The following is a 288358-nucleotide window of genomic DNA, read 5'->3' as shown; positions in this document are numbered from 1 at the left end:
TCTTCTTTACCTCCCCAGTGAATTCACTACCATCCACCATTCCCCAGTGAGTTTCATCGATGCTCACATAACGGTGAACCATCCTGCCATCCATACTCGTCGTCAGCTAGTGGGTCATCACTTTTCACCTTCCACATATACATCATCCATCTTTCATAGGTAGCCTCGTGCCATCTCCCTGAAAGTGAGTCAAATCACCACCGTACTCACTCCATGGCCTCTACAAAATTCCATTCATCTACACAGCGGTCCAGCTATATGACCTTAAATTGTAGTGCACGCATGAGTAAGAGAGTTCTGTGAATAAAAACTTGGGCACGGTAAAAACCCAAAAGGGCACCGTGAGTAAAAATGGGACAGTAAGGGTAGAAATGATCGAAAGGTTATGGGTAAAAGAGCCCCAAATAAAATGAATTTGGTGAAAACCGTCTCTACGGCACTGTTTTCCAAGTTCAAGTGAAAATCAACAAAGGATGCTTGGACTAATAAATAGGTTGATGCAACATTCGCCTCAACAAGCGGCTTTGTTTATGATGAAAATTTGACAGATCTTCCGATGAAGATCTCTCGAATTTTAACACCTTAAACTAATTAAAAATATGTAAATAAAGTGGTATAGAAAGTGAGACAGATCGAATTCAAATCTGAGGCCAAATTTGCCCAAAAACGAGCATATCTACTCTCAAATCTATGGAAAAGCTAGCATGATCCAGAGGATTAAAATATGATTTTTAAGACAAGTTAACAGATCAAAAATAAATAAAAGAAGCAAAAAAGTAAAAAGAAGAAGAAAGAGAGAGGAATAAATAAGACCAAACCAGGCCAGATGGCCCAAGATTCTCGAGCCTTCGAGGGCTTGCTCGAATCAGAACTGGTCCTCTTTGTGTCTCTGATTCGGATGTTGACCAGCAGATCTTTTGTATAAGACGGTTAGATCTAGAGTTGTTGTTTCCTAAGTCTAGTTTTGATCTAAGGTCGGTGTGCCCTAGGTCTAAGTTTTCTCAGTCTTGGGGGTTAGGACTTCAGGAGGCTAGGGTTTCTAACTTCTTTAGGGTTTTCAATCTAGAGATTTTTCTAAAGCTATCGACTTTTCTCAAGGTCTGGAGGGGAAATTCCTTAGTTTTCTAAAGGTTTTGTGATCTCCAGAGGTTGAATATGAATTATGATATTTTCTCTATTTTTTTTTGAGATTTTTGGGGATTGCCCCTAATTTTTCATAAATTTTCTGAGGGTTTTTCCTATTTTTGATTCTTTTGGGTAATTTTCCTAATTTCTGAAATTTTGAAGGTTTTTTTGGTCTCTTTTTCCCTCTGCTTTTGGGTTAGGGAGTGGGGGTATTTATAAGATTCAATTGGTGATTTTTTCTAGATTTTTTGGAGCCTTTTCCGAATTTTTGGATTTATCTTGAAGTTTTATCCTTTTCGAATTAAAGAAAATGCATTTACTACGTCCTCAGATGTGTTGACTGCATCATCAGGCCACGTCTGGGCCTGTCGGGCCCATTACAGCCTGGCCCGTGGACTGACAATTGGGTCTCACAGGGACTAAGTTGTTATTTGTAATGTCGTTTTTATCGATAGGTCCGATTCAGGTGATTCTTGGACCGTTGGAAAGCGCTTGGGCTCTACTTCAAATTGGGATAGGATTTGGGTAGTTTTGGGGTAATTAAATTGGTTCTACTAGGATAATGTGGTCCTAAGAGTTCAGAAAACCATAGAATTTACCAGATTAAAATGAGGTGTCTACAGTTGTCTCTCTTTGGCACTCCCTGTCCTTCGATGGACAGGTGAGTGGCAAAGAAGTAGACACTTTGGCATTCCCTGTCCTTCGAGGGGCAGGTGAACGTCAAAGATAAAGCAGACATTTTAAATTTCTTCTTGAGGTCATGTGGTAAGGGGGCACACCAACTATCCCTCCAATTCATTGCGCTTACTGAGCTCACTCACTTACAGCATTTTTTCTCGTAGGATTTTCGGTGTGAGATGTCGGTGAGTTACACAAGCTTGAAACTCGAGTTGAATTTTCTAGCCATGCAACTTAACTTCAGGAGGTTTTTGTTGTTTGAATTTTTAACCCTAGCATTTTCTTTGATCTCCTTAGAGTTTCCTAAGGCTATCTATAGGAAAAGGCTTTCTATAGGAAGAGACTTGTCTGGTCGAATCCAAAGTGATAGATGAGGTAGAAATGCGTCAATCGCGGCAACGCGGTAATCATCATATATGGGTGTTCAAGCTCCTTTGTTTTTTTGAGACTTTTTTAGAATTATTTTGAAAGTAGGGGTAGATTTGAAATAGAACCTGGAGCAAGGACATGTCACGATTTTAACAAAAAAAATAAATTTTTTGGAAAACACAAGACATATAGTGAAAATTTTGAAAAGAGAAAGATATTTCGAAAAACAAGGTTGGTTAGCAGTTTTAACTCCTGCAATCACAAAGCCCTCTAAGCAGTTTAGCGTCATGCAACGATGGACCATACACCCGACCCTTTTACATCAATACAGGGATAGATGGAATCCATCGAACAGGGTGGTTGTGCCCTGGATACACCCGACCTTTTTGCATCATACTGGGCTAGACGGTACCTGCCTCAACTCTTTTACGTTGCACGAGTTTGACGTTTTTCGATCAAAAAGGGTGGTTGTGTCCTGGATACACCCGACCTTTCACATCATACGGGGATAGACAGTACCTGCCTCGGCTCTTTTACGTAGTATGAGTTTGACGTTTTTCTATGGAACATGATGGTTGTGCCGTGAATACACCCGACCTTTCACATCATACATGGATAGACAATACCTGCCTCGACTCTTTTACATCGTACGAGTTTGACTTTTTTCCATTGAAACAGGGTGGTTATGCCCTGGATACACTTGACCTTTCATGTCATACGGGTTTAGATGGTACCTGTCTCAGCTCTTTTACGTCGCACGAGTTTGACATCTTTCCATTAAACAAGGTGGTTGTGCCCTGAATACACCCAATCTTTCACGTCATATGGGAATAGATGGTACCTGCCTCGGCTCTTTTACGTCGCATGAGTTTGACGTCTTTCCTGTCTTGGCTCTTTAACATCGCACAAGTTTGACATTTTTCCCATCTCGGCTCTTTAACGTCACACGAGTTTGACATTTTCCTGTTTCGACTCTTTAACATCGCACGAGTTTGATGTTTCTTTTCCGATCTGGGCTCTTTTAATGTCGCACGAGTTTGACATTTTTTTTTCCTGTTTCGACTCTTTAACATCGCACGAGTCAGACGCTTATCCTGTCTCGGCTCTTTTACGTTGTACGAGTTTGATGTTTATCCTGTCTCGGCTCTTTTACGTCGCAGGAGTTTGACATTTTTCTGAACTGGACTTTGGGACATCATACGCACACACAGGGATGATCTTGCCTCATTTCACCTCAGATGATCCAGTCGAGAGAAAAATGCTCTCAGACTAGCCAATATCGTCATTGGAGAGGTTCACCCATCTCTAATATGTGGTAGTTGATAGTTATACTCATACAATCATGGAGTGCCTGGCTAGTTTCAATCCTTCATAACAAGCGTAGGAAGTTGGCTTCGAGAACGAGGCCAGATCGACTAATAGTTTAACCTCTTGTAGTGATGGAGGAATTCCTATCTAAAAGGGTTTTGAAAATGGAGGGTTTTAACAATCAGATTGAAAAAAGGCTTTTAAAAGGGACGTTCCTTACATTTTTGCCACCTGTGGCCCCTTTGGTGGTCATTTTCTTTGTTATATTTTACCCAAAGATGATGAAAGGATTTCCTTGTGGGATCGTGTCTCGAAGTTGCCTTTTTACCTTTGGAGCTTTCATCCTATGCTTCATTGGTCCATGAAGAGTTCTCTGGATTCTTGTCGAGCTTCCATCTTCGAGAGGTTCTGATGTTCTTTCAAGATTCATCGAAGTCACTTCGGTTTTCCATCCACATCATGCTCTCGCATCTTTCTGATTTAGTTATGTTGGGAACCTGTAGAGTTTAGGAGGAGTCTTCGTCCTCAAGGTCTGCTTGTGCCGTATTGTTGGAACTTGCAAGTACTTGTTTGTACTCGAGTGTTTTTGAATAAGAAGCTCCTTCTTGGAGATTTTTTTTTTTTTTTTTTTTTTTTACCCGTGATGCCCTTTCAGGTTTTCACCCCGTCCATTTTTTTTTTGTGATGCCTTTTCAGGTTTTGACCACTCTTTTAGCCCATTACGGGTAGTATTTTCTGAGATACATCGCATTGATGGGGTCGTCGAGGTCGCACCCCTCTTGATTCTTGATCTTGTAAGAATTGCCTGTGTGCGCTCGGGTGACCACGAATAGCCCCTCCAAATTCGGTTTGAACTTACCTAAAGAGTGTGGATTTGCAGAGTCTGGAAGATTTTCTTGAGTACCATGTCCCCTTCCCTTAACTGTCGAGGAACAACTTTACTTTGGTATGCCCTCTCGATTCTACGTTGGTAAGCAACAATATTTTGTGTTGCTCGTAGTCGTCTTTCATCCTAATTAACGAGGGCAGCGATTCGTGCTTCGAACTTTTGTTCCTCATTTGAATTTTTATGAATAAGCACTCGGAGAGACGGTATCTCAACTTCAATGGGTAACACTGCTTCCATACCATACACAAATGAGTACGGGGTTATGCCAGTAGGAGTATTTTCAATTGTCTGGTAGGCCCATAGTGCGTCATTCAGCTCTTCGTGCCAATCTTTGCCACCTTTTATCATTCTATCTATAACTGTGAGAAGTCCTTTGTTTGTAGCCTCTGCATGTCCATTTCCTTGAGGGTAGTAAGGTGTGAAGAATTTCTGCATTATCCTAAACTTTTTGCACACCGTAGAGACCTTTTTATTTTTGAGATTGGATGACTCAGGAACACCGAACCTGAATACAATATTGTTCTTTATGAAATGGGCAACTGTTGTCCCTTAATTTTGACAAATGATGCGGCCTCTACCCATTTGGTGAAGTTCTCTATAGCCATTAATATAAACGGTGGCCCTTTGAGGCTTTCGGTAAGATCATTTCGATGATATCATGACCCCACATGGCAAAGGGCTATACAACCGGTGTTGACTTGAGCGGTACGGACGATGCATAGATGAGATCTCCATAAAGCTGACATTTGGGACAGCTCTTTACGAACTTCCAACAATCTTCAGCCATGGTGATCCAGTAATAGCCTTGGCACCTGATTTTCTGAGCTAAGGCGGCTGCGTAAGGATGACCACCTTCATTGTGTAACTCTGTCAGTACTTGGTCGATTTCTGGCTGATTAAGACACCGTAGAATGATGCCATCGAAGGACTTTTTGAATAGGAGATCACCTCTTACTAATAATCCCTTAAAAAACCTTCGAAGGGCTTCGTTAACCTTTTTGGTGGCTCCTTCATGGTATACCCCATCTTTCAACTAGGACAGAACATCATAGAACCATGGTTTTGCCTTAACTAGCTCATCTGAAGCCACGAGAGACATTTCCCCATCGTTCTCATTTTCTTGCTCTATTTCTTCTCCGATCCTTCGCGGGGAATGATCATATTTGTTCCTGATATAGAATGACAGCGTGGTGATTTCTTGAGGAATATCAATCATTGAAGCAAGGGTCGCAAGGGCGTTGGTGAACCAATTGTTTTCCCTAGTTACATGCTGAAAGGTGATTTTCTTGAATTATGAGATCATCTTTTCCACTTTTTCTTGTTAGGGCTTGAGATTTTCTTCTTTCACTTTCCAAATCCCTTCAACTTGGTTTATGACGAGTAAGGAGTTACCAATCAATCGTATTTTTTGGATTTTCATTTTCATGGGGTTCTCAAGCCCTGCTATCAAGGCTTCATATTCAACAACGTTATTGGTACATGGGAAATTCAATCCAATGGTTGTTGGTATTAAAATCTTCTCGGGTGAGCATAGTATGACTCCTATACCTGACACGTATTCATTCCTTGCACCATCGAAGAATAGCTCCCAAATTGATTCCTCGATTGTGAAGAGGTTCTTATTAGGCAGATCCGTGTTGAGGGGAGTGTTATTTGGCAATGCGTGTTCAGCCAAGTGGTCAGCAATGACTTGTCCTTTGATCGATTTTTTAGTAACATATTCGATCTCAAACTCGCTCAATAGTATTCTCCACTTTGACAAACGTCTATTAAGGACTGGCCTCTCCAATAGGTACTTGAGTGGGTCTATTTTTGAGATGTGCTTGACTGAATGAGATAAGGCATATTGTCTTAACTTCTGCATAGCCCACATAAGCGTCAAGCAATTCTTCTACACATCCGTGTATCTTGTCTCACAGTCCACCATAGTCTTGCTGATGTAGTATATCGTTTGTTCTTTTTCATAATCATCGTATTGTCCTAACATTGCCCCCATGGTCTTGTCTCTCATTGACATGTATAAGAACAATGGTTTATTTAGATTTGGAGGACCGAGGATGAGAGGTTTTGTGAGGTACTCCTTGATTTGATAAAACACTTCTTGACACTCATTATCCCATATGAATAGGGTATCTTTCTTGAGTAGTTTATTAAACGACGCGCACTTGTCTGCTAGTTGTTAAATAAAACACTTTATGCTTATATGCGACCTTGCAGCCCACAAATGGGCATTTCAGTGATCGCTCATACTTTGGATAGGTCCTCGTCAATGCCTCTTTGCCTTACTATAAAGACTAGTAATTTGCTAGATTCAAACTCAAAGGCACATTTTGTGGATTGAGATTGAGTTAATGTTTTTGAATCCTTTCAAAAATGGTTCTCAGGTTGCTGAGATGATCAGGTCTGATATTTGACTTGACTAGAATGTTGCAACATAGTCTTCCATGATGGTGTGCATTAAGTCATGGAAGATACTAATCATTGCCCGCTGATAAGTTGCCCCTGCATTTTTTAGGCCGAAGGGCATGACTTTATAGTAGTAAGTTCGCCATTGCATTATGAACGAAGTCTTGGTCTGGTCTTCTTCTACCATGAAGATCTGGTTGTAACCTAAGAAGCCACCCATGAATGAGAACATCTCGTGCCCTGCAGTGTTGTCGACTAAGGCATCTACGTTTGATAATGGAAAATTATCCTTCGAGCATGACTTGTTGAGGTCTTTGTGGTCAACACACACTTGGATCCTCTCATCTTTCTGGGGTACATAGTCAACCATTCTGAGTAATTGATGGTGTAATCAACTTTGCAATGAGCAGCTTGTCGATTTCTTCTTTAATTTTGAGCTCAAGGTGGGTCTTCTGACGTCGGAGTTTCTACCTTACAGGCTTGGCCCCTTCCTTGGATATTGGTGATGTTGCACCAATGTGGGATCTAGCCCTGGCTTATCATCCTATGACCAGGCGAAGACATCGCGATATTCCTTAAGCAAAGAAATCATATTTTCCTCTCCTCCAGAGATAGGGAGGTTCCAATCTTGGTTAACCTTGAGTCCTTCTCAGTTCCTAGGTTTATGTCGATCGTCTCTTCGATAATAGCCGTTAGGTCACCATCAAACCTCTTCTTGAATTGCTCAACATGAGAAGTGAGTTCCTAAGATTGACGGATTTCGTCAGACTCTCTGCTCTCTTGATCTTGGTCTTGGTCATCCAATTCGTCATCCTGGGTATTGTGCACCGTTATCGGGCTATCTTGAGTGTTCACCATTTTTGAAAATTATTTTTCATTATTATAGTTTTATCATGTTTTGATTTTTCAACGGTTTTTGAAATAACATAAGAGGTGTCCCTTATGGGACATGCGAGAGAAATTTTGGGGACTGGACACGCAGGGTGGTAAGGTGGCCACCCTGCGCCTATCCGTTTTTTGGCACCAGGACTTGAAGGTGCAGCTGGTAAGCTTTCCACGATTCTTGAGATAGGAGAGTGATCGACCAATTCCGTTCATTGGTTTGAATCGGTGGATGAATATGCTTGGCTGTGTTACAGCCAATTGTGCATACCTTCAAATCCAGGTTAGCAAAAAGGCCTTCAATTCTCAGTTCTTATGCGTGCTGAGATGTGGAAGAAGAGCTATTCTATGTTGGGGATTCAAGGATCACCTTAAGTCGTTTTGAAGGATGGGCATCGAGAGGATCGAGGCTTTGAATGCCTCCAGATACAAAGCCCGAATAGCTTGAAGGCTTCATCCGGCTTTGCAATAAGGTGAGAGAACACCCGAGACCTCTTCGAGCTCTATTTTCAGTTTTAGTTTCGAATGATTCAGAAATTGCCTCCTTTACGCTTTGCCCTTAACTACTCAAGCCTTGGCCTGGTTGGAAGCCTTGGGAGAAGATCATGTGTCAAGCTTCGAGGGACCCGAAACCGTATTGATGTTGACATTAGATAATGTCATCCACTGATGCAGAAGTTTGCAAAATTTGAGGAACAGGGTAGCCAGCCTCTAGGCATAAGGTGGCCCAATTGGCTTGCTCGAAGGAAGTGAGCAGGATTTCTTCGAGATCGACTCCTACAACTAGCTTCACGTTATGTATAATAGGATTGAGAAAAGTAGGGGGTTCAGCACATACCTTTGCGACGCAGTTTTTAGTTGAAAATTTGAGGCATTGATGGAGTGTAGAAGCCAACATGAGGTTTTCATGTAACCACATTCTTCCTCACAATATGTCGAAAGAAGGTTTTATGTCCAAGACATAAAACTTTATCACTTGGATGGTAGGGCCGATCTTGAGTGTAAGAGGCATTATGCTTTCAACTTGTCTTTTGGTTTCGTAGTATGCAACGATAGTTAGTTGACATGACTCGAAGTCATCTGGGCTTTTCCCTATCTACTTCACTATTTTCATAGGGCATATGTTTAAGGATGCCCCATTATCGACAAGCACTCTTCGTATCTCATATCCTTGCATAAAGACAGTGATGTGCAGAGGTTGGACGTGAAATCCGTTGAAGCTGGCTGGGATGTCTTCGTCTGTGAACTCAATTGATGTTGGTGCCATCAGCTGGTTGATCATTCCGCACAACTCATCTAGCTGTGTGTTGCTTGGGATGTGTGTCTTGGTAAGGACCTTCTCGATCTAGGCTCTATGTGCTGGTGAATTGGCGAGTAGCTCCAAGATGGAGATTTGAGCCTAGATCTTCCCCAGATGAGCTTGTAGATCGTAGGTGGTTGCAGATCCTTGAATTTCCTTGTTCGGCTCATGATCTACGACCCTTGCTAGTTGTTTGGTTTTTGAGGTATTTCTCATTCTTTCATCGAGAGTACGACACTCAAGTTAAGGAGTCGACCTCGCCCGCCTGAAGCTTGATAGGGTCAGTCATAGCAAGAGTAATAGGAGACTTTGGGGTGTTGGCCCCTTGTTTGGAAGATGACGTATTTTCATTGGTCCTGACCATATCAATCTCTAGTGTGTCATCTTCATCATATCGATCCCATTTGGGAAGGTTTGAGGTTTGGAGATGAAGGGATTTCTCTTAAGAGGCTTAAAATATCTTCTTCGGGTTCTTGAAAGTGATGATCACAAGCCATTGTGAACTGACTGGGATCCTCTTCTTTGTCTCCACACTCAATCATGTGAATAACGATGTTCTCTTTCGAGTTGTCTTGAGGTCCTAGCTTTTCAGTCGTTGTGACCATATTTTTAAGGAGAGAATTTGTGAAGATACCCATGTTTTGATTAGTCTCTTCGACAGGTTGATTTCTAGGTGCAACATTGATGTCCCCCTATTGATTAACCCTTGAATCACCTGTTTCAAATATATGTAGTTTTGAGTATCATGAGCATGGTTTTGATGTCATTTTCACCACATGCTCTTATCCGTGACTTGAAATGGTGGTTCAGATGGTGACGGGAGATAAACCATATTTTTAGCTAAGAGTAATTTCAACACTTTTTCTAATGGGCTTTTGAGAGGGGTGAAATTATCCACTCTCCTTTGGTTATTATTTTTAGTATAGGATGATCCCTTCAGTTTTGATTCTAGTTGTTGCATTGAGCAGCTGAACCTTGGGCCGATCCGTTAACGACGATCTCATTAAACTGACAGGAAGCATTCCCCTTGTTTTTGTTCTTATTTTGGGGAGCTATTATCGGATTGTTATTGGGCTTAATGCTGAGCGATGTCCCTCTGGCCCTTTCATGTCGCGCCACCTGCTTGATCATGAAGTCTAAAGAGTGGAGGATAAGACCTTGGCTGAAGAAGGTTCTGTACTTAGGAGCAGCATTCTCTAAGACTATGGAGATTTTTGCTGGATTAGTAAGTGGAGATTCTATGACCCTCATTGCCTCCTCGCATAATCAACCGATGAAATCCTCGAAGGATTCTCATGGGTTTTGTTTTGTTGCACTAAGTTCGCCCAGGGAGATAGGTCTTGGTGTCGACCCGCGGTAGTGAGAGACGAATAAGTTGAGCATTTCGTCTAGAGTAATGTGTGGTCGAGCAGACATTGTTCTCCAATGCTAGTTCAAGACCTCACCAGTCATTATTTGTCAAAAGATGGCCTTCAGTTGGTTAGGCTTGTCTCGTAAAGCTCGAACGGAGAGGAGGTATGCGTTGATGTGGGTATCTGGATCGCTCTTCCCATTGAACTTGTTTCTAACGTATGGGACCACAAATCCTAGCGGAAGGTCTTCCATGCCTCAAATGGTCTCATGAACATAGGTCTTTGATGGTAGAATTTCATGCATGCCCATTCTTACAAACATATCTTGCATTGCTTTTAAAGTGTTTTCTTGTTGAGTATTTGGCATGACAGTAGGCCCATTGGTTGGTGGGTTCCCAAGCATAGACTGATAAGTTGAAACTTGGGGTATATGTTGGCCTGCATGGGCCTGAGATTGATGAGCCGCAGTCACCAGGGCGGTTTGATACATTGGTGCCTGAGGGGAGTGCTGACCCATAGGTGTCGCCACCGACTGTGGAAATTGCTCGGTTTGTTGGACCGGATGAACCAGAGGGACCGATTGAAGAATCAACTGACTCGGTTGTGCTAAGGGTTGACCTATACCACTAACTTGGTGTGGGATCGACCCGTAAGCTAGGGCATTAACAGTGTAAACTAGGTCAACTAGCCTTTTGAGGGCAGCTTGGACGCCTATCTTGCCTAAGGGTCGGTTTGAGTAGACACCTCTGCTTCGTACAGTGTTCTGGACATCATGAGCTGTACTATGGTGGCTCGAGGTTGGGTTAAATCCCCTAGACCTATGTGGGTCTTAGTTTGGAGATCCCTGCACCTCAGAGTTACGAGAATTGGCTTTAGATGTTGCAGGAATTTCATACCTCACTCGACTTCTACTTTGATTGCCTAAAATCCCCTGTAGAACGACATCTGGTGGGATTCCCTAACTATTCAAGGTTTTTCGAGCAGAGCCGGCTTTTCAAGGCACACAGATCTAAGGATTAAGAGTGGATGCTTGGGAATCTGCCTCTAATTGAAGACTTGGGCATTGGATAATGGATTGTCCTGAGGTCGGTCGATAACTTCAAGGGATTGTAGCATATTATTGCCTAGTTTTGGCAAGTTAAGCTTAGAGTCGGCAGTGGAGCAGTCATCATGGTCGCCTTGAGTGATTGACATGGTGATTGCTTTTGGCTGGGTTCAAAAATCTAGACTTAGGTAAGATTGAAACTCGATGACTTAGTGCAAACCTAGCCTGACACTAAGGGCAAAAACCTTAGCTAAGACCTAGGCTAAGACTAGATTGGAACCTAGACTTACTACACTCAATGGATTTTGGTTAAGACCTTGAATTAGGGTAAGCCTAGTCTAGATCTAGAGGCAACTCTTAAGCTTATACCTATGCTAGAACCTAGACTAAGATCTAGACTAGATGGTGTACGAGTCTCGGCTCGGACCGAGAGGGGGTCTAGGTTTGGAGGGATAAGCAACCCTCATTTTTTTAAAAATTTTATCTTTTTAATTTTTATGAAACACAGTTAAACTAAGCATGGTGAAAGCAGGGGAAATATGATTTCAGTCAAAATTAACAACTAAAATAAAATCAAAAGGACAAAAATATCTGAAGCAAGATATTTTTTTATATTTTTAAAAATTTTATTTTAGGTAAAACATTAGCCAACATGGAGTCAAAAGTCCTTGGAATGGTCTTGTTGTGCCCTAAAAATGTTTTGGGACACTTGTAGTTGGGCGACACCACGGTGGTTTCGCTCAGGTGGCACTACTGGTGTCTCCCTTGCAGGGTGGGCGATACGACTAGTGTCGCCCAAAAACATTATTTTTTTATATTTGTTTTATATTTTTATATTGTTATCTTGATGAAATAAGACTACTTTAACCTTACAAGAATTAGGAAAAAAAATATTTCGTATGAAATAAATTAAAATAAAGTAAAAATAGAAAGCCCAAATTGAATTGAAATATATTTTTTTGTATTTTTTTTAAAAAAAAATTATATGAATTTTTTGTGCAGTCACAAAAGAGACCCTAAAACAGATCCACAAAGGATCAGAGGTTTTTGAGACCTTTGAATTTGGGCGACATTGGCAGTGTCGCCTAGAAAAAGCACGGTTTCGGAGCTCCGAAACCCTTGATTCTGGTCACATACGACTTTTTAGGATCTTTTGTGACTAAAAATAGTGAATAAAAATTGTATTTTGATGCTTGGATCAAGCTCGAAATAGCCCCACGGTGGGAGCCAAATTGTTTACGATGAAAATCTGACAGATCTTTCGATGAAGATCTCTCGAATTTTAACACCTTAAAGTAATTAAAAATATGTAAACAAAGTGGTAGAGAAAGTGGGATAGTTTGAAGAAAGATCTGAGGCAAGATTTGCCCGAAAACGAGCAGATCTACTCTCAGATCTGTGGCAGAGCTAGCACGTTCCAAAGCATTAAAATACAATTTTTAAGACAAGTTAACAGATCAAAAATAAATACAAGAAGCAAAACAGTAAAAAGAAGAAGAAAGGCCTGGGATTCCCGAGCCTTCAAGGGCTCATCCGTATCAAAACCGATTCTCTTTGCCTCTCTGATTCGGATGTTGACCAGTAGATATCTGGTGTAGAAGGGTTAGATCTAGGGTTGTTGTACCCTAAGCCTAGTTTTGATCTAGGGTTGTTGTGCCCTAGGTCTAGGTTTTCTCAGTCTTGAAGTTAGGACTTCAGGAGGCTAGGGATTCTATCTTCTCTAGGGTTTTCAATCTAGAGATTTTTCTAAAGCTGTCGGCCTTTCTCGGGGTCTGGAGGAGAACTTCCTTAGTTTTCCAAGGGTTTAGTGATCTCTAAAGGTTGAATATGAATTATGAGATTTTCTCTAATTTTTTAAGATTTTTTGGGATTTTTCCTAAATGTTTAGGAATTTTCTAAGGGCTTTTCCTATTTTTGGTATTTTTGGGTAATTTTCATAATTTTGGGAATTTCTAAGGCTTTTTTGGTCTTTTTTTCTCTCTCCTTTTGGGTTAGGGAGTAGGGGTATTTATAAGATTCAATTCGCGATTTTTCCTAATTTGTTTGGAGTTTTTTCAAAAATTTTTGGATTTATCTTGAAGTTTTAGCCTTATCTAATTAAAAGAAACACATGTACTACATCATCAGATGCATCGCCTGCATCGTCAGCCCGTGTCTGGGCCTGTCGAGCCCATTACCGCCCGACCCGTGGCCTGACAGTTGGGTCTCATAGGGACTAAATTGTCATTTATTATATCATTTTATCCATAGGTCCGATTCAGACGATTCTTGGACCGTTGGAAAGATCTTGGGCTATACTTCAAATTGGGATAGGATTTGGGTAGTTTTGGAGTAATTAAATTGGGTCTACTAGGATAATGTTGTTCTAAGGGTCAATAAAACCATAGAATTTGTCAGATTAAAATGGGATGTCTACAGGCTTCAGCCCACACTCAAAGAGAAAAGATCCTTGGTGTCACAATATTAGGACTCCAAAAATATGAGCTTCAAGGAAAATATTCTGACAGCCTAAGTCCGTTCACAAAGGGACTCAAAAGGCAGAAAAGTCGTCAAAAAGGCAATACAAGTCTCATGAAGAAGAGCACTATTTCCACAAGGTCACTAACACACTTCAAAATGCTAAAAGGTTCCTAAAGAAGGATAAGTCAACCATGACTTTGGACTTGTGATGCAACAATTAGGATTGAATCCCCAAGGGTCGCCTCAGACAATGAAGAGAGGTATCTTAATTGTTGAAATTGCGAAGTAGTGGGTAAGGGTTATACCCAAAGCCGGTCACCTTGATAAACTGAGGTACCCTACCCACAAGGGAATATTTGGTGCACAACGTAGATGATGCTGACAAAAGGCCCTTCAGCAGACCATCTAGAACAAACAAAACAAAATCCTTGAAATGTGGATCAACACCAGAGGATACAAAAACCCAGACTAAATGGAAAAATTCCCTTCAGCAGAACACTCGACTGCCAGACAGGCTTGATTCTGACTAATGAAGTCCGTACAAAATCCTCAGCTGTCAAAAACACAATTAGTCCCTTGAGGGTGAGGACTTCGACAAGATCCCTAAAAAAAGTCTCTTCTCCCCCTAAAGTCTTCACGGATGAACCTGTACCTTGCATCCAAACGTATGAGCATCCTAATTGCAGTGTTGTGTGAATCTCCTTGGCATTCACATGGTCATATGGCTATGAAGAAAAAAGTAATAAAGCTGAAGAAAATTTTCTGGATGTCGTTCTTCTCACTTCTCTCGAAGCACAAACAATTGGTGGGGCAAGCTGTTTGAAGACATTTTTCAACACATTGGTCCTTGATACGGAATAAAGAGGAAGCCAATCAATAAAGCCTTAACATACAGTGAGATTCCTAACAGTATCAAAATTGCCCCAGAATGGGTCAGAATCTTTTGAAGCACTCTAAAAGGCCACTTACCAAGTTTTGTCTCAATTTGACATGTCTAAAGCGCAATGCAGACAAAGAAATAATTTCGAAAAAATCAGCCTCTAGTACCCTGAAATGGACCCCGTAACTAGAGCTATATTCTCAATATGTCAAACAGATGTGGGACCACCGTCATTAGATCCGGCACATTCGAAAACCCCTGTGGGTCAAGTTTCGGCTTATTCGGGCATTCCAGGACAAAATTATGGGTAAAATACCAAAAGGGGGTAGGCCACACGCTATTCCTGTGCGGCCTTCCTACACCCATCTCTATTAAAGGAGGCTGATGAGCATAGTCCTGAGCAACAACTTCAAAGGCTCATATCTCACTCGTTCTGAGTCGGATCACTCTCAAATTTGGTGAGCATGTTCGTCTCATCAAGACAAGCATTTTGATATGTGGCATGACCCATGACGATACCTGAGGAAACAATAGAGATAAGTTGATGATTCATCAAAATAGTTATAGAAAATTTAACAGTAGCATACCTCGCTCAAGCGGCCAAATCACGACGTTCGCGCACTCGATCGATACAAAATAATTGCATTATGTGTAAGGTTCGAGTATATATCTGGTCCAAACTCCGCGTACGATGAACGGTTGGATTTCACACACGAAGCATCGAAGCTGCTGTTAATTTCGACAGCCAGATTTCTAAATTTCGACAAAAAATCCACGTCGACAAAATCTTCATCCGGGCACGAAATCGAGCTGTGTTTGTTGCCACGTGATCGTGACAGCATGCTCAGTGCAAAAGAACAAAGAAATCACAGAAAAACATCAAGAAACAAGCACACTATCGATCCGAAGTTTGCAAGATTCATCCAAATTTCGAGTCGCATGATCATGGCTTAAAAACACGATCCACAGCTCAAAGTTGGTATCAAATCAATCGCTATGTCGAGCCCTACAAGAAAATAATCATATTTCGGTCAAACGGGCACCAGAGCAATCTCGGATTATCCAAGGAAGATCACACAAGTTCAAGTGCAGCAGCAGTGACTCTTTTGGAATTTCACACATTGTTGGGCAGGGGCAAAACAGTCCTTTTGCACCCAAATTTAGAATTTCTTTTAATTCAATTAAATTGTAATTATCATCAATTTATGTAGCTTTGGGCATCCACCCATGTTTAGGCCCAATTCTATAAGTACATGTTAAACACAATTGTTAAAAGGACCCTCGATTTTCAATACTCATCAATAAAATTTGAGAGTTTTCATGTTCAAATTGTTGGCACGTCTTGGAGAGAGAGAGGAGAGAGAAGAAAAGGTCTGGTATCTTTTGGTGAAGGTAATTTTCTCTCTTCTCCTCTCGCCTCTCTCCTCCTCTCATCTCTCTTTATCTTTCCTCATTTTCATCTCTCTCTTTCTCTCTCCTCTTGTCCATCTTTATTTCCTATTTCCTCTCTAATCTTCTTTATCCACTTTCCTTCTTTTTCTTTACCTTTCCTTTCTCTCTCATCTCTTTCCTACTGTCTCTTTGTTCTCTCTTCTTCTTCTCTGTTCATGCATGGCGAAGTCTATCGCTTAGCATGATATCTTCTTACTTTAGAGACACGAACAGCAAGCTGAGCCTTAACCCGAGTAACAGGCCTAGCCTCTGTCAAAGTCTCCTTGTCTTCCCTTCTGTTATGGATGGTGGAAGTACATCGCCATCCATGTTCTCTCTCTCTTCTTAATCGTCTGTCATGGACAGTAGAAGTACACTGCTGCCCATGTTTTCTCTCTCCTCCTAGTCTCTGTCATGGACGGTGGAAGTACATCGCCGCCCATGTTTTCTCTTTCCTCTTAATCTTGCATCATGGACGATGGAAGCACATCATCGCCCATGTTTTCTCTTTCTTCTTAATCGTCTGTCATGGACGGCAGAAGCACATCGCCATCCATCTTTTCCCTCTCCTCCTATTCTCTATCATGGATGGCAGAAGCACATCGCTGCCCCTGTTTTCTCTTTCCTCTTAATCTTTTGTCATGGACGGTGGAAGCACATTGTCACCCATGTAATCTCTCTCTTCGCTCATTCTTTTGTTATGGACGGCAGAAGCACGTTGCCACCCATGTCTTCTCTCTCTTCTCTCATTCTTTTATCACGGACGGTGGAGGCTCATTGCCGCCCATGTTTCTCTCTCTTCTTACCCTTTCGTCATGGACGACGGGAGCTCATCGTCGTTCATGTTCTTTCCTATCTTTTCTCTCATCGTCGTCCATGTTATTTTCTAGCTTTTCTCTCATGGCCGCCCATGTTGCCTTACTCTCTTTCTCTCTCTTCTTTCTTCTCTCTCTCTCTAATTTGACCAAGAGAGGCTGAGACAAACATTGCCATGGTAGTCTTGTCATCTAGCAGTATTGTCGTTGAGCCGGTCTTAGTTACCGAGTCTGCCTTACTGTCATGATAGGCTAGCCGTTATGCACGGCTGGCAGATGATCGTTCTGGCGTCTAATAGTTTCTGTTGTGCCAGTCTAGTTACCGTGCCCGTCTTGCTACCACGCCTGGTCAATCACTTGCTGATATAACTGCCATGTTAGTCTCGCCACCTAGTCAAAATTCCTTTGATTTACCCCTTTCTTCTTCTTTCACTTATCCTCTACCCTCTCTTCTTTTGGATGTGCACATCCATGTACATTCGCTCAAAGACAAGGTGAGGTCTCTTTCGGCCCACTTGTTTTGTGAAATTAACCATGTGTGTGTGATTGCAGAAACAATAGAATACAAGCTAAGGGAGGTGATTCCAAACCAACGGGTGCCAAGGGCTACTCGCTGAATAAACATGATTCCTCAACCACCCATTGAGCAAGAATTTCTCAGGCCTCTTCCTCCATTGCCAACCTTACAGGACTTTATCCCCGACGTGATCATCCTTCCTCCCTCACCTCATCAAGAGAATATCCCGGAGTCATCTTCTACTCGGGCACGTCTAATGAGGGTGACGACATTAAAAGCACTCCCCAATGGTCTAAGCAAGGGAAAGACCTGAAAGACTCCCTGCACATGTCCAACTCTGGTGATGATGTAAAAATTTTCCAAAATCGGCCCAATGAGGGAAATGACTTTAAAAGTGCCTCACTTACGGACCTCTCTTCTTCTCCTTCCTCTTCTATTTCTCCTGCAGGTAAAAATCGAGAATATCCAGACTTCGAGGCCCTCGACAGAGAACTCGAAGGAACCAATATAAGCAGGACGCACAGGAGGCAGCTAAGAAAGACGCTGGCCCAAGTGACCGGATTCCTGTCAGTCGCTGATGCTCTAGCAGCTCGAGTTAAGGCAGATCCATCTTCTTCCACAAAGAAGCATAAGAGGTCAAAGATGAAGAAACCCCAGTGGCCCCCTGAGCTTGGCTTTGAGCAGAGGCTGAGAGAATCGAGAGGACAGAGCTTCTATTCTCAGGAAGCCTGTCATATGGTGCAGATCTTAGAAGAATTACCCAGCACGGGGCAAATGAGCCTGAGATCGGGGAAAACGCTGCAACCTCCACCTCAGAAGCTAAAGCTCTTGAAGTTTTCTGCCACCACTTCTTCCTCACCCAAATGCCCCAGACAATTTACCAATCCTCAAAAGCCCTGGGATCCTTCCTAACCCAAGTACCATGGGTAATCCACCCATCCTTCAATTCCCTAGGATGCCTCTAGTCCCATATACCCAACCACTTCCTAAGCCTCAACCTCAGACCTCCACTCATCTTAAAAAAATCCCTATCACCCAATCCACTCAGACCACTCAAAGCAAGTCGGCTGTGCAACCAAGCCAATCAGCTGACCAAAATAAACCTCTTCCACCTAAACTTGCTCCTCATCCTCCTATACCACCCAAACCAGTGGTAGGACCAGGAGCACAAAAGGTTGACGAGAAAAAGGTGAAATATGATGTGATAGGGCACTTGAGGAAGCTTCTTGCCCTTCTCAGCATCTATGATGCTCTCATGCTCTCAAGGGATTACAGTATGCCTCTGGTTCAGGCTCTTTCCAATCCAGAGGTGTACAAGACTGAGGTGGAACCCATTGAGGTGGACCAAGCAATCTTGAGTTGATGTATGGCGATTACTTTCTCAGAGGATGATTTGCAATTGAGAGAAAAATTTCACAATCACCCTCTCTTTGTGATTGGTGAATTACATGCATACCCCATCAATTAAATTATGCTAGATGGAGGGTCAGCAGTCAACCTCATCCCAAGGAGAATTCTTACTCGATTGGGATTAGGGTCTGAAGACCTTACTCCGACTCATATCATAGTTCAGGGGTTCAACCAGTTAGGAGAGAAGCCGGCTGGCACGGTCTGCCTTCATCTCAATGACCAAGGGTGGTTTCGTCCACATTGCACCAATGCTTCAAGTATAGTCGAGATGGGAGACAGTATACAATCTATGCCGATAACAGACCTTTTCCTGTAGCCGAAGCTCACTATGTTGATGCCAAGTATTACTTCACAGATTCGGTGTCACCCCAAAAGCCAAATGATGGTGATCACAAGTTTGTGAGAAAGACAGAGCCTTCGTCTCATGAAGACGTTGAGGACAAAGGGTGAACACTGGTGAACATGTTCAAAGAAGAGGAAAGACAATGCAAAATTCTCCCTCTCCCCTTCATCCTAGCATGCCATTCACTACCCCTGAGGAAACTCCATCTTCGCCTGAAGATGAGGCTTTCCCCTCTGCTTCCAGTCCAGAGCCACCTTTGCAAGAACATGACCCAGAGATCATTCCTGAGATTGAGGAAGTCATGCAGACAGAAATTCGTGCTCCAAAGGTTACCTACACGTCGGACCATCAAAAAGTCCTACATGTCACTCTTGAATGCAGAATTGGCGCGCCAGCCGCCACGGAAGGTCCTTCAAACCCCGATTTCCATAAGCAAAGAGGATTCTCCTCGTCCCACTGTGGGGTCAGTCCAGGCCTGAGGCCCAAACTCAGACCAATGCCGAGTGTTAAAGTCATGTACTAATGCCGCGCGTGACCAACACCGCGTGTGACTAACGCCGCTTGTGACTAACATCACGTGTGAAGGACCATTTAGCGTCGTTTGTGTAATTATCACCCACGTTACCACCGCGTGTGTTACCACTGCGCACGCTAGCACGTGCAGTGGTAGACATGGAGGACAGTAGCATTAACACGCACGACGCCAACACAGGCGATGGTAACACACCGCCCATGCTAGCGCCATGCACGTCTGAACCCTGTTACTGTCATGAGTGTTCTGCCATCATCCTCAGAAGGAGTTACACCTGTACTGCTGTGACGACCCAAACTTTTCCTAGCGAGTTAGAAGGCATGGTGGGACAAGGAGGCTGAGGTTGTAGCCAGCACACGGTGGATTTGTGTGAAGAAGCCAGTGTCAGCAGGAAGTGCCCATGCCGGGTGAGTTGGAGAAGAGGCTAGCACCAGTTGGAAGAGCCAGTGCCGGGTGGATTGTGGGAAGAGGCCAGCGCCGGCTGGATGAGACCAGCGCCGGGTGAGTTGGAGAAGATGGCTAGCACTGGATGGATTTGTGTGAAGAGGCCAGCACCGGTTGGAAGTGCCCGCGCCGGGTGAGTTGGAGAAGAGGCCAGCGCCGGTTGGAAGAGCCAGTGCCAGGTGGATTTGTGTGAAGAGGTCAGCATCGGTTGGAAGAGCTAGTGCCACGTGAAGAGCCAGAGCCTGGTGGAGAGGCCAGTGCCAGGTGGATTTGTGTGCAGCGCCTGCTGTGTCTCTGACATGCATGAGTTGTGTATGCCACTTCTTATATGCATGCTGATTGAGAGCCACATGTCCCGATTTTATAGTCTTTTGGTAACACTTAGCCAGCCATCTCAAACCCAAGAGTACTTAAGCCCTCTTCCTCACCCTTACCACTCATTCTTACTTCATCTCTCTCTCTCTAAGGCATAGGGTGGGTAGGAGTGACTGTTGGTGGGCAGCCACTGTTGGGTGGGTGAGAGATGTGAGGAGAGGAGTAGTGAAGACACCATTGTTGTTTAGGTAAGTGGATCCATCACCATTGCATGATAGTCCTAAGGATGCATGGAATTTATGCATATAAAATGAGAATGAAAGTGTATGTGATGTAAGAAAATCCTTACAACTTTTATTTAGAAATTGGGGCTCTTGTTCATTGATAATGGTGAATGTCAAGAATGAATGCATGATTCATAGATTATGTAAGAAATGCATGTTATGCATGATTGCGTATGTGCTCACATTGTGAGAGAATGGTTGTTATCATGTGCCTCACCATGAAATGAAGATCATGGAATGTATGCTTGAGCCACCGTGAAATTCTAGAAGTTTGCATGTTCTTGTAAGAGGCTTTTGAACAGTCAAATGAGGTCTGATTGACCTCAAACCACCCTCATTGGAAGGATATATGAATCTTGTAAAATGCTTGTTTTTACCCATTGTTGAAATTAGTTACAAAAAATGAAGTTATGTTTCAAAATGGGAAGGTATATCATTATTGACTGTTTTCTTGGATTTTTCATTTATACCACTGTGGTCACTGATTTTAGCTAGACAAACGAAGTTCATTTTCGGCCAGACCATAGCCATTTGAAAGATCTTTGAATGGAATAAAATTTTCATGAGATACTATTTTGAAAAGCTTCGTAGATTGAAAGTTATACCATGCTTAATGAAGATATGTTATTGTGGGCAGTATTGATGAAAATCAGAACTATCACCTTGTTTGCCACGAAATTTTGAACCACCGAATGGAATCCAAATGCTTTTAAATTTTATTTTTTAGAAAGATATACTTCTTGGCATAAACTTTTAGTTTTTACCCATCACAAGTTGCGTTACGGTTTTAATTTTTTAATGATTTGAAGTAGGGTATGTTGGTGTCCACTGTACACATCAAGGGGCAGTTCGTTAACCCTCATTTCCTTGAACCTTTCAAAGGTCAAACGGAATCCTATTGTCTTTAACCCACTTCCAAGTGAGGGATAGGTGTGTTTGATACGAAATTGATTTTGGAACCATCTTCAAACTCTAAATGGTCGAAACACTAGGACCCCAATTGTGAGCGCACGTACGCATGCATGATAGTGAAGTTGTGCTTTGCTATGACATGAAAGCATGATTATGATGAATGCCCTGTTGCGATATGAATTGCATGATTTTAATGATGCTTATGTTATATGTTAGTGGATACCTAATGTGTGAATGATGGTATCATCATGCTTATGCTATAGGTAAATGGATACCTACTATGTGAATGATGGTATCATGATGCTTATGCTATATGTGAATGGGAACCTACTGCGTAAATGATGTTGTTGGCAACTGGCTGTGGGGAAGAGTACCTACTGTATGAATGATGGTACCGGCAGCTGCGATGCTATTATGTTATGTGAAAGGCCACATACAGTGTCAATGATGGTGCTGTTAGCTGTGATTTTTTATTGACTCCCTATGATACTTAGGATGTTAGTAGTTGGGAGGGTCGCACCCCCCAAATCTATGTGAGTACTACGCATTGGGTCACCTAATGGTAGTGTAATGCCCTCTTGTCAAAAAGGCGCAAGGAGAGAGAAGTGTCTTGCAAGGCCTCTGACTATCAAAAACCCCAAAGCACGCTAGGGCCTTACGAAGTGGGTTTGCCGCTTATCATGATCTACCCTTCTGAGTGAGGGTAGAAGTCCCAAGTTAAGATTGGCTTAGCTTGACCGATGTGGCTTCTACTTCAGGAGTAGAAGATCCGTTTGCCCGACTTATTTACGCTTTCTGCATGAGCTTTTAACTGTAATTGTGATATGCTGTCATTATTACTCTACTTTAAGAAAGGTGATTGTGACTTGGGCATTATATATATTGAACTTCCTTTCTCACATTTCCGTTAGAGTGTTGAGAAGCATGTTGAGGGACTTTATTTAATACATGTGTATATGTACGTATATGTACGTATATGTGTGGTGTGTATTTGTTATCACTATCATGCTAGTTGGAATGCAATGGTGTAGATCTGCTTACTAGGCTGTTAGCTCATTCCATCTTATTTTCATAATTATAGAGTGAAGAGTGTTGACACTTGTGCTTAAGGTGGGTGACCATTGGGGATTTTGAAGCTTGAAGTAGAGCAGTTGAAAAGCCGTCCTCTGAAGACTTTCCTTGTATGTTTTTAATATCTCAGTAATGTGTAGTATACTTCATTTTGTGTTTTTTTTGAGCTAGTAATTCCTCGAAGGAATTGTAAACACTTTTTAATATTAGATGATTGAGATGGCTATGCTTTTAGAATTGTTATTTGTTTTGATGAATGGTTTTATTCTAGTTTTCTTTCATGGTTTGATCCAGATTTCAAGTTTTCATGTGTTTAGCCACTCCCACCTGAGTGAGGTTCGCGACGTCCAGTCGTGACCCCGAACTCTGTCGCTCTCCGACAGAGGTCAAGGGGCGAGGTCATGATAGTTATGGTATCAGAGCAGTCAGGTTAGGACTCTTGGCTTAGGGAGTCTTAGGAGTGTCTGAAGGGTAGTTTTGATAGGCTAGTAACTAGGTGTTTCTGTTTTTGGTTGGAGATGCCGAGGACTCATACTACCAACGCGAGTTTAAGTAACGAGAACACCGAGGCCTTCGTTGAACTTGCCAGAACTTTGGAGGTGTTGACACAATTGTTGAGATAAGCTAGGTCGGCCCCTTCTACCCCCGCCCCTGATATGAATGACAATAATCTGATAGAAAGGTTCAGGAGGATGGAACCTCCAATCTTTGTAGGGCACGGGGGAGTAGAAAAAGCTGAGAGATGGAGAAGGTAGATAGAAAAGATCTTTGAGGCTCTAAATTGCACCGACGAGCAGAAAGTCAGGCTGGGTACCTTCATGCTCGAAGGAGAAGCTGAGCACTGGTGGACATCAGTAAACCAATCGCAGGAAGGGAATACTTGGGAGAGTTTTCTAGTAAGTCTTTTATGAGAAGTACTTCCATGACTCTGTAAGGCAAAGGAAGGAGGTAGAATTCATAGAGCTGCAACAGGGGAATATGTCTTTTGAGCAATATGCAATGAAATTGCTGAACTCTCCAGATATGTGCTGGATGTTATTAGAACTAAGGCGCAAAAGGCTAGCAAATTTGAGAGGGCCTTCGGCCCGATATAAGCAGAAATGATTATTGCACCAAACCTTAAGACCTTTGCCCCTCTGCTGGACCTGGCCCTAAAAATGGAGAGAGATGATGACGAATTTCGGGCAAGAAGAGATGGACAATTGGGTGTCACCCAGTCTGAGAGTTTTAAGAAGAAGACACGATCCCCTCCAAGGAGACAGTGGAAGGGGAGAAACAATCAAGGTGGTGTCAGGATCCCAAGGGTTATCCCAAATGATGTAAGGGGCAACCGACTCCCAGTTTGCCTTCACTGTGGATCTAGGAACAATACGACAGCGGAATGCTTCAAAAAGCCCAAGGCCTGCTTCCAGTGTGGTAAATTGGGCCATTTAATTAAAGACTGCCATGTTAAAGGATCAGATGACAGACCAAGAGTTCAAGGGCAGGTGTTTGCCCTGACCGAGCAAGAAGCCAAGGCGTCAACCTTTGTGATTCGAGGTACGCTTTCTGTGCGTGGAATTGAAGCAAGAGTTTTAATTGATCCTGGTTCTTCCCATTCCTTTGTTGCGCCACACTTTGCATGTCATTTGAATGTTAAACCTGTACGAATTGTTTGGAGTTTGATAATATGTACGCAAATGATGTATAAACAATGTGGGATTGTGATTGAAAGGAATTTGTTACCTATAGATTTGATACTTTTGGATATTCAGGATTTTGATATTATTTTGGGTATAGATTGGTTTTCTACCCACCATGCTACAATAAACTATTTTGATAAGACTGTAACTTTTAGGTGCCCCGGTCAACTTGAACTACATTTTAAGGTCATTAAGGATGTTTGTCCTCTACACATCATCTCAGCCCTTCGAGCCTCTCGCTTGTTAGCGATAAGATGTGTTGGATATTTGGCTTATGTAGTAGAAAATCGGGGTGTTCAGTCTAAATTGAAAGAGATACCGGTAGTGAGAGAATACCCAAAGGTCTTCCTTGAAGAGTTAACTTCTCTGCTCCCAGTTAGAGAAATTGAATTTGAAATAGAAGTGGCCTCTGGTACTACTCCTATTTCTAAAGCACCTTATAGGATGGCCTCAGCTGAGTTGAAAGAATTGAAGGAACAACTACAGAAATTATTGAATAAGGGGTTCATCCGACCTAGTGTGCCACCATGGGGTGCACCGATTCTATTTGTGAAGAAGAAAGACGGGTCTTTGAGGCTATGCATTGATTATAGACAGTTGAATCAGGTTACAGTAAATAATAAATACCCGTTGCCCAGAATTGATGATTTATTTGATCAACTGCAAGGGCCCAAGTATTTTCAAAGATTGACCTTCAATCTGGGTACCACCAACTGCATGTTAAGGAAGGTAATATCTCCAGACCACATTTAGGACTCGTTATGGCTACTACAAGTTCTTAGTCATGCTATTTGGATTAACGAAGGCCCCAGCTGTCTTTAAGGATTTGATGAATAGAGTTTTTAGACCCTATCTGGAAGATTTTGTGGTGGCCTCTATTGATGATATTTTGGTGTATTCCAAAGAATTAGATAGATCATGAGCAACATTTAAGAATGGTCCTTTAGACTCTAAGGGCGGAAAAGTTTTATGCAAAGCTCAATAAGAGGGAGTTTTGGCTTCCAAGCGTGGTATTTCTTGGGCATATTGTTTCCAAAGAAGGGGTGGCAGTTGATCCTTGCAAGATTGAGGTTGTGCTTAAATGGGAGAGACCAACGAATGTATCTAAAGTCCGCAATTTTTTAGGACTGGCGGGGTGTTACAAGCATTTTGTAGAGGGATTTTCAAAGATAGCACTTCCCCTAACCCGCCTAACCCAAAAGGAAGTCAAGTTTGCGTGGTCTGATAACTGCAAGAGAAGTTTTCAGGAATTGAAGAAAATATTAACTACAGCCTCGATATTGACCTTGCCTGAGGGCAATGAAGATTTTGTAGTTTATACTGATACCTCACACAAAGGGCTTGAGTGTGTATTGATGCAAAGGGAAAAGGTTATAGCCTATGCCTCTAGGCAATTAAAGCCTTATTAACAGAACTATCCCACCCATGATTTGGAACTGGCAGCAGTCATTTTTGCCTTAAAAATCTAGAGACATTATCTATATGGAAATCCATTGAAAGTGTTCGCCGATCATAAGAGCCTCAAATACTTGCTTTCTCAGAAAGAATTGAATATGAGACAAATAAGATGGCTGGACTTGCTCAATGATTATGATTATACCATCAATTACCACCAGGGTAAGACTAATGTTGTGACAGATGCCTTAAGTAGGAAGCTTGTGGTGTCAATGGCTCACATGATGGTCCGAGTGATGAAGCTACTAGAAGATGCAGTAGAGTGGCATCCAACTCTGCCCCTTGATGCTGGGAAAGGAATAATTTCATGTATGAGAATAGAGCCACATCTTTTTCAGCAAATTCGAGTGGCACAAAAGGAGGATACTCGATTCACGAAAATTTTCGAGGAAATAAGGTCGGAAGGTAAGGAGGACTTTGCTTTGGGTAGTGATGATATGTTAAGATTCAAGAGATGGGTTTGTGTTTCTAACAATGAGAAGGTAGAAAGGGCTAGTTTAGAGAAGGCACATCACACCCTTTATTCAGTGCAACCTAGAAGCACAAAGATGTATCAGGATCTAAAAAGAGTATTTTGGTATAATAACATTAAGAGAGAAGTAGCACAACTTGTTTCCAAGTGCTTAACCTGTCAGCAAGTGAAGGCTGAAAATCAGAAACATGTGGGACAGTTACAGCCCTTACCTGTGCCATAATGGAAATGTGAGCACCTAACTATGAACTTTGTGTCCAGGCTGCCAAGATTAAGTTCGGGGCACGATTGTATTTAGGTCATTGTAGACCGGCTCACGAAAGCTGCTCATTTCTTATCGATCCGTACTACTTATACCATGGATAAGTTGGCCAAATTATACATCAAGGAGATTGTAAGACTGCACGGGGTGCCTATTAGTATTGTGTCTAACAGAGACTCCAGATTTACTTTAAATTTTTGGAACAGTCTGCAGTCGGCTATGGGGACCAAACTTACTTTCAGTACAGCTTTCAATCACTAGATTGATGGACAATCCGAAATGACCATACTGACCCTAGAAGATATGTTAAGGGCTTGTGTTCTAGATTTCAAGGGAAACTGGGATGATCACTTGCCCTTGATAGAGTTTCTTACAACAACAGTTTCCAGGCTAGTATCCAGATGGCGCCTGTTGACGCATCATATGGGAGGAAATGTAGATCGCCCATATGTTGGGATGAGGCTGGTGAGAGAAGAGTGTTGGGACCAAAGATTGTTCAAATGACTTCAGAAAAGATCTCTTTGATTCGAGAAAGACTTAGAATGGCTCAAAGTCAGCAGAAGAGTTATGCTGACAATAGGAGAAGGGAACTTGAATTTGTGGGGGGTGATCGGGTTTTTCTGAAGGTATCACCAATTAAGGGCATAATGAGATTTGACAAGAAGGGGAAACTATGTCCACTGTTTATTGGACCCTTTGAGATTTAAGAAAGGATTGGAGTCGTGGAATATCGTTTGGCCCTACTGCCCGAGTGGGTTAATGTTCATAATGTGTTTCATTATTAAGAAAGTATCAGCGCGATCCATCCCACGTCCTAAAGTATGAGCCGATCCCGATCAGGGAGGATTTAACTTTTATAGAACAGTCTGTTGAGATATTGGATAGAAGAGTCCAGATATTATGTCACAAGGAGATTCCTCTAACTCAGGTTTTATGATAGTATCACTCTAGGGAAGAATCAACGTGGGAGTGAGAAGATGAAATCCGGGCCTTGTACCCCCATTTATTCAACTAACGATTTTGAGGACAAAATCCTTTTTAGGGGGGGATGGTGTGACGACCCAAACTTTTCCCGGCCAGATAGAAGGCATGGTGGGATAGAGAGGCTGAGGTTATAGCCAGCGCAGGCTGGATTTATGTGAAGAGGCCAGCGCTGGTTGGAAGTGCCCCGCCGAGTGAGTTGGAGAAGAGGCCAACGCCGGTTGGAAGAGCCAACATTGGGTGGATTTGTGAGAAGAGGCCAGCACCGGTTGAAAGAAACCAACCCCGGGTGAGTTGGAGAAGAAGGCCAGCTTCGAGTGGATTTGTGTGAAGAGGCAAGCACCGGTTGGAAGTGCCCACGCCAAGTGAGTTGAAGAAGAGGCCAGCACCAGTTGGAAGAGCCAGCGCCGAGTGGATTTGTGTGAAAAGGCTCGTGCGGTTAGAAGATCCAGCACCAGGTGAAGAGGCAACGCTTGGTGAAGAGGCCAGCGCCGGGTGGATTTATGTGCAGCGCCTGCTGTGTCTCTGACATGCATGAGTTGTGTATGTTACTTGTTATATCTATGTTGATTGAGTGTCACATGTCTAGATTTTACAGTCTTTTGGTGACACTTGGCCAGCCACCTCAAACCCAAGAGTACTTAAGCCCCCTTCCTCACCCGTGTCACTCATTCTTACTTCATCTCTCTCTCTCTCTCTCTCTCTAAGGCACAGAGTGGGCAGGAGTGACTGTTGGTGGGCAGCCACTGTTGGGCGGGTGAGAGCTGTGAGGAGAGGAGTGGAGAAGGCACCATTGTTGTTTAGGTAAGTGGATCTATCATCATTGCATGATAGTCGTAAGAATGCATGAAATTTATGCATATAAAATGAGAATGAAAGTGTATGTAATGTAAGAAAATCCTTATGACTTTTCATTTAGAAATTGGGGCTCTTGTTCTATGATAATGGTGAATGTCAAGAATGAATGCATGATTCTTATATTATGTAAGAAATACATGCAACGCATGATTATGTGTGTGTTCACATTGTGAGAGAATGGTTGTTATCTTGTGCCTCACCACGAAATGAAGATCATGGAATGTATGCTTGAGACATGTTGTATGCCACTATGAAATTCCAAAAGTTTGCATGTTCTTGCAAGAGGCTTTTGAACAGTTAAAATGGGGTCCGATTGACCTCAAACACCCCCATTGGAAGGATATACGAGTATAGTAAAATGTTTGTTTTTACCCATTGCTTAAATTAGTAATAAAAAATGAAGTTATGTTTCAAAATGGGAAGGTATATGATTATTAACTATTTTCCTGGATTTTTCATTTATACCCCTGTGATCACTGATTTTAGCTAGCCAAACGAAGTTCATTTCCGGCCAAACCATAGCCATTTGAAAGATATTTGAATGGGCTAAAATTTCCATGGGAAACTATTTTGAAAAGCTTCTTAGATTGAAATTTATACCTTGCTTTATGAAGGTATGTCATTGTGGGCAGTATTGATGAAAATCAGAACTATCACCTTGTTTGCTACGATGTTTTAAACCACCAAATGGAATCCAAATGCTTTTAAATTTTTTTTGTTAGAAAGATATACGTCTTGGATTAAACTTTTATTTTGTGCCCGTTACAATTTCCTTACGGTTTGAATGTTATAATGATGTGAAGCAAGGTACGTTGTTGTCCATTGTGCACAACAGGGGGCAGTTAGTTAACCCTCATTTCCTTGAACCTTTAAAAGGGAAAACGGAAGCCTGTTATCTTTAAACTGCTCCCAAGTGAGGGATAGGTGTGTTTGGTACGAAATTGATTTTGGAACCATCTTCAAACTCTAAATGGTCCAAAAGTTAGGACTCCAATTATGAGCGCAAGTACGCATGTATGATAATGAATTTATCCTTTGTTATGACATGGAAGCATAATTATGATGAATGCCCTGTTGCGATATGAATTGCATGATTTTAATGATGCTTATGTTATATGTGAATGGAGACCTATTGTGTGAATGATTGTATCATAATGCTTATATTATATGTGAATGGATACGTACTGTGTGAATGATGGTATCATGATGCTTATGCTATATGTGAATGGATACCTATTGTGTGAATGATATTATCATGATGCTTATACTATATGTGAATGGGCACCTACTGTGTAAATGATGGTGCTGGCAACTGCCTATGGAGAAGGGTACCTACTGTGTAAATGATGGTATCGGCAGCTGTGATGTTGTTATGTTATGTGAAAGGGCACCTACTGTGTGAATGCTGGTGCTGGCAGCTGCGGTTTTTCCCTGACTCCCCATGATAGAATAGGACTCAGAATGTGAGTAGTTCGGAGGGTTGCACCCCCAGATCTATGTGGGCACGACGCATTGGGTCACCTAATGGTAGTGTAATACCCTCTCGTCAAAAGGGCGTAAGGAGAGGGTAGTGTCTTGCAAGGCCTCTGCCTATCAAAAATCCCAAAGCATGCTGGGGATGTGTGCTTATGTGAGGGCCTTACGAAGTGGGTCTTCCACTTATCATGGTCAACCCTCCTGAGTGAGGGTTGAAGTCCCAAGTTTAGGATTGGCTTAGCCTGACCGATGTGGCTTCTACTTCAGGAGTAGATAGATCTGTTTGCCTGACTTATTTACGTTTTCTGCATGAGCTTTTAACTGTAATTGTGATATGTTGTCTTTATTGCTATTCTTTAAGAAAGGTGATTGTGACTTATGCATTATATATATTGAACTGCCTTTCCCACATTTCTGTTAGAGTGTTGAGAAGCATGTTGAGGGACTTTATTTGATACATGTGTCTATGTACGTATATGTGTGTTGCGTATTTGTTATCACTATCATGCTAGTTGGAATGCAACGCTGTAGATCTACTTACTGGGTTGTTAACTCATTCAATCTTATTTTCATAAATGTAGAGTGAAGATTGTTGACACCTGTGCTTAAGGTGGGTGACCACTGGGAATTTTGAAGCTTGAAGTCAAGCGGTTGAAAAGTCGTCCTCTGAAGACTTTCCTTGTATGTTTTTAATGTCTCAGTAATATGTAGTATACCTCATTTTGTGTTTTTTTTGGGCCAGTAGTGCCTTGAAAGAATTGTAAATACTTTTTAATATTGGATGAATGAGATGGCTATACTTTTGGATTTGTTATTTGATTTGATGAATGGTTTTATTCTAGTCTTCTTTCATGGTTTGTTCCTGATTCCGCATTTTCATGCATTGAGTCAATCCCACCTAAGTGAGGTTCGCGACCTCAAGTCGCGACTCTGCACTCTTTCGCTCTCCGGTAGGGGTGAGGGGGCAGGGTGGTGACAACTGCAGCCTGTCATCCCCAGTGGAGTTAGGTATTTGCCAAAAAGAGTCATGCTTACCTCTTCAACCACCAGTGGGTCGATTTCTTACCTAGATATCTTATCTTCAGAGAGTCGGGTTACCTTCCATAAGCCTAATCTCCATGGAGTCTCATCTTTCACCCCAGGTAGTCACACTTCTCCTTAATCCACAGTGAAGTCCGCTTTCGTTTGCCGTCCCTCGTCGGGCCACCATCTCTATCTAAGCCCTCTGCTTGTGTATGACCTTAACCACTTTATCCCCAGGGAGTTGGATTGTCATCCATGCTTCTTTTCCTCATGGAGTTTGGCAACCCATACAATGGTTTGTGCTGCATGATGGTTAGGTGCCTCGATTTCGCCCCCAGATCTAGGTGATCTGACAGCACGTATCTCAGGTATCAAGGGAACTCGGGATTTGAGATCGCTCTCATAGGAATCTTGCTCAAGAACAAAGGCAGGTATTACCAACCGGTGAGAGAGGAATTAGGGTTGCGAGGAGGGACTTACCTTGCGTGGGTCCGTGACACGCTCGGGTTGGCTCGCGTGGGCGCCCTCTTAGATTACGTTGAAAAGCCCCCTGGCCTATGGCCGGTTTGGAATAGCCTCCCTTGACTTGTTTCTCCTTTCCTACGAACACACACACACACACATATTAGAAGTACGGACAAGTGGGGCAAGATCCCCACCTTGTTATAGGATGAAATAAAACTGAGAGAGATGAATTAAAATAAAAGTAAAAAAAAAAAGAAGTTAGAAATGGAATTAGGATTAAAATGGAATGAAGTGAAGTGAAATAAGTAAAATGAAGTAAAATAAATAAAAAGTATGGAAGAAAATAAAATAAGATGAGATAATTAAAATAAAATACATGAATAAAAATAGAGTAAGGGATAGTAGGATAAAATACGTAGAATAAAATAAAATTAAATAAAGAAAAATGAAATAAAATGAATGACGTGAGAAAAATAAAATAACATAAATAAGGTAAATAAATAAAGAAGATAAAGATAAATTAAAATAAAATAAGTAGGGTAAATAGAATAACGTAAAAGAATAAATTAAAAAAAAGTAAGGTAAGATAAAATAAATGAAATGAATAAAATTAAATAGGGTGATAGAAATAATATAAAAAAATATAATTAGATAAAATAAAATAAACTAAGTAAAAATTAATGAAAATAAAATGAATGAAGATAAAATGAATGAATAAGATAAATAAAATAAATTAAAAATAAATGAAGTAATTGAATAAAGTGCACTAACGAACAATGGGTGGCATGAGGGAAGGTACAGTATTAGAATAATAATATATATAAACAAAGTAGTACTTTGGATAAGGGAGAGAGAATACGCTGTGTTATACGTGGATGAGAGAAAAGGAGTTGGTTATGGGTTGAAGGTTTTTTTAAGTTTAGGTAGAGAGAGAGTTTGACTAAAATGGGGTAACGATGGGGAAAACGGGAAACAACAAAAGAATGGAAAAGGGCAACAGGGAGAAGGGGGGATGTTCATTTGGACGTTTAGAGGGAGACGTGAGGAGCTAGCTTACCATTGGGTTTTTGTTAAGTGGTTTTTTTTTATGAGAGAGAGAGCACGGAAGGTTGCAGGCAGCGGAGGTAGGTGCAAAGAATCAGCGAAGGAAGAGAGGGAGGCGAGATTGGAGTAGTAAAGGGAAGTGAAGGCGAAGATGGCAGCTGTGCTACCGCCTGGTTCAGGTGGATGAAGGGAAGAACAGATGAAAGGTCGAGGTTGCAGCGAGAGGTTGCAGTGAAGGTGAGCACGCAACAGCGAGCAGGGTTGAGACGAGGAGGTTGGGGGAAGCAAAGAGAGGTGGAAATGAGGAGAAATGGTGGCTGAATTTTGGGTGGAGGAAGAAGGTGGGGCAGCGAGTAATCGTAGTCATAGGAAGAAAGAAGAGGGAGGGGCGAGAACGGTAGGAAGAGAGTAGCAACCAGCTGTTGAGAGGTGAAGGATGGTGGCTGCAATTGAGAGAGGTGGAATATGGTGGCAGAAGTAGTGAACGCAGCAGGTGATCAAGAGAGATGGGGTTGCGAGAGGCTGCAGCAGGGTGCGGCAGCTGAGGAAAGGTTTGGTGGAGATGACTGAGACGAGGGTAGCAGAGATAGCAGAAGTAGCAGCCGAGGTGGGAAGGACAACCCAGAGAATTGGTTGAAAGGCAGTAGTGTGGCTGAGCTAGGCTGAAGAGAAGAGGAGGGAGAGAGCAACAGAATGAAGGTTTAGATAGATAGCAGCAGGGGAGAGATTGTGAAGGTTGGGTATTTGGTTGAAAGGCACGGCAGCAAAGCTGCTGCCTGATTTTTGGTGGAGTGAAGGAGATGGGGAGAGCAAGGTAGTGGCTGGCATGAGCCGTGGTTGAAGGCGGGTGATGTGGAGGGAACAGCAATGGAGTTAGAGAATGGGAACGATATTGGACACCAGTGTGTTGAAGAGAGTAGTGTAACAGGCTGCTGGGAAAGAGGTTCTGGGAAAGAGGTGGAAAGGAAAGGACGGATGCCCAGCCGGCAATAAAATAAGCTACGCAGGTGGCAAGAAATGGTATGGCGAGGAGTACACAGCAAGCGATGGGTAGGAGGATTTCTCAAGCCGCGCTGGGTAGAGGTTTACACAAACGGCGCTAGGTAGTGAATTTCACAAACGGCGCTTAAGTAGAAAATCGCACCGAAGGGCGCTAAGTAGAATATCACACAAACGGCGCTAAGTTTTGAAAATTTGGGGAATGGTGGTCATGTGGGAGCATGGAACGTGAGAGGGAAAGAAGGGGCACGAAGGTGCACTAAGAGAGGTAATATGAAAGATCACATAAAAAGCATGGAAAATGAGGTAGACATGAGGGACCACGAGGAAAAAATAGAGGAGGTAGACCCGAGAGTACACATAGAGCTGGTGGACTAAAGAATAAAAGAATGAAAAAATAGGAGAATTGTGATCTTGCTAGACTACAAAGAAGGAGATGAGAAAGTCGTGGTCGTGAGGTACCACAGGGACGATAAAAGATGAGGGTTCTGGTCACGTGAAACCGCAAGGGTAGAAAAAAGAAGTGAATGAGAAAAACACAAATGGCGATGGGGTTCCGCCGTCTGTGAAAGAGGAGAGAGAAAGAAAGAAATAGATAGGAGAAAAAAAGAAAAGAGACAAAGAGGAGAGAGAAGCAGAGAAATAGAAGAGAGAAAAAGAGATAAGAGAGATGAGAGAAAAGAGGAGGAAAGAGAAAATCACCTTACCAAGGGATACTGGCACTTTTCTTCTCTCTCCTTTCTCTCTCCAAGACGTACCCACGAACTTAAGCTATAAATTGAAATTTTATTGAATGATCGAAAGTCCATTTTCAATTAGGTTTAGCATGTTTATATAGAATTGAGCCCAAACATGAGTGGACGTCCAAAAATTACCTAAATTAAAGATAATTATAATTTAATTGAATTAAAAAAATTAAGAAAATAGAGTACAAAATGACTTTTTTGCCCCTTCCTAACAATTCATAGAATTCTAAAACAGTCATTGTTGCTATCCTAGAACTTGCGTGATCTTCCATGACTGATCCGGGGTTGCTCTGATGTTCATTCAATCGAAAGATGATCGTTTTCTTGTAGGGCTCGGCATGGCGATCGATTTGATATCAATTTCGAGCCATTGATCGTGTTTTTAAGCCACAATCATGAGACTTGAAATTTGGATGAATCTTGAAAACTTCAGATCGATAGTGTGCTTGTTTCTTGATGTTTTTCCGTGATTTCTTCATTGTAGTGCACTGAGCATACCGTCACAATCACGTCGCAGCAAACGCAGCTCGATTTCATGTCTGGATGAAGATTTTGTCGTCTTGAGTTTTTTGGCAGAATCTTGAAATCCGGTAGCTAGAATTTAGAGCTGCTTCGACTCCTTCGTGTATGAAATCTAACCGTTCATCGTACGCAAGGTTCAGACTAGAGATAGCCCTGGACCGTACGCACATAATGCAATTGGTTTTGTGTCGATCGGGTACGCGAGCGCGATAATTTGGCCGCTTGAGTGAGGCGTGCTGCTGCTGAATTTTTTGTAACTTTCTTCATGGATCAACAACTTCTCTCTAGTTTTTCTCTTTGCTCGAGTATCGTCATGGGGCGTACCACCTATCAAAACACTCGTCTCGATGAGACGAACATGCTCACAAAATTTGAGCGCAATCTGATTTGGAACGAGTGAGATAAAGGCCCCAAAAGTTACTACCTGTGACTATGAAAACAATCACCGTTAATGGTATTTTGGTGCAGGGTGGCCACACGAGAATAGTGTGCGACCTACCCCTTTTCAGTATTTTACCCATAACTTTGTCCTAGAGTGCCTGATTAAGTCGAAACTTGACTCATAAGGGTTTTTGACCGTGTCGAATCCAATGGCGGTAGTCCTATAGCTATTTGACGTACCGAAAATATAGTTCTAATTACAGAGTCCATTTCAGAGCGCTAGGGGCCAATTTTCATGAAATTGTATCTAATCGCGATAAAACTTGGTAGGTGGCCTTTTGGAGTGCTGATGAAGATCTTGACCAATTCTGAGGCCATTATGAGACTGTCGAAGTTTTCACTATTTTGTAGGCTTTATTGATCGGCTTCCTCTTTATTCAGCATCAGGGACCAAGGTGTTGAAAAATGTGTTCAAACAGTTTTCTCGAGAGAAGTGAGAAGGATAACATTCAAAAAATTTCATTTGCCTTTATTACTTTTTTCTTCCTAGCCATAGGACCACGTGAACGTCAAGGAGATTCACACAATGCTGCAACTATGACGCTTAGACATTTGGATGCAATGGACTGATTGATCGGTGGAGACTTTAGGGGGAGAAGAGACTTTTAAGGGATCCTATCAAAGTCTTCACCCTCACGTGTTCTATTTTGGAGGGATTAGTATTTTAAGTCCTCACCCTGTGGGACGGTACCTGTGACGGCCTTGTTTATGATTTGGAGGGATTAGTATTTTAAGTCCTCACCTTGTCGGACGATACCTGTGACGGCCTTGTTTGTGATTTGGTGGGATTTGTATTTTAAGTCCTCACCCTGTCGAACGGTACCTGTGATGACCTTGTGACAATGACTGGGCTACGTTGTCACCCAACCTTGAAGAAAAGATGGTCCTTGAAAAAGGGATAATGACTGGGCTACATTGTCACCCAGCCTTGAAGAAGGGATAATGACTGGGCTACATTATCACCCAGCCTTGAAGAAGGGATGGTCATTGAAGAAGGGATAATGACTGGGCTACGTTGTCAACCAGCCTTGTAGAAAGAATGGTGACTGGGCTACTTCGTCACCCAGCCTTGAAGAAAGAATGATGACTGGGCTACGTTGTCACCCAGCCTTGAAGAAGGGATGATGATTGGGCTACGTTGTCACCCAGCCTTTGAAGAAGGATGTTGAGGGATGATTTTAACATCTACACCTTGTTAGACCTCTTGATGATTTAGTTTTTTGCAGCCTCACTAGGTTTGTCGTGCCTGGATTAGGCGTGACTGACCTAGCAAGAAGATTTTAACGTCTGCACCCCGTTGGATGTCTTGGCAGCGTTGTTTGTAGCCAGACCAGGTTTGTAGGGCACCTGATATGATAGTGTCTTGCTTGTTGCTGATATTGAGGGATGATTTTAACGTCTACACCCTGTTGGACGACTTGATGATGAAGGGAGTGCTGACTGAAGCCGCCTGTGGAAGCGGGCGCTGCATCAACCTGCTTTCTTGGTTCACGCGCCCTTAGCGGGTTTTCACTTGGACTTGGAAAGTGATGCCATAGAGATGGTTTTCACCAACCTCCTTTTATTAGGGACTCTTTAACCTATGACCTTACGACCATGTCTACCCTTAATCTTCTATTTTTACTCATGTTGCCTTTTCAGGTTTTCGCCGTGCCCGGGTTTTTATTTCCACGGAACTCTCTTACTCATGGTTTCGTGACTATACCCTTCCATCATAGTTACTCATGGTGTTCCCTTGTCCAGGTCTACACCATGCCCGTTATTCATCTCTCTCTTTTTTTTTGTCTATTTTTTTGTGGGGGCGTGTTTAGGGTCATGCCTCCGTGACCTATGTGAAGCATTTTAACGTCATACGGCTAGAACGTGTATTATAGTTTTAGGGACATACAGCTAGACCATAGCTATGCAGTTTTATAGTCATGGAGTTAGGACCATGCAGTTTAAGGTCGTGTAACTAGACCTCCGCTACAATTTAAGATCATATAGTTTGGACCATGGTGTTTAGGGTCGTGCATCTAGAGCATTGTGTGGGTCGCCATGTAGGTGAAGCTCCATGGAGAATAGGTCTGTGGATGGCAATCCGACTCCCTGGGGATAAAATGATTAAGGCCTTACACAAGCAGACGACTCAGATGGAGATGGTGGCCCAACGAGGGATGGAAAATGGAATAGGACTTCGCTCGGGATTAGGGGGACTCTATGAAGAATTGGCTTATGACAGGTAACCTGACTCCTTAGGGATAAGATAGATTGGTGTGAAAATGACCCACTGGGAATTGAAGAGGTAAGAATGACCCTCACTCCACTGGGGATAATGGGCTACGGTATGGGTGTGACTCCTACTCTGGGGATGAGGGACAGTGGCCTCCTCCTGACTCCATTGGGGATGATAGGTCATGGTCTGAGTGCAAGTCCACTAGGGATAGTGGTAGGACATACACGGCGATGACCAGGTTTTAGCACACGCGGCGCTAGCACATACATATCGCTAGCATGGAGAACGTAACACACACAACGGTGGTCTCTAACGGTTGCAGTATTGACACATGCGGTGCCAGCATGGACGGCGATAACACACGCGACGCTAGTGTATGTAGTGCCTACACATGCGGTGGTGACTTTAGAACACAGTCGGCGCTAGGCACAGCCAACGCTAGCCTTTGAGAACGCAGCCGGCACTGGCCCTTTGAGATTGCGCCGGCACTAGTCCTTTGAGAATGCAACCGGCCCTTTGAGAACACAGCTGGCGGTGGGCAATTGAGAACACTGCCGGAGCTAGGCTCAGCCAGCGCTAGCCTTTGAGAACGCAGTCGACGCTGGGCCTTTGAGAACACAGCCGTCGCTAACCCTTTAAGAATGCAGCCGACTGTGGCCTCGGTAAACATAGTTGGTGCTAAGCTTTAGGAACATAGCTGACGTTAGGCTTTGGTGAACATAGCAGGCGCTAAGCTTTGGGAACACAGCTGGTGCTAGGCTTTGGTGAACATAGCCGGCGCTGGGCCATTGAGAGCATAGTCGACGCTAGACTTTGGTGAATGCAGTCGATGCTAATTGGTGAATACAGCCAGTTTTGGGCACCACACACAGCCAGCGCTGGACCGTTGAGAACACAGCCGGCGCTGGTCAGAAGTTACACAGACGGCAATGACTTGTGTTTGGGCCTCAAGCCTGAGCTCGACCCGGTCTTGATCCCTTATGCATGGGATTTCATGGGCGACAGTGATGAAGGAACACGCACGGCAGTATGTGCGTGGCGTCTTGTAAAGGGAAGTGCGTTTGACGATTTTCAGGGAATGTGAGTGAAGGATGCACACCAATGATCATGCGGGCGACAGCTTGAGTCATGCGTGCATGCGACGTGCTCGAGCAACGATATGTAAAGGTCCTCAGGCTCGCGCTTGGGATTTTTTACCTTGATCGGCCAGGTTTTGTGTGGAATGGTCGCCGGTGGCTGCTAGGGCATGGGTGCAAGGGACGCCCGCGAAAGGCATGCGGGCGGCAGTTCGGGTCATGTGTGCAAGGAATGCGTAGGAGCAACGGCTTGTGAGGGACCTCATGGAGACATGTAAGAAATTTATAGTTGTGTGAATAGACTATATGTTTGTTTGCACTCAGATCTGTGCCGATCTCTGTGATGAGATCTGCTCAAATCTTAGAAAAAACTAAGCCACTTTTTGAAAAGGTAGAGAAAGTGGGATCGCTTGAATTATAGGCTCATAAAAATCTCAGATCTATACAGACCCGATCTTTTCCTAAGTCCACTGGCAGCGCCAGTTCCAAATCCGTATTTTGACAAAAAAACACTTCTAAATTTAATTAAATCTAATGATGAATTAATTTCCAAAAAAAATAAATTAAAATAGATAATTTAATGAAGAAAAACAAAATAAATTAAGCAAAGAAAGATATACTTACCTCTAAGGACCCGAAACCCGGAGTTTCGGGCTTCGATGAGGCCGATCTTCTGATTTACACCACAATCTCCTTTTTTGGATGCCTTTGCTTTCTGAAATTGGTAGATCTGAGGTTCTTTTAACCTAGATCTAGTTTCCTAAAGTAGGAGGAAAAGCTGAGAAGTTTAGGTAGGTCTACATAGGCTTTTCTTAGGATTGGAGCAGAATTTCCTCAGTTTTCTAAGGTTTTTGGGATCTTCATAGGTTGAATACGACTTCTGAGATTTTCTCTAATTTTTTGCAATTTTTCCTAAATTTTTAGGAATTTTCTAAGGGTTTTTCCTATTTTTGGTTTTTTTGGGCTATTTTTCTAATTTCGGGAATTCCTAAAGGATTTCTTTGTGGTTTCTCGTCTCTTTCTTTTGGGTTATGTAGGGGGTATTTATAAAACTCCATTGGTGACTTTTTCTAATTTGTTTGGATTTTTTTCGGCTTTTTTTGAATTTATCTTGAAGTTTTAGCCTTATCTAATTAAAGAAAACGTGTTTACTGCATCATCAGATGCGTTGACTGCGTCATTAGCCCGTAGGGACCAAATTGTTATTTGTTATATCTTTCTATCCGTAGGTCCAATTCAGCCGATTCTTGGACCGTTGGAAAGCTCTTGGGCTCTACTTCAAGTTGGGATAAGATTTGGATAGTTTTGGGTTAATTAAATTGGGTCTAGGTTGCTTATGGTCTATTAGGATTTGTGTAGTCTTTTAGGACCAGAATCGAGGTTTTTAAGAGTTCCCTTAGCTAGAATTTCAAGGGGGTGTCTATAGTTGCCCCTCTTTAGCATATACCTGGGGCACCAAGTGAATGACAAAGAAGTAGACACCTGAGACACGGTGGGAAGGAAAACATTTTTCGAGGGATCATTCTTTTGAATGACCAGTACCCTTTGGATTGGTGGTACGCCGATGGATGCTTTTGATTCGTAAGACATAGAACTGACACTGCTATATTTGAGTAAGTGCAGTTGAGAGGTCTCCAATAATGGGGATCTGAAGTGACAGTCAACAAGAACCGTGCTATCTTTGAGCCGATGACACTCCTTGTTGTAGTCACTCTAATGCTACCTGGGAAGGTGCCAATGTTGTCATCTTTGACTTTAGACCTTTTTCTCGGGGTCTGAATCTTCAATCGAATGGGATTTTGATTTAAAAGAAATGATGGGATGATGAATTTCTGGCTAATTAAACTTCTTATTGGCCTTTGATTCTGATTATTGGGGTCCACAAGTTCAGGCTTTTTAGTACGGGAACCTATGGGTTGGTCTCTGTTTTCCTAAGGGTTTGCATGTATGGCAATCCAGGATTTGGTGGCTACAGTTGCATCATATCCAAGCCTCCATGAAACTCCTTCGTTTTTTAAAAGCATTTTAGAAGGTTTTGAAGATAGATTGAATTTTGAAATAGAAATAGAGTTTCGGGCTATGTTTTAACCAAATAAATTAACGGCCTTGAAAACTCACGAAACACAGGGGAAATTTTGAAGATAGATGAGAAATTTTGAAGAACAAGTTTTGGTAAGAGTTTAAGCGCATGCTACCATGGAGTTCTCTCTTCTTCTTCTTATTCTTCTTCCTTTTTCTTTTTTTTCATGAGCTTGTTGAGCCTCTACTTGGGACTTTTAGGACAAGGAATCACTAAGTACTTCCTCATCTTCCAACCTTGGCTTCTTATATCACAATTCAAAGAAGAATTTTTCTTATTTTTCCAGCAAACCGGTGTCATGGAAAATATGAGATATGCCTCAAAGTGCTCAGAATATCCTTGGACTTCTAATTTTATTCCTCCACTACCACTCTTTTGAAATTTAGATTGTCGAGCCTCTTCAGGTTTCACTTGGAATGATGCCTTAATTTGCCTTCTGATGTCATTCTAACTTGATAAGAGAAGAATTTCTAGATATTTTGGAGAAGAGATGAAAAGATAGAGAAGTTCCATTTTTCTATCGCCCCGGGGTCCCTTTCGGGTGTTCAGCCCAGTAGCTTTTTTTCCAACGCTCGAGGTTCCTTTCGGATTTTCAACCCGACGGATTTCTTTTGTTTTTTTCTCTCTGCCACTAGGGTCCCTTTCTGGTGTTCAGCCTAGTGGCATTTTTTCCAAGGCTTGAGATTCTTTTCGATTTTCATCTCGGCGGACTTTTTTTTTCTTTCCTTTTCTTTTGAAGAAGATGGAAACAGAGGAGGAGCAGAAGAGTTGATGGCGTTTTTTCCTTCTTTTGGCACTTCATCATAAAAAGACAGATAAGAACTCGATCATCCTTCCTTCTTCCAAGTGGCAGGGAGGTCCTAGTCTTGGTTATCCTTCGATTTTCCTTGCCCCTAGTTGGTATCTGATACTTCATTGACAAAGGTTGTCGAATATTTATAGAATATTTCCTCCTTAAATTGCTTTACTCGAGCTTTGATTTTTAGACTCGGAGTCACTTTGAGCTTCCTAATCCTTCAATCTCTTGTTAGGTTGGCTAAGCTCTTTTTTTTTCCTTTTTTTTTCTTTTTTTTGTTCTTCTTCAGGAGTAGTATTTCTTGAGGTACATAGCATTGATAAGATCATTCAGCTCTTGTCCTTCAAGATTCTTGAGTTTGCAGGAATTGCTTGAATAGGTTTGGGTTATGACATATGGTCCTTCCCAATTAAGCTTCTTTCCTATTGTGTGAGGATTCACCGTCGAATGGCAGATTTTCTTTAGAACTAGATCCCCAACTTTGAATTCTCAGAGTATCACCTTCCTTCGATATGCTCGCTCAATTCTGTGATGATAGAATATCATTTTGTCAACTGCTCGTAGTCGTCTCTCATCCAGGGTTTCGAGAGTGGCTAGTCAGGCTTTAGCATGTTGCTTATAATCTGATTCTTTATAAGCAAGCACCCTAAGAGTGGGTGTTTCCACTTCGATTGAAAGTATTGCCTCCATGCCATAGACTAGTGAGTCGGGAGTCATCCCTGAGGCTGTTTTCTCAGTGGTTCTATAAGCCCAGAGTGCAGCTTGTAATTTCTCATGGCAATCCTTGCCACCTTCTATGGTTTGATTGATGATCTTCAAGAGGGCTTTGTCGGTCGCTTCTGCTTGACCATTGCCTTGGGGGTAATAAGGTAAAGAGAACTTTTGCTAAATTCCAAATCTTTTACATATCATTGCTACCTTTTCATTTTTGAACTTAGTCCCTATTATCAATGATGATCATTTCGGGGACTCCAAATCTATGGATGATGTTGTTTGTAATAAATCTGGTTACATGTTGTCCTTCTATTTTGTGAAATATTCAGTAGCAGTGAGGATAAACCTGTGTCCATTAGAATCTCTTGGTGTTATGATTCCGATTATGTCCGAGGCCCACATGGAAAATGGCCAGACAGGAGGTGTTGAATTGAGTGGCATGGACGGGGCGTGTAAGCGATCCCCATAAACTTGACACTTATGACATCTCTTCACATATTTCCAACAGTCTTTGGCCATATTAGTCCAGTAGTATCCATGTCTTCTGACTTTCTGAGCTAGGAGTGCTACCCCTGTGTGTCCTCCTTCATTGTGCAGTTCTTTGAGCACTGTGTTGACTTTTGGTTAGTCAATACACCTTAAGAGGATTCCTTCAAAGGACTTCTTGTAGAGGATGTCATCTTGATCAAGAATTTGATTGAGAATATTCTAAAGGCATCCCTATCTCTCTTCGAAGCTCCTTCGGGACACGTTCGATCTTTGAGTAAGACTGATACATCACGATATCAGGGGTTTAGCTTTGACTATCTGGTTAGCTCCGAGGGTGAACACTTCTTCTCCCCTCTCTGATTCTTGATCTTCCTGTTTCGACTCCATCTTGAGAGGAGAAGGATCACTCTTGTGTCTAATGTAGAATGTTTGGACACTCATTTGAGGAGGAATGTCCACCATTGATGAGAGAATAGCCAAGGTACGGTGAACCGGTTGTTTTCTTGAGTCACATGTTGAAAGGTTACTCTTTTGAAGCATTTTGACAACTTTGCAATTGAGTCCTGGTAAAGCTGGATCTTTTTGTATTTAACCTTCCATTCTCTGTTAATTTGATTTATTACAAGCAAAGAATCGCCCATGACCCGTAATTGTTCAATTTGGAGTTCACAGGCGTTCTCGAGACCAGCTATTAACGCTTCATATTCTGCAACATGGCTTGTGCAGGGAAAATTGAGCCTTAAAGCGGTTGGAAACATTATTTTCTCTGAAGAGCATAGGAGGACTCCGACACTAGTGTCGTATTCTTAGCCCCGTCAAAGTATAACTCCTAACTGAGATCCTCAATGAAAAATAGGTCCTCATCATGGAGATCAGTTTTGATGGGGACACAGTCAGGTAAGGCATGTTCAGCTAAATGATCGGCAATTGCTTGCCCCTTGACTGATTTCTGAGTAACATATTCGATGTCAAATTCACTTAGGAGCATTCTCCATTCGTCTAATCGTCCATTTAAAACATGTCTTTCTACCAGGAACTTGAGTGGATCCATCTTAGATATCAGCTTGATGGTATAAGAAAACACATAAGGTCAGACAATGTTTTTCCACATCTGAGTATCGTATTTCATAGTCAGCCATTGTCTTACTGATGTAGCAGATGGTCTTCTATTTTCCTTGGTCATTATATTGCTCTAACATCGCCCCCATTGTCTTATCTGTCATAGCAAGGTAAAGGAATAGATATTTGTTGGGGTCAGGTGGACTCAAGATCGGTGGGATAGAAAGGTACTCCCTTATACGGTCAAAGGCTTTTTGACATATTTCATCCCAGATAAACGGGGTGTCCTTCTTTAACAAACGATTGAATGGGCTACATTTCTCAGCTAATTGGGATATAAATCTCCGGATAGCCTGTATTCTACCTTGCAACGCACAAATTTCTTGAATATCCTTTGGAGGTGGCATTTCTAAGAAAGCCTTAATTTTCATTGAGTCCAATTCTATTCCTCTTTGGCTCACAATGAAGCCAAGTAGCTTGCCAGACTCTACACCGAAGGTACACTTCTGAGGATTCAATTTTTAATTGATGCTCTCGAAGTCGGTCCAATACTCTTTTCAAATTGGGAAGGTGGGCATCCCGAGTTTTGGATTTGACGAGGATGTCATCCACATAGTCTTCCATAATATCATGCATCAAGTCATGAAATATAACAGTCATGGCCCTCTTATAAGTTGCCCCAACATTTTTAAGACCAAAAGACATGACTCAATAACAGTATGTCCCCCATTGCGTGATGAAATAAGTCTTTTTTTGGTCTTCTTTTGCCATGAGGATCTGATTGTATCCAGAGAAACCGTCCATGAAAAATAGCATTTAGTGTTTAGCAGTGTTGTAAACCAGGACATATATATTTGGAAGAGGAAAGTCATCCTTAGGACATGCTTTGTTCAGGTCCCTATAGTCGATGCAAACTCTGATTCTCCCATCTTTCTTAGGTACTACTATGATATTGGCTAACCAATCCGGATAGTCCATAGGTAAGATGAACTTTTCCTTTAAAATTTTGTTAATCTCTTCTTTTATTTTCAACTCCAAGTGAAGCTATTATCAACGTAGTTTCTGTTTGATGGCTCTTGCCCTTTCATGGAGTACAAGATGGTATCATACCAATTCGAGATTTAAGCCAGGAATGTCTTCATAGGACCAGGAAAATATGTCAATATATTCTTTTAAGTGGGAGATCATCTTGTCTTATTCTCTGGTGATAGAGAGCTTCCAATTCTTGTAATCTTCGAATCTTTCTCAGTTCCTAGATTAATGTGTTTGAACGTATTTTTTAGCATCTTCGTCCCTAGTAAGAAGCAGGTCAATAAAACCTATAAAAACGTGGAAATTCCTGACAGTCTCAGAATGACCCCATAACTGGTCAAGACCTTCATCAACACTCCAAAAGACCATCTGTCAAGTTTCGTTGCATTCTGACATGTCCAAGGCAATGAACGCAAAGGAACAGTTTTCGAAAAAATGGCCTCTAGCTCCCTGAAACAGACCCTACAACTGGAATTACATTTTTAGTGTCTCAAACAGCTATGGAACCACTTCCATTGGATCCGACACGGTCAAAAATCCCTATGGGTCAAGTTTCAGCTTAATCGGACACTTCAAGACAAAGATATGAGCACAAAATTGAAACCATAAGGGCTGCACACTATTCTCGTGTGGCCTCACTCCATCAAAACACCATTAAAGGTGGTTGTTTTTACAGTTATGAGCAGTCACTTTTCGGGCCAATAAGTCACTCATTCCAAGTTAGATCGCTCCTAAATTTGGTGAGCGTGTTCGTCTCATTAAGACGAGCAATTCGATATGTGGTATGCCCCATGACAACACCCGAGCAAAGAGAAAAACTAAATGAAAGTAGCTGATTCGAGAAGGAAGTTACAGAAATTCAGTAGCAGCATGCCTTGTTCAAGCAGCTAGATCACGACGGTCACATACCCGATCGGCACGAAACCAATTTCATTATGTGCGTGAGGTCCGAGGTTATCCCTGGCCCGAACCTCGCGTATGATAAACGGTTGGATTTAGTACACAAAAGAACCAAAGCTGCTATAAATTTTGGCCACCGAATTTTAAGAGTCCGGCCAAAAACTCAAGATGACGAAATCTTCATCCAGACACGAAATCAAGCTGCATTCATTACAATGTGATCACAAAGGCATGCTCAGTGTGATTCAATAAGGAAATCACAAACAAACATCAAGGAACAAGCACACAATCGATTCGAAGTTTTCAATATTCAAGTCTCGTGATTATGGCTCAAAAACATGATTCACTGCTCGAAGTTGGTATCAAAATGATCGTCATGCCGAGCCCTATAAGAAAACAATAATCTTTTGATCAAACGGGCATCAGAACACGCTCAAGTCAGCCATGGAAGATCACGCAAGATCTCGGCTAGCAACAGGGAATGTTCTGAAATTCAACACATTGTTAGGCAGGGGCAGAACAGTCTTTTTGTACCCATTTTTAGAATTTCTTTAAATTCAATTAAATCGTAATTACCTTTAATTAGGGTTACTTTTAGGCATCCACCCATGTTTGGCCCCAATTCTATATAAACAGGAACTGCCTCATTGTAAAAAAAAATGCTCGATTCATTCTTTGAGGATCCAATAAAATTTCCATTCTTGCTTGAGCTTGTGAGTACGCCTTGGAGAGAGAGAGGAGAGAGAAGAAAAGGGCTAGTACCATTCGGGCAGGTAACTTTCTCTCTCCTCCCCTCTTTCTCTCTCCTCCCCTTTTCTCATCTCTCTCTCCTCCTCATTGCAACTAGCGCAAGTCTAGTGCCGATTGGTTCTCTTATTCTTTCATCTCAACGCCGGGTGGGGCTTTCCCTCGCTTCTTCTTCTTTCATCCCAGTGCAGGGTGGGGTTTTCCCTCACTTCTTCTTCTTTTATCCCAGTGCCGAGTGGGGTTTTCCCTTACTTCTTCTTCTTTCATCCCTAACACCAGGTGGGGCTTTCCCTCTCTTATTCTTCTTTCATCCCAACGCCGGGGGCTTTCCCTCTCTTCCTCTTCTTTCATCCCCAACTTCAGGTGGGGTTTTCTCTCTTCGCTCTTCCTTAACAATCGACGAGCTCCAGCGCCGGTTGAATTTCTCTCCTCTCTTTCTTTAACAGTCGACGAACGCTTGCATCGTTGGATTTCTCTCTCCTCTTGTCACAGTCGGCGAAGCCTAGCGCCAGCTTGATCTCTCTCCCTTGCTTCTCTCCCGTCGCAACCGATGTAAGCCTAGCACCGGTTGGTTCTTTCCCTCTCTTCTCTTCTAACAGTTGGTGAAGCCTAGCACCGACTGTCTTTTCTCTCTCTCTTCCGAAACAGTCGGCAATGTCCAGCGCCGACTGCATCTTCCTTCCCTCTCCCTTTTATCCTCTTGTCTTTTCTCCCCCCCTCTGTTTGTTCCCTTCTTCTCTTACTTCATTCTTTCCTCCATGATCACCACTCTACTATTCTTTCGTTCAACTAAGAGTAATTGAGGTTAGCCTCTCATGGAAGTCCTGTCGTTTAGCCATAATGTTATTGTGTCAGGATCGCTTGGCCCATTTTATTGCCACAACAGACTGACCATCGTGCTTAGCTAGTCAGTATTGGTAATGACGTCTAATAGTAATCCCGTGAGCTGGTCTTAATACCGAGCCCGTTTTACTACCACGTTAGGCCAAATACTCGTCAGCTGGATCCTCTCACTCAGTCGAACTCTTCTCTCCCCCAGCTTTCTGCCCTTCTTCTTTTTGAATGCGCCTGCTTATGTACATTCACCAAAGAAAAAAAGGGTGACCCACACGTCTAACAACCTTTGCCATATATGTGTATAATTGCAGAAAATAAGAAGAATACGAGCCAAGGAAGGCAATTCCGAACCAGTTTCATCACTGGGGGGCTTTCTTCGTGATCTAAGAGGGCACCCATGCTAGCCAGCCCGAGTAAGTCTCGAACCCACCTTTAAAATTCCTCTCTCACTGGTTGGTAACACCTGCCCCCGTTCTAGAACAAGGTTCCCGAGAGCGATCTCAGAAACATCCCGAGTCTTCCCTCGAAACTCGAGATACGTGTCGCCCGATCATCCAGATCCGGAGGGCGAATCGAGGCACCTAACTAGTTTGGCGATTCCATTGGGGACTTACTACCCCTTAGTCGGATCATTCTTGTTTGGCTAGTTTCTTCTTTTATTTTCTTCTTTCATTATATTTTCACATTCACTTATGGCTCCTGGGTTCTGTAACCCATTTATCCGAATCGGGGATTTTTTTATCCCCGTATTCGAGAGTGTCCTTAGGGAACAAGTACCTTCGACTTCGTTCTCAGGTCTTAACCTAGACTTGTGTGAGGAGGAACTTGAAGGTCCCTCACTCCCCAACACTTCGCTCTGGTGGAAACTCCACCAAGGCGCCTTGCATGGGCAGCACTTATGTTGCCCCACAACATGCACCCAGCTACCGACAAGTCACTTGCAGGTCGTGTTTTTGAGGTACGTCGAAAGGCTGCCCAGTCCCTTTTTGCAAAAGGCAAGCAAGTTGTCAGTGCTTCTATGGGTCGCCATAAGACTACACCCCACATTCCTACACCGTTGGTCTCTATCCCTAGAGGCATAACAAATAAAGGTGGAAACCCCACTGTCTTCACCCCTCACACACACCACAAGGCTCGTGGGTCACCCCCTCGAGCAACACCTCGGGGCAACCCTTCTGTTACCTCAAGTCTATGTCCAAGATCGAACATTCCAAGGCCAGGTCCTGCACATGCTACTCATATGCATCTCACTACTCGCGGCGACGCCTTTATTACACCAACCTGAGTACACAAGAGACGACCTCCTCGTCCTCCTACTATGCACACACAAGCGCACCCTGTAAGGGGCATTCCTGCACCCGTTCTCTTACATACACCTGCTCATAGTTCTCGACCTCATAAGGCCAGATCACCTGCATGAGCCCGAGTGGATCCCCAGGTCCCCCGAGATCCTTCTTCATCGAGCAAGCACCTTCAGCCTTGGTACTTGAATGTTTTCCCCAAGAGTACCATCCCGAACCAGCCCCATCACTTAGGTCGTGTCTCTGGAGCTCATAAGAGAGTTCAGGGCATGGACCTCATGGAAGATCGAGTCCTTCATCCTCCCCAACCCGAGATGACTCCAGTTCCTGGCCCTCATCCACTGCCGCACTTGATGGAGACAGCTCTCTTTTGTGCAAGAGGAGCTGACCTGCCGCGACTTAGATCGCATTTTTTGCGCGAGGTCCATCAAAACCTCAAGGCTAAACATGATAGAGGTCTACAAATTTTAACTAGGGAAGAGACCAAAGCGGTCCAAACAGCCAATTTTGACGACCCTCTTCGCCTGAATCCCTTCTACCCTCTTCAGACGATAAAGCCTGAAGAAGAGCTCCATGAGACCTGTGTTGTGGTTACTATCGCAGAAGAAGACCCGACCACTCAGCAGTCACGGTACCAAGACCGTCGAGAACCTGTCCAAACTCGATCCGTGTACAGGAGTCGAGTTCAGTCAGGGTATGCTGCCCCCCTACTGACTGACCTACCACGTACGACCCATCAAGCTCGCAAGCCTTTAGTTGCCACTAACGTTGACCTCCCTAGAGAAACGGTCAGCATAATGGTCGTAAGCGAGGCCAGTGATGCGCAGGAGGATCGTGTGAACAAGTTTGAGGATATGGTGCACGTGATGATGGAAAAGATTGATCATATTAACGTTGCACGCCAGTCGTCTAACTATGAGGTCAATTCCCATTACTCTGATGGTGCACCTCCATGGCAGCCCCCTTTGTTTACCTCACAGGATAATTCTGTGCCTCATTCAGTCTCCCAGTTAGATATTGATACTATGGTCACCCATAGCCTAAATAACATATAAATTCTGGGGATACAGGGTGCGATGCCTTGTCAAAGACCATACCCTCCTATATTGATCAAGTCTCGTTCTCCTCAAACTATAAGAAAGGGAAGTTTCCCTTATTCAATGGAACCACCTCCCCGAACCAGCATATTGTCCACTTCCAGGCTGCATGTTGGGAAACAGTGGCTGATGGGAGACTTCTTCTCCGACAGTTCGTTGAGACTCTCGATGGCCCGACATTCCAATGGTATGCCCGACTTCCTCCAAACTCTGTTCATACATGGAAGGAGATGGAGAAACTATTCTATCAACGCTTCTATGGGGTCGAGAGAGAGGTTCAAACCATCTAACTTCTCACCCTGACCCAAGAACCTGATGAACCCGTGGATCAGTTCATATCAAGATGGAGAAACTTGGCTTCTCACCATCATAATCCTATGCCTGAGAAGGAAGCAGTCCAGACTTGTGTGTGGAACATGCGACCTGAAATCGCTCTACATGTCGAGGCCTCTAATCCGACCTCCATGTCAGAGTTGATCTCTAAATAAGTTCGTATAGAGAGTTTATCACGCCATCATGGTGGGACATGACAACCATCCACAAGATAAGCAAACAACGGGGGCAATGGTAGCTCTCGAAATAACACATAGGGCAGCCAACAGAAAGGGGTAATCAGTGCTGCCGTCATGATCACTGATTCAAAGAAGGCTCCCTCCCAAACTTTAGACCTCTCTAAAGAGGTAAACACGGTGAAGATAACAACCCAGGCCGGCAAGCAGCAACAATCGCACAATCAGGTACCTCCACCAACCAACTTTGATCGGAGTGATTATTTCACCAGGAATAAGAACAAGGTCTATCCCTCGAGAAGGAATGGGTCCCTGCGCTGTTCCTGTTATTATTGGAACATGATATGATCCAGCTTCCAGAAACCAGGATCCCTGAGCAAATCTGGCCTTGACACTCAAGCCCCTTCCCCCGTTGCGAACCTTGCTGGACTTCATCCCTGGCACAATCCTTTTTCCTTCTTCATATTGTCAAGAAAATGCTCCTGTCTCATCTCCCACTCAGCACATGTCCAATGAGGGTGACTATGGTAAAAGCATTCCCCAACGGTCTAAGCAAGGGAAAGACTTATAAGACCCCCTGCAACCGTCCAACTCTGACGATGACAAAAAAAGCTGCCCAGATCGGTCTAATGAGGGGAATGACCTTAAAATTCCCCCACCTTCTAAGCCTACTTCTCCTTCTTCTCCTGCTTCTCATTCTTCCTCGTCTATATCTCTTGCAGGTACAACCTTGGTATAACCAGACTTCGAGTCTCTCGATAGAGAACTTGAGGGATCAAACATAACAAAGATGCAACAAAAACGACTAAGAAAGACCATGGCGCAAGCAGCAGGATTCTCAACAGTTGCTGATGCCCTGGAAGCTAAAGCTAAGATAGAGCCACTTACCACAAAGAAGCACAAGAAGTCAAAGCCAAAGAAACCCCCGTGGCCACCTAACCCTAACTTTGAGCAGAGATTGAGAGAGTCGAGGGGGCAAAGTTTCTACCCTCAAGAAACTTACCACATGATACAAGTCTGTGAAGCACCAACCCGTGTGGACCAAACACTGCAGATAGTTGCTCAAAGGCTGAGTGATTCGCATTGGCATACTTCTTGTACTACAATCGTTGAATCCCAAATTCCTTACGATCTCTAAGACAAACTCCTGCAGTCAGAGAAACAACCCCTGTTTATGGAAGACCCTTCCATTCCTCAAACAGGGAAAGATGCAGAAATTATAATCCACTCTGGGCCTCTATCGGAGGCAGAGATGTCAGGATCATGGGTCTCTGCATTTGAGGTCGATCAAAAGATCCCTGAAAACAACGATGAAGAGTTGCAAGAGGCTTCAGAAAAATTAGAAGAAGGTAGTCAAGCCATAGCTGACGAACTCAAAGAAAAAAATCTTGGAGATGTAACGTACCCCAGACTTACCTTCATTTCAGCGAGAATGTATCTAGACGAGAAAGAGGAGTTCATTGCCTTCTTGAAAATGAGTCGGGACGTCTTTGCTTGGCATTACAATGAGATGCGTGGTTTAGACCCTCAAGTCGTCGTTCAACATCTCGGCATTGATCCAACTATCAAACCTGTCAAATAGAAATCAAGAAGGTTCAGGGCTGACCTCAAAATGTAGATCGATGCTGAGATAACCAAACTTAGACAAGTAGGTTTCATTCGTGAACTTAAGCACCCGAAATGGCTAGCAAATGTCGTTCCGGTCAAAAAGAAGAATGGTCAAATCAGGGTTTATATTGACTTTCACAATTTGAATACCGCTTGTGTCAAGGATGACTTCCCGTTGCCATTCATCGAGATGCTCATCAACTCCACAGCTCATTGTCAAATCTTTTCCTTCATGGATGGATACTCCGGGTGTAATCAGATAAGGATAGCGCCCAAAGCTGAAGAGGCCATAGCATTCTTAACTCCGAAAGGGGTCTCTTGTTACACAATGACGCCCTTTGGATTAAAGAATGTCGATGCCACAGACCAGAGAGCAATGGCGACCATTTTTCGAGACATGATGCACAAAGAGGTGGAGTGTTATGTGGATGACTTGGTAGTAAAATCCAAAGAGAATGATGCTCATATGAGAGATCTTGAAAAGGTGTTCAAGCGTTTGCATCTCCATCAGCTAAAAATGAACCCACTGAAATGCGCTTTTGATGTGCATTAAGGAAAATTCTTAGGTTCATCGTCAGACATCGAGGGCTTGAAGTTGAGCCAGTTAAAATCAAGGCAATCCAAGAAATGCCATCACAGGCTTCACTCCAAGAACTGCGCTCCCTCCAAGGGCAACTGACATACATTTGTAGGTTTATCTCGAACCTCTCAGGTCTTTGTAAACCCTTTACACACCTACTAAAAAAAGATACACCATTCATCTGGTATGAAGCATGTCAAGCAACCCTTGACGACATCAAGTATTATTTACTCAGCCCTCCAATATTCTCTACACCGGTATTGGGAAAGCCCCTCATTCTATACGTGACTGCTTTAGACGAGTCACTCGAAGCATTGTTGGCATAAAACAATGAAGAGGGAAAAGAGACTGTGTTATATTACCTCAGCGGCAGAATGCAGGGGGCCGAGAAGAATTATCCCCCAATAAAAAAGATGTGTCTAGCTCTGATCTTCGCAATACAGAAGCTCCACCATTACTTTCTTGGTCATAAAGTAAAACTTATATCAAAAGTTGATCCTGTAAAGTTTCCCATGACACGCCCATGCTCGTTGGGATGCCTTGCTAGGTGGGCATTATTGCTGATGGAGTTCGATATCACGTATGTCCCACAGAAGGCCATCAAGGGTCAGGCCTTGGCTGACTTTCTAACGGCACACCCCGTACAGGCAGAATCTCCTTTATCAAGCGACCTCCTCGATGAAGAAGTATTATGTGACCTTGTTCATACGTGGGAATTATACTTTGACAGAGCTTTCCAATCAGATCGAGAAGGCATCGGAGTTGTATTCCTGACTCCGAGAGGAGGAGTATTGCCACTTTCTTTCTCTCTTGCTCAAGCCGGTTCTCATAATGAGGAAGAATATAAGGCCCTTATAATTGGACTCGAGATAGCCTTCGATCTTGACTCGAGATAGCCTTCGATCTAAGTTGGTTATCCGACAGCTCAAAGGGATCTATGATGTGAGAAAAGACATTCTCAAGTCTTATCACGATACTGTAAAATCGTGTGTAGCCCAGTTTGAAGACGTATCCTTGAGTCACAACCCCTGGAGGCTAAATTCACAGGATGATTCACTTGTAAAACTCGACGCTACAATTCGGTTGTCCTCATCAGGACCCACACTTGTTTGGGTGGCAGAATGGAGACACATCGAATTGAGAACTGAGGTCGATGCGGATGATGAGAGATATATCTTCCCCGAGTGTCCCCCTTATCCATTTGGAGCACTTCTATCGGCCAAAGTACTAATCAAAACTGAACAAGCAATAGCACATCGTCAAGGAGCTAAGGGTCAAAATTAGGGACCAGAATTTTTTGACCCAATGTGCGTAGAAATTGAGTAGGTAGAAGATTGGAGAGATCCCATCACCAGTTTCCTAAAACATGGTAGGCTTTCGGAAGATCATGTCAAACGCAACAGCGTACGTCGAATGTCCACCAAGTATACTTTCCTCTAAGGAGATGTTCTCTTTAGACGGTCATTTGATGGCATTCTTCTTAGATGCGTCGATATCCAAGAAGCAAGTAAGGTGTTCGAAGTAGTCCACTCAGGCATCTGTGGACTTCACCAATCTGGTCCTAAGCTCTATGAACGAATACATAGGTTGGGACATTATCGGCCTTCCAAGATAGTCGATTCCTTAAGCTATGCTAAAAAGTGCCAAGTATGCCAAATACATTCCAGCCTAATTCACCAGCCTCCAGAGCCCTTACACCCTATGGTTGATCCATGGCCCTTCTCACAATGGGGTATGGACATTGTAGGGCTTATTGACCCTCCTTCCATGATGGGCCATATTTTTATCCTAGCTACAATAGATTACGTCTCTAAGTGAGCTGAAGCAGTTCCCCTTAAGCAGGTCCTAGGATGATGGTGGCCTACTTCATTCGACATCATATCATATACCGATTCGGAGTGCCTGATCAGATTATATCTGACAACGGCCCACAATATAGGAGTTATCACATTGATCGCTTAGTTAATCAGTCCGGTTTCGAATGGAGGTACTTGACTATGTACCACCCTGGAGCGAATGGATTAGCTGAGGCTTTCAATAAGACTCTGTGCAATGTCTTAAGAAAGTCAATATAAAAAACAAGGAAGAACTGACATGAGAAGCTTCCTGAAGCAGGGTGGGCTTATCGTACTGCTACCCAAAATTCTATTGATTCCACTCCTAATTCTCTGGTCTATGGGGGTGAACCAGTTTTACCTCTTGAAGTACAAATCCCTTCACTGCGAGTTGCTATTCACCAAGGAATAATTGAATATGAGAGAGTCATGCTCCGATATCAAGAATTAGATGCACTCGATGGAAAGAGGCTAGAGGCTCAGCGGAACCTTGAACTCAACCAAGGGAGAATGAAGAGGGCTTTCGACAAGTCTATCAAGATCCGCTCATTCACCCGCGGTGATCTAGTCTTAGCTGTCAAGAGGCCTATTGTTATGCATGGCCAGCGTAAAGGGAAGTTTGAGCCTAAGTAGGAAGGTCCCTTTACGGTCAAAAAGATCCCGCCCAATGGAGCCTACATACTGGCACATTCTGATGGCGATGAGGCGATGCCCCCTATCAATGTGTGATACCTAAAGAAGTATTATCTGTGATGTGTATTCAGAAGAAAGGGACTCAGTGCAAAAATAAGCAAGATAGTCCAAACAAAAATGCTAATTCTTTTTATTACAGTAAAAAAAAAAAAAGAGTTACAAGTTACAAGAACCCATTACTAGGGAGGTTACAAGTCTCTTGCGTCTGAGGAAAAGAGGACAGTTACAAACCAAAACTTGTACTTTTTCCCTTGCATCTGAGAGTAAGAGGATGGTTACAGGCCAAAACAAATGGATGTTCCATGAGGAAGAAGCAAACCCACGAAGGGAAGGACCACCTCATGAAGAAGAAGTGAAACCACTTGGAGAGTTAGCTTTAATTCATCTGACGAGTAAGAGGATGGTTACAGGCCAGAAGATAAAGCAGAGCCACTCTAAGAAGATTCCCTCAGTCCATCCGATGTGTATGTCGAACATACAAGCCAGATGCCTCATCTGACGTGTCTATCGAATATACGATGTAGGATCCATTCGACGTGTATATCAAACATACAAGATGGGCTCCCCTGGCAAGGAGCTGGCCTATGATGAAAAGCACACCTTGTTCACATTGGAGGCCCTTCCAGAGAACAACATGGACCTCATTGTCATACTTTTGGATTTGGTTTCCAACAGGTACCACAGCCCACGCCACATCCTTCATCACTCCTTGCTAGCCCATGAACATTGTCGCATGTCGCTCATCGCCGAATGCCGCAAACCCCGCACGTTACTTACCAACACACGCGAGCATCATCTCCTCATCATGATAAGCCACATGTGTTGATCAGCACCGACTGAAGCCACTGCTGGCTGGGTCGTCCAGATGTCAGTGCCGGTTGCGTGCCCAACCCCTAACGTCGGCTGTTTTGCTTGAGGGTCGGCGCTGGGTGTATCAGCACTCCAAATCATCAACACCAATTACCTTAGCATCAATTGCACTTCTGTTAGCACCGGCCTTGTCGCGACTGTTCGCTTCCCAAGACCCTTCATTTTTAGGAGCCTAAGTTTGCGCACCTCCTTAATGGTCGCACGATTTTCGGAGGTAACCATATGCCTCCCATGTGATGGTTCACCTCCATGACGGTTCACCTCCTACAATTGTATAGCCCATCTCCTGTGCTCGTTCGAATTCCACCAGAACTTTTGCCACATGGCTGAAAACTCACTGAAAAAAAAAAAAAAAACTTTCCCGCCTTCGTCTTTTTGCCTGGACTGCACCAGAACCCCACAGGGAAACTTCTCCAAACTTCCCCTAGGTTCCCGGAAACCTCGGCAAACACCACGAACAGTGTCGAAAAGTTACCACAACCTCAGGAAACCCCTCAAAAATTCCCAAAAAACTTCCAATACGTGTGGAAATACTCATTGTGGCGTTTCCCTCCTCTTCTACCAAAAATATTGCACCAGGAACCTCTTTTGTTTCCCGAAAAACTTCCTGAAGAACTCGCCTTTCCTCACTGCTCTCCCTGTAACTTTACCGAATTTTTGGAAAAGTCTGCTCGCCGAAGGTCTTTCCAGGCAAATCATCGAAATCCTATTTTCTGCCAAAGAACCTTCCCCGCAAAACTTCTGCTGAAGTCTTACTGCTCGCCGGAACTTCAACTGACCACCCTTTCCTCACCGTTAAAGAAAAATTTTTGCTTAAGGTTTTTACCCTTGGTAAAAAATGACGGAAGAATAGGGTTTTACCCCCTTGTATAGACTACACTGCCCTCAGATGCCCCTAACAAATTGAGAATTCCATTCGTGTCTAAGGAAAGCCAAGCGACGATGAGTCGGGTCGGGCTTTGACTCAAGGCCCGAAGTAACTTTCATCCAGCGTCGGGTGAATTTTAAACCACCTTGATGCCGGTTGACTAGCACTGGGTGAGTTTTGAACCACCTGAGCACTGGTTGAATTAGCACCGGTGGACCAGCACCGGGTGAATTTCAAACCACCTTAGCACCGATTGACAAACGTCGGGTAAGTTTCAAAACAACCCTAGCATCAGTTGACTAGCGCTAGATGAGTTTTGAACCACCTTAGCCCCGATTGAATTAGCGCCGGTTGTGTTTTTGAGAGCTCAGCGCTGATTGGACAGTCGCAAGAAACCATTATCGCTGCACCTAGCGTCAGCTGTATTACAAACAGCCCATTGTCATTGACTCCAGGCTGGAGCAGTGTACTCCCTACCAATATCCCTAGCAGAGTTGCATCTAAGCCGTGATGTGTCATCTCTAGTGGACTTGCACCCAGGTCGTTGCACCCAAATCGTCACCTCCCAAATGGAGTCAGGAGCCGTCGCTCATCCCGCATTAGGAGTCACACCCATACTACAGCTCATTATCCCCAGTGGAGTTGGAGTCATGTTTACCCCTACAAGCCCCAATGAGTCAGCTTCACACCAAGCGACCATATTCCTAGGGAGTCAGGTTACCTGTCATAAGCTAAGTCTTCATAAAGTCTCATCTTTCACCCTAGAGAATATGCTTACCCCCATAGCGTCCGCCTCTGTTTGTCATCCTTCATTAGGTCACCATTTCCATTTGAGCCCTTTGCTTGTGTATGGCCTTAACCATTGTATCCTCAAGAAGTCAGATTGTCATCCACAGACCTATTCCCCATGGAACTTCACTTACATGGTGACCCACACAATGGTCTAGTTGCACGACCCTAAACTCCATGGTCCAAATTATATGACCTTAAATTGTAGCAATGGTCTAGATGCACGACCCTAAACTCCATGGTCCAAATTATATGACCATAAACTGTAGCGGAGGTCTAGATGCACGACCCTAAACTCCATGGTCCAAACTATATGACGTTAAAGTATAGTGGAGGTCTAGTAGCATGACCCTAAACTGCTCGGTCTATACTGCATGACCCTAAACTGTTCAACCACGGTCCATACTGCATGATCCTAAACTGTTAAGCCACGGTCTATACTTTGTGACCTTAAACTTCTCAGCCACGGTCCATACTGCATGACCTTAAACTGCTCAGCCCCATGGTCAAAACTATATGACCTTAAATTGTAGCGGAGGTCTTGATGCACGACCCTAAACTCCATGGTCCAAACTATGACCTTAAACTGATCGGAGGTCTAGTTGCATGACCCTAAACTGCTCAGTCTACACTGCATGACCCTAAACTGCTCTTCCAATATCCATACTTCATGGCCTTAAACTGTTCGGCCACGGTCCATACTGCATGACCCTAAACTTCTCAGCCCCAATCTAAACTATATGACCTTAAACTGTAGCAGAGGTCTAGTTGCACGACCCTAAACTGCTCGGTCTATACTACATGAGCCTAAACTGCTCAGCCACGATCCAGCTGTATGACCTTAAACCATAGTGCACGTCCTAGTCGCATGACGATAAAAGGCTCAACCCCATGGTCCAAACTATATGACCTTAAACTGTATCGGAGGTCTAGTTGCACGACCTTAAACTGCACAGTCCTAGTTGTATGACTTTAAAGTGCATAACTACAATATAGTTGTATGGCCTTAAAACATAGTACACCTCCTGCTGCCATTACGATAAACTGCTTCGCACAGGTCCAGGAGGTATGACCATAATCTTATCCCCACGTACGCGCACATGCCTTCACGTGCATTCTCAAGCACGCCTTCCCTAACCTACCTATTAGTGTGCGTATGCCATCTTCATAACACCCCAGTGTGTCCATTCACTTTATCACCACACATCATTCACTAGTGAGTCTCACCCACGCTCACAAAAACGGTGAACCATCTCGCCATCCAAACTCGTTGTAAGTTAGTGAGTCACCAAAAACGTCTGCTCACATTTAATACATCATCCATCCTTCATAAGTAGCCTCGAGCCATCTCCCCAAGTGAGTCAAACCACCACCATACTCATTCCATAGCCTTCATAGACTGTCATTCATCACCATCATGGTCCAGTGGCATGACCTTAAACCATAGTGCAAGTCCTGACCGCATGATGTTAAACTGACAGGTCCTGAAAGCATGACCCTAAACGCCTTCACAAAAAAAATGATGAAATAATGGGCATGGTGTATACCTGAAAAAAGGGAACACCATAAGTAAAAATGACAGACGAGCATGGTCACGAAACCATGAGTAAAAGGGTTCTGTGAATAAAAAAATGGGCACGGTGAAAACCCGAAAGGGCATCGTGAGTAAAAATGCACAAAAAGGGTGGACATGGCCGAAAGGTCATGGGCAAAAGAGCCTAATAAAAAGGAGGATCGGTGAAAAACGTCTTTACGGCACCACTTTCCCAGTCTAATTGAAAACCCACAAAGGGGCGCTTGGACCAATAAAATCAGGTTGATGCAACATTCGTCTTCATAGGTGACTTCAGCCAGCACTCCCTTCATCATCAAGACATCCAGTAGGGTGTAGATGTTAAAATCATCCCTCATCTTCCTTTTGCAGTCCTAGGTGAACAGGATGTCCAGTCGACATCCTTCTTCAGTCAGTGAGCAGGTAGCCCAGTCGACGTCCTTCTTTAGTCTTGGAGGAATAGGTAGCTCAATCGACATCCTTCTCTAGTTTTGGGTGAACAGGTAGCCCAGTCGACATCCTTCTACAGTCTTGGGTGAGCATGTAGCCCAGCCGACGTCCTTCTTAAGTCCTCAGTGGACAGGTAGCCCAGTCGACAACCTTTTTAAGTCCTAGATGAACAGGTAGCCCAGTTGACGTCTTTCTTCAGTCCTGGGTGAATAGGTAGCCCAGCCAACATCCTTCTTCAATCTTGGGTAAACAGGTAGCCCAGTCGACAACCTTTTTAAGTCCTAGATGAACAGGTAGCCCAGTTGACGCCCTTCTTCAGTCCTGGGTGAATAGGTAGCCCAGCCAACATCCTTCTTCAATCTTGGGTAAACAGGTAGCCTAGTCGACTTCCTTCTTCAGTCCTGTGTGAACATGTAGCCCAGTCGACATCCTTCTTCAATCCTGGATGAACAGGTAGCCCATCCGACGTCCTTCTTCAGTCCTTAGTGAAAAGGTAGCCTAGTCGACATCCTTCTCCAATCCTGAGTGGACAAGTAGCTCAGTCGACATCCTTCTTTAGTCATGGGTGAACAGGTAGCCGAGTCAACATCCCTCTTCAGTCCTGAGTGAATAGGTTGCCCAGTCAACATCCTTCTCCAGTCCTGGGTGAATAGGTTACCCAGTTGACATCCTTCTTCAGTTCTGGGTGAATAGGTAGCTCAGTCGAAGTCCTTCTTCAGTCTTGGGTGAATAGGTTACCCAGTCGACATCTTTATTCAGTCCTGGGTGAGCAGGTAGCCCAATCGACGTCCTTCTTCAGTCCTGGGTGAATAGGTAGCCCAGTCGACATCCTTCTCCAGTCCTGAGTGAACAGGTGGCCTAGTCGACATCCTTCTTCAGTCCTGGGTGAGCAGGTAGCCCAGTCGACGTCTTTCTTCAGTCCTAGGTGGGCAGGTAGCTCAGTCAACGTCCTTCTTCAGTCCTGGGTGGAGAGGTAGTCTAGTCGACATCCTACTCCAGTCCTGGGTGCACAGGTAGCCCAGTCAACATCCTTCTTCAGTTCTAGGTGAACAGGTAGCCCAGTCAATGTCCTTCTTCAGTCTTGGGTGAACAGGTTGCCCAATCGACATCCTTCTCCAGTCTTGGGTGAATAAGTTTCCCAGTCGACATCCTTCTTCTGTCTTGGGTGAACAGGTAGCTCAGTCGACATCTTTCTTCAGTCATGGGTGAACAGCTTGCCCAATCGACATCCTTTTTCATTCCTGGGTGAACAGGTAGCCCAGTCGGCATCTTTCTTCAGTCCTGGGTGAATTGTTTGCCTAGTCGCCATCCTTCTCCAGTCCTGGGTGAGCAGGTAGCCCAGTCGACATCCTTCTTTAGTCTTGGGTGAACAGGTAGACCAGTAAACATCCTTCTTCAGTCCTGAGCGAACAGGTAGCCCAGTCGACGTCTTTCTTCAGTCCTGGGTGAACAGGTAACCCAATCAACGTCCTTCTTTAGTCCTAGGTGAATAGGTAGCCCAGTCGACATCCTTCTCCAGTCCTGGGTGAACAAATAGCCCAGTCAATGTCCTTCTTCAAGGCTGGGTGACAACATAGCCCAGTCAACATCTTTCTTCAAGGTTGGGTGACAGCGTAGCCAAGTCATTATCCCTTCTTCAAGGCTAGGTGACAATGTAGCCTAGTCATTATCCCTTCTTCAAGGCTGGGTGACATTGTAGCCCAAACATTATCCCTTCTTCAAGGACCATCCCTTCTTCAAGGCTGCGTGACAAATGTAGCCCAGTCATTATTTCTTCTTCAAGGCTAGGCGATAACGTAGCCCAGCCATTATCCTTCTTCAAGGACTCTCTGCCCATGCATGAAATGTGCATGCCTTATCCTTCTTCAAGGACCCTCTGCCCATGCATGAAATGTGCATGCCTTATCCTTCTTCAAGGACCCTCTCCCCATGTATGAAATGTGCATTACTTATCCTTCTTCAAGGACCCTCTTCCCATGCATGAAATGTGCATGCCTTCTCCTTCTCCAAGGACCTTCACCCCATGCATGAAATGTGCATGTCTCTCTCCAAGAGGCTAGGTGACAAAGTAGCCTAGTCATTATCCTTTCAAGGTAGGAAACTGATAAAGCCAAGGTGGAACCTGCCAGACACGTCAGCTTGCCTAGCCGGCACGACCAGACCTTCAGGATCAACTAATAGAACCTGCCCCCAACTGGACTCGATAGATGAGACCCATATTGGTACTCTAATCGTCAAAATCAAACCTGGTGTAGCCACAAATAGCACCTCAAATTTGTCTCTTCTCCCCCTAAAGTCTTCATGGACGGACCCGCGAACAATGCATCCCTACCTCTGAGCATCCTGATTACACCTTTATGTGAATCTCCTCGGCGTGTATGTGATCTTGTGGAAAGGAAGAAAATAAGTAAAATTCGAAGGAAACTTTCCAAATGATTATTCTTCTTGCTTCTCTTGAAGCACAACATTCGGCAGGGCATGCTGTTTGAACGTATTTTTCAGCATCTTAGTCCCTGGTAGGAAGCAGGTCAATTCTCAAAAGTCTCGGAATGACCCCAAAACTGGTCAAGATCTTCATCAACACTCCAAAAGATCACCTATGAATTTTTGTTGCATTTCGACATGTCTAAGGCAGTGAACACAATGGAATAGTTTTCGAAAAAATGGCCTCTAGCACCCTGAAACAGACCCTACAACTGGAATTATAATTTTGGTGTCTCAAACAGCTATGGGACCACTGCCATTAGATCCGGCACGGTTGCAAATTCCAATGGGTCAAGTTTCGTCTTAATTGGACACTCCATGACAAAGATATGAGCAAAACATTGAAACAAGAAGGGCTGCACACTATTCTCATGTGGCCTCACTCCATCAAAACACCATTAAAGGTGGTTGTTTTACAGTCACGAGCAGTCAGTTTTCAGGCCTATAACTCAAGCGTTCCAAGTCAGATCGCTCTCAAATTTGGTAAGTGTGTTCGTCTCATCAAGAAGAGCAATTCGATATGTGGTACGCCCCTTGACGACGCCCGAGACAAGAGAAAAACTAAATGAAAGTCACTGATCCATTAAGGAAGTTGCAAAAAATTCAGCAGCAGCACGCCTTGTCCAAGAAGCCAGATCACGACGCTCGCATACCCGATTGACACGATACTAATTGCATTATGTGCATGAGGTCCGAGGCTATCTTTGGCCCGAGTCTCGCATATGATGAACGGTTGGATTTCACACATGAAAGAATCAAAACTGTTGTAAATTTTAGCTATCGAATTTTAAGATTCCGTCCAAAAACTCAAGACGACGAAATCTTCATCCGGACACGAAATCAAGCTGTGTACGTTGCAACATAATCATGATGGCATGCTCAGTGTGATTCAATAAAGAAATCATGTAGAAACATCAAGGAACAAGCACACAATCGATCTGAAGTTTTTAAGATTCATCCAAGATTCAAGTCTTGTGATCATGGCTCAAAAACATGATTCATGACTCGAAGTTGGTATTAAAACGATTGCTATGCCAAGCCCTACAAAATCGTAATTTCTTTAAATTTAATTAAATCATAATTACCTTCAATTAGGGTTACTTTTGAGCATCTACCTATGTTTGGGCCCAATTCTATATAAACAGGCACTGCCTCATTGTAAAAAAAAACGCTTGATTCATTCTTTGAGGATTCAATAAAATTTTCATTCTTGTTTGAGCTTGTGAGTACGTCTTGGAAAGAGAGACGAGAGAGAAGAAAAGGGCCGGTACTCTTTGGGCAGGTCAATTTCTCTCTCCTCCCCTCTTTCTCTGTCCTCTCCTTTTCTCATCTCTCTCTCTCCTTCTCATTGCAACTGGCTCAAGTCTAGTGCCGGTTGGTTCTCTTCTTCTTTCATCCCAGAGCCGGTTGGTTCTCTTCTTATTTCATCCCATCGCCGATTGGTTCTCTTCTTCTTTCATCTCAGCGCTGGGTGGGGCTTTCCCTCACTTCTTCTTATTCCATCCCAACGCCTGGTGGGGTTTTCCCTCACTTCTTCTTCTTTCATCCCAGTGCCGGGTCAAGTTTTCCCTCACTTCTTCTTCTTTCATCCTCAGCGCCAAGTGGGGCATTCCCTCTCTTCTTCTTATTTCATCTCAGCGTCGAGTGGGTATTTCCCTCTCTTCCTCTTCGTTCATCCCCAACACCAGGTGGGGTTTTCTCTCGCCTCTCTTCCCTAACAGTCAACGAACCCTAATGTCAGTTGGATTTCTCTCTCCTCTCTTCCTTAACAGTAGGCGAGCCCCAACGCCAATTGAATTTCTCTCTCCTCTCTTTCTTAACAGTCAGTAAACCCTTGCGTCGATTGGATTTCTCTCTCCTCTCTTGTGACAATCGACAAAGCCTAGCGCTGGATCGATCTCTCTCCCTTGGTTCTCTCCCGTCACAACCGGCATAAGCCTAGCGCCGGTTGGTTCTTTCCCTCTCTTCTCTTTTGACAGTTGGTGAAGCCTAGTGCTGACTGTCTTTTCTCTCTCGTCTCTTCCGAAACAGTCGACAATGTCCAGCACCGCCTGCATCTTCCTTCCCTCTCTCTTTTATCCTCTTATCTTTTCTCCTCCCTCTCTATTTGTTCCCTTTTTCTCTTACTTCATTCGTTCCCACATAACCACCACTCTGTTATCTTTCGTTCGGCTAAGAGGGATTGGGGTTAGCCTTTCATGAAAGTCTTGTCATCTAGTTGTAATGTTGTTGTGCTATGATCACTTGGCCCATTTTATTACCAAGACAAACTGCCCATCGTGCCTAGCTAGTCGGTATTAGTAACAATGTCTAGTAGCAATCCCGTGAGCTGATCTTAGTATTGAGCCCATTTTACTACCACATCAGACCAAATAATCGCCAGCTGGATCCTCTCACTTAGTCGAACTCTTCTCTCTCCCGTCTTTCTTCCCTTCTTCTTTTTGAATGTGTTTGCTTGTGTACGTTCACCAAAGAGGAAAAGGGTGAGGTTTGACCCACCCGTCTTACAAACTTTGCCATATATGTATGTAATTGCAGAAAATAAGAAGAATACAAGCCCTGGGAGGTGATTCCGAACCAGTTTCATCACTGGGGGGCTTTCTTTGTGATCTAAGAGGGCGCCCACACGAGCCAGCCCGAGTAAGTCTCGAACCCACCTTTAAAATTCCTCTCTCACCGATTGGTAACACTTGCCCCCGTTCTCGAACGAGGTCATTAGAGAGCAATCTCATAAATGTCTCAAGTCTTCCCTCAAACCCGAGGCGCATGCCGCCCAATCATCCAAATCCGAAGGGCGAGATCGAGGCACCTAACCATAATGTCTAAGGTCTCCTTGACAATTGCAGTAGGACTACCATCGAACCTTGCCTTAAACGGCTCAGCTTGGAACATGAATTCCTCAGTGGGAGGTTCTTCATCTGCCTCAAAATTTTAATCGGCAAGTGACTCCTCATTTGTTTCATTTTCATTTTCTCCCTTGACTTCGTTTAAGTTTTCACTGGGTTTGTCAAGGGTCTTGACTGCATTTTCTACAATCATAAAGGTAATGGTGTTAGAGAGGCTTCGCGCAGGATGCCTATTTTTTTGCTCATGGACTTTAAAGTGTCGTTGTATCCCCTTGATGGATTCAATGGATAAGGGAGTAATGCTCTAATTTTCAGTATTCCTTAGTTTGCTTAGGAGCCGAGGAGGTGGTAACCACAACATGGGCACCAAGTGTAAGCCAGGAAAGTTGTCGTTCTAATAGCTCTTCTTCTAGAGGAATTTCAATTATGATCTTCGGTTTTGGAAGAGATTCAGTCTTTCGGTGGTTAAGACCTTGAATTCCTCCAAGAATAGAACCTGGATGCCGAGGAGGTTTGATTTTGTATTGAAGCTTAGAAATTGTTCAACCTAACCCTCTTCGATCGTCGATGTCTACTTTAGCATGAGGGGACCGAGTAATTGCCTCAGTAACACATTGCCAATTTTTTCCAAGGCTAGAATTGGGCAATACCCTTGAGCCAATAGCATATTCCATGTCGTGGATGAACCGAAATCATAATGACTACAACAGTTTTTCAATTTCTCAGACACTTCATGTGTTTCGTGATCATCACACAATTTTCCTTATGTGTTAGAAGTGGGATCTCTTGGATTTTTAAATTTTCAGAGAGTTTCTCTTTTTCTGCTTTTACTTCATCCGAACGTACGCGAACCACTCCTTCAGCAATTGGGAACTTCAAGCATTGATGCAAAGTGGAGGCCACAACAAGAGTTTTATGTAGCCAAGGCCTGTCAATGAGCAAATTGACGGAAGGTTCAATGTCAAGGACATAAAACCTCACTATTTGGACCACCAGCCCAATCTCAAGAGTGAGGGGGATGATCCCTAAAGTTTCTCTTTGAGCCCCATCATAAGCTATAATTGAGATGTTTGAGACCTCAAGGTCTGTTCGTGATAACCCTACTCTTAGAATAGTTTTTAAGGGACAAATGTTTAGAGATGCCCCATTGTCGACCATCACTCTCCTGATTTCATAACTGCTCATGAAAACAATGATATAAAGTGGATGGGTGTGAAAATGGTCGAATCTCAGAGATATGTCATCATCAGTAAATGTAACAGGGTCGGTGCCATTAAAAGATTGATCATGTTGCTTAGCTCTTTGGGTCTAGTTTGAGCAATAGATTCAGTATCTGAGTCATCATGAACTACAAACGTGACTAGAAAATTATGCAACAAAAAATCTTCTCCTTTTGCATTTTTTTAATCTTCTTTTTTTTTTTAGCTATCTAAAAAAACAAGATAAAGATGCGTCTAAAAAGAAACAGATTTTAAAATAAAATAATAATAATAATAATGGCAAGAAAATTATAAACCATGCAGACAAGGTCTAACAACAAAATATAAGATAAAAAAAAATGAGATCTATTTCTAATCTAAACAGATAAAGTAGAGAAGGCCTAAATCTATCTTTTTCTTAGAGAAGGCCTAAATCTATCTTTTTCTTTCTTTCTTTTTTAATTTTAAATATATATATATATATATATATATATATATCAAAAGGGACAAAGATTCTTATTTTTTTGTTTTTTTTGTTTTTGAAAGAGATAAAGATGTATACTAAAAAAATAAAGATGCACTTAAAGAAGATAGGTATGATCTAAAGAAGAAAAAATATGATCTAAAGATGATAAGTATGAATAAAAGAGGATATGAAAAATATGGTAAAGATGATGTAGATGTAATCAAGATGAATCTAAAGATGTTCTAGATGATAAAGATTATCTAAAAGATTATATAAAAAGATGTTCAAGATGATATCTAAAAGAAGATTACTTAAAAAAGATAAGATCTAAAGATAGATCTAAAAGATTGACCTAAAAGATGATCTAAAGATAAAGATGATCTTAAGCTAAAGATAATCAAGATGGATATAAAAGAAGATCTAAATAATAATAATAATAATAATAATAATTGATCTAAGAGATGAATCTAAAAGAATATAATCTAAAAGATCCAAAAGATCATAAATAGAAAAAACATCCCAAATTTTTATGGAGAGAGAAAAATTAAGTCTTGAAAGAAAAGATCAAATCTAATAAAAAATAAATCTTTTCAAATCTACCTTGTTTTTTCTTCTTTTTTTTTTTTTTTATTTTTCTAAAAAAATAAATATGAGAAAAAAAAAAACAAAGCTTTTTAAGTCCAAAATACGGATCTAAAGCTCAAGGTGCCGCACGGTTGGCACCAAACTGTTTACACTCTGATCTGCACTGATCTCTATGATGAGATCTGCTCAAATCTTAGAAAAAACTGAGTTACTTTTTGAAAATGTAGAAAAAGTGGGGTTGCTTGAATTATAGGCTCAGAAAAATCCCAACTCTACACAGATCTGGTCTTTTCCTGAGTCCACTGGCAGCGCCAGCTCCAAATCTGTATTTTGACAAAAAAAATACTTCTAAATTTAATTAAATCTAATGATGAATTAATTTCCAGAAACAATAAAATAAAACAGATAATTAAATCAAGAAAAACAAACTAAATTAAGCAAAGAAAGATATACTTACCTCTATGGACCCAAAACCCGGAGTTTCGGGCTTGGATCAGGCCGTTCTTTCGATTTACGCCACCATCTCCTTTTTTGGATGTCTGTGCTTGCTGGAATTGATAGATCTAATATTATATTTACCTAGATCTAGGGTTCCTTAGGCAGAGGGAAAGCTGAGAATTTTAGGTAGGGTCTACTTAGGTTTTTCTTAGGATTGGAGGAGAATTTCCTTAGTTTTCTAAGGTTTTTGGGATCTCCATAGGTTGAATATTACTTCTGAGATTTTCTCTAATTTTTTAGGATTTTTTCTAAATTTTTAGAAATTTTCTAAGGGTTTTTCCTATTTTTGGTATTTTTGGGCTATCTTTCTAATTTCAGAAATTTCTAAGGGATTTCTTTGTTGTTTCTCTTCTCTTTATTTTGGGTTATGAAAGATGGATTTATAGAAGTCTATTGGTGATTTTTCCTAATGTTTTTGAAGTTTTTCTGATTTTTTTGGATTTATCTTGAAGTTTTAGCCTTATCTAATTAAAGAAAACGTGTTTATTGCATCATCAGATGCAATGACTGCATCATCAACCCACAGGGACCAAATTGTTCTTTGTTATATCTTTTTATCCGTAGGTCTGATTCAAGCGATTTTTTAACCGTTGGAAAGCTCTTGGGCTCTAGTTCAAGTTGGGATAGGATTTGGGTAGTTTTGGGTTAATTAAATTGGGTCTAGATTGCCTATGGTCTACTAGGGTTTGTGTGGTCCTTTTGGACCAGAATCGAGGTTTTTAGGAGTTCCCTTAGCCAGAATTTCAGAGGGTGTCCACAATGTCGCGTAATTTAATGCCTTGCTATAGGGATATGAGGCATTTTTCTCATGTTGTCTCATAAGGTAAGGTCAACACGTCAGTCGTTTGAGAGGGAGTGCCCTGAAGGGTTTTCACCACATCCCTTTTATTTCGACACTTTTACCCATAATGCCCTTGCGAGTTTTCACTATGCCTGTCATTTTCTTTCTCTTTTTTTTTTTTTGTGGAAGCATGTTTAAGGTCATGCCACTGTGACCATCAATTTGGCATGTTTTAAGGACATCCGCTGAGACCTGAGGGCATATTTAAGGTCTTTCCTTCGAGACCGTATGGTGTAAAGTTTTAATGTCGTGCTACTAGGACATGTGATATAGTTTAGAGTCATATAGTTTAGACTGTGGCTATGCAATTTAAGGTCGTGCATCTAGAACCATGCAGTTTAAGGTCGTGCAACTAAACCTCCGCTGCAGTTTAAGGTCGTATAGTTTGGACCATGCAGTCTAAGGTCATGCAACTAAACCTCCATTATTGTTTAAGGTCATATAGTTTGGACCATGCAGTTTAAGGTTGTGCAACTAGACCTCTACTATATTTTAAGGTCATATAGTTTGAACCGTGGCTATGAAGTTTAAGGTCATGCATTTAGGACCATGCAGTTTAAGTTCATGCAACTAGACCTCTACTACAGTTTAAGGTCGTATAGTTTGCACCATGCAGTTTAAGGTGGTGCAACTAAACCTCTATTATAGTTTAAGGTTGTATAGTTTAGACCATGCAGTTTAGGGTCGTGCTTCTAGACTTATGTTACAGTTTAAGATCGTATAGTTTGGACAATGCAGGTTAGGGTCGTGCATCTAGACCAATTCAATCTCTCCATTGTTTATGAGATTCTGGATAATTTCTTCAATGATATAACAGTCCTCAGTCTTGTGACTAAGGAACCTTTGGTATTGGTAATAATCGGATTCGTCATCCCTCTCGACTTCATCCGGTCTTTTTACCTTATTTATCTTGATCATCTCTTTAGATAAGAGAGTTCAAGTAACTTAGGGACCATGCACTTATCAAAGGAATAACTCTCGTGTCGGCTTCTGCTTGGGAAATGCTTGATTTTATTCTTGGGGACATCGAGTCTTTGATCTCCTTCTGGCAATAGAGTTTGATCAACATAAGCTGGGGGAGGTTTCTGGTAGCGATTCTGTTTTTCCTGTCACTGATGCATTGCTTTTTTTTTATGCTTTGGCCACCATGACTTTTACTAGTCCTTCGTTCTCACTCCAAAGAATAGATGGAGAAGGGACTGGCCGTGAAGGAGGCGAGGGTGGGAGTAGTTCATCAATTGATGGCCCCGTTTCGATGGCCAAGAGCGGTGCTTGCGAGACAGTAAATAGGGCTTGGTGCCCCAAGGGGGTACGCTCAAGCTTATGAGACTTCAATACCACACGGTTTCTATCATTTCATCTTTCGACCTCATCTCAGCCTGTAAACGCCTTACCGTGGCCTTAAGATGTGCAATCTCATCTTCAGAGGCTTTTGGTACTTCACTGATCACCACGATTTCGACACTAGCCGTACTTGAGGGCTCCTTACCATTAAGAGAGAACTTGAACCTCTCATAGGACGGCAAGCCTCCATCAACATCCTAGAGAGGATCCATGAGCCATTCATGACATGAAGAAAGTAGAAAAATGGCTTTACAAGGAATCAAGGCATTCTCAGGGCATGTAGAGACCACTTGAACAGAGCTATCATCAGAGGAAGAGGGGCTCATTTCATCTTGTACTGGGGAGGAGTTTTCCTTGGATGAGAGTGACAAGTTCTTATCAGAGGTAAGAATGTCTGGGGGGGAAGCAAGCAAGGGAAGTAGCATCATTATGACCAACGAGAGTAGATGGTTTTTCATCACGTGTCCAAGATTCAGTGATGAATCTCTAGAAAGATGAAAGGAAAGTGGCCAGTGGCAGGGTCCCTGTCTTATTCTAAAGGTTGATCTCGACAAAGGGTTTCTCAAGCCCATGCAGCAGCTCAACAGTATTAGTTTCCTCTTCAGCGTCATCTTGAAGAGCCGGGATGTCAAGGAAAACTTTGTAGGGAAATGATGGATCATTCTCTTGTATTATGGGAAGGGAACTTGTTTGTTCATGTATCAAACTCTCCACCACAAAGGGTTCATGGCAAGGACCCTCGGTGGGTTCGGTTTCCATTTAACTTGAGGAACCGAAGCTGCCTCGGAGCGGTGCCTTCGGGCTTAACAAGAGTCTAGAGGAAATTTATTCAGACCCACGAGCTGCCCCGAGCTCAGTCAGCTCGAAGAAGCCATTGCTCTCAGTGCCCAGACTTGGAATGGGTTCGAGCGTTTGATCAGGTGATGGTGCCATTAGCTCAGAATTGATGGGGTCACTGGGGCCAGACTGGCTTTTATCCCCGTCAGTAGATTTGACCTTGCCCCTAGTGGGCTCCCTTGGACCTTCATAGATAACCGGCTTCATCATGCCCTGAGCAACTGTTTTGGTGTTGTCCTCATTCGATGCTTTTCAGGCATCATTCCCATCGAGGGGAGTTACTGGAAAGAAAGGACTCTCATCTTCGAGAGAAGTCTTTCATGGTGTCCTCTTCTTCGCCCTCATAATTAGGGGAAGTTTTGGATCTATGCATGTGTGCACGTTGCACATGTGTGATTTGGGTGGGTGGGGGAATTGGCGTGTGTGCACCCTTTGCAGAAGGACTTCGGGTGACCTAGTGGTCAACTCGGGCTCGAGTAGCATGTCCAGCCTTAAGAGGCCCGATGCCATGAGAAAATGTGTGTGACGGAATGGCCGTGCGACCATCCCTCACAGAGTGAACAGGCATGAGTTAGGAAGGGGGACTAGGAGGTTCCCCTTCATGTGCTCGGGTAGGTACAACAACAAAGCTGCCCCAAATAGTGCAGTGCATATACAAGGGGTGCGTAGGGCCGAGTCTAAGAAGAGCCGAACCCTGACAGTGTTCCGAGGTTACCTGAGGGTTGCCCCGAGGATGTACATGGCCAAGTCCAAGAAGACCCGAACCTTGACAGTGTCCTGAGGTAATCTGAGAGTCGCCTCGAGTGGTGCAATGTTCATGCAAAAGAGGTGCAGGGCCAAGTCCAAGAAGACCTGAACCCTGATCATGTATCCGGGTAACTTGAGGGTTGCCCCGAGTGGTGGTGTGTGCATGCAAAAGAGGTGCAGGGCCAAGTCAAAGAAGGTCAGAACCCTGATCGTGTATCGGAGTAACTTGAAGGTTTCCCTGAGTGGTGGTGTGTGCATGCAAAAGAGGTGCGGGCCAAGTCCAAGAAGACCGGAACCCTAACCGTGTCCCCAGATAACCTGAGGGTTGCCCCAAGGTGTAGCTAGAATGGATGGTCCACTAGCTTTGGTGGGTGTGTGTGAGTTGGTGGCTTTAGAGCCACCTCCTCTTGGTGTCGAGCATCCTGTTACAGGGGCTCGAAGTGATAAAGAATGGGGGGTAGCCTCGCAACGACCCACAGGAGCAACGACAAATGAACTATCAGTCGTGGGAGAGGGAGGGGCGGCGTCTGGGCTGCCCCAAGAAATGGGATAAGCAAGTGACTCGCCGGTAGCAGGGTGCATGCTGTGTGTGGTGGAGTGTGTACCACCAATGCAAGGTGTGTTGGCGGAGGGTCCACCATTGCAAGGAGGTAGGGAGTGAGAGACTTGTTGGTCCATCCTCGCCTCTATCCAGGTGAAGACCTGGGAGCACGATACATGGTCGATGCTCAAGAGAAAGGTCGGGAACAAGGTTTGCGGAAACTGTTCTCCATGAAGATTCACGAGTATAGGGATCACGAAACCCCTGACTCGGATGAAGGGGATAAGCGACCCCAAAAACAAGTGTGTGTATAGTGAGCAGGAATAAATAAATTAACATCAAACAAGAACGATCCAACAATGGGGTAGCTTGTCCCCAGTTGAGTTGCCAAGCTGGTTAGGTGCCTCAATCTCGCCCTCCGAATCTAGGTGATCTGGCGGTACGTATCTCGAGTTTCAAGGAAACCCGAGATTTGAGATCGCTCTCTCGGGAACCTTGCTCAAGAACAAGGGAAGGTATTACCATTCGATGAGAGCGGAATTAGGGTCGCGAGGCAGGACTTACCTCGCGTGGGTCCGTGACACGCTCGGGCTGGCTCGCGTGGGCGCCCTCTTAGATCACGTTGGAAAGGCCTCTGGCTTATGGCCTGTTTGGAATCGCCTCCCTTGACCTATTTCTCTTTCCTGCAAACACACACACACACACATTAGAAGTACCGACAAGTGGGGCAAGCTCCCTACCTTGTTACATGATGAAATAAAAATGAGAGAGATGAATTAAAATTAAAATAAAAATAAAATAAAGTTAGAAAATGGAATTAGGATTAAAATGGAATGAAGTGAAGTGAAATAAATAAAATGAAGTAAAATAAAATAAAAGAGATGGAAGAAAATAAAATGAGATGAGATAATTAAAATAAAATAGTTGAATAAAAATAGAGTAAGAGATAGTAGGATAAAAAACGTGGAATAAAATAAATAAAATAAAAGAAAATGAAATAAAATGAATGAGTTGAGAAAAATAAAATAATATAAATAAGGTAAATAAGATAAAGATAAATTAAAATAAAATAAGTGGGGTAAATAGAATAAAGTAAATGAATAAATTAAAATAAAGTAAGGTAAAATAAAATAAATGAAATGAATAAAATAAAATCGGGTGATGGAAATAATATAAAAAGAGATAAATTGAATAAAATAAAATAAAGTAAGTAAAAATGAATGAAGATAAAATGAATGAATAAGTTAAATAAAATAAAATAAAAATAAATGAATAATTGGATAAAGTGCACTAAGATATAATGGGTGACATGAGGGAAGGTAAAGTATTAGAATGATAATATATATATATATAAAGTATTACTGCGGTTAAAAGAGAGAACATGTTGGGTTATACGTGGATGAGGGAGAACGAGTTCGTTATGGGATGAAGGGTTTTTTGTGAGTTTAGGTAGAGAGAGATTGATTGAAATGGGGTAAGGAGGGGGAAAACGACAAACAACAAAAGAACGGAAAAGGGGAACAGGGAGAAGGGGGGATGTTCATTTGGACGTTTAGAGAGAGAGACCTGAGGAGCTAGCTTAGTGTTGGGTTTTTGTTAAGTGGTTTTCTTATGAGAGAGAGAGAGCGGAAGGTTGCAGAAGGTGGAGGTGGAGGTAGGTGCAGAGAATCAGCGAAGGAAGAGAGGGAGGAGAGATTGGAGTAGTACAGGGAAGTGAAGGGGAAGATGACAGCTGTTCTGCCGCCTGGTTAACGTGGATGAAGGGAAGAACCGAGGAAAGGTGGAGGTTGCAGTGAAGGTGAGTACGCAACAGCGAGCGGGGCTGAGACGAGGTGGTTGGGGGCAGCAAATAGAGGTGGAAATGGGGAGATGCGGTGGGTGAATTTTGGGTGGAGGAAGAAGGTGGGGCAGCGAGTAATCGTAGTCACAGGAAGAAAGAAGAGGGATGGGTGAGACCGGTAGGAAGAGAGTAGCAACCAGCTGTTGAGAGGTGAAGGATGGTGGCTACAATTGAGAGAGGTGGAGATATGGTGGCAGAAGTAGTGATCGTAGCAGGTGATCAAGAGAGATGGGGCTGCGAGAGGGTGCGGCAGAGGAAAGGTTTGGTGGAGATGACTGACATGAGGGCAGCGGAGATAGCAGAAGTAGCAGCCGAGGTGGGAAGGACAGCCGAGAGAATTGGTTGAAAGGCAGTAGTGTGGCTAAGCTAGGCTGCAGAGAAGAGGAGGGAGAGAGCAGCAGAGTGAAGGTTTAGAGAGATAGCAGCAGGGGAGAGATGGTGAAGGTTGGGTATTTGGTTGAAAGGCACCGCAGCCAGGCTTCTGCCTGATTTTTGGTGGAATGAAGGAGATAGGGAGAGCAAGGTAGTGGCTGGCATGAGCCGTGGTTGAAGGCGGGTGATGTGGAGGGAACAGCAATGGAGTTAGAGAGTGGGCACGATATTGGACACCAGTGTGATGAAGAGAGTGGTGTAACAGGCTGCTCGGAAAGAGGTGGAAAGGAAAGGAGGGATGCCCAGGCGGCAATAAAATAAGTTACGCAGGCGGCAAGAGGGGTACACAGCAAGCGATCGGTAGCAGGATTTCTCAAGCGGCGCTGGGTAGAGGTTTGCACAAACGGCGCTACGCAGTGAATTTCACAAACGACGCTAGGTATAAAAGTCGCACAGACGACGCTAAGTAGAAAATCGCACAAATGGCGCTAAGTAGAAAATCGCACAAACCGTCCTAAGTTATGAAGATTTGGGGAGTAGTGGTCACGCGGGACTACGGAACGTGAGAGGGAAAGAAAAGGTATGAGAGAGGTAGACCTGAGGGACCGCCACGAAAAGATAGAGGAGGTAGACCTGATGGTGCACATGGAGCTAGTGGACTTCCAGGGGATAAAAGAATGAGAAAATAAGGGAATTGTGGTATTGCTAAACCACAAAAAAAGAGAGGACAAAGTCATGGTCGTGAGGGACTACATGGACGATAGAAGATGAGGGTTGTGGTCATATGAGACCACAAGGAAAAATAAAAGAAGAGAATGAGAAAAACACAGACGACGACGGGGTTCTGCCATCTGTGACAGAGTAAAGAGAAAGAGAGAGGAAAGAGACGAGAGAAAAGAGAAAAATAGAGGAGAGAGAAAAGGAGAGAGAAAATGAGAAAAAAAAAGAGATAGTGAAGAGAGAGAAAAGGGGAGGAGAAAAAAAAAAGAAAGAGAGAGAAGAGAGAAATAGAAGAGAGCGAAAGAGATAAGAGAGATGAGAGAGAAATCACCTTACCAAAAGGTATCGGCTATTTTCTTTTCTCTCATATCTCTCTCTCCAAGTACTCACGAACTTAAGCCAGAAATTTTATTGAATGATCGAAAGTCCCTTTACAATTAGGTTTAGCATTTTTATATATAATTGGGCCCAAACATGGGTAGAAGCCCAAAAACTACCTAAATTGAAGATAATTACAATTTAATTGAATTAAATAAAATTAAAAATAGGGTACAAATGACTATTTTGACCCTGCCTAACAATTCAAGGAATTCTTAAACTGTCCCTAGTGCTACCCTAGAACTTGCATTCAAGACTGATCCAGGGTTGCTTTGATGCTCATTCGATCGAAAGATGATTATTTTCTTATAAGGCTCGGCATGGCAATCGATTTGATACCAATTTCGAGCTATGGATCGTGTTTTTCAGCTGCGATAGTGAGACTTGAAATATGGATGAATCTTGAAAACTTCAAATCGATAGCATGCTCGATCCTTGATGTTTTTTTGTGATTTCTTTATTGTAGTGCACTGAGCATATCGTCATGATCACGTCACAGCAAACGCAACTCGATTTCATGTAAGGATGAAGATTTTGTCGTCTTGAGTTTTGGGGGGGAATTTTGAAATCCGTTGGACGGAATTTACAACAGCTTCGACGCCTTTGTGTATGAAATCCAACTGTTCATCATACACGAGGTTCGGACCAGAGATAACCACCGACCTTATGCACATATTGCAATTGGGTTCGTGTCGATCGGGTACGTGAGCGCCATGATTTGGCTGCTCGAGTGAGGCGTGCTGCTGCTGAATTGTCTGCAACTTTCTTCACTGATCAACAAATTCTCTCTAGTTTCTCTCCCTGCTCGGGCATCGTCACGGGGCGTACCACCTATCGAAACACTCGTCTCGATGAGACGAACATGCTCACAAAATTTGAGCACGATTCAACTTGAAACGAGTGAGATATAGGCCCTGAAAGTCACTGCCCCTGACTGGGAAAACCCACCTTTAATGGTGTTTTGGTGCAGGGTGGCCACACGAGAATAGTATGCGACCTACCCGTTTTCAGTATTTTACTCATAACTTTGTTTTGGAGTGCCTGATTAACCAAAAACTTGACCCATAGGGGTTTTCGACCATGCCAGATCCAATGGCAGTGGTCCCACAATTGTTTGACGTATTGAAAATATAATTCTAGTTATAGGTTCCATTTCAAGGTGCTAGAGGCCAATTTTTCCAAAATTGTTTCTTTGTGTTCACTGCTTTAGACATATCTGATCATGATAAACTTGGCAGGTGGCCTTTTGGACTGCTAATGAAGATCTTAACCAATTATAGGTTATTCTGAGAGTGTCAAAGTTTTCACTATTTTGTATGCTTTATTGACCTGCTTTCTCTTTATTCCACATCAGGGACCAAGGTGCTGAAAAATATGTTCAAACATATGACCCTAAACTGCATAGCCATGGTCTAGTTTCACGACCTTAAACTACATGGTCCTAGCTGCATGACTTTAAATTGCATAGCCATGGTCCAAACTATACGACCTTAAACTATAGCAGAGGTCCAGTTGCATGACCTTAAACTACATGGTCCAAACTATACGACCTTAAACTATAGTGGAGGTCCTTAAACTTCATGGTCCTAGTTGCATGACTTTAAAATTCTTAGCCATGGTCCAAACTATACGATCTTACACTATAGCGAAGGTCTAATTGTATTACCCTAAACTGCATGGCCCTAGCTACACGACTTTAAACTGCATAACCACGATCCAAGCTATATGACCTTAAACCATAGTGCATATCTTGATCGCATGACGTTAAATTGTTTTGCACATGTCTCAAGGGCATGACCTTAAACACGCCCCCACACACGCGCACACCCCTTTACATGCGTCTTCATGCACGCCTTCCCTAACCGAGCCGTTCGTGTGCGAGCACCACCTTCATCAACTGCCCAATAAATCCACCTTCCTTTATTATCATTCATTATTCCTCAGTGAGTCTCACCCTCGCTCACAAATGGTGAGCCATCTCATTATCCATACTCATCGTTAGCTAGTGGGTCACAACTTTCCATCTTCTATACACCATTCATCTATCGCAGGCAGCCTCGTGCCATCTCCCCAAAGGTGGGTCAAGCCACCACCATACTCACTCCATGGCCGCCTCCACAGACTATAATTCATCTTCACCACGGTCCAAGCTATATGATCATAAAACAATAGTGCACGTCCTAGCCGCATGATGTTAAAAAGCTTCGCACAAGTCCTAAAGGCATGACCCAAAAACTTGCCTTCACAAAAAAAAGGGAATAACAGGCATGGTGTATACCTGAACAAGGGAACACCATGAGTAAAAAAGACGGATGGGCATGGTCACGAAACCATGAGTAAAAGCGTTCCGTAAAAATAAAAACCTGAGCATGGTGAAAGCCCCAAAGGGCACCATGAGTAAAAATGGAGGAATAAGGGTGGACATGGTCGTAAGGTCATGAGTAAAAGAGCCACAAATAAAAAGAGGTTGGTGAAAACTGTTTCTAGGGCGCCACTTCCCAAGTCTGAGTAAAAACCCTCAAAGGACGCATGGACCAATAAGCAGGTTGATGCAGCACATGCCTCATGGGCAGACTTTAGCCAACCATTCAAAAGAAAAACCCTTGGTGTCAAAATGCTTTGATATCAAGACCAAAAAATACGAGCTTCGAGAAGAATCCAACAGTCTGAGTTCGTTCATGAAAGGACCCAGAAGTCGGAAGAATCGCCAAGACAGCAGTCAGGGTCCCATGCTAAAGGATTGCATTATCAAGAAGTCTACCAAAAAGAAGAAAATCATAATTGCAAACCAAAGACGCCCCCAAAGGACCATAACTGTCAAGCCAGGCCCGAGACTTCAGGGTATATGCCTCGCCCAGAGGCCACGTCACCAAACCCTCCCTAGCCGACAGGCCCAGAACTTCAGGGTAGGCCAAAAAGCACACGTGACCACCAAGGGCTCCTTGGCTATCTATCCTCAAATGTGGACCACCACCACAAGACACAAAAAACTCTGACTGATTGGGAAGAAAGTCCTTAAGCAAGGCACCCGACTGCCATACAAGCTTGATTTCCAACCAACTGGGTCTACAAGCTTTTGAAAGCCCCCAGATGTTGGAACCTCAAAAAGCTCCTGACGTGGATGATGGACATTCCATGAGATGTCCCCCACCAATAGCTCAAGTCTCTTTTCCCCTGAAGTCTCCACTGATGGACCTGCGATAAATGCATTCAAACGTCTGAGCATCCTAGTTACAGCATTGTGTGGATATTTCCTTGGCGTTCACTTGGTCCTATGGCTAGGAAGAAAATAGTAATAGAGTTGAGGAAATTTTTCGAATGTTGTCCTTATCGCTTCTCTCGAAGTACAACATTCGAGGGGGGGGGGGGCAAGCTATTTGAAGACATTTTTTGACACCTTAGTCCTCGATGCAAAATAAAAGAGAAGTCAGTCAATAAATTTCGATTTACAGTGGAATTCTCGACAGTCTCAGAATTTCCCCAAAATAAGCAAAAATATTCCAATGGATTCCAAAAGGCCATTTTCCAAGTTTCTTCGCAATCCGACATGTCTAATGCAGTGCAGACAAAGAAACAGTTTCAGAAAAAATTGGCCTTTAGCACCTTGAAATAGACCCTGTAATTAGAACTCTATTTTCGGTACTTCAAATGGCTATGGGACAACGGCCATTGGATCCGGCAAGGTTGAAAACCCTTGAGGGTCAAGTTTCGGCTTAAACAAATATTCCAAGACAAAGTTATGGGTGAAACATTAAAAAGGGGTAGGCCGCAAGCTAGTCCCGTGCAGCCTCCCTGCACCAATCTATTAATAGAGATCGGTTCGTAAAGTCACGAGCAGCAACTTTAGAGATTCATCTCACTTGTTTTGAGTCGGATCGCGCTCTAATCTTGCGAGTGTGTTTGTCTCATCAAGGCGAGTGTCTTAATATGTGGCACGCCTGTGACGATGCCCGAGCAGGGAGAAAATCCATAGAGAAGATGATGATTTGCGGCAAAAGTTGCAGAAAATTCAGCAACAAAGTGTCTCTCTTGAGCGACCATATCACGGCGCTCGCACAACAGATCAATGTGAGACCAATTCCATTGCATGCATAAGGTCTAAGGCTACATCTAGGCCGAGCCTTGCACATGATGAGCGGTCAGATTTCACGTGTGAAGCCGATAAAGTTGTTGCACATTCCAGCAACCAAAATTCAAGATTTCGGTCAAAAACCTCAGATGACGAAATCTTCGTTCGGGCACGAAATGGAGCTGCGTTTGTTGCAACGTGATCGTGACGGCATGCTCAGTGCAATTTAGCAAAGAAATCAAAGAAAAACATCAAGAAACAAGCACATTCGATCGAAAGTTTTCATGATTCATACAAATTTCAAGTTGCGTGATCGTGGCTTAAAAACATGATCCGTGACTCAAAGTTGGTATCAAATCGATCGTCATGCCAAGCCCAACGAGAAGTAATCATCTTACCGCCAAATGGGCGCCGGAGCAACCCTGAAGCATCCATGGAAGGTCACGCATATTCTAGGGCAGCAATAGGGACTGTTTGAAATTTCGTGTACTGTTGAGCAAGGGCAAAACCATCATTTTGTGCCCATTTTTAGATTTTTCTTTAATTCAAACAAATTGTAATTATCAATAACTAGGTTAGATTTTGGGCATCCACCCATGTTTGGGCCAAATTCTATAAATACATGCTAAACCTAAAAGTAAAATGGGGCCTCAATTTTCAATCGCCTGAATAAAAATTTTGAGAGTTTCACCTTGAAATTGTGGGTATGTCTTGGAGAGAGAGAGAGAGGAGAGAGAAAAAAAAGTTCGGTACCCTTCGATGAAGGTAACTTTCTCTCTCCTCTTTTCTCTCTTTCTATTTCCTCCTCTCTTTTCTCTCTTTCTCTCTCCTCTCTTCTCTCTTTCTCTCTCTTCATCTTCTTTCTTTCTCTCTCCTCTTTTTCTTTTCTTTGTCTATCTTTCTCTCTGATCTTTCCTTTCTCTCTTCTCTCCAGTCATGCATGTTGTTGTCATCGTCGAGCATGATATCATCTTTCTTCTCTTAATCTTTTGAAACATACACAATGAGTTGGGCCTTAACCTAAGCGGCGAGCCAGGCCTCTGTCCAAGTTCCCTTGTCTCCATGACGTACACAATGATGCTCATCACCACGCACGACATTTCTCCCTCTGTTCGTTAACAAAGACATTGAACTGGGTCCTTTCCCAAAGTGGCGGGTCGGATGGTGTCTGGGTCCCTTTTGACACGCACGGCGATTCCTATCGTTGCGCGTGTCTTCTCTTTTCTCTCTCTTATCTATTTCCCTCTATTGTAGACGACGGAACCTCATCGTTGTCCATGTCTTCTTCTCCTTTCTCTCCCTCTATCATGGACGGCGGAACTCTATCGCCGTCCATGTTTTCTTCCCCTTTCTCTCTCCTCTGTCACGGACGGTGGAACCTCATTACCGTTCATGTTTTCTTCTCCTTTCTCTCCCACGTCATGGACGGCAGAACCTTTTTGTCATCCATGTTTTCTTCTTCTTTCTCTCTCCTCTATCCTGGACGGTAGAACCTCATTGTTGTCCATGTTTTCTTTTCCTTTCTCTCCCCTATCTTGAACCCGATCGCCGTCTATGTTTTCCTCTCCTTTCTCTCTCCTCTGTCATGGACGGTAGAACCTCATTGTCGTCTATGTTTTATTGTCCTTTCTCTCTCCTCTTTCAAGGACAGCTGAACCTTATCATCACCCATATTTTCTCTCTCCTCTGTCATGGACAGCGGATCCATATTTTCTTTTCTCTTCTCACTCTCTGTCACAGATGGTGGAACCTCATCGCCATCCATGCTCCTATCTTTCTTCTCACTCTCTCGTCATGGACGGCAGAACCTGGTCGTCACTCATGCCTCCCTCCCTTTCTCTCTCCCCTGTCTTGGACGGTAGAACCCCGTCGCCGTCCATGTTTCTCTTCCCTCATCTCTCTCTTTCTCCTTCTTCCTTCTCTCTCTTCATGCTCCCTCTTCTTTCTTCGCTCTCCTTTCTCTTCTTTTTCACTGCTCTTCTTTTCTTCTTTCCTCTCTCTTCCCTCCTTTCTTCTCTTCCTCTCTTCTTCCTCTCTTTTCTTTTCTTCTACCCTTTTCTTCTCTTCTCTCTTCTTCTTTTTTCTTCTCCGCTCTTCTATTCCCTTCTCCTCTTCTTCTTCTCTCTCTTATGTCCTCTTTGAATCTCTTATCTTTGTCTCTCTCTTCTCTTCTCTTCTTCTTTTTCTTCTTCTTTCTCAGTCTTTCTTCTCTCTTATCTCTCCTTCTTTTTTATGCTCGTTTCTTCTCCTTCTCTCTTTCCCTCTCATTTGACCAAGGTAGGTTAAGTCAAGCATTGCCATGGTAGTCTTGTAGTCAAGCAGTATTGTCATTTTGTCGGTCTGAGTTACTGCGCCCATCTTGCTTTCACGATAAGCTAGCCATCGAGCCAGGCTGGTCAGTGTTGGTTCTGTCAATGAGTAATATTGCCGCCGTGCCGGTCTGAGTTACTGTACCCGTCTTGCTACCAGGCTGGGTCAATCACTTGCTGGTCTAATTACTGTGTCAGTCTAGCCACTTGGTCAAATTCTTCTCTTCACCTTTCCTCTATTTTGTCTCTTTCTTCTCCTTTCATCACCCAATCTCTATCCTCTTACTCTTTTCTTCTTCTTTTGGATGTGCATTCACCCAAAGACAAGGTGGGGTCCCTTGACCCACTTGTCTTGTAAAATTAACCATGTGTGTGTGATCATAAAAATAGGAGAGTACAAGTCAAGGGAGGCTATTTTGAACTAGTTGAAGGACTGGGGGGCTTTCCGTCTTGATTTAAGAGGGCACCCACGCGAGTCAACCCAAGTGAGTTACGGATCCAGTTGAGGTGTGTCCCGCCTCACATTTAATTCCTCTCTCATCGGTTGATATACCTGCCTTTGTTTCTTAATAAGGTTCTCGAGAGAGCGGTCTCAAGTCTAGGGTTCCCCTCGAGACACGTGCCACCATGTCATCCAGACCTGGAGGGCGAGATCGAGGCACGTAACCAACTGGTTGTCCAACCATTATGCTACAGTAAACTGTCATGACAAGACTGTAAATTTTAGACGCCCGAACCAACCTGAATTGAGTTTTATGGGTATCAAAGATGTTTCCCCTCTAAACATCATTTCAGTCCTTCAGACTTCCCAGCCAAAAGATGTGTGAGATACTTGGCTTATGTAGTAGAAAATCGAGATGTCCAGGCCACGTTAGAAGAGATATCGGTGGTGAGAGAATATTCAGAGATCTTCCCTGAAGAGTTAACGTCTCTGCCCCCAGTAAGGGAGATCGATTTTGAAATAGAGGTAGCCCCCGGTACTGCTCCCATTTCTAAAGCCCTTTACAGGATGGCCCCAGCAGAGTTAAAGAAACTAAAAGAGCAGTTTTAAGAATTATTAGATAAATGGTTCATCCGATCTAGTGTATCATCATGGGGCGCACCAATTTTGTTTGTGAAGAAGAAAGATGGGCCTTTGAGGCTATGCATTGATTATAGATAGCTGAATCAGGTTACGGTAAAGAATAAGTACCCCTTGCCCAGAATTGATGACTTGTTTGATCAACTTCGAGGGGCCCAAGTATTTTCTAAGATTGCCCGCCGGTCGGGTTATCATCAGGTACGAGTTAAGGAAGAGGATGTTCCTAATACCGCTTTCAGAACCTGGTATGGTCATTACGAATTTCTAGTGATGTCGTTTGGGTTAACCAATGCACCAATTATCTTTATGGATTTGATGAACGGAGTTTTTAAACCCTTTCTAGATGACTTTGTAGTGGTTTTTATTGATGATATATGGTGTATTCGAAGAGTTTGTATGAGCATGAACAACACCTAAGGATGGTCCTCCAGACGTTAAAGTCTGACAGGCTGTATGCCAAGCTAAGTAAGACTGAATTCTGGCTTCCAAGCATAGCTTTCATCGAGCACACTGTTTCCAAGGATGGGGTTGCAGTTGACCCTAGCAAGATTGAGGTTGTGCTCAAATGGGGAAGACCAACAAATATGTCTAAAGTCTGCAGTTTTCTGGGACTGGCGAGGTACTATAGACGTTTTGTGGAAGGTTTCCCAAAGATAGCACTTCCCCTAACTCGCTTAACTCAAAAGGAAGTAAAGTTTGTTTAGTCAGATGACTGCGAGAGAAGTTTTCAGGAACTGAAGAAGAGAGTGACTACAGCCCCAATACTGACTCGCATAAAGGGCTTGGGTGTGTGTTAATGCAGCGGGCAAAGGTCATACCTTATGCCTCCAGGCAATTAAAGCCGAATGAACAAAAGTATTCCTCCCATGATTTGGATCTGGTAGCTGTGGCTTTCGCCCTGAAAATTTGGCGGCACTATCTCTATAAAGTATTTACCGACCATAAGAGCCTTAAGTACTTATTTTCTCAAAAAGAACTGAACATGAGGCAACGAAGATGGATGGATCTACTTAATGATTATGACTGCACCATAAACTATCACTCAGGTAAGACAAATATCATGGCAGACGCCTTGAGTAAGAAGCCCGTGGTGTTAATGGCTCACATGATGGTCCGAGAGATGAAATTATTGGAAGATCCGGTTGAATGGCACCCAACTATACCCCTTAGTAATGAGGTGAGAACAATTTCATGCATTTGGGTGGAGCCCCAACTCTTTCAATAGATCTGAGTGACACAAAAGGAAGATCCTTAACTCATGAAAATTCTTGGAGAGATGAAGTTAAAAGGAAAGGAGGATTTCGCTGTGGGCAGTGATGGAATGTTAAGATTTAGGGTTAGGTATGCCTTCCTAATAATGAGAATGTAAAAAGGGCTATCTTCGAAGAAGCACACCACTCCTGTTATACAATGCATCCAGGGAGAAAATGTATCAAGACTTGAAGAGGGTCTTCTGGTGGAATAACGTGAAGAGAGAAGCAGCACAAATTGTTTCCAAGTGCTTGATCTGCCAGCAAGTGAAGACTGAACATCAAAAACCTGCTGGACTATTACAGCCCTTAACCATGCCAGAGTGGAAGTGGGAGGACATAACTATAGACTTTGTGTCTGGCCTGCCTAGATCGGGTTCGAGACATGATAGTATTTGGGTCATTATGGACCGACTAACTAAAGCCGCTCATTTCTTACCAATCCACACAACCTATACTCTGGATAAGCTTACTCAACTTTATATTAAATAGATAGTAAGACTGCATGGAGTACTTGTTAGTATTGTGTCTGACAAGGACCCTAGGTTCACTTCAAGATTTTGGAACAGTTTACAGTCAACTTTGGGGACAAAACTCACTTTCAATACTGCTTTCCACCCTCAGACTGATGGACAGTCAGAGAGAACCATTTAGACCCTAGAAGACATATTGAGGGTGTGTGTTACAGACTTTAAAGGAAGCTAGGACCATCATTTTCCTTTGATAGAGTTTGCTTATAACAACAGTTTCCACGTCAGTATCCAAATGGCACCTTTTGAAGCACTGTATGGGAGGAAGTGCAAATCACCTATATGTTGGGATGAAGTTAGTAAGAGGAGACTGTTAAGACCAAAGATTGTTTAGATAACATCAGAGAAGATTGCTTTAATTCGATAAAGGCTCAAAATAGCTCAGAGTCAACATAAGAGTTATGCCGATAATCTGAGAAGAGATCTCGAATTTGAAGTGGTTGATCAGGTCTTTTTGAAAGTGTCGCCAACTAAGGGCATAATGAGATTTGGCGAGAAGGGAAAACTAAGTCCATGATTTATTAGACCTTTTGAAATTTTAGAAAGAATTGGAATCGTGGCATATCGACTGGCCCTACCACTCGAGTTGGCCAATATTCATGATGTTTTTATTGTTTCACTATTGAGGAAGTATCAGCCTGACCCGTCCATGTTTTGAAGTATAAACCGATCCCGATCATGAATGATTTGACTTATGTTGAACAGCTAATTGAGATATTGGATAGGAGGATTTAGGTATTGCGCAACAAAGAGATCCCCCTAGTCTAGGTTCTATGGTAGTATTATTTGCAATAAGAATCAACATGGGAACGAGAAGATGAAATCTAGAACAAATACACCCATCTAATTACTCAGTTACAATTTTGAGGATAAAATCCTTTTTAAGGGGATGATGATGTAAGGATCAAGATTTCCCGGCCATGGAAACACAGGCGGTGGTAGGAGTCCAAGAGAGAAGAAGCACACGTGATGATGAGGGGGAGAGCTTATCGTCGTGCGTGTCAGAGAGTTATCGCCTCGCATGAAGAAGGAGAAAGAGAAGTCAGCGTCATGCGTGTTATCGTCATGCGTGAAGAGAGAGAAAAAGAGCAACGCCGAGAGTGTAATGCCTCGCATGAAGAAGGAGAAAGAGAAGTCACCGTGCATGTTATCACCGCGTGTTAAGAGAGATGGGTAGCACTGTTTGTGAAGAGAGTGAGGCGGCGCCGTTTGTGAAGAAAGAGGGCCAGCACCGTTTGTGAAGAGAGAGGGGCAGCGTCGTTTGAGAAGAGAGATGGACTAAAGTCGTGCGTGTCACTGCCACCTGCCAGATGCATGCTGTCACACACGCCACCTGTCCTTGTGTATGTGTGGTGCTTGCCACTTGTCCACCTTTGGGCAGCCACCCAGCCAACAAGGTACTTAAGCTTTCTCTCCCTCACGCCATTCATTTTCCCTCTCTCTCTCTCTCTCTCTCTCTCTCTCTCTCTCTCTCTCTAGAGCACACTTAGAACTCCTTTGTGAGCTTACTGTCACAGCACTGTTGGAGCCTTGTGAGGAGCTTGAAGGGGACTGTGACAGAGGAAATGAAGGCATCATTGTTGATTGAGTAAGTAGATCAACCACCATTGCACCAATGTTATGAAAATGCATGAAACTAAATATCTACAAGAGTGAATGTAGTGTAGCCATTTCTATGCCTTGTTTCACTGAAACGGTGTCTTTGTTACATGATGAACTTTGATGTTGAGAATGAATCTAATGCTTACCAAATTTTATAGAAATATATATGTGTGTGTGTGTGTGTGTGTGTGTGTAATGAGATGGAACAGCTATTACGATGTTATTCGCTGAGAATTGAAAGTTATGAGGCATGTGCTTAAAGCATGTGAAGTGCCACTGTGAAATTTCAGGAACATATATGTTTTTTGCTAAATGAGCTCCAAATGACCTCAAATCAGTGTCATTAGAAAGACATGTGAGTCTATTAGAATATTCATGTTTGCCCATTGTTTAAACTCCTTATAAATGGGAACTTATATTCCAATATGAATAAGCATGTCACTGTTGACTGTTTTCCCTGTGTATTTTAACTGTCATTGCAGTTGCCATGGATTTTTACTAACCAAATGAAGCCCAATCACCATAAACCACTGCCATTTGACAGACCTATGAGTGGGCTTAAAGTTGCATATAGAAATTAATTTGAAATTCCTCTTAGATTGAAAGTTATGCATTTATTAGTGGAGGCATGTCACTGTCTCTGGGGATGGGGTTGAAGGGAGTTTTTACAGGCGATGGTAAGATACACACAGGTTGTTATACAAATCTCCTTAGAGAGAGAAAGAGAGCTAGAAAGAGAAAAGATTTAGAGAGAAAAATAAGAGATTAAAAAATTAGAGAGAGAAAGAAGAGATAAATATTAAAAAGAATTAGAGAGAGAAAGAAGACATCAAAAAAGAATTAAAGAGACAAAAGAGATAAATACAACCATGATAAAAGAGATAAATATAAACAAGAGAAAAGGGTTGGGAGAGGTTTATGAAAGTCAAAGGCTTTTTTTTTAAATAAACAAAAATTAAGGTATATTTGTGATAATTTCACTAGTATTTTCTCTTGAAAACACGGAAAATATTTTGGGGAAAATATTTTCGGCTCTATTAAAGATTTTAGACTTTTTATTTTGGGAAAAGTATAGAATAAAACCATTTACCTTATACAAGGTCATCATAATAATCTTAACCATTGGAAGTAAAGTTGGGTGGCTGCAATTATTTCATTGACCAAGCTTAAACTTCGAAATAAATTTTCTCAAACTTTGTGAAACATCCAAACTATCAAATTTCACATCAAATGGTTGTAAAGAATTGTGACCACCTTGTACAAAAGGTAAATAGTCTCATTATATACAATCCCTTTTATTTTTGCCAAAATATTTGATCATCCCTCGTGAGGATACTATCCATTTTCCCCCTCCAGCAAAATATATGCTATAGATATTTTCAGATCTCAAATTTTGGGATGTAATCTTTACATCCTATAGAATAATCTATACTAGTTGAATTACGTACGTTAATTACATGTAATATATTAACTAAATATTCAATAATCAAAGAGATCTATTAATCAAAAATTTGATTAATCATGAGTCACCCCTTAGATAATAAGAAATTTTTAACTACAATATTATGGATAAGTAGTTATAATTAAAAAGAAAAAGTAACAAAAATTATAATTTGTTACATTCTTTTTCTCCAAAAAATATGTGAGGAAAATTTGTATAAAACGACAATGGTTTTCAGTTCGTATCATTGTCATTGTCAATATTACATGAGGATCTCTTTTCTCTAAGTGGGAAAAATTATTATCATTAGAGAATTGGTTGGAGGATGAAGAAATAATATTTGTCATTGGTGTAGAAATGCCTTTGTGAAATATTAGTTTCTCAAAAAACTCACTAATGTTGTGAAGTAGAGTGAAAATTTTACAAATTTTTATTGCTTGTAATTTTTGTTTATTATTTTTTACTTCAAATAGAACGTCCATAAAATAAGACCATGCACAAATTAATTCAACGCAAGTATGTATGAAATTTAAAAATTAATAATAATTGTGAGAAAAACAAGGTTTCTCTTACCTTTAAAGATTAATATGTTTCTCAATCTTTCATAAAATGGAAAAAAGCCTAAAAAAATACAAACAAAGTGTCACAACCCCACCCCCTGACCCATACCGTACCTAGCCGGAGTGGTTCAACGCATATAAAATTTTGGAATCAAAGCAAACCACGAAACAAAAATAAACTCATAAAACAAAAAGCTACAAACTGAGCAAAACAAAACCATTTCATATATATATTCAGTCTCCAAAACAATTCTTTTACAATATTGTTCAAGGCGCTACCGGCCTGTCCACAAAATTACAATATTCATCAGATTGACATTGTGGCACCGCCACCAGACACCTAGAATCAAAATATTCCTGAACAGAACTCAAACTTCAAACGTTTGCTACCACCGTCCAACTGTCCACACACGAGCTATCGTTGCTCACTCTACATAGAAGGGAAAAATAGAGGTATGAGCTAAAATCCCAGTAAGTAAATCAGTACCCTTGCATTCCTGCCTAAAAACACACATAAGGGATACTAAGCCCAAGGATTATTGCAGTTCACGTGTTGTCACATAACAAGGTCATGCATCAGAGTATACTAGTGGAATAAACAGAGTAAAGTTTAGGTGCTAAAACTTCACATATTTACGTGAGCTAATAGTTACACGAGCATTTCGCAAATCACACAGTCAGAAACGTAGCTAAAGCATATAGTTCATACGGACAGAAGCTAGCAGTGCTTACTCCTGAAGTAGGAGCCCCATCAATGAGGCTAAGCCAGTCCTGTAACTTGAGACTTCTACCCTCATTCAGGAGGGAGGACAATGACAAATAGAGGTCTCATCTTGTAATGTCCTTACTCACACACGCAATCCTCAGCACACTTTGGGGGTTTTGATAGGCTGAGGCATTGCAAGAGACAACCCTCTCCTTGCGCCTTCAGGCCAGCGGACGTTACACCACCATTGAAGGACCTAATGTGTAGTGCTTATAACAAATTAGGGGGCACGACCCACCCTATTATTTACAGTTACCTCCCGACTCCACTCCTATCATTGAAGTCGGGGTCAAGTCAGAACTTACCGGCAGTACAGTATCCACTATCAATGAAGAACTCATTACATAGTGGTCAGAATTCACATGTATCAGTGCTAGTAGAGGACCCATTGCGTAGTGGCCAGAAATCACATATATCAGTTTCATATAACAGAATTACAATATCCATTACCAATGGAGGACCCATTACGTAGTGGCCAAGAATCACATGTATCAGTTTCATATAACATAATTACAGTATCCGCTACCAATGGAAGACCCATTGCGTAGTGGCCAGAAATCACATATGTCAGTTTCATATAACAGAATTACAGTATCCACTACCAATGAAGGACCCATTGTGTAGTGGTAAGAAATTACATAAATTAGTTTCATATAACAGAATCACAGTATCCACTACCAATGGAGGACCCATTGCGTAGTGGCCAGAAATCACATATATCAGTTTCACCATGTATAAGCATGTATAACATTCATTCATTCATACTTTACTCCTCTCAAGAGGTCAGAAACATTCAATATTCGTAGGGTCACAATCATATCATTTCAATGTCTTATAACATAAAATTTCAATCACCTTGCAAAAGGGTTCAGCTATGTTAAAAAACATCGATGTATAACATATGCATAATTCATATACAACTTAAAATTCATTGTTGTTATTATCAATCATGGGCATATGCAGGATGAGGCATAACACGCAAATTATGAGGGGAAATTAACTATATTTCGATTCCATGTCGCTAACTGAGCATTACTCAATCAATTAAGGGTTCAGTATATCGTTCTGAATCTTGCTGAATTCTGCAAATAATGACATATGTTCACAATTCAAATCATAGCTTTCAACCTAGCAGGAATTTAGAAACAATTTTAACTTGCAACTTTTAGTAGACATTCAAAACTTTCAAATGGCTATGGTTTCGTAGTAATTGAACTCCATTTGGTCAGCCAAAATTTATAGCAATAGAGACAAAATTTCTGAGTTTCTGTGAGATCTGTCAATAGTGAGATACTAGAACATTTTTTAGTATAGCTCCTCATTTACACAGAATTTGGGCAAGATTAAAACACAAAAATAATAGAATACTCATGCATCTATCAAATGGCTATGTTTTTGTGTCATTTTGACTTCAATAGGTTAGGCAACATTTTAATACAGTAGAAGCAATATTTCTTGAAATTATCACATCTACTAACAGTGGAATATAAGCACAAAATGAAACACATCTTCCAAACTATCAAGAATCTCAACTGGATATAAACATCAAACTCCAAATAGACTTAGAGATCTTTCCAATGGTGGTAATTTGAGGCAATTTTGAGATCATTTGATAGGCAACAGAGACTCACAAGGACTTCAATTTTCCCTGGAATTCTACAGTCCAGCCATGACACACTTCCAAAATCATCTCCTAAATATTAATCTATGCAAGGTAACAACATGAAGCCAATTCTAGCTTAAACTAGACTCACACGAGTATCACCCCACATAATTTCAAGGCTATAAAAGGATTTCAATGCGTATTTTTACCATGCAAAATTAGGAAAACGTTCTCGAGAATGTTGTCATCATTTTTGCACATGCTTATGTTCAAACTATGCTCAAACTGTGCTTCATTCATGTTTTCATGCTCATGGTCTACAAGGTAGTGATCTACTTCCTTTGTGTCCCAATGGTGATCCCAATCTCCTTCCACATTCTACTTCACCAAGCTTCTTAAACTCTCCAATAATGGCACAAAAGGGCTGAACTTGGGCTCTAAAACGTGAGGTGTAGAGAGAGAAAGAGAGACTTTATACTCCAAAAGTGGGGAGATGGCACTCTGGGCTTGCCAAGTGGCCTTTTAATGGCATGGAAGTCGACAATTGGCACACACAGTAGCATGCAATCAACAAGGGGCAGTCTTGCTTCATGCACGGTGGTGACTTGTTCATGCACGGCGTTACTGATCTCTTCACGAGCGGCAGTGACTTGTTTCATGCACAGTGTTACTCCTCTCTCTTCACGCGTGGCTGTGACTTCACATGTGGCAGTGACTTCACGCGTTGCAGTAACTTGTTTCATGCACGGTGTTACTCCTCTCTGCTCACTCGCGGCAGTGACTTCACGTGCAGCAGTGATTTATTTCATGCTTGGTGTTACTCCTCTCTCTTCAAGCACGGCAGTGACTTGTTTCATGCACGTCGCTCGTCTCTTCTTCTTGTCACCACATGTGCTCACCATGCTCAAGAAATTTGGGTCCTTACACAATGATAATGCAAAAAATAAATAAAAAGAATCACTACGACTTACCTTCAATATAAACACCTAAAAAATACAAAGAACACCTAAAAAAATACAAACAAAGGTAATGTAAATAGATAAATAAAAAGAATCACTACGACTTACATAATACAAACACCTAAAAAATACCAACAAAGATAATAGAAAAAATTAAATTAAAGGAATTACTATGACTTACCTTCAATATAAATTTTGTTAAGATTCATTGAACCTGAAAATTAATTCAATAGTAAAATTTAAATGTTGAAAAATAGGTACCAACATTTCTTTCTCTTCCCACATTTAAACATATAATATTAAATGAAATGTCCCTTTAGGGTTTTCTAACTTCTATAACATCAAAACACTAACTAATGAGAGAAAGAGAGAGAGAGAGAGAGAGAGAGTGTGTGTGTGTGTGTGTGTGGGGGGTGCATGCATTAAGAGAATACCAAATGAAAGCTCCATTTTAGGGTTTTCTAACTTCTATAACATAATGAGAGAAAGAGATAGAGAGAGAGTGGCGTGCATGCATTGAGAGATGTTATCATGCTTAGATGGGGAAACAAAAGGTTATCATGCTTGGATGGGGAACCCTCTTGGATATGGAAACAATATTAGATATGTACGCATATCTTTCACTATCTTGAATTTGAGTTCGGGATAGGCAACAATTTTAGAAAGTTTGAACAAGAAAATAGGGAAAAAAAGTGTAGCGTGCATCCATTGATAACATAGTTAACAAATCGGGGACTATCAATATTCGGCTCACCATAAAATGGGAAACAAATCATTTTTATTTTAAAAAGTCAGATGAAAAATTCAAGTAAAAAATATGCATTAGCAAAAATACTTCATATAAAGATATCGCTAATAAATCAGATTGGGCTCAAAAAATCGGATAAATTTATAATATTATAAATTTTGAAATTATAAATGTCAAAGCCATCAATAACTAATTCGTTCATAAAAACTTTACTAGACTAATATAATTAAGTCAATTAATTTACATGCCTCATGACACTCATCCAATCATCCAATATTAAATAAATAATTAACTAGTATATACTAAAAAGATGTACCATATAAATCTGCCCATTAAATACTTTAAGAAACATCACACCTACTTATTACATACCAAACACAAATATACCATATAAATTTATTCATTAAATACTTTAACTATGTTATGGTGACAAATATACTATATAAATTTATTCATTAAATACTTTAACTATGTTATGGTGACAAATATACTATATAAATTTATTCATTAAACACTTAAACATCACACCTACTCGGTAGGTACCAAAAAGAAAATACACGAATTTTGTTATCTCATTACAATGATTTAACTATAATATGGTGCCTATGGTACTACATAACTATGGTTAAAAAGTTTCATAAATTTCTTTAATTGGAAAGAGGCTAGTAAAAACTGGTTTCACATCTTTATGTTTGTGGTTTAGAGTGAGAAGAAGGCCGAAGGAAGAGAAGAGAAGAAAATAGGAGTTGGGCTCATAGCCATTAGGGTTTATAGAGAGAGAAGAAGAAGAAAGAGTTCATCGGCTTTGGTTTATAGAGAGAGAAGAAGTAAGAAGGAAGAGTTCATCGGCCTCACAAACCCTCATGGAAGAGGCATTGATTTTTAAAAGAGAAAAGCAAGATGGGATGTTGATTTGAGATAGTTTGAAGAGGGTTTTTCTCTCTGATTTGAGATGTTGTTTCAGAAAAAGCCCTAATTATACTGATTTGTGAAGAGGCCCTAACTGATTTTTTGATTTGAGAAGAGGCCGTAACTGATTATTAGAGAGAGCAAAGGAAGAGGGTTTTTCATTTTCTTGGGGAAACAACAAGCAGAGATGAAGGATTAGGTTTGGGGAACTAATTTTTTGCTCCTGTAAGTTAACAGTTTACTCTAAATAGTTTATCGTTGTTATCACATAATCAAAAACAAAATATTGATTACTTGGTCCTGTAGTCACTTTTGCTTCTCATTCATCAGTAAAAGACTATGTTTTGAGCTCTAATTTGTGCCATAGCATTATTTTCATAAAAACAATTACCACAAATAATCATGGAAATCTGCATGTATATGATTTTCTTTACAAAATGATTTGCTATAAACAGTATTGCATTTGCACAATGATTTTCCATAATAACAACTGAATTATGCAGCTATTTGTTCAAGTTAAAAAAAAACGGGAAAAAATATTTTAAATTCTGCATCTATTTGTTTAAGTTAAAAAAAAAAAAAAAAAGGGAAAAAATTTCATACTGTCAATCTGCAACTGTGGCTTTAAAGAGCACAACGGGGATAAAAAATTTATATTTTAGGTTTTTTTGAAATAAATTTTTTTTTTTCAAAAGCATGAAAGTAGCAATGGCTGCAATTCACAAAACAAAGGAAAAAATTCTAGGTAATAAAAGATATGATTTTTTGGCCTGATTTAAATCGTATTATGAAAAACGTGCATTTCAAACATTTTTATGAAAAGTATGCGATTTTTTCCCAACCTTTTAAAAAAGTTATCGTTTAACACTGTTTCCATAAAAATGTCGATTTTTTGAAAAACTCACCGATTAAACGGCGATTTGCTAACTATGATTGAGAGACGTTATCGTGCTTAGATGGGGAGTCCCCTTAGATATAGAAACAATCTTAGATATATATGCATATCTCTCTCTCGTGAATTTGAGTTGGGGATAGTGCCTAAGAAGTTCAAACCAAAAAATAGCGAAAAAAAGAAGTGGGGATTGCTTCAATTGAGAGATGTTATCATGTTTAGATGGGAAATCCTCTTGGATATGGAAACCATCTTAAATATATATGGATAGCTTGATATGTATGCATATCTTTTTCTCTCTTAAATTTGAGTTTGGGATAGGTACATATTTTAGGAAGTTTGAACGAAAATATAGGGGAAAAAAATATTGAAAAAATGTCTCTCTCTCTCTCTCTTCCAAAATTCTCTACTTTTTCTCTCTCTTTATAAAATCTCTACTTTTTCTCTCTTCCTAAAATATATACTCTACACCTAGAAAAAAGTAAGAAAGGGTGGAGATCCGCTTTTCTCTACTCTTCACGTACAAATTTTTGGAAAAAGTTGGATAAAAAAAGTTCTCTTATTTCTCAATAAGATATGGAAATAATATCTCTCTCTTCTTAAAATCTCTACTTTTTCTCTCTCTTCTTAAAATCTCTACTCTATACACACAATTTTAGTCTCTCTCTCTTTCCCTAAACATAGGGAATATGTCCTACAATCTCTATAACATTGGAGTCTCTTCTTTCGCGTCATGTATCCACCCCTTAACTCTTTTTTAATAAGGTAGTATAGATGCAAAAAGAATTTTCAAAATAAACTCTCTATGTACTAGGAAAAAACTTATGCCTCAAGATTGAATAGAGATTGTTCAATTTTTTAAGGGCTAGATGGATAACCTTAAAATTCAAACTTTTTTTTTTTTAATAATCATCTTAATATATATTTTCAAAAATTTTAAACTAAGAAAATTCTCCTAAGTTGGTGGTTTGAGCGATGGAAGAGATGCACAATATGCTCCCATAAGAGCATAGTTATGTCTTTTTTCTTTTTCTTTTTCTGTTTTTTTTTTTTGAAAAAATGACCTCATCCCCCTCTCTACAATCTATGGTTGTTAATTCATGAGGTGCATGTCGGGCAGCCCAAGCTAAAAAATATGCAAGGCTGGCCTCAGCCCCAAAATTTAACTTAGCCACCAAGGCTTGTCACGGCCTGAAATCTTACATAAGAAGCCTAACCATATATCGAGCCAGGTCGGGTTGTTTATAAATGTAGGAAAAAATTTATTTTTTAGAAGCTTATGAAAAATTTCGAGTTAGGTCCGAGCCGGGTTGATCTAGCTTCCCAAAGAAAATACACTGGACTAGTGAAGCCCAGACCAAACTAGACCCAATCCAAAAGACCGTGGGCAAAAGCAGCCCATTAATACTCCTAGTTCAAATCAACCCTTGGACTGCCTTGAACTTTGAAAATAGGACACTAACCCCCTTCCCCACATTTTATTGCCAGTAATTTATGAACATACCCCAGTAATGGGCTCAAGGCTATGTGATTAAGATGGCTGGGCGTTGCAGCATGACATCTTGAGTTCCATTTCTACCATCAAGTGGGGACCCTTTTCCAAACCGTATTGCTAATATATATTCTATTTCTACCATCAAGTGGGGACCCTTTTCCAAACTGCATTGCTAATATATATATATATATATATATATATATATATATATATATATATATATATAGGGATAATCTAAACTTCAGAACCCTTCAAATTACAAAGGTTAAAGATAAAGAGAGTTGTGAAGGGTAGATTTACTAATTTACTAGTTTATGTTTTTTTTAAAAGTTACTTTTATGATATCTTGATCATTAAGTAAGGGCAATTTTATAAATATTATTGCAAGACAAGAGGTACTTTTGTCATCTCCGTAAAGGATAAAGTTGAAATTCTTTCTAAAAGACAACTGTACTAATAAAATTCTAAGACATTAACTTCTAGAATGCCATTGTACTTTTAAAAAATTTCAAATTTACCCTTGCTTAATAGTTAAGTTACCCATTAAAATAATTTTTTAATAAAAAAGTAATGATCTTTTTTATATACACACCCATCACAACCCTTTCTAACTTTAACCTTTGTATTTTGAGGGGTTATTAATTCTAGACAAACCCAGATATATATATATATATATACATATGAAATTACTGGGATTAGCCCACTAGCTCATACGAACACATGAGCCCAACGGCCCAGATTGAATCTGGGCCGATCACGACCTCATTTTGTTTTTGAATTTTAATTTTTTTTCTACCAATTCAAATCACTTGAAATTTTAGACGAATATTCTTCAAAAATAGGAGAATCTAATAAAAATATCAAAAACTAACTTACAAGAAATAAATTGATTAAAATACCCCCAAAGTTTAAAGGGTATTTTGCTCAATTTATTTTGTGCAAATTATTTTGTAAATATTTTTATTAGGTGCATCTTGATGAGAAGAATGAATGCCTAAAATTTCAAGTTATTTTGATTCATAGAAAAAAAATTAAAATTAAAATACGAAATGAGATCGTGATCGTCAGATCAACTCAGATTCAATCTAAGTCGTTGGGCTCGTATGCTCATATGAGCTAGTGGGCTAATCCCAGTATTATATATATATATATATATATATATATATATATATAGTTAGATGCCTCGATCTAGCCCTCCAGGTTGGGATGACCTGATGGCATGGCTCCGGGTTCGAGATGGAGCCGGGACCTGAGACCGTTATCTTGTGAACTGCATAAAGGAGACGCGGGCAAGAACACCAACTGGTGAGAGAGGAATTTGAGTTGTGAGGCAGGACTTACCTCATGTGGGTCCATGATACGCTTGGGCTAGCTCGCATGGGTGCCCTCTTAGATCACATGGAATGCCCCCTGGATTGTGACCGGTTCGGAATCGCCTCCCTTGACCTATTTATTTTTACCTGCTACCACGCACACATTAAAGTACAGACAAGTGGGTTTGAGGACCCCACCTTGTCATAGGGTGAGTGCACACATGCGTGTGTACTCAAAGGAAAATAGAAGAATTAACATAATGGAGTTAGTGTCAATTCCACAACCTTACGGCGTCTCCTTGACAGGGGACTCTTAGTGCATGTTTTACAGAAAAGAGAAATGGAAAAGGGGTTAGATGGAGAAGAGACATTAGAGAGAAGAATTTTAGAGAATAGAGAACGAAAGAGAAGAGGATAGAGAGAGAAAATAAAACGAAGGCTGGTTTGGCTCTCACCCAACTCTTCGGAGAAAGAAGAAGAAAAGTAGAGAAAGAAAGGAAAGACGAAGACTGGTTTGACTTTCACCCAACTCTTCAGATAAAGACGAAAAAGAGAGACGAAGGCTGGTCTATTTTTCACTTAGATCCTTCAGAGAAAGAGGGAAAAGAGAGACGAAGGCTGGTATGTTTTCACCCAGATCCTTCAGAGAAAGAGGAAAAAGAGAGATGAAGGCTGGTCTGTTTTTCACCCAGATCCTTCAAACATAAAAATGTATTTCTGAAAGAAAAGAGAGAAAATAAGAGCGAATGCTGGTTTGGCTTTCACCCAGATCCTTCAGAGAAAAATAAAAAGAGGAACGAATGTTGGTTTGTCTTTCACCCAAATCCTTCATAGAAAGTATTCGTTTTAAAGAGGGGAAGAGGAAAAGGGATAAGAGAGAGTGAAGGTTAGCTTGGCTCTCACTAAACCTTCCAAAAGGGAGAAGAGGCAAAAACGAATGAGACAAGAGAAGAGAAGAAAAGAGAGAAGAGAAGTGAAAGAGGGTGAAGAAGTTTGACCCAGCAGCTGGGCTGGCACAATGGCAAGACTGACGCGGTGGCTAGTCTGGTGCGGCAACTAGACGGGCACGGTAACTTGACCGACACGATGGCTAGACTACTCGGCGACAAGACTGGCATGGCAGCTAGTCTGACACAGCGGCTGGTCTAACGCGGCAGCTAGACGAGCATGGTAACTAGACCGGCATGACGGCTAGACTGCTCGGCGACAAGACTGACACAATGGCTGGTCTGACACGGCAGCTAGACAAGCACAGTAACTAGACTGGCACGATGGCTAGACTGCTCGACGATAATACTGGCATGGCAGCACATGGCTTAGCCTGTCCTCTGGTCAAGCAAGCAAAGGAGAAAGAGGAGAAAGAGGTTGTGCCCGGCAGTATGCATTGCCATGCAAGACGGAGAGGAAAGAGAGAAAAGGAAGTGTCAAACCTGGCAATGTGTGCAGCCATGTAGGAAAGAAAGGGAGAGAGAAAGGTAAGAGAGAGAGAAGAAGGGTCACACTCGGCGGTGTTCACTGTCGTGCGAGATTGAGAGAAGCGTGAAGAGAGAGAAGGTCATGCTCGACAGTGCGCACTGTCGTGCGAGACAAAATAAAGAGAGAAGAGGAAACGGAGAGGAGTGAAGAGAGAGAAGGTCATGCTCGACACTGTGCACTACCATGCAAGACAAAATAAAGAGAAAAGAGGGAAGAAAGTGAAGGTTGCGCTCGATAGTGTGCGCTGCCGTGCGGAACAGAAGAAAGTGAAAAGAGTGAAAAGAAGGTCACGCTCAGCAGTGTGCACTGCAGAGAGAGAAGGTCGCGCTCGACAGTGTATGCTACCGTGCGGGACAGAAGAAAGAAAGGAGGGGGAAGAGAGAGAAAATCACGCTCAGTAGTGTGCGCTATCGTGCGGGACAGAAGAAAGAAAGGAGAGGGAGAAAATGAAAGAAGAAGAGAGAGAAATGAAAGAAGAAGAGGGAGAAGGGAAAGAAGAGAGATAAAGGAAAGAAGAAGAGGGAGAAAGGAAAGAAAAAGAGAGAAAAGAAAGAAGAAGAGAGAGAAAGGAAAGACGAAGAGAGGAGAGAGAAAGTTACCTGTAAAGCTCAAGGGTACCTGCCTATATCTTCTCTCTCTTATCTCTCTCAACCATGACCCAAAAACTCAAGAAAAAATACTAATTTTTAGTTGATGAAGAGGGTCCTTTACATGAGCACATCACGTGCTTATATAGATTTTAGGTCAAAACATGAGTGGATGCTCAAATTTTGGGTGGATGCTCAAATTCTAACCTAATTGATGAAAATTAAACATTAAATGAATTAAAAAAATTTAAGAAAATAGGGGCAAAATAATGATTTTGCCCCTTACCCTCAAATCTTGAAATTCCAATTAGGTCCCTATCATGGTCATGCAACCTTCGCGATCTTCCGGAATCCATTTGTTCGGTCTTCATCAGATCAAAAGATTATTCTTTTCTTGATCGGCTCAGGAAGACGGTTGTTTTGATACCCATTTCGAGCTATGGATAAAACTTTCGAGCCACAATCATGTTGCGGCAAGACATGGGAAAACATGCAACCTGAGATTTAGGATTCAACCCATTTCTCAATGTTTTTTGCCGATTTCTTCATCATAGCGTGATGAGCAAATCACCATAATCATTTTCAAAAAAGAACGGCTCGATTTGCCAAATTGGGAAACTTTGGTCGGAATTTGGATTCCGGTGGCAGAAAGTGTGACTGTTCATCCCTGATTTTTGATGAATATGACTATCCATCATGTGCGAGGTTCGACTCAGAGGAAGCTCTTGACCTTGTGGTCATAGCGAGTCTGATTGCAGGTCGATCTGATGCAAGAACACCATGATGTGGGCGTTTGATCGAGGGGATGTACCGCTAGAAATTCCCTGCTACTTTTGGAACTTTCCAGTGAACTTCTATCTTTGATTTCTCTCGGCTCGGGCCGTGTCATCGTGTGTGCCGTATATCAAATTGACCGAGTCGACAAGACGAATATGCTTCAAGAATTTGAGCTCAATCTAACCCAGGATAAGGAATATATGACCATATAAAGTTTGCCCCATGAAATGGTGAAGCACAGTTTCCATTAATGGAAATCGGTTCATCGAGGGTGCATCGTAATACTATACGACTTACCCATTTTAGGTATTTTGGTCATAACTTGGTTCATAAACATCTAATCAAGCCGAAACTTGGTCTCTATGAGTTTTTTGATGTTCTAAATGCAACGGCGATGGTTTAGGGATCCTTTGACGCTCCGATAATGGTCCTGTAGTTTAGGGTCCATATTCAGCATGATAGAGGATAAATTTCCCAAAACTGTTTTGCCGTCTACACTACCTTAAACTCGTCAAATAGTGATGAAACTTGGCAGGCATTCTTTGGAGATCCTTAGCCACGTTCTTGCATATTCTTGGACCATTCTAAGACTGTCAAAAATTTCACTTCTGGATCAAGGTTTATTGTCCTACGGCTTCCGTAGTCCAAAGGCATTTTAGTACCTACAAGTCGCAAACTGCTCTCTCCTTACTCATATCGGGGATACAAGTAATGGAAAATACCTTCAAACAGCTTGCCTTGCCGAATGCTGTGCTTCTAGAGAAAGGAAAAGTACAACGTTCAGAAACAAAATTGTTCCTTTAACTTTAGTTTTCTTCTTGGCCACCAGATCACACGAACGCCAAAGGGACACTCATGCAAAGCTACTTCTCGAAGGGGTGACCAAGGTGCTCAGATAGCTAGACGTGGAGACTTTTGGGGGATGTGTTCAAAGTCCTCACCCTTGTTGGACGTACATGGTACTTTTAAAGTCCTCACCCTTGTCGAACCTATTTGCGACATTGTTTGCTACTACACCAGGTTTGCTTTGACAAGCAGGGTACCTCTATGGGCCCCATCCTATCGAGTCCAGTCGAGGGCTTTTTGTTGGTCTATCGCGAATGTTTGGTTCGACCAGGGAAGGATTTTGGCAAGGCGGCCTTGAAAGGGCTCTACCCTGGTTGCTGTGGCTAGGTATTGACCTGATTTGAAAGTTTCTTACTTATTAAGGATCTTGAGGGATGATTTTAATGTATACATCCCGTTGGACGTATGGCGGGATGATTTTAAATTCTGCACCCTATTGGACGTATGAACGGCATTGTTTGCTGCTACAACAGATGTGTCTGACCTGGTTGACAGTTTCTTGCCTGTGAACAATCTTGTTTTTGGGTCCCGATAATAGGGTATTATGCTATCGAGGATTTTACTTGAAATTTCGGCTAAATCCGCCTATGCGGGCGAGTGCTGCATCAACCTGCTTATTGGTCTAAGCACCCTTTCGGGTTTTCACTTGGACAGGTGAAGCGGTATCATAGAGAGGGTTTTCACCAACCTCCATTTTATTAGGCTCTTTTGCCCGTGACCTGACGGCCATGTCTGCCTTTTTTTTTCATTTTTTCTCATGATGCCCTTTGCGAGATTTCACCATTTTTTATTTTACGGAACACTCTTACTCATGGTTTCGTGACCATGCCCATCCGCCATTTTTACTCATGGCATTCCCCTTTCTGGTTTACACCATGCCTATTTTTTTTGTGGTGATGTATTTAAGGTCATGCCTCCGAGACCTAGGCTATGATTTAAGGTGATATAGCCTTGACAATTGTGCGAAGCAGTTTAACGTCATGCGGTCAAGACGTGAGCTATAGTTTACGATCATATAACTTGGACCGTGATGACGATGGATGACAGTCTGTGGAGGCCATGGAGTGAGTATGGTGGTGACTTGACTCACTTGGGGGAGATGGTACGAGATCGTCTATGTATGATGGGTGATGTTTTGTGTGAAGGATGGATAAGGGGTGGCCCACTAGCTGTTGGTGAGTATGGATGATGGAATGGCTCACCGGGGATTTATGAGCATGGGCCTGACTCACTGGGGAACGTTGCGAGTTCATGAAGGGCAATGAAGATGGGGAGGAAGTGAAGGTGATATGCACGCGCGGACGAGCCAGTTAGGGAAGCATGCGTGGAACGGCATGCAAAGGACGTGCGTGTAGTGGAGGGGCACACGTGAGTGGTGGTGTGTTTAAGGTCATGCCACAGGGACCTGAGCAAAGCAGTTTAATGTTGTACGGTCGAGATGTGCGCTACAGTTTAGGGTCATGCAACTAGACCGTTTGTGTGAAGCAGTTTATCGTCATGTATCCAGGACATGTGCTACAGTTAGGGTCGTGCAGCTGGACCGTGGTACGAAGCAGTTTAACATCATGCAGCCAGGACATGTGCTACAGTTTAGGGTCATGCAACTGGACCATGGTGCAAAGAAGGTTAGGTCATGCAGCCAAGACGTGTGCTACAATTTAGGGTTATGCAACTGAACCATGGTGTAAGGCAGTTTAGCGTCATGCAGCTAGGATGTATGCTACAATTTAGGGTCATGCAACTAGACCGTAGTGTAAAGTAGTTTAACGTCATGAGGCAAGGACGTGCGCTACAGTTTAGGGTCATGCAACTGGACCGTGGTGTGAAGCAGTTTAACATCATGCGGCCAGGACGTGCGCTACAGTTTAGGGTCATGCAACTAGACCGTGTATGCGTCACCATGTATGTGGGTAGCTCAATGAGGGGTGAACCCACTGGGGGATGTGAAGTAGATCTATGGGGAATGAGCCTGTGGATAGTGGTCTGACTCACTGGGGATGAAAATGGCCAAGACCATTTATGGGCAGTGGGTTCAGATGGTGGAGGTGGCTTAGTGAGGGATGGTAGGCAGAAGCAGACTCACTGGGGATTAGGGAGTGAGTGTGGTTTCCTGGTGATTAAAATGAGTGGATTCATGTGAAGGGAAGCATGAATGTGACTCCAGTGGGGATGGAAAGGTGATGAGGGTCGAACCTTGCTGATGCTCACACGAACGGGCCAGCTAGGGAAGGCAAGCGTGGAGGTGCATGCAAAAGGCGTGGGTACAGAGGCGGAAGGGGAGCGCTCAGCGGCAAAAACACGCTCGGTGACTGGATGGCATGGAGAAGGTACATGGCTTCTTGAGTGAATGTGCTGAGCGCGCACAATGATGAACATGCACGGCGGTGAACACGCACGACAATGAACACGCACATCGGTGAGCACGCACAACAATGAACGTGCATAGTGGTAAACGCGCACAGTAGTGAATGTGCACGGCAGAGTTTGCGTGCACAGCAGTGAGACAGAGAGTTGTGCATGGTGGGCTCATTCGGATTTGGGCTTAGGCTTAAATCTTATTAGACTTGGCCCATCATCGCTTAGTCATCTTGACCCAGCCGTAATTTTGACCTTGTTGAGGGCATTTTTTGAGAGCCTTCAGTATAAAAGGGGTAAACCACTACGCTTTGAAGTCCGCAAAAACAACGATGATACCGTTTCAGCTAAAGAGGGGTTTGCACTTCTTCACTGCCTGCATAGGGAGATAGCTTCTGATGAATGCCTCCCTACACTTGGAAAGAGGATGGTCATAGCAAAGGGGTTGATATGATCCCCTACTGGGCTCTAACTGCAGGGGGAGCATAAGTTTCTGAGAGGATATTCTTCTTGGACCCTTAACGTGCTGCAATTATATGCAAACACACTCGAGTGTGCCTCCTTATCAGCGGCAATTCAATGCTCAGTAGGATATTTCGATCATTGCTCAAACACTATGAAGGTACTGTTGGAGACATGGAGTCATGTTGGCAACACGTGGCTCTTTGGTCATGGCGAGGTATGGATCTCTCGGTTAGATCTTCATTTCATTGGTAGCCTATCATTGATGGGGGCAATGTATCACAAGTTTGTCCCTCAAAACAGTCATTTTTTACGAGGCCTCATTAGGGAGCGAGATACCTCCCACTACGCTTAAGGAGATTTTCAAGATTTATCAACTCCTTAGCTCTCAATCTGGTGGTGATCGTGTAACCTTCACCCAGTGGATAAGGTTCTTATATGGAGAACACCCTGATGCATTCGAGTTTGATTGCTCCTTGGGGGAAAAGGGAAGGTTGTTGGAGACAAAGCACCTCCAGTTTATAAATGCTAATCTTCGAGAGATGTCATTTTTCTAGCCGCCTACCTAGCCTTGTTTCTCTACAAGTTTGCCCTTCCAAGGGGAGCGGATATAATTCGTCCATGCACACTTTACATAGCCTGTGACATGGCGAGTGGACGTCAATATGCCCTTGCACAGCCAGTCCTGTGAAGCATTTACTATGAGCTGAGAGTTGTGTCAAGGGGAAAATTTTATAAAGGGAAGGAAGGCAGTCATGCGCTGGTGGGCGGTGACGCTTTCCCTGGGGACTTCAAGACACCTTTCCCTATTCATTGTGTGTTCGAGTGGCTTGCTGTCACGACCCCGCCCCCAGACCCATGCCGTCCTATTACACTACACATTCAATATTTCATAAACATTTACCATTTCATAAGTACTCACTAGCTCCTAAGCATGCCTTATCGCAATTATGCACATTTAATATTTCATAAATATTCACTGTTTCATAAACATTCATTGCATCACAAGCACATCTTAATACAACAATGCACATTTACTAGTTCATAAACATGTCTTATCACATTATGATAATACATTATATCACACATCACGTGAAAAGTCCATGCTCACACATCATATCTTATCATGCTTACACATTATATCATATTATGCTTACACATTATATCACATTATGTGGCAAGTTCATGCTCACATATGAAATCACAGTACTTATCACATATCACATATCACTTATCACATATCACATTACATATATCATATTAATGGCATAAATCTCACACCATGAAGAATTTCACTCTACAACCAAAATCTACCTTGAATATGACTCACCTATCTTTCCTTTGAATCCAATTTGAACTCATTTGGATAGATAAAGTTCAGTGAAAATTGCAGTCCACAGAGTGTAGTTTCCTAGAAAATCTCAGAATTTTAGGTGACACTCTTTTGGAAAATGTAGCCTATCTCCCAATTCATAAAGAATCTCACTCTGAAACCTTAAGAACAATTGAAGAGAACCCACCCATATTTCATTCAAATCAAATTTTAGCTCATTTAGACATTTAAAAGTTGGTTAGAAGTACAATTCATAGAGAGTATAGTTTTTTAGAAAATCTCAGAATTTCAAGTGACACTCTTTTGAAAAATGTATATTATCTCCCAATTCATAAAGAATCTCACTCTTCAACCTTAATAAAAATTTAATATAACTCACCCAAATTTCATTTGAATCAAATTTAAACCGATTTGGACATATAAAAGTTTGCGAAAAGTGCAATGCACAAGGAGTGTAGTTTTCTGGAAATCTCAGAATTTCAGGTGACACTCTTTTGGAAAATATATCCTATCTCCCAATTCATATAGAATCTCACTCTGAAACCTTAAGAAAAATTGAAGATAACTCACCCATATTTCATTTGAATCAAATTTGAACTCATTTAGATATATAAAATTAGGTGAAAAGTGCAATTCACAAAGAGTGTAGTTTTCTTGAAAATCTGAGAATTTCATGTGACACTCTTTTGGAGAATGTAGCCTATCTCCCAATTCATAAAGAATCTCACTTTGCAACCTTAAGAACAATTTAAGAGAACTCACTCATATTTTATTTGAATCAAATTTGAACTCATTTGGACATATAAAAGTTGGTTAAAAGTGTAATGCACAAAAAATATAGATTTTAGAAAATTGCAGGAATTCTTAACCAAATTTAGACAGCATAACTCCACCCCCATTTCACAAGCATATGTATAATCACACTTAAATTTAATGTTATTACCAAAAACCCAAGCATGCATCACTAAAAAAACACAAATTCAAAAGGGGAAAACGTGGGTGAGAGAGAGAGAGCAAAAGGTGAATGAGCTGGGGGAAGGCCTTTTATAAATTAAGGGGGGAGAGATAGAGAGTTGCATGTAAGGCCAAGTGGCTTGCATGCAAAAAGAGAGAGACCAAAGGTGGCCACATGCATGAGCTGATGTGGCACACATGCATGGGGTAAGGTGCCAATGAGGTGGCAGCACATGGGTGAGGAAAAGAAGGAGGAGAAAAAGAAGATGAAGTCCCCCCCCGACCACCCTAGTCAACCGCACACCGCGGTAAAATGTTACGCATGGCGGCTGAACATAACACACACAGCGTCAGGAGAACACATACACAGTGGTCACGACGGTCAGGAATTTACCCACACAGAGAGGTCAAGAATTAAGCACGCGACGGTCAGGCAGGAATGACACACACGATGGTTAGGAATTCCATGCAGAAGAGTTTGGACCCTTACATTTGTAGCCTACTTTCCGAACACATACATCAAAAACCTATCTTTGGAAGAGGACATGTGTCCTCATCTAGTGAAGATCGGGGAGCAAAGGGTCATTTTTCATACCCCTGGGCATGCATGAAATTTGTTCAGAAACGAGTCCTTCAGTTTTCTAGTAGGGGGCTTCACTGACTGTGCTTTTGTGGATGAGCTTGACAAGGAGCTGGATGGTGCCCGCACGGGCATCCGAGAGCTTATGTATATTCTAAGCATCAAAGGAGGGGTCTTGGCCTATCGAACCCCGTAAGAAAACTCAAAGGGTACTACCCCCACCGCTTCGCTCGACAACATGAGCTTGATTAGGGTTGTCCCTTCCCAGTCTTATTCGAGAAATGTTATGGCAAGATAAATGCTAAGAAGGCAAGGAACTAAGAACCCTTCACGAATCATGGAAGGCGGTCCATGTTCGTACTGCTTGGTCGACTTGCTTAGAGATCACTAAGGTGAACGAGTTTGTTGTACCTCACTTCGGCAAGGTGGTCCGAGCAACTGAGGCACATGAGCATTGATGGAGGATCACCAACCATGGATATTGGGAGGTTGACCCTAAGAAAGGGGAAGACAGCAACTAGAGCCAGGAGACCAAACAGGGGAAGAACTTCAAAGCCTCCTTTTGGTCGTATCCTTAAACTGGATTATCCCTGAAACTGGATATATCTTGGGGTGCCGCGGGAGATAACAGAGGATGAGTCATTGCTACAGGTTCTTGCTCTAAAGGAGAACACGAGAACCCTCTTTCACAACCTTAGTTCCATTTTTTAGTGGAAAGAAGGTCGTAGGGTTCCTATCCACGAAGGGCGTGCGATCCAGGATCTGAATGCCTTAATAGGAAGCGATCCTCATAGTGCCCCTGCTACGGGTTCTTCTAGTGGTGAGGGCTCAGGGAAAACCATACCTTCTCAAGAAGAGAGGAAGAAGAGGAAGCGCCCTGCACCCACTGACACCTCAGGGTCCCGTTCTACTGTTGCACCTCCTTGAAAGCGTAAGAATTCTAGGCCATCTGTTGTGCCTGGGTCAATAATTAGCAATCCATCCCTTGCTATTTTGGAGTCTCAAGAGGATAATGTTAGCACCATATTAGCCTATTGTCATTCCTTTGGATTGGGAGACGACCCTGACCTAGGAGTCTTGTCACCGGTCTAAGAGGTAGGTCTTGTGACGGTCGATTTAATGCAAGAGTTGACTTCAGCTCCATCATCCTCAAGGAGGATGAGGTCAGATTCGGACCCATGCATCGGGGAGAGGGCCCCTTGAGAATTAGGAAAGGCAAGCGCAGCTGCAAGTGGGGTTGTTTATGAAGGCCCGGTTACTGTTCAAGGAGAAAAGCTCGAAGTTACTGAGGAATCCGAGCCATATAAGGCTGTTTGAAGACATTTTTCAGAACCATGGGTCCCCTATGCGGAATAAAACGGAGAAGCCGGTCAATAAAACCTAAAAAACAGTGGAAATTGACAGTATCTTAATGGCTATAAGACTGGTCAAGATCTTCATCATAACTCTTAAAAGTATCTTGCCAAGTTTGTCACAATCTGACATGTCTAAGGCAGTGCAGGCTGAGACACAGTTCAGGCAGAATTAACCTCTAGCACCCTGAAAAGGACCCCTATAACTAGAACCCTAGTTTTGGAGCATCAAACAGCTGTGGGACCGCTTTCATTGGATCCGTCATGGTTGAAAACCCTCAAGGGTCAAATTGTATCTTAAACTGACACTCTAAGAAGAACTTATGGGTAAAAGATCAAAACAGGCAGAGTCGCACACTATTCCTGTGCGGCCATCCTGCAACTAAACTCCATTAAAGGAGCAGTCATGAACAGTAACTTGCAACACTCATATCTCACTCGTCCGAGGTCGAATATTGCTCAAACTTATTGGACCGTGTTCGTCTCGTCAAGACGAGCGTTTCAATATGTGGCACGCCCCATGACAACGCCCGACCATAGAGAAACGCTAGAGACAAGTTGCCGATCTGTGAAGAAAGTTATAGGAAAATTAGTAGACACACGCCTCGCTCGAGCAGCCAAATCATGGCGCTCGCTAACCTAATCGACAAAAAACCAGTTTCATCGTGTGCGTAAGGTCCATGGCTATCACTGGACTGAACTCCGTACATAATAAACGGTCAGATTTCGCACATGAAGCCAATGAAGTGACTGTAAATTCTGGTGCTGGGATTCCAGATTCTGGCCAAAACTCAAAAGTTGTGAAATCTTCGTCCGGGCACGAAATCGAACTGCGCTTGTTTCCACACGATCGTGACAGCATCCTTAGTACAATACAGTGAAGAAATCATGGAAAAACATCAAGAAATGAGCATACTATTTACCCGATTTGCAAGATTCATCCAAATTTCAAGTCACATGATCGTGGCCTAAAAATACGATCCATGGCTCGAAATTGGTATCAAATCGATCGCCATACTGAGCCCTACAAGAAAAAAATCATCTTTAGGACAAACGGGCACCAAAGCAACCCCGGATCATCCATGAAAGATCACACACGGTCTACGGCAGCAGCAGGGACTATTTTAGAATTTTCCCAATTGTTGAGAAGGGGCAAATAAATCATTTTGCACCCTATTTTTCTTATTTTATTTAATTCAATCCACCCATGTTTGGGAAAAACTCTATCCACCCATGTTTGGGAAAAACTCTATCCACCCATGTTTGGGAAAAACTCTATATATATCACGTACTATCATTGTCCATGGAAGGAACTTTGCTTAATAAAATTTCCATCTCTTTATATTATTGGGTCAAGTTTTGAGAGAGACAAGAAGGAGAGAGAAAATTTTAGGTCGGTACCCCTGAGCTTAAGCTAAATCTCTTTCTCTCTCTTCTCTTCTTTCCTCTTTTCTTCTCTCTCTTCTTCTCTTCTCCGTCATTTGAGTTTTTCTCAAAGGTCATGCATAGCAGTGGTAGTATCATGCATGCCTCTTTCTTTCTTTCCTTTCCTGTGGTTTCGTAGGTCATGCATGGTGATGCCAGCGCCATGCACGAGTTTCTTTCCCCCTCTCTTCATTCGTCTCTATCTCTCAATGAAGTTCACAGACGGCACTGCTCATCGCTGTCTACAGGTGTCCCACGTAAGCATAGACGACGATGCATATTGCCTCCCGCAGGGGTCTCATCCTGTTGCGTGTCTATCGCAGATGGCGATGCCTATAGCTGCTCACAAAGGGTTGTGACAATACCTATCACCGTTCATATGCTTCTCTTGTGTCCAGCGCCTATCGCATACGGCAACGCCTATCATCACCCGCGAAGGGTCGCGACGATGCCTATCACCGTCCGCGAGCTTCTCTCTTACGCCCTGTGCCTATTGCAGATGGTGATGCCTATCGCCAATGGCGATGCCTATCGCTGTCTGCAGGCTTCTTTCATGCACTCAGTGCCTTTCGCCGTCCACGAGCTTCTTTCATTCGCTCGGTGCCTATCGTCGTCCGCAGATTTCTCTCGCGTCCCACTCCTATCACTGCCCATGGAGGGATGTGCTTCCATCTCGTGTTGCCAATGGTGATGCTTAATGCTGTCTGAAGTTCGCTGCCTGCCCCTTTCTCCATGAGTAGCAGTGTTAAGCGCCGTCTAGGGGCCGTGACACTATTACTCTATGGTGGGTGGCCATCTTAACGCCGTCGGGATTCTCCCTCTTCACCATCTCTCGCCTTCTCTTCTTTCTCTTTTCTTCTATTTTCTTCTCTTTTCTCCTCATTCTTGCTTGACTAAAAGACAGACTCAGCCTAGCACTGTCATAGTGGTCTAGCTGTCGAGCAGTATCATCATTGTGCTGGTCCTGAGTACTATGCCCATTTTGCTGCCACACCAGATTAGTGCAGTCATATCGACCTTGGTTTCGAGTAGTATTGTCATCGCACCGGTCTGAGTTACTGTGCTCGTCTTTCTACCACTCCGAGTTGGTCATTGTACTGGTCCAGCTATCATGTTAGTCTCATCCCCTTATCAAGTCATTTTCTCTTTTCTTTTTTTATTCGAACCTTCTTCTTCATCACCATAAATGTGCATATAAATGTGCATTGCCCTAAGACAAGGGTGGGTCCTTCGGCCCACTTATCTACACATAAGTAAACATGTGTCAAACAGATAAGTGTTCTCTCTCACTTCAAATACCATTTCTCCCCCTCATAGGCTCATCATACCCAATAATGTTGGTCTTCTCTCTCTCTTTTTTTATAAGTCATTTCTCTCTCATAACAAAATTTTCTCTCTCTCTCTTTATGCTCTCTCTTTTATAATATCCTCTCACAATAAATAGTTTTTCTCTCTCATAACAAATGATTTTTTTCTCTTTCTCATATTATTATTATAATGTTTTCATAAAAATAGCATTATTCTCATGATGATTCTCTCATAACAAATGATTTTTCTTTCTCTCATAATATTCTCATAAAGATAATATTATTATCATAATGTTTTCATAAAAAAAGTATTATTCTCATGATTATTTTCTCATAACAAATGACCTTTCTTTAATATTCTCATTAAGATAATATTATTTTCATAATTTTTCTTAAAAATAATAGTAATCTCATAATCATGTTCTCATGATGATTCCCTCTTAACAAATGATTTTTCTTTCTCTCCTAATATTATCTTAAAGATAATATTATTCTCATAATGTTTTCATAAAAATAGTATTATTCTCATAATGATATTCTTATAGCAATTTTCTCATAACAAATGATTTTTTCTCTCTCAAAGTTCTCATTAATTTCTCTCTCCCATAAGAATATAATATTTTGCTCTCTATTGTAATATGAACATTTTTTATGCTCCATCTCCCCATGCATAAACTCATTTGGTCTCTCTAATTCCATACCTTTAGCTGAACGTCATTAATCCTGGTCTTACTCTGACAGCGGTAGCAACACACCCATATCAGTGTGACGTATGTGTACTTCACATCATTTTCCTGTAAAATAATTATTTGAAAACTAGTATTTCTGCTTTTAATAAAATTGTGATATTTCCGTATATTGTTATGAATTTTAGATACCATAAGTTTTATGTGTAAGTGACCTTATTTTCTTGTGAAATAAAATTGTAATAGTTCTGTCTATTATTATGAATTTTAGACACTATAAATTTTACATGTAAGTAACATTATAAAAACTGGTATTTTTGTATTTAATTAAATTGTAATATTTTCATCTAGCATTAAGAATTTTTTATAGTTGAAAACTTAGTATTTAACTCTGAATTTCCATATGAATTTTTCTATTGCCAATAGATTGCTTATCATGTTAAATTTTATTTTTTAAGAATGTCTCTCAAAACTGCTACTTTTCTGAAACTATATTTAAGAAATTGAACTCAAAATATTTAATTGGTTATTTATAGAAATATCAGTGAAAGTGATTGCTATAGATTGCTTAATGTGAATTCATGTTAACGATTTCATGGATATTGTGAATATATGATATTGTTGTTTCTTGATGTTTAAAAAGTTTCAGAGCTACTTTTAGTATATAAGTAGACCTATCCGATATGCCGGTTGGGATTACGTGGACTCATATGATATATTAATAAGGTATAAGTGGACCTATCCGGTACATCGGTAGGGATCAAGTGAAATCATTCAGGATGCTAATGAGTTATAAGTTGATCTATCTGGTATGTTGGTAGCGATTAAGCTGACTCATCCGATAAGCCGGTGAGGTATGAGCGGACCTACCTGGTACGCTGGTAGGGATTAAATGAACCCATCCAAGACACTGATGGGGTATATAGGTGACCTACTTGGGACATCAGTAGGATACTTTGTGAAATCCTTTGAATTATGTTAAACTATGTATTTCTGTTAAATGATTTATATATGCACTTCCTCATATTGTTTCAATATGCATTCAAATCTTTTGGATTATGTTAAATTTTATATTTCTGTTAAAGAATTTGAAACATTTCTCCATGTAGCTCTTCCTCATATTATTCCAATATGCATTCTTTTAAAAAATATTTACATTTGCCAACCATGATTATTTTTAATGATTATGATGGTCACTTACTGAGTAGTCAAACTCATCAAACTATTGTGAATTCTTTTCAGAATAATGGCAGTTGTATTGTTCGTATGTACAGTAAGAGTAGCTTGGAAGAAGTCTGTAGTCATGGTTAAATTAGCCTTTGTAACTTTTGTTCTATTAAAATTATATATATATATATATATAGACTTTCATGTTAATAAAAGTTGTGAGTAAACTTGTACAAATTTGAAAAAATTTTAATGTAAAATTAGACAGTCATGTGCAATACAATGTAAAAATTCCAAATTTGTTTTATTTATACTTTAAGAATAAACTGCCACACCTCAGGAATTTTAATGTCATAAAACTTGGGGTGTGCCAGAGATCTTGGCCTTGGTGGGTCAAGACTAGGGTCTAAGGCTTAGGTGTATAGCTTAGATAGGTTGGGTTGAGGTATGGTGTATGGGAACTAGTGTGTATGGTATATGGTAAGGTGCAAGACAACTAAGGTGTAGGGATGTTATGGTGTATAAGATAATATGGTGCATGGTGTCAGGTAGGGTGTAGGCTAACTAAAGTAGGGTGTAGGGTGCAGGGTGTGGAAATTTTGGGGTTCTAGGGAGTGAAGGGTTCTAGAGATATTTTCTCTCTCTAGGAAATGTTTCTCTCTCCTCCCATCTTGAGTCTTGAACTTAAAAGTAAAGTAAAAAGAACAAGCCTAAGCCTTAGAATTCTCAAGCCTTTCTCATTAATTTCTAACACTTTCAAGAGAGATCAAAAGAGAATATTACAAATAACTTGAGTTTCTTCTATAGAGCAACCCCAAAAGAAAGATGGATTGCTCAAAAACTACCAAAATTATCAAAAAATATACATTTTATTAATTAAAATATTAATCCCACTTTTGGACCAAATGACCAAAATACCTTTCAGCAATTTTCAACAAATGACTAAACCATCCCTCCATGAGGGGCATCTTCTCGTTGTTAGGCCTCAAGAGCATTTTCTGACGCTTTCGGTGGTCATTCGGGCGATCGATCGTCGTAGAATCGATGCTTGAACTATTACGCACATTTTGATGCCCTTCGATCGTATTGAAATAGAATTTTAAGGAAAAACCCAAAATCCAACCAAGTTCCATAAACTTGTGATTTTTCGACCACCAATTTGGTACGAATTTGACGTTCCAAGCCTTCATTTTGATCACAATTTGAAGATGATACTATCATAATCATTTTGTGATAAATTTCACCCATTTTGATCTGTGTATGAGCATGTTCCAATTTTAGGAAGTCGCTGGAAAATGGGATTCTGATGACCAGAAAAATATATAATTTTTTTTCCTCAAAATTCGTGTCATCCGACCTCCAATCATTCACAAAAACTATATTAAATTGTAGCTCTTCGAAGCAAGGTCACAACAGACCCATACTTGCGACGATCCGACAATGGGATCTTGAGTTATGACCTCTCAAAGAATTGGACATTCTTCTTTATAAAATCTGAATTTTCATGTTTCGAGCCCATCTTCTCTCTAGAAATTCTCTTATTTCTGGTCAGATCATGACACATGTCATATGTCAAAATGAGCAAGCCGTCGAGATCTAGCTCACGTCTGAATTGAAGCCTAATTGGACTCAAAACAAGCAATTTATAGGCATTTGAAAATCATTTCAAAATGAGAAAACACGGTTTTTATTTATGGAAACTAGTTGCACCGCAATAGTGTAAAACCACCCTTTTATGGTACGTTAGGCTCAAAATGGCCCCGGACGGTATGATTGAGTCGAAATTTGGTACCTGAGGGTTTTTTGATGTTATAAATCCAATAGAGGTAGTATGATACTATTTTGAGACCCAGAAAATCGGGCTATAGTTATAGGGTCCATTTTCAGCATGATAGGAACTGGATTTACAAACTAAATTTCGTCTTGATCATATCAAAACTCGTCAGAACTCAACAAAACTTTACAGGTGTCCTTAAGGTATCTAAAAATATCCCCTCATGCAATTTGAGGTCATTCTTACACTTCTTCAAAGGTCACCCAATTTTAGGCTTATTGTTACAATGCTCCCACAGTCTGGTGGCATCATGAGGACCGGAGGGATTAGGTTACTACCGGCTCTTTCCTTATTCGCCCCAGGAATGAAAGTACGTCAAAAATGACGTATAACAATATAAGGTTGTGCTTTCTCTTTTATGAGTGCACGTGCTCCGCACGTGATATGAATTCAATCTATAATAGTTAATTATCTACCCATATCTTTTCTCTCTCTAACAAAATCATGAATTTCTAATCATGTGTTTTCTCTTTATAAGTCCTCTCTCTAACTACATACATCTTTTTCCATCTACAATATCACTATCATATTTTCTCTCTCTAAATATGTATTTTCTTTCTCTAACCATGCTCAATAGTCTTACTTCGAGTTTTTTTTAGGTGAAATTCTTTTTTAGAAATAAATTAATAGAATTTTGTAGACTGACATTTTCTATAGATGATAATTAATGAAGGTAGTCTTAGATCCTTTAAAGTAACTTGTGACTATCATACATTAATGAATTAGTCACCCAATAGTGTATACGTAAATTATTCGATGCAATTTCTATTAAAATGTAGATTTTTAGATTAATCTTAAGTAATTACTGCTTAGGACAATACAGCTTGTTATTTTTATTGTGGTACTGTGTCGTGCTACCCACTCAATTTGTATTAAAATTATTTTAAAATAGTATTAATATCAAGTAAACTACTCCCCAAAGCATTGCAATGCATTATTTTTTTGGTGGCACTATGTTATAAATTGGAAGTCATTTATTAAGGTATTGTTGGACTATATTGTCATTTTGTTTTTTGTTATTTTGTTTTTAATTAATTTTATAGCAATACAATGTGTCACTTTTGTGTTGGCATTGTGTTGTAGTACCTGGTCAGCTTGTGTGAAACTTATCGAAAAGAAATCAAAATAAATGAAGAATTTATTTAAACTGGATATATTGTTTCAACGTAGATTTTAAAGGGGCATATATATTACACATAGACGCGAGAACTTTATGCTTTAATTGTGTAGTAGAAGAAAAAATAAAGTTTTCTATTGTGGTTTTGCCCGATTATATTGTAGGTTTGTATGTAACTATTATTGTATTTTTTAAGTTAATTAAATTTATTAATAAACTTTTAAAAACTATTAGTTATAGGTTATATATTTATAAGTTTTAATTTATAACTAAATAATTAAAATAAATTTATGTCATGGATATATTTAACTTAAATATATAAAAACAGATAAATTATGAACCTTATATAACTATAATTTACAATAAAATAATTTTTATGTTGATTTATATATGACATTGTTTCAAAAAAATTATTACACAATAAATAAAAATTATAGCATTAATCAAAATCAATTAACCCTATGTAAACATCATAAATAAAAATGATCAAACAACAACTTAACTTATTGGTTATCCTTGGAGACCAGCTTGTTACACAAATCTCATTTATTATTGAACATGGAATCACCAACTACATTTGATACTAGCAAAATATTGGTGGTGAGTTTTTTAGTAATATTAAGTAAACTACTACTTAGAATAGTACAATGTATCATTTTTATTGTAGCATTGTATTGTAGTACCCACTAAACTTGTGTAAAACTTATTTTAAAGAAGTTAATATGAATGTATAATTTATTTAGTCATGTGTGTTCCATGGCTTAGAAGTTAAAAAAAGAAAGTTATTTATCGTGGTTTCGCTAAGCTAAATTGGAGGTTTGACTTTAACTAATTGTATAATAGTGCATTGTGTCATTTATATAGTGGTGTTATGTTGTGTTATCCGCTCAATTTGTATCAATTTTATTAGGAACTGGTCTAAATAATCATGACTCCAATTTTGTAATTCAATAAATATTTTTAAATTAATTAAAACGATGGTCGAATTACAACTTCATTTATTGATTCTTCTTGGAGTACATCTTTTTATTCATTGAAGTTTGACCCATCCACAAAATATCGTTTATTAATGAATATGGGATTACCTACTCCATTTGGATGCCTATCAAATATTGGTTTTAAGTTTTTTTTATATTAATACTAAGTAAATTACAATACAATATATAACTTTTGTGGTGGCACTATGTTGTGCTACCTATTCAACTTTTGTAAAATTTAGTTTAACGAACTTAACATGATTGTAAAATTTATTTGAACTGGATATATTGTAACATTATGGAGTTTAAAAGGTCACGAGTGTTGCATGGCCTAGAAGTTGAGAAAATGAAGTTCTTTATTATAGTTTTGCTAAACTAAATTGTAAGTTTGACTTTAATTTATAGCACATTAGTGTAATATGTTATTTATATGTGGCACTATGTTGTGCCACCCTCCTAATTTCAATCAATTTCTTTAAAAAAAAATTATTGACACATAGAATTTATTTAAAACTGCTTTAAAAAACCGTGATTCTAATTATGTAATTCGAGATATATTGCTTTCTTAAATTCGAGTTAGAATTTTATTACAACGATAAATTTTAATCTTTTCCAATCTTTGTGTAAACTTTGGTATTTCAAAAGTGAGTTAAATTTAATTTTGATGTGAATTTGACTATTTGAAGTTGATATGGAAAAATAATGACAAATCAATATGAAATATAACATCAAATGCCCATTTTAAACTAGCCCATTCCATGGTTAGGATGGAAAACCCAAAACTTGTGAGACGACAATAGTGGATTCAAATAGTGTTTGAAAAATTGGCCGAGTCAGCTCGGACTTGGGCAGTGGCCGTGCCTGGGCCTAGTGGTTCCAATTAGGGATCCAACTCGAGGACCTTAAAACAAATTAAAAAGAAAAAAGAAAAAAAATCACAAAAAAAAAAAATATCTAATTGGAACATGTTTATTTATGTGTTTCATCATTTTGGCAAAGATTGGAGAGTATTTTAGCCATGAAGACTTATTTTATATATATATATATATATATATATATATATATATATATATATATATATATATATATATATATATATATATATATATATATATATATATATATATATATATATATATATTTGAATTATTTTGAAAATACCCCTAGTTAAAAATTGATTATTTAAAATATTTTTTTAATTACTTTGTTAACCTCATTTAGATGTGTTTTATTTGATTTTAGTTTAAATATATATTCCCTATTTTTAGATTTTGAGTGTCTTTTTAATTTTTTTAACACTTGTTTGCTGCCACAATACTCGACCCAATTGGGCCGTTTGTAGATTGGATTAAAAAAACTAAGGAATGCATTAATCAAAGGACCCGGTTTCTATGTGGCAAAGCCCGCATATGTAGAAATGTAGGCCTCTTAATTAAGCTATTTTTTAGATGGATTTTAAGACTTAATTTTTAAGGACATGTAATCTCTAACATGGATATGAAAAAATAATAATTTTAGTAAGAAAGCATTTGGACCGTTAGTTTCCATCGGTTTTAGATGGAACACCTACTTGAATCCATCTTTAAGATAGATGCTCTACATTTTCTGGACCGCATATGTAGAATGTGGTCTAGCCCGCATGAAACAATTTTCTTCGATCAAATCCCCATTTCTAGAATTATGTTATTTATATTTTTAAGTATTTTTTAACATTTTTTTACTTTTGATTCACACGAGTAATTCAATTTAGGTCAATGGCATGTTCTTGATGTAACCCGATTATAAATACATCAAATAAAATAGATAGATAGCTATTAAAACCTCTTATTGAAAAAGTATTGAAAAATTATTCATTATTGGAAAAACTATCTCATTAGTGCCTATTTTTAATAATGCTATTTAAAAAATAATTATAAGTAAAATTGGTTAAAAAAAAAGAACATGATTTTAATACTGTAATTTGAGAGAAATTTTTTCCTCAAAGCCAAACTAGAATTTTATTTTACCCAAATAACAAATTTCATTTCTATCAATTTTTACTAAAAATTCGAATTTTAAAAGAGAGTTAAATTACACTTTGATGCCATTCTGATTATTCAAGTTAGTATATAAAAATAATAGCAAATTAATTTTAAACAAAAGATTATGTACTTCTGTGTTATTAGAAATACCTATAATTGAATTATGACTTTGTAAATTAATTCAATGTATTATTCAAATATAAATTTACTACATAATTATAATTGTATGGAAAAAGTTTATATAGAGCCTGGCTCCAAACACTCAAATTAGAACCCACCTCAAAACTATCACTAAGCGAGGTTGTTTTCATCTCGACATCAAGATGCATGGACATGAGAAAAAAAATGGATTTCAAGTTTTGGAAATAATGCATCTTGTAACGCATTTTTGGACCTCCAATTTTCAAATTTTGCAAGTTTTCATATATCTGTTCTATCTACACTATTTTTGAAGCTTTAAATTTTATAATTACAGATAAAAATATATTCTAAAGTTATCACAAAGATTTTCAGTATTGAAGCCACATTTCTTGACACTATTTAAAGGTGCGCTTTACTTTGATTGTTTAGAGCCTCGGCTATATACAAGCCGCACCCTAATTTTATTGAGCTTAATAACTTTATTTTACTTTGACAATGTTTTTGAATTTATGCTCATTAAAATAAAGTATAATTTATATGATCTTAATTTTCAAAATAAAAATTTTTTATATAAAAATCAAATTTGACTATGTTCATTTCAATAATTTATAAAATTTATAAAATATGCTGTATTAAAATGGTAAAGGAGCATATTGTCTTTTAGTAAAAATATATTAGTTATTTTGGAAGAAGTGAAAAGTATCTTTTGGGTAAAATTTAAGCATTTAATGTTAGCGTTTTGTAATCTTATATAATGTTTCATCGTGCTCCCTTAAGAGCGTGTTGTATTTATGATCCTTCGTGAAGTAGATGTAATAGCATTTACAGATTTAAAAGAAATTTTAAATATGTATGATAATATCACTATTTTAAAATAAAAATATTAAAAATTAAATTATTTTTAAAAAATTGATGCAGTTTTTAGTTTAGGTCTTATCTAACATGTAGTGAGGGAACATAGACATTTTTATTGAAGGATTGGTGAAATACGCGTCCTGCACAAAGACATACGTCCTGTAAAGCATTTTTATTGGTTCCATCCAAACTAAACTTGCGAACCTCCCATAGATTTTTTGGCTGACATTTGGCTAATATTATCATCAGAATATATGTCAAATTAGATGGTTTGAGATATGTTGTGAAGTCCAAGAAAATTCTTTTTGGACTTTGGATCTAGTTCGATGATACTATTTCAACAACCTAATTTGAAATCTAATGGACATGAGCCACTTTGATGTTTTTGTTCAAAAAATAAATGGTATCTCTATATATTTTTCCTTACAAATAGAGCATTTTATCTCCTCTGTTTCCATAATTAAGGATTTTGATCAGGGACTACATCAACTAACCATGCTTTTTAGATTACTTGTAGCAATATTAAAAAATTATAGCATTTTTAGTTGATTAAAGTTTTCTCTTGGTAGATCAATGGGGAATAAAAGCCTCTACCCGTTTTTTAGAAATAGTTAGTGGTTTCCGAATGAGTGGGAATGAAAACCTAGACTGGTAGTTGAAGCTTAGACGGTGTTACCACCACGGCCTCAACCCATTCCCACGTTTGATTAAAGAATTAATTTAAAATTTATGGGAGCCTTGTTTCTAACTAGTAAAACATATGAAAAATTTGAAAACTTTTAATTCGTACAAGTTCACAAAATAATGCCTTAATATTATGCAAATCAATATACGAATAATTATTATGAAAATAATACAACGAGACCAAATATTTTGGGCACAAGAACATTAAAAATTATCATGATTGTTATATTCAAAATTGAGTGATCAAGGATGTGCCATTAACCAGATTCAAAATAAGAAAGAAGTTTTTTTTTTTGTGAATGTTTAATTCTGTGATATATTTTAGGTTGCCAAATTTCACATTTGATGGCCGTTGAAGGTTGTGACTTCATTGTATAAAAAGGGAAAATTTGTTAATATACCTATATTTTACTATAATTGAAAAAAAAAATCCCAAATTTTTAAAACCTCACCTACACCCTTTCTCACAATTTTTGGCTTTTTTTGGAACAAAATAACCTTCACGGTAATCTTTTTACCATAAAGAAACAATTTAAATAACGTAGTAAGTTGAAGGAGTATTACGGTAATTAAAATACTGTAACACCTTAAAGTAGTATTACGATAATTTAATTACCGTAATGTTGAAGGCGTATTACGGTAATTAAAATACCGTAATGCCATAAAGTACTATTATGGTAATTAAAATACCGTAATACTTAAAGTAGTATTACAGTAATTTAATTACCGTAATATTGCCCATACCTCATTAAAATAACACAAAGATTTTCTACTCTCTCGGGAGTCTATTATCTATTTACTCCATCAACAAAAATCCATGCTAGCTGTATTTTTCAAATCTCAAATTTTTAGGATATAATTTCTACTACTAATAGAATAATTTTAGCAAAAGAATTTTTCCAAGTAAATTCTTCTGTATATTAGAAAAACCCAACACTTCAAGGTTGAATAGAAACAATCAAATTTTCAAAGAGCTAGATTTAAGTGTCACATAACTCATAATTCAATTATCAAAAATAATTTAGTAATTTGTATATAGTTCTCAAAATTTTAGAACAAAAACATTCTTAAATAGGTAATTTTGAGCGAGGGAGTAGGTCTACATCATGCTCCCATAGGAACATGGATTTTTTAAAAAATACAACTCCTAATAAGACTACGGAAGGAAAGGGGTAGCCTTGATATTAACTTCGATTTGAAGCTTTTCAACCAATAGGGGTTTGGAATTGACTGGAAAAGTATTACAGTAATAAGAATACCATAAAGACTTCCCCACATATAATACTTTTTCAATTTTTTATGGTGTTTTAATTACCGTAAAGCTTAAAATGTATTACAATAAAAAAACTACCGTGAATGTCATTTTGGTCCAAAAAAAGACAAAATTTGTGAGAAATGGTGTAGGCGAGGTTTTGAAAAGTTAAGTTTTATTTATTTATTTATTTATTAAAATGAAGGTATATTAGCGATAATTTCCCAATAAAAAAATAGATAGCTTTATTATTAGGGTGTGTTTTCTATAAGGTTGCAACCTTAAACAATCCAATTAAAGTACACCTCCAAATTTTATTATAACATGTAATTTTGGTGTAAAAAATTCTTAGGATTATCTGAAAATCTATTTTCATATCTAATTATAAAATTAACCAAAAATCTAAAAATGGTTAAAATCAAGTAGATCCATAAATATATGAAAGTCTTGAAAATGGATGGTCTAGATTATGTGTTGCAAGATGCACTATTTATAGGGCTTATAATCTTTTTTTTTATATATATATTCATACATCTCAATGTCGAGATGATCAATTGGATGCTTTTTCAACATTGAAACAACATTCTCCGATAGATTTTTGAGGTAGATATGTAATTCTACATTTTAAAGTTGCAATCTTATATAAAATTTTCCCTTATTATTATTATACAAAATGATACCTGAATACTATTTTAAGTTGGCTTGAATTCAAACAATTTACTACCACCTCCCAAACATGTATTGTAAACGGCATTGCCTGTGTCACTCCTCCGCGTGTCGCACGGTAAGGGAGGCCGCAGCAAAGTGTTTAAAACCCAAATGGTAACATATTTAGAAACCGATGCGGTTAAGTCTACACATGTAGAAATGCGGGCATGAAAATAAATATATATTTTTAAATGCAATTTTATCTTAGTTTTTAGAAAATATATAAAGACTTGGTTTCTATGAAATGCGATCATCTTAATAAAACTATTTTTGAGATGGATTTTATGACTTAAATTTTAAGGATATGTAATCTCTAATATGGAGATCATGAATATGAATAAATAAATAAATTTTAAAATTTAAAAGTAATAATTATAGTAAAAAAACATTTGGATTGTTAGTTTCCCTTGTTTTTAGAAGGAACACCTACGTGCATCCATCTTTATGATGGATGGTTTATACTTTCTGAACCGTATATGTAGAAATATGGTCCAGCCCACATCAAACAATTTTCCAATATATAATATTTGACATGGAGATCATGAATATGAATAAACAAATAAATTTTGAAAACTAGAAATAATAATTAAATTAAAAAAACATTTGGATTGTTAGTTATAATTGGTTTTAGATGGACCACCTATTTGCATCTATTTTTAAGATGGAAGCTTTGTACCTCTGAGCCGCATGTTGTAGAAATACGGTCCAGCCCACATAAAACAATTGTTCTTTAGAAACACCCCATCTTCATTAAAGATTCAAAGAAGGAAAATTGTCTCTGCAGCTTGGACTGCATGACTACATATGCAGCCAAAAAAATGTAAAGCATCCATCTAAGTAGATGTTCCATCTAAAAACAATAAATACTAACAGTCCAAATGATTTCTTGCTAGAATTATTATTTATAGTTTTTAAAATTTACTTATTTTTTCATATTCATGATCTCTAAGTTAGAGATTACATGTCTTTAACATTTAAGTCCAAAAATCCATTTCAAAAATATATTTAATAGGCCCGCATTTATACGCTTGGCCGCATAGATACTAGATCATTCCTTAAATATGGGTTGTTTCTAAAGAGGACCCGGTTTCTATGCGGCCATTTGTAGAAATGTGGACCTCTTAATAAATTTATTTTTGAAATGGATTTTAAGATTTAATTTTTAAGGACATGAAATCTCTAGCATGGAGATGATGAATATGAAAATATAAATAAATTTAAAAAATTAAAAATAATAATTCTAGTAAGAAAGTATTTAGGCCGTTAGTTTCCATGGTTTTTAGATGGAACACCTTCTTGCATCCATCTTTACACTTTCTTGACCGCATTGTAGAAATGCGGTCCAGCTCGCATGAAACAACTTTCCTTCACGGAATAGACTGCATAAAGTAGCGCCAAAACCAGAGTGAGAGAGAGTTGAGAGAAAGAGAGAGGGAGAGTGATTCTTGTGAGAGCGTGTGTTGGAGGGAAAAGTGTGCGATCCCGAGAGAGAGAGAGGGGAAATGCCGAGAGAGATCATCACCCTCCAAGTGGGGCAATGCGGGAACCAAATAGGCATGGAGTTCTGGAAGCAGCTCTGCCTCGAGCACGGCATCAGCAAAGATGGCATTCTCGAAGACTTTGCCACACAGGCCTCTCCTCTCTCTCTCTTTCTCTTCCATAAATTTTCCTGTTTTTGCTAGACCTCATATGACTGCTGTTTCAGTTTCTCTGTTTTAGTTATTATATGAGCTTCTCTATTATCATTTCTCAATTGCTGTTCTTTTTTTCTTTTTAATGTTAGTGAGTTTAATGTAGCATACGTTTTTCCTCCTAAATGTCGAGAATAATATGAAATAGAATTTGACTTGGCATTTAATAACGTATATTGACTTTGCTTCCATAGAAAGTCTGGCCACTTATTGTGATAGCATTTGTGGCATTCATAGAGCTGCTAATCCTGTTTTCCATGCTTGTTTAAAACAAAATGGGGCTTCACAATATATTTATTTGGGAAAATGTTCTAGCTAATGAAAACGGGGCTTGTTTCATCTGTTTCCATCTGGCCAGTATCTTACTAAATCTCTGGCATTTGTTATTTATTTTTATGTTTGTTCTGGTAATTTTTTTTTTTTTAAATTACCTGTATCTATTTATTTATATAACTCCAACGCATCTAAAAGTATCATGATCATCTAATAAGAAAGGCTTCAATTTGTTCAAAATATTAAGTCACGACCTATAAGATTTGGAGTACCATTATTGCAATTTAAAGTCGAGTTGTTCAGTATTTTATTGTTCTGTATTACGGCTATGAGTTTGATAATTTTGGTTTTGTTAACTCATAGTCACCATCTAAGACCATCTTAAGTTGGGTATTAATTTTTTGAATAGTGAGAGCGTGGTTTCTGGGGTTTTTGGGTATTTTTCAAGGATATCTTTGTATTTATCTAGGGATTTTTATGTTGGAGTTGACCACGAGAGTAAGGGTGCCTACTACTTAATTCGTTATTTTGCCTAGCTATAGTTGGTTCAGATATTACAGGCATTTGTTAGAGCTTTTTATACTTCTTTTGGTGTTTTCTCTTCATAATCTTTTGATCAGCTATATTAGGATAGCAAGAAAAAGGTACTACACAAAAGCTGCATTTTGATTGATTGAAAATTTAGAATATTGCCACAAGTAATTAGCGTAGGATGGCTAGATTACTATTTACTGTAGTTTTGATTTGTAAGAACTAATGAAGTTCTTTTGAGTTCTGATCACTGAACCTACATCCTTCAAATTGTATTGGCTAAACTCATAAGCATCTTATGGTTTTGGTTGTCAATAAAATCTATTTATGTTATTGCCCTTTATTACCGAGGATTACTTCAACTTTGGAACATATTTGAAAATGTTTTGTATTAATTTGAGGTTTCCCTATTTACTATGTTTTCCAAATAATGCTTCTCTTGTATCAAAGTTTAGAATATCAATGTTATATTTTTATTTTGTGTATTCTTTTTTGGTTTCTTTATATAAACTTGAATGTGTGGAGTTTTTACATTGGCTACGTGATCTGGCTTCTCAGTAATACTATTTAAGTTGAATCACACTAATGGAAAGTCTTAGATGTATATAATCACTAGTATGGTTAATGAGGGATTTTTTTGAAGTTTGATTGGTAACATGGTTGTAGGTTATTCGGCAGGGGAAGCATACCCCATTTACAATTACTTTATTTTTTCAAAGATGTATTCCTGTAAGTAGTCTATAGTAAAATCTGAACAGCAATGTTTTTTGTTTGAAGTTGTAATTACACAGATCCATTAACTAAGCATTGTAACCTGATACGATTGGTTATATTTCTATTTTAACAGTCAGTTGTAGAGTGGATTATGCTTTATTTACCATATTCTGTCTCATATAGACCGCTTGTGCTGATTTATGCCTGTACTGCAAGCTGTCAATTTTGGTTCAATAGCATTTCTTGGGAACTCTACCCTCTCCACCTCATAAAACAATGTTCCAAAAGGTTATGGGTAGCAATGTAATAAAACCTGGATAGTGATTTCAGAGGTGTTGGTTACCCGGGCTCTATGTGTAAAGTTTTGCTTCCTGTCACTTAGTTGAATGTTTTTGGGTTAACTTGGTACCTCTACTGCAGGGAGGTGATAGAAAAGACGTTTTTTTCTATCAAGCTGATGACGAACATTACATACCTCGAGCACTTTTGATGGATTTGGAACCTAGAGTTATCAATGGTATCCAAAACAGCGAATATCGGAATCTCTACAATCATGAGAACATATATGTCTCAGACCATGGAGGAGGTGCTGGAAATAATTGGGCAAGTGGGTATCATCAGGTTTGTAATTGTATGATCAGTTTGCCACATTATGTTGCTTAGCTCAAGTTCACAGTGTCTCTCTTGGTTCCATATGGAGTTCCATTTTTGCAAGCTCTTGGATAAATCATTGACTTGTTACTGGGTGGCCCTGACAAGGTTTTGGTAAATTTTACTAGGCAATCAACCATCTCTTGTATTTTCCCCCTATTTAATCAGTCTTAAACAATCATCACCTCAATGTGAGTGATATCTTCCAATTTCCAATTTCTTTTTTTTTTTTTTTTTGTTTTCTTGAGGTAGGAATCTTCTTATAAATCTGTTGGTTTGCAGTTGTGGTGCTTAAACTAGCAATTGCTATATTATATGGGATGCAATTAGAATCTTTCGACATATACACCTTATCCATCAAATTGTGAACTATGTATCTTATCATGGTTTGTGTTCATGCTCTGTCCACATGGTAGAGAATTATTCCCTTGGGTCTGGATTTTGTACAGCCGTGATCACTTGCATGGCATTGTCTTTCTAAATCCTGGATCCCTGTGCATCTGAGAAGCTTGTGTTTTTGCACACGTGCAATATTGCTATTAGCCATGAGTACCTAATCTACAAGTTTTTTGTTGGACTCTTTTGGTAGAAATCCGGTATTTTTCAAGCTAACATCTTTCCCACTGTGGAAGAGGATCTCAGATTTGTGGAGCTTTCATCATCTTTGCTTATCATATGAGATCCATTTTGGATCAAAGAATTTACTCTAGGTGAGTCCATTTTTTTTTTTTGATAACTGTTAACATTTGTATTGATCGAAAGGATAAATACAATGAGGTAAAAGTAAATCCAAGAGTACCTTAAGTAAACGGAACTCCTGGTAATAAAGTATAGGTCATCAGACCCTATACAAAATGGGTTATAAAAATATCCCCTTACACAGTGTACTGCAACTGTACAAAAAAATAAAGAGTAAATAACAAAAAATCCCAGCCCACAAAAATACCCCGCCCCGAAAGGAAGCATGTGCTCTGTAACCACCCGAAGCTGAAGGGCATATTCTTCAACATGGGCCTTGGCTCCGTCCTTGGCCATCAGATCCGCGAACCCGTTAGACGTCCTTGAGATATGCTTCCATAAGACTGACGTATCCCTGCAAAGATGCTCAATCTCGTCATAAATAGACACAAGATACCAGGGGGGAGTAGCTTTCCTTAAAGCCCAAGCAATAATGTTTTTAGCATCTTCCTCTACTAACAATAACTGTCCCCAAGAACGGTCATAGGTGAGTCCATTTTAATTTGGACCTGTCTTCTTTATTAAGTAATTCTGTTCCCAGCCTGCCCTAGTTTGTGTTCCTTGAAGAAACTATTCAGGAATTTTTTATCACGCCTTGTGGGGTGTATCCTGACTGCCTTGGCCCTATTTTTTTTTCATATTATGAATTCCTAGTAACAGGTGAAACTGAAGTAATGTGTTGATCTTACTCAATAGAAATGGAGATATTAAACTTTGCATTCGACTGGCTTTGACTACGAACCTGATAATCCAGGAATGGAAATACTTTCCAATAACTGAACAAGAGATCAATCTTCATTCTACCATATTTGTTGATCCATTGTATTTAGAAGTGGCAGGGCCTTCAGCTTGCAGGGTTCAGTCATAGAAAAGAGATCTTTCAGCTTTCCATTTTTAAATGGAATGGGTTCAAGGCTGTATAGTGATGTTTTTTTTTATGGCCATTTGGTGTAGGGAAGTGTGGTCACTGCTGGCAAAGTGCTATTTAAAAGAACAAATACTTTTGTTCTAGAATATGCACATAAACAAAGTTTGTGTTCCCATTTTAGTGAGAAACAAATCACTGTTAATTTGAGAGTAAGGTGGAATCATCAACTTGGAAAGACTGAGATTATGGTCAGATGGATGGCCCTGGGTTCTGGTTGTTCAACTAACTAGGGTAATCTGGGAAGATCAGGTTGTGATGGAGTGCTTCTGGACTCTCGGGGTCAATCCAGATTATGTTTCAGCTCTCTCCTTAGTGTGACTACAATTAATGAGGCCGAGTTTGAAGTTCTTGAAACATAGCATAAATTTGGTTTGAACTTATTGTGGAAAGAGATTCCTCTCTCTCTCTCTCTCTTTTAATTTTATGGACAAAAGTTAACAAATTTCATTGCTCAAACTAACTACAGTTTGCAACAATTACAGTAATAGCCTTCAGGCCACTTATGCAAAACAATTGATTTCCTCCTACATATAATTACTGCTAAAAGAAAACAGAAAAACAAACCTTTCTTAAACAATGGTTAATGTAACAGCATTTGCTTCCACCTTCGCTAAATCATCTGCCGATGAGTTCTTCTCCCTGTACACATGAACAAATGAGCACCCCATCTCAGTACACACATCCTTAAAACACCACCAGTAACCTACTAAAAGACCATGGCACCTTCGTTTATTTTTTAATCCACCTTATTACATTCGGAGAGTTGCCTTCCACAATAACCTTCTTTTTAAACTCTTTTGCCAGCTTAACTCCTTGGAAAAAGATTCTTCTCTTGTAGTGGATTCTGTGCACTGCGAGTTTAACCCTCCATGGTCTTGTCTGACAATGCTAGAGAACTGTCTATATTGACTCTTAGGGATTGGTAGACGGAAAGGTCAAGCAAGTTTATTGAGAGGCCAATCCAGTGGCATAAGTTTTGGTGAAACAAGAAACGAAAATTTTGGCAGCCTCCATTTGATGTGGATGACCCCCTGATTACATCTCATTGTTTTACTTCTTGATGTATCAAACTTCTCCCTCCACATGGTTTTTCTAGTGTAATTCCTTATCAATTAATTCGATTGAAAATGAGGTTGGCAGACCCATCATGATTTGCTCACCGAAAAAAAAAAAAAAAAAAAAAAAAAAAAAAAAAAAAAAACTATATAAATATGTGTGTGTGTATTCATTTTAAGCTCTATTTTGGTAGGAATATGAAGTTTGTGTGCATCATTGGTTTGACTCCTTTCTAGTACTTTTGCTAAGAGTGCTAGTTATTGAAGAGGCAACCTGATTGCTTGCTTGATGGGTATATGTTCTTGCCAATCTGTGGCTCCTACATAATGCCATAGAATTATGGGACCATATTACCGAAATTTATACTAGTGAACTACTATTGTTTTTTCTAGGTAAGCAAGAACTTTGCATGTTATGTGAAGGATCCAGGTCTGTCATTGAATGTATCAACTAACATTTCCTTATAGGATATCTCTCTCTCTTTCTCTTATAAAAATTTGCAAGCCAGTTTGGGGTTTGGCTCTTTCTCTAGTAAATATATTTAGTCTCATACTTTAAAAGTGAGCTTCCAAACCCTCCTAGGTCTGCTTTTTCTCAGAACAAGCCAAGCTATCATGAGAATCCACAATTTGAACTTTGAAGTTTTCATGCTTTTAATATTGAAGGAATCCAGTAATCTGGCTGTTAGTTGTGTAAACCGGAAATTTGTTTTCTTCATTCTCCCAAACTTTTCTTTGTAGTCGATTAGAGCTGGGCCACTCTAGATTAGATCTATCCAGAGATTCAAACATTCACATGTGTGATTTATAGACACAAGTTTGCTTTTCCTCAATAAGTTTTCTCCCCCTCCCTCCGTCTAAAACATGACTAACACCTTTAGACTTCTCACCCTTCCTGGTCAAAAGACATGAGGTTTTATAATTTTTCTTCCTTCGTCTGTCACACAGGTGAGAAATCTGATGTTTGAGACACAAACTGAAATGCTGTATTCATGTTCTCATCTTAAATTTTTTTGGATTAAGTTCTCAATTCACAAGGTTCACTCTCCTAACCTGTCATATGTTACCAGTTTCGGTAGAATGTGTAAAGTTAGCTCATAGCCATAATCAGGCCCATTTTTTAAGTTTTCATGCTTTTAATATTGAAGGAATCCAGTAATCTGGCTGTCAGTTGTGTAAAAGGGAAATTTGTTTTTCTTCATTCTCCCAAACTTTTCTTTGTAATCTATTAGAGCTGGGCCAATCTAGATTAGATCTATCCAGAGATTCGAACATTCACATGCGTGATTTATAGACACAAGTTTGCTTTTCCTCAATAAGTTTTCTCCCCCTCCCTCCCTCTAAAACACGACTAACACCTTTAAACTTCTCACCCTTCCTGATCAAAAGCCATGAGGTTTTATAATTTTTTTTTCCTTCGTCTGTCACACAGGTGAGAAATCTGATGTTTGAGATGCAAACCGAAATGCTGTATGCATGTTCTCATCTTAAATTTTTTTGGATTAAGTTCTCAATCCACAAGGTTCAATCTCCAAATCTGTCCTATGTTACAGTTTCGGTAGCATGTGTAAAGTTATCTCATTGACATAATCAGGCCCATTTCATGGATATGGAGACCTGACTGCCTTAAATGATGACATTACCCTTGAGGATTTCCACATCCTTGAACTGTAGGTAGAGCAATTGGGTGACAGTTAATAGTTGTGAAAGACAGGCTAATTACATAACCCTCAAGATTGTTAGCAAAGAAAGTCCAGCTTCTTATTTAAAGTATTGCTTAGCAATCCAAAAAGGCAGAATGTTCTGATTGCTGCTTAATTACAAGAAGAAAGTTAGTTGAGCTCTCTCTAACTACCTGATACCGTGCTGCTTTTCAAATGTGTTCTCCTGGATTGAAATTGATGCCCATGCTAAGTTGATCGTTTTGTGTTTCTTACGACCCTGTTTTACTTGATTGTGATATCATTCCTCATGCAGAGCTACATGTTATGCTTAATTATTTGCCTTGTTATACTATGGCTTGTTAGTATTGTAAATTGGGGGAAGTTTAACATGCTCCCAATCAAGTGGCAATGCCTCACGTACAAGGCCTATTAGCACTGATATTGCACAACTATTATTTAACTGTGCACAACAATCATGGTTGAAAAAGTCAGCCGTCCAGCAGCCTGGCCGACAATTCGCATAGGTCTAGCCTAGGCAGGGGGGTCTAGGCGGGCATGCCCAAAGTGCCCTCCTAGGCAGGTCTGGGTGCCCACCAGGTGTGACCCCCTTAATGTTTTTTTTAAGGAAGTCACCTTAATAATAATAATAATAATTACAGGCCTTTTATAAGGCCCTTCTTTTTCTCCATCTCTCACACTCTTGTGGGCATGTGCTCTCTCTATATAGAAGAAGAAGACGAAGGCTTCCAAGTGTTTGATGCAAGCCTCTCACAAGCACACACATACACACACAAAAAAAGACACACATGGATCCATATGCTCGCTCTTTACATGTAAGAAGAAGAAAGTAGAAGATGACCTCCAAGTTTTCGATGCGAGGTCCCTCTCTCGCTCTCACAAACTCTGTCTCACTCTCTCTCTCTCTCTCTCCATATTAGAAGAAGAAAAAAAGAAACGTCCTCCAAGTGTTCAAGACCTAGGCCTAGTCTAGGCACTCGCCTAGGCGGTTAGGGCCCCTGGTCCCCTCGGCGGCCACCTCCGTTTTATTGAACAATCATGTAACCCTCCATTGAAGAAATAGAAAATACATGAACTTTGGGAATATATGTTGTTCCTTATGTTAACTGATTTGAGCTGGATTTCTTGGGTGAATTTTGTAAAGCTCCTGAAATTTGATCCTTCTATGATTCTGCTTACTAGTCATTGATTTCATTATTTATGAGATGCTTATTCGAATTTTCTGCGTTTGTAATTAGCATTATGTTTTCTATTAGGGAGAGCAAGTTGAGGAAGATATAATGGACATGGTGGATAGAGAAGCAGATGGGAGTGACAGTCTTGAGGGTTTTGTTCTGTGTCATTCAATTGCTGGAGGAACTGGCTCAGGTTTGTTCTTGCATTCATTGAGTATTTTGATTTGTCCTTGCAAATTCGACGAACACCATGAACAGTGTTTTGTCAAGGCATTCGTGCACCACTTGTATAGGCCTCTTTTAAGTATACTTTTTGGATAGATCTACTTGCTTACACCATTTTATCATGTCCATATGTATCCAACCTTTTCTCCCTATCATGACATCCTTTACCAAGAATTTGTCGTGCTCACAAATTGTAAATTTCGACATGCTATGTATCTCATATGAGATAGGTAAATCGCATTTAATGCGCTTTATTTGCAGGATTGCAACATAAGTGGCTAAACTTGATTGAGTTGTAATGCTTGGGATGATTGAGGTTGTTGACTATATACTTTGATCTAAAACATATAATATCAGAATTGAAATGAAAGCTTGGACATGATAAGATTAAACACACTGGTATTCAAGAAACCTCACTCATGGGTAAACACTCGGATCAAAATAAAGAGTTCATTGTTATTTACATGAAATCTATGATTAACTGTCTGATGAACATATGGGGTCTAAGTTGCATAAACATAACAACTAGGTAATGTTCAACTTTGACAATGCGCTCTTCAATTTGAAATCAGGCAATTTTTAGAATTATGGGTGCTTCAATTTGTTCTTGTATGAGGTCATTAAAAAGGAGAATAAGGAAAGAAGTAGAAGTTTACCGATGTATGCAACCACTTATGATCTTAAATAGTGAGTCCTTAGACTTTGTTTAGAAATCATGGCCATATAATGTCCTTGCAGAGGCTTATTTTCTTAAGTCCTTACTATTTTTACCCCTGCTTTGTCTACAGCGAGGTTACAAATGGAACTCTGGATCCCTTTTCAAGACAATAATCAACGGATTTATGACTTGATTAATGAACAATGTGAAAATATCATGCGAAATATGACCAAAGAAATGTCATGTAAAAGACACTAACTTCCACTACACCTTTCGGCATATTTATGTAGCGGTACCTTTAATCAAGGCAATATTTTCTCTTCTTGTGTAGTTTTATTTAGCCTAGCACTAGACACCACAAGTTTGTTTGGGTTTGGCGAGGGTTTAAACCCTTGACATTTGTCTGCATAAAAACAAACCTAGCTAACCTAGCCTTTTTTTTTCCCCCACATTCTTTTCTTAGTACTGAATTCATTAATGGATTTAAGCCATCGAGTCTTAGTTGCATTTGACCTCATTGGCTTGTGAATTGTCCTTGATCTTAAACTTCCTTGATCTTAAACTTTTTTCTGCATGAACTCTTGTCTCAGATTACCATATGCTACTGGTACGAGAGGAACTATTCTATATGTTTGCATTCACAAAGTGTCAAAATGGCTAGAGCACAAAACACAAGTGATTCTTTTGATATTCTAATGTCTCTGTACATCAATTATGATATATGCAATAAGCATAACTTTTAGGCATATAGTTTAAATTATAAGTTGTCAGTTGACCCCAATATCTTTAGTTTGAAGTGATGGAAGGTAGTGACGGTTATAGAATCCATCATGTTTAATTATAGAATCTATAGATTTTAGGGCTCAATAAGATGGATTAAGATTCTTGACAGGAAGTACATTGCGTGCTTGCCAACTGGTTGCGCCTCGATCTTGTGGCTTTGTGGCCCGGGGCCCCGTTTACGGGGCTCGGCTCAAGATCGTTCAATCAGAAAACCGCTCGTGTGGATAAGTATCAACAGTGAGAGATTTTGGTGCTGCAAGGGGTTTAGGCCCCTACCTCGAACGCGGTTGGGTTTGTGGACACACTTGGGCTCGGCTAGCCCTCTTAGATCAATTCGAAAGCCCCACGACCTTCTCGGTGCTGTTTGGATCTCGCTCCCTTTCTCCAATCACACTACACCTTGATTCTTTCGCACTTTGTGTATGAAATTCAGGGTTGATTACTCCTTGGTTCATCCCGGTTGGTGATGGTTTTTTTAGGATAAGAGGGGGCTTCAGTAGGCTAAGCTTGGGTTTGGATGGGGAATGAGAGAGTAGGTAAAGAAGAAGAAGAAAAAGAGAGAAGGAGAAGATCACCCTTCAATTCTACAGCATTCCGACGTCACCTCCCCTAGGGGGCCTTATGGGTTGACCCAGAAAAAATATTAGGTCGAAACTTAAAACCCCAGAGGCATGACAAGAGACACTAACGTATCGGGTGCAAAAAAGCCCCGAAGTCGGCATAATGTGCATACCCCCTCAAAGAATGTATGAGAAGTAAGAAGGGAAGGGGAGAAAAAGGAGAAGAAGAGGGAGAAAGACACTCTATGATTTGGTTGCCTTCCTCCATTACCTCTCCCAAGAGGCTTTACCGGTTGACCCCAAAAAGGTATTAGGCCGAAACCTAAAACTCCGGAGGCACGACAAGAGACACTAACGTGCCAGGTGCTAAAAAGGCCCAAAGTCGGTTTAATGCGCATTACCCCCTCAATAGAATGTGTTTAAAAATGGAAGCAAAAGGAGATAAAGAAGGTTGAAAGAATAAGAGAAAGAGAGATAAGGAGGAGAGGAGGTAAGAGAAAGATCAAGAGAGAGAGAAAGAAAGAAGAGGGGGTAGGGGAGAGAGAGAAAAAGACAGAGAGTGAGAGAAGGATGGGGCGGCCTAGTTGCCTCACTTTTGGGTAAAGAGAGGGAGAGAGATATTTTGAGAGAGTAGAGGGAGAGAAAAGGAGAGAGAGAGAGTGAGGGGGGAGTGGGGTGGCCTAGCCGCCTCACTCTTTAAGAGAGAGGAAATAAAGGGAGAGAGAGTAAGAGAAGAGTGGGAGAGGTGTCCCAGCTGCCTTCCTCCTTGAAGGGGTGAGAGAGAAGGGAGAAAGAGAGAGTGAGAGAAAGAGAGGAGAAGAGGGAGCTGGGCGGCCTAGCCGCTTGGCTCTCCAAGAGAGAGGAGAGAGAAAAAAAGAAGAAAGAGAGAGAAAGAGGGGAGCTGGGTGGCCCAGCCGTCTAGCTCTCTTAGAGGGGTAAAGAGAGAGAGAAGAGAGAGAAGGGAGAGAGAGAGAGGGAGAAGGGACAAGAGAGAGAGGAGAGAGAAAAGAGAAGGGAAAGAGGGAGAGGGAGCTGGGCGGCCCAGCCACCTGGCTCCTTGGGGGAAGGGAAGAGAGAGAGGAGAGAGAAAGAAATAGTGGAAGAGAGAGAAAGAAGAAGAAAAGAAGAAGAAAGAAGAGAGGAGAAAAAGAAAAGAGGAGAAGAAGAAAAGAGGAGAAGAAGAAAAGAGGAAAGAGAGTGATTGGGTACCTAGCAAGTGGGCTGAAGGCTCGAACCCGGCGGCTAGGTGTCCCCGACGGTCCTTGAAGCACTCTTGAAAGGGATTTGGGTCCTTGGGTAGGAGGTTAGGGTGCAAGGTTAGATTTGAATGGACTTAGGTGGGTTATGGAGTATGGTTGATTGGCTAATTGAGGGCCAAGGTGTATGATGAAGGTAAGTAAGGTCTAGGATGTATTGTAGGATTAAGTGGTCTAGGATGTATGATAGGTTATGTGGTCTAGGGTTTATGATAGGGTTGAGTGGTCTACAGTGTATGGTTGGGTGAATAGTCTAGGGTGTAGGGAGTAGGAAGTTTGGAAGTTTGGGAGCCCAAGGGTATTCTCTCAAAGCTAAATGTTTCTCTCTCCTCTCTCTTGAAGTGAAGAATGAAAGCACAACACAAGAAAACTCAAGCAAATGGACCTTACTTTCATATTATCTTCAACTTAGGGTTGCAAGTGGTGAAAATATATAGGATCTCCCCCAAACATGGGTGGATGATCAAAACAATGCTAAATTGATAAAAAATACATTGTTTTGAATTAAAAAGTGAATTTCAATTTTGGAGAAAAATGACCATTTTGCCCCTCCCAACTTTCATGGAAATGACAAGACCATCCCTAAAAAGAGGCCTCTTGCCTCTCCTATGTTTCGGGGCTTGTTTTGGTGTTTTCTGGCAAGCTACCGAGTGAACTAACACCATAAAAGTGTCGGGCTCGTTGAGATGATCGATTTGATATCCATTATTAAGCTTGAATAGAACTTGTTGAGGTTGATCCCAAAATCGGGCCAAACCCATGTTCTTGAATTTTTCTTCTTTCGATCTAAGCTTGCTTTGTCGCGTTTTTGGTCACTTTCTTCATCACAAATCGAAGGGGAGGTCATTGTGATCGTTTTGCAATGAAAACCCCTTTGATTTGGTGCTCATTTGATCACTTTTGTAATTTTGAAGGTCGCTGAAAAATGGGATTCCGGAGACCGGAAAATGTGTCTTCCTGTGAGCCAAAATAAGGTGTCTTCTCGACCTCCATTTTGGGCAAATCTTGCTTCAAATTGAAGCCCTTCGAGTCACGGTCTCAAGGATCTGTATTTGAGGCTTTCTGATGTTGGGGCTTCGAGATATGGCCATTCGAATGGATGGATGTTCTTTAAAAATTCTGCAACACATGAGTTTTTGAGTTCCACTTCTCTCTAATATTTCTCTCTTCCCGAGCACCGTTTTGGGGCATGCCTTAATCAAAATGTGTGGCTTGATGAGACCTACCTCATACTGAAATTTGAGCTTGGCTGGCCTCAAGATGAGAGATTTATGACCTTCACAAGGCAATCTCGAAATCAAATGGCACAATTTTCAGAAATGGAAACTGGTTCATTGTGGCAGTGTAGGAATAGTGTGAAATCCACCCATTTTGGATAAGTCGGCCCTAAAATGGTCTAGAAGCGTCCAATTGAGCTGAAAAGTGGTATTCGGGGGGTTTTGGGCCTTCTGAGTGTTGTAGGGCATTTTTCGGCACACTTGCATCCCCGATGAAAATAAAGGAGAAGCCAGTCGCAACCTAGCCTTGTAGGTACCAAAACACTTGTAGACTATAGAAGCATTTTGATCTAATAAGCCTAATTTTTGGATGGATTTGGAAAGGTGTCGGATTGGTCCCAAAAAACATGAGAGGGTAGTATTTGATGCCCCAAGGACACTCGTCAGGTTTCGTCCTAATCCGAAATAGGTAAAGCAGATCAGGGAGAAATTTTGTTCACAATTCCAGTTCCTATCATGCTGAAAAATACCTCATAACTGGGGTCTATTACCAAGATTTCTGATGAGCATTAGACCACCACCATTAGATCCGAAACCCCCAAATACAAATATCGGCTCATTTGGACCGTTCTGGACCATTATGGGCCTAAATTACCAAATATGGGTGGGGTTTTACACTATTTCGACGCAGCTTCTGTGAACCAATTTCCATAAATGGAAACTGCGCCGCTGGATTTCGGGATTGTCTTGTAAAGATCACAACTCTCTCTTCTTGAGGCCAATTAAGCTCAAATTTTGGTATGTGATAGAGCTCATCAAGACCCTCGTTTTGGTATATGGCATGACTCGGCTCGTGAAAATGCTCGAAACGATAGAATTTTTAGAGAGAACTTAGATTTGAAAACTCATGTATTGCAGAATTTTCAAATAGGAACATCCCCCCATTTGAGTGGCTGTATGTCAGAGCCTTGACATCAGATTGCCTCAAATGTGGGTCCGTTGCTACCACAATTCAGAGGGCTTCCATTTGAAGTAAAATTTACACAAGATGCAAGACTAAAAGACTCCGTATTTCAAATTCACAAAAGGGCACATTTTTCGACGATCATAATCTCATTTTTCGGCAACTTCCCCAATTTAGAAAGCGACGAGCAACCAAATTGAGAAAGTTTTATCACAAAATAACCGCGATGGTATCCTCGTCGATTTATGATGAAGAAATCGACTCGAAACATCATGAAACGATCAAGATCAAGTGTTGAAATCTCAAGTCTATGGTCTTTGGCCGAATTTTCAAAGTTGGTCCAAAAAGTCGATTCAAGGCCAAAGCCATATATCAAAACGATCCTCTCATCGAGCTTGTCGTTTCTACGTTATTATTTTCATCGAAGGATCGTTGGAAATGCCTGAAAATGGCATTGAACCATGACTATGGCTTTTGGAACCTTTTTGGGGACCATTTGGCTATTTCCATGATTCTAACTGGGGGCAAAATTACCATTAAATGGGATTTACAATTTAATTCAATAAATTGTAATATTTGATAATTCTTTTTACTTTTGATCATCCACTTTTGTTTCAAGGGGATGATATATAAGTTCTTTAAGTCATTTGTAACTGAAGGTTGGAAAGAGATACGAAAAATTGAGCTTGCCCTCTTGAGCTCAGTTCTTGTTCTATCATTCTAACCCTAAGAGAGAGGAGAGATAAAACTTTTACACCTTGAGGTCTACCCTTAGAACTTCTAACTTCCCACTTAGAACTCCCTACTCCCATCTTAGGACTCCCTAGATTTAACCTAGGATCCATCACTCACTGCCATACACCCTATTCCATAGACCTTAATCCTCCACCCTACTCCTTACTTCCATACACCCTAATCCATTGACCCTAACCCTCCACCTTAACCCCCTTCATCAAGATCCTAACCCTTGTCAAGGAGTGCTTCAAGTAGATCGGGACCAACCCAAACTAGGTATCCAATCGTTTCTCTCTTTTTCTCTCTCTTCTTTTCTTTCTTCTTTCTCCCTCTTTCATCTCTCTTTCTCTCTCTTTTCTCTCCCTCTTCACTTTCTCTCTTCTTTCTCCTCCTTTCTTCTTTCTCTCTCCCTCTTCTTACTCTCCTTCCTGTCTCGAACTCCACCCTAACCCCCTTCATCAAGATCCTAACCCTTGTTAAGGAGTGCTTCAAGGAGATCTGGACCAACTCAAACGAGGTATCCAATCGTTTCTTTCTCTCTCTTCTTCTCTTTCTTCTTTTTTTCTCTCGCTTATTTCTCTCTTTTGTCTCCCTCTTCACTTTCGCTCTATTCTTTCACCCCTTTTCTTCTCTCTTTCTCTCTCCCTCCTCTCTCTCCTTTCAGTCTCGAACTGGCTGCTAGGCCACCTGTTCCCTCTCTCTCTCCTGGCTCGAACCGATGGCTTCACCTCTCTCCTGGCTCGAACCGACAGCCAGGCGACCGCTTCCCCTCTTTTTCTCTCTCCATCTCTCTCTCTCGGTCTATATCGGTGACCAGGGTTACCCTCCCCCTCTCTCTCTTGGTTTGAACTGGCAGTCAGGCTGTCGATTCTCCCTCCTTTCTCTCTCCCCCTCGCTGTCTTCCTCTCTCTCACTGGCTCGAACCGGCCTTTCCCCCTCCTTTTCTCTCTTCCTCTCTCTCTCTCTCTCCCCCTCTCTCTCTCACAGGCTCGACCGACGTTTCCTTCTCCCCCTCTCCCTCTCTCTCCCTCTTGTTTCTCTCTTCCTCTATCCCTCTCTCCCTCCCTCCGATTCGAACCGGCAGCCTGGCCACTGGTTCCCACTCTCTCTCTCTCTCTCGTCCTCTATCTCTTCCTCTCCCCTTCCCTCTGGCTCGAACCGGCAGCCAGTTCCCACTCTCTTTCTCTCTCCCTCTCTCACTTTTTCTTTTTCTCTCCCTCCTATCTTCTCTCACTCCCTCTCTCTCTCCCTCTATCTTTCTTCTCTCTCATTCTTGGCCTCTCCCCCATTCTTTGCCTCTCTCTCATCATCTCTACTCTTTCTCTCTTTCTTCCTCTGTCTCTCTCGATCCCTCTCTCCCTCTCTCTTTCTTCTCTCTCATTCTCGGTCTCTCTCTCCCTCTCTCTTTCTTTTCTCTCATTCTCGACCTCTCTCTCTCGATTTCTCTTTCTGCCTCTCTGTTGCTCCCTCTCTCTCTCTCTCTTTCTTCCACTCTCTCTCTCTTTTGCTCTTGCTCTCTCTTATCTCTACTCTCTCTTTTGCTCTCACTCTCACTCACTTTTGGTATCTCTCTCATTCTTGCTTTCTCTCATCTCTACTCTCTCTTTCTTCCTTATGCTCTCTCTCTTCTCTCCCTCTTTCTCTCTCGCACTCTCTTTCTTGCTCGCTCTTCTCATTTTCGATCCCCTATTCTCCCTCTCGCTCTTGCTTGTCCTCTCTCCTCTCTCTCGCTCTCTCTCTTTCCCTCTCTCGGTCTCTCTTTCTTCTCTCTCAAATTCTCCCTCTCTTTCTAAATCTCTCTTTCAAAGTTCTCTCTCATCTCTCTCTCTTTCTCCCTCATTTTCTATCTCTCTTCTTCCTTTGCGTCTATCTCTTTATCTCTCAAACCCCCAAAGCTGTTTTTCTTTCTTGTTCGTAATATCCCTCCATATTCTTAAAGAAAATCTTTTCTCTTTCTTCTTCTCTTACAAAACTTTTGTCTTTTACCTTCTTTTTCATCAAATTACTTGTTAGGAGGCTATGCTGAGTTTCGTCTGGTTCGGGTCTGTATCACGGTTCAGTTCCTTAACTATCCTCTGGGGTATTCAGGCTTTGGTTTGGTACCTTTTTGCCTCTAGTAATGCCTCCTAGGGGAGGTGCCGTCGGCATGGTGTCTGATTGGCAAGTGGTCTTCTCTCCCTTTTTTCTGCCTTCTTCTCTTCATTTTTCCATCTCATCTTCTTCATCTTAATCCCCCCCCGCTCCGGAATATTCTTAAATGCATCTTTCTAAAAACAAGTCAGGGTCTTTTAACCCGTGTCTTGTCATCTTACGCATGTGTATTTATAAGACTCAGAGTAGAGCAAGGGAGCCAAAGCTGGACCGAGCCACAGGAAAAGGGGGCTTTCCATTGTGATCTAAGAGGGCGGCCCACACACCCGGGTGCCACGAACCTACCGTGAGGTAGGTCACGCCTCACACCCCCTAATTCTCTCTCTTTAGTTGGTCCCTACCCACAAATGCATGAACACCACACACATTGCAGTTTCCAAGAGAGCGATCTTAGGCCGGGCCCCACCTTCGGGTCCCTGCTTACAAAACCGACGAGATTAAGGCGCAACCACCGAGTCTAATTGCGGTGGTCTAATGCTCATCTAAGACCTTGACAATATAGCTCTAGTTATGAGGTAACTTTCAGCATGTTAGAGAGTGACACTGCAAAATGTAAATTTTGTCCTGATTTGCTTTATCTTTATCGGATTGGGATGAAACTTGGCAAACACTCTTAAAACATCCAATGTCACCCTTTCATGCCTTTTGGGGTCAGGGGGACACCTTTTCAAAATTGCTCAAAAGTCAGGCTTATTGGTGCGGGCTTCTGTAGTCCACAGGTGTGATTGGTACTTCCGGTCCGAAGCAAGAAAGAGTGCTGGGGTACGGACTGGTACCTATGGGCCTAGGTTGTGACCGCCGCTTCTATTATTCGACCCGGGGTTTTAGTGCGTCAAAAATACGCTCAAACACTTACTCCCTAGGAGGCATTTGTCACCCTAGGAAGGCCTATAGGAAAGGATACTTTGAAGAGGGTTAATGTGTGGATGGGGGTGGCAATGCCACTAGTGGTGATGACAATGAAGCTTAAGATGGTGTTATTTGAGTAATACACAAAGAGAACTTTTGAATTTTTTTTTTTGTAAGTCATGGATTTGTGAAAGTCCCTCATATGTATTGTAGGCTTGGACACAGTGTTCAAAAAATCGACTTGGCCAAGGTAGTCGGCCCTTGGCCGAGCTGAGTTACTCAGGTTAGTCTGAGTAACTCGCCCTAGTATAGTTCGAGTTTAAAAAAATTAAAATAAGATAAAAATGATAGTATATATAATATAGCCTTCATTCTTAGAACACTGGACGTTAAATGACGTGATGGTTATGTTGTGTGCTCTTGCGTGCCCCTTTGTGATAGGTCTTGTGTTCAAATCCATTGCTCCCCCTTTTTTTAACTCCTATTTTCTCTTAAAAAAAGAAAAACGAGAAAGGTGTTTGGTGGGGAGAATCAAACCCTAATCGCAATGGATCATGGGCATGCACACTAGTGTGCCATTCCAACTTTCAAAGCAAGATTCGGCACCTTATTATATATAACTATTAAAAATGAGTTTTCTCTTAAAAAAAAAAAATGAAAAGGCTTAATCGGGTTTAAAAAGGTCAATGCCTGTTGGGGAGAATCGAAGAGCCACTGCGATGGACTGTGAACGGCACACTATCCAGTGTGCCATGCAAACTTTCAAAGCAAGATTTGGCATCTTATTATATATAACTATTAAAAGCATGTGTATAGTGTATTCAGCCTAAACTCGCCTCGCCCATTGGGCGAGGCCGAGTAACTCAGCCGAGTCCAAGTGACCTCGGCCGAGTCTCAAAACACTGCTTGGACATCTAGATTCTTACCTACTTCTTTTATTCGCCATTGATATTTCGTAATTTGAGTTTGAATGCTTGTTATTCACTTAAATGATTGCATTTTGAGGATAAATTTCACAATTTGAATGTTTTCATTATCTTTGAATTTCCTACTTTTTCCTTTTTATATACTTGTTTTTATATGTTCCAATGTAATGTGGATGTGTTCGTCTTATTGTGTTGGATCATAACTGATATAATTAGGTTTTTTTAAATTTTTTATTTGTATTATTTTCAAGAAATTGAAATTTAGGTTTTATTGTTATTTTGAGTTTCTAGTTTTCGTTAAGAGTTATTTTGAGAAGAAAGAATTTGTTTGTCGATCTTGTTAGGAGATCTTTAGGGTGAACTTCCTTGTAGACCTTGAGAGAGGGTATAATATCTCGCTAATTATTTTTTTACTTTTAACTTATTTATTTTGTTCCCTCTTATTCCATGTTCTATCTGCATCAAGTGGTATAAGAGCTTCGAAGATCCATCCATCAAACCCACTCATGCGATCGATGATATATTGCTTCAAATCATGGAAGGTGTGAAACAACAATTTAAAGAGAGCATAAAGAACATAAACAAATCCATGGAAAGCATTTGAATGGAGATCCACGAACTTTGAGGAGCTATCACTGAGAATAGCTATCACCGAGAAGAAGGTACTATCAATCTCGTAGATCCAATACCAAATCTCACCCAAGGGGGAAATCGAAATTGACCACATATTCCAATGGTTGATCCCATACGTAATAAACAAATTTCGAGGCAAGAATCACGACTTGAAGAAGGTCCACATGATATCGGTATCAAGCTCGATCTTCTTGAGTTTGATGAGGAGCTTGAAGAAACTAAGATTTTATTTTGCATTCTAGAGTTCCACTATATGTCGCTGTTTAAATGTTTAATTAATAGATTCATCGAAGAAAATGTACCAAGGAGAATGGTAGAACTTCATCACCAGCTTTGGAGGAGACGTTTAAAGGATATGATGAATTCAACAAGGTCAAGTTAGAGCTTCTCCCAAACCCAGGAGAGTGGTGTAATTAGGGTTTTTAATTTTTTATTTTATTGTATTTAGGAAATTGAAATTTAGGTTTAAGGTTATTTTGGGTGTTTAGTTCTTTTAAATTTGGAGAAGAAGGAATTTGTTTGTGGATCTTGCAAAGAATTCTTTGGGTTGGACTCCCTTGTAGAACCTTAGAGAGGGTATAATCTCTCACTAGTTATTTTTATTTTAAATTTATTTATTATCTTCCCTTTTATCCCTATTCCATCTGCATCAATAACTTAAGTGAAGTTAACGACATTGCCTTGAACATCATGTTCTTCACTAGTTTGACTTTGTTTACTGTAAGCATATATTCTTTACATTTGTCTTGTGGATGACTTTGATGATTTCACTTTTTGTATAATTAATCTCATCGACTGAAGTTTTTGTTATACAAAGATGGTACATTATGCAGAGGTAGATATTTCGTCTTCTTGTTTGTGTTTGTTTATATGTTTGTTTTTTTTCCTACTGTTCTTGTAATTGCAGGGATGGGTTCTTATCTCTTGGAGACATTGAATGATCGGTACAGCAAAAAACTTGTGCAGACATACAGTGTATTTCCTAACCAAATGGAAACAAGTGATGTTGTGGTCCAGCCATACAACTCCCTTTTGACTCTCAAGAGGCTGACACTGAATGCTGATTGTGTTGTTGTTCTTGACAACACCGCATTGAATAGGATTGCAGTGGAACGTCTTCATCTATCAAATCCCACTTTTGCCCAAACAAATTCCTTGGTTTCCACTGTTATGTCTGCCAGTACAACCACACTTCGCTATCCGGGATATATGAATAACGATTTGGTTGGCTTACTTGCATCCTTAATCCCGACTCCAAGATGTCATTTTCTGATGACAGGCTATACACCATTAACAGTGGAGCGTCAGGTTAGACTTTGATTTTCTTGTGAAACATTTCCAGCTTGTCATGATGTGCGAAATCATGCAATTCATGTTCCAGGTCCTCGATAGATTATTACCTAATATTTGAAATAATGGAGTAGCCACATCTAATGTTTTGTGAATTTTTCTTTTCTGGGGAATTGTTTTTTGTCATGCATTTATTTTATTTCCAGTTAATTGATAAAGATTGCTGAGTGAGGGTTTCAGAGAGTAGTTTTCTCGTTTGCCAATGCATGTATGATTCAAAATTAACCATGCAACAAACATTCTTAAGAAATTTATTGATATCTCCACAGATTGCTTCACATATGAAAGACAAGAACGGATTAGGTGAACCTATCTCTCCATGCTGCCTTTAATAGTTTGCTAGATTTCTAAGCTCAATTTTTTGAGACCTCAGAATTGCGTTTGCTACTTTTCACTTTTCCTCCTTCCCTTGAGCCCAATGAAGTCTCATTTAATGTTTATTAGGGGCCTGAATATCCGTGAGACTTCTCATGCAGGAGTTTGAATATTAGAAGGTTCTGGTGTCTTTGCATTAGTCAATGTCAAGTAATAATTTGGTACTCAGGAATGGGCTCAGGACTAGGTGGTCTGGATGTTGCTGTGTTGGGGCTCTACAACATGACGTCTTGAGTTCCATTCCTGCAATGGGTATGAACCCCCTCTCCGTTGAATTACTAAAAAAAATAATAATAACAATAATAATCTATTACGCTAATTTTTTGTTGATATTGGGCCCTGCGTGGAATTCGTTTTGGATATGGGTTGGAAACGACAGCTGTTGCGTTGAATGGTCCTATTATGCAGTGCCTGCTTGTAATGTCAACTTATAACTTTCATGTTGCATTGTATGTGCAGTTTTTGATGCAGTAAAGTAAGTATGCTTTGCAAGAGGCAACATTATTAAATTGTTATTACACTGTTAACCAGAAGAACTATTAAAATGTCATGGAGCATTATTTGTTTGAAGTTAGATTGCCATGAATCTTGATGGTACTGCTTAAAACTCCTCATTACTTATTGATGTTATGATTGTTCAGGCTAATGCGATCCGCAAAACTACCGTACTGGATGTAATGAGAAGACTTCTGCAGGCAAGATTGAATCTTTGTCTAATGAAACTTTTTGCTATGTTTATACTGGCTTTGGATACATTCTTCTGAATGTTAACTGTCATGGACTTACCAGACAAAGAACATCATGGTTTCCTCATATGCTCGAACAAAAGAAGCCAGCCAAGCAAAATACATTTCAATACTGAATATCATTCAAGGGGAAGTAGATCCCACACAGGTAATTTATTCACGTCTTTTCTATTTATTTTCACATTATTAAGATGCTTTGTAGTCACTATCAATCCCTAGCTTTTCAGGCATCTTCTTATCTTTCCCAATTTGTCTTGAGGAATGCTAAGAATGTGGTTACATGCACTTTCAGTTCACTGCTAGATTATCCATGCAAATAAACAAATCAGAAATGTATATGTGACTGCATGTGGGCAATTTGTTTTATCATGTTTGCCATAATTACACATGCTATTGTTGGATATATATGATCAAAGCTTGAGAAAAGTAATGAACAATGATAATAGAAAAAAGTTATCAGAAAAGTCTTGTGCGTTTTGACATATGTTTGCATGAGTTGATCTCAGAATCTGCCTGTGATCAACAACTTAGGAGTGTTATGGCAAGTTTAGACTGCTAAATAGGATCTGTACTGTTATCTTCCTCTGCTCATACTGGAACATGCTGCAACTTGTTTGTCTTTCACTTTTGGATCCCGCTCATGTAGAAAATGCCATCAAATCATGGCTATTTGGTAATATCCAGAGGAACTTATACTATAATAGGAGGAGGAAGGATTTCCCTTTGGGCACGTTTTAAACTGACCCTTTCAAAAAAGGCTGAGTTCCCCCTTGAGAGAGAGAGAGAGGGAGAGAGATGACCCTCCAGCAGAGTAGCATGTTCCCCACAGTAACTATACCTGTTGCCTCCACCAAACACCGCCCCAGCCAAAAAAGAAACAACAAAAAATCCCTAATCCACCAAAAAGCTTCCCACTACCAAAGCTTTTTCAATTACATTTGGAGGGCTAAATCCGAACTACCCTACCTAATTTGGTCAACAGATTACTGTTCCTTCTTGCAAAGCTAACAGACAACCTACCTTCCCTATACAGAAACAACTCTCTGCCTAGACCTACAATGAACACCATGCCTAGCCTAAGAAAACTCCAAATGAAAAACAGGAATCCCCAATAGCAGCTTTAAACCAGCAAATCCATTTACCTCTTCCTAGACCTTTCCATTCCTTTACCATGACTCCAAGGGGATATATTGTCTGTGATATACCTGAAAATATATTGTTACTGTTTGGGTAGTATCTAAATGCAACCTGAGAAATACATTGCTACTGTTTGGCTGTCTGAAAGAAATTTTACCCGCACTTGCCTATAAACTATCACTACTTTCTTTTTTATCACAAAATTCCACTGAAATGCGGAATAAAAGTCATCATCACACATTTCCAATAAGATTTTCTAATATTGTCATCATCACCATTCAATCAATAAAATAAAAAAATAAATAAAAAGATTTTCTAATACTCTCATCAGCAGCACAAAAGCTTTTGCCCAAAGAGTAATCAATAAAATAAAAAAAAATTACAATTGAGAATCTGGAGCTTAAAAATCAGATCTGACAAGGAGATATATTACTAGATAAAGAGGAAAACTAACTAAAAAGCATATAATGCACCACTAAAGACAACCATGTATTCCATTGTTGATGACAGCCATTAAGAAGGAATGACAGCCCAATTTATATCATTCAGGGTTTCCCTCCAATGTTTTTCTGGAGCAAAAAGTTATGCCATCAAATATTGCTGAGTTTCATGAATGGCTTGCTGAAGACAGAAAAAAATACTCAAAAAGAACACAAAAATGCGTTCCTAAAGTTAAGATGAATGGCTTGCTGATGACAATATCACCTATATGAATGAATCAATTGGACAAATGTTGATGACTTACATTGTAAACTAAAACACCAAAAAACTATCAAATGTTACAGTTACATAGCAAAACTACACATAAAATTAGCAATCTAAACTCAATATACATCAAAAAATCCATGAGTTCTCAATAATACCTACTTAGCTTTGAATGGTAAATGCACTAGAATAGATTTGCCACTTTTTTTTTTTGGGGTAAGTTAGTGGAGGAGAAGGCCCTCCACCCGTTTTTTAATTAATAAATGAGTAGAGAAAAACAATTAACGTACAACCCTATAGTAGGGTAGTTGCGCTAGATTATATAATAAAAGAGAGGACAAAAAATCCGGTGGTCTATGGCGCCACACTGTAGCACCGGGGCAAGCAGATGCCCTCCCGCTTAGCGAGGGCATCAACAACCATGGTTGCCTTCTGAAAGACATGTGCAATGGACCATCAATGAGAAGAAAGTCTAGTACAACAATTATCTGCAATCGTCTCTAGCCGTCATGGACCACGGCATCGATTCTGAATGACACCCACAAGTAAGGCCGAATCACTTTCAGTTTGTATTGAAAAGCAATTCCTCTGATGAACCAACTGAACTCCTTCAAGTGCCAAGAATTCTGCATGGTTATTAGAAGCAAAATCAAAATGCTTTGTAAAAGCAGCAATGAAACCATCCTCTCTGTTCTTGATGATTCCACCACCACCTGCTAAATCTGGATTTCTCAAGGAAGCACCATCAATATTGAGCTTGTAATTTTGAGCCTCAGGAAATGACCAGGGCACTGGAATAAGGGATTCTAACCTCTGTTGACGCCAAGTTACCTGAAGATTATCAATTATGACCTTTTTTGATAAATGGAAAGACCACTGTTTAACTTCTGCTAGTGCCTGAACATGTAAGGTAATCTGTTTCACAATAAGCTTTCCTTCCGTGGGTCTTGAATCAAAGATTCTTCAATTGCGCTCTTCCATAGAAACCAAATAGCAGTAAAAAAGATGGAAGACCAAATATTGCGAAGCCCATGAGATTTAAACCTGAAAAGTAACTACCACCTAAGTCAATCAAGGACAGAAGTACCGAGGATAAACTGTTTTCCACATCTCCAAGCTAATGATCTCCATACATAGATTTGCCACTTACATGAACAATGCTACCATATACAAAGATAAAAAGAAGTAGACAATTACTCATTACAAATAAAAGAAACCCATCTCACATGCATCAGATGTGAATGCACGCATATAATTTCAAGCTAATGAATGAAAGGGCATTTGCACACAGATTCCATTTATGGTTGTGAATAGAAATGAGAAGCCAAAAAATATTAACAGAGCATAATTAACAGAGCTGCAAAAATCCATTTCATAATTAACAAAAATTCATTTAAGCCAGTGCATAATTAATAGAGCTGCCAAAATTATGAGATCAATATGTTGTAAAATAACTATTTCAGTGCATAATTAACAATCTTGGGCATAGTGGAAACAAGAAGTAATGAGCTGCAATAATCATCCGAAAATAAAGCATCCATTTCAGCCAAGTGTATGTAAGCTCAAAAAGACTTGGACAACTTCCCCAATTTACCCAGATCCCATTTATGGTTGTGACCACCAACTCAATCAAAAAACTCATAACTGGTGATGATGCTTTGCTAGGTTGATTTTCCCAAAGAGAGAGAGAGAGAGAGAGAGGGGGTGGACTTAGCTTATGCAAACCAGTAGTTAAGGCTAAAGAAGAGAGAGAGGGATTAGGGTTTACCAGAGAAGAGAGATGGTGATGATGCTCTGCTAGGGTTTTGAGACGAGCTTGAGAGAGAAGAGGATGTGCAAAGTAGAGATAGAGAGTGAGAATGGTTTGTATTGGAGAGAGAGAGAGAGGGCTTTAAAGACAGAGAGGAGTTAGGGCTTACTAGGGAAGAGAGACAGTGATGATGCTCTGCTAGGTTTTGAGTCGAGCTTGAGAGAGAGAAGAGGATGTATGCGATAGAGAAGGAGAATGGCGGGAGATACGGCTTTTTCTTTTTTTTTTGAGCAAGAGACGTGCATAGAAGATTATACGTCAAGCACATAATGGATTTCACAACCATCCTTGTGCGTAATAGATTTCATGTATTTTGGAGAAATCTTATGTAACTAATTTCCATTTTTTTACTATTGAAGTGTATTTAAACACTGTAAATGTCATATTTCCTTATAATATGTTTCCCTGTAATAGATTTTCAGGTACCCAAATGGCCCCTAAGTCTCTAACCCATTCCTTTAGTAGTGGATATAACCTTTAAATCTCGCTGGGGAGCACATCAGTAGTGAAAGGGAGTCTCTAACACAGATGGCTCCCATAGGGGTTTTTGATCCACCTAGAAATGATTTAAAGTGGATCAATGTGGGCTAAGAAAACTTGGTCTCAGCCAAAAGTTTGTACATGTTTAATGCATGATGGTAGCTTTCTCTTGTCCTTTCAATCTCAAGAAGAAGCCCTCTGGGTTTTGATGTTTCCCTGCCCTACTTTCCAAGTGCCTGCCTTCATATGCAACCTTGATACCCATCCTTAGGCACCTCAATACGCCATGTATATTGTCAAGATCTTCAAAGAGGTGGGTACCGCTATGGTGGTTTTGTAAAGGTGAATTGGATGCTCTCTATGTCTCTCTTATCTTTCTTCTTATGCTTCCCAAAATTCTCTATCCTTCATCTGAAAACTCTATTTTAATCCTCTTCCTCCCCCCTCAACCTATGTTAATTGGATTCCTTGACAAGGGTCCCCTACCCATGTTAGAGATGTATGGACATGCGTAGCGGAACAAATTCTTTTGGATTCTCAGCTGAATTGGGTGATTTCAGGACAAATTCTTCTGGATTCCCATCTTTTTATTATATAAAAAAAAGGAGTCCACTCTAACTAGTATGTTCATTCAAAAAAGAAGTATGAGATTTCTTTGTCCCCACCCTTCTCCCCCACCTTTTCTTCCTAGTAGCTGGAACGAGATCTATAACCTCTACCTTATAACTCTCCCTCCCCCCCCCTCCCTCTGTCCTTTACCCTCTTCCTACTCCCCCTCTGCTCGCTATCCCCTTAAGGCCTTTTTTTCTCAGGTGGTAGCCTCCACCAAGTCAGGCCCTTCCGCCTGCAACCCCTCCTTGCAACCGTCCTGCCTCCGGTTTTCCCCTCTTGATAGGCCTGCCTCTCTCCCCCTCTGCATCGCCATCCCCCCTGAAGAGAGCTCGAAATCGAAGCCCAAGCTACTCCCGTCCCTTGTAGGTCGCTTTCAGCTCGTTCGCCATAACTTCAGAGGAATTGAACAGGCTGCACAAGCTCACTGGAGGGAGCCCAACATCACTTGTAGTCGCCTGGCAAACGGAGAAATTCTTTTCTCCTTCCCTTCTTCGAGTTGTTCCCAATCTGCTCTGCAGAGCCCCAACCCCTTCACCTTTCGTGATGCCCCTTGCCTTCTTAGGCCTTGGTCGTCCTCTGTAGGGGCTTTTAAGAAACAACGGGTGTGGATCACGTTCAATCACATCCCTCTCCTTGCTTGGACTCTTGATACCTTCAGGTGCCTGACAGCCCTCTGCGACTCCCTAATCTCGATTCACTGGATTTCAATTGAAACCCTCCCTTTGGGCTCTATTCGAGTCCTGACCGAAGTTCTCGATCCTAGCCGTATCCCCAGGACTATGTGGATCGAGATCGACTCCCTTTACTTCCCTGTAGCAACCTCTTGGTCTCAGGCCTCCCCTCCCTCCCCTCTTTTCCTCCACCAAGTCACCCCTGCCTGATCCAAAGTTGCTGAGTCCGCCTCCTGAACCCTGGTCTCCAAGAAAGGACGACTGAGACGAAGGCGACACCGGCGTCCCGACCCTTCTTCTAACCCTTTCCACCACCGTGTTCTACAGCCACAGCTGTCGTCGGCCTTGCCGCCTCTGCCCTCGGCCTCGCCTCCCCCAACTGACCCATCTTGCGGCGAACAGGCCCACCTCGACTCGCTTCTTAGGGTGCAGGCCCATCAGGGTTCGGCCACAACTTTTTCCCCCCCTCCCCCTCGTCGACCTGATAAGGAGGCTCGGCCCGACTTGCTCCCTGTCTCTCTACCCGACTCGGGCCATCCCTCTGACCCCGGCCCTTCTTTCTCGAATCCTCGCCCCCTCTTTTCCCCTTCGTTAACCCCCGTACACCTGTCGCCTCCTATCTCCCCCTGCCCACGCGTCAACCGATGCCTCATCCTTCGATGGCATCTGTCCTTCTCCGCCCAAGCCTGGCCATCTGTCCCCGACTGTCATTAAGAGCACCTGTGCGTTGCTGCCCCAGTCGACCCACGTGTCCACCACGCCTTTTCCTCTCCCTCTTCCGTCACCTACCACCCACCTACCGCCGTCTTTGTCTCCCTCGATCTGTCCCCCCGGCCACCTGTCTTTCCCGATTGACCCCTCTGCCCAACTATCACCTGAGCCGCCCCTGCCTCCTCCCTCAGGCGTAATCATGCCTCCTCCAGATCCCCCCTCCCCAGCTCTTCCTGCCAGGCTAAACCAAGAGCCGGACGTCCCCTGCTCTCTTTTGTAAGCTGAGAAGAGCTCCGCTCCACACCTGCACCCTATTTGCCCCCACCTCTCCATCACCTACCACCCTTCAGCCTTTCTGACTTCCTCACTCCCTTTCTCTCCCCTGCGGAACTTTCTGAAATCCCTCACCTTCTCTCCATGGATAGGAACTCCCTTTTCCAAGGCTTAGTCACAACCCAAACTTGGGACCTTTCCCCCCTTGATTCTGCCTCCTTATCCTCTTTGCTGTCACCCTACCTTTCTTTCACACCTCACCTGGTTAGATTCACCAGGGTCAACACCCTCCACTTTACTTGGCCTTTCTCTCATCCTGGCCTAAATGCGACCCTTTCCTCGGTCCAAACTTTCCACTATCTCGCTTATCTCCCGTCCTCCCTGTCCTCCTCTCCCCTGGTTTTTCCTCCCCCGAACTCGTACGACTAAAGTTGGCTCGTCTACCCCCCTTCTCCTCTTCAGAAGCCCACCCCACTTTTGGACCAGTCCTCTGTGGTTCAATTTTTCCCCCAACCTCCCTCTTCTCGGGGACCTCCTCCTCCCATCCCTGCCCCTGTTTCGGGCCAGGACTTCGTGCCTTTTCTCTCTCTGTCGGAACCCCCCTCCCTCCTCCCCTCCTTTAAACCTGCCCCTGTACCTGAGATTCCCCCACCCTGGTCACCAGCCTCATCCCCGGAACACCTTCCTCCACTACCCCCTGAACGTTATCCCCCCTTCGATCCCATAGCGTCGTTACCGCCCCCTGCTAAAGCTTTCTTGGTTGGTCCTAGCCAGCCCAGCCTTCTCACCCCTCGCTCTGAGGAGGTACCCGCAGCAGATGATAAGGATCCGAGCCTGGAAGAAAAGATGAAGAACATGTACAGAATCATGGGTTTCCACGATGACGGACCAGAAGGACCAGCCCATAAGTTTCTAACTGCGGACGCATCGAGCAGGTCTAAGGTGAGACCCAAAGCACACAGGGTACTTCTTAGCCTCTTCTCCTCTCCCTCCTTCCAGGACAAGTCCCCCAGGGACATCCCTTCAGCCCCTCTAATCTCTTACCCCAGGAGGTTCTGTAGGCTGGCCTACCCCCCCTACTTTCTTTCTTCTCCATGAAGTTCGTTTCATGGAACATATGGGGACTGGGCCAAGAGCGCAAGAAGAATGCGGTCAAAGACCTAGTTCTCAAATATTCTCCCATTGTACTGGCTCTCGTGGAGACCAAACAATTGGAGCCCACCCTGCAGCTCATCTGCCATGTCTTGGGGCATAAACCTTCTCAGTGGGCTGCTTTACCAGCGAATGGTGCTTCAGGTGGCATCTGGGTGGTTTGGAATCCACGGGAACACACTCTCATATCCTCTCTCATAGGGGATTTCTCGGTTACTGTACTACTCTGTAGTATCCCTACCGGATCACTCTGGAAATTCACGGCCGTCTATGGGCCTAAAATTTTTTCGCTCAGACCCGTCTTGGGTCCGAATTGGATCAAATTGCAGCTCTACCACACCCTTTGTGGTGTTTTGGGAGGAGACTTCAACGTCACACGATTGTCCTATGAGCGAAAGTTTCAACCTCCATCTCCCAAGACATGAGAGACTTCTCTGATTTCATCACTAGGAATGAACTCATCGATATCCCTCTCCAAAGCAGCCTATTCACCTGGTCCAACCACTCTCCCAATCCCACCCTTTCTAAACTCGATCGTTTTCTCTTGTCTACCAGCTGGGAGGAATTTTGCCCTGGTTCCATTGTTCTCGCCTTACCCAAACCTGTGTCTGACCATTGTCCAATCCTTTTGGATACAAATGTTGTACAAAGAGGACCTAAACCCTTCCGATTTGAACTGGCTTAGTTGCAAGAGACGTCCCTTGTTTCTTTATTACCTACCTGGTGCGCCTCCTTTTCACTTCAGGTTAGGGGAAGAGCAAGGTACTGGCTATAGACCAAGATCCAGCTCCTAAAAAATTCCCTCAAAACCTAAAGCAAAACCCTCCTCGCCAATTACTCCAAAACAAAATCTCTCCTCTTGGACTCTATCCAGAGCCTCGACCTCATTGAAGAGAGCTTTAGACACCTCGAAACTTGACCTCAGAGCTCTAACCAAACTAGACTACCTGGCTACCTTAAAAAGAGAAGAGATCTTTTGGCACCAGAGATCCCGAATCAAGTGGTTAAAATTCAGAGACTCCAACATTGCTTTCTTCCACCGCATTGCCAACTGTTGCAGAAGGGACAACTCTGTTATGACTCTAAAAGTTAACAACTGTCTTCTGGACCAACCAGCACAAATCAAGCAGGTCATTCTAGTTTTTTTCCAAACCTTATACTCGACCCCAGCTGGCCCCAGGCCTAGGATGGCTGACCTTGATTTCCTGCCTCTCTCAGCTGCCTCTTTAGAGCTTCCTTTCTTCGAAGCCGAAATCTTGCTAGCTATTCAAGCCCTTGCCAGTGATAAAGCCCCTGGATTTGACGGCTTTCCGATTGTACCCTTCCAAACTTTCTGGAGAACTTTCAGAGTTGACTTCCTGGATTTTTTCGAAGAATTTTTCCATAGAGGAATCATCCATAAACTCTTAATGCCACCTTTATTGCCCTAGTTCCCAAAGTTCAAGGGGCAGAGGAGCTCAAGGATTTTCGCCCTATTAGCCTTCTAAACTCTTCTTACAACATCCTTCCAAAGGTCCTAGCCTCTATACTCAAGCTTGTCCTCCCCACTGTTATCTCTCCCTCTCAATTCGCCTTCATTCAAAACAGACAAATTCTGGATGGGGTCCTAGTAGCCAACAAGTGCCTTCACTCCAAACACTTAGCCAAGAAACCGGGACTCATTTTCAAAATTAATTGGGAAAAAGCTTACGACCACGTTGACTGGTCCATCTTGGATGAAACCATGGGGAGAATGGGTTTCAGTAATCGATGGAGGAATTGGATGAGAGGTTGTTACTCTCATCCCTATCTGTCCATCCTCATATATGGCTCTCCGAAAGGATTCTTCCCTGCCAACAGGGGACTTCGACAACGGGACCCTCTCTCCCCATTCCTCTTCACCATTGCAGCGGAAGTTTTCTCTAGATCCCGCTCTCGCCTTTACCAGTCTGGTCTCCTCTCAGGCTTCTCTACCACTCCACAGGGCCCCATGGTATCACACGTGCAATACGCAGATGATATCCTCGTCTTCCTCGATGCCTCCCGAGAAGAACTCGACACACTCAAACTCTTCCTCCTATGCTTTCAGAAAGCTACGGGGTTCAAGGTTAACATGCTGAAATCTAAAATGATGGGAGTAGCCATGCCAAAAGCAGAAGTTGCTGCGCTCATCTCCGACTGGGAATGTTCAGTGGAAGACCTTCCTTCCACTTACCTGGGCCTCCCCTCTGGGATTGGGGAAACCCAAAAAGAGACTCTGGTCTCAAGTCTTAAAGAAGGTAGAGAGACGCTTGGCAACTTGGAAACGTCGATACCTCTCTCCTGCAGGAAGCATTACACTCATCAAAGCGACCATGGCAAACATCCCAATCTACTTCATGTCCCTGTTTCAGATGCTAGTACACGTGTCTAACCGCATAGAACAACTTATGCATAATTTTCTCTGATCGGCACAGGCAGAGAAGATCAAGTTTCTCCTAGTTGCTTGGGACACTGTTTGCCTACTTAGAAAGCGAGGAGGTCTTGACATTTGGACCCTCAAAAATCAAAACACTGCCCTCTTAGGCAAATGGTGGTGGCAGCTAGCCACTCAACCAGATTCCCTTTGGGCTCAGGTGCTAGGCAGCAAATACCGAATTCAAGATGGTATGTGGGTGCCAGAGAGAATACATAGACACAAGGCTTCAGGGGTGTGGCTGTCATTAGCCTCTTCTCTTCCTCAGTTCAGAAGGCACCTTAGATTCCATGCCCAAGATGGCCGCAGGGTCAAGTTCTGGATTGATCTCTGGCTCGGTAGCTCCCCTTTGTGTAAGGCCTTCCCCACCCTTTTCTCTCTCTCTTCCATAACTACCTCTTCAGTTGCCAATGAATTGCCTTTCTCAGGGGGACGGAGAACCTGGACTCCCTCCTTCCGTAGAAACCTCTCGGAAGAAGAAAGCTCGCTGTTTCAACAACTTCTGGGTGTCCTTTCTTCCCACTTTCTCCCGCTTTCTGAGAGTGATAGTCTTGTCCGGTGCCTTTCCCCCTCTGGTCTTTACCGTCACCTCTTTCTACAAGAATCTTACTCAATCCCCAACCTTTCCCCTTAACCCCACTTCTACCTCGTCGAGAGTATGGTCCACCATTGCCCCACCTAAAATTCAGGTTTTCACTTGGATCGCTTGCTCTTAGAGAGCCTTCACAATCGACCAACTTCAAAAACGTGGTCTCTCTACACCCAATAGATGCGCCCCTCTGTCTTTGTGAGGAGGAATCCAACCCTCACATTGTCATTCATTGTGATTTCTCCCATAATCTCTGGTCACTCTTGCTTCAATTATTTCGTATCCAATGGGTCTCGCCACCCACGGTCCGAGCCTTGATCTCCTTTAACTTCGAAGCCCAGTGGCCTCTGGCAGGAAAAACCCTCTGGAAGGCTGCGGTGGCCACAACCATTTGGACCTTATGGCTTGAAAGGAACAACTGTATTTTCAACAGTGCCCACCTTACTGTACAAGCTCTATTCCACAAGGTGGTCTCGCTGACGACCTTTTGGGCTTCCAATCACAAGACCTTCTCTGGCCTTTCTAGGAACACCCTTCTCTGCCATTGGAAAAATGCCCTCTTCCACAAGCCTCCAAAACCCTCAAGGGCAAGCAACTGGAAGCCTCCACCTGAAGGCAGCATCAAGTTAAACTTTGATGGCTGCTCTTTAGGTAACCCGAGCCCTTCAGGCGCTGGGGGGGGCATTCAGAGACTGCCAGCGAAATGTTCTCCTCACCTTCTCTGTACCTTGGGACCTTTGACTCCCAATATGCTGAAGCTTCGGCCCTTCTTCTGGGGTTGGGATTTTGTGACCCGTCCTGGGGCAATCGTCTGATTGTGGAAGGAGACTCCCTGAACACCATCTCTTGGGCCAGCGGTTTATCCCCCCCCATCTTGGTATTTTTCTTCCATTTTTGATGAAATTACCCACCTTTGTAGGGATACGAGCATGGCAGCATATCTGGAGGACCTCCAACGATCTCATGGACCTTTTGGCGAAGGAGGGAGCTAGCCTACACACAGACATCCAGGCCACATCCAACTCCTTTTTTGTTTTGGACCACAGTCTCTCAAGATAGCCCACATTCTATCGCGTCAGCCACTGTTTTGGCCTTTCTTTTTTTCTCCTAACTTCTTTCTTTTTTCTCTCTGTAAATCTTGATTGTAGGGCGAATCTTATAAGCCCATGTGCATGTAATCGACTGATGTATTTTTTACTAATTGCTACCCAGTGAGGGTGCTTTTCAGTCCTACACTTTTTGTAATCCGGAACTCTCTTTAGTAATACAATGTTAACAATTATCAAAAAAAAAAAAAAAAGGTGAATTGGATGTTTGGTGGGGGTCCTATCATTCAGTTTCCCCCAAATCCTTGGAGAAACCCTATAACCGGTCTTGATCCTCAAATCCATCAACCTGGTTTTTACTCACTCAAGGTTTTCGGTTGAACACAACAAGAGTGGTAGGGTCCAAAGGCTTCATCCTTCAAATTTGGCAGCAAAAGTTAATGCAGATCAAGGGTAGGTCGACAAGATTGAAAACGATGACTGTTAGGTGGAAAACCGTAGAAAACCAAGAGATTTTTGAAAAAAAATCGAGATTCTAACACTTGAATGAATGAAGATGACATAGCGAAGAGGAAGGCACATCGATCTAGCAGATTGCTGCCACCTATCTCGTGGGAGATGTGACATACTGGCAAGCAAAAATCCCCACCCCCCAAAATTCAAACCGCAACATTCCTTGAATTCCACTCAGGTCCTTATCCCAACCTTCACCTTACTTAAAAATCAAATTTCAGTTGGACCCTTGGCCCCATGAAAGATCACCCCCCACCATTGGATCTACAAACTCTAGACCAATTGTCTATGCATGTTTCTCATACTGCACATGGACACGTACGCTTTAGTCCATCCATAATTCGCCACTTGCTCTATCCTATCCATCACCGTCCATGGATCACTGAGAGAATTTGACAGCACTTGGAGACCCTCTAGTTATGACCCACTAACCTTGCTCATCCGAGCTCCCCCCCCCCCCCCCCCCAACACCCCAAAAAGAAAACAAAAAAAAATAAATAAAGAAAAAAGAAAGGAATTGGTCGCTCATCTCAAACCCTGAACAGCTCTAACCCAAAGTCATCTCAATTACCCACCTTCCAGGTTTCAAGATCCAATGTTGGCGTGCTGTTAATTAGGGGCCCATTACCAGTGATTTAAAAAGTGAACCGCGCAGCGCCTAGGCGGTCCAGAAGGCCTTGGTGTATCGCTTAGGCGTAGGCGGCCAAATTAGGTGGGATATCCCTGGGTGCCCGCCTAGGCGGCCAAATTAGGTAAGATATCCCTGGGTGCCCGCCTAGGCTCTTGGGAACCCGCCTAAGGCCTTTTTTTGGTTATTGTTTTAATACTAATGGGGAAAAATTGTGGGTTTTAGTTTCATTTGAAACCTAAAACCCATTAGAGCCTATTTTAGAGAGAGAAAACCCCAAAAAACTAGTTGTTGGTGATTTTCATAGGATCAAAAGGTTTCTCAAAGTTATGAGAAGTTGATCTAAGCATCACCCATTGATATTAGATTTAGTTTTGAATGTTTTTATAAATCTATTAAAGATTTTGGAGTATGGAGGAGTGTGTGCTATGTGAACTTTGTACTATACATTTGATGTGCCCTAAATCCCTAATTCTTATGTGTTATACAGTAATACTTATATTGTTAGACTATAGAGATATTTTTTTTCTACTAGGCCACCCAGGTTCTGGGCGCCCGTTTAGGCGCGCCTAGGCGTCGAGCGGCCTGGACCCCCTTGGCGCCGCCTAACGTTTTTTGAAACATTGGCCATTACATTATTGCCCTTTGTTTCATGTCAGGATACAATTCAACCGATTGACGGTCTTGATGACTAGATCCATCTCCTGTACCCTTTGCGACACCATAGCCACAAACGACCAAGATTTGCCCCCAGTTGTAACCCATCTCTCTACCCCACCTCTTTACCCTTGATTCAAATTAAATATCAGCCATCCTCATCCGACATTAGTGTTCCAAAAATAATTGGGAAACACTTCGGTGCCTGTGCCCTGGGGAGTCTTAGCCGTCTAGTGCCTAGGCGGCTGCCTTGGGGGCAAGGGGTGTCTAGCATTTATATTCCAAACAAAAAAACACCAAAAATACCTCACCCAATGGGTACTTTTGCACCTATGCGGGTGCAGTCCCTTGGGCGCCCACTTAGGTGGAGTCCTTGGCAGCACCTAGGGTCCCTAGGCAAGCGCTCAGGGAAAACCTGCCTAGCTGGTCTGTCTAGGCCTAGGCAATGTGCCCGGGCCGCTTAGCCCGTCTAGGAACTGGGCAGACCGCTTTTTGAATCAATGGACAACATTATGTCCATAGCACCGACTTTGATATCAATGCTGAGATAAATACCATCATACTGGCTTAATTATCAATTGGCTAGATGAATCCCCACGCCATCCAGTGAGAGCCTCAACCCCCAAGCACATTATTTTATCCCAAAAATGCCCCCCACATACCTCATTGGTGATCGGTCACAATTGCTCCATGATCACACCCTCAGAGATCACTTGGATTACCCACCTGAATGTCGGCACATCAGCAGATATTCATCTAAGAGAGAGACAAATGGACGCCCACAACCTCGCCATGATGGAAAGCCCGCCCTTCATGTACCTTGGATGAGATGGGTTTATGTCAACTTGTGAAGAATTGCAGCCAGGAGGGCGCCAGGATGGCATCACAAGAGGTTCCAACGGATCCACCACCCATATGTATTCCTTTTCCTCCTCTCTCTTTCTCTCTCTCTCTCTCTCTCTCTCTCTTCTTCCTCCTATCTTTCCAGCACCTTCTACTTTCTCTGCCCTTTTTTCTCTGTTCTCCATCGCCTTTCTACACCTGTCTGCTCTCCCAACTTTGTATCCTAACTTCTCATCCAAAATCATCTCCACCTCTTAGTGTCATCAAGTGCAACTTCAATGGTTGCTCTCTTGGCAAACCAGGTCCTGCAATCGTTCATGGGATCTTTAGAACTGATTTGCTCAAAATTTTACTGTTGTATTCGGGCACCATTACGTGGTCAACTCTACTAAGGCTGAAGCTGTGGCAATGTTGGAGAGTGTTAAACTGTTTGACTACGGTTGGGGCCACTACCTTGAAGTGGAAGGGTTAAACGAATGCTATCACATTGGCCTCTAGGGAGACCCATTGTCCCTGTTGTTGGAACAAGTTTTTGACGAAATATTTGAGCCTCGTAGCACCTTAGAGTTTCCTTCAAGCACGTGTGGAATGAGGTATACTGGTCAGGATGCCTTAGCAAAGGAAGGTGCTGCTACCAATGGTTTTGTAGTAATCAGGGCTCGGTCCTGAACAAGACATTTTGTGTAGTACATTGTAAAAATTATTTGTTTGGTCCTTGTCCTTGTTGAACAGATATTGCTATGATGCAACCATGTAAACCTTTATAATATAACTACAAAGTTAAACTTTCTTGAGAAAAAGGAAACTGCCCTTACGGTAATTATGCTCTCTCTCTCTCTCTCTCTCTCCCCACCCCCCTTCTCCTCCTCCTTCTTTCTTTGTATAGTTTCTGGTCCAACAATCTGTCCATTTCAACATGCTATCCATCACACAGGCCTGCAAACTAATGAAGCTAACAACTAGTAATTTTTGCAAGATTTGAGCTTGTTCACAGCACTAATGCTCACTATGCATGTGCACTAGGTTCACAAAAGCTTACAGAGAATTCGTGAGAGGAAGCTCGTCAATTTTATTGAATGGGGCCCTGCCAGCATCCAGGTGATTATTTTATATGTTTAATTCTGTTCTCCATACTGGAAAATTTCCCATTCTTTCATCTTTACTGGAGACACTTAGTTTTTTCCAAAGAGTTAATTTGAGTGGAAACTCATTACATATCCAATGCATTTGTAGGTGGCGTTGTCTAGAAAGTCTCCATATGTTCAAACCGCACATAGAGTAAGTATTTCAGAAAATATCAGTGACAAAATTATTTATTGTCATTGTGTTTATCTCAATTTCAATGTTCTTTGGAAGTTTGCTGTTAGTTCCTACTATTATGGATTTTTGCGCTGGTACTTTACTCTTCTTTGCAGAACTACATCATTTTCTTGTGCAAGGAGAAGAGTCTAACACATTGTACATGAATTAATATTTTATGGTTTGATGAATTGTATTATAGGTGAGTGGTTTGATGCTCGCAAGCCATACTAGCATAAGGCATCTCTTCGGCAAGTGCCTAAGCCAATATGAAAAGCTACGGAAGAAACAGGCCTTCCTTGACAATTACAGGAAGTTCCCAATGTTTGCGGTAAGTTGTTGCCCCTGCTCCATCATGTAAATTTTGGTCATATATTTTGTTGGATTATGTAAAATTTGGGGCAAGTGAACCTTTAGTTTCTCACTTGGTAGAGATTTATCTTTTTAATAATTGAGCTATTGCCCAAGAGTTATTCAGTCGTTGTGTAGTTGAATGAATTTTATAGCAAGTGCTGCCACTATTGTCATTTGCATTATCTAAGTTAGAAGCATGGCCTAGTGTCCAGCATGAATCTACAAAAAGTAAAATGACTTTGGGATAACAATAACATTGAAGTTTATGCTTCATGAGCTTGAATTTGTATGTCAAAAGTAATAATAAAAAAATTTGTATGTTGTGGTTTGTACTATTTGCAGTTTGGCAGAATTTTTGCACCTAAGCAAAGAAAACAATTATTTGCTAAAAAACAATATTTTTAATTCCTTATAATGAAACTAGAGTTGAATGTGCATTGGTTGCTCATATCTAGTAATATTTGCAGGGTGCATTATATGGTGTTCCTATGGGGCAGCATTGTCAATCTTAGAAGGCGAATTGAATTGGAACATTTTTGGAGCTCTAAATTATTGATTTCTTTTTTTTTTGAAAGATGTTAGAGATGAATAAGAGTGATAGAGTTTTGGAGTCAAATGAGTCCATCTAGCTGTTGGTGATTCATTAGTAAAAAATTCTGCCACTTGCCTGCCTAGTCTGTGGGGAAAATAAAAAAAGTATAATATAGGCAGGTGCCTAGGCGGACATGTTCTTAGGCACCTGCCTAGTGCTCAGCGCCTAAAAAATATAAAAATAAAAATAAAGGAATGTAATCCCCCTTCAAAAAAAAAAAGTTAAGGTCTACAAAGAATGGTTAAGACCCTCCTTTCTCTCTCTTGCTCACGTGCCCATGTGCTCTCTCTCTACATATAAGAAGAAGAAAGAAATGAAGATGGCTTCCAAGTATTTGATGAGAGACCTCTCTCCCTCTCTCTCACGAACACACATATACACAAACACATAAATTGATTTATATGCTCTCTTTCTACATGTAAGAAGAAAATTAAGAAGATGGCATCCAAGTGTTCAATGTGGGGCCCCTATCTCCCGCTCGTACATCGAAGTATTTGATGAGAGACCTCTCTCCCTCTCTCCCACAAACACACATATACACGAACACATAAATTGATTTATATGCTCTCTTTCTACATATAAGAAGAAAATTAAGAAGATGGCATCCAAGTGTTCAATGTGGGGCCCCTCTCTCCCGCTCATACAGACTCATTCTATCTCTCTCTACATATAAGAAGAAGGAAAAGAAGAAGATGTCCTCCAAGTTTTTTGTTGCAAGACCTCTCTCACACATACACTGACCCATATGATCTCTTTCACATTCTATATAATATAAGAAAAAAAGAAGATGGCCTGTAAGTATTTGATGCAAGGCCTCATGCGCACACACGCTATATACATATATATGTGTGTGTGTGCGCATGCGCGCGCTATATATAATATACACACACACACACACCACCACCACCACCACCACTATCACCCTCACCACCGACTCCTTACGTCCCCCTGGAGGCTGCCTCAACCTTTTTGAGCACTGGTTGTATTCCAAGGAATAGCCAGGGTTCTGCATGCTAGACATACATGATTTGACCCTGTGACTCCTTAAAACTGATGTCTAGTCAACAGTGGAAGGATGGTGTTATATCCTTGATGCTAGCCTAGGCAGGGGAAAGGGCCAATAGTCCTTATGCCTTTGAGCATGGAAGGCAATCATTTGTAGCCAAGGGGAGAACGGTCTTTTGAAACTATATGGTGCAGCCTGAGAGAGGCCTTGGGTAAGTCCTCAATACATCTTGGCTGAAAACAATGATAAATCCAAGCCCATGGTGAAATATTCATAAGAAGCACACCTGTGTTTCTCTGTGCAAAATACAATTTTCATTCGTCTTGGTTTCGCAACTTGTGAAACCGAGTTGAATAAAAATTGCATTTTACACAGGGAAAACGAGTTAAAAATTTACCTGTAGAAAGATTGTTTCTGAGAGACGTACTGTAGAAAGATTCTTCCTGAGAGACTTATTGTATTTGAACCCTAACTTGTATTGATATTTCGATGGGAACCAATTTTAATGGGAACCACTTTGCTCATCTGCCTATTTGGTCATTTCTACTGAAACTGAATCAAAGACTTTAAACATAGAATGACTGATCCGAATTTCTACATTCCTTTCAATCAAAAGTAAGAATAAGTCCCCAACCCAAGTACTTGAGTACCCTGTCTTCTTAGTCCTCACAGGAAGAAAAGAACTCTGACAAAGGTGGCTGGTCCAGATTTGGTTATCCCTTGGGAAGAAAGTGTATAACTTTTAGTGCTGGCAAGCGGTAGCCGCCCATAGGATATGATGGTCAGTTGTCACCTGTATGAAAGCAAAGAGAGGCCATTTGTTTATTAGATGGAGCAATACGGAGCATGTGTCTCTTGCTGCCAGGTTCAATAAGGAAGAACAAGGGACTTCTTAGAAGTCAGACAGTGGTGTGGGTGGACTCACTTTAGAGCTTAAGGTCTCAAGCAAGGAGGGTTATTGAGGTCTACTCTGGGAATTCTGGTTCACTGTAATCGGTTAACCACTAGATAAAGAGGGAGTATTGACATGAAGTCCAGATGGGCTCTATCTTGAACCTCCCTATGTGTGGGCTTGAGATCCTAAAAGGATCCTGATACTCTCCAATGGCGGCTTGAGATCCTAAAAGGATCCTGAGACTCTCCAATGGCACATATTGTCTCTTTCTTGCCCAAACGATGACACTGTCTATATGCTACTGTTTTTGCTGGTTGTGCAAAATAAGAAAGTCACTGGTTCATGAATTATGGTTCATCGAATTGTAGTGAAATTTTCAACACTAGAAGGACCTTGAGTCTAGTTGATGTACACAAAAATGTCGGCTCGAAACTATTCGTAAGGTGTTAGATATTTTGTAATTGTGGCTACTTTGTACCTGCAACTTTCAGAAGCTCCCTTTACACCTATCTCAACTGCACTCTTAATGTCAATAACGTCTGAAAAGTTGCAGGATGGCCAAGAGAGGTCACGAGGGAACTAGTGAAAGTAGAAAATTTGGATTGTGGAGACTTCTCTTTTTGACGTGGAAGCTCAGATTTTCATACTTTCTACGTTTGAGGTCTTTTGCACTGTTGTAGATCCAATCCCAAGGAGACCTACGAACATGCAGGCTGCTGAGTCCTCGACCATTGAGCCCATGCTGATCAAATGGAGAGATGATGATTATGTCTGCAGGGAGACCATCGTGAATGGCCTATCGCATAGACACATTAGAGTCTATGGTGGTGTTGAAACCGAAAGGAACTATGGGAGGTTTAGGAGAGGAGATTCAATCTCGCATTAACAACAAATGAAGTCCATGCTGCTGGCTGATTATTTCTTTGACAGATGGATGTGTTGATGCATATTGGAGAGAACTTCAAGATTATGCAGACCATGGTGGTGGACCTGGAATCAATTGGGGGGCTCTTCTCTAAAGAGCAAGAGATAGTCGCTATTATCAGTGCCTTACCTCCTATGGCGGCAGAGTTCCAGCTGTGGCTTTGACATCCTCAAATGCTGAAACCTGAAGAGGAGCTTTATACATCACTGGTGATTGAAGAAAAACTATAAAAAGTCCAAAAACCAGGCATGATAGTAGCTATACATGGCTGTGGAAGACAAGAAAGAAATTAGGAAACTGAAGGAGGCCTCAAGCCTCTCAACGAACGCAGTCGGCTCAGCTAAAGGGCTAAAGATCTGACTTCAAGAAGAAACTCAGATACTTCCAGTGTGGCAAGTTTGGACATTTCAAGCATGATTGTAGGTCCAAAAGGAAGGAAGCAGTTCACATTTTTGGGGCGGATGTGGCTGTGGAGGCCCTGAACATTGGGAGACCAGCTGGTTTGAGGATTCAGGAGTTTTGAAACACATTTGTTATGATTTTAGGCTGTTATTTTCCTTCAAAGATTGAGCGAGGTGGGCGAAGTGGAGATGTGCAATCGGAATTTTATATGATCATTGCATACCAATGAAGCTGAAGGACAAGTTTTATAGGACAGCTCTGAGACCGCTTTGCTCTATGGGGCAGAATGTTGGGCGGTCAAAAAACAATATATCCATAGAATGAGTGTAGCGGAGATGAACATGTTGAGATGGATGAGTGGCAGGATAAGAAGAGATAGATTTCTAAATGAATCCATTTTGGAAAAATTTAGGTGTGACACCAATAAGCAATAAGATGAGAGAAAGTAGACTTAGGTGGGATGGCCATGTGTGGCGCAAACCCAATGCAATTCCTGGTAGGAGGTGCGAGTTAATTCAAGTAGAAGGCTAAGAAAGGGCTAGGGGTAGGCCCAAAAGGACATGGTTAGAAGTAGTGAGAAAAAATATTGGGACTTATGGCCTCACTAAGGGTATGACCCTTAATAGAGTAGAATGGCGGACCAGGATTTGTGTAGCCGACCCCTATTAATTGGAAAAAGGCTTATGATGATGAAGATGATCTTCCTTCAAAGACTATCAACTGAGAGGTGCAACGGCATATAATTCCTCCTCTCTAAGTGGTTGGTGTGGGTAATGTAACTCTCTCTCTCTCTTTGCCCAATCTTTGTTATAAAAGATATGCTTTATGTACTGGGTAGCCGTAGGAACCTCATTTCAGTGGCCACTCTATAGAAATAAGGCTTGGAATTATGCTTCGTATCTGGGAAGCTGATTATGTTAAAAAACAAAAAGTTTGTTAGGTCTGGAGCTCAGATGCATAATTTGTATAGCTTGAATGAACGATCTGTGAGTGTGTCGTAAAGTCAGTGGTTGTATGGCACAAAAGGTTGTGGCAAATGAATCATAATCTTGTGAGGCATTTTGCATGAAGAGACCTGATTAAGGCCTGTAGGTTAGATCCACAATCTCTTGAAACGTGATTGCTGGAAAGTTGTCAAAAACTCCTTTTAGGGAAAAAAGTGCGTGCATCCTAATTCTTGGAAGTGTTACATAAATGGGGTTATTTCATCGCCTTTATTAATGATTATTCAAGATATTATTATGTGTGTCAATTAAAAATTTAAAGTCGGAGGCCTTTTAAGAAATTTATTGAATATATATTGGAGGTTAAAGACCAGTTGGATTGGAAAATCTAAGTGTTAAGTAGCAATTCGGGAGGTGAGTATATGTCTGATGAGTTTGAAAAGTTATAAGGCATGTGGCATCATTCATTAACCTTCACCTTCCTACATCCCAACAAAATGTCCTTGCTGTACTGAACTCTTGTAGAAACTGTTCAATTTATGATTATTTCTTCTGGTCTTGATTACAACCTTTAGGGCTTATTGGCTGCTAATCTTGTTTTAAACCATACTTGTTATCAGAGCGATATAGGGATCAGAAGCGAGGATTTGCTGAAATGCTAGAAGATCCCGATGGTAGGAAGTGGCTTTTGTAAAATGCATATCCTAGGGATCTCAATCCTGACTTTTGTGATCTTCTTCGCCACCTTTTTGGGTCTTTGCGCTCCAAACTTTTGAATCACATAAGAAATTATTAAGGACCAAGCTCCATATGGTAGGAAAAAACGAGGTTTTGAAGTGTCCTTAACCAGGAATCCCTTAGTATTGGAGTCAATATGTAGACTGGTCTTAGTAGGTCTCCCCTTGTATTAGAATCGAGGTCCTCAAGTGCCCTTAACGAGGTTCCTCTAGCTTTGAAATTAATGTAGTGCCCTTGTGGGGTTCCCTACTAATATTGGAATCAAGGTCCTTGAGTGGTCTTAATTAGGGTTCTCCTAGTATTAGGATTGAGGTTGACTAGAGATTCTAGATACGCATGCTTTGTATTTATTTTGTGAATAATAAACTTCAAATATAGTTTCAAAAAAAAAAAAAAACTCAAGATGTAAACATTCTTTTGTGTTCCTCTAGTGTTAGAATATTTGGTGCACTAGAGATTTTTGACACGCTATCCTTCTTCATAGAATAAAGGAGTTACAATTTTTTATTTTATATGTAATAAAATTTTCAAAAATAAAAATGTGTTATCCGATCATTTTATAATATTGACATATTAAGCCAATCAGTCCTCGTATTTTTGTAGTACTAGAAACACCATCTTTATTTATTGAATAAGGAAAGTACAATATATACACACACATGCATACATACATACATATACACACAAAAATAATATGAAAAGTATACAAAGAGACCATTTACCTTTGATATAAGGAGGTTACAATCACTTGTGTATCAGATTTTAAATTAGGTGGTTGTAAGAGTGTCATTAAGTAGACTCGAAGTCTAAAAAAAATTCTTGAACTTCGTGACACCTCAAGCCATCCAATTTGAAATCTAATGACTAGAAGCTATTATTAACTCCTTGTAATAATGATAAATGGTCTTATAGTATACAACTTTATATTTATTATATATATATATATATATATATATATATATATATATATATATATATATATATATATATATATATATGGAATGGATGCTGTCAGCCCACGGGCTGATTGCTACAGTGTTAGCCAATGGCTCAGATTGAAACTGGGTCGATCTGATGGTCACAACTTTGTTTTGTATTTGAATTTTCATTTTGTTTCTACAAAACCAAATCACTTGAAAATTTAAGCATACATTCTACTCATCAAGGCGCACTTAATAAAAATATAAAAAAAATAATTCGTAAATTATAAATTGACCAAAATAACTTCGAAAAGTTTCTGGGATATTTTGTTCAATTTATATTTTTTGAATTATTTATTTTTTATATTTTTATTAGATTCTACTATTTTTTAAGAATAGATACTCAAAATTTCAAGTGATTTGGATTTGTATAAAAAAAATAAAAATTCAAATAAAAAATGAGGGCGTGACCATTGGATTGGGCCCAGATTCATTCTGGGCCATTGGCTGACATTGTAGCTGTCAGCCCGTGGGGTGACAGGATCTTTTCCCATGTATATATATATATATATATATATATATATATATATATATATATATATATATATATGTAGGTTGTGATTTCATGCAACAATTGTATCATAGTATAATGCAACCACACTTCTAGAAAACTTTGTTTGTGGTATTTGGATGACCCAAAATTTTGCACACACATTCTCTTCATCTCAGTAATCAATCTAAAAAAACTAATTTGCACCCTATATATAGTCGAAATGAGTCCCCTTCAACAATGAATCTAGATTGTCCATTTGATGAATTTCAATATGTAGGCCTTTAAGAATACAAAATCATTTCTTTCTTCTTCAATATTGTTAATCTAATGATAATAAAATTATCTAAAAAATTTGGAAAGAAAAAAAATCATTCTAAGGCCTAGATCTAAGCTTCTCACCAAAATGGACAGCCTATATTAATTGGGTTAAAGAAATATTTTCTAGGTTGCATTTTCAAATTTTTCTTTTTTGTGATTGTTCATTAGAATGAAAAGAGTGTATATTTTGAAATTTGGATCAAACAAATGGTGCTAACATGGTTTTTGAAGGTTGTTGCATTATATTACTATAAAACTGTTGCATGAAATCACTACCCATATATATATATATATATATATATATATGAAAATGATAAAAAGGTAAGTATTCTACAATATATTGAGAATTTGAATTTGCGTCCTTTACTAAATAAAGAATGTTTTGAACTAAAGGCTTGTTAAAAGAGGGTTAGCACGTCTACCATAAGGGGATTTCATGTTTGTGTGTGCAAAATGTGCAAATATTATATTATATATTACTTCAATGTGTTATTTTCTAAATTAATTCCATAGTGTAATATGTAAAATTTGAACCCCCATTCTCTTCTATAAGGGTTATCATGCGACAAGCTCTAACACTCGGAAGATTGCAATATTATGCGTAAAAAATCCAAATTGCATTATATAAGATATTATATCATCATCATAGCCTTTTCCCAATGAATAGGGGTTGGCTACACGAATCCTGGTCCGCCATTTTTCTCTATTAAGGGCCATACCCTCAGTGAGGCCATAAGTCCCCATATCTTTTATCACTACTTCCATTTATGTCTTTTTGGGCCTACCCCTTACCCTTTTGAGCATTCCATTTGAACCAACTCTAGCCTCCTAATAGGTGCTGTACTTGGTCCACACTCCACATGGACAACCCACCTAAGTCTACTTTCTCTCGCCTTATCACCTATTGGAGCCACACCTAAGCTCTCCTGAATGTATTCATTTCAAATTTTATTCTTTCTTGTCTTACCACTCATCCATCTTAACATCCTTGTCCCAGCTATAGTCATCCTATGGGTTGTTGTTTCTTGACCGCCCAATATTCCATCCCTGTTTTATAAATGTGCTTTATATATAATGTGCTTTGTTTACAGTTTGTCCAAACGCATATAAATGTGCTTATTTACATCATCTGAAAAGCATGAGTAAACATTGGGGGGAGAGATAGATAGGGAGAGAATATGAAGGATTACAAAATTTTAAGATGCATACAAAAGTATCTTCTTGTCCTCTTGTTGCCCCTTCATGTAGCTAGGAGCCTCTATGCCACAAGTGATAATGATGAAGATGAAACTTGCATGAGTGGAGGCCGAGGCTGACTTTGTTGATTCTTAAAGGAGGTGTCACCTACCAAATCATTGAGCTCTCTTGAAGTAGTCAAAGGAGTGATAGGTCTTCAAAGGTGGAAGGGCAGTATGCAGATGGATGTCATCATTTAGCGTAGAAACACAAATCCAATGCTACCAAAGCCTCTATGTCATCTTCGAGGTGGTCGTCTTCAGGGTGAGCATCCCAATTCTTATAATTAGTTTCATAGTCTGACCACAATCTACTCAACAATCTGTCATTGTTATGAAACATAGACCATTGACTCCAATTGATCTGCATTTAGCCGATTCCGTTTGACACTATGAATGTAGTTGTGCATCCTCCAACATTTCTTTGCAAATGAGTAGTTTATGCTTGGAAAGAACTTCTTTATTGCGAGTGAATCCAACTTAGGATCCCCTCTGCCGTATAAGTCCCACCATGATACAACCATCATTGTGCTCCGAGCAAACTATGGATAATGGGAGGTAGAAAACCTTTATTGCGTAAAGTCGCCAATTTGTTGTCTCATTCTAACGTATTGGTTTCATTTGTAACTAACATATCAAGAACATGGTAACAGATAGACATTTCTTGATCATGATGGGATTTAATCGTCTTCTCTTCTCAAGGGGTAGATACCACTCTCGAGAGTAATACATGGGATTGAGAAGAAATGCCAAACAATGCCAGGGAAGATTAGATTGATCCCATCAATCCACAACCAACTTCTTTACTCTCTGGAACAATTCTGGATCGACGATCGCAATTTCATCCAATATAGTATCCTTGCACTCATATGTATCTCCTACAACAATTTTTTCATTGCTTGCAAACTTTGTCATCTTCCTGGCTTTGTGAACCATAGAATCATTCTATTTGTTGTCCAAAACTCATCCACAATTGCATTGTGGAGCTCTCCATGCTCTGTGTTCATTGTGCCTCGTTTAAGACCCTCCCATTCATTGCCGAACACTAATTAGGGATGTCAAGGCAAACTTAATTCCGTTTTCTGCGACATGTAGTGGTAATGATGCAGGGAACTTGAAGAAACAATAAAATCAACATGGAACAATGCCAAACACAAGAATAATTCAAAGAAACCTAGGGTTTTTTCTCCATACCCCAAGCTAGGGTTCCAAAATCCTTAACTTTTTTCTCTTTCAATTTCTAAAAATATGTGGAATTTACCCTCTCAAGGCCCCACAAACCTCTTATTATAATTCAATGTTCAAAAACATTACATGTCCATACAATGATTAAAATGACCTATATATCCCAACTTAAACTTAAATTTTGTAATGAAAGTTTTACCCCTGTGAACAATTTATGTGAACTGTCCTTTTGAATAGTACTTATGAAGTAAATAAAAAAAATAAAAACCCTAGAATCCCTAAAAAACTAAAATACCTTAGAAACGAACCCTAAAACTAAAACCATATTATACATCATTTGAAGTTGAATAAACATAAACAATAAAAATAATTTTGCCCATCATTCTCCCCTGGTTGAAAAAAACTCGTCATCAAGTTTTGAAGGGTGCTAAGATGAAATTGGCACTAGTCTAGCAACATTCTTCAGCTCGAAGATGGTAAACACAATGATTATACATTAGAATTGCGAAACCCTTGACGAAAGGGTCATTGTATGCCGGTAGAATACTTTTAATCACATCAATTTGTTGAAATTGTATCACTTCAGCCATATAACCTTGCTAAATTTGCCTAGACTCAGCTCTAGAACATACCACGGGTGCATCTTTGAGAACAACGACTAAACCAACTTCACCTATCAATTCTCCTATGAGTCCATTTTTTTCTACATCAAATACTAATTCAACGACAAAATCTTGATCATCATCGTAGATTGGGTCTCCTACAAGATATTGTTCTTCATCTAAGTATGTGTTGAAGATTGGTGGCAGATCCCAGTCTACATCCTGCTGATTTTCGATGCAATCTGTGTCAAAATCAAGAATCTCATCCTCCAAACTGAAAAACCTAGAGTTTTGTTCCCAACATCTAGGTCTTCTGTCACCATCTTCATCACTTAACTACCCATGCAGAGCGTGAATGTGAAAAGACTTGTACTCGAGATCTTCTTGGGTTGAAAGATCACCATCTTGCCATTATTGAGGCTTGCGAACTTCTGCTTCAGCTGCTAAACTTGCCTTCCAAGTGGATCTACAATTATTCCCCTTCTACGTCCCCTTCGCGCTGCCATGTCCCCGGAATCACAAACCCTAGGAAAATAATCAACAAACAACTATTGAAATCAACAAATCTAGGTTGTTTTGGGAAAACTTACCAAATTAGCAAACCCTAGACCCACACTGTAACTTCCATGCTCTGTTGTTGACCTACAATACTTTTTGTATGGATCGCGGGCTCTGATCCCAATTTGGTGCAAGGAACTTGAAGAAACAATAGAAATCAATAAGGAACAATGCCAAACACAAGCATAATTAAAAAAAACTTAGGGTCTCTTCTCCATACCCCAAGCTAGGGTTCCAAAATCGAAGCTTTTCTCTTTCAATTTTTAAAAATCATGTGGAATTTACCCTCTCAAGGCCCCACACACCTCTTATATATTGTAATTCAATGTTCAAATACATTACATGTCAATACAATGATTAAAATGCCTATATATCCTAACTTAAACTTAAATTTTGTAATGACATTTTTACCTGTGAACAATACCTATGAACATTACTCATGAATAGTACTTATGAAGTAAATAAAAAAAAATAAAAACCCTAGGATCCTTGAAAAACTAAAAAAACCTAGAAACAAACCCAAAACTAAAACCATAATATACATCTTTTAAAATTGAATAATTTAGAGACAAACCCCTTGCTTCTTCCTCCCCCTCTGCTTCCGGCCTTTCTACTTGCCTCCTTCGTGCTGTCTCCTTTCCTCCTCTTTATCGGACTTATGTGATTATCCTTAAATCGTGGTCTTCCAAGTCTCCTTCTTTTCCTTCCTTTCCCCAGTCTTCCATCCCTCCTCCTCCTCCCCCTCCTCTTCCTCCTTTTGGCAGCCACCCATCCCGCTTTCTCCCTCTCCGCTCCATCCCCCATTCTGCCTCCTCTCTTCGTCTTGACGCTTTTCTGATTGGTAAATTCTCTCCCCGTAGAGATGACATTCGTGGCATCGTGAGGTGGGCCAAATCTTGCTGGAAAGAAAATGAAGTTAGCCGCAAACGCCTGTCGTAAGGGTACTTCCTCTTCATCTTTGACTCACAGTCATGTTTTGCCAACACCCTCAAGGTGCCCCCTCCTCCCTTCAAGGGGGTCAAGATCTCCCTCCTCCCCTGGTCCTCATTCGCTGCCGCAGCCCTTACTCAGAAGGTGTGGCTTCGTGTTTACAACATTGCCCTTGATGCTTGGCACCCTCTCTCTTTTCAGGCGATTGGAAACAAGTGTGGCCGATTCGTCTCCACCAAATGGCAATCCATAGAATACCTCCCTCTTGGCTCCATCCTCCTCTTGGTGGAGGTTCTCAACCCAAGCTCCATCCCTGATTCTCTTTGGGTCTGTCTTGCCGGCGAACTGTTTCAGATACCCATTTCTTGACACCATCTTCTCCCTCTGCTCCTCCTCATTCTGAGGTTGCTCCTTTTTCTAATTGGACAGTGGTTAATCGAAAAAGGCGACATCCTCCGCTCCGGCATCGCCCTCCTCTGTCGCACCCCTCCGCCCTCTTTGACGGATTTCTGGGGTTGCTCGACTGGATGCCTCGGTCTCTGTGCAATCACTTCCTCTTTCACGTTGCTCGCTAGTTGTTGAGCCGCCTCCTGTCAACCGTCAACCTGATTCCTCTTGCAGGAGCGTGTCATCTTCCTCCCTCTCATCAAGGGCTCTGCTGCCTCCTTCGGCGCCGGTGGCCATTAATGACCCTGATCTGGCATCTGTTCCCATGCAAACCTTGTTTTCCCCGTCCCCTACCGATGCCTCTTTTCTCGCTCTCCCTTCCACCCTTGTTTTTCCTCCCCCCTTACTTCTCCGTCCCCGTTGCTCCCACTACTTGTCCCTTCACCCACTCCGCCCCCCTCTCTCTCTTCCTTCTCTCCCCCTCTTCATCTTGCTATTTCCCCCTCCTCCCCTCGCTCTTGCCTTTTCATCCTCCTCTCCTCCTGTTACCCCTCTCTGTGCTTCACCGTCTCCTTTTTCTCCACCCATGGCCCGTCGGCACTGTGGTCGGCAACCGTCTCGTCGTCCTTCCTCCCCCCCATGTCTTTACCCTGATTCCTTTGCTGCAAGAGCTTCCCTCGTGGCCCTCCATCCCACAACCTCTTTTGGTTGGTTGGTCGGTTTCCTTTGGGTACGCTCACTCTGTTCTTTTCACCATCCTTTCTTCCACCCTACGGTTCCCACTTGTCCCCTTTGGTGGTCCCCAACCTTCGTCGATCAGACTACTATCCCTCATTCTCTTGACCTTCCTCCTTCCTTGCCCCCCCCCCTCTCGCCCCTCTCCCTCGTCCTCCAACTACTCAACCTCCTCCGTCCTCTATCTCCCCTCATGCTCCCCCTATCCCGGTCCCTATATCGAGACAGGTATCCCCCCCCCCTCCTCGTTCCCTCCAGCTCTCTCTTCGCCTCATTCTATTGACCCCATTCTAATTCGTCCATCGGCTGCAGCCACCCCCCCCTCCCCCTTCTGTTTCCTCTTGCTCCTGGTGAAGAGAATATCTGGTCTCCACCCCTCTCTAACGGTTCGAGGAGCCTCGGTTCCTCATCCTCAACCCCTCTCTTATTAGGGTCGAGCTTCTGTTTGAGAATGGACGAGGCACATGGCGACATCGACAAAGTTATGGGCATCATTGGATTCAAGTTTGACGGCTCACCGGAAGACGTTGAAGTCTTCTTTAAGTCCAACCCTGAATCAAGGTTCAAAGTAAGTTCCTCTGCATCCTTCGAAGTATCTTTGTCTAGGCGGTCTACTAGACATTCCCATTCTCTCCTTGGCTTATGAAGTCCCTTGTATGGGATATCATAGGGCTTAGCTCTCACTGCAAATCCCTTGCGGTCCATTCCTACTGCCTCAAACATTCCCCTCTCATCCTACCTTTGATCGAAACCAAGCTCCCATCGCCGTCTCTTTTCTAGGTTCGATAGGTTTGGGGACGCCGACCCTGTCAGTGGGTGGCCTTTGGCTTATTTGGGATTCCTCAGCTTTCTCTCTCGTCGACTCTTGGAGTGCCTCTCGCTCTATCTTAGTCTACCTTCAGCACACATTGGATAACTTAGATTGCAAGTTCACTGTCGTTTACAGTCCCAAGTCCAATAAGTTGGTCTTGTGGCAGGAACTAGATGCTGTTGCCCTTCATCCACCATCCCGGTGGTGCATCGGAGGTGATTTCAATGTCATGAGGTTGTCCCATGAGTGGAACTCTTCTTCTGCTACCCGGCTATGCTTTAGTTTGTAGATTTCATCGCCCGCCATGGGCTGATGGATATTCCGCTCATAGGGACTCAATTCACGTGGTCCAATTCTACTTCACAGTCTAAGCTGGACCGTTTCCTTTGTTCTTAGGAGTGGGACAATTCCTTTCCTGGAACGATGTCCTCATCTCTGCCTCGGACCACGTCCGACCATAAGCTCATCGTCCTCGACACTGTGCCCATTTCTAGGGGTCCTAGACCCTTTCACTTTGAACTTTGGTGGATGGAAGAGGACAATTTTGTCTCTAAGTTAAGGGAGTGGTGGTCCTCCTGCTCACCTCTAGCCTTCGGATGGGCTGGTTTTAGACTTCAGAAAAAGCTTGCCCTCCTAAAAGATTCCCTCAAAGACTGGAGTTGTCAGGTGCTTAGGGTCTATCCTCTCCCTCGACAATCTCGTGGATTCTCGTCCCCTGTCGGTCGAGGAATCCCTCTCGAGTCGCAATCTCCAGGCTGACTTGTCGGCTTGACTCAATAAGGAAGAAATCTTTTGGGCCCAATGCTCTCGAGTCAAATGGCTCAAATGCGGGGACCTAAATACCACTTATTTTCACAAGATCGCGAACTGTAGTCATCAGGAAAATACCATAGCTCTTATCATCCAAGATGAGCAGCCTATAGTCGATCCGTCCTCCATCAATGCCACTATCTTAGACTGCTTCTCTTAGCTTTTCTCAGGGACATCTTGCGTCAAACCTCCTATGACAGACTTCTCCTTCCACTCTCTTTCGCAGGAGCAGGCCTCTTGGTTAGAAAGACCTTTTTTCGGAACTGGAAATTCTTATAGCTATCAAAGACTTGGGCCAAGATAGGGCCCCTGACCCAGACGGATTTCCAGTTACCTTGTTTCACTGCCACTGGGACATTCTAAGGCTGGACATTTTGGATTTCTTTGCGGAATTCACGAGCGTGGTATCATCCACAAAGGAATGAATGCTACCTTTATCGCCTTAATTCCTAAGGTCGAAGGCGCGGTGGAACTTAAAGACTTTAGACCCATCACCTTGATCAACTCCTCCTATAAGATCCTGGCAAAGGTGCTGGCCACCAGACTTAAAGCTGTGCTCAACTCTCTCATTTCCCACTTTCAAAATGCTTTCGTCCAAGATCGCCAGATCCTCGATGGAGCCCTCATAGCTCACGAGTGCATTTACTCTAAGATGGCGGGCAAAGCCCCTGGTCTGATTATCAAATTAGATTGGAAAAAAGCCTATGACCATGTCGACTAGGCAATTCTAGACAAAACCAAAAGAAGAATGGGTTTTGGCGGCAGATGGCGCAAATGGATTAGAGGTTGCATTCGCAACCCTTACTTCTCAATTATTATCAATGGATCTCTATAAGGTTTCTTCAATTCACATAGAGGACTGAGACAAGGTGACCCCTTGTCTCCATTTCTCTTTGCCATCATTGCAGAAATCTTTAACGAGACCACCGACAGATTCTACCAGGACGGATTGGCAACGAGTTTTCATATACCCCTCAGTGTCCACGTATTATGCAGGATGGAAAGGTAGATACCTAACGCCTCCAAGGAGACTGACCCTGATCAAAGTAGTCCTCACAGGGTTGCCTATCTTCCAGATGTCTCTCTTTCACTTACCGGCCTCGGTGCGCTCTCGGCTGGAGCAATTAACGAGGAATTTCCTTTGGTCGGGCGACAACCCTACCAAGAATTTCCATCTATTATCTTGGAGCACCGCCTGCTCCCCCAAATCTGTTGGTGGTCTGGAAATCCGTAGCCTCAAATCTCTAAATCTGGCCCTACTTTGCAAATGGTGGCGGAGGCTTGCAACTCAACCTGGGGGACTCTGGCATCAAATCATCTGCTTCAAATACCGCTTGTCTTCTTCTACCTGGTGCATTCCTTCTAGAATCCCCCCGGGCTTCTTCTGGTTTATGCGTTCCATCCGTCACTCTTTCCCTCTCTTCAAAACTTTCATTAGGTTTCATCCTAAGAGCGGAGACAAGGTGCTTTTCTGGTCTGATCTTTGGGTAGGGGACTCTTCTCTTGCCTCTCGCTTTCCTTCTCTTTTCTACCTTGCTAGGAATCCCTTGGCTTTGGTCGAGGATCTCTTTCCAATTTCTGGATCGTCCTATTCTTGGAATCTGGATTTTCGTTGGGCTCCGAGAGACGAAGAACTGGATAGCTTTTTATCCCTTTCTTCTTTGCTTTCGACCTTTCCCGGCTCCTCTCCTGGACCGGACCGCATAGTCTGGACCCCAAACCCTTTGGGACTTTTCTCTGTTTCCTCCCTCTTCCGAGCCTTAACCCGCACTCTTACACCTCCTACTCCCTCCGTTACCTTAGCCTGGAACTCCCCTGTTCCTCCTAGGATTCAATTCTTTGCTTGGCTTGTGCTGTGGGGAAGAATACGCACACTAGATCAACTCAAGAGACGCGGATTCCAGCTATCCAATAGATGCGCCATGTGTCTTGAAGAAGAGGAATCAGCTGCCCTTCATTTATTACACTGCCTGGTAGCCTTTTTCCTTGGGGGGAAATCTTATCTCTATTCTAGTGGGTATGGTCACTCCACAGTCCATTCTCGACTTACTCTAGCCCTCGGCCTTCTTACCTTGGTCAAAAGCAGGCTGCCTTCTCTGGAAGATCTCAGTCGTGGCCGCCATCTGGTCGATCTGGAAGGAACACAACGATAGGATATTCCAAGGGAGCTACGCACTGACACACAAAACCCTGGAATCGATAAAGGCCCTCGTAGCTTTTTGGGCTTCCAAAATCCCTCTCTTCAAGGGACTGCCGAGCCATAACTTCTGACAGAATTGGGTTCCCGTTCTGTCTTTGAGACGTCCGAGGATATCTCGTTCCTCTTTCTGGAGACCACTCGAAAGGAGATTCATCAAGCTCAATTTCGACGGCTCCTCCCTGGGCAACCCAGGTCCAGCCGGAATAGGGGGGAACTTCCGCGACCATGCGAGCATCACCCTCCTTGCCTTCGCATCCTCCATTGGGATTTCATATTCCACGGAAGCAGAGGCACGCGCTCTCTTGGAAGGCCTGAGACGCTTCGACCCAGCCTGGGGCCCATCACTAATTATAGAAGGGGATTACAAGAATGTTATTTTGTGGGCATCCCATTTGGCTTGCCCCCCCTTGGAGATTATGGCACATCTTTGATCAGATTTACATTCTATGTAGGCATACATAGGTCTCTTGGAGACATATCTGGAGGGAGGCAAACCGAACAGCGGATGAGCTAGCTAAACATGGGGCAACTATGGAGTGACAAGGTCCGCCGTACTCTTGCCCGTGATTTTCTCTATGGGACCTTTGCTGTACGGATTGGGTTTCTTGTGATTTTCCCATCGGTTTTCTGTTTTATCTTTTTTGTTGTTTTCTTTTAGTTGTTTCTTTTATCCGTCACCTCCCTCGGTGACTTTTGTCTACCCGCTTGGGTTTTTGCTGTTTTGTAACTTTCTCTACCATCAATACAATGTCAACCTTTATCAAAAAAATTGAATAATAATAATAATAAAATTTTACCCTCCTGAACCTTGTCTTCTTGGTTTTAAGTAGTTTGAGGTTCGAAGAATCCTGAAAACGTACGAACGCCTTTTGTGATTTGAATATGTTTCACTACCCTTTTCGCTTGCTTGTACTGCTGTCTAAGTAAGGCAAATGGTGGGTCCTTTTTTATCAATGATATCCTTCATGAGAAGGCTCAACTTGTGAGCTAAGCATATGAACTAAAATAATATGGTGATGTTGCTATTGAATTATGGGCTTAGAACCTTCGCAATGGGCATCACTGTTCATTGCGACCGGGACCACATTGTAAGGTCCAATAGAACCTCTAGTTTTTAAAGAGATCTATGAATATTGTAGCTTGTCTTTTCAATGGACGAGTGGTCGACAAACAGCGTTTCCCCATGTCACAGTGGTGACATTAATAAAAAACTCATTATTAATGTTGCTCCAATCATTAAAAACAACTGATACTTGATAAGTTACCCATTCATTCCTCAATGTAATCAATGTGTAATCAATCTCTCTTTATCAAGAAAAATTGTCATAAGCTTTTCATATTTGATGTATCATGGTTTATAATGTACACCATTCCATGGAACCTGGGTTCTTTGCATTAAATGGGATGCTCTGAGCATAAAAGAAGCGCGTGACTTCAGTATCTGCATCATTTCTTGCATGTGCATTAGAAATCTGCCTCTCTATTTTATCAGTGCTAGATGATTGCAATAGAGACGGGAACAATAATGGATACTGGACTCATTTCCTCTAGACTTCTCATGCCTTAAGGCCTTACGCTCATCCCTAGGTATCTTAGTACGATGTAAGATCCCCTTATCCCCTGGGAATAGCCTTAATAAGTGAATGCTTGCACATGAACATATGACCCAGTAAAAGAGCCCCCTCTGTAATTAAAATGACATGTACACTTCCTTCCCACCTTCCTTTTTATACCCACCCCCTATGGTCGCATATCTTCACGGTGGAGTGATGATGGGCTTGTCAACCTTGTTTTCTTCAACCTCTGGTGCATTATCCCCAGCAAAAGTGTCAATGTCAACATCCTTCTCGACCACTATAACTGCTGCAGCAGTGTACGAATCATTGATATGAAGTTAGTACATAGTGGCTTTGGGGTCCACAATGAAAGAAGAAAACTAAAAGAGAAAGGTATCTAAGGATTGTACCAGACTATTTCTATTCGTTGGTACAAAAGGTCACAATCAGTCTTGGCCATCGAAAGTAAAGTCAGATATCTAGCAGAGTGACACAGAGCTTGATAAAAGTAGAGTGTTTTGCTCTAGAAAGTAATATACATCAGCACTTCTCTAACCACCAATTTCATTACAAATGGGAAGGGTGATTGTAACGTTCTTATATTAGGAAACATCTTATTGTATACTTTTCCAAGTAATAAAGATGTAGGTAATGGCCATAATTACAAAAGGCAGTGAAAAAAAAAGAAAGATTCGAGAAAATAAAATATGGAATAGTTAAGGGAAGTGATAGATAAATGGGGAGAAGTAATTAAAGATTAATATAGGTAGAAGCGATGTGATTACACAGGTAGTGAGCATAAGAAAGATACCCAGAAATAAAACACGGAATAGATAGAAAAAAGGGATGTAATTAAATTACTGTGATAAGTAAATAAAGATGTGGGTCCCCCACATGGTTGACTAGGAGAGAAAGAGTGCATGAGATGAGTATACATGGGGCCCATTGTTACTTCTCGTTGAAGAAGGTAGAGACTGAAGTGGGTTTCACTGTCTTATGAGGGAGAGAATTCATGCATGAGGGCTCATAAACACCTTTTCAAAAATATATTGTTATAGAATCAGATAGCTTTGTGCACCAATAAAAACTTGCCCTAGAAATTTCCATTGATTGGATTCCTCAAACAAAAGACTTATGTTGAACATAACGTAACTTGTTGGTTTCATTGTCCTAATAGTAGAATCACTTTTTTATGTCATTAAGTGCTCAATCTTAGTTCACTATGAAATTGTGAATGGGATATGTGACCTAACACTTCAAATAAACATTATGGGATTTTGTTCTTTCATGTTAGGAAAACATTGCCAATTACCCAATCAGAGAGGGATGCACTCTCTCTCTCTCTCTCAGCCCCTAACAAGTTACCCAATGAACTCTCTCAACCCTAACTCTCCTCTCGATTCCCCAGCCCTCAAAAAATCATCTCTCTGTCTGTCCTACTGTCTCTCTCTCTCTAAAGTGCCTCATGTCCTGTTTTCTGTTTTTGCTCAAAATCATCTTAATATTTAATGACGAACTGGTAGTTTTTAATGCTTATGTGGATTTGATCCCTTATCAAAAGAGAGTATGTATGCTTGGATTTGATTTGGTTTGTGAATTTCAGGACAATGATCTCTCTGAATTTGACGAGTCCCGAGAGATCATTGAAAGCTTGGTAGACGAATACAAGGCTTGTGAATCACCGGATTATATCAAATGGGGAATAGAGGTACTGCCTCTCTCTCTCTCTCTATCTACCTATTTATCTATCTATCTATCTATCTATCTATGTCTGCGTGCGAGCGTGTGCATGTGCACATGCGCATGTGTTTCTTTGGTTATAAAGTTTAATGGCATCATTCTTACACCAGTTTTTCACTGCAACTTTCAACATATTTTGCTTGATGATTGATGGACACCAGACCATTTGTTTAGTTCAAAATGGATGTGAGAAAATTCCGTATTTTGGGGAACCAGTAAAAGCTCCCTATTTTGGGGAAGACATATAGTGAGCACTGAAGAGTTGTGATTGAAACCTTTTTATATAGCTCTCTTTGGTTATTAAAGTCTTTACAAGACTATAATCATTTCATATTTTCACGGATAGTTTAGGTGATGATATTGGGAGCAGTAGTTCGTGTTCCACCAAAACCTCAAGTAGGTGATGATATTAGGTGATGGTATTGGGAGCAGTAGTTCGTGTCTCGAAGTAGATTTATTATTTGTAATTAACATATTCTGGAGAGTTGAGCATCATGCCGAATGTCACATGTCACCCACATGACTAAACCCAAAACGGGGATTATTCCAGCACTTGGCTCAATGTTTAGGGTGTTTAAGGGACCAAAGCACTATTTCGAGGTTGGAATCCCACTATGGACCTACCTAGGAAAAAGATCCATTCCAAAACTCGTCTACCCGAACTATAGAAAATGAATACAGAGATGAGGAATCTTCTTGGATTCAACCAAATCATATCTGGGTCACTTATAGCAGATAATCCTGATTGGGAAGAATCTTGATGTTATCAAACTTTCTTGGGTTAGATTGGATTAGACAAGTATTCTCTCTTTTGTGAGAGCTCCAAGTTTACATGGTCTATGTTTGATAAAAGCATTGCATTGTTAGTCTCATTTAGGATATCAGTTCATCCCCACGTAGAGAGGTTGAAGACTCTGGGAAAATGGTATTCCAGATATAATCTACAACTCTACACAGGTTCTCTATAGGAAAACTTGGTTTTTTCTTGAATGTCTTATGTTGCCTGTATCTTGATGGTTTCTTCTTTTGAAACTAAGGAATTGGTGAGTCGGCTAAATTGGATTTTGATCTAGGAGATTTTGAGCAGAGTCTTTGGACCAAAGTTTGATTAAGATATTTGCTGAGACATGGGTTATAGTTATTTAATTTATTCGACTTGAGCTTTTGAAGTTCAGTTGGAGAAACTTCAAATATTGAAGCATCGATTGATGGTTTCGTTGAATATCAAGAGGCTTTGGTAGTCAGAATGCAAAATATGGTGACCAGATCTTCCCCATACACAGAGAGGCTGTGAAAGAAAAATGAAAGGATAGAGAAGCATTCTTCTTTGTCAGTTAAGTGAAGATGAGATTAAAGATTAAGAAAAGGTTCATTTTAGGTGATTGTTGTAGAAAGCAGGAGGTGAAGTAAGGTTTGAACGAACAATAATATACTCGACATAGGCCATTGGGCATTTATATAAGGTCAATAGCTCATTTTATTAAGTCCCAGATGTTCCCATACCAAATAGAGAGTGTGTTAAACAATTGAAAGGTTGCTTGACTAGGAATTAATTGGGTGACTTCCTTAAGAACTTGGGAAGTCGAGTGGGTTACGTAGTGGACTTACCTGACTCTTTCGAGAAGATGGATGATTATTTTGATCTAGTAACCACTTGATCTGCTATAGCTTCCGACTAACACCATCCATTCCATGGATGATGGAGTTGAAGGAAGAGTGGGACCCACACCCACACTCTTTTCAGCACCATTTATTTGTTTGTTTGACAGTATTAGGCTGTGATGTGCATAGTTGAGCTAGAACCTGATTCTATACGATCATTTTCGCTTTTTCAAAAATTGGTAAAAGGGGTCCTTTTTATTTTTTTTTTAATTTTTTTATTTAAATTAAGAAGTGGATTCAGGGTAACCTGGACTGGAGGTTGAGTGGTCCCAGCTTTTTTTAAATGCTTATCGGTGTGAATTTGCCACTCTAACACTCATTTCCTCTTAGAAATAACGCTTCCAACAAGTAGTTGCCACCTAATATTTTGACATTTTAGTCAAATGGGATCTGCTTTTGGAAGCAAGATAATGTCACAACTTAGCACCCAAAACCTTAAATGATGCTATGTTAAGTATGACATATACCCACTCAACACTGAACACACCTGGAATTTGTGGCAGAATTTGTGATGCTCTTGTTTAGGGTAAAATTGTATCTCTTTTTATAGGAGAGATCTAGTTGGAAACATCGAGAGCAAGTTAACATGATCTGCTCTTCACAAGAGAGGTTCCAAAACTATAAGAAAAGTGCCTAAGAGGCTTGTACCTTTGATGCCATGCAGTGCTTAAAAACCTGGCTCAGTTAGTCGTATTGGGCACCTGCCGGGTTGGAGTTGGATGAGCGGACTCGCTGAGTCAGATTATAGAACAAGGACAACTTAAAAAAATAAAATAAATAGAGAGAAAAAATAACCAAAAATATAGAAAAAATATCATAAATGATAAAATAGCCTAATATGCCCTTGTTAGAGGACAATAGCAGATCAAGATCCGTGCAGCCAACCCCAAATAGTTGGGAAAAAGCTTTGATGATGATGATAATAATAATAAAATAGTCTAATATTTGATCACATCTAAAAGGAGCTGTAAATGAAATGAAACCAAATAATGAAAGAAAGATCGATCTCAAATATTTTTGGGTTTGATTCGAAAATGTTGTTAGGGCTTTGCATATCGACATGCTAGAAACATGTTGGGACAAATTTTAATGAATTGGGGGTAAAGTTGAGTAAGAAATCGAAGTTTTCCGATTTCGGGTTAAGACAATCCTGAAATTTCGACTCTAGATCCCTTCCAACGAGGGCTTTGATCCAATAAATCACGGAATGAGTATTTGAAACCAATTAGAATTCGAGTTGTTTTGTGATGATTTGGTATTGAAATTCTAAGAAGGGCGGATCAAGTTTTTATGGCTGAGAATTCACGAGATTTACATGAAATAACCTCGTAAGAATCAAAATTTGATGAGCCTAAATTTATTTTTGAAAAAAAATCGATCAATTTGTGTTTGAGGCGATTAATTTGGGAGGTTCAAATAGATTTGGATCAAATGTTTCATAGATAACAAGACAAAAACATGTCTGTAGAACCTTTTTTTTCAATCTATTTTTTCTGCTTTTTTACTTCAAATGGGGGTGCAGGCCGGCTTGCCCAATTCCAGGCGGGAATCAGGCCAATACCCTTCGGCTCAGGTGACTCTGGTGAACCACTGGTTTTTAAAATAGTATTCGATGCGAGGACTGAGAGAACCAATAAGAGAAACACTAGATATTCAAGGAGACGCCAATAAAAAGATGGAGAATTTTGGACGATGAATTAATGGTGAGATGTTATAAACCGCTGATATGTAGATATAGTGTGAGGTAAGTACCACAACTGATAATAAAGAGCAGCTAAAAAAAAAAAAAGCTTTTGCAAAAAAATTATTTCGGTGTGCTTGAGACATTTTTATTAAAAATGCCATGTGCTATTGCCTAGTGAGTCCTGATCTGCCTTTTATCTACTTAATCCAAAGTCATTCTTGTTCTCCAGTGTGTATTTATCCTCACAGTAGGCACTGACTGCCTTAAAATTTCTATTTGTAAATACATATCTAGATCCTGCAAAACCTCTTGTCGTGGATGCACATTTTTGCACACTGAAAAATCAAATGCAAGTTAGTGTTAAGGGCATCAATTGTGAGGCGTTTGTGGCAATGCTAGGAGGAGAGTGAAGGAAGAGAACGTTTTGGCTTTTATTTATTAAACAATTGTGATATTTGAATAACAATTGGTATTTCTTTTGGTAGGTTCTTCGCATCTATATTGTAGTGATCATGCCATGCATACTCAATTCATTCACTCATATTTATGAATATACTGCATGGAATATATAATATATTACATACATACATACATTTACATGTATGTTGATAGTCATGCATGCCCTTGCATATACATATACTTGCGCCCATACAAATCTATGTATAAATGTTTCTGTAGGCCTACCTGGTTAGTCGTAGTGTCTGCATGTGCATGTGTTCTGCATGTACATGTGTTCTTCTGGATGCCTACTAACAAAATAACATCCTCTCTGTGCTGCGCAATATGCAGGACCCTGACCAAACTTTAACTGGTGAAGGTAACACATCTGGAGCAACAGATCCAAAGACATTAGTTGTATAAGTATGATTATGACTCCTTGCCCTTCGTTTTCCTCAATCCTCAACGTTTAGACATCTTATCTGCAAAGACTCAAATACATATCTTAGATTGTGGTGTGTAAATATGGATCTTGTTTGCCTCTGATGCACATCGATTTTGGGTTTGTTCATTGGTTTTTGTGGAATAGGTTTGGTAAACATGTATCAGTGATCTGATCTGCACTATAATTTGCAGCAAATTTGAATGTAATATAGAAAAAACACGAACACACTGAGCAATACGCCAGATTTTTTAATATTCAATGGACCAGAATTTATTAGAGTATTTCCTAGTTTAACGACTCTAATTTTGCCACGACATTCCAAATTCTTTCGAGAATGTGTAAATATCAGGTAATTATGAGCGAGGTAATATTATTTGCTTATATTCGAGTTGTTAGAGAGACAGTTTGCTAAATTCTGCAGTACAACAATTGAACAATTTGTAAGACTATTATTATTTTTTATTATCAATATAGGTTTTCTTTTGGGGGTGTTGAAGTGGGTAAGATCAGCTTGAGGTTCTGACAATGGCCTGATCCTCCTATAACTGAAATTTTATTTCTTCCTCCTATAACTGAAATTTTATTTCTTGTAGATGGAGAACGTGCCGAGTGATCTCCATATTCCTTGTATCAACCACCATTATGGTCGACGCGGGGGGGATGATGCACATGAGACACAATGGTGGACAATATGTCCCCTGTCCTGCTCGTAGGATGTTTATAACTTTTTAAATATTTATCACTAGTTTTTTATTCTGGTAAATATTCACTTGAAGAACTCATGAAACAATAAAAACTGGTTATATATAATGAACAGTAAAAAAATCAAATATGTGCTTGGATGAAAATACACAAATTAGTCTATATTTGAAAGAAATTTGTGATCCACAGTTTGAAAATTGGCAATTTGTCAAAAAAGTAAAAAACATTATGAAGATATCACAATTTGTCAAAAACGTAAAAAACATTAATACATTATGAAGATATCAAAAGTAAAGACCAAAAGAAAAAAAATCTGGTTCTTACATGTGAATAGCAAATCGAATAAAAATAATCTAGTATAGGAAAATCGTAAAAATCATATCCTAAAATGAAAAGCTTGGTTAAAATATTGGTAGGTGAAAAAGCTACATATATATTTTTTTAAAAAAATTGAATTCAATTAAATAAAAAAAATAAAAAATTTAATAAATAAATTTTCTGAAGCACGAAAGCTCATTACCAAAATTATAAAATTTTAACTTCTTAAAAAGGAAAAGAAATTATTTAAATATCCGAAAGGGAAATTTTTTGGTAAAAGACATTGTAATCTTTTTGATAAACTTTAAATTGATAAATATTGGGAAACGTGCTTGGGTCAAGGAGATAGAGGCTGATCGATAAATATCATAATTTAAAAATATAAAATTAACTATAATAGTATTATAATTTTGTAATATCTTCTGACTTTGTAGTAAAGGCAACAATGGGTATTCGAGACATTCGAAAATTTTGTACGAAATATTTTGAAGAACTTTTGTTGGCAACACAATGCCCATTTAAGTTTATAAAATCTGAAAAATAGTTTTCTAAAAAAAGATTATGGAATGGAAATAAAACTAATGGACAACATATATTTTTGATGTTAATAGAAAATTTTAAGAAAGGCAAAAGGAATATCAATCTAACTGCCAAATATGCAAATTAACTTACTGCTGATGTGCAAAGAAAATAATCACTTACCTTAATAAATAAGGAGTACGGATCATCTCAATATAATATAACAATTCAATGCATAAAAAAACAGTTTTTTTCATATAACGAAACTTAAGGCAATTTGGACCTCATTCTCCAGATCATACTTAAATTAGAAGAAGTTAAATTTTGCAAAAAGTTTCACATATTACAAAATCAGCAAATAAATATAGATGGAATTCATGGGACACAAGTCCATCTATTCTCGTAAAGTAAGATCCACGTAATTTAATGGAAGCAAATGTACTTAGGGAAAACAGCACATACTTGCACCATCAACCCAAAAAACAGAAATTGTTCTCAAATAACCCCTTGGGTTCACAGAAAGTCCGTGGATCCCTCCATGCTGTAGAAGAAAGATGTATAATCCCCTCATCTTTTTACTTGCATAAACCCCTAAACCCTAAAAAAATATCATTCAAAATTTTCTCATACATTCCACTATATCATTCAGATTTTTTTCAAGGCTTAAACTTTCTAAAACAACACAAACTTATCTCTCAAGCTTTTAGAGCTTGATCTTTACAAAATAGAAAGTCTTCATAGGTGGGGGACGTGCCACCCATTGGGGTACATAATGGGCACCACCCAATTTGCTATAGTGGGCCCAAAAGACCTATTGGGTCTCCTATACAATTATATTATTTTTTTATATTTTTAAAAATACATAAAATTATTATTTGAATATTTAAATCATTATAAAATCAATATCTCTATTTTTATAAATCTAAATTTGATAAATAAAATATCCAGAGATTTTAAAAATATTCAAATAACAATTCTAATATTATATATTATTAAAATAAACAAAATTAAATACTTTGATGTAAAAAAGATCCATATGGTCTAGTAATAAATATCCATTGGGGCACTCCATGTCCAACAGCAAACTATGAACTACACATGCTTTCTCATACCGACCTTGCGTTGCCCATGACCTATAGTCCTTGCAGGAGATGATTAGTGGGTCATTAAAGTCTAGCCAATGGAAAAATGATCACATTTCCAATATATGGGTTTTAGGTCCCCCCTGGAGACGAAACGAAGGTCATTCTGACTTGATACAATCCATAGCTCGAAGGTGCATAGAGAGTATCTCTCGCATATACACATGCTTCACCATGAAATGTGGTATGCTTTCTCGAAAATGGCTATTGATGTACATGGCGTGTGATGGTAAAAATGATGAGGCTTTAGCTCTGTCTCTCAAGGCTTCCATCACACAAAAGGGTCACACAGTCCTTCGACTCACTCTTCCGGGCATACTCTAACCTCATCAAGGGATAACCCCATATAACCCTCATCAGTTTGATTCTTTATACCCAGGTAATATGGGTTTTCCTCGACCAACCTAGCACGTTAAGCATAATCTAGTATCAACCAATAACGTTTGCGTAATATGGTCTACAGGGGATCACACTTCCACTGAGTTCTTGTTCTACTATATATTTTCATTTTACAAGCACTCATAAGACTTTTAATGGTCACACAAACCCAACAGAAACAACTAAGAATCTAAAAAGGCCCATTTCTCTGCTAAATCATCCGCAATGGGGTTTGCCTCTCTATAGATATGGTTGAAACTTAAAATGTTTCCAACTGCTAACTCCATAATTTGCAACAATAACAATCTACACTGCCACGGATGTCTAGCTAAACTATAACACCAATTAATAACATGGATAGAATCTCCTTCTATAAGAAAAGAATCTTCCAAACCTTTCTCCTTCCCAATAAGCACACCTTGTAACATCGCAGCTATTTCTGCATAATTGGTGGTTGCCACTCCACTAGGGGCAGCATAGTAGAAAATCACATTACGGCCATTGTCCCTACATACACCACCCACCCCTACCCTCCCTGGATCCCCAAAAGGGGATATGTCAAAATTAAGTTTTAGACATCCACTCGGTGATGGAACACAAATACATCTGGGTCTTACCTTGATGAACCTTAAAGATATCATATGGGCAATATTATTTTCCACATCAACTCGGGAAACACCCCACCATTCCTTGGTCACTATGAACCAACTCTAAATAGGGAACAAAATATTATTCTTCAATACTAACACGTCCACTGCCACTCAATTAAAAGCCTTTCTATTCCTTTCTAATCAAAGCTCCCATGTAATTGATCCTCATGAGATATCCCATAAGATTTCACCAATCTTAAGAATTTCATAAATCTTCATCTGGTATACAATGTTGAATACCAAGAAAGGAAGGACCATAGAGACCCCTACTTTCTGCATTGCCCAACACCATAAACTATAAGCATAAGAGCCATGTAAGAAAAAATGGCCGCCAGTTTCCTCATCAATTTTACAAAAGAGACAAAGATTCACAATGATTTTACCTCTCTTTTGAGGGTTATCAATTGTTAAAATTTTTCTTTGAGCCATAACCCATATAAAGGCTTGCACCTTATGAAGAATTTTCCACTTCCATATTTCTTCAAGAATAGGCTGATTCCAATGGATACAATCATGAAATAAGATATGATAAGCGAGCTTGACCAAAAAAATACCATCAATCTCCAACTCCCAAATAGCCACATCATTTGCTTGATTTTAAATATGGATCTCCCCCAAAGATTTTAGCACTTCCAAATATTGCTCAACTGCAATTTGAGGTAATCTATTGTAAATACAACTAATATTCTACACTACTTACTGTCCATTTAGATATCCAATTTCATTAACCTTCACCCTAGGTTGAGCACTTCTTAGAAAGAGATCAAGATAGAGCAACTTAAATGGAATCTCAAACGCCCATTTAGAATGCCAAAAAAGGGCTACATCCCCTTCGCCTACTGACCACCTCGAATTTCTAATTACAAAAAATCTCAAAGAGGCAATTGCTTTCCAAACATAGGATTGACCACCACCTCTCCCTCAAACTATGGTAATGTATAAAGGATCAACACCATATTTAAATTTCAGAACTCTTATCCAAAGCTGACTGTCATTTTGTATTGAACGTCACCAACATTTTTCCATGGAGGAATGGTTCACAACTTTCAACTTGCGAATACCTAGATCACTATTGCATTTTGGGGTACAAATTCCGTCCCAACTTACTAAATGATACTTTTTGACCTCATTATCAGATCCCATAAAAAATTCATAAAAAATTCCTCATAGGCTTCTCCAGCTTTTTAATGACATCAGAAAACATAAGGAGTAGGGAAATTTGGTAAATACGAATGTTAGATAAAGAAAATTTTATTAAGGTAATTCTCCCCCCTAAAGACAAATGTTTGGCTTTCCATACATCTAGCTTCGAATTAGCACGCTTCACCACAAGATCCCCTACCTCCTTAGGTAATCTTGAATATAATAAAGGAATCCCCAAATACTTGATTGGAAAGGATTCCACTATACAATTCATTATCTCAGCCAATTTTTTAACCAAAACCTCATGGCAGCGAACCGCAATAACTAAAGTTTTGGTGAAATTAACCTTTATCCCCAAAGCAAGCTCACAACATCTAAGAAATCTTCTAATATTCAAAACTTGGTCAATATCTGCCCCATAGAATAACAATGTATCATTAGTATACTGAAGATGGGAAATACTAAGACCGGGATAGCTTACTTAAAAGTCAGATAACCTTTGACTTTCTACCATATTATTGATCATTAGACCGAAAACCTCCCCACCAGAATGAAGAGGAATGGTGTAGAATCCTCATTTTGAAAATGAAAAATTTCATCATTTTCCTAACCTTAGGACCATACTATTCTAGAAAATCCTTGAACCATAAAACACCATAGTCCATGGTCCCCATCCTGTGATCCACTATCCTAACGTGCTCACTCATTTACTAAATAATCAAGAAAAATAGTAAACATCGCATTTTATCCTAAAAATTGAAAGATGATCATAAAAAATGCGTGAATAACTGCAAAAGTAGAAATTTCGTATTTTGGTGAGATTTGGAATGGGAGGCATGAGGTGTGCCGCCTAATCTGTTGGGTGACACAAGGTGTGCCGCCCATTCCAGTTGACTCGAATCAGCCCATTTTGTGCTGCCAACCTAATTTCAATCAAAATTCATCAAATCTAGTCCATTTTGTACTGAGCGACACAATCTGATTCTTATCAGGTGGCACAGGCTGTCGCCCAACGTTCTGACCACTAAAACATGTTTTGGAGTTGGTAGATTAGCAAATTAATGGTAATTATGTATTTTTTGGGTCTATAAAAATGAATTTTCACGACCTTTTGGAGGTTGGTGAGTAAAACCCTAAATGCTATGTGAAACCCTAAACCTAGAACTCTAGATCATCAACCCACATTTTACGTGATCCATCTTCAAACATTGAACCCCTTAGCTCAGATCCATAACCCTTATCCAACCAAGCCAAGGCTTGGTCAATTGTGAAGAGAAAAATGGGGGCGCATGGTGTCAACTTAGTCATGGTCTTGATACAAGTGAGGCTTCAAAGCCTCTGATGTCATGGGCCAACCGGTCTGGTCAGGTACGTTTATTTGCACATTTTTATTTCATTTTAGTCATTTTTGTTAGATCTAGAATAGTTTCATTGCATTTATTTCAATATTTTGTGAAAGGATTGATGCCGCTCTAACGATGATCTAAGGAGGGGATCTATTCACTTTTGAATAGATCAACCCTCGAATCATTTCAATTGATCCCACTTGTCTATAAGTTCTTAATAACAAGATTGTAGTGTCAGATCCGAGGGATCTTCATTTGAAGATCTCTCTGATTTTGTACTGTAAACTGTTTAGGACCCACCTTGGGGATATGCCTTTGTTTCCCCTGTTTTCTTCTATTTTTTGTTAAAAAATGAACAAAAAGTAGTTGTTTTGGGTCTGGGATCTCTGTTTTCGAGATTGTGTCACCCTGTCTGCCTTGGGTGACACACCTTGTGTCACGTTGACTGCTTGGGCGACATGCCTTGTGTCTCACTGTCAGCTTGTGCTGCCCAATCTGGAGGTCTCGAAAAATCTGCCGGTAACCACAATCTTGTGTCATAGTTTCTTGCTTTTCATCTCACAATTTTTGGAAAGAAAATAAAATTTTAAAAATATAAAAAAATCTTTTAAGAAATCATGATCAGTTTTATTCTGCACATGATTTATTTATTTATTTTATCTTCATCCATGATTTTCTCATTTTTCTCATGTTCAAACTAACTTTGCATAGAAATTGGAAATAATAATAATAATACAGACTTGTGAAGCCCGAAAAACCAACAAATATTTTTGAAAATCACCAAAATCCGATGTTAAAGTCATGAGGGGCAGCTAGCCTTGAGAGCCGGGCGGTTGGGATTCACGTAACTTTAACTATGAATGCCCCCCATAATCTTCAGCCTCAAAGAAACTCCACACACATAGTAGGACTTGATTGATCCCTTTAATAGGTGATCAAGACTTACGTGGGGGCCCACTCATCCTGGCAACTTTCAAGTTTTCAATGGTTAGGAACCCATTAAAACTCAACATACCTATAGTACAAGGCAAAATCTTCAAACATTGTTGTGCTCACATCTAGTTTGTTAATCTAAGTCTTGGTTTGGGTCCACACCCGGTCTAAAATCGTGTCCTTTTGGGTCCAAACCTAGGCTTGTTCTCAGCCCAACCCAGGTTCGAATCAAGTTTGCACCTAGGTCCGAGCCAAGACTTGTGCCTAATCTGATCTGAATCCCAATCCAAGTCCTAGCCTAGGTCTAGATATAGAGTTATCCCTAGATCTTGACTAGGATCACCTTAGTTTAGGGTTCAAACCTGAGCTCATTGAGTCTAAACCCAACTTTTTCTAAGTCTAGGTCAGGACCCACGCGTAGTTGAACCCAAGTCTCGATTCAAGTCCACACTTGGGTTTGAACTCAATTCAGTCCATAAGTCCAAGGGAGGCTCACCTATGATTTAGGCGTCAGTTTAACCTGTGTCTAGTCTAGGTCTAGACAAAATTGAGTCTAAGCCCAGCTAGGTTCAATTAGGCTAGGTTTGATTCAGATAAAGTCAAATCCTAGTCTAGGTCCATATCCATGCTAGGTCCAACCTCTCTATTTCAACACAAGTCTAGGAGTCATTGCCAAGGATCAAACCAGAGTAAGGTCAAACCCTTCGGCTCCTACTCAGTCTAGATCTAGGGGACTTAATCCATCTGAGAGTCACCGTCATAGTGCTCCCTCCCAAATCTATAGTACTCTTGTCAGTGAGTCGAGTCTCAACCCACATTGAATCATTCCTAGTGGTCTAAGCCGCCCAATTGATAACCCTCACGGCCATAATTTAGAATCCACGAGCCAGCAGGTTAGTAAGGTCTGTAACACCTTGAACAGTCAAGAGCTTAAGTTAGAGGCAATCTTCCAAGATATGAGGGTTAGTCTTAAATCCAATCGACATACCAAACGTAAGGCCCTGACCAAGATCTCTGAGTCAGCCAATCGTAGCCGGGTTAGCCCTTATGTTCAGTAAGCACCCCATCATTCTAGTCGCAGCAATCAGCCAGTTAGATGGCAAGTGGGTTTACACACACATAGAATTCATGAAATTCTACCCATGCAACCTGACACCAGTGAAGGGTAGGATCTAGACCTAACTCGATATCAAGACAATCTTAAGGTGTAGGCATTCTTGCAAGACCTGCTGAACCGATGGTACACCATCCAACGTAGTCAATCCAGGTAGGTTAGGTCAAAAGTTCAAGCTATAGGCCACCTGCAACCTATCGGCTCAAACCAAAATAACACTAGGGGTGCGCCTGCCAATCCAGCCAACTATGGGTAGGGGGCCTAACTCTAGTCATCACTCAAGTCTAGGACTACCTCGAGGGGAGACTCCATCTAGCAATAGTTATGACCTTCCTTCACTCTTTCAATCTAGTGCTGGGGCTAGAGACAATCCTAACCCAAGGGGTAGATTATCCAGTCAAGATCAGGGGCAGGTGGACCTTACTGCCCAAAGTCAGAGGTCTAGTAATCATAGAAGCTCAAGTCATCCATCCCACTCAAGTGGGGACCCTATCCTACAGGCCCTCTTGCGTGGTCATGTAGTGCAAACTCAAAGTACTGGGTCAGCTCAAGTCCAATTTAACTTAGGTGAGTTTATAGGCCGACAGCCGACACACCCATTTCAGCACACTCCCCAGACTCAACCCTTGGAGGAAATTTTTACATGAGCCCTTCAACTAGTTTATTCAAGAGTGCAAACTCAGGTCCAATAGACCATACAACTGAGCCAGGTCACCATTATACCAATAGCTCAATTCACCAACAGTAGGAAAGCGTGAAACGCCTTCAAGGCTCTTTAGAGAGGATGAGAATAAGTGATTTCTCATCTCCTAAAGCTTATGTACAATAGACTTTAGGAAATATAAGGGATCTACTAGTAGGGTTGGTGATGCCACGATGCAAAAACAAATCTTTTGAGAAAGAAGACCTTGAGACACACATTGAAGGCTATATGTTAATGGCCCCTACTCTGCGATACCTACGCAACCAATTTAAGATCATGTTCTTCCATAGCTTATTAGGAGAGTCTCTGATGCAACATCAAAAATTCATGAAGGATAAACCTCAAGCAACTCTGGACAAAATGCTCAGATAATTTTCCTCTCGCTATTGTGGGGTAAGACCGAGACCTGTTATCCTTAGTGAGCTAACATCCACCAAACAAAAGTCGAGTGAGTCTCACTCTGATTTTATAGTATGATCCTAAGAGGCTACTATTTGAGTCGTCGAAACCCCACTCCTTGAATTTGTGAAGGTAAGCATGACATCAGAGAACATGAGTCAAGAATATGTCACCTTCTTCAGTAATGGGGGGTGATCCCTTATTCGTTTGACGTTATGCTTGAAAGGGTATCGTGATATGAGCGACCCAAGGAGGATGAAACTAGAGCCTTTAATAACTTAATGATAGTCGACTATCCACAAGAAGGAGATAGGAATGAGGACTCGACTAGTGAGGAACCCTCCCAGGAAGGAGAGTGTGAACTTGATCGAGAAAAGTGACCCTTTTATAAACCAGCCACCAGAAGAGACTAAAACTTACTATCCACATGGAGGATGTAGACTTCCCATTGATGAGCCTTTGACCAATGTTCTTAAGAAGGCTTATAAAATTGCCTGCAAGAGCTAGGATTCCTCCCTTCCAAGGGGAGATACATCTCATTGGTGTAACTGATGTCAAAATTATGCCCACAACAGCGAGAAATTATGAGCTTTTAGGCATAGAGTTCAGGACCTCATTGATAACGGTTTGATAAATGTAAACTGATGGCAAAGAAGAACAACAAAATCTAAATACCTTGACAACCAATACTCAAACTGATTAACTTAGGAGAACCGCAACTATGGCCAAGCTAGAAGAACATCCACAATGGCTTTGGAGCACATGAAGAAATCGACTGAAAAATCTGGTGAATGAAAACTAAACAAATATAAGCTCACTCAGGATTCTGCGACTAAGGATCCTCAGGATCAAAGTTTTGAGGATAACCTTAAATCCAAACTCGTATCCTAGGGAAGGGAAAAAGAAAAAGGTCATCACATGCTGAATTCCAATTGAAAATTCAGTCCTGAAAGTGACAGTAGAAATCTTATCATCGACGATCAAACTAGGGAAGATCATCCCTTCAATTCATTCTTCCAGGTTAATGGAATAGATGACTCACACATGTGAGAGAATAAATCAAAATTGCAACAGCACGATGAAGTCTGGCACAAGCTCCACCAAGACTCCCCAAGTTCATGATGATGAAAATGCCTTAGTCCTGGAATGATCACTCCTGACAAAGGAGAAAATTCTTCAAGAAGACTTACTTACTCAAAAATAGAAAGAAGTTGACCTTCTATGTATCCTAAGAGGATGACCAAATTGAGTCATCGCCTCAGGATGAGGGATTTTAAGAAATTAACTAGGGCAAGGGCACGACTCTGATAACAGGAGAACCTCATATTAAAAAAGTTCATCTCATAAAGAACAAGTTCCTAACAGAACAGAAGACCCTACAAGGGTAGCCCCATCAAATTACTCAGTAGGGGTAGTCCCCTCTCATGAAGAGAAAACAATGGGGCCAGTTGGTGAAATTGAGCTCCTATTTGTTAACTCTCAACCTATCATAAGGCCATCAAGTCTTAATTCAGTCATTCTTCTTGTGCGAGAGTCTCACTTTGACTCAAGTACTAAGAACGAGCATACTACGTAGTTAACCTCCGAAGAGCATTACAAATCTTAACTGAAAAAGACAATCGAAATGGAGTGGGGTGATGAATCACCTCTCGTAATAGCCAAATGGGGTATCCACAACTCATCTTTCAAAAGGCATTAATGCCTAATGAGTGATATAAATTCTCCCATTAATGAGGAAAACATAATGAGTTTATCCGTCCAAAAAAATATTGAGGGATTAGGAAACTGAGAGCGATTCTTAGTCCAAAAATCAAGATTCAAGTGGAGCAGCTCAAAGGAAAAGTTCAATGGAATTCAATGACCATTGTCAAAGAGATATTGGATGCCAACGTGGGGTAAGGGAAATTAGAAGGTAATTGATATTAGAACCTCCCCGCCACTTGAAGAAGGAAAATGTGATCAAATTCTACATGATCTTAAGGTGAAGTGCCACAATAAAATAAAAAAACAAAAGGGCACCATTGACTCTTCTTCTTCTTCCCCTTCTCTTCCTTCGTCATCTTCTTTTTATTCAAATAATAAAAAAAAATCCGCTGGGCTGAAAATATGAAAGAAACCTTTTGCGTTGAAAAACTGGCCACCAGGTTGAACGCTTGAAAGGGACCTCGGGGTAATGGAAAAAAAAAAAAAAATCCATTGAGCTGAAAATCCTAAAGGAACCCCAAGCGTTGAAAACTGGGCTGAACACCCCAAAGGGACCTCGGGGTAATGAAAAAAAAAAAAAAATCCGTTGAGCTGAAAATTCTAAAGGAACCCCAAGCGTTGAAAATTGGGTTGAACACCCGAAAGGGATCCTGGGCGATGAATAAAAGAAGAAAAAAAGAGTTATATCTTTTCCATATCTCTTCTAAAGTCTTTTGCTTTCTAAACATCTTCTCCTCCCTCTTCTTGAGTCAAAATGGTGTCAAAAGCAAAATCAATGAGCATTAGTCTGATAGAACATGATTAAGGACCTCAATCATCTGGACTTCGAAAGGTAGGTGGGGAGGAACGAAACTAGAAGTCCAAATAAATTTTGAGCACTCAGGAGCCGTAACATGTATTCCCAGAGACTCTGTTTCACTCGAAAACTTCAGAGAACTCTCTTTTAAATTGAAATACAAGAGCTGATGTTGGAAGATGAAGAAATACTTGATGATTGAAGATCCTAGCAAGGACTCGACAAGTTCATGTCCTCCAAAAAAATAAAAATAAAAATAAATAAAAAACATAAAATTAAATAAAAAATCGGTCGCTCAACCCAAATAGCGTGACACAAAGTGTGTCGCCCAATAAAATAAAAAAAATACTAAAGAAAATGGGCAATATAGGCTGTGTCCCCCAACCAACCAAAACTAGGCAACAAATGCTGTGTTGGCTAAGAAAATAAAAAAAATATTAATAGGGAGACACAACACGTGTCGCCCCAACCCAAGCTGGCAAACATAGGCTGTCACCCAACCCAAACTGGGTGACATAGCTTGTGTCGCCAAGAAAATAAAAAAATTAAGTCAGCCCAAGTTGGGCGACACAAGGTGTGTTGCCCAACCCAGATTGGATGACATACTGTGGTCATGCAACACAAAAAAATTCCAAAAAACTTGAAAACATTATGAAAAATCTAGATCATAACTGAAAATAAAATTATGTAAAGCCTTGAAAATATCAAATTCTAAAACTTTATTCATCCATTTAACATTGGTTTATTACATGCATTAACACAATCAGATTAAGTCTTGAGACTATCTTCCATACTGTCCAGATGGTGCAACATAAAGTGTGTGCCTAACTGTTTCTGTAAAAAAATGTCCTTGTTCACCCTCCAAATGCTTTTGAAGAACTAAGACAACCACATGTATGGAAATTCTCTCAGAAAAAAATTGATTTTCAAGAACATTCAAAATGCTCCTTGGTGGCACGAGCCTAAACTTCCAACTAATTTCAAATAAAAGTTATTTCAGATTAAAAAAAGCCTAGTCCCAAATGTTGTAAAAGGTCGGGTGTATCCATTTCAAAATGCTCCTTGATGGCATGAATTTAAACTGCCAACCACTTTCAAATGAGAAATCATTCAAAAATGTCTAGCCCCGTATGATGTAAAAGCTCAGGTGTATCTAGTTCAAAATGTCTAGCCTCATATGACGTAAAACATCTAGCCCCTTATGACATATAAGGTTGGGTGTATCAGAAACGACTGCCACCATATGATGCTAAACTGTCAGGTCGATTACATCCATCACTGCAAGACGTTAAACTGCTTAGAGGGCTCCATAGTTGCATGAGCTAAAACTGCTATGCAAACTTATTTTTCAAAATATATTTCTCTTTTCAAAATTTTCATTATATATCATGTGTTTTCAAAAACCTTAATTTCTTTGTTAAAATCATAACCCGCCCAACCTCCTGGTTCTGTTTCAAAACTTCTCACTATTTTCAAAACTTCTAAAAATGTCTTCTAAAACAAAGGAGCTAGGCACCCATACATGATTCTACTAATTGACCCAGCGTCGATTGGAAAAGGGGAGCAAGAAAGAGCAGCGTAGGGAGTGTCTTGCTCAAATGTACAGCCTCCGTACATGTCAACGTCGCTCCGTACGTGTCAGAGCAATGAGTGATTGCATCAACCACAGTGAATCCCACCAACCGTGAGAAGTTAAGCCCTTTGACAACCATTTTCTTCATTCTACTCCCTCTCTCCCTCAAAGGAGTTCACTGCTGGCCCTTGAAGATAACCCACTGGTGGAGCTTCAGGAAAGCCCGTAGAGGCCGTGAGTGAGGATTTGGGATACCGTGAGAAGTCAAGGTAAGTGGGTTTTGTTTCTATGCATCCGTATTTTATGTAAAGAACAAATATTTGAAATGGATAAGATGATAGAATGAAAATGTGAGGAATGAATGGGTCAACAAGAGGTTAAAATTTCAGTTTTTGTGCTTCTCAATGCCATGATTGCTTTTACCACATATATGACCTTTTTATTTATGGACACTCATGAAATTGGTCACTGTGAAACTCCTTATCATGAACAAGGTTTCAAGTCCAAAGTGTAGCTTGGTTAGGAAATATTAGGTGTTCTTTAAAAGCATGTTAACTTGAGCATATGAATTTCCAGAATTGTGACCTTTTGTTCATCAACGTGTTTGATGTCTTAATGGGATCCAAATGGGACCAAACCTATCTTAAATGAAAGGAATGTATGTCTACTTTATTTCTACTTTTTATGTCATGATCAAATTTAGCCTGGACGAAAAGATATGGCCTAGAATGTCAAGGTATGACACTGCTCATAGTCGCTGCTAATTCCAGCAGCTGTGGTCCTCCTTGGGCATTTGTTTTGACCTAGAAAATGGTGTCCAAAATTGTAAATCTTAAAATATTGGAAAGGTTTATGAATGTACTCAAAGTTTCATGTTTTGAGGTTTTTGAAATTTCCCACGGATTTTGAATTATGACCCGAAATACATGAGTATGTCACTGCACACTGTTGCAGGGAAGATTTCCAACAACTAATGTTCACATTATACTGAGCTATTGACCCATCAAATGGCCCCTAAATTCTTTAAAATTACTATCTTTGTAAAGGTCAATGTATTAGGTCAAAGTTTCATTTTTAAGGCATTCTGAAACTCCCCCTAAATCGGGAGCTATGCCCTCGCAAGAGGGGCACTGTTACTTGTCACTGCATCATTTTACGACCATGCGGTGCTAAGTTATCTTGATATGTGATAAATGTGAATTCCATATGAAAATTTCATGAGTATTCCATAAAGATATGTGAATGACGCTATGTAAACTGCACTTTGTGAGAAAGAGGGGCCACGATTGCGATAGTGATGAAATGAATTCATAATGAATGCCAAATGCTACTTGAGAAGGCTTATGTGTAAATGCCATGTGAAAGCTTATGAAAGGCATGTATTTTACTTAATGCTATGATGTCATCATGAAATATGATTCATCTGTATGAGGCATTGTGATTCATCCATTATGAGACATTGTATTGGCCACTACGCGATGGGACACTCATCGGTAGTGGATATTGTTATGATACTATAATGAATTGGCCACTACGCGGTGGGACACTTATTGGTAGTGTAAATTGTTGCGATACTGTGATTAATGACCAATGCTTAAGTTGATATTGACTACTACGTGGTGGGACACTCACCGGTAGTGGATACTGCTATGATATTACCTGCTACGTGATGGGACACTCATCAGTAGTAAGGAAGGAGATGTCGACATATCCCCTAACCTGCATAATGATAGGAACGGGTTAAGGGAGAGGATAAAGGGACGCACCCTCAATTTATAAATGAAATGATTGATGCCTTACAAGGTAAGGGCTTATTGAACCCCAAATACACGCTGGGGACTGTGTGTGTGTGTGTTGAGGGCATTACGAAGTGGATTAACCCACTTATCATTACCTTCCCTCCTATACGATGGTAGAGGTCTTAAGCAATGGGAGTGGCTTAGCCTGATGGATAGGGTCTCTACTGCGGGAGTAGGTGATTTAGGGAGTGATTAGATAAGAATTGATTTTCTGTATAAGGAATGTTTAGTATTATAATGATTGGATGATTAATGATTTTAGTGACCGAATGCTTATGATCACACCGATTCAAAGGTAACTGTCTTTTAAATGAAATGTTCATATTCACTGCCTTGACCTGATATGCAGATGTGCTAAACTATGACTTTATATTGATGAACTGTACTGTTTTCACACATGTATAGAACTACACAGATGCATGACACTAGGCCTGCTTATTGGGCTGTATAGCTCATTCCATTATTTCTCCTCTCCTTATATATTGATAGCGACAGGTGCAGTGTTGCAATTCGTGTTTGGGGACTGAAGGACGGAGCAAGTGTTCTTGAAGAAGGTGCTTTGACCTTGTTTATGTTTGGCCTATTTGGCCCTGGTTTTGTGTTGTTCTTGGTGGATATGTGTAATATTGGGCTTAGGTGCCCCAAACTAAATGTAATATTTTGGAAGATTTTTATATTATGAATTTTGGTGTGTGGAGTTTTTTCCTTACTCTTATGCTAGTTGAGTTTTTGTTCTAGTTCTTTTCCATGGTTTGCTCGATTACCGAAAATAAAGGCATTGAGTCCACTCCTGCCTGAGTGACAAACATTACATTGGATCACGAACCCACACTCAATCGCCCTTCGCCGAGTAAGGTACGGCGGTCGAGGGTGGGGTCGTGACAGATATGGTATCAGAGCAGCCAGGCGATGGTTCTTGGACTAAGAAATTGGGATAGGCAAGTGTTCTTGTGACTAGTTTAAAGAATGCCGAGAGCTCGTAACAACAACGCAAGTTCCAGTAATGAAAATACTGAGGCACTCCATGAGTTTTACAAGACTTTGGGGGCTATGACCCAAATGATGAAGGAATCGATGCCAACCCAGTCTACCCCTATGCCCAAGAAGAATGACAGTAGCCTCATGGAGAGGTTTAGGATAATGGCACCCCCAACCTTTTTGAGGCATGGAGGAGTGGAGAAGCCTGAGAGGTGGAAGAAACAGATAGCTAAAATCTTAGAGGTGTTACACTGCTCAGATGAGTAAAAAGTCAGGCTAGGATCCTTTATGCTGAAAGGGGAAGCAGAATACTGGTGGGACTCGGTGAAGCAGACTTGGATGGAGACAGGGACCGAGGTCACCTAGGAAAACTTCTTGGCGGCATTTGACGAGAAGTACTTCCCAGATTCAGTCACGGTAAGGAAGGAAGTAGAATTCATTAAACTCGAGCAAAGGGATATGACTGTTGAACAATACACCGCCCGATTTGTAGAGCTCTCTAGGTATACGCCCCACATTGTAAATACTAAGGCGCGAAAGGCGGCTAAATTTGAAAGGGGCTTGCGACCAAATATCAAGAGTAGGGTGATGTCGGCAAATATAAAGTCGTACACCCCAATGGTAGACCATGCTCTGAAGATGGAAAAAGATTGCAAAGATTGCAGGTTAAGGGAGGAAGGAAAAAGGAAAGCTGTGTCGTCGAGAAAGTTTGGGAAGAAACCCTGGCAGTCTTCGAGGAGAAATGCCAGAGGGAGGCCGTACCCACCTAACCGAAGGATCCCAAAGAGTCTTTTGGGCAATATGGACAATGACCGATGCCGGATTTGTACTTATTGTGAGAGATGCAACCACACTGAAGCGAAATGCTACCGAAAGAAGAATGTATGTCTGAAATGCTGCAAGCCTGGCCATTAAGAGAAGGATTGCCCGATGATGAAGATCAAGGATGGCCCGAAGACCCAAGGATGAGCGTTCGCACTCACTGAACAAGAGGCTAAGGCATCCACCTCGGTGATCAGAGGTATGCTCTTAATTTGAGATATTAATGCTAAAGTCTTAATTGACCTTGGATCCTCTCATTCATTTATTGCACCCCATTTTTCCCGTTACATGAATGTCGCACCTGTATGTCTCAATTATACTTTAGTGGTATGCACACCTGTGGGAGGCTCTATAGAGACTGATAGAATATATAGATAGTGTAATCTCACGATTGATGGGTGCGACCTACCTGTGGATCTAATCCACCTAGATATTCAAGACTTTGATGTGATTTTAGGCATGGATTGGTTGTTTACACACCATGCCACCGTCAATTGCCATGAAAAGATGGTAACCTTTAAATGCCATGATCAAGCATAAATACACTTCTAGGGCATTAGAGACAATTCCCCACTGGACCTCATCTCTGCCCTCCGGGCCTCTCGCCTTCTGGATAAAAAGTGTGAAGGGTACTTGACTTATGTGGTAAAGAATCTGGATGTTCAGACCCAGTTGGAAGGGATACCGATAGTAAAAGAATACCCTGAGGTGTTCCCAGAGAAGTTTCCATTCCTACCTCCAGAAAGAAAAATCAAATTTGAGGTAGAAGTAGTACTTGACACTGCTCCCAATTCTAAAGCCCCATATAGAATGGCTCCAGCAAAATTTAAAGAGTTAAAAGAGCAGTTGCAGGAATTATTGGATAAAGGATTCATCTGACCCAGTGTGTCGCCCTGGGGTGCACCAGTCTTGTTTGTGAAGAAAAAAGATGGGTCCTTAAGATTATGCATTGACTATAGCCAGTTGAACAAGGTGATGGTGAAAAATAAGTACCCTCTGTTTAGGATTGATGACCTCTTTGACCAGCTTCAAGGGGCCCAAGTGTTTTCAAAGATTTACCTCAGATCGGGTTATCATCAATTGCGGGTCAAGGACAGAGATGTTCTAAAGATTGCCTTTAGAACTCGATACGGTCACTATGAGTTTCTTGTGATGCCGTTCGAGTTAACCAAGGCCCCCGTTGTGTTCATGGATTTGATGAGTTTAGACCCTTCCTTGATGACTTTGTAGTGGTTTTCATCGATGATATCTTGTTATATTCAAAAAGTTGAGAATTGGATGAACAACATCTAAGTTTGGTCTTGCAAACTTTGAAGTTGGAAAGATTGTATGCTAAGTTGAGCAAGAACGAGTTTTGGCTCCCCAGTGTGGCCTTCCTTGGGTACATTATTTCTAAGGATGGAATCACGGTTGAGCCCTCTAAGATTGAAGCCGTACTTAAGTGTGAAAGGCCAACAAATATGACCGAGGTTCGTAGTTTCCTGGGGTTGACAGCGTACTATAGGAGCTTTGTAGAAGGATTCTCAAAGTTAGCGCTTCCCCTGACTCAACTGACCTAGAAGAATGCAAAATTTGTATGGTCAGAGGAGTGTGAGAGGAGTTTCAAGGAATTTAAGAAGAGACTAGTCATAGCCCCAATATTAGCCCTACTCGAAGGAAATGAAGACTTCGTGGTTTATACTGATGCATCCTATAAAGGGCTCGAATGTGTACTTATGCAGAGAGGTAAAGTTAATGCTTATGCCTCCAAACAACTAAAGCTGCATGAACAAAACTATCCCACTCACGACTTGGAGCTCGCGACAATAGTGTTCGCGTTAAAAATTTGGAGACACTACCTCTATGGGGCCTAGTTTAAGGTGTTCACAAACCACAAGAGCCTCAAGTACCTATTTTCCCAGAAAGAGCTGAACATGAGGCAAAGAAGATGGATGGACTTAATGAATGATTATGATTGTACGATTGATTACGAACCGGGCAAGACTAATGTAGTAGCCGACGCCCTAAGTCAAAAAGCTGTGGTCTATGTGGCACATTTAATGGTTCGAGAAATGAAGCTGTTAGAGGATGTAGTGGAGTGGCACCCACCTCAGCCCCATAGTGAGGGGGAAGGAATGCTGTCATGTTTAAGGATGGAACCTCAACTCCTTCAACAAATTTGAGCGGGCCAAAAAGGAGATCCCCAACTGATAAAATCCTTGGAGAATTTAACATGAAAGGAAAGGGAGATTTCTCTATTAGCAATGATGATTTGTTAAGGTTTAAAGGTCGAGTGTGTGTTCCCTATGACAGGAAAATAAAAAAGGTCTTAAAGGAAGTATACCACTCCCTCTACATGATACACATAGGGAGTACAAAGATGTATCAGGATTTGAAAAAGATCTTCTGGTGGAACAACATGAAGCGAGATGTGGCACAGTTTGTCACTAAGTGTTTGACGTGTCAGCAAGTGAAGGTAGAGCATCAGAAACCTGCTGGACTGCTATGGGCCCTGCCCATACCAGAGTGGAAATGGGAACACATTACAATGGACTCTATTTCTAGATCATGGTGGATTGATTAACCAAAGATGCTAACTTCTTATTAGTTCGCATGACCTCTGCTCTAGACAAGCTAGCTCAGTTGTACATAAGGGAAATTGTAAGAGTGCACGGAGTGCCCATCAGCATTATGTCAGATCGGGACACTAGATTCACCTCTAGATTTTGGGCAAGTCTTCAGTCAACTTTGGGAACCAGACTTACTTTTAGCACCACCTTCCACCCCCAAACAGATGGACAGTCAAAGAGTACCCTTTAGACCTTGGAGGACATGTTGAGGGCATGTGTCACTGACTTTAAGGGGAGCTGAGATGACCATCTACCTCTTATAGAATTTTCCTACAACAACAATTTTCAAGTCAGTATTCAGATGGCACTTTATGAGGCCCTATATGGAAGAAAGTGTAGGTCACCCATCTATTGGGATGAGGTGGGTGAAAGAAGATTATTAGGGCCCGAAATAGTTCAGATGACTTTCGAGAAGATTTCCTTAATTAAAGAGCTACTCAAGACATCCCAAAGTCAATGAAAGAGCTATGCCGATAATCGCTGAAGAAACCTCCAGTTTGAAGTGGGGGATCGAGTCTTCTTGAAAATATCACCAACCAAGGGTCTTACGAGATTTGGTAAAACGGGAAAATTGAGCCCACGATTCATTGGGCCTTTTGAAGTCCTGGAAAGAATTATAAGCGTGGCTTACCGACTTGCTCTGCCACCTGAACTGGCCAGCGTCCACAATGTCTTCCATATATCATTGCTGAGCAAATATTGACCTGACCCATCCCATGTCTTAGAGTATGAACCAATCCCGCTCAGGGAAGATTTGACCTATGTTGAACGACTAATTGGGATATTAGACAGGAAAGTACACGTGTTATGCAATAAAGAAATTCCTCTAGTCCGGGTACAATGGTAGTATCATTTAAGGGAAGAACTGACATGGGAACGAGAGGATGAGATTAGATAGTAATACCCCCACCTTTTTAGTTAATGTTGATATGATTTTGAAATCCCTGTAAGGGGGGATGATGTATGGGCCACAATTCGATTAAACCAGATCACTTGCGGTAGTGGAGAGAGAGAGGGAAGTCGAGAAAAATAGAAGCGCACGTCGAGCACTAAGGGCGAGGATTAACGCCACCTCGGTGACTTGGCCTAGTGCCGTCCATGTAGCAAAAGCTAACATCGTACGCAAGGGTGAAGAATTGGTAATGCTACGTGCGAAACTGGTCGTAAAGAAGCTGGTGGTTATGCATGAGCTCAAAGAAAGAAACCAACCTCAACAAAAAGGGCCAAAAATACTATTGTTGAGGGGTTATAGTGGATTTGATTAGAGGGGCTTGGGAAAATACTATTGTTGAGGGGATTCTGGATGATCAATTTCACAAAAAATTGTTGAACATCAAACATAAACTGATCGTTTGGAAGAAAGAAAATAATTTGATATCAAAGCAAAAATTGAGGATGGTATTTTAATCTAGCAGTCTCTTCTGGATTGATGTTCGAAACTGAAAGAGTTGGATGATTTTCAGATATCAGAGAAAATTTATTGTAAGTAAAGGTCTAGATCCACGTTGCTGAAAGAAGGGGACCTTAATACCAAGTTCTTTCATGTGATTGTCAGTGCAAGAAGAAAGGCAGAATGATATCTCTGGATTAACCATTCCTAGGATTGGATTTAGAGAATGATTCTGCAATGGAACTAGCACTCATAAATCACTTTAAGAAGGCTTTTATAAAGGAAGTCAAATTTACTCCTAAGTTAGACAGAGTACCCTTCAAAGTGTTGTCTATTGAGATGAAGTGTCATCTGGAGATTGATGTTACTCTTGAGTAGCTGCAGAAGGTAGTGTTTATGATGCCAGGTGATAAAACGCTTGGACCTGATGGTTTCCTTTTAGCTTTCTTTCATAAATTTTGGAACTTCGTTAAAAGGGAATTGATGAAGTTAGTTAGAGGCTTCATGATTAGATGGTATATTTCTAAAGGGGTAAATTCTACCATTTTTATTTTGATCCCTAAGAAATCGATGACATCTGAAATCTCAGATATTAGACCGATAAGCTTACTTGCGAGCCTAGATAAAATAATTGTTAAAGTGTTGGCATCGCATCTAAAAGTTGTCCTTCCTCTCATCATTTCTAGTACGTGGTCTGGATTTATTCAGGATCGCCAAATTATTAACAGTGTGTTGGTAGCGTAAGATTGTATCCATTCTAGAGTGATGAGTAAAAGGCTTGGAATTATGCTAAAGTTAGATATGAAAAAGGGATACCATAAAGTGGAGTGGGGAGCTCTGTTAAATTTTTTGAAGATCATAGGGTTTGGATATAGATGGAGAAGTTTGATTTTTTATTGTCTAACCTATGCTCATTTTTCAGTGTTATTTAAGGAGAGTCCCATTAGTTTCTTCAATGCTTCTAGAGGACTTCGTCAAGGGGATCCTCTTTCTTCCTTTTTATTTATCGTCTATGCTAAATGTTTTAGCTTGATGATTAGTAAGGTGGAAACTTTAGGTCATTTCTCCGGTTTTTAAGATCTTAAACTCAGGTATTACGATTTCACATCTACAAGATGATACTCTAATATTTCATGATGCTGAGTTTTTTCAAGTGAAGAATATTGCTAGATTTTTAGAATGTTGTGAGGTTACCCTATGCTTGAAAGTTAATTTTCATAAACCTTCCATGATTAGTATAAATTGCACAGAGGCCATTGTAGATAACTTGGCAAATGCTATGGGGTTTAAAGTTGCTTCCTTTCTTGTTACCTATCTTGGCTTTCCTATTTCAGATTCAAGGATTTCTATTGCAGTTTGGAATAAAGTAATTGAAATAGTTCAACTTAAATTAGATCAATGGAAGCCTAAATACTTGTTAGGGTGACAATACTGAGATCTTGTTTGACCAACCTTCATATCTACCAGATGTCTTTGATAAATATACCTGCATCGATCGCAAAAAAAAAAAAAAAATCGAAAAGATGATGCATGATTTTATTTGGGGTTCATGTGAAGAGGAAATAAAATTTCATTTGTTAAAATGGGATAGACTTTGCACCCTATAACAAGAATGAAGTTTGGGTATTTGAAAAATTATAACGTTTAACAAAGCTTTGATGTGCAAATGGTGGTGGCATAGTCTCCATTTGAAGGATCGGTTTTGATACCAAGTCTTATATTCAAAATATGGCATGGACAGATATGAACTTTGCCTTGGGGGAGGAAGGAGTAAGGATACTTCTCCTGTGTGGAGAGTTATCTTTAACTGTAGGCCTATGATTTCAGGTTACTTTAAATGGAGCTTAGGTTGTGGTGATCAAATTTCCTTTTGGCACCATAAGTAGCTAGGGGGTTATGCTTTGAAGTAAGTTTTTCTTGAGTTGTTTGGGATTGTTACTAGGCCCAATTTAAAGGTAAATGAAGCAGTAGAAAGGAGTCAACTTATTTTGTGGAATATCGTCTTGGCTTATAGCCGGTTGAATAATGTATTGTTATCTCAATGGTTTGCACTGATAGAGATGATGGATATGGCCGAGGATGAGATGATTTGGGAGATTGAAAGTAATGGTGTTTTCTCTGTCAAATTATGTTATAATCTTTTCTTTCATGATCGCCAGAGATGCAGTTTTGCACAAATTGCTCAAATATGGAAATGGCCCATTCCTCACAAAGTTCAAGTTTTTACTTAGTTGGTTGTGCAGGATAAAGTTTTGACTATCGATAGCTTGATCAAGAGGGGAAAAATTCTACCAAATATATGTTTGATATGCTAGGTAGATGGAGAGAATGGTGCGCATTTATTTATACATTGCCCTTTTACTGTGAGAATTGCTATTTGATTGTTTGGTGTTTTAGGGATAAATATGGTACTACCTCAAAATGTGGCAAGGATTGCTTCACATTAGTTCTGCCTAAGATGAGTAGAGAAGGTTGAAAGATAGCGAGAGGCGTGATCCTATGGGAGATCTAGAAGGAGAGGAATAGGAGGACGTTTGAAGGGGCTTCTATTCCATTTGATAGATTAATTCATCTCATCAAGCTTTCTATTTGGTCGTGGCTATCAATTACTAAGGAGGTATAGGGCATCTCTCAGGTATATGTTATAGTTAATTTAAATAATCTATTCTCCCTTGGTGTTGGTAAAACTAGATCTAGATATATTTGGATTGCTCCTTCCCAAGGAAGTTTAAAGCTGAATTTTGATAGGAGCTCATTGGGAAACCCTAGGTTACCTAGGATTGGTTGTGAGATGCGGATTGCTTTAGAAATATTATATTCACATGTGCAGGCTTGATAGGTAATGCAACCTTTAACTGCGCAGAATTGAGTGCTTTGCTTAGTGGATTGAAGCTTTTCATCAGTAGAGAACTTGGTAATAGCTACATGATTGAAGGTGACTCTCTTAATGCGCTTAAATGGTGTAATAAAGATCAAAGAGTCCCATGGGAGCTACATCCTTTATGGTTGCAAATTATGGATATTGCAACTACTGTTTCGGTCTCTTTCTCTCATGTTTATCGTGAAGCTAACAATGTAGTTGATTTATTGACAAAGGATTTATCTTCTCTAGTGTCTCTTGTTGTTTCTAATAATGTAATTTTCTTTATGTAGTTATTAATAAAAATAGTAACATTTGTCAAAAAAAAAAAAAAAAAAGAGGGTTGAAAGCCTGATGCAATAGACAAGGCGGCAACTATCAAGCACCATCAACACTTACAAAGGATGAGGCACATATAAGAAAAATGTACAAAAATAAGAAAAATGTACATATGCATATGAAAAATCTTTGCCTCGTCTAATAGTAGCCTCTACATTGCTAATAAAAAATAAGAAAAATATACAATTTTTATAGCATTTTAGTTGAATATCTTATTGGAATAATGTTTTGGGAAATAATTTGGGATGAGTATTTTAGGATACTCGTAGATTGTATATGCTCTTTTCTCTACTTTTGAAGAAAATGTAACTTCAATTTGAAATGATTTGTTAGCATAAGTACATAGTTACGGGGTGAATTTACAACATGTGGTCACAATTCTAGAGATCAAAGAGCTAAATATCCAGAAAACGAATTCTCAACATACTAATGAAAGAAAATGGACAAACACTTAATTCTTCATTTGGCACATCATTTAATACTGAAGCGTTCATAAACTATATAGAATCTTAAAGAGTGTAAGTTAAACCATGTGAGCTAGAAAAGTATGACCTGCAACATGAAATACTCATTTACAAGAAAGGAAAAAAGAGATGGGCAACCCCACAATTCAGAGTAATTGGTTGCGAACAATCACAAATCAGAGAATGTGACTGAAGTATAATTGGGCATAAATGATTGATTAGGAATACCAAAAGCTTACAAAAAATACAAGTTGAATTCCTATTTCCAACAAAATTAGATAAAGATCCCCCAAAGCCGATGCAAATTAGAGAAACCCAACAAAAACTGAAGGTTGTAAGACACCAGGGAGAGAGAGAGAGAGAGAGAGAGAGAGAGGAGTTTACGCACCAAGAAGAGGATTTGTAGGAAATGAATCCCAATAATAGTTTTTATATTCATAATACTTAGAGAGTAAAATTATTTAAAAAAAAATCATACCATGGATAGAGAGAGAGGAAGAGAGAGAATTCGGGTGGAAACAAGTTTGGGTAGGTCTAGATCGGCCCTAATAGTTTTAGTTAGACCCAGACCTGACCCAGCCCTAACCTGATTAGGTACAAGTGCATTGGACCCAAATGTGACATGTTTGGTGTCTTTGAAGTCTAGATAAAATAATATTCAATTTATTATGTATTTTCTTACAATTTACCATTAATATATATTAGGTGGGATCGATTCTGATACTAGACACAATGGGTTGGATTCATCCCAAACCTTACTAGGTCCAGCTTAATAATTTTTTTGCAAACTAAAAAAGTAAACCTTATTTTAAAAATAAATGGTAACCACAAGAAATTTACTCAATCCTTGTTAATTAGACATGTTTAAAAAAATATTCTCCATATTTTAAATTTTACCCTTAATCCTCCTTTTTTTTTGTGGTTTGGGTTTTTCCAAATTACTTTCCTATTCCGAACTACTTAAAAATGTTTTGATATGCACTTCTTTATAAAAAAATCAAAGTGGTTTGGAACAATTTTGTTCTTTGATTCCTTATAATGAATGACACAACTATTGGCTCCGAACTACCATGGTTTCTTACAATGAACTATTTGGAACGATTAGATCTAGACCTCTTTGATTCCTTACTGTTAAGAACTATTACTTCTAGGCCGTTTCGATTCTCTGCATTTAGGGTTTAGAATAGTTTTGAACCACTTTGATTCCATACAATTAACGGCTCACAGGAATAATGCCAAAGTGCTTTGAATCCTTACAATGAGTTGCTTGGAACTTATAGTTCCGAACCGATCTAACTGTTAATTATAATACGAATTAAAATATTAAATATAATAGATACTTTTTAGAAAAAGACATTTTTAAAAGTCGTGCTTATGGTGAGTTAGCTGACTCACTCTATTATTGTGTGTCCCTTTAATCATGAAATGTCCATCTATAATGGATATTACAAAATGATACGAAAAAGCCAAAATAGATGGTGAAATTTTTTTTTATAAAAAAAAACACTATCTTTTATTTTTCAAGAAAATAAATTCCAGATTACAATCGTCCCCGTAGCTGAGATTTAACAAACCCTAATGGATCATATGGATTTTGAAAGGGGGCGCTATAAGTAGGTGAGTTGGCTGCCTCACCAAATACTTTTCTATTTTTAAATAGCACGGATTAAAGATATCTAAATTTCCATTGATTATATCCGAAAAAGATTCAAAATGGGGTAAATGCTCCCCGTTAGAACCACCTTAGTGCAACGAAAAACTACAAATTCCACCAATATGTCTCCGCCTCGTTCCTTTTTCCCTTTTCAAATGATTAATGCCCAATCGAAGTGAATCAAATAGTTGACATAATAACTCCCAGAACTCGCCATTGCTAGACTGCAATCATTTCTGTCTTACAAAAAAACATGGGTTCCTCCAATGATGTGCAGCCATGATCTTTTTCATCAAGGCTTGTGCAGATCTCTCTCCCAAGTTATGGTAAAGCCCTTCACGTTAGTGTTATAGTATTGAAGTTCCTGCAACTAAAAACACTAGATAAGAGTTTTATCTTCTTTCTCTCAGTTGAGGCTCTAAAACATAGTAGAAAGAGCACCCATGGCTACCTATTTTGAAATTTGTATTTATTCTTATGATTTGGCATACAAAAGATAAATGGTCTATTTGTAGACAATTCCATATTAAATCGCTATGGCTAGTAAGAGCAATGTAAGAGCAAATTTAAGGTGCAATGTAAACAATTTCATATTAAATCAAAAATCATTTCACGTAAGATCAATGTATTGTATCCAATTAAGGGTTTGAGATTTGTGATAAAGGAGTTCATAGTTCCAATAGAGGGTTTGGCTTAAACTTATTTTTTCGGTTGAGATCGAAAGTTAAAATGGTGGAGACTCGGTGTGGGGTGTAATAAATCTCTTTTTGTTTTTGTTATTTCTAAGCATAATAATTGTGGATATTTTCTTTGTTTAAAGAAAATTGGCTTAATGGCATCAAGGTTTTTAAGATCTTTGATTTGCTAGTTTTATTTTCCTTGAAGCAAGAATTATTGTAATTAGTTTTATTTTCTTTGAAGCAAGAATTATTGTAATAAGACTACTGGTAAGTGATCTTTGCCAAAAAAATAGAAGAAAAGAAAAAAAGTGAAAAGAAAAAAATAAAAAAATAAAAAAAATATATCCCCCCGTAATACCACATTAGTTTTTCTTTTACCTGCCAACTAGAAACACTCTAGACAGAGTTCCATCTGCTCTCTTAGTTGGGGCTCTAAAACATAATAGCAACAAGCATCCAGGGCTACCTACCTATTTCGAATCGTGGTAGAATATAACACAATCTTTGGATTTGGGAGGGCGGGTTTTCGATCCTTAAATATTTGAAAGCCATGATTTCAGGCTATGGAGCCCATGGTTTGGGCTCAAATATGGACGGGTTAATCTTCAAAGTATGTTTTCTGGAACATTTTATAGCAAAGCTCGAGGAAGGGTTAAATCCTGATCTATCGACTTTGGTCTCGATTTGTAGCCACTCTGCTTTGGTTAACAAAGGATGGGAAACCATCAACTCTATGGAAGGGCAAGGCTTATTGAAGAGGCTAAATTGTCCATTAATGATATGCCTATTGAGCCTGCTGCCAATATTTGAAATCCATAAAAATGTTAGGTTGGCTGAAAGAGTGAGTGCTTATGTTCTTCTCTCTAATGAGTATGCTTCAACGGGATATGGGAAGGGCTAGAGAGAGAGATGATGAAAGCCGATTTTGGGTGCCTCAACTTTGGTAGGAAGTGTTCTCTTTTTGACTGACTAATGCGCCTTCTTTAATGTACTGAACAGAAATTTGGAGAACTAATAGAAAATTTTCCATATTTGCAAAATATTTCCCATATTTTCAAAACTTGGGAGGAATTTGTGCCAATGACCAGAATTCCCATATTTTCTTAAGTAGTTTTTAAAGTTTGAACTCTTAAAGGTGAAGTAGAGCAACACCTGAGATAAAACTTTATATAGAACTTAAAATGCAAAAGTTTTTACGTACCGGTAGGCATGCTCACAACCAGAAAAACATGAGCAGTCTCCTTGAGTAGTATTTTCTCCAAGCAAATAGCACAAAATCCACGATAAATTGCAGCTTCAAAATAAGTGTTGTGTACTCCTTCTGTTCAGCAATGAGAGCCTGAATACTCTAATGAATCAAAATCAACAAATAACACCACAATAGCAGGACATTGTTAGAAGCAGCTACCAAAGCACTTAACGATTGGATGCAATATCCTATCCACAGGAATAAATGGAAGTTTTGCCTAGCAAATAACACTTACACAAAACAAACTTTTCTCCCATAAGAATAAAAATCAACAAATCCAAACAATTATCACTTGGGTATGTGCAACATATAAAGCCTTCCTAAGTATATATGGGACATATAAGTGGATAGCTGGTAATCTAAGAGTCGATTGTGCAAATAAACCACTTGTATAAAGGAGCTAGGAGCATTTTCACTAAGATATAGTACAAAAACTGATATGTATGCCAGGTTAAAGGCATTCTGCAACATATATCAAGAATTCCTCAAATTTTCAGTAGATTTTCATAAATTTTATTTTCCTCAATGAATTGGAAAAAATCTGAGAAATCATAAAATAAAAAAAGCTCCCATAAGAATAAAAAAACAACAAATCAAAACAATTATCACTTGGGTACGTGCAACATATAACGCCTTCCTAAGTATATGTGATCAGTGGGTAGTCGGTAATCTAAGAGTCGATTGTGCAAATAAACCGCTTGTATAAAGGAGCTAGGAGCATTTTCACTAAGATTACAGAAACTGACATGTATGCCAGGTTGAAGGCATTCTTCAAAATATATCAATAATTCCTCAAATTTTCAGTAGATTTTCGTAAATTTTATTTTCCTCAATGAATTGGAAAAATCTGAGAAATCATAAAATAAAAAAAGCTCCCATAAGAATAAAAAAACAACAAATCCGAACAATTACCCCTTGGGAATGTGCAACATATAAAGCCTTCCTAAGTATATATTGGAACGATCAGTGGGTAGCCGGTAATCTATGAGTCGATTGTGAAAAATAACAGCTTGAATAAAGGAACTAGGAGCATTTTCACTAAGATATATTACAGAAACTGATATGTATGCCAGATTGAAGGCATTCTTCAAAATATAGCAATAATTCCTCAAATTTTCAGTAGATTTTCGTAAATTTTATTTTCCTCAATGAATTGGAAAAAATCTGAGAAATCATAAAATAAAAAAAGCTCCCATAAGAATAAAAAACAACGAATCCAAACAATTATCACATAGGTATGTGCAACATATAAGCCTTCCGAAGTATATATGGGACAGATCAGTGGGTAGCCGGTAATATAAGAGTCGATTGTGCAAATAAACCACTTGAATAAAGGAGCTAGAAGCATTTTCACTAAGATATAGTACAGAAACTGATATGTATGCCAGGTTGAAGGCATTCTTCGAAATATATCAATAACTCCTCAAATTTTCAGTAGATTTTCGTAAATTTTATTTTCCTCAATGAATTGGAAAAAATCTGAGAAATAACAACAGAACATATAGAGAGCACTATCATGTTATTGAGAAAAGATATCTTTATCTTATTGAATTAGGAAGAACAAGGAGACCTCAATGTAGATTCACAAATGATATTCATAGAGCCTTTGAATGAGAACAAAGTGCATAGAAATGATATTTAGAGAGCCATTTGAATGAGAACAAAGTATGTAATACATATGCCAATTATTAATTCCCAACAAAGTATGCATTGCAATGTGGAATCACATCATCAGTGCAAAGGCTTTTAAACAATATGCATACATCAAACCATAGTTACAGGGAGCGAGAGAGGTAGCAGCTCCGGTTCCGGGAGCGGAGCATTGGATTGACGGCTGCCCAAAGCTCCGGAGCTCGGGGAGTGAGTTCCGATGAGGGTAGAAGCTACGAATCGAGATCCCCGTTCGAATAGAGAGCGAGATCCCGATACATTGGGATCGAGATCCCTGTTTAATAGGAACACGTTCCATGTAGTACAAACCGAGATTCCGTTTGAATAGGGAGCGAGATCCTGATGCATTGGGATCAAGATCCCTATTTAACAGGAACGCATTCCATGTAAAATGGGATCGTGCTCCCATGTCTATTAAGATTGCGCTCCCATCAATAACAAGAATGAGATCCCAATTAATGTTGAGTCTCGCCCCCATTTGGGGTCCTATTGTAGGTTGGGTTTTGACAGAGTGAGTAAATGGATATTATGCCCCCTTAGGAGCATGAAACCTTTTGGCTTTAAAGAAAGCCATGTGTCTCTATGTCATATAGACATAGCTAAACTAATAGGGGAGGTTAGTACAAGGCTTTCTCACTATACAGTACACAAGTTAGGTGCGTCACCAAAATTTGTTTGGAGATGTAGCTTAAGTACCTAAAATCTTATGATGTTTTGAAAAACAATTATTCTTCCAGTATTTGTGCATCTATGGTTAATAACTCGTGTACATCTTGATTAGGGTAGGATTCGATAGAGTTGATGATAAGTTTCTATTGCCACAAGCTGCAAAGACTAAGAGGACCGTCCAACAGAATTATGTAATTCATGTTGAGAGGGAAAGAGGAAATTTAGTTTGCAAAAAAATGAAACAACGTTGCGATCTTGTACTGCTAGAGTAACGTGCACATAAGGAATAAATCCTAGAGAAGTGCCCCGATGTTGGAGAACATTCTGATTGATCATCTCGACCTTAAGATGTGAGGATATAAATAAATAATAAAAAAATTTAGATTCATATGTACACGGTTACGAGGAGAAGAACTTGAAAGAGATACTTGAAGAGAGAGATCTCACCCATATATATATATACACATATATATATATATATATATATATATATATATATATATATATATTAAAAAAAAAAAGGCTGGTGGCAGCACTAATGGCAGTATAAAATTCAACAACTGATCGACCGTAAGAGTGGAGCGGCTTGAGTCTCTCTCTCTCTCTCTCTCTAAAAGATCCATTTCTATGCATGACCATATATGTAGTCCTAAATCCTTTGAAGTAGCTTGTGACCATCATACATCCTTGGGAACATAAGATAAGCTTATGTTGTTAGAAATTCCGCACGTCTGGCCTATTCATATTGTATATTGTATACCACAATTGCCTATTCATATTGTATATAAAACGATTTTGAACCACACAAGTGTGAACTATTTATGGATTGGAATCAAATAGTAAGAGATAACATGATTGTAAAATTTATAACACATGTTCATAATTTATTAATCAAATATGTTGTTCTGTAATATTTTATCAAAGTGAGAGTATAACAAATTGTATATTATTATATTAATGAAGATAAGGACAATATTTTTAACCAAAAAAAAGTATTGGTTATTTTGGAAGAATGACAATTGACTTTGCGAGTGCATTTATTGCATGTAAACGACTCCCCCCAATATAGTTTATAAAGTGCACGCATAACAACATATTGTATACTAGATCTATCAAGGAAAACACAATATGAGGATCTGTTTTTGAAAATGAATTATAAAAATAAAAAATTTAAATTTTGAGTTTGTAGCAAAAGTTTGTGGGGAGAGTTCATAAACCATAGGGTACATCAGATCAGCTTCTATGTTATTTTGTTAGCATGAGTTGTAATTTATAGGGAAAATTATAAAAAACCCCCCAATATACACTATCTATGCAACTTACCCCCATCCAATCTTTTTCTCACTTTTTTCCCCACAACAACCTTTCTTCGCAGAAACTTATAGATGGGGGTAAGTTGCATAGATAGTGTATAATCTTCCCTAATTTATATGGACCTATGCATTGAACTTATGTTGTATGCTACTTTTTGATGTACACGTGGGCAAAGTGGAGAACTATTTTTACTAGTTAATAAAAAGGATGCGGTTTTCATAGGGCTGCAGCCCTATTTATTGAGCTTGGGCTGCAGGTTTCTGCACCATCCACTTTATTTGGATGCCATTGATTTTCCCACAACCCCATGAGGAAAACTGGAGCACAGGGGAAGACCTGGATACAGCCCCCGCAATTTTCACTTGCTGAAATTTTGCTGAAATATAAGAGAGCCTTAGACCCGTGCAATCTAACAACCTATGCACGAAACTTAACGAAATTTCGGTGATATAAATCAAAAAACATTTTATCAAAAATTAGAGGTTTTCCTTGGGGAGAGAAAGACTCAGATATAGAGAGTGAACAAGATAAAGCTAAGAAAGACTAAGATATAGAGAGTGAACAAGACAAGACTCCGAAAGACTAAGATATAGAGGTTTTCCTTGCGAGTCGGAACAAGAAAAGCTCAGTGTAGATGAACATTGAATTGTTCACTAGCGTGAGAATGCTAAAATGATGTGTCCAATTTGTTTCAAAAAAAAAAAAAAAAAGTGTCGAAAAAGGTCAAAATAGTCTGCAAAAAAAAGAAAATATAAATAAAAAGCAAAAGAAAACAAAAACACAAGCAACTCAAGTGTCAACAAAATGAATTAGTATCAAACAATATATCACATTATTCCTTCCTCAACAAATATAATCTCCAAGGCATATATATATATATATATATATATATATATATATATATATATATATATATAAGATTGAACCCAGTAATCAAGATTCAAGAGAATTGAAATAAGGTGAAAAATCAAAACTCCAACAAATAAAGTAAGTAATCTGAGGAAAGAAATCATATTTTGCAGAATATGATCGCACATATATATAAGAATAAAAAAAAGGTTTGATACTACACATCCAAATTAAACATATATCAATCAAAAGTTCACTCCAGAATTTTAAGACCAAGAAAAATGGTCCCCAAACTATTAAGATCAAGCAATGCAGGAGACGAAATGAAATTGTCAAATAAAAGCATAGAGGCATTAAAAGGCCACCAGAGGTACCAAAAGAAGGAACAAGAACAACTCCACACATTCGTGACACCAGGGGAAGACAAGTGGGATTCTAGAAGAAGCAAGATATGGGGTTTGGAGGCCCCCAATTGACATCTCAAAGTGCTCTTCTTCCTAGGGTCTCCAAGACCCCTGATGTTCCAAGAGCAATCTTCAGGACATGCAAAATTTTGTCCCACCCCTGGTGACCCTAGAGGAGCCAGCAAACAGTTGGTCATACAGAAATTCCGAAAGCAATCCTTGGGCCCATCTCATTCGAGCCCTCCTTCGTCTGGGCACCTGGTTCCAATTCACGTCTGCGATTGCAATAGCTTCCTCCACCACAACAATCTCCCTCGTACATTCAACTTTCATGGCTTTAGGCATTTCATCCTTCTTCCCAATGACCTTCATCCTCCTATACGGCTTTTAGGACCAATTACGAGACCTAGGAGAGAGGTCTTCTTCCTCAGAGGAGGATTCAGTCATTAGTATGGGAGGGATACCAAGGCAAGAGGTCAAAACGAGACCTCGGGGAAGATGTTCTAGGGTAGCGGCTTGGGATGGCAACTTCATAGACAGAATGCCTCGGTTAACTTGTAATTCCCATTCAAATAAGTTCTTCTTCATAGTTCCAGGAGGCAATGCTTGGAGAGGTTGAGCATCTTGAAGCAAAATAGCAGGTCTTAAGGAAATTCCGCAAGCAATCTTTGGGCCTCTCTCATGCGAGCCCTCCTTCGCTTGGGCGCCTAGTTCCAGTTCAAATCTGCGACTACAAAAGCTTCCTCCACCACAACAAACTCCCTCGTACATTCCATTTTCATGGCTTTAAGAATTTCCTCCTTCTTCCCAATGACCTCCATCCTCCTATACAGCTTTTGGGACCAGTTCCAAGACTTAGGAGAGACGTCTTCTTCCTCAGAGAAGGATTCAGTCACTGGTATGGGAGGGATACTAGAGCAGGAGGCCAAAAAGAGACCCTCGGGGAAGATGTTCCGAGGTAGCGGCTTGGGACGACAACTTCACAGACAGATGGCCCTAGTTAACTTGTAATTCCCATTCAGATAATTCTTCACAGTTCCTAGAGGCAATGCCTGGAGAGGCTGAGCATCTTGAAGCAAAATCTCCTGCTTCTTAACATCCCATATGGTCACCGTTTGAGCAGTCATATACTTCAAGCAAGAAGACACAAACCAAGTTAAGATTTGAACTATGAAAAGAAAGTGATGATACATGTGGACACAGACCACCTGTATAATAGCAAGAAGACACAGACCAAGTTAGCTATTATACACGTGAAGAATTTGTTGTCAAACCACAAATGTATTACCCAAAGTTAGCCAAGCAGGTCACATGAACCTTTTTGTTTCCAATAATGAAGTCTAATAATAAGTTTACAATACCTTACCACATATGTATTACCCCAGTGTAAATACGCACTCTAGATATTCAAGTGATGCAGAAACATTACATTAGTCTATGCTTATTACTAAAAAATATAAGCACGCATATGTTTATGCACTCCAGTTTCAAGTTTTACAATACTTTAAGACATTGCTAATCACAATTAGAAACAATGGAAAAGAAACTGATCCACCAACTTTACATGTCCCTGTAAAAATTCATCTGTAAACGACAAGATGTCACAAGAGAGAGAGGCCGATACATATAGGTTTTGCCATATTAATCAAAACAACTTATTTTTTCAAAATAAATTATTTTATCAAAAAACATTATTTTATTAAGAAAAATAGAAAAACACTTTTCATATTCGTAGAAAATAATATTTTTAATAAGAAAAATAATTTTTTAAAATAATTGATTTCTCAAAACTTCTAAAATTGAGCAACATTTCAAACAAGAAACGACCCTCAATGTTTGGATAATCGATGTTTGAATACACAAGCGCTGTAAAGGCTTCAATCATCCTTTCATACACACCAAAAATCATAAAAAAAAAATATTCGGTATTTTTTACTCGATTGAAAATATCTATTTCATTGGCACATTTTTTTTACATTCAATTGAAAAAATCTATGTCAAATACACCAAAAATCAATGTTTGAATACACAAGCCCCATAAAGGCTTTGATCATCCTTTCAAATCAAAAATTAAAAAGAAAAAAAAAAAAAATCGGTATTTTTTATTCAATTGAAAAAATCTATTTCATTTCAACATTTTTGTTTTACATTAAAAAGATTAGTTAATTGAGATAATTAGGTATAACATGATTTAAACACTAATGTAATACTTATAAGCATGAGGTGGCATTATAAGGAAATAATGTGTCATGATGTGGCATTATAAGGTAATAATGTGTCATGAGATGGCATTATAAGGAAATAATGTATCATGAGGTGGCATTATAAGGTAATAATGCGTCATGAGGTGGCATTATAAGGTCATAATGTGTCATGAAGTGGCATTATAAGGTAATAATGTGTCATGAGGTGGCATTATAAAATGATTATATGTCGTGAGGTAGTATGAGTTAAAAAAAAAAAAAAGGGACACATAATTTGACGTGTCAAATGGAGGATTGTCCTCCCTCACTTTTAAAAGCCCTTCTCCCCGTATGGGCTCATCATTAGCCCATCATGTTGCATTTTTCTCTCTTCCCATATGTAAGTTCTCCTTCTCTCTCTCATAACGATTTTTTCTCTCTTCATGCTCTCTTTCTCATAATGATCTCATTATAATAAAAATTATTCTCTTTTCTCTCATATGATATTTCTCTCTCCCTCATAAGAATCTCATAAGAGGTTCTTTTCTCTCTCATAATGTTCTCATTGTGATAAAAATAATTCTCTTTTCTTTCATATAATATTTTTAAATCTCTTGTAATACATGCATTTTTTTTATGCTCCCTCTCAACATATAAACGCATTTGGTCTCTACCCATACCTTTAGCAAAACACCATTGATCTGGTCTTACTCTGGCAATGGTAGCAACACATCCATCTCAAAGTGACGTATAAGTTCTAAGAGTAAATTACCTCATTTTCATATAAAATAGTTATTTGAAAACTGGTATTTCTGCATTTAATTGTAATATTTCCATCTATTATTATGAATTTTAGATACTGTAAGTTTTATGTGTGAGTGACTTTATTTTCTTATAAACTAGTTATTTGAACACTGGTATTTCTGCATTTAATTGTAAAATTTTTGTCTATCATTATAAATTTTAGATATTGTAAGTTTTATGTATAAGTGACTTTATATTCCGGTAAAATAGTTATTTAAAAATTGGTATTTCTGACATATTTCTGACACTAAGTTTGGTAAAAAATTGTCACACCCCAAGTTTTATGACACTAACAATGTTTTATGACACTAACATTGTAAATTTTTTTTATAATGAAATCATTATGAGAAAGAGAGTATGAAGAGAGAGAAAAAAAATCGTTATGAGAGAGAGAGAGAACTTACATAATGATGAGCCCCTGAGGGGAGAATGGTTTTTAAAAGTGAGGGAGGACAATCCTCCATTTGACACATGACAAATTATGTGTCAATTTTTTCTATTTTTAAAACCTCACTTATATGTGCCACCTCATGACACATAATCATTTTATAATGCCACATCATGACAGATTATTACCTTATAATGCCACCTCATGGCACCATATTTCCTTATAATACCACCTCATGACACATTATTACCTTATAATGCCACTCCACCTCATGACACATTATTATCTTATAATGCCACCTCATGACATATTATTTTCTTATAATGCCACCTCATGGTTATGAGTATTGCATGAGTGTTTAAATCATGTTATACCTAATTATCTCAATTAACTAATCTTTTTAATGTAAAAAAAAACGTGAAAATGAAATAGATTTCTTCAATTGAATAAAAAATACCGAATATTTTTTTCTCAACCACTTAGATCAGTGCACCATTGCTGATCTAAGGAAGCAAGCTCAAGAACTCCTTGGTCAACTGGAACTCATTAGAAAAGGAAAGACCAAGGTAGAGGAGGTGCCCTTGAAATTTACACAGCCTCGAAGCCATTGCTAGGGTTCGTTTCAGAGACTCAAAAGTCATGAGTTGCTTGGGCCCATTAAAGGACCGCCCTACAAAGATGCTAAGGTGCTACCAGAATGGGATCTCTATAGTCACCAAGCCCATCAAATCATGAGGAAGATGAATTATGTGCCCATGACCAATCAAGGACTAAAAGATGGAAAAGGGGTGGTTGCTCCATTCAAAACCGTTGAGGTAGCTGCTGCCCAATACGACGTAAGAAAGGCGGTAGGATATACCGGAGCTGCTCACTCTTCTGCCCAAAAGTGTGAAGCCTGCCATACAATCAGTATGGTGGCCCTTCCCAATTCATCATCACTCTCTTCTGAACCTTCACCCCCATGCCCTTCACTTCGTGAACTTCCCTTTTCTCAATATAACCTTCACCAGTCAACCCAAGCTCCTCAAGACCCTTCCCCCTCATCACCTAAGCCTTTTCCTTTTGACCCAAGTCTTCATCAACCCATCCAAACTTCCCAAGATTTATCCCCCGCGTCTTTTGATTCCCCTCTTCTTGATACCAACCCTTCTTAGGTCATGCGAGAAGTCGAGATAACTGTTGTCTCGCATTACTGAGACTCCAGTCGAAGTACTCAAGAAATTTTCTAGAAACAATTTTGAGATGATTTTGGTGTTCTTCTAGGTTTTTAAAAAACACTAAAATGTCACCTATGTAAACAGCACAAAAATAATTTAGGTCTGGAAAAATACCATCCATCCATTTCTGAAATATCTGCGGTGCATTACAGAGTCCAAATGGCATCACGCCATAATTGTACACCTGCCGCAATTATGAGTTACCTGACACCTCACCTACAGCCATAATTGTTCACTGGATACCTCAACAGACTCCATAATTACTCACAGGCCTCCATTATTGCTAACCAACAGCAATAATTGCTTACCTGCCCCAATAATGGTTCACCCACCTCCATGATTGTGGAATTGACATGAGTTATAAGGGTTTGAAGTCCGCCTCTTCTCCTCAATAAATAGGGGCTTAGTCACTCAGTTGAGGCATCAAAAATCAAAGCTTCACTCCGAAGTTTGAGTTCGAGCCTTAGGGTTCTAGTCTTCTGCTTTCTCTTTTGTTCCAGTTCTAATACCTTTGCTTCTTCCTTCTCTTTTGAACCTTCACCCCAATCCCTTTTCTATATTCATCATCACTCTCTTCTGAACCTTCACCCCCATCCCCTTCACTTCGTTAGCTTCCCTTTTCTCAAGATAACCTTCACCAGTCTTCATCAACCCATCCAAACCTTTTCCTTTTGACCCAAGTCTTCATCAACCCATCCCCCTCATTTTTGATTCCCCTCTTCTTGATACCGACCCTTCTCAGGTCATCCGAGAAGTTGAGATAACTGCTATGTCTTGCATTACTAAGACTTCAGTCGAAGTAGGAATGCCAAAGGAGTCCATGACTCTTGGTCAAATAATGGAAGCATTCAAAGTTGGGGCAGGGACCTCTGATCCTCTAATAGCCGATCAGGTAGGGGTTGAAGAAGCCATCGAGGTATTGGAAGATGGCAAACAGGCCACGACCGACGATTTAGAAGAGATAAATCTGGCGATGACACCGACCCAAGGCCAACCTTCATTTCAGCTATCTTGTCATTGGAAGAAAAGGAGTATGCCATCTTCTTACAAGCAATTCGAAACGTCTTCGCCTGGCACAATCATTAGATGCTCGGTCTTGACCATCAGATTGCAGTCCATCGAATTGTTATTGATTCATCTTTTTAAACCAATGAAGCAGAAGTCAAGAAGGCTCAAGGGAGCAGGCTGAGGTAAGCAGGCTCAAGGGATTGATGCTGAGGTAAGCGGGCTCAAGGGAGCAGGCTTCATCCGAGAAATCAAATACCCAAAGTGGCTGACCAATGTCGTATCAGTCAAGAACAAAAATGGCCAAATCAGAGTATGCATTCACTTTCGCGATCTGAATGCCGCATGCCCAAAAGATGATTTTCCACTTCCCTTCACCGAGATGCTCATTGATTCCACAGCTCATTGTCAAGCCTTTTCCTTCATGGATGGGTATTCAAGATTCATATAAGAATGGCACATGAAGACGAGAGGCTACTTCTTTCTTGACCCCTAAAGGAGTTTTCTGTTACACAATGATGCCCTTCGGATTTAAGAATGCAGGTGCCACATATCAGCGAGCCATGACTACTATCTTTGATGACATGTTGCATAAAGAGGTAGAATGCTACGTTGACGGCCTGGTGGTGAAGTCGGAAGAGAGGGAGACCCACATTCGAGACCTCGAACGGAAGTCTGAGCGGCTTCGTCTTCATCAGCTCAAGATAAACCCCCTTAAGTGCGCCTTCGGCATGCAATCAGGGAAGTTTCTGGGGTTCAATGTCAGGTATCGAGGATTGGAGATCGAGCCTGTTAAGATTAAAGCAATTCAAGAGATGTAGCCACCAACAAATCTCCGAGAGCTTAGGTCTCTTCAAGGCAAGCTTGCTTACATCCGGAGATTCATTGTCAATCTATTAGGACGTTGTAGACCCTTTACACGCCTGTTGAGGAAAGATGCACCCTTTGAGCGGGATGAAACATGTGAATTAGCCCTGGAAGACATCAAGACTTCTTTGCTGAACCCCCCGGTGCTATCTACTTTTGTGTCTAGGAAGCCCCTCATCTTATACGTGACCGCACTCAACGAGTCACTTGGTGCACTCCTTGCGCAGCATAATGAAGAAGGGAAAGAAACTGCTTTGTATTACCTCAGTCACAGGATGCAAGGGGCCGAGAAGAATTACTCTCTGATCGAGAAGATGTTGCCTAGCCTTAATCTTCGCAATCCAAAAGCTCTGTCATTATTTTATTGCCAAAGAAGTCCAGCTCATTTCACGGGCTGATCCAATTAAGTTCCTTATGTCACGCCCCTGCTTCTTAGGGCGTCAGGCGAAGTGGTAACTGCTATTGATGGAATTTGACATCACCTATGTGCCACAGAAAGCCATCAAAGGCCAAGCCTTGGCTGACTTTTTAGCTACGCACCCCTTGCCGTCAGATTCCCCCTTTTCAAGTGACCTCCCTAATGCAGAGGTATTCTATGCAGAAGAACCATATGATTGGAAGATGTATTTTGATACAGCCTTCCAGTCAGAACAAGGCGGTGCTGGTGTGGTGTGCCAGAATGCCCACCTTACCCGTTCGAGGCACTTCTCGCTGCTAAAGATGCCATTAAAGCTGAGAAAGACATTGAGCAAGCCTCAGTCCTTGAGCCTAAAACAAAAGGTGAAATTCTTCGACCCATTGTGTGCAGAGGTTGAGCAAGTTGAGGATTGGAGGGAGCCCATAATCAATTTTGTCAAGCATGGTCGGCTTCCAGATGATCGTATCGAGCACAACAATATACAGAGGACGTCCACAAGGTACACTCTACTTGAAGGTGATGTCCTCTTCCGATGCTCTTTTGATGGCATCCTCCTCAGATGTATCGACATGAAAGAATCGGGGCAAGTGCTTGAGGAGGTGCACACTGGGATTTGTGGACTCCATCAATCCGGCCCCCCAAGCTCTATGGACGGATCCGAAGGCTGGGTATTATTGGCCATCCATGGTCGCAGATTCCCTGGCTTATGCTAAGAGATGCCAAATATGCCAAATACAAGCAAAGTTCATTCGTTGAGCTCCAGAACCTCTCCACCCCACAATGGCATCATGGCCCTTCTCACACTGGGGCATGGACATTGTAGGGCCCATTGACCCCGCCTTCAGCTTTGGGACATGTCGTTATCCTTGCTGCTGCAGACCACTTCTCCAAATGGGCCGAAGCAATCCCTCTCAAGCATGTCCTCGAGATGGTGGTTGCTAACTTCGTCCGCCACCACATCATCTATTGATTCAGTGTCCCAGACCCAATTACATCAGATAATGGTCCTCAGTTTCGAAGCCAATATAAAGATCGCTTGGTCAACCAGTTCGGCTTTGAGTGGAAGTACTCCACTATGTACAATCCTCGAGCCAATGGCTTGGCCGAAGACTTCAACAAGACCCTCTGTGATATCTTGCAGAAATCAGCCTCAAAAACAAAGAACTGGCATGAGAAGCTTCCCAAAGTCTTATGGGCTTACGGCACCACCATGAGGAATGCTACAAATCCTACTCCTTACTCCCTGGTCTATGGGAGCGAAGTTGTCTTACAGCTCAAAGTTCAACTCCCTTCGCTTTGTGTTGCCATACATCATGGCATAATCGAAGATGAGCGGGTCAAGCTTCGCTATCAAGAGTTGGACGTGCTTGACAAGAGGAGGTTCGAATCCCAACAAAACCTAGAAATCCATCGGGGCAGCATGAGACGAGCATTCGACAAAACAGTCAAGATACACTCCTTCACTTGCGGCGAATTGGTCTTAGTTGTGCGAAGACCCATCATCATGCATGGGCGACATAAAGGCAAATTCAAACCAAAATGGGAGGGGCCTTTTGTGATTAAGAAAGCCTTCCCCAATGGAGCTTATGTACTGGCTCAACCTGACGGAAAGGAAGCCATGCCACCTATCAACAGTCGCTACCTGAAGAGGTATTACATCTAGCATACGGTCTTGGAGGCACGACCCTAAACATGCCCTCAAGTCTTCGTGTATGACCTTAAAAAACACTACTCTTACGGTCCTGGTGGCATGACCCTAAAAACTTGCCTCCTCAAAAGACGGATATGACGAAAACCCGAAAGGGCATCATGGGTAAGAAAGTCAAAAATCAAGAAGAAAAGAAAAATGATGGGGCACGGTAGCACCATCAACTATCATGAGTAAAAGACATCAAAAATAAAAAATCGAGCACGCTGAAAACCCGAAAGGGGATCGTGAGTAAAAAATGACAAAGATGGCAGACATGGTGTAAAAACACCATGGGCAAAAGCACCACAAAACAATCTCACGGGGTCTTGCAAAAAGCCAAAAATGGTGCACAGCCTAAGGGCTTGAACGAAAACCCGAAAGGGCGTTTAAGTCAAGGGCAAACGTGTAATGGCGTGCCACTTTTGAAGAAGCAGCAGCCAGAAGCAGAAATGTGCATACCATGCATGAAGATGCGAAGAAGCCATGCAAAGTCATCTAAAGCAAGAAGGAAAAGGCTTTCATTCCATTGCAAGCTAGGGGTTACAAGTTGGGGACTCACAATCCCAAAGCACCTTTTTAAGGAACAAAACATGCATCTTCAAAGAAATTTGTCCTAAAGCCTTACATTGAAACAAAAATTGAGGTCTCGATAAGCACTAACAATGAAAGATAAAGGGAAACAAGGGTGATCCGCCAATCACTCCTTGTGAGCACCAATCTCAGTGAATACACGTTGCCTGATCCCCAGCCTATCTTTCAGTTCAGCTACCTTGAGGGAACCTGCATGCCTGACTAATAAGGGGAAGGCGCCTGATTCCAACTCATTCAATGGGAGGTCACTCAATTCCTCGCGAACTCGAGACAGTAGGGCCTCCGTCTCTGCAATATGATGTTTGAGGACAATCATACCAGCCTCATTGTCATGAAGGGAGATACCACCAAGCGCAGCATCCTCCCCTTCCTTTAGCGAATGAGCCTTGAGAGTTGGATGAAAGCCTTCCCTGTATGCCAGATCACTCTTCAACTTCGCCAGGAGACCTTCGGCATAGCCAAAAATGGAGGGTTGGTCCGAGTAAAAATTAAGCAGGGGGCCTATGGAGGGATTCAACGTCGGAGAAATCAGCCTTTCCAGTTTCAAGATCTCTTTTGCCTCTTGAGCCAGTTCCTCCATGATCTTCTTAAGTTTAGAAGCCTCAGGCACGCCAAAGGCCGTCAGATTTGCCGCAGTCCTCTCTAAAAGGTTAGGAAGTTGTATCAATTCCTCGAGAGAAGATCGTCCTATAAGACGGTGAACGGCCTTCAAAAGTTCTTTCCCATACTCCATCACGCCAATATCGGCACTCAAGTAATCTAAACCCTCTACCTGTGTGGAAAAAGAGATTCTCAGCTGCTCCGGCACAATACCCCCGCGAGTAAACCAGGCAGGCGTAAAAAGAACCCGACCAGAGTGAGGTAGAGTCCTTACTCCTCCCATTGACTGTGGCGGCCGCAATGAAGACGAGGGTTCATCCGGATTGATGTTGAACACATGCCCCGGATCCTCCTCAACCACCACCACAGGTGGTTCATCATCGGCAATAATGATGGCATCCTCTAGGGTATCGTTTCTTGCAGGATTTCTCATCCGAAGGCTGCCAGTAACCCTAGCCGCACGACGCGTGGTCATTCGGCGAGGCACGTGATCTGAAGAAGCACATGGGAAGAGAAACCAAAAGTCACAAATAGCTCGGGGATATGAAAAGCTTGTGGAGGAATCAAAAAAAGGAAGATACAGGACCTGTAAAAAATTCGGCAGCATCTCCCTTGTAAACCGGACTTCTGACGAAAAAGGTGCCCAGAGGATGCTCAGGGAACTGAACTGTGGGATATAACCAAGCCAGACGGACCCCAGCAGAGCCCCCTTCTATTCAGGTGAAATCCATGTAAAAATGCTCCAAAAGCATAAAAAATGATCAAAAAGTATTAAAAGTACTTCAAAAGCATTAAAAATGCCAAAAAAGCATTTAAAATGCTCAAAAAGTGCTTAAAATACTTGAAAATCATTTAAAATGTCCAAAAAGTGCTTATAACACTTAAAAAGCGCTTAGAATGCTTGAAAAGCGTTCAAAGTAAAATGCTCAAAAAGCACATAAAATACTTAAAAAAGCACTCAAAATACCTAAAAAGCATTAAAAGTGCTAATTAAGTGTTAAAAATGCCAAAAGAAATGCTAAAATGCATAAAAGAGCAAAATAATATATATACATGCTCAAATGCTGAAGAGGATGCATTATTATGCTAAAATGAAAAGCATATGAAAAGCTAGAGAAGAATGGAAAAAGACAAAAAAAATACAAGGAAGGAAAGGGGCTCACCAAATTCTCGAGTGCCAGATGTCCCCGCCAATAAGCCGCCCCTTTGCAAAAAAAGAGAACCCCTTTTGAAACCCCACTTTTTCACTCTAAAAGAGCTCCCCACTTCCTCTCACTCCAAACTAAACGAGCTCCCCACTTCCCCACTTCCTCTCACTCTATAAGAACCTCTCCCACTCTTAAATACCCATCTTCAAAAAGGTGCTTTTCACCTTTCCTCCATAACCCCCTACAATTCTTGTATCCCAACCCAGTCCATGACCACTTTTTGGTCATTTCAAGAAAAGGCAACGGGCACTTGAAGAAGAGATTTAGCCAAAAGACATCTTTGCCCTTGAAGGTGCTTCTTTAAAGCAAAATTTGGGGAGGGGTAAATGGTCAACTAGGGGCAAACGGTGTCAAAATCAGACGAACCTGGCACCAGGCCATGCAGAAAAATTCCCCTAACAAGAGAGGCCCCACCCGTTAGCCAAACCAGGCCTCTAGGCCTATTTAGGGCCCAACGGACCCTATTTTCTCTTCTTCCCCCCTCTTTGATGCAAATGGGCAGGGCTGGGCCTCACGCCCGAGCCCGAAACTCTCTCTCTCCCCCACGCTCACCTCCACACACACACTCTTCCTCCCCCTTTTTCGTCAGCGGGCCAGGCTGGGCCTTCTACCTGAACCCGAGCCTGACCTCTCTCATGCGCGCATTCCCGCACATGTGTCTTCCTCTCGAGCTGAGCCGGACTCGAGCCACGCATGTCACCTCTCATCTCCTCTCACGCCATGTGCACCACTCTCTCTCTTTCGCCTCTCCACGCACTTTCCTTCTCTCTCACACGCATGCACTTCTTTCTGTGTATGCGTATTTCGTTCACTCCCCTCTCAACACCTTCTCGTTTACTCGTTCATCTCACACATTCTTACACTCTTTCCATTTCATCCCAACTCCCAAATACCACCATACACCCCATTAAAAGTCTACCCCAAGCTCTCATACTCATGTACACCCTACAAATACCAAAACCATCATCACTCGGTGAGCCCAATCATCCCATGCTCACTCCGTGCATCCCCCATAAGAGCTCACATCATTCCCAGTGAGTCGTAGCTTTCATACCATTCACCATCAATCCTCCATCGTGCATAAAGACTCACTCCATTCACCAGTGAGTCACACCCTCCATCACCATCCCCATCCCCATCCCCATCCCCATCCATCTCTCATTAAAACTCACTCCATTCCCCCAGTGAGTCAAACCACCCCAAACTCACTTAATCCCCAGTGAACCCTCATACCATTCACCATTCACCATCAATCCTCCATCGTGCATAAAGACTCACTCCATTCACCAGTGAGTCACACCCTCCATCACCATCCCCATCCCCATCCCCATCCCCATCCCCATCCCCATCCCCATCCATCTCTCATTAAAACTCACTCCATTCCCCCAGTGACACAAACCACCCCAAACTCACTTAATCCCCAGTGAACCCTCACCATGTTTTGAGCCTCATTTAAAATTACGATGAGCGCTCACTCCATTCCCCCAGTGAGTCAAACCACCCCAAACTCACTTAATCCCCAATGAACCCTCACCATGTTTTAAGCCTCAATTAAAATTACGAAGAGCGCTACCACTCCAATTGCCCATCTCCACCTTGAAAACCACTGTTCACCTCCATCATCATCCATCACCCACAATCAGTGCCATTTATGTAAATACAATAAATAAACATGAGCAGACATGGTCGTGAGACCATGGGTAAAAATTCTCAAAGAAAAAACACGGGCATGGTGAAAACCCAAAAGGGCACCATGAGTAAAAATGGCATCCCGGGGATGGTCAAAAAGTCATGAGTAAGAGTGTTCTGCAAAGAAAAAACAGAAAACCCGAAAGGGCACCATGAATAAAAACGGCAGACGGGTTTTCACCCATAAATCCAGACAAAAACAAAAGGCCAGTAGCTTGGGAATCAATGCCCCTATTAGAGTACCCTGCTACTGGAACCAAAGAGAGCTTAAGAAAATTCCAACAGTGCGGGTCAATCCATAAGAAGAACGTACAAGTCAGAAGAATCAACAGGATGGCAAGCCGGAACTCCATGCTGAAAGAGTTAATTTTCAAGAAGGCACCAAAAACAAGAAAGTCATGTCGACCAGCCGAAGATGCTCCCAAAAGGCAATTGACTGTCAAGCTAGACCAATACCTCCACCGACATCCAAGGCAGAAGTCTCCCTAAGGTTCCTAATTGCTAATGGTCTAGGACTTTTCAGAATGACCAACAAAAAGACCCTGACTAGACCTGGTAAGACTAGGGCTTCAGAACCCGAAGAGACCGCCTTGCCAAAATTCCCACCTATCGATAGTACAGACTTTTCATGATAGCCAACAAAAAGCCCCTGACTGGATTCAGTAGACTGGGGCCCAAAGAGGCACCCCACCTGTCAAACAAACTCCAAACCTTGGCGTAGCAATTCATACACCCCATTACGTGCCCTCGACTGTCTATCCAAAGCACAACATCTCCCGAAGTGGAAAGAAAGCCCTTAAGCAAGGCCCCCACTAGAAGACTAAAAAAAGAAAGCCTGACTGATTGGGAAGGAAACTCTTGAGCAAGGCCCCCGACTGCCAGACAAACCCAAATTCTGACTGATTGGGTCAACAAGCCCTTAAGCAATGCCCCCGACTGCCAGACAAACCTACATTCTGACTGATTGGGTCAACAAGCCCTTAAGCAAGGGCCCCCAGTTGTTGGAACCAAAAAGAAGGACTCCTAAAGTGGGAAGAAAGCCCTTAAGCAAGGCCCCCACCACTAGTTCGAGTCTCTTCTTCCCCCCAAAGTCTTGACACCCTTGGGTCTACAAGCCCTTCAACAAGGCCCCCGAGTTGTCAAAGCACCTCGGTCATCCCCCAGGGAAGAAGTTTGGCACGATTTCCCCTTTGTCGGTCGTGCTGATGCCAGTGGTCGAGAAGAAAAACGAAAGTCGAAGGACCAATTTTGATTTTGAATGTTGTCCTTCTCGCTTCTCTCGAAGCACAACATTGGGCAGGGCAAGCTGTTTTAGGGTATTTTTCGACACTTGTATCCCCGATGAGAATAAGCAAGAAGCTAATCACAGGCACCAAAATGCCAGTAGACCATGGAAGCACTGTTGAAATAAACCATGATCTGAAGCAAATTTTTGAAAGGCGATGGATAGGTCCTAAAAATCATGTGGGAGGTAAGACACCCGCCAAGTTTCGTCGCGATCCGACAACCTTAAGGTGGATCAAAGACAACCAGTTTTCAAGTTCAGCCTCTAGCATGCTGAAAATGCACCTCATAACTACAGCCCTATCACCGGAGCTTCAGATGAACACCAGACCACTTCCATTGGATTCAGAAGGTCCGAAAACCTCCAGATATCAAATTTCAGCTCATTCGAACACTTCTGAACCATCCTGTGGCCAACTTACCCAAAAAGGGTGGGTCGCACACTATTCTGGCGCACCCTCAGTGACCCAATATCCATTTACGGAAACTGTGTAATATGATTTTGAGATCACCTTTGAAAGGTCATAACTTATTCATCTTAAGCCGGATCAAGCACAAATTTTAGGAGGATCTTCGTCTCGTTGCCGCGCACGTTTCGAAATGTGGCATGACCCATGACATGAACCAAGACAGAAGAAATCTTAGAGAGAAGCCGCTTAAGAAAACTCAAGTTTTACAGATTTTTGCAAAGAGGAGATCGCTTCAATCAAACGGAAAGCCCCGGCCTCGGATCGACTTGAAAGAGGGTCCATTGCGATCGTGACGTCGAGGGCTTCGATCTAAAGTAAACATCATACGTGATAGGTGACCGAAAAGGTTGTATTTCGACGTTGCAAGAAAGGGTATTTTTCGAAAATCGGAATCCATATTTCAGCAAACTTCCCCTATTCGGAAAGTGGAGGAGGACCGGTTATCAAATCGAGCCATTCTTGTCACCAAACGACCTTGACGACTTCCCCGTCGTTCCACGATGGATAGATCAAACTAAAATGTCAAGAAACGGACAAGATTCTAGATCTAAGCGCAAAATCCCCATCTTTTGACGGATTTCGCCAAGAGCTCAACGCTTCTATTCGACAATCAAAAGATTTGTCAAAACGATCACCTCGCCGAGACCATCACTTTTGCGACATTCTTTTTGCCGGAAGGTTGTCGAAAAGACTCGAAATGAGCCCCGAATGACCACCATAGCCTATGGCCCCCTTTTAGGGAACCATCTTCCCATTTTCGAGATTGTGGGTAGCGGCAAAATAGTCATTTTGCCCCAAAAACTAGCTTCAAATTTAATTCATATAAATGTAGTTTTTAGCAATTTTAGTTAGTTTTGAGCATCCACCCTTGTTTCAAAGGGGGTGCTATATAGCATTTGTAACCCTAAGTTCAAGGAGAGGAGAATTAATGAGATTTGGCCCCTAAGCTCAAGAATTCAATTGATTTTCCCTTGGTTTGGCAATATTTTCCGCTACCCCTTTCATTCCAAGAGAGGAGAGAAAAAATTTTCTCTATAAGCCACTACCCCTAGAACTTCCTACTCCTCACTTGGAACCTCCCACTTCTCATTTGGAACTCTCCACTTCCAACTTGAAACTCTCCACTTCCAACCTAGCCACCGGTTCGGTCCAAGGAGCCCAATAGGGTTCCTTTCTTTTTCTTTGTCTTCCTCTTGCTTTCTCTCTTCTCTCTTTCTTCTCTCTTCCCTCTTTCCCCCTCTCTCTCCTACGACCAATCGGTAGCCACAGCCCACCTCCTTCACCCCCTCTTTCTTCCACTCTCTCATTTTCTCACTCTCTTTCTCTCTCTCGGTCTCCCTCTCTCTTCTCTCTCCCTCTCCTAGGACCAATCGGGCCGTTTGTGGTCTAAGTTCAAGGAGAGGAGAATTAATGAGATTTGGCCCCTAAGCTCAAGAATTCAATTGATTTTCCCTTGGTTTGGCAATATTTTCCGCTACCCCTTTCATTCCAAGAGAGGAGAGAAAAAACTTTCTCTATAAGCCACTACCCCTAGAACTTCCTACTCCTCACTTGGAACCTCCCACTTCTCACTTGGAACTCTCCACTTCCAACTTGGAACTCTCCACTTCCAACCTAGCCACCAATTTGGTCCAAGGAGCCCATTAGGTAACCCCTTTCTCTTTCTCTGTCTTCCTCTTTCTTTCTCTCTTCTCTCTTTCTTCTCTCTTCCCTCTTTCCCCCTCTCTCTCCTACGACCAATCGGTAGCCACAGCCCACCTCCTTCACCCCCTCTTTCTTCCACCCTCTCATTTTCTCACTCTCTTTCTCTCTCTCGGTCTCCCTCTCTCTTCTCTCTCTCTGTCCTACGACCAATCGGACTGTTTGTAACCCTAAGTTCAAGGAGAGGAGAATTAATGAGATTTGGCCCCTAAGCTCAAGAATTCAATTGATTTTCCCTTGGTTTGGCAATATTTTCCTCTACCCCTTTTATTCCAAGAGATGAGAGAAAAAACTTTCTCTATAAGCCACTACCCCTATAACTTCCCAACTCCTCACTTGGAACCTCCCACTTCTCACTTGGAACTCTCCACTTCCAACCTAGCCACCGGTTCAGTCCAAGGAACCTACTAGGTAACCATCCCTTTCTCTTTCTCTCTCTTCCTCTTTCTTCTCTATTCCCTCTCTCTCTCTCCTACGACCAATCGATAGCCGTCGGCCCTCCTTCACCCCCTCTTTCTTCCACTCTCTCATTTTCTCTCTCTTGGTCTCCCTCTCTCTTCTCTCTTCCCTACGGCCAATCGGGCTGGCAGCTACCCCCTCTTTTCTCCTCTCTTTCTCTCTCTCTTCTCTCCCTCCCTCTCTTCTCTCTCAATCTCTCCTCTCTCTCCCACGGCCAATCGAACGTCGGCCCACCTCCTTCACCCCCTCCTTTCTTCTTCTCCCTCGATCTCTCTCTCAATCTCTCCTCTCTCTCCCACGGGCAATGGGGCTGTCGACCAACCTCTTTCACTCCTCTTTCTTCCTCTCTCATTCTCTCCCTGCCTCTCTCCTCTCTCTCTCCAATGGCCAATCGGCCGCCGGCCCACCTCCTTCACCCGCTCTTTCTTCCTCTCTCTCACTCTCTCTTTCTCTCCCCCGGTCTCTCTCTTCTCTCTCACAATCTCTCCTCTCTCTCTCCCACGGCCAATCGGCCACCGGTGCACCTCCTTCACCCCCTCTTTCTTCCTCTCCCCCGGTCTCTCTCACAATCTCTCCTCTCTCTCTCCCACGGCCAATCGGCCACCGGCCCACCTCCTTCACCCCCACTTTTCTTCCTCTCTCTCATTCTCTTTCTCTTCTCTCTCTCAATCTCTCCTCTCTCTCTCTCACGACCAATCAGGCCAACGACTAAGCCGCCAGCCCACCTCCTTCACCCCCTCTTTTTTCCTCTCATTCTCTCTCGATCTCTCTTTATTCCCTCTCTCTCCCTCTTCTCGGGTCGACGACCACTCCTTTTCTCTCCCTCTCCTTCGATCTCTCTCTCAATCTCTCCTCTCTCTCCCACGGCCAATCGACCGCCGGCCCACCTCCTTCACCCCCTCTTTTCTTCTTCTCTCTCATTCTCTCTTTCTCGATCTCTCTCTCCCTTTTCTCTTGGTTTTTCTCTCTCTCCCTCAATCTCTCCTCTCTCTCCCACGGGCAATCCGGCTGTCAACCAACCTCCTTCACTCGTCTTTCTTCCTCTCTCATTCTCTCCCTCCCTCTCTTCTCTCTCTCCCTCTCTCCTCTCTGCCAATCGGCCGCCGACCCACCTCCTTCACCCCCTCTCTTTCTTCCTCTCTCACTCTCTCTTTCTCACTCTTTCTCTCCCCCAGTCTCTCTCTTCTCTCCCACAATCTCTCCTCTCTCTCTCCCACGGCCAATCGGCCACCGGCCCGCCTCTTTCACCCCCTCTTTTCTTCCTCTCTCTCATTCTCTCTTTCTCTTCTCTCTCTCCCTTCTCTCTATCTCTCTTCTCTCTCTCAATCTCTCCACTCTCTCTCTCACAACCAATCAGGCCGGCGACTAAGCCGCCAGCCCACCTCCTTCAACCCCTCTTTTTTCCTCTCATTCTCTCTCGGTCACTCTTTATTCTCTCTCTCCCTCTCCTCTCTCTCTTTCTCACGACCAATCGGGCCGACAGCCACTCTTGTTTCTCTCTCTATGGCCACGCTCCCTTTCTCTCTCACACTTCTCTCTTTTTCCCTCTTCTCTCTCTCGATCTCCCTCTTGTCAGCCGCCAGCCCACCTCCTTCACCCCCTATCTTACTTCCTCTCTCTCATTCTCTCTTTCTCATCTCTCTCTCTTGTTCGAGCCGGCAGCTAAGCCACCGGCTCCATCATCTTCACCCGCTCTCTCTTCGATCTCCCTCTCCCTCTTCTCTCTCTCGTCTCTCCTCTCTCTCTCTCCCATGGCCAATCGGGCCGATGGCCCACCTCCTCCTCTTTTTCCTCTCTCTCTCCTTTTCCCTCTTCTCTCTCTCTCCTTTTCCCTCTTCTCTCTCTCGGTCTTCCTCTCTCTCCCTCTTTGTCTCCCTCTTCTCTATATCTATCGAGCCGGCGGGTAAACCGTCGACTCCTTCACATCCTCCTTCTCTCTCCTCTCGATTTCTCTCTTACTCTCTCTCTTATTCCCTCCCTCATCCTCTCGATCTTCCCTTCTCTCTTCTCTCTCCCTCTCTCTATTCCTCTCGATTTCTCTCATCTCTCTCTCCTCGCGGTCTCTCTCTTGATCTCCTCTCTCTCCCAACCTCTCTCTTGTGCTTTCTCTCCCCTTTCTCCCTCTTCCTCTCTCTCCTCTCAATCATCTCTCCTCTTGGTCTTCCTCTCTCTTCTTCCTTTCTCTCCCTCTTCCTCTCAATCCCTCTCTCCCCTCACTCCCTCTCTCTCTTCTTCTCTCTACTCCTCTCACTCTACTTCATCCTCTACTCTCTTTCTTCTCTCTAAAAATTCCTTTACCCTCATATCTCTTATACTCTTTTTACACTAGCTCTTCTATCATCATCTCACCCAAGACATTTTGCTATATTTATTCGTTTATTTATTTATTTGTTTATTTTGTTTGTTTGCCAAGATGGTTGACAAGATGTTTGACAAGATGGTGCCGAAAGGTTGTCAAACCAACAAATAGTCTCGTATCATCCCACCTTTTTATATATACCTCTCTAATCACAAGTCCGAATCTTCTGACCCACTTGTCTGGCAACCTTGTGTGTTCATGAGCCGCAGAGTGCAAAGCAAGGAGACTAAAGCCGAACCAGCCTCGGGCTTGGGGGGCTTTCCGTCGTGATCTAAGAGGGCACCTGAGAACGCCCGAGCGTGTCACGAATCCACCGTGAGGTAACCTCACATCCCATAATCCTCTCTCATTAGTTGGTACCTGTCCGCACCTGCACCTCACGCACTGCGGTTCCTGAGAGAGCGATCTCAAGCTGGACCCGAACTCGGGCCTCCTCACGTTCATCCGACCCATCGAGATCGAGGCCCAACCAGTTGTTCCTTCTTTTGGTGCATCTGGTGGTTTGCTATGGCCTTTTAATGCCTCTATGCTTTTATTTGGCAATTTCATTTCGTCGCATGCATTGCTTGATCTTAATTTTTTGGGGACCATTTTTACTTTGTCCAAAAATTCTGCAATGAACTTTTGATAGATATATGTTTAATTTGGATGTCAAAACAATTATCGACACGTGTAATAAATTTTACAATCATGTTATTTCCCACTATTTGATTCCAATAAATAAATAGTTCGCACTCATGTGGTTCAAAATCATGGTATACAATATATACAGCGACCATAATGTTATCTCCCACTATTTCCAATCCATAAATAGTTCACACATGTGTGGTTTAAAATCGTGGTATACAATATGCAACATGAATAGGCCATAAGTGCGGAATTTCTAACAACATAAGTTGATCTTATGTGCCCAAGGATGTATGATGGTCACAAGCTACTTCAAAGGACTACATATATGTTCATGCATAGAAATGGATCTTAGGGAGAGAGAGAGAGAGAGAAACTCGAGCCACTCCACGGTTAAGCAGTTGTTGAATTTTATACTACCATTAGTGCTGCCACCGGCCCTATTGAGGACCAAAAATGGCCTGGCCTTGATATATATATATATATATGGGTGAGATCTCTCTCTTCAAGTATTTCTTTCAAGTTCTTCTCCTCGTAAAAAAGCTGTGTACATTTGTGATATTCTTCCAGTATTCGTGCATCTATTGTTAATAACTCATGTACAATCTTGATTAGGGTAGGATTCGATAGAGTTGATGATAACTTTCTATTGCCATGAGCTGCAAAGACTAAAAGGATCATCCAACACAAGTATGTAATTCACGTTGGGTGGAAAAGAGGAAATTTAGTTTGCAAAATATTAAACAACGTTGCGATCTTGCACTGTTGGAGTAACGTGCACATAGAGAAGTGCCCCGATGTAGGAGAACATTTTGATTGATCATCTCGACCTTAAGATGTGAGGATATAAATAAATAATAATAAAATTTAAATTCATAACTAGGAATGAAATTGATTTTCAAAACATCATAAGATTTTAGGTACTAAAGCTACATCTCCAAACAAATTTTGGTGACGCACCTAACTTGTACCGTATAGTGAGAAAGCCTTGTACTAACCTTACCTATTAGTTTAGCAATGTCTATATGACATAGAGAGACATGGCTTTATTTAAAGCCAAAAAGTTTCTTTAAAGCCAAAAGGTTTCATGCTCCTAAGAGAGCGTATTATCCATTTACTCCCTCCGTCAAAACCCAACCTACAATAGGACCCCAAATTTTTGGAGTATAACATCTTCAAGCCATATGCTATAATCATTATAAAAGTTCAAATTACATAACTAGGAATGAAATTGATTTTCAAAACATCAAAAGATTTTAGGTACTAAAGCTACATCTCCAAACAAATTTTGGTGACGCACCTAAGTACAGTGAGAAAGCCTTGTACCAACCTCACCTATTAGTTTAGCAATGTCTATATGACATTGAGACACATGGCTTTCTTTAAAGCCCAAAGGTTTCATGCTCCTAAGAGAGCGTATTATCCATTTACTCCCTCCGTCAAAACCCAACCTGCAATAGAACCCCAAATTTTTGGAGTATAACATCTTCAAGCCATATGCTATAATCATTATAAAAGTTCAAATTACAATCTCTATGGGCTTGAAAGTAAATAATGCCTCAAATATGAAGCATCTTATTGCTTTAAAATAATTAACATACATGCCACATGTCAACGAGGAATCATGGTGGGTGCACTAACATATGTACCACAAACGTTTTTGATAGAAAAGTCTGTTGCTATTAATCTTTAGGAAAGTATTGGATGAATCTAGTAACACCCTCAATTGTCAGAATTTCGATTAGAGTTGATTTTAGGATCCATGTACTCAATATAAATGGTCTTATAATACAAGATTCATTTTCTAATGATAAATACAATAGTAAAACGACAAAGGAAAATTGTTTCATGCGGGCTAGACTGCATTTCCACATATGCGGTTCTGAAATAAAAAGCATTTATCTTAAATACGGATGCACATAAGCGTTCCATCTAGAAAACAGTTGAAACTAAAAAACAGTTGAAACTAAAGCTTATACAAAATTAAGCTTTTTTTTTTTGTGGAATTACTATAGGCATAATTAAATGCCCATTGCAGGTATGAAACACCGACTACAATGAACAAATAAATAGACATGGAGTTAAAGTCCTGGTTCCTAAGGGTCGCGATCCCAGATTTCATGAATCAAGGAGCTTATACTTTTGGGATCGGGATCCACATTCCTCATGAGCGAGCTCCATAGATTATAGGATCGGGGTCATAGCCTTGTTAGGATCTAGTTCGGAGAACGTCGGTATCGCGATCTAAAAATTCTGGGAGCGGGGATCTAATTTGTTTGGGAACCACATCTATAATGTTACGAAACGCGTTCCATGAAACAATGGGAGCAAGATTCGTGAAGTAGAGGGAGCGAACTCCATTGTAAATGGGATTGAGATCCATGAATTAGCCGGAGCGAGCTCCATTGTGAATGAGAGAGAGATCCATGAAGTAGTGAGAGCGAGCTCCGTTGTGAATGGGAGCAAGATCCATGAAGTAGCTGGAGCGAGCTCCGTTGTTAATGGGAGCAAGATCCATGAAGTAGAGGGAGAAAACTCCGTTGTGAATGGGATCGAGAATCCTAAAAATTGGAGCGAGATCCCAAAAAGTTGGGAATGGGTTTCTGGCGAGGTCCCGGCTCTAGAATGCCGGAGCTCGATTATGGAGTGGGAGCGCCCTCCTGGTAACTATGCATCAAACTGTTTCTCATAAAAATAAAACTTCTATAAATCTTTGCTTCATGAGCACTACAAGGACAGCTAATGATTTCAGATGAAATCCTCTACTCCATAGATTCACTAGTTTGATCCTACTGGGACCTAGAAAAATTTGTTTCAAGATTACAATATGTTGATTTTAAAACAGATCTAACAAAAGATAGAAGATCATGCAATGATCTAGTCCTACAAAGAGAAAACCTCAAAAAAGAAAAAAAGAGGGATCTAGAGAATGCAATTACCTGGTTTGAGGGAGAGAGAAACCTCCTTGAGGCTCTGCCCGGAGCTTCTTCCTGCAATCGCAGTACTTCGAGAGAGAAACCAATACTAAAACTGTGTGAGAGAGAGAGAGAGAGAGGAGAGCGAAAAGGGTTTGATTGAATGAGTTCGGGGTGGTTTTATTGGGTTAGTAGGATTAAGATCCAACGGTCATCTTGGGGCCCCATCTAACGGTCATCTTTGGGTCCCAACGGTCATCTGACGGATCCATCCAACGGTCATCTTTGGGACACTTCGTATACAGATGGTTTCTTCATTCAATCCTAAAGATTTCGTGCTAGCACATTATTCATTCACTCCCTGGGCAAAACCCTAAATTTGGGGTACAACATTTTCAACCCATATGCTGTACTCAATGAAAGAAATTTCCAAAGTGCATTTTCTATGTGCTGTAATTTGCATAAGGTTATAACCTTAACAATCACATTAAGGCGCACCTCCAAATTTTATAATAACATGTAATTTCGTTATAAAAAATTTTTACGATAGCCTAAAAATCTATTTTTATCTCAATTATAAAATTTTAAACTCCAAAAGTAGTACAAATCAAGTACATGATCTATAAACTTGAAAATCTTGAAAATGGACGGTTCAGATAATGCGTTGCAAGATGCATTATTTTAGTGATCGAAATCTTTTTTTCTTTTTTTCTGTTTTTCATATTCATATATCTCGAAGTCGAGATGATCAATTAGAGGATTTTTTAACCTTATATAAAATTTTTCTTTCTCTTTCAGCATTAAAAAAAATATAATGCTTCAAGATTAAATAGAAACCGTCTAATTTTTGTAGTGAGATCTAAGTATTTGAATCTCAAAATTCAGTTCTTTGTTCTAAGTATTTGAAATCTCAAAATATCTCCATGGACTCTATTTTTAAGTTTCCTTTTTTTATAGACTCAAAGTTTTAAAATATATCTTCTAACCCCAACCCAATTTTTTCATCATTACCGATCTTTTTTGTCCAAACCAATTAGAAAAAAACCTCATTTCTAAACCCTCTCTCCATGTGTTTCTCTTTCTAAACCCACCCTCTTTTCTCTCCACGCATTTCTCTCTCGCAACCCCCATGAATCTCCGAACCCCTCTTTCTCTCCCATACTTCTCCCTCTTTCTCTCTCCTTGTGAATCTTCAAACCTCTGTCTTCCGTACTTCCCGCAACTCTCGGGGAGCAAGGCTTCTTCTTCTCATACCATTGCAACATGGACCAGCAGAGCTCATTCCACTATGTCGGCCTCTTTTTGGCATACAAGAGAAGGGCTTTGTTTTCGTTGTAGAGTATGAATTTGCAGCAAGGTCAAAGCGGCTTGGGAGTTTGTGAGCTAATACTGGAGAGAGAGAGTGAGAGAGAGAGATGGTATTTTGCTCTTTGTTAGAGAAAAGAGAGATGGTATTTTGCATTTTGGTAGAGGGAGAATGGCATACTCATTTTCTAGACAAAGAGTGAGTGAATGTGATGCTCTTTTGAAGACAGAGAAGTTGTGTTGTGTTTGTAGAGACATACCAAGTTTATGGCTTTTTCATGGAGAGGGAGTTCCTATGAGTTTTTTGTTTTAGAGAGAGAGGGGGATTCTTTTGTTTTAGAGAGGGTTTAGAGAGAGAGGGAGAGAGAGGGGGGGATTGTGGGTCAAAAACAGCAATCGGCATAGAGAGAGGGATTATTGAAGCTTGAAACCGTCGCTTTTTTATAATATGAGCATTGAAACATAAACATATTTCTACTTCTTCTTCCCATTCTTCTTGCTATTCTTCTTCTCTCTTTTATTGCTATTGCACTCCTGGTTCTTTTCTTCTCTCTCTAACTCTCCTCTCCGCTGTTTCTCGTTCTTTTGATGGACACATGTTGGCTGCCTGCAAAGAGCATCTGTGATAACGGTCTCCATCTCTCTCTGCAAAAACCTTTATCTTCAAAGTGAGGGAGAAGGATTAGGGTAAGCACGAGGGAAAGAGAGGGAGAGACCCAGGGATAGACCTTTATCTTCAAAAAGAGGGAGAAGGATTTCGGTAAGCACGGGGGAGAGAGAGAGGGAGAGACACGGGGATCGCGGGAGAAAAAAAGTTGGAAAAGTAGAGATTTAAGGAGAGAGAGTAGGGGTTTAGTTTTTAGAAAATGATATCATTTTAAAATTTCTTTGGGCTAAAAAGATGAATTGAAATTGGGTAAAATTGTTCCAGGGGTTAGAAGATATGATAAATAAAATCTCTATACCCCAAGATAGATTTTGAAACTTTGGGTCTATGGAGAAATGAAACTTAAAACTAGGGTCTATACAGATATTCTACCTATTAATGTGTGTGTGTGCCTACTATTATATATCATTTTTTACGTATTTGTATCCATGATACGAATAAGAAGAAAGCCAGTAGTAACCCGGTCCCGCCGGTTACTACTGCAGCAATAAGCCAAAAACTGAGCGACCTCTAAAGAAGTATCATAATGGTTTCAAATTGTACGATATGGTAGTTTGGGATATCCTAAGGACACCTATATAGTTTCATCGCGTTCTAATAAATTTTGATATGATCATGACGAAATTCAGTTTTCAAATCCAATTCCTATCGTGCTAAAAATGGACCCTACAACTACAGCCATATTTTTTGGGTCTCAAAACTGTACCAAACCACCCCCATTGAATTCTGAACGTCGAAAATCCCCTATGGAGTAAATTTGGGCTCAACCAGACCCTCCAGGACTATTATAGGCCTAACTTACCATAAAAATGTGGGTTTTACATTAGTACGAGCAGCTTCAGCGAACAAATTTCTATTTATGGAAACTGTGTTTTCTCATTTTATGATGATTTTCAAATGATCATAACTAGCTCGTTTTGTGTCCAATTAAGCTCAAATTTGGACGGGAACTAGATGTTGACAGCCCGATCATTTTGATATAAGGCATGTATCATGGCGTGGCCCGAAACGATAAAATTTTTAGAGAAAAGATGAGCTCATAAACATGAAAATTCAGATCTTATACAAGAGAACATCTTATTCTTGGAAAGGTCATAGCTCAAGATCCCGGTGTCGGATCGTCGCAAATATGAATATGTTGCGATCGTGCTTCGAAGAGCTACAGTTTGATACAGTTTTTTATGTATGATCGGAGTCGAATGACATAAATTTTGAGGTTGAAAATGGCATATTTTTTCGGTCCCCAGAATCCCATTTTTCGACGACTTCTCAAATTTGGAATATGCTCAAATGGAGATCAAAATGGACAAACTTTAGTGTAAAATGATTATGACAGTGTCCTCTTTGATTTGTGATAAAAATAAAAACTTAAAACGTCATAGATCATATTACATTGATGGTTGAAGAATTGCAAAGTTTATGGACTCGACCGGATTTTGGGTTCTTCCTAAAAAATCCGTTTCAAGACGATCAAAGGGTATCAAGATGTTCACAAAAGTTCAAGCATCAATTCTACGACGATTAATTGCTCGAATTACCATCATAATGTTTGAAAAAAGTCCCGAAGACTAGCAATGGCAAGAAGCCCCTTATGGAGGCATGGTTTTGTCATTTGTTGAAAAGTGCTTAGGGCTATTTGGGTCATTTGGTCAAATATCGCCAGAATCCCATATTTCTACGACTTCCCAAATTTGGAATATGCTCAAATGGAGATCAAAATGGACAAACTTTAGTGCAAAATGATTATGACAGTGTCCTCTTTGATTTGTGATAAAAATGAAAACTTAGAACGTCATAGATCATATTACATTGATGGTTGAAGAATTGCAAAGTTTATGGACTCAGTCGGATTTTGGGTTCTTCCTAAAAAATCCGTTTTAAGACGATCAAAGGGTATCAAAATGTTCACAAAAGTTCAAGCATCAATTCTACGATGATTAATTGCTCAAATTACCATCATAATGTTTGAAAAAACTCCCGAAGACTAGCAATGGCAAGAAGCCCCTCATGGAGGCATGGTTTTGTCATTTGTTGAAAAGTGCTTAGAGATATTTGGGTCATTTGGTCAAATATCGCCAGAATCCCATATTTCGGCGACTTCCCAAATTTGGAATATGCTCAAATAGAGATCAAAATGGACAAACTTTAGTGCAAAATGATTATGACAGTATCCTCTTTCATTTGTGATAAAAATGAAAACTTAGAACGTCATAGATCATATTACATTGATGGTTGAAGAATTGCAAAGTTTATGGACTCGGCCGGATTTTGGGTTCTTCCTAAAAAATCCTTTTCAAGACGATCAAAGGGTATAAAAATGTTCACAAAAGTTCAAGCATCAATTCTACGACGATTAATTGCTCGAATTACCATCATAATGTTTCACCCGAAGACTAGCAATGGCAAGAAGCCCCTTATGGAGGCATGGTTTTGTCATTTGTTGAAAAGTGCTTAGGGCTATTTGGGTCATTTGGTCAAATATCGCCAGAATCCCATATTTCTACGACTTCCCAAATTTGGAATATGCTCAAATGGAGATCAAAATGGACAAACTTTAGTGCAAAATGATTATGACAGTGTCCTCTTTGATTTGTGATAAAAATGAAAACTTAGAACGTCATAGATCATATTACATTGATGGTTGAAGAATTGCAAAGTTTATGGACTCAGTCGGATTTTGGGTTCTTCCTAAAAAATCCGTTTTAAGACGATCAAAGGGTATCAAAATGTTCACAAAAGTTCAAGCATCAATTCTACGATGATTAATTGCTCAAATTACCATCATAATGTTTGAAAAAACTCCCGAAGACTAGCAATGGCAAGAAGCCCCTCATGGAGGCATGGTTTTGTCATTTGTTGAAAAGTGCTTAGAGATATTTGGGTCATTTGGTCAAATATCGCCAGAATCCCATATTTCGGCGACTTCCCAAATTTGGAATATGCTCAAATAGAGATCAAAATGGACAAACTTTAGTGCAAAATGATTATGACAGTATCCTCTTTCATTTGTGATAAAAATGAAAACTTAGAACGTCATAGATCATATTACATTGATGGTTGAAGAATTGCAAAGTTTATGGACTCGGCCGGATTTTGGGTTCTTCCTAAAAAATCCTTTTCAAGACGATCAAAGGGTATAAAAATGTTCACAAAAGTTCAAGCATCAATTCTACGACGATTAATTGCTCGAATTACCATCATAATGTTTCACCCGAAGACTAGCAATGGCAAGAAGCCCCTTATGGAGGCATGGTTTTGTCATTTGTTGAAAAGTGCTTAGGGCTATTTGGGTCATTTGGTCCAAATACGGGATGATTAATTTAATTCATTAAATGTGTATTTTTTAATAATTTTGTGTACTTTTGAGCATTCCACCCTTGCTTAGTGGTTGCTCTATATAAGGAAACCCAAATCCTTGTAATAGCCGATCCGATCCGGATCGGGTATCGGTGATACCAATCCAAGTGCAGTGTCGGGAAAACCGGGCGGTTCTTACTTTTTTATTTTTCAATCCAATTTTCTTTTTATGCACCCACCCTGGTTTTTTTGAAATGTGATTGACAAATTTTTATGCCAACTGGCAGTCCACCTTATTCCCCCCACGTGATTGCCAAATGTGATTGACAAATTTTTATGCCAACTGGCACTCCACCTTACTCCCCCCACGTGATTGCCAGCTTAAACAGTCTCTACGTGCAATACGCACACTTCACATGGCCAAGACAACATTCAACATAACCAGATCGTTGGGTTTTTTTATAGTATTCATTCTCCTCACATTGCTTCAATGTGGGATATATCTGTGAGTTGAAAAAACACTGGCAAATATTATTAGCATGGGATAAATTGCAGTGAGATGGTGTACGCGCGATGGTGTACGCACGACGGTGTACGCCGTCATGAATAAGAAAGTTGTATGTCCGATTGTGGCAATGAAATTTGATGATAAAAAAAGAAAAAAATTATTAAAAATAATAATTAGGTGCCTATCATCCCTATCTTTCGCCAAGAAAATTTAAATTTACTTACCAAAAAAACATAAAAACTCTATTAAGCTATTATATCATGATATTATTTCATTATATGAGTAATAATTAATTAATTAGGATTAAAAAATTAGTACTAGCGCATAGGATAAAAAAAATAAAAAGTAATACTACAAGCAAAACAAAATGTAGTACATCCTCTTCTTGTGTCAAAAAAAAAAAAAAAGATAATCAACAAGTATCATATTTTTCTTGTTAAAAAAAATAAAAGATAACACAATAAGTATTTCTTGTCAAAAAAATAAAAGGTATTTCTTAATACAACCTAGAAATAAATGGTCTAATTATATTTTTTATTTTTATAACATGATGGTCTTTAACATAAATTTAGTAATATTAATTTAAAGATAGGATTCATACAATGAGGCCATTTGAAATCTCTCTCTTTCTACTAACAATCTCTTTCACTAATTTATTCTTGAAACCTAAAAAATTAAAAAAAATTGATACGCATTCTAATAATTTCTACATTGATAACCACATCTTTTATTTTATTTATTAATTTTTGTATTATAAATCATGTAGTGTATTATTTTTCTTACAATTATCAATAATACATTTTAAATTAGATGATATTATAAAATATTTTGGATTTGTTATTATTTATATAATAAAATAATTATAAAATATTGTTGGTATATAATATTATAATTAGTTAGGTTGTAATAATTTGAGTTTTTTTAGCAGATTAGGGTTTTCCGCCAATTCGAGATTTTTGTGGCTAGTTTTTCATCGATTTAGTCAACTCTTTATTGTAGTCCATATATGATTATATACTTAATCCATGATAATTCTATGATTTATTTTGTGTGATGTAAATTTAATGGTCAACATAAGTTCATACCGGGAAAGAACATCTCAATATTCATAAATTGATGAAAACAATGAAAGTTAATAATGTAGTACCCCCATTTCTTATTGAATTCCTAAAAAACAACATTTATAGTGAATTTTAATAAATTTTTTGAATTTTTTTAAGACCTAATCCGAACGATTCTGCCTGATTCCCGATCCGGATAGCCTATTCACCGATTCGGATCGATTTTTGGGATGCTCGATCCGGGTCACTGATCCGTTTTTTAAACCACCGGTTCAAACACATCCTAAGTCCATTTTCTCTCTTCTCTCTCCCTCTCTCTCTTCTAATTCTTTTTCTCTCTTCTATTCCTCTCTCTTCTCTTCTATTCCTCTCTCTTTTCTTCTCTTTATTTTCTCTCTTCTTTTCTTCTTTTTCACTCTCTCTCTTCTGTTCGGACCCAGGGCGGGCCCAAGCATCTCCTATTCTTTTGCTTCTTCTTCCTAATCTTTCTCTCTCTCTCTCTTTCCCACTCGAAGTCACAGACCCACGCCTAGGGAAGGCTCGGCCTTCTTTCTCCACTCGCCTTTATCTCTTTGTTCTCCTCATTCGCTGCCCGTGCCCAGCACATTACTACACACTCCCTCATACCCTCGCTCTCACACCCGCGTCCAGCACACATCTACTCACTCTCTCTTACGCCCTCGTCTCACGCCCGCGCCCAGCATTCCACTGCGCCTTCACTCACCTTTGTTCTCACACCCGCGCCCAACATCATCACGTACTTCTCACCCCTTCATATCCGCGCCCAACCTACCAGTGCCTAATCTAGTTCTCTTCCACCAGTGCCCAACCACCACACACCTTTGCCCACGCCTAACCCAACACTCTTCTGCCCTGCTCCTAAACCTGCACACATCTGCCAGCGCCTAACCTAGTACTTTTCCGCCAGCACCTAATCCTGTACGCACCTCTGCCCACACCTAATCCAGCAACTCTTCCACCCATGCCTAAACTTGCACACACCTCTGGCTGTGCCTAACCCAACATTCTTCTGCCTGCGCCTAAACATGCGCACGCCTCTGCCTACGCCTAACCTAGTACACTTCTGTCAGCACCTAATCCCTTTGCATCCTACCCGTGCCGATCCACCTATACCCCATACGCCATTAACACATCCTAGCACCCATTTGTACCCTCACCCAAACTAATCCCTCACACATCCCTAACCCATACTAACCTCCATCCGCCCTTAATCTTTCATTACCCTTAGCCGCCCCTTTGTCCTTACACTTGTATCTATACCTTTGACCTTTTCTTATCTCAGCCATACTCTTCTTATCATACATTTATTTCATTTCATTTTCATTTTATCATCTTCCTATCTCGTCTTCTTCATTGGATGCTCCCTTCATTGCTTAACCATTGACTTGGGGTCATCCTGAGAGAGTGTCTTAGGGTCTTAATTATGGGATTGCTGCTCTAACCACCTTCTCATATAGTAAACTTGGATCATAAGAGGCATTGATTCTCTTACGCCCAGTTACTCAAGTTGGGGTCATTCTGAGCCAGCTTTCTTAGAATTTTTTATCCTCTCGCTACTCTAACCACCAGGTCATACATTGCTAGGGTCGTGAGGAGCTTCTTTCTCTCTCTTTTATCTCTCTGTCTTCTCCAAACCATTCAACCAACAAGCTAGAGCCACTCACCCATTAAAAATGTACATCAAAGAGGAGCACATTTTATATGAATTCCATCAATAATTTCTTGAGTGAGATTCCGAGTTGAGGTGTTGAGTTTTCGAGAGGGGGCGTTGTTCAAACCGAGCTCGTGGACAGCTAGAGGGCTTTCCCGTACTGATCTAAGAGGGCATTATTAGCCCGGGCTTATCCCACGAACTCAAACCGCAGCAAGGTAGGTGTTTAGTCCATTTCTTAGGCGCTTTTAAAATCATCTCATAGTTTGACATATCTAACAGCAAAAAGTGATGCATGACCCACGCAAACAACACGGACAAAGGTCACACGTTTGTTCGAGAGGGGGTCAACTCAACCCATGTCCGACCACCTACCTTATGCTATAAAGATGGTGCACCTCTAAATTTTGCTGGAAGATGGAGTGCCAAAGTCAAAATTCTTATTGAAATCCATGTTTTACACTAGTTATGAAATTTAAAATGCTAAAAATGGTGTAGATCAAGTAGATCTTAAACAATTGAAAATCTATATAAGAAAGATAACTTGTCACAAGATGCATTATTTTAATACTTGAAATTTTTTTTTCTTTGTATCCATACACCTCGAGGACAATATGATCAATTGGAAGATTTTCCAACTTCGAAACTCTGTTATATACTGGATTTTTGTGGTGCACCATAATTATATAGTATAATGTTACAACCTTATTTAAATTTTCCCCCTTAAAAATATGTTGATCCAAGGCAAGTTTGAACATCCCATGTTTGGGCAAATAATTTCGATTTACCTGTTAACTCGTGAATAAGATCCGCTCTTAAATTGACATAATTATGAATAGAAAAAAGTCATTTCTTTGATAAGTCCGTGGTGTCCCGCTTCTCTCCCCAGGTTATCACAAAATTCAAATGTTGAGATAAAGGCCTCCCCAGGTATTGGAAAAAACACCTGTTTTTTACCTAATTCATTGATCTCTTCACTCAATAATACATTTAGGGGAGAGTACAAATACGCGCACGCACAAAGAGCGAGCAATTTACAATTTAAGGGCAACACACAATTAACATCCAAACTTAAGCTTATGGACACTACTATATCCCAAACTCTCTCTCTCACACACACACAGACACACATACACATATGCATGACACTGTTAACATCCAAACTGGAAGTTTATGCACACCACTATGGTGGCCATTCATTTCCCATATAAATAAAGAGGGAACAAATACATGTTCAAAAGAGCACAATCCCAAAACAGTAGAAAACACTTTGGATGCATTTTTCCATCACAAAATGACAAATTTTCAAATGGAGAATCAAGATCCATTGCAGTCCCCTTAAGTTCCAGCCAAAAGATGTAGGGAACCACTGCCAGAATTTTACATCATGGACTCCATAATTCTCCAACAAGCACAGCAAGGAGTCGCAAATTCTGTCAGTGCACTCCAAAACCCAAATTCAACAGAAACAAAACAAGTAGGAAACAACATTAGTGCAGGTTACAACATTGAACAGCTCTCGTCAAATGTGGACTTCACCTTTGACTTCCAAAACTACTGCACAATGTGCTGCCAGGCGTTATAGCTGACCAGGATAATATGCAGTTAAAACCGCGCCAAGCGAGCAATAAGTGGTTTCAAGTCCTGTAAGCTCCCATTAGTGTCTGGCTTTGGAGAATTTGGTTGTCCTCCAAAAGGCGATCGTATTCAAGAAGCAAGTCCTCAGATTGTTTTTGGAGGGCTATAACATTGGCTTCTGCTGCCTGAGCTCGTTTCTCCTTCTCATCAGATTCTAGTTTCAGTTTCTGCAACCTCTCAGTCAGGCTTGATATCTCTTCCTTGAGTGCCCTTATCTCTTCAGAAGCCTTCTCTTGCTTTTCCTTGAGGAGTGCATACTCTTCTTGGAATTTCTTTGCTTGCTGTTTTGAATTACCAAGGGTTTTCTTGGACCCACTTAGCTTGCTGAGATAGTTGTGCATTCGATCAATTACCAGAGCAAGAAACAGAGAGTAGCCTACAAAACAAAAGAGAACACAGGTCTTCAAAGAGCCCTTAAATAAATTTGGTAACCATGAATACGCAAGAATATGCAAACACACATATACTCTAATTTGACAGGTGTCCAAAAGCTAATATCAAACTTAGAGCACAAAATGGTATGGAATTCAAGTTTGCAATTAACCCAAAAAATGAAAAACTAAAAGAAAAGAGAGAGAGAGAGAGAGAGAGAGAGAGAGAGAGAGAGAGCTAGAAGTAAGGTTTAGCAAGACCTTGTCCAAGACTTACAAACTCTGTAGTGCCCAATCTGAGCCAACTAGGTAGAGTCCCTAGTCTTATTCATGAGTTTAAACAACGGCTAGAAGTTCAAGATCAACTTACAGATCATCCAATGAAAGACATATATCACAAATCACTTAGGCAGGTGATCTAACTTCATTTCTTCAGACTCAAATGAAACATAACTCAACTGTAATTAACCCAAAAAAAGAAAAAAAAGAAAAGAAACGAAAAGAGAGAGAGAGAGAGAGAGAGAGAGAGAGAGAGAGAGAGAGAGAGAGAGAGAGAGAGAGAGAGAGCTAGCTAGAAGTAAGGTTTAGCAAGACCTTGTCCAAGACTTACAAACTCTGTAGCGCACAATCTGAGCCAACTAGGTAGAGTCCCTAGTCTCATTCCTGAGTTTAAACAATGGCTAGAATTTCAAGACCAACTTACAGATCATCTAATGAAAGTCATACATCACAAATCACTTAGGCAGGTGATCTAACTTCATTTCTTCAGACTCAAATGAAACATAACTCAACCGTAATTAACCCAAAAAACCAAACCAAAAAAAAAAAGAAATGAGAGAGATAGCTAGTAAGTAAGGTTTAGCAAGAACTTGTCCAAGACTTACAAACTTGCCCCGTCTAAGCCAACTAGGTGGAGTCCCTAGTCTTATTCCTGAGTTTAAATAATGGCTAGAAGTTCAAGACCAACTTACATATCATCTAATGAAAGAAATACATCACAAATCACTTAGGCAGGTGATAGAGTTGTACAAAAGGCCTTGGCGATCCACAAGAAGAGGATGCTCAAGGGAGAACATAACCGAAAAGTACAATTGAGTCCTTTTTTAGGAGTTTACAATGGGGCATAGCAACCTAATAAAATACGTCGATCTAAAGATCAAGGAATAGAAACAGGCCAAAAAACCAAAAGCCCAAAAAACTGTCAGTCGTCCACCATCGCTGCTGCTTCTTTGGCGAGTGTATCAGCTTCTTGGTTTCCTTCCCTCCATGTATGCATCCACACGACGGACATATTCCTACAAAGGTGATCGATCTCGTCAAACAAGTGTACCAAGAACCAGCGGGGGGAGAGGAAGTATGTCTCTGAGCCCAAGAAATGGTATTCTTGGAGTCACCCTCCACCACTAGAGATTGTAAGTGGAGGGGTTCTATGAGCATAAAGCCTTCCATCAGTGCTAGAGCTTCGGCTTCCATAGAGTTGGCGTGGCCAATATGTTTGGAGACGGTGGCCAATGTAGAGCCGAGGTGGTCTCTAAGAATGGCTCCTCCTCCTGACGAGCCGGTGTTCCCGATAGAGCAACCGTCAAAATTCAGTTTGAGTTGTCCACTAGTGGGGGCTTCCACCTAGTGGTCCTGGGCAGACTCGATGGACTTGGAGGACATTGCACCAATTCTGGCTGAACGCCGAGGCTTGAATTCCTTTGAAACAGCGATGGTTGGTTGCCCAGAAGATAATAGTGGACTTGAGCTTGTCAAAAACTTTGGTCCAAGGGGCATACTCCCCCCTGAACGTTCTGTTGTTGCGCTCGATCCATAGGGCCCATAAAGAGGCCGCCACTGAGGATTTCCAAAGAAGGATCCCCACCTTAGGCGAACAATAAGTTCTAATGGCTTAAAGAAGGGATATTACCTCTTCCGATAATACCCACTGAACATTGAAAAGTTTAAGGATTGCCCCCCTTAGGTTGACGGCAAAGGGACAGTACAATAGTAGGTGGTTGTTCATTTCCTCAGCTACATGGCACGTGACACATCCGTTAGGGATCAGGATACCCCTTCTCTGCAATTGATCTACAATGAGGACTCCCAGAGGGAGAGCCAGCCACATGAAGATCTTGATTTTAACGAGTCCCAGGCTTGAGCATCTATAGCAGCAGGAGCTAAGGGAAAGTTCGAGGTAGAGAAAGGCTCCGGAAGAAAAAGGAGACTATGAAGAGGCTAGAGGGTGCTGGTGCCCAAATGATGCAATCGGGACCTGTGGAAGCAGGCGTGAAGTTCTGCCGCTAAAATTGTGAAATTCTCTATCTCAGGGTTGTTAAGAGCCCTCCTAAAGACTGGGTTCCACGAGCGAGTGGACCTGGCCAAGAGCATTTCATCCGCTATAGTGGCCCCTTGATCTCGACCCAGAGAATAGAGGTCAAGGAACCTGTCCCTGAGAGGAGTGTGGCCTAACCACAAACCTTGCCAGAAGAGGATACGGTTCCCCAATCTAGGATGGAATCTGATTCGGGATTTGAAAGAGTGGAAGGTTGAACAAATCGGCCTCCAAATGCCGGAGGATCTTTGGTTGGTCGTACAGTTCAGTAGCCACGGTGCATTGGAGAGAGAGTATTTATGCTCGAGTATATCTACGCAATGCTGATCCCTTAGATTCGTCATGCGCCAGCGCCATTTGCCAAAGAGAGCCAAATTCTGAGGTCTAAGATTCTTGATCCCTAGCCCTCCCCTTTGCCTAGACTGGTAGAGTTTGTCCAGACCTGAAAAACCTTCTCATTAACTGTTCGATTCTGGAGCTAATTGCCACGGGCATGTGGAAGATGGACATTTGGTAGACCAGGATGTTAGCCAGAATAGCTTTAATCAGACTTAATCTTCCTTTCAGAGAGAGAAAGCGACCTTTCCATCCTGCGAGTCTACAATCCACTTCGTCTATGATATGAGACCACAGTCTCGATTCTGGTTTGCCTAAGCAAAGTGGCAATCCTAGGTATTTAAATGGCAAGGCTTCAGCCTCGCACCCATCTCTCGGCAAAATTGGAGAGGGTAGTTGAATCAACATTAACCCCCATCATCTTGGTTTTGTCGAAGTTGACTTTGAAGCCGGTTGCAAATTCGAAGCACCTAAGAAACAGGAAGAGGTTGTGGATCTCTTCAGTTGTGGTGTTGCAAAATACCAATGTATCGTCTGCGTATTGGAGGTGAGATACCGTGAGGGCCCAGATTCCAACCGAGAAACCATGTAGTCGTCCGGCTGTAAACATTATGGAAATTGACCTACTAAAGACCTCAGCTGCAATGGCGAAAAGGAAGGGAGATAGGGGGTCTCCCTGTATGAGGCCCCTGGTAGAAGGGAAGTATCCTTTGGGTTGGAGGTACCATTGATGAGGATGGAGACGCGAGGATGTGAGTAACATGCTCTCCATTTTGTACCGAAACCCATCCTGGACTGAGTATCTTCAAGGATGTCCCAGTCTACGCAGTCGTAAGCCTTCTCCCAGTCCAACTTAACTACGATGCCACGGGCGTTGGCCAGATGTCTGGAATGAATACATTCATGGGCCACAAGGGCCCCATCTAGGATTTGACGGTCTATGATAAAAGCACTTTGGGAGGCAGAAATGACTAACGGGAGAACCTCTTTGAGGCGAAAGGCTAGGACTTTAGCTAGGATTTTGTAGGTGGAATTCACCAAGCTTATAAGACGGAACTCTTTCAAATGGGTTGCCCCTTCAATCTTGAGAATAAGCGTAATGAAAGTGGTATTCAAGACCCTATTGATGATTCCCCTAGAGAAGAATTCATCGAAAAGTTTGAGAAAGTCTTCTATGAAAGATCCCCAAAACAGTTTGAAAGGGGCAATGGGGTAGGTATCGAGTCCAAGGGCCCTGTTAGAGTCAAGGTCAGAAATGGTGGCTAAGATTTCAAGTTCTGAGAAGGGACTCTCTAACCAAATTACTTTGTCTAGAGGTAGAACTAGGAACTCAATGTCCCCCATGGGGGGCCGAGAAACAAGGGGGGCAGAGATGAGGTTTTGGAAATAGCCAAGGATGGCTTGCTCAATTTCAAGAGGTTGATCCATAAGGTTTTCACCTACCAAAAGGTGTGTGATGGTGTTATCTTTGCGCTTGCAATTCCTGTGGAAAAAGCTAGTGTTGAGATCCCTGGCCTTCAGCCACTTAATCCTGGATCTGTGATACCAAAAAATTTCCTCTTTCTTGAGGATGGCTTGGTATTGGAGCTCAAGTTCGTCTCTGTGAGTGAATTCTAAGCCCGAGAGAGGTTTGGATTCTTCTAGCGAGTCTAGGATCTTAATGGCTTGCAATGTAGATGTTTTCTATGGCCCTAAAAACCCCGGTAAACCCCTGCTCCAAGATTTTAGGCGAGCCTTCAATAATTGCAACTTGCGTTGAAGTTTCAAGCCTGCCCAACCATCGACCATATTGGAAAGAGATAGCCACCATTTCGAAAATAGGTTTAGAAGGGATGGTTCTTCTAACCATGCCAGCTCGAACCTAAAAGGTTTAGGTCCAGTCTCGACAGGCTTGGAGTCTAGAAGTATGGTACAATGGTCGGATGTGGGTTTAGGGAGAGCCAAAGAGTGAGTCCCAAGAAAGTTGAGTCCCAGCCTGTAGAGATCAGGAAACAGTCAAGCTTAGAGAGGGTAGGGTTAGAAGAATGATTAGACCAGGTGAACTGAGTTCCTTAATAGGGAAGGTCAAGCAAGTTGTCCAGGGCAATGAAGTCGGAGAAAGCTATCATTGCCGAAGTAATTCTAGTGGAGGTGTTTCTCTCATGGGACCACCTTGTTACATTGAAGTCCCCACCTATACACCAAATAGGGTGGGGCAGATGGGTAACCTGGTTGAGTTCTTCCCACATAAGAGGTGTGTCGGCATCCGAATTAGGTCCATCGACCGTAGAAAATTTCCAGGGCAAACCATCAAGGATCCTAAGAGTAGGATGGAAACAGAGTATCTAGAAACAAGGTGAGAATGCAGGGAGTGTGGTGTGGGGGTCCAAATAACCCAAATTCCTCCTAAGGTCCCTTCAGCTAGGAGTGTAAACCATTGACAAGGTCTGCACCCCCAAACTTGTCGAACCTGAGACAGGGTAGGTTCAGGAAGTTTCGTCTCAGTAAGAGCCAAAATGGTGGGTCTATGCCTAAAGCATTGGTCCCTGACTGCCTACGTTTTGTGTGGCAATCCGAGCCCTCAGATATTCCATGAGAGTATCAGCATTGAGGGGTGAAGGCAAGAGGAGTGTTCCTAAGGGACTTCTTAACAAAAAGATCTTTGGGGTCATCTTTAGGCAAGATCGGGGAAAAGGAAAGGTTAGAGGAGGAAGGTCTGTCGTAGTTGATACTACTAACCAAATTAGCTAACTCACAGGTGCCCTTCTTGCTTACCCAAACTCGTGACTGCAAGTCGGCCTTGAAGAATTCTAGAAAGGGTCCTTCGGGTCCGGTTTCTAGGAAGCCCCATAACTTTCATGACGTCCTGGATCTATCCTTGGCCCGCATAGATTCTATTGACGTAATCCGAGTCCACCGAAGGGGGGGAGAGAGGATCCCCCATAGTGTCCACCGATAAAGAAGGTCCTATAGAGTCCGTCGTGGAGGGAAAAGGGGTGGGTAAGGCTGGTAACATGTAGCCCGTCGGCTTCAATAAGTTTGAAAATCCCCATCGAGAGTCCGAAGGGATCCCCTACCAAGGTGGGACCAAGGTCAACTAGAGAGAGAGGAGGTGATGAGTGTGAGACCTTAGGGTAGGGGGTGATACAAGGGAGGGGGCAGAGACCTTCCCATAAGTAGAGGTTGCACGTGAAGGTTTTGGGAGTGGAGAGATTGAAGGGGGATTAGACCCAGGAGGGGGATTGGGGGAGTGGGGTGGATTGAGATGCCAGCTGGAGGCCCGGTGAATTTGGGTAGGTAGAGATAATGGGGTGTGGGGGAGGAAGGTACAATGTAGAGCGGCTAGGAGGAATCCTAGATTGAGGTGAGTAAATAGGGGTGCAAAAATTGGGTGGAAGAAGGGCGACAAACGGGTCAAGAAAAGGAGGGGGAGTAGTTTGCAGAGACGGAGGGTTGAGATTTGGTATGATTATGGGAATGGGAGAAACAGGAACAAGAGGAATTGATATGATAATAGGGTCTCCGCTTAGAGGATTAGCAGGAAAATCCACAAGAATAGGTGGGAGAAAATTGCTCACCAAGAGTTTAGGGTCCATGGATTCTGAGGTTATCTCCGCTCGAAAATGGTTGTTCTCAACCAAGGGAGTTGGGGGGGTAGGGTCGAGCTGCTCTAGTTTGTCGCCCCTTTCTGATTCAAAATCGATTAAAAGGGGAGGATATGGAGGTGAATGGGCAGGTCCTTGATGAAAAGGAGATAGAAAGGGGGCCATGGGCTTGGCTAGATGAGGTTGAGAGTAGTCCTGCAAGAACCGCCTCGGTTGATTGAGGTGGTAATGCTGGCGAGGCATCAGTAGGGTGGCGGTGTGCAGGGGATGACATGGTGATGGGAAGCATGGAAGGTGAAGAGGGAACCCCCGGAAAAGGAACGTGAAGCGACTCTGATAGAAAGCTGAAGAGGATCAGGGCCTGAGGGGCCGATGGAGGGTGGCAGATGGCTTGGGTGAGAACGACCTCAGGATGGGGGACGGGGAGGTTGGAGGTGGCAAGAGAGGAGGGCGGTGACGTACAAGTGTCAGGTAAGGATGGCGACACAAGAGGAAACGAGGGGGCGTGCGCACGAACTCCCGAAGGGTCCTGAAAGGTCGCCCGTGCCGACGTGTCATCAAGGGTGGGCGGCGGCATCAGGGACTTGTCAGAGCAAGGTAGGTGACATGAGCGAGCAGGGTCAACAATGGCCCGACCCGAAAGCACAGGAGACAGTCGCATGGCAAGGCGATTGTCAGGGTCAACAGGGGCTACTAGCACTGCTCTCAGGTACCGGGATTCGTATGGGGTGTATTCAGAGCCGAAGAGGGGGATGGAGGTGGAGGAGGTGAAGGTGGTGGCAGGGATGGAGGTGGTAGTGGTCGCAGGGGTGGGGGTGGAGGTGGAGGTGGTGGTGGGGGAAGAGGGGGGGCGGGGGTAGTGGAGGTGGAGGTGGAGGTGGAGGTGGAGGTGGAGGTGGTGGTGGGGGAAGACGGGGGGGTGGGGGTAGTGGGGGTGGCGGAGGTGGAGAAAAAGCCGGTGGATGTGAGGCCAGCAGAGCTAGTGGTGTAATTTGAGCTTGTCATGGTCATATGGGCTGTGGTCGACGGTGCCTGCAAGGTTGTCGTTTTCTGGAGACAACGGTCCATTGGTTTAAATGCTCCGGTGGATGAACGAATGAGTCACTGAAATAGTTGGCACCCTGCGAGGGCCCCACAGGGGAGACGAAGCGAGGCAAGGTTGGAGATGCCTGTTTCTTTTATTATCAAAGCCTCAAGTATTTAACCAAACCTTCCAGAATATTCTCCATGAGATGAATTCAAAGTGGGCTCCTTGAGTATGGATGTCAGTTTTAGGGCTCAGCAAAGGAGGAAATTCGGAGACCAGCTTCCTAATGCCTTCATTACCAATGATGAATCCTCTTAATTACCATTAAGACTAAAACATGTAAATGTTGATGAACAGTACTTAATTTCATGGCTCAAGCAAAGAACTTGATCCCCTGCCGAGCTGAGCAACTTGGGTGAGTCCAAGTAAACTCACCCGAGTCCTGCCCAAGCTGAAAAAGGGGGCAAAAAAAAAGCAAAGGAATAAAAAAATCAGCACAAAAATGTGAAACAAAAATCCAAAAAAGAAAAGAGAAAAATCATAAAAATCCAAAAACTACATAACAAATAGAAAGGAATTGAGAGAAAGGAATTGATATTATTGGCTTGAAAAAATAGACAATTCCAAAAAGATCCTTTAAAAGATAAGTACATATAAAATGGACGATTAGTCAATTATAATTAATTTAGTAAGAAAAACAGATTTATGAATTTCGAAAAAAGTGAAACATAACCAACATTGCGAGGCTGATCCCTCATTGTTCGCACTCAACGAGAATTGCAGCCTCCTTGTCAAAGCTTCCTTACATGGCCCCAATGAAAATCAGCAAACTAAATTTGGCTTTCAAGTTCGGATTTAGGAGATCCGAGCTCTTGAATATTTGGATGAATAATAAATTTGAATTTGAAGTAATACATTGGAATTCTTTTTTGTTGAAAATCAAGCCTATCACTGGCTGAAGAACACAAAAATAGGCTTCACGGGCTGAAGAACACAAAAATAGGCTTAGGCATTGAATTTCCTAGAAGATCGACTATCCATTGCAAAGAAATCTCAGTTTCTAAATCAGGCAAAAGCTTGGCCGAATTTTTTGATCTCTCAAATCCATTGAACCTAAAAGTTTTTTCTCAAATCTAATTCTTCTAATAGCTAAATCAGGCAAATTTTTGGCCAAAGACACAAGGCTCAAATCTTCCTCTCCAATCTATGTTACCCCGACACTCCTCCAGGGGCCTTGTGTTGTATGTTGAGACGTGTGGCCACTTTGGCATGTGTCGACACACCTACACATAGCCTATTTGTGTCATCTATCTTTTCCTGCACCTAGTAGGTGTTGACACTTCCAATGGAAGTGTCGTCATTATTTCAAGGCAAACCAAACATGATTTGAACCTGGGTTGCTAGGTGTGATAATGTCTCATCAATCACAAAAGCCACCCTGCATTGTTGTGTATATAATTTTTTTCTTTTTTTTCCTTTAACAAGAACTATATTCTACACTTCTTTTTTATTTTATAAAAAGAGATCGAGATTTTTTCTTCTTTTTCTTTTTTTAATAAGAACCATATTCTACAGTTCTTTTTATTTTATAAAAAGAGATTGAGAGGATTTGAAGTCTAGATGTGTTGACATCAAATAAGAGAGTCTACCACATCAGCTCATGTACCATCGTTGTTAAATGTTTTCTTTTTTCCTTTTTTTTTTTTTAAATAAGAATGATGCAGCTTCCCGCTTTTATTAATAAAATATTTACCCAAGAGGGGATGTGATCCTTGGAGGAGTTAATGTCAAATATGTCCACTCTACCATACTATCCCTTAGACAGGGATGTTAGAAGTCACTCATTATTTATATAACACCAAAGTTATACATATAATATATCATATTTAAAAATTGTATGGACGTGTCGATGTTCATGCAATACTGCTCCCATCTTGAAAAATGAAAAGAAAAGGGTAAATTTTGATATGTATAGTACTTAGTGTAGTGACTCGTCCAAGTACTAAATAAACTTGGCAAGACATTTCAAGTTTGCATGGTATTGGGGCAATATGCTACAAGACTTTCCTGAGTACTGTCCAGGATACATGCCTATACCCTGCTCCGGGCTTGACAGATTGCCTTTAGAGTGCAAACTTTAAGCTATTGGGAAACATATCCATGTGCCAAGAGGTTGCAGCAGCTGAAGGAGTCTGACCATTTAAGAAAATGTGAGAAAGTGTAATCTATTCACCTGTTGTATATATGATTACAACACATGAAATGGTGGTCGTAACTAGCATATGCAAAGTGCTTGGGATGTACACGGAGACATTTTAGATATGGTATGACTTTGCCGACTTTGGTGGTTTGCCTATTGAAGCGTAATGAGCATTACTGGGCAACATGAATGGATGGAAATCATGTGAAGCATGGCCAACCAACACAATATGGAATGGATGATTTTGTGCACATTTCAATTATTCAAAACTCCAGTGATTTGATGATACTTGAAATACTGAGATGCTGGCTTGAAACAGCCGAAAACTGCCAAATTGTGCACAAAATTATCTCACGCACATTGTTCACATATCAGGCAAAAATTAAGAGGAACGATTTTAAGTACAAGAGGCACAAAGTGATTTCTATGACGCATGGGATCCAAAACTGCTATGTCCAGTGCTGGATAAAGTGAACAAGGCTGCTAAGGAAAGCTTGTAATCGATCACATACAATACTTGACTCATACTGTTTCCAAATGCCTTTAAGATGATTCACGCTTTTGAGACCTTTAACGTAAGTTAAAACATAAAGGAATTGATATATCAGTGCAATACCCTATATCGCTCTATAGACCTTCATGTAATGCATCTTGCAAGTCGGATATCTAGACTTGTATATATGTTGCCTTCCACATCCATTTGAACGTTGGTATTAACAAATAACAATGTCAAAACCAGTGTATGAAAACTTGCCCGAGTTGTACATTACTTAAGCAAGTTGCTACAACACTCAATCGAGTACCAAGCATGATCTAATTTAGAAGGGGGGCCAAATTCTCCCCCTTTTTTTCTTCATTTTGGAGATTATCAAGCTTAGAGAACGTGATTTGACTCCAAATGTGGTCTATAGATTAATTTTTGACCAATCTATCCACTAGAATTTCAGTCCCCCCCCTTTTTTCTTCATTTTGTAAATTCTCAAGCCTGGATAATGTGACTGAGCCTGATTTATCCACTAGATAGATTTGAAAAAAGAGAACATGAAAATTGACACATAAGAGAGATCAAAGACCAAGGTTTTCCCCAATTTTGAAAAGTTGCAATTCCTCATAACAGATGGTCAATCTTCAAGGAAATTTGTTCCCCATGCCTATTTTTTGGGAAAGAATCTTGCAATGATGGTCATTGTCCAGAGAGCATAAATCTCAAGTCTGCTGGAGATAAACGAAGGGAGATTCAAGGAGGACCCACCCAAGTCACAGTGTTCGGAACAACTACTCCTAAGCTAGGAAGTTGTCATTCTTACAGGAGACAATCCCTGTAGAAAACAAGCTAGGAATAAAGAATAAACATACATCATCATTGAACGATAGCCTTGTTCTCCCCAGAAAGAAACACAAAAGAATTAGTTATTTGAAAATTTTCAAATTCGGATTCACTGTTCATTCAAAATTTTCAAGAGCTCTCATCACCTAGATCCAAACTCAAAATCCAAATCTAGTTTGGGGGTTTCAATTGGGGTTGTATGAGGCAGGTTTTACAACGATTTCAGTCATTGATTCCCAATGAGCATGAAAATCGGGGAATTGGACACAAGTTTTCTTCATTTTTTTTTTTAAATTCAAGAAATTGCTTTAGTCTTCACTAAATCAATTACAATAGATGCATGACTAATTATGTATAAGATTTTTGTATTTTCTATTTTATTTTTTTCCCTTTTTCTGGACTTTCCAAAATAAATTTAAGCCAATAACATCAATTGTTTCTCCTATTTCATGTTTTACATACTTTTTTCTTTTACTTCGTATTTTTCTTTATTTTCTTTTTTGGGGATTTTTCACATTTTTTTCTTATTTTTTTATGTGCTTTCCCCTTTGTATGGTTTAATGCGGACTCTGGCAAGTCCACTTTGATTTGCCCGAGTCACTCGCCTCATCCAGGGGCGAGTTCCAAGCCCGAGCTGGGTAATCTTTTACTAGTTAAAAATCATATGCACATCAATAAGCTATCAAGTAAGAGAAAGGCAACCAAATTTCCCCATCAATCATATTAAACATTTTACTTTTTACCTTATCAAATCATAGTAATGAAGCATCTTCATAGAAGAAAGGGGTGACATGAACCAAATCAAATTGCAGTTAGCAAAGCAACATAAACAGTCAATTCTGATTGCAACACACTAATACGATCTTCCATAGAATTCCAATGTTTTTTTTTTATGATACCATATCTTTTTCAGTTGCCAAAGAAACTCCAAACTACACCTATATGCATCTTGATGATATACCAGGCTGCCACATCACTGAAGGGCTCACAAGGCATATGCCTACATACTGTTTTATTCCATAGATAGAATACAAATGAGACTTTACCAATTTGTGAAAATATACTAGACTGATCAACCATACCACCTAACCAAACCAAGAAATAATTTGGTCTTACATGTAATGGAAATGCTAATTACCAATTATTTCTAGGGAGAATCAAAAGGATCAGGAAAGAGGATGAGAAAAGAGAATTATGTTATTAAGAATTACGGAGGAATGGCATTTTCTGAAGCAAGAATGCCACCAAGGGCAAGGTTTCTTATGATCACAACTTGTTGAATACTTCCATGAATAAAATGTAAATTACGGACTAGGCTCAAGGGACATCTTGTATACTTCCAAGAATAAAATGTAAATTAAGGAATGGGCTCGAGGCTAGGTGATCAAAGTGGCGGGGTGCCATACTGTGACATCTTGAGTTCCATTCCTACCATAAGTAGGGGCTCACAAAAAAAAAAAAAAAAAAAAATTATCACAACAGAATGACTTGAAAATAAGCTCCTATGTTTTATCAAGAAACAATAGCAGTAGCTACCGACTTCACTGATAAAAGCTTACCTACTTTGCATAGGAACAGTACTGAACCACGAACCTGTATTCATCTATCATGAGACTATTACGACACCCCCATCAAAGTCCAAATCACTCTTCTCAAGAATCAAATTCATTTCACCATGATAGTAGCTAATATCATTGCAGACTTCAATGACATTAGAGGCGAGCCTCAGTCCTTTGCAGTCCAAGCCTATCAACACTGCATGTAGATCCAGCAACCGATGAACCACTACCTGAACTAATTTCATTGTCTCCTATGCTTCACTAACTCAACCAGCATAATTGACGCATTCATCCTTCAATTTACCATAAAACTCACTTGCTCGACAAATTGTTAGGGAAAATATAAATTAATAGATGATTAGAGTTACTTATTATTTCTAGTTCCCTTTTTTCCTGTTCAGGGGAGAGGGGGAATAAGCCACAAAGCAAAAAGTATATAAATGTTATGATCCTATTTCTTTCGATAACCTAAACAGACATGTCACTCATTCATCAAAAAAGTTGCATCACTCTTCCCAAGGACATTGGATAAATCCAAACTTTATGAGACACTGTTAAAACATCATATTACATGTTTCCACTAAGTCACAAATGATAACAGCTCCTATTGACAACATATTCCCCCCATAGAGATACTGCAAGAAAAACTACTCTTATCAACCATCCTACTTGACTTCACAAATGCAAGCTAAGCACAAGACTTCCAAGACAAATGAACCTTGTGGGCCCTTCATATTTCTCATCAGCAGCTAATACTAAAAATTGTTCTACCCATTCATGAACATGCTCAACATGTCTAGCTCACTTGGTACCGCATGATGCCTTCACAATGCAGAACCTTCAGCTTCTCTTGAGTCTGGAATATACAGAGACCTTGCTTCCAAACCTTGGTGGAAACAGGTCAACATAGAATAGTACAAACATTATAGGCTTATAAGATGATAGAGCACAGGAGATGGTGGACATTCTTTTGAGAAAACCACCATATGATATGCAAATGGATTTACTAAGAGAAGCTGAAGTAGATGGTAGTTTAATACCATGATACAAAGGCTGAATGAGATTTTCAATGGGGAGGCCATTGTCCCGATGACGAAGGAAAATTGTCCCAATAGCTGTTGCTGCCATCATCAGTTATATAAATAAGGGTAATAAACATGTTTCTTCAAGTAAACCCACCCAAGGAGATTTACATATGCAACCATATATTTTTTATGTATTTTTCTAGCACATCTCTTGTACATCACACACAAAAAGCATTGAATGGATGTAAATAAGCATGTATGCATGGTTTCAGAAAATTTAGTAAAATTTAATTTCCAGGGTAGTTTCTTACATCCTAAGTTCTCTTCCGCCAAAAAATAAATGAATTCAGCTCAAGTGACCAATTAGTCCCGCCTAGGCCCAGGTAGCACCACATAACACTTACAGCTGGGGCTGACCTGGGCACCTGCCTCAATCCTTGATCATCTAGGCTGCCACTGGACTGCCTAACGGCCAAGTGGACCCTTTTAATAACAAAGATAACTTTTTTATTTTTTTTCTCATTGGTCACCTCGAACTCTAGGTGGCCACATCAAGCACCTAGGCAGGGTGACCCTTTCATCACCAAATGCTGTCTAGCATTTTTTATAGCACTGGTCAGATATATTTTCCTTTACGTTGAATTTAAAACAAGATTTGGAAATGATTCTATACTTGTTAATCCTCCACATTACGCATTATTATCTTGTCAGTTTATGAAAATGCAGATGGCATTCTCATAATAGGATATAATTCAACCCTACATCCTCTATCTGAATAACTTCATACATGTCAATTTCAATTTTTTAAAAAACAACTTCACACGACTTCAATGGAAGGATTTTGGAAATCTGACATCTGTGATTACTTGAAATCGATATAGTTTGCTCACCATGAAAAATATGCAATGAATAACCACCATAGATAGGCTTATGATATTGACAAGTCAGCAGGCAAAGCAATGCTAGAACAATGAATTTCACACTTGAGCAAAGCCAGTAATTAGTCACAAGTGAATCAACTTCATTAGCAGCCTCAAGTATCTCACCACCATAACAGCCAGAGGTTGCAGATGCAATGCTAGTAAGCAACTTTGTGAATGGATTGAAGAATTGATGCAGGAAAGCATTAAGCAAGACAAAAAAGCAGTTCATATTATCTTTTTTGTCTCCTGTAGACACGTAGACATCTATTGAAAGGCGTGGACAAACCCGACACTTGTACCATATTTATCAGTCATTTTATAACTTGTTTAATGTGCATTGACACCTCTCATAGAGGTTAGGGATTTGTAGACACACTGTGCCCTATTTTTTATGATAAAACAATGCCGCCTAAGCCCCTCGTACACTGAGGGAGCTCAAACCCAAAACCGCCCCACCTTGGTGAGTGCAGTTTACCACATAGGACAAGAATTATTGTGTGAAGGAATGGAATTTTTTATATAACATACAATATATCAGTATGTTATCAATATTAAAGTAATGGCTGCACATTGACATGCATGACCTTCACTGTGAAATTCATGTTGACGTGTGTGATATATCCCTCACTGTGAAATTCATGTTGACGTGAGTGAAGTACATATGATATATCTCTCACATTGAAATTCATGTTGACATGACTGAAGTACATATGATCTATTATATACAGTTGCCATTTAATATAAAATAATAAAACAAAACTTATTATGGTTCAATCTTGGGGCCTTCCTCGTACAGATGCTGCATGCTACTGCTGTGCACTTTACGGTCCTGTGAAAGAACCCATGTAAAAAAACTCGGCTCGTGTTCAAGAATCAGGCCCTGTCCGAGCATAGAAACTCAGGCAAGTCTGAGTGGACTCGCACAAGGAGCGAACGAATCCAAAAAGTGCTCAAAAATCCAAAAACTTTCAAAAAAATTATTAAAAAGAAGAAAATAGTAAAAAGCTGAAGTAGTGATAAACAACATGATTACGATAGAAAAAACAGTTAAGACATATAGAAGTCAGAATATTGAAAATATTGATGTATTGCTCGAACCAATTCAGAAAACTCCAAAAAAAGGACAAATAGAAAAATAAATACAAAAATTTCACAAATCGTCATAAAAAACAACCATTATATAGAAACATATTTTGAAGAATGATGTACTTAAAAATTGATTTTTCTAGGACCTTTTTAATAACCCGATTTTGCTTGAAGAACTTGCCTCCACAGGGTCTCAAGGCCGAGTTATTCTACCAATTCTGAGTTGACTTTGGCTATGGTTTTCAATTCTGGAAACAAACATTTAAATTATATTCTATAAATATTATTTCAGTATTAAAGTATATTTGAACAGAAGTGTCTTGTCATATCTGGTTTTTTTGTAATATAAAATCTCTCTCTCTCTCTCTCTCTCTCTCTCTCTCTCTCTCTCTCTCTCTCTCTCTCTCTCTCTCGATTTGGGCTGGTTTTTGGGCAACAAACTAAACATACGGACATGTGTTAGACACTGAGATTTGTATTGGTGTCTATGTAACACTGCATAACAGTAGATGAAATTCAATGCCAGGACTATTGTATGTTTACAAGCTTTTGACTACACTTTCAAAAGGAATCAAGGGACAAAGCACAGTCACCACATCATGTAAAAGGTGGTGTATAAGGTGAAACTACAACACTTTATATGATTTATGCATAGATTTGATAGCCCATGGGGCAACTCCATGGCCATGATTTGAATGCAGTCAAGATTGTGACCAATCCTTCTCATTGCTCAGAAGCTAGATAAGACTATTGACCAGTTCAAATACTTGGACTTGATTGGCTTAAATCTACTAGCATGTACCCTTTATCCTAGATATCCAAGAAGTATTCAGAACCAATTGCCAGTATAATCTAACTTACTGGCAAAGTGAAGATTCAGTAAAGCATCCATCTGAAAAAGTGAATCAGCCAGTTGACATGATTTTCACTGTTTTTTCAATTCTCTGATCCAGCTAATGACAAGTTAGAACATTGGTCAAAGAGGGCTGAACTGAACCTGCCTCTTCTCCCGTTCAAACTTCATTTGATTTTGAAAACATAATTTTGTCTTTCACGTGTGGATACAGAACTAAGAGATCCATGACTTTTCACGTATATCAATCAATCATTAGGATGTAGATCTCATAATGAAGGAGAGAAATAGTGGAGATTACCTCTTCCAAGTGGAAAGAGTGTCACAAAATTGACATAATGATGTCGATCTGTGGAGGTTGTTGCAAAGTCTATAGGCAGCTAATTTAGATATTTTAGGTCTTAGGAAAACCAACATCAGTTGTTCCTGTATGAGAGCATATAGGCTATTTATGATAGAACTTTTTGGATTTTGGGTTTACATGTATCATGTTCTAACTCTAAATGAAGGATACACCCGTTAATCCTTTTTTTCTCTTTAACTGGTAACTAAATTTCATTATCACAATGAACCTTTTTTATCAATAATAAATTTGTTTAAAATACCTATTCGATCCTGGTAATGTGCATGCACATGACCTCTTCTTATTACACTCAATAACATAACAATCTTTACAGAGAACGACAATTGCTCTACTGAACACTCAGAATATGTGCACACATGGAAACAAACGAGCATATAAACTTCCAAACACATGGAGCAACATGATCATGAACTGCTTGTCTTTGTAATCATCTTGGGCCCCATTTCTGATGAGAATTCAGAATTGCCAAGATATGAGTGTCCTTCTAGATACTCTTTCTCACAAGTCACACGAGCTAAATATTTGGAACAAAAATTAGTGCTGTGAATCATTATAATTGGTACAGAAATTAGAAAAACATTAGCTGCTACAAGAAAGAAATTGACAAGCACTAGTATTTGGATATTGATATTCATACAGAACTTTACTGATACATGGTTAATGGCTTGCATGCATATTCAGGAATAATATCCATATATTTCAACAATGCCAGAGGTGAAAATGGACTAAAGTTATGGCATTGTCGCTAGCCAGAAAGAAAGTAAAGATCATCTGCTTAAATGTCTACACGGGTCTGCATGTATGTACAAATGTGTGTCTGTGCATGTGTTTATATGTGTTTCTTCAGAGAAAAATAAACAAGTCACATTAGTTTGTTTGGTAGATAATCAGATTGGTATTGCCAGCAGAAAATAGAGAGTTCAGAGATAATATAAGGGGTCCAGCAACAACAAGGAGAAGCGAGAAAATAAACAAGTCACATTTGTTTGTTTGGTAGATAATCAGATTGGTATTGCCAGCAGAAAATAGAGAGTTCAGAGATAATACAAGGGGTCCAGCAACCACAAGGAGAAGCATCCTCCCGAAAATCACATAAGAAATAAACAACATTTGATTATTGAGTGCGTCAAAGTTGGATAAAACTATGAAATTTTGGGTAATACCACTAGTGTTATTGTTTAATGAACCTTTGTGTTTGTATGCATGTACACATTGTAAAGTAGTAGCAGGTGAATGTGCATCCAACCCTTAGTTGCCAGGTACCAGTTCTGGGATGTAAAGGTATTGGTAAGCACGAGTCTAAAAGTTTCCAATCATTTATATCAGAGTTCAAAAATATTCAGAAAATGTGGAGCTACACTAGCATTGGCACATCTTATTTAGAACCAAACTTTCAAATCAGTCATACTATGACCATAAAATCATATTCATGAACCCGCATATTGTTACAAACAAGTGTAAATTTACGAACTCATTAACCGTTTGTAACTCACTTTATCTACAATAGAACTCATATATTATGATTTAAAAAGAAGAAGTTAAGTTTCACCATATTCGGATAAAATTGGTTGGAACACATATCTAATGTATTAGAATATGCTTCTAATGAAAATTATACATGTGTATGTTTTTAATATGTTTACAATTTTCCATTGTTAGTTGGTATGTATTATATGGTCATTGATATGAAATTTTTGTAATGTCTGGAAATCAATTCACATCAATACTCAAAAGTTGTATGCCTGGTATTAACAAAATGTAGCCAACCAAGTTTTTGTGTTAACTATGGTCCAACCAGGGTGGAAAAATAAGATCAAAATCTTGCTGATTTGGCAACTAGTCCATTAACTGGAGGAATATTTTTGTGTTACTTTCGGTAGCTAGGTTATAAAGGAAGCACTACATAAAGCTTTCCCATGAACATCGCAAATAAAACCACTAGGTTGTAGCTAATACAATAAAGTATTCCAGCTTTCTGGTAAAGGTGCTAATTTCATTATATTTGAATCAAACAAAGATACATGAATACATAATCATAAAAGGACGCAAATGTGGTTACTTTAGAGAACCTTTTGATCTCAATACAAGGCAATGAATCACTTCAACCACATATATATGATTAACATTTACTGCAAAGTTCCAATTCATCCATGTATTCAACTATAAGGACTGCTGAAATGTGCTGCATATAGGTTTAACCTAAAACTGGGAACCTTATTAAAAAATATAACCAAAGCTGACTACACAGATAATAGCTAATGGCTATTATTCATAGAGACAACCCAAACCCAAATGTTGGCTATGAAGTTTCGTGCTTTAATCCGAAGCCTTTCTGAAGTCCAAAGTCCTAGACATGGTTTGAATCAATAAAAACAAGGGCTGGCATAGAAACAACAATCAAATTTCAAGCATAAACGATTGAATATATACAGTAACCACTAAATCCCCGAGAGCTATGAGTCAAGGCACACAAAAGCAAATCAACACAACAGTGAAAAGCCCAATAAAATAAACAATAAATGAACAAAATACTTTCTTTTTCTTTTAGCCTGAAAGCAGAGAAAATGGGAAGATCAATACTGTTATAAAGTCTAAATAAGAGAAATTTGAACATACCTATGAGAGAAGCCTCCAGCAAGTGGGTTCTCCATAGCACCTGGTCCATAGGCGTAACAGTCCCAATCTTGAGTCCCCTATTCTGAATCTTGAGAATGCTGGTTATGCTCGAAGCCATGATCACAGCCATTGTGCAGGCTAACGTTTTAACAGTGGCAGGGCCCCTTCCCATCTTCAACTGGTCCAAACCCTTCATGGTAAGCTCCCTCAATGGCCCAATCTTTATCATAAGAAGCAATGCCACTATCCCCTCCATGAACAGAACCAGGAAAAGAAGCTGAATCATTATTCTTCTAAAGAGAACAACAGTATAAACCAACAAGAAAAAAAAAAAAACCCAGTTCTTATTTAGTTCAAAATCTTCCTCGAAAGCAGTGGTGCAAACAAAAATGGAACCCCGTGCAGTTGTTGCAGGTTCCCTCTCACTCCATTATTCTCACATAGTATGGTTTCCTGTGAAACTAAGCAATGGGAAAGTGCGGGGAAGTGGCTTTAGCCTTAGGAAGCAACTAAAGCTAGCCTCATTTAATATCTGAAATACCCTCAGCCGTGCATTTAATAAAAGTAAAAAACGAGGGTTGGGCTTGGCTGAACTTGGATGGGTTAAACCGAACCAAACAGGCACTGGCATTCGCCCTAGCCCAACCCTCGGGCCATAATTCGTTACCCTGGCCATACTTGTTTAGGGCTGGCCCACCCCACCCATTACCAGCCTTAGGTGACATGCATCCAACGTGTTACTTAGGATGTCCAACTTCCAATGCAATTAAATGCACTTCCATATGGGGTGGAGTATACTAAATTATTGGTCCCGCAGCATTAACCCTTTCCATCATAATTTTAAATTTGAATCAAAGTATAAAGGGATTGTATACTATGAGACCATTTATTTTTAATACATCGGTTAAAAAAAACACGAAATTCGAAACGACGTAGAGTTAGTACATCGGTTAAAAAACACGAAACTCGAAACGACGTAGAGAGATTGATTATGATAAAAAAAATAATGCAAGATAGGAAAAGGGCAAATTGCTATACTCTTTTATCAAATTTCTAGCTGAATGGAATGTAAAACTGGAAATGAAGTCACGTTTCACAAATTGTGGATATAATGAAATGGATAACAGCAAGAAAACAACGTCCGAGCAGAAAATGAAACAGAAAGGGCAGAAAGAAAAGGAAAGAGATAAAGGGGAAAATAATAAAAAAAATGAAAATAACTTAAAAAGGAAAAATCGTGGGGGAATATTTGAAAATACGGCAAGTATATTATGCTCCCTCGAGAATATAATTCACTTATACTCCCTTGGTTAGAACATTTATTTGGAAGAATTTTTTTAATTTGAAAGTTTGGAAAACACTAAAGAATTATTAGGTGATTATTTTTCAAAAAAAAAAATAGAATTTTGATTCTTCTAACACTTGGATCTCACTATCTAAAAATTGGATGTCTCCATTCAATCTTAAAATATCATTTTTATTCAAGTGCATAGAGGATACAATTAGGAAAAAAAAAAAATTTATTCAGGTTAATCTATGGGTTGAAGAAGTTATTTCCCCAAATTTTGAGATTAAAGTTAATTCTATATTGGATTTTACCCAAAGGAGTAAATGAGTATTCTCCTACCGGGAGAACAGAATGCTTGAAAATAAATTATTAAAAAGGCTGCACTTTTCTTTTCAAAATGGCCAGTCATTTCTCATGATGTGAAACTATTGTATCCAGTATTTTCTATTTTCAAGGTTTGTTTTTATTTCAACAATGATCCTCAATTAGTCACCCACAGTCAAAGTTGGGAAAAAGTATAAAAGCAATAAATAAATAAATAATTATTGTATAAGACTATTTACATTTGATATAAAAAAGTTAACGGGTGTGTGTCATTAACCACATTTAAAACTTAAATATAAATTTTTCGAATTTTATAACACACCCTAAATTTTTGACCTTTCAATGGACCTTGTACCAAAACTAGATGGTATTGCAACATATATGCCCAATAGTGAAAAATATTTTGGACTGATTTTTTAAAGGCTTCACCAATTAATCGCAAATATTTGTATTCTAATGGGTGGGAGAATGGCAATGGGGTTGGGGCAATGAAAGCTGGAAGGGGCGATGCTCAATATAATGTCCTACTCTCCATTCTACCCTTAACATATCACACAAAAAATAATAATAATAATAATAATAATAATAATAATAATAAATAATTAAATAGATCTGGGGGGTTAGTGCTCTATATGCTGGCAGTTAAGAAGCTTGGAAAGTTTCAAGTGTGGTTAGAACATAAAGGAGGCATTGCTTTTTGCCCAGAGGTCATATTATTATTCACAACGGTGTATTATTATTATTCATGCTATCTTTTCACTTTTTGACATGTTGATGATGCCATGGCTCACTGTAAAGCAATGGCAAGCAAAATTACGTTATAATATTGCGCTCTATGGGGATTGCATAGAGTGGCGTGGTCCAATGTTTTAAGAATCGATTTGGTCGGCGGAACCGGTCATGGTGGCGTGGTCCAACGTTCTAAGAATCGATTTGGTCGACTGAACCGGTCATTGGTTGGGCCGATTCAACTCGGCGGCTGAGTATTATTGGTTCTTTAGGATAATTTTTTATTGACTTACAAAAAGGCCAATGTTAGATGGGATGGTGCTAAAGTTTTTTAGACTTGGCCTCTAACTTCACCGGATCTAGGCTAGCTTAGTTAGTTCCTAGTAAGGTTTTTGGTTCTTAAAGCACTACCGTAGTAATTGAAAAAAAACTGAAGGGAAGCATTAAAAAGTGGCACCGCCCACATATAAAATATTTGTGACCCTTGCTCCTATTTTATTTGAATGGAGATTGGGACCGTTGGTATTGTTTTTCAAAAAATACTTGTTTATTTCAAAATGGTATTTAAAAATTCAGAAAATGCTATTTCTAAAGTGTACTTGGTAGAAAGAGAAGTAATGGTTTTTTGTTCTACATTGGAGAATACAGAAGAACAAGATATATATATATATATATATATATATATATATATATATATATATATATATATATATATATATATATATATATATATATATATATATAGAAGTAATGGTTTTTTGTTCTACATTGGAGAATACAGAAGAACAAGATATATATATATATATATATATATATATATATATATATATATATATGTATATAATAAAAAAGTTATCATATGGGTGTACGACTTGACTTTTCTATAAATCCTTGTCAAATTTAATGGTGATCCTTTGAGGTCCTACACACATGGGTGGGGGAGGGTCCTACATGATCATTTTTTACATATAAATAAATAAATAAATAATATATATATATATATATATATATATATATATATATATATATATATATATATATATATATATATATATATATATATATATATATATATATAGGAAAACACTACGCAACGCCTATAGGTGAAAATGAACAGTGATTATGTCTACCCCCATCACCATCCAAAGTTCATCGCATAGTCATGATTGTTTGGTAGTATTTTTTTTTTTTTTTTTTTTTTACATATTGAAACGACCTAAAATTTGGAGCATGTATTCATCAAAAATAGGGAATCTTTGAAAAATATAAAACAAATATTTTACATAAAAAAATATGATCAAAATACCCTTGAAACAATTCAAGTGTATTTTTGTCAATTTGTTTTTTACGGATAATTTTTTTATATATTTTTATTAGATGCAGCTCCGTAAGATGTATATACCTTCAAATTTTGAAATTATTCTGATTTGTAAAAAACAAATGAAAAATAAAATACTACCAAACAATTGTGACCATGTGATGAAATTTGGACGGTGATGAGGGTAGACAAAATCACTATTCACTTTTACCTATAGACGTTGAGAAGACTTTTTCGTATATATATATATATATATATATAAACACTTTTTCTTTTCTTTTCGTTTCTTTTTTCTCCTAGAACAAGAGTACTGGAGGCATACTTTACAACCTTTTTGGAAGTCCCGATAGTGCTCGGGAAACATTTTGCAAGTCATGTTTGATGCTGGTCGGTGGTGATAGTTATAGCAATTGAGCATTTGATCTGCCAGTTACCACTCTACCATGTTGCAAAAATTAAAAAACATATTGCACATCAGAGTGCTATATGCATGAAAATTATGTTAGTCCCTCGTTGTCCTCATCACCAATTTCTCTCGACTTCATATGAGTTCCAATATACCTGTGGATATAAGATATCCATAGAAAGATCTACACTATGAATACCTGCGAAATACACACACAAATATAAGACTATTTATTTTTTGTGTAAGGACCTTCATTGTTAACTGTTAGACATAAAATTAAGTGGCCTGAGGAATGCCACTAATTGGGCACTCCAAAGCTATTGAATTTTTTGAACTTTATGATACACCAAAGCTATTGAATTTCACATCTAATGTTTAGGGATGATTTTGATCTCAATGTATCATAAGCGAATGGTCATAGAGTATACAATCCCTACACATACACACGTATATACATATAAAAAGACATAGAATAGAAAGAGCTAGCACTTACCTTTGTGGGCACCATCAAGATCCTGACGATAGTAGGTATGGTTGTGGATGGGTTTAGATGTTTGATTGGATGTACCTATCTAGCAACTCTTGATTCGCATGTGTCGACATCTCTCTTTTTCTTATCTAGCCTAAGTTTTTTTATATACTTGCATGCCCAATACTGTACCAACATATATATTACAATATTAAGAGTTAAATGAACATGAAACAAACTCAAAAGAACTTTGAAAATCACTCTGTTGGGGTATATTCATGAATAAAGTTTTATTTTATTTCTAAGGATGTGAAATACCTATGTTTAATCAATCACAGATGAATTCGTCACGAAGTGAAATATAGAAAAAAGAACTAGCAGGTAAGTCTTGCTGCTATGCCTACTTGCATGAATTTGTTCATACAAAAATATAATGGTATGCACTCATAACTATCTTGGTGTGCTTCTTATTGGTCAATGACTTTTATTTTCTCAAATGATCTCCCTAAATCGATGTCTCTGAGTCTTCATCTCTCGATCCCATGTCTTGATCTGTTGATGGAGCTATTTACTGTCGAATACTTCAATTAGTGGGTCTCGATCGTGTCCAGTAGTTGCGATGTAGTGCATGTAGTGGTCCTCATGTCTTGCTTTGATAATGACATGGTATCACACAATCATTTGTAGATTCAAGAGTGTTTATCTCATCTTAAATGTGATAAGTAATGAAAAATATATTTCACTGTACTTCTTTTGAGAGGAATTCCCATATACTTATAGAAGAGTTGGGAGACATATGTATATGTTATTGCCTACAAAAGAGGGATTTGGTATAGCTACAACAAATAGATTTGCTACAACTACAAAGAATGAATCTTATCTTATCTTAATATGTTAGGAGTTATCTTCCCAATCTTATCTTTGACATATTTTCCTTCACTCCCCCTCAAACTGATGGGGGTGTAACAGCATCAGTTTGCTCATCAAATAGTTGTGGCACCCTTTAGGCAACGTCTTTGTGAAAATGTCAGCAATTTGATCCTTAGAAGGGATTTAAGGAAGTGTTATTTCTCCCCATTCAAATTTTTCTCGCACAAAATGACAATCTACCTCAAAATGCTTTGTTCTTTCATGGAAAACGGGGGGCTTGAAATTTTCGTTGTGCTTTCATTATCACAAAATAGAGGGCTTGGAAAAGCTGCAATGACCCCAAGTCTGCAAGAAGTTGTCGTAGCCAAATAATTTCAGCACGTGTTGAAAACATAGCCCGATATTCAGACTCTATCGAAGACTTCGATATATAGGTTGTTTCTTAGATTTTTAAGAGACAAGTGAAGGGCTTGGTAGTGGAACGACATGCATCAAGGTAACCAACATAATCGGCATCAGAGTACGCCCTTAAGACTAAGGATGTCCTTCCCAAATCTTTGACCCTCATGGCCGGGGGTCCAGTGCTTGACGTCCCGCCACTTGCTTCTGTTGGTTCCCCAGCCCTGCTCCATCAATGCCGAATTTTAAGGTGCTCACCGTGAGGCGCATGGTTCGTACGGGTCTTCAAGGGCTTATGGAGTGTCCTCTTTCTAACCTCGAAGGGGAGATCGAGGCTGTTGAGGCTTGTACGGCCAGATTAAAGGCCGTGTATGACGATGAGGGGACCTTTGGCCAATTGGAAGAGTTGCTACGTAATCTCATAGATTGGGGTGCTGAGGCCTTCTCATGTGAAACTACGGTGCAAGCGGCTTATGAGGCACACCTGGCCTCTCTGTGGGTGAGGCTGGTCAACCAGCGAGCGCTCATGAAGGGCCAAGAGGAAAAGAAGAAGCGGATTACTTCGAACCAGGCCCGTCTCATGCAGGGAACGGCTGACGTATCCCAAGAGATTTTAAACACGGAAGATGAGATAGCTTGGTTGCAAGCCCATGTGGCTGATTCAAAAGATCGTCAATAGCGGTATCGAGAGGTGATGGACGCGAACTCTCGCAGACTGAAGCAGTTGAGCTCTGAAGTGAGGGTGGTCACTATTTTGTCTGAGCCAGTTGCTCAGAACGTCGCCCGTGGTGAGGAGCAGGTACGGGCTGCACTGGAGGGGGTGCAGGAGCTGAAGGTGAAGATGCGCGAGGCCCTCGACCATTTTTTAAAGTCTTTTTTTTTTCTACAGGCTTTAGAAACCCACCAAAATTTTGTAACCTTTTGAAGCAGGAATAAAATTGTTATCTTTTTTGTTTCTTGTCTCCACACTTGGTTCATTGATATTTTGCTTTCCGCGCTCTTGCCTCAAAATTTGTCTCTCGCCTTCATTGAGAAGGGAAATGAGAGGATGAACTTAAAGGCCCACTGGGGACGCATTTGAGTTCCCTTCATGATTGTCATGAATGCCCACCAGGATTTTCGTTCAAGACCTTTGCATTATACATATATATATATATATATATATATTATTTATTTTGGAGGTAGTTTAAAATTCATTCTGTCGTGACTATAGGGAGGCGCATTTAGAGTCTTGCCTTCAAGACTGCCAACAGGGAGGGGTTTTAGGTTTCTTGCTGGCATAGGGTACACCTTGAATGGTCTTTGCGGTGGCATGTCGACCTTCTTGACAAAGAGAATTTTCCTTGGTTCGAAGTCAAGCGAGGCAGGAAGAAGGGGTAGGACCCTACCTCAATTAAATGTTGATTGGTCATCGTCGAAGGCTCCTCCTATCTCGAACTCTGCCCGAAGGGTTGACTCGCGTGTACATGGAAGGAGGAGTGAAGAAGTTGGCGCTCGAGGGGAATTTCTTCGAGTATTATGTAGTGAGCTGCTTTAGGGTGGACGAGGGAGCGGCGGATGCCTGTTTCCCTTTTTTGCCGACGACATTCCTGGACTTGCATGTGTGTGCATGATCCATAATGGTGTTTGTGGCGGTTCTAGGTCCAAACCCTTGTGAAGCAGGGAGCTGAGTATTTGCAATACTCTCCCGTTTAGTTTGGGAGGTCTTAGGACCTCCAACATGCAGATGCATTTGTTCATGAGACTTTTGATAATCTCGAAAGTTGTGTACGCGTTTGGCCGCAACCTTTGGGCTGGCCTGAGCTGCAGGGTTGGCATGCATGAGATGGGTGGTATTAGAACCACCTGTGTTGCGTCTGGGTCATACGAAACCCAAAGCAGTTGAGGAGAGTGGGGTGGGTTGTTGCCTGCCCCATCTCGTCACATTGACGGTCAGACCATCAGCGATGACGTAGGTGTACGTGTGCACGTCGGTTGCAGGGCCGCTCGGACTGGCGTAGAAACTGCTAGAGTGTGGTGTGTGCAGGAATGTGCCAACGCTAGCGACTCCCTTGTGCGACACAAGTGGGGTTACCTTTTGGTTACCTATAGAGATGGTGGTCTTGTTGGGACCCACCAAGAAAAAAGGAGTAGTGGCGCAAGGACCACGTTGAAGCTTGCGACTGGCGGGGTGCCCACCAATGATAGGGTGCTTATGCAAGGGGGTGGCGGAAGCACCGCCCATGCAATTGACATGAAGGGATTTCCCTTTGATGTCGGAGGAGGAGGGGTAATGGGCTTGAGTTCCCGTGCCTCGAGCTTTCCTAGGTTGGACTAGGATAGCAGAGCCAGTCAGGCTACTTGAGTAGGATGTAGAAGCAGGAACAACTGATCTGCTTGCCACTGGTGAAGTCTCCAATATGGGGATGTAGAAATCCCCAATCTGAACAAAGGAGGGATAATGGGAACCCATTGCAATTTTAGAGAGAGAAAGAGGGGAGGTTGTTACCTAAAAATAGTCCGAGCCAATGATAGGTTGACGTATCCCTAGTGGAGTCGCCAGTTGGTCGGGGCCTGGTCTTCGCTTTGGTCCTCACGCAGACGGGGGTGCGCTTGAATGCTTGCCTTGCCATTTGCAGTTCGTAGGACACGCTTGAGCGGTTCACTCTCTTAGAACAATCACGAAGCCCTCCAGCTGTTTTCCAGCGTGGTTTGAACATGGATCTCTTAAGGTCGTCAAAAGATCTCTTCTCTCTCTCTCTCTCTCTCTCTCTCTCTCTCTCTCTCTCTCTCGCTCTCTCTCGTGTGCAACTGCAATGGGGCTCGATTATCCCTCCTAGCGATGGTTCCCTCTTGGAGGGGCTGGTTGGTTGGTGAAATGGTGTGAGAGAACACGAGGATTGGGGCTCCCAGGTTTGCTCCAGACCACACATCTTTGGCTGACGTGGGCTGCTACCTGGGGCAAACGACGTGTGGAGGAGAAGAGAGAGAAGGCTCGGGATGTGGCCCAGCTTGAGAGAGAAAGAGAATGAGTCCGCACACTTGGAGATGTTTTCTCTCTCCGAGAAGGAACAAGACCGTGCACTCAAGGGTACTTTCTCTCTGAAAGGTTTTCTCTCTCCTCTCGACTGTATTAAGGGTTCAGAAGCAAAATATGAGTGAAAACAAGCGTTATGCCTCTATTTTAGCGATGAATAATGCTCATTAATCTGCCCTTTGACAAGTGACTTAAGCTTGCTTATATCGAGGACTCACTGAACAAGGGTGAATGCTCAAGAACAAAGCTTAAATACAATTAAAGAAATTAAAATAAAATTCCAAAATTAGGTGCAATGATCAAAACGCCCCTAAGATCTTTTGTGCTAATGACAAAACCATCCCTGCTCGAGGGTCCTTCCACTATTGCTTGATCTTGGAAGCTTTTATGTAGACTTGTAGCGATGGTTCAGCCGATTTGTTGTTAAATCCTCAGTGCTTGTTCAATTCTGAGCATTTTGATACCCTTTAGTCGTGTTGAGGCAGCCTTTTCCTATATGGTGGAAGTCTGGCCAGATTCATGAACTTTGGTCGCTAATGCCATTTGACCGGTGATGCTCTGAGTCTTTGTTTTGCTTGCATATGAAAGAGGAGATTGTCACAGTCGTTGTACACCAAGTTTGGTTTGTTTTGGTCTTCATTTGGGGCATTTCCTAATTTGGGAAGTCACCGGGAAAAGGGATTCTAGCAACCGAGTGGGCTTTCTTTTCCAGTAAGCTTGGGATTTGTTCTTATCAGTCCTTGGATCAAGTACAACAACTACATCAGTTTGTAGCTCTTCGCGAGGTGGTTTCATTGAAATCATCTTCGTGATGATCTGATGCGCGTATTTCGAGCTGTGCATCACAAGGTTCGAGATGTTTTCTTCTTAAAACCTTAATGTTTCTGGTTTTGTGGTCACCTTCTTTCTAGAAGAAGTTTGACTCTGGGTCATGCCGCAATTCTTAACCTAGATCAAATGATGGGGCTGTCGTGATCTAGAACATATCCAAATCTGAACTTTTTCTGGTTCTAAACGTACGTGTTGTAGGTCATTAAAATCTCTCTCGAGATGCGATGTTGCAGTCTCCGTGCTTGGGGATTGGTTCAGTGAAGCCGAACCGCGATAGTGTAAAACCTATCCGTTTTGAGACAGTATAGGCGTAGACCCCTTTTGGGTGGTCTAATTGAGCCCAAATTTAGTCCTCAGTCAATGTTCTGAATGCAATGGTGTGGTCTGGTACTGTTCTGAAGCCGCTAGCACAGGGATACAATGGTAAGCTCTTTCCTTAGTACGATGGCACTCCTCCTAGGTTACCTAGTTTAAGGCTTATTTCGTGATACCACTTTGGTATGTCAGTGTCTTGAGTACCAGAATGACCAAGTTGTTACTGGCTCTCTCTCCTTATTCATGTGGGAGATGTAAGTATGTCAAAAATGACATATAACGGGTAGCACTATGAGAGAATGCCTCAGAATGCAGGTTAGCCACGGTGTGCCAGTGCTCAGCTGGCTATTATGACCGTTCTTCCAACATCATCAAAGCTCAATTGGAGACATGGTGTCATAAGACCAACATGTGGCATTTTGATGGAGGTGAGGTGGGGATCACTCTCCTGGACTTGTATTTCGTAGGTGGTTTGCCTATTTTGGGGGAGATGTATGATGAGCTTGTACTCAACAATGAGGCTATTTTTGGGGATCACCCCATTAAAAACAAGCCAGCCCCTCCTGGTCTCCGCGAGCTATTTGAGATTTACCATCTCTTGCACTCAAAGACAAAACTCAAGTCTGGAGGCGCGCATTGTGAGGCATGGAGGGACTACTTCCATGGTGACTGCCAAGCCGGTGAGGACGTGAGTTCCACCCCTTTGACACATGACACCATGTTTTGTAAGATTTACTTAAAACACTAATGATTGTTGTGATATAATAGTTGTAAGCATGTTTGCGTGGCAACTAGATCTATTTAGTAAGCTTTACAACACAGTCTTTTAAAATTTTCCTCCATGTAGAGTGATAACCAGCATGTTTGGAGTGGTGTGTCCTAGTGGTCACGCTTGGGGTCCCTAACTCCCCTTCTGTTGAAGCTCCATTTTACAATATACGTTTGGGTTGGCTATCTGGCCATATAGTCCTTTCCATTTGAGTTTATGTCTTGATGTTGGGCCATTTGTGCCTTGGACCTATATGTATTATCTTGGACCGTTACATGTATTTTGGGACTTGTTTGTCCAGCAGACGATGGTTACGTGTATTGTGTTTCGTTTTTCATTTCTTTTGTGGTTGTCTTTGATTTTGGAAATTCCTTCTTTTTAATTGAGAGCACTCCAGCCCGAGGGGTACTTGCTACCTGTGGTCGTGACCCCACGCCCTATTATTCTCCGACGGGCCTAGGCTTAGCCCTTTGTATATGGCGGAGACGGTATGGAGTGGGGTCGTGACAAGTAATTATGGTATCAGAGCAGCCAGGATAGGATTCTTGGGCTAGAGTCTTAAATTGGCCCTTAGTGTGGTATAAGGATATGCTAGTTGGTTAGATGCCTCGATCTCGCCCCCAGGTTGGGTTAACCTGTTGGCACGTGTCTCGGGTTTCAAAGGGAACCCGAGACTTGAGACCGCTCTCTCGAGAACCTTGTGTATAAAACAAGGGCAGGTACACCAATCGGTGAGAGAGGAATTAGAGTGTGAGGCAGAACATACCTCACCTGGGTTCGTGATACACTCGAGTTGACTCGCGTGGGAACCCTCTTAGATCACGATGGAAAGCCCCCCAAGCCTACGGATGGTTCTCAATCACCTCCCTTGACTCATTCTCTCATGTTTCTATGATTGTAGACGCACATGTTAGTATACAAGATAAGTGGGTCAGAGGACCTCGCTTTGCCTTTAGGTGACTGCACATGAGCACACATTCAAGGGGTAGAATAAAGAGATGGAGACCAGTCTGATGTTCACTGGTCTTCCAGACGAAGAAAAGAGAGTGGAATAAAGATGAGAAGGAAAAAAAGGGGGGGGGGAGGGATATTAGAAAATGAAAGATTAGTATGGCTTTCGACTAATCTTAAAGAGGAGAATAATAATCTCTTAGAGGCAGGTCTTCTTTTCACCCAGTACTCCAAGGAAGGAACTTTAAAGATTGGTATGGCTTTCAACCAGCACTTTAAGGAAAGGGCTTTAAAGACTGGTATCGCTTTCAACCAGTACTTTAAAGAAATAGCTCCAAAGACTGGTATGGCTTTCAATCATTACTTTAAAGAAATGGCTCTACAGACTAGTATGGCTTTCAACTAGTACTTTAAAGAAATGGCTCTAAAGAGTGGTATGGCTTTCAACCAGTACTTTAAAGAAATGGCTCTAAAGACTAGTATGGATTTCAACCAGTACTTTAAAGAATTGGTTATAAAGACTGGTATAGCTTTCAACCAATACTTTAAAGATGAAATGTGTGCTTTAAAAATGAATGAAGGTTAATATGGTCAAGAGAGAGAAAGAAAGTAGGAAGAAATAGAATAAGGGAAGAGAAGAGGAGAAAAGAGATGAATAACAGAGAAGAAATTTGACAAGGCAACTAGATTGTTGCAGGGGTAAGACTAGTGCGATGGTTGATTTGGCGTGGAAGCTAGACAGGCACAGTGGCTCTTACCGGCACAACGACTAACCTACTCGACATCAAAACCAATATACGGACTAATCTGGTACTATGGTTAGCTTAATGTAGCAGTTAGACAGGCACAATAACTCAGACCAGCGCTACAGCTAAACTGCCCGACGACAACACTAACTTGACAGCACAAGGCTTAACTTGTCCTCTGGTCAAACGAGAGAAGAAAAGTGAAGAGAGGAGAGAAAGAGAAGAGAAAAGAGAAGAGAAGAAGAGGGGAAAGAGGAAGCGTTAGAAAAGAGACAGAGAAAAGGAGTGAGGGAAGAGAGAGAAGGAAAAAGAGGATAGGTAAGAGAGATAAAAGAGAGATAAGAGAGAGGACAGAAGAGTGAGAAAAAGATGAGAAGAAAGGAAAGAAGAGAGATAAGAATGAGAGGAGAGAGATAAGAAATAGAGGAAATAGGGAGGGAGGAAGAGAGAGAAGAAAAAGAAGGCAGAGGAGATGGAAGATGAGAGAAAAGAGAAAAAAGAGAAAAAAGGAAAGAAAGAAGAAGAGAGAGAAAAGAAGAGGAAAGAGATGGAAGAGAAGAGAGGGAAGATGAGAGAGGAAGAGGAAAGAGATGAAAGAGAAGAGTCATGAACAACGATGAGCTTTGTCGTTCATGACAGGAGAGAGAGAGAAAGAGAAAGAATAGGGACGGTGATGGATTCTGTCGTCCATGATAGAAGAGAGAAAACATGGATGTTGATAAGCGATGTCGTCTATAACTGGAGAGAGAGAAATAAAAAGAACATGGACGATGATAGGTTATGCCGTCTATGTCAAGAGAGGGAGAGAGAAAGAACGTGGACAGCGATAGACTCTGTTGTCCATGATAAGAGAGAGAAAGAGAGAGAATATGGACGGCGATAGGCTATGTCGTCCATGTTAGGAGAGAGACAGAGAGAATATGGACGACGATAGGTTCTGCTGTCCAAGATAAGAGAGGGAGAAAGAGAATGAACATGGACAGCGATAGGCTCTGTTGTCCATGATAGTAGAGAGAAGAAGAAACATGCACGACAATAAGCACCACCGTGCATGATGAGTGAGAGAGAGAAGAAAATACATGCGCAGTAATAAACATTGCTGTGCATGTCAAGAGGGACTCAGACATGACCCTGCCCGCCACTCGGGAAAGGGCTCAGTCAGTGTCTTTGTCAGATAATGGGGTAAAAAATGTCATACGTGGCAGTGCGTACTATCATGCACGATGGGAGGAGAAGGAATTTGGACAGAGGCCCAGCCCTCCACTCGGGAATGGGCTTGGCTCATTGTTCTCATCCTAGAGAAATTAACAGAAGGGGGAGAACGTCATGCTCGACAGTAAATACCGTCATGCATGACAGAGAAGAAGAGAAAGGAAAGAGAGGTGAAAGAAAAAGAAAGGGAAGAGAGAGAAAAATAAAGAATAAGGAGGGAAAAAGGAAAGGGAGAAGAGGGAGAAAATAAAAGAAAGGAGAGGAGAGAGAAAGAAAGAAGAGGAGAGAGAAGAGAGGATGAGAGAGGAAATTACCTTAACCAAAGGATACCAGACCTTTTCTTCCCTCTCCTCTTTCTCTCTCCAGGACGTGGCCCATAAACCAAAGTTTAAGCCTTAATTCATATTCATTAATTTAGTCTCCAATTAGGGCTCCTTACATTGAGATATCATGTGTTTATATAGACATGGGGCCCAAACATGGGTGGATGCCCAAAATTCACCTTAATTACTGAAAATTATAATTTAATTAAATTAAAAGAAATTCTAAAACATGGGGTAAAATGACAATTTTGGCCTTGCCCAACAATTCATGTAATTCCAATTCAGTCCATGCTGCTGCCCTAGAAACTGTGCAATATTCCAAGGCTGATTCGGGGTTGCTTCAACGCTCGTTCCACCAAGAGATGATTGTTTTCTTGTTGGGCTTGAAATGACGATCGTTTTGATACCTATTTCGAATCACGGATCACATTTTTGGGCCACGATCTTGCGATGCAAAATTTGTGAGAAACTTACAATTTTTTTATTAAGATTGCGCTCATTTCTAGATATTTCTTGACGATTTCTTCGCTAAATTATGATGAGCACACCGTCAGGATCGTTTGGCAACAAGCGCAGCTCGATTTCATGCCTAAACGACGATTTTCCAGTTTTGAGTTTTTGACCGAAATATGAATTTCAGTGGCTGGAATTTGCAGTAACTTCATTGTTCTTGTGCATTAAATCCAACTATTCATCATGTACGAGGTTTGGCCCGGATGTAGCCTCAGACCTCGGAAACGCAATGAAACTAGTTTCATGTCGATCCATTGTACGAGCGTCGTGATATGACCCCTTGATCGAGGCTTGTCACTGTTGATTTTTCTGCAAATTTTACCATGAATTGTTAACTTCTCTCTAGATTTTCTCCCTGCTTGGGCGACGTCACGAGCCGTGCCACATATCAAAACACTCGGCATGATGAGATGAATACGCTCCTAAGATTTGGGCTTGATCCGACTCAAGACGGGGGAGATACGCCCTTCTAAAGTTGAGCCTGAAACTATGAAAACTAGTCTCCATTAATGGCAACTGGTGCAGGAAGGGCACACGATAATAGCATGCCGCCTACCCTTTTTTAGTATTTCGACCATAACTTTGTCTTAAAGCCTCCGATTGAGCCGAAATTTAACCCCTAAGGACTTTCGACCGTCTTGGATCCAATAGCGGTGCTTCCATAACCATTTTACACTCCAATAATAGGGTTCCAGTTATCCGTTTCAAGGTGTTAGAGGCTGATTTTTCCTGAACTTTTTCTTCGTTTACGCTACCTTAAACATGTCGGATTGCGATGAAACTTGGCAGACGACCTTAGGAAGTCCTTAAGAACATTTTTCACTCATTCTTGGGCAATTCTGTGACTATTGAAAATTCTACTTGTGAATCAGGGCTTTATTAACTTGACTTCTCTTTATTTGTGCCAAGGACACAAGGTGCTGAAAAATGCCTTCAAACAGCTTGCTCCACCAAATGTTGTGCTTCGAGAGAAAGGAGAAGGACAACATTCGAAAAATTTCCTTTGGCTTTATTATATTTTTTTTTTTCTTCCTAGCCACAGAATCACACGAATGTCGAGGAGATATCCATGCAATGCTGTAACCAAGATGCTCAGACGTATGGATGCATTTGTTACAAATCCATTCGTACAAACTTTCGAGGAGAAGGGACATTGAGGGGTATGATTGAAGTCCTCACCCTCAATGGACTTTCTGAGGGATGTACTTTTTTTTTAAAGTCCTCACCCTATCGGACGGTACTTGTTATTCCAACATTTGAGGATTTTGTACAAACCCTATTGATCAGAATCAGGCATGTTTGGTGACCGAGTGCTATGCTCAATGGCATTCTCCCCATTCAGTTAGGGGTTTTTGTTTGTCTTGGATGGACAGCTAAAGAGCCTTCGGTTGGCATCATTTGTTGCTAAACCAGTTTTGCCTTGACGGGCAGGGTACCTCATTTTCGAGGCGACCTCTAGGGGATCAACGCTGCTTTCTGCCAGTAGTTTCGATAAGCAAGATACCTCTTTTTTTTAGCGAGGCGACCTTAGGGGGCTCAATCCTGGTTGCTACATAATAGGTCTTTGGTCTGGCTTGACAGTCTTCTTTGCCTTCTTGGGGCATCTTGGGCATATCGAAATGTGGCTTCTTGTTTCTATAGAGGCTAGTTTGGCTTTCACCTAGTTCACTGTAGTTACTTCTTGGGAATGGGGCTTTTTGGCATGGAACTTGACTTGAATTCTTAGCGATTCTTCTGACTTCTGCGTCCTTTTGTGTTTTAAATCTAACTGTGGAATTCTTCCTTGAAGCTCTTCATTTTGGGTCCCGATAGTAGGGCATTCTGCTACTGGGGACTTCTTTTTAATTGTCGGTTGAGGCCGGCTATGGAGACGGTTTTCACTAACCTCCTTTTTATTTGGGGCTTTTTTACTCATGACCTTGCGGCCACGTCCACCCTTTTTCCATTCTTACTCACGGTGCCCTTTAAGGTTTTCACCGTGCTCGGCTTTTATTCACGAAACTCTCTTACTCATGGTTTCGTGACCATGCCCATCTGTCATTTTTACTCATGGCGTTCCCTTATTCAGGTTTACACTATGCCCATACACTCTTTTGTTTTTTTTGTTTTGGTGGGGTGTTTAAGGTCATGCCTCTAGGACTTGAGCAAAGCAATTTAACATCATGCAGCCAAGACATGCGCTATAGTTTTAAGGTCATATTGCTTGCACCGTGGTGGCAGTCTGTGGAGGCTATTGAGTGAGTATGGTGGTGGTTTGACTCACTTTAGGAGATGACACAAAGTTTCCTATGAATGATGGATGATGATGGTATGGATGGTGGATGGTGGTAACTACTAGCTGACGGTGAGTATGAATGGCGGGATGGCTCACTGTTGTTCTGTGAGTGTGGGTAAGACTCACTAGGGATTTGTAGATGGTGATGATGGAAATGGACTCACTGGGAAGGCAGTGAAGGTGGTGATGATGGAAATGGGCTCATTGGGGAGGCAATGAAAGTGGTACACACACACAGACGGGCCGGTTAGGGAAGGCATGAGTGGAGACGCATGCAAAAGGCATGTGTGCGTATATGGAGGCATGTTTAAGGTCATGCCGTTGAGACCTTGGCAAAGCAGTTTAGCGTCATGCGGCCAAGACATGCATTATAGTTTAGGGTCATATAGCTATACCATTGTGCTAAGCCTTTTAACGTCATGAGGCTAGGACGTGCACTACACTTTAGGGTCATGTAGCTGGACCATTGTTGCAGTTTAGGGTCATGCAACTGTACCATTGCTGCAGTTTAGGGTCATATAACTAGACCGTTGCTACAGTTTAAGGTCATGCAACTTGACCATTGCTACAGTTTAAGGTCATGCAACTGGACCATTGCTACTGCTTAAGGTCATGCAACTGGACCATTGCTGCAGTTTAATGTCATGCAACTGGACCATTGCTGCAGTTTAGGATCATGCAACTGGACCATTATGTGAGTCGCTAAGTAACTGGGTATTTTGGCGAAGTGGGGACTCACAGGAGAATGTGAGGTAGTTGAGGCTCCATGGGGGATAAGGTTATGATTGTCGGCATGACTCCCCGGGGATGTAGTGGGCCCAAGTGGAATGGTGACCCAGTGAGGCGTGGCTATGATTACGGACTCTTTGGGATTAGGGGGAAGCATGACTCCCTGAGGATGAAAGGATGGGGCATGCACATAACTTCATTGGGCATGACAGGCTAGGGCATATGTGTAACTCCATTGGTGATAGGGCATGCACGGCAGTAGCAGGGCCCAGTGATGACTTGGGCATGCAAATGTGGTGGCCAATGCTTATGAAGTCCGTTGGAAGCCAAGTCCTCCAATACAATTTTGAATTCCATGTTGTTATGTGGAATGATACTTACTGTGAGAAGGGTGTGCTCTCCACATAGGTCAGTTCCTTGCCAAAAGTACCTACTTTGTATGTCTGGTAGACTCGATTCAAAACCATCTACCTTCTTTTGATGTGAGAGCAGGTCTTTTCCTCAAATACAAGAGCAACACTGGGGATCCATTGCTCTCTTTCCTTCTAATGCAAAAGCAATGCTCGATAATATATTCCTATACCCTACCCAAAAGGGGTTTTTGGCTGTAACTTGTAACTCTTTAATGTAATAAAAAGACCTTTTGCGTAAGACTTGTTAATTTTCCTTGATGTTCTTCTTTTCTTCTCCTTGCCCTTTTCTTTTATTCTTTGTTTCCCCCTTTTCTTTGCTCATTGAGGCTCGAGGACATATCAGGGATAATACTTCTTCAAGTATCGCCCATTGATGGGGACCATTGCCTCTTCCCCATCAGGGTGTGTCAATATATAAGCCCCATTTGGCAAGACTTCCTTGACTATGAAAGGGCCTTCCCACTTGAGCTCAAACTATCCTTTGTGTCGCCCGTGCATAACGATCGACCTTCCAACCTCTTTTCATCGAGTGCATCCAATTCTTGATAACGAAGCTTGACCATTTCGTCTTCGGTCAGACCCTGATGTATGGTGACACGAAGCGTGGGAAGTTGAATTTC

The 288358-nt window shown here is 40.7% G+C and overlaps 4 protein-coding genes and 1 long non-coding RNA gene across 19 annotated transcripts; 2 read left to right on the top strand and 3 right to left on the bottom strand.

Moving 5' to 3' along the window:
- The first annotated feature begins 23868 nt into the window (after positions 1-23868).
- LOC148781646 (uncharacterized) lies at positions 23869-26600 on the top strand. Its single transcript, XM_088870874.1, has 3 exons — positions 23869-24999; positions 25398-25820; positions 25920-26600. The coding sequence occupies exons 1-3, from the start codon at positions 23869-23871 to the stop codon at positions 26598-26600; spliced, it is 2235 nt and encodes a 744-aa protein (XP_088727000.1).
- A 61434-nt stretch (positions 26601-88034) lies between these two features.
- On the bottom strand, positions 88035-90616 carry LOC148781645 (uncharacterized). Its single transcript, XR_016057004.1, has 2 exons — positions 90410-90616; positions 88035-88261 (listed from the first exon to the last, which is right to left on the bottom strand). It is a non-coding gene; the product is annotated as an uncharacterized LOC148781645 (long non-coding RNA).
- Positions 90617-122830: 32214 nt separating this feature from the next.
- Positions 122831-185311, top strand: LOC18425936 (tubulin gamma-1 chain). 4 transcript variants are annotated; one of them, XM_011622039.3, is made up of 12 exons: positions 122831-123043; positions 125042-125242; positions 130932-131043; positions 142715-143115; positions 144174-144227; positions 144322-144426; positions 159563-159637; positions 159773-159817; positions 160041-160169; positions 180098-180202; positions 184370-184441; positions 185057-185311. In XM_011622039.3, the coding sequence occupies exons 1-11, from the start codon at positions 122915-122917 to the stop codon at positions 184439-184441; spliced, it is 1428 nt and encodes a 475-aa protein (XP_011620341.1). In that variant the 5' UTR covers positions 122831-122914; the 3' UTR covers positions 185057-185311. The 4 variants fall into 4 exon arrangements, with proteins under 4 accessions (XP_011620341.1, XP_088725956.1, XP_006830522.1 ...); XM_088869830.1 differs by lacking the exon at positions 180098-180202; XM_006830459.4 differs by lacking the exon at positions 185057-185311 and having other exon boundaries at positions 184370-184744.
- Positions 185312-210810: 25499 nt separating this feature from the next.
- On the bottom strand, positions 210811-240548 carry LOC105420018 (hypothetical protein). 12 transcript variants are annotated; one of them, XM_088869828.1, is made up of 4 exons: positions 240134-240250; positions 227984-228064; positions 227672-227889; positions 226703-227569 (listed from the first exon to the last, which is right to left on the bottom strand). In XM_088869828.1, exons 3-4 carry the CDS (start codon positions 227870-227872, stop codon positions 226904-226906), a joined length of 867 nt encoding a protein of 288 aa, XP_088725954.1. In that variant the 5' UTR covers positions 227873-227889; positions 227984-228064; positions 240134-240250; the 3' UTR covers positions 226703-226903. The 12 variants fall into 12 exon arrangements, 6 of the variants coding, with proteins under 6 accessions (XP_088725954.1, XP_020517907.1, XP_088725953.1 ...); XR_016057805.1 differs by lacking the exons at positions 226703-227569; positions 227672-227889; positions 227984-228064 and adding exons at positions 210811-211168; positions 212680-212817 and having other exon boundaries at positions 240134-240547; XR_002279562.2 differs by lacking the exons at positions 226703-227569; positions 227672-227889; positions 227984-228064 and adding exons at positions 210811-211162; positions 212680-212817 and having other exon boundaries at positions 240134-240547.
- A 9235-nt stretch (positions 240549-249783) lies between these two features.
- Positions 249784-270274, bottom strand: LOC18425930 (uncharacterized). The gene is made up of 2 exons (XM_006830463.4): positions 269843-270274; positions 249784-250633 (listed from the first exon to the last, which is right to left on the bottom strand). The coding sequence occupies exons 1-2, from the start codon at positions 270126-270128 to the stop codon at positions 250257-250259; spliced, it is 663 nt and encodes a 220-aa protein (XP_006830526.1). The 5' UTR covers positions 270129-270274; the 3' UTR covers positions 249784-250256.
- Between the last annotated feature and the right edge of the window lie 18084 nt (positions 270275-288358).

Source organism: Amborella trichopoda, chromosome 6, assembly GCF_054954075.1.
Source record: "Amborella trichopoda isolate Santa Cruz 75 chromosome 6, AtrichopodaSantaCruz75HAP2 v2.0, whole genome shotgun sequence".
NCBI classification, from domain to species: Eukaryota; Viridiplantae; Streptophyta; class Magnoliopsida; order Amborellales; family Amborellaceae; genus Amborella; species Amborella trichopoda.
This window is presented reverse-complemented; position numbering and strand designations above follow the sequence as displayed.

Coding starts and splice junctions, on each gene's coding strand:
- LOC148781646 (XM_088870874.1), top strand. CDS start 23,869: ATGATTATTGCACCAAACCTTAAGACCTTTGCCCCTCTGCTGGACCTG. Junction 25,000..25,397: donor GGGGTGCACCGATTCTATTT/GTGAAGAAGAAA, acceptor ATGGTCCTTTAG/ACTCTAAGGGCGGAAAAGTT. Junction 25,821..25,919: donor TATTGATGCAAAGGGAAAAG/GTTATAGCCTAT, acceptor TTAAAAATCTAG/AGACATTATCTATATGGAAA.
- LOC18425936 (XM_011622039.3), top strand. CDS start 122,915: ATGCCGAGAGAGATCATCACCCTCCAAGTGGGGCAATGCGGGAACCAA. Junction 159,638..159,772: donor GGGGCCCTGCCAGCATCCAG/GTGATTATTTTA, acceptor ATGCATTTGTAG/GTGGCGTTGTCTAGAAAGTC. Junction 159,818..160,040: donor ATGTTCAAACCGCACATAGA/GTAAGTATTTCA, acceptor ATTGTATTATAG/GTGAGTGGTTTGATGCTCGC.
- LOC105420018 (XM_020662249.2), bottom strand. CDS start 227,872: ATGACCACGCGTCGTGCGGCTAGGGTTACTGGCAGCCTTCGGATGAGA.
- LOC18425930 (XM_006830463.4), bottom strand. CDS start 270,128: ATGATTCAGCTTCTTTTCCTGGTTCTGTTCATGGAGGGGATAGTGGCA. Junction 250,634..269,842: donor GCTGGAGGCTTCTCTCATAG/GTATGTTCAAAT, acceptor TTTGTTTTGTAG/GCTACTCTCTGTTTCTTGCT.